This window comes from Macaca nemestrina, chromosome 8 (assembly GCF_043159975.1).
Source record: "Macaca nemestrina isolate mMacNem1 chromosome 8, mMacNem.hap1, whole genome shotgun sequence".
NCBI lineage: Eukaryota > Metazoa > Chordata > Mammalia > Primates > Cercopithecidae > Macaca > Macaca nemestrina.
Genome location: NC_092132.1, coordinates 17,139,950 through 17,428,307, shown reverse-complemented (window position 1 = coordinate 17,428,307; position 288,358 = coordinate 17,139,950). Strand labels below are relative to the sequence as shown.

The 288,358-nt window shown below is 46.8% G+C and overlaps 2 long non-coding RNA genes, 1 other non-coding gene and 1 pseudogene across 11 annotated transcripts; 2 read left to right on the top strand and 2 right to left on the bottom strand.

Annotated features, from left to right (window-relative positions):
- The first annotated feature begins 64,895 nt into the window (after positions 1-64,895).
- On the top strand, positions 64,896-270,006 carry LOC105492794 (uncharacterized). Of its 7 annotated transcripts, XR_011606745.1 has the most exons (12): positions 64,896-65,048; positions 111,874-112,043; positions 158,440-158,568; positions 185,406-189,417; positions 200,449-200,578; positions 201,724-202,426; positions 239,317-239,507; positions 242,957-243,104; positions 249,426-249,553; positions 265,213-265,348; positions 266,247-266,355; positions 268,074-270,006. It is a non-coding gene; the product is annotated as an uncharacterized lncRNA (long non-coding RNA). The 7 variants fall into 7 exon arrangements; XR_011606748.1 differs by lacking the exon at positions 266,247-266,355 and having other exon boundaries at positions 269,706-270,006; XR_011606746.1 differs by lacking the exon at positions 266,247-266,355.
- On the top strand, positions 167,202-167,362 carry LOC112428654 (U1 spliceosomal RNA). Its single transcript, XR_003020713.1, has one exon. It is a non-coding gene; the product is annotated as a U1 spliceosomal RNA (small nuclear RNA).
- Positions 179,244-179,316, bottom strand: LOC112428661 (U4 spliceosomal RNA; annotated as a pseudogene).
- LOC139355750 (uncharacterized) lies at positions 188,714-216,648 on the bottom strand. Of its 3 annotated transcripts, XR_011606749.1 has the most exons (4): positions 216,365-216,648; positions 215,832-215,923; positions 203,291-203,340; positions 188,714-188,852 (listed from the first exon to the last, which is right to left on the bottom strand). It is a non-coding gene; the product is annotated as an uncharacterized lncRNA (long non-coding RNA). The 3 variants fall into 3 exon arrangements; XR_011606750.1 differs by lacking the exon at positions 215,832-215,923; XR_011606751.1 differs by lacking the exons at positions 188,714-188,852; positions 215,832-215,923 and adding an exon at positions 202,599-202,737.
- Positions 270,007-288,358: the final 18,352 nt, after the last annotated feature.

Here is a 288,358-nt window from a genome sequence, read left to right as displayed (position 1 = left end):
AACCAAAGGGCTTAGGTTCTGCATCTGACATATGTCGCTAGCTATATGTTCCTTGCAGCGTCACCCAAGCTTGCTCAGCACATAACTTCTTCATGTGGCTTACATCTCTTCCTCTGCTACATGGGTGTCCTCTAAAATGCTGAGCATGAGAAAAGTGCATTTGTATCCTCTTTATTCATTATTTATTTATTTATTTTTTGAGATGGGGTCTTACTCTGTTGCCCAAGCTGCAGTGCAGTCACACAATCATGGCTAACTGCAGCCTCAAATTCCTGGGCTCAGTGGGTTCTCTTGTATTAGCCTCCTCAGTTGCTGGGAATACAGGAGTGTGTCACCATGCCCAGCTTTTTTTTTAATTTTTAATTTTTGATAGTAGAGATGAGATCTTGTTATGTTGCTCAGGCCAGTCTTGAACTCCTTGGCTCAAACAATCCCCCCTCCTCGGCCTTCCAAAGTGCTGGGATTATAGGCATGAACTACTACCACACCCAGCCTATCCTGCTTACCTACCACTTGCCAGTAACCTTGGGCAAGTTGCTTGGCCTCTGGATCTTGGTTTTGTTTTCTGTAAAAGGGGAATAGTAATAATAATAGTCCCTAATTCCTAAGCGGATTGGGAAGGTTGAACAAAGTGCTGCCTCTAGATTGCGTGACCTGGTGCCTAATCCTGGTGATTTCTCATAAAAATCAGTTGTTCTCATTAGTGGAGTATACCAGACCTGATGATTCCCCAGCATTGAGTTCAGCCAACCTGCACTTTAGCTTCTCAGGCTGGTGGCGTATGGCTGGCTAGATTCATCGTTTGGAATCTTCAGAGTCAGAAGGGACCCATCCAAGCTTGTCATTCGATGGATGACAAAGTAAGGCTCCAGATGGTGAGTGTCTATTTTGGAATTTCCTGTTTCCATTTGTGTGTAAAGGAGGATAACACACACATACTTACATATACACACAAGCATATTTGCACAGACTGGATTTGGAAGGGTGCACAAAGAAAATGGTCATGGTGGCTGTTGCTAAGAGGCCACCTGGGAGCTTTCTGGGGCTAGGAGAGAAACTTAGCCTTGACTGTATGAATTTTTTTTCAGTCCTGTTGGAAAATTTTACCATGTGTATCTTTTAGTTCTTCAATTAATAAGCGACAAGTTCTTAAAATTCACCAGGTAGATCTTTGAAAGCCATCCTGCTTCTAATGCATGGATAGAATCCCTGGAAGGATGCAAAATCTCTCTGTTGGTTTTATAGCTGTCCATCTGTTCTCACATGCCCTGGATCCCAGCCCCAGGGCTTTCTTTTTCTTTTTCTTCTTGTTGTTGTTGTTGTTTTGCTCTTGTTGCCCAGGCTGGAGTGCAATGGCACCATCTTGGCTCACCGTAACCTCTGCCTCCTGGGTTCAAGTGATTCTCCTGCGTCAGCCTCCTGAGTAGCTGGGATTATAGGCATGCACCACCATGCCCGGCTAATTTTCTATTTTTAGTACGGACGGGGTTTCTCCTTGTTGGTCAGGCTAGTCTTGAACCCCCAGCCTCAGGTGATCCGCCTGCCTCAGCCTCCCAAATTGCTGGGATTACAGGCGTGAGCCACCGCACCTGGCCTAGCCCCAGGGTTTTCTAACACTCACATGGACTGTCTGCTGTCTTGCTGTCCTCCCAGTCTGCCTCCAGAATATGTCAGATTGAGTCCTAGACACCTAGCCTCTGGTCCCCTGGCAATCAACCGCTGCTCTGGTTCACCCCCTGGGGCTCCCTGTATAGGGGAGCCATCAGCCTGATTGAGCAGCCCTGAGGCTGGAGTTTTTGACTTCCTCCTAACCAGCCCCCTTCACGGCCCAGGAGCCTCCCAGCACAGAAGGGAGAATCTGTGCAGCTTGTTCCGTATCCTCCTTTGAACCAAGGCCTGTTCCAAGAACTCCAGGGCCTCTCTGCTTGCACGTCAGGGTTGAGCTGCTCCTCCAGGCCCCATGCACGGAGTTGGCAGTTCCCTGGAAAAATTTCCTTCCGCCTTTCTTTCTGGCAAATACGATGGATTCCCTGCACGGCCCCACACCATGAGTCTCAAGTTGAGTCCTGCAGGAGCATCTTGCTGGGTGACGTCGGCAGGGGCAGGGGGTGGAAAGCCTGAAGTCTTCCTCTGTCCTGAAAGCCTTGGATCTTCATTCTGGCCCGAAGCCCCTGCGCCGTATTTCCCCCAGCACCGTTGTCACATCTGGTGAGCCAGGCTGTTAGGGCCGAGTGCCTGCTCTTTGGAGGGCATCTAGTTCAGTGTGAGCATTTTTTTCTACCCAATGACCAATTCTGGAAACACAAAAGTGTTTATGAGCCTACTTTTCATTTTTCCATTCAAAATGAAATAGCTTTATGGACCCCATGGTGAGGGGTGGGCAGGGTGTGTATCTTCTTGCTGCTGGGACGTTCTACTTTGTTGGACAGAAGGCTGTGGGCTTTCTGGCAGGTTACATCTGGGTACCTTTCAGTCAAGCTGAGCTGGCTCTCTCCTCTTTTCATTCTCAAAGTAGACATCTTGCTAAGGGCTTCTCACTGAGTGTCTAGTTCCTTGTTGTACAGGTGAGGGAAACTGAGGCCCAGAGTGGATGTGACGTTTCCGAGGGAGAGGCTCTGTAAAGTTCTGAGTAGGTGAGACTTATTATTATTTGCAAATAACAACAACAATAATTAGAAGAAGCAGCAACTGCTGCCATAAAGTATGGGGCTTTTATTTTTCAGCTGGATGGTGAAGCTTGGTGGCCTCTCCTTTTCTCTTCATGGCAGCACAAGCCCTGTGGGGTTTGTATTTCTCCTTGGCCAGAGATGTATTTTGAAATTTAAATGATAAAGCATACAGGTCCTGTTTTCATTGACGCTTTAGAAAACTTGCATGAAACCTCTTCACGGTGGTTTTGGGAGCCAAGCGAGGCCAGGTTTTTCTATAAACATGGGGAGAGGGATGTTGAGGACAGTCCATCCTCAGAGAGTGAATGATTGCATTCATCTTGATTAAACTCAGTGAATCCATGAAAGGATGGTACAGGTGCCCCCCAGACTCACCCTTCCACGTGTGTCCTCATGGCCAGTTTGTCTTTGCTCGGGATGGAAAGCTGACGAGATGGACTATTTTTTTTCCTCTTAAAAATAATTACACACCGGATGCCGTTCCAAGTTCTGCACCTCTACCAGTTAAAGATTTTTGGATCTTTTGCTGAGAATGCCTGTTCAGAGGTAAACTTGTTAGCATCTGAGGCAAGCATAATAATAATGATTCAGGTCAGGAGCTACAAAGGACTCTGTGATGAGCAAAAAATAATGATTGAGCCTGGCCTGGTGGCTCACGTCTGTAATCCCAGCACTTTGGGAGGCTGAGGCGGGGGGATCACTTGAGGTCAGGAGTTCGAGACCAGCCTGGTCAACATAGTGAAACCCCATCTCTATTAAAAATACAAAAAAATTAACTGGGCATGGTGGCAGGCGCCTGGACTCTCAGCCACTAGGGAGGCCGAGGCAGGAGAGTCACTTGAACCCGGGAGGCGGAGGTTGCAGTGAGCCGAGATTGCGCCATTGCACTCCAGCCTGGGCAATAAGAGCGAAACTCCATCTTGGGGGAAAAAAGTGCGTATTGCATAAAATAAAACCTTATATATATTCACACACATATGTATAGATGAGATGAGGTGGTCCTAGCCACAAAAATGTACATGACAGCTATGGATTTAAGGCCCCATTGCCTTTAAGTTTGTTCTTAAAATGGTTGGTAGCCAGTTCTTCTCTCCTTGGCTTCCCAGAAATCCTTTCCAACCCAAGAGCTGTCAGAGGTCCTTTAAGTAAGCAAGACTTTAGGTGTTGCTTCTCTGGCCTCCCTCTTTCACATCTATTCTATAAGCTGCTCAGCCCTATGTAAAGAAAGTGCTGTCTGAAGTTGAATGAGTTTTACATTTCAGCTCTGCCAGTGTGGCAGTATGAACTTGAAAAAGAGACATCCCCTCTCTGACATTTAGTTTCCCATCTGTAAAGTGAGATCCACAATTTTACCTTTGCGGGTTGGCACATGGACTGGAGATAACATTGGTAAGATGCTGTATTCATTTCCTAGGGCCGACATTACAAATTAGCAATGGGCTCCTTTCAACAACAGATGTTTATTCTCTTGCAGTTCTGGAGGCTAGAAATCCAAATTCAGGGTGTCAAGAGGGACATGCTCCAACTGAAGGCTCCGAAAAATAATCTTTTCTTGCCTCCTCTTGGTTTTGGTGGTTGCTGGCAATCCCTGGCTTGTGGCTGCAGCATTCTGCCTCCATCTTTACATGGCCTTCTTCCCTCTGTGTGTCTCTGTATTCTCTCTTCTTGTTGTGATAATGCCAGTCATTAGATCCAGGGCCCACCCTGTTGTAGCAGAACCTCTTCTTTACTTAACTAATTACACCTGCAAAGACCCTATTTCCAAATAAGGCTACATTCTGAGGTTCTGAATAGACATGAATTCTGGGGAGCAATCAACCCAGTACAGATGTCTGGCATTTTATTGCAGATAACATCCTGGCAGATGACAGCATGTGGTATTTTTATGATGGTCACTTACCAGAGGTATGGATAGACATTTCTTGAAGAAGATAGGAGCAAGCCTGATTATTTGAGGAACAGGAGGGCCAGATAGCGGAAGTGGAGGGAGAGGTGTGGTTGGCTTGGCAGGTGGAGAGGGGCAGGGATGGGAGCAAGGAGCTTGCTATGTGGGGGTGTGGGAGTGGGGTTGGGGAAACCATATTGTTTTATTACAGGGGAGAGTGGTGTGGCCTGTGTCTTGGTGGTAACAAAGAAAGCGGAGAGAAGAAAGTAGAGTTTACATTTATTTGGGCAATTGTGCCAGTAGGACTTGCATATGGATTGGATATGGAGGTGAGAAAATAAGGGAATCAAGAATGACTCCTACAAGTCAGGCTGGGTGGCTCATGCCTATAGTCCTAGCACTTTGGGAGGCTGTGATGGTTAATACTGAGTGTCAACTTGATTGGATTGAAGGATGCAAAGTGTTGTTTCCGGGTGTGCCTGTGAGGGTGTTGCCAAAGGAAATTAACATTTGAGTCAGTGGACTGGGGAAGGCAGACCCACCTTTAAGCTGGTGGGCACAATCTAATCAGCTGCCAGTGAATATAAAGCAGGAAGAAAAACATGAAAAGGCGAGACTGGCCTAGCCTCCCAGCCTACATCTTTCTCCCATGCTGGATGCTTCCTGCCCTCAGATATCAGACTCCAAGTTCTTCAGTTTTGAGACTTGGACTGGCTTTCCTTGCCCCTCAAGCTTGCAGACAGCCTATTGTGGGATCTTGTGGTCATGTAAGTTAATATTTAATAAACTCCTCTTTATATATGTACGTGTGTGTGTGTGTGTGTGTGTGTGTATATATATGTATATATATCCTATTAGTTCTGTCCCTCCAGGGAACCCTGACTAATACAGAGGCTGAGGCAGGAGGGTCGTTTGACGCCAGGAGTTCAAGACCAGTCTGGACAACTTAGAGAGACCCTGTCTCTACAGAAAATTAAACAAACAAAAAAAAAGAATCACTCCTAGGTGTTCGGCTTCAGCAACTTGGCAGATGCTGGTGTCTTCAATGAACATGGGGAAGATGGGCAGTAGATTGTGCATGCAGAGTTCTGTGCAGGCATATTAAATTGCAGATGCCCATTAATGGCCACAGGAAATACCAACTAGGTACTTGGCAAAGTGAGGCTGGGAACTGAGACCATCATGGTAGGAGATAGCATTTGGAAGACTTCAGCAGAGGTGGGATCTAAATCCATGGGACTGGAGTATAGATAGAAAAGTGGACACAGGACTAGACATGGCCACTAGTGGTAGGGGTAGAAGTTGGGGAGCTGGAAAAGGTAATTACAGGGAGCCTCCTGTGAGGCAGAAAAACATGCTGGGAGCCTAGAGAAGGAAGTCCTTCTGTTTTTTTTTTTTTTTTTTTTTTTTTTGAGACGGAGTCTTGCTCTGTCGCCCAGGCTGGAGTTCAGTGGCCGGATCTCAGATCACTGCAAGCTCTGCCTCCCGGGTTTACGCCATTCTCCTGCCTCAGCCTCCCGAGTAGCTGGGACTACAGGCGCCCGCCATGTCGCCCGGCTAGTTTTTTGTATTTTTTAGTAGAGACGGGGTTTCACCTTGTTAGCCAGGATGGTCTCGATCTCCTGACCTCGTGATCTGCCCGTCTCGGCCTCCCAAAGTGCTGGGATTACAGGCTTAAGGAAGTCCTTCTTAAGGAAGGAGGAGGGTCATCACTTGCAGTGTTGCTAAGAGATCAGGTAGAATGAGCCACACAGAAGTGACTGTTAGATTTGGCATCAAGGAGGTTGTTGACCAACTTGGCAAGAGTCCCTCATGGGAGCAGCCAAGAGGAAGCCAGTGACCAATGAGGGTGACTGCTCGTGAGTTCTGCTCTCTCTTCATTGCCTTTTGCTCTTTGCTTAGGCAAATCAGTGTCCTCAGTAGGTTCCCTGAAGACTAATGTCAGCATTAGTATTGACCTACCCATTAGCTAATTTGATTCTCAAAACAACATCTTTGCAGAAAAGGCTGGGCAGAGCAGGCAGGTATTATTCCCATTTTACAGATGACAAAGCCACAACTTAAAAAGGTCAAGTGTTTTTTTTTCAGGCTGTTTCTTAAAAGTAAGAGTTATGTGTCAGGAACCCCTCCTCCACCCCCGTCTTGGCATACATCCCAGTGTTTTGTGGTTTGTTACATTTTTTGGTTTTCTTAACTAGATTGTGAGCCCAGTGAAGAGAGGATCTGAATGACCTCTCTATATTCCCACGGCAGAGATAGCAGATGCTTGCCACACTTGTTACTTTCTCTTGGGTACCTAATGCAGGCATCACTAGTTGATCATGGCCTTCTCTTCCTTTGAGACCAGACTCAGTTTAGAATTCTACCCAGCTTTCCAGGTAGCCTGTCAACCTGCTGACAGATAAGGTATCATCAACAGACATTCTTACTGTGGTACTTAATGTCATGCCTGGTATGTAGCACGTGTTTGGCAAGTGGTTTTGTGAATGATTTAGCGAATGAGTGTTCTCTGAAAACACAATGAGTGAGTTCTCTGTCACTAGAGGTAATCAAGAAGAGATCAAATTCATGCACATGGCTGGGCGCAGTCTCTCACGCCTTGGGAGGCCAAGGTGGGTGGATCACGAGGTCAGGAGATAAAGACCATCCTGGCTAATATGGTGAAACCCTGTCTCTACTAAAAATACAAAAAATTAGCCAGGCGTGGTGGCGGGCGCCTGTAGTCTCAGCTACTCGGGAGGCTGAGGCAGGAAAATGGCATGAACCCGGGAGGCGGAGCTTTGCAGTGAGCCGAGGTCACACCACTGCACTCCAGCCTGAGTGACAGAGCAAGAGAGACAAAAAGATTCTTGCACAATTGGATAAGGTAAATAGAATTCAGATATTGGATAAAAGGCTATCCAATTCTGAGATTATTTGATATTCATGGAGTTATCTGTAGTGTCTGTTACCATTCTGAAACAAAACAAGAAATATTTGAGAGGAATCTCCCCCCACCTCCCCAAATATATAGGAGGGGGCGATAGGCAACACTACTATGGCTCCTTTCTTGTTGTCTTGGCCACTTGGGGCTCTGGTCTCAGCCTTTCTAGATTGTCTTAGATGATGAGTGTCACCTAGGTTGAGAGGAATGAAGAGAAAATGGAATGTTTTAGGGTCTGTAAGGGCAGGTCTAACCCCAAGGCCTGTGAAGTGAGGTTTTTTTTTTTTTCTTTTTTTTCTTTTTTAATGCATCAAATCCTGGCTCTGTTACCTGCTGATCCCACATAATCTGTTGGGCCCTATTGAGTCAAAGGGAGTAAACAGAAAAGTACTGGTCTGGGTTGTTGAGGCATTCGGTGAGATTCCCTAGGTAGTATTTGGTCAACAAGCAGGCATTTCATAATCCTCTCTACCTCCTGCCCTGCCCCGGGGACTGTGGGGATTGTCTGCATTCCTCTGTGGAACTGGAATGTGGCTGCAGTGATGGTGTCTGCAGGGATGTCCTGCCTTCTAGCCTGGCCTCGCCCGGTCCTAGCCAGGGTAAGTGAACATCAATCTCACAGGGAGAGTCTTCTCTGAAAACCGCTTTATGGATTTTTTTTTTTTTTCCCAGACAGGGTCTTGCTTTGTCTCCCAGGCTGGAGTGCAGTGGCACAATCTCGTCTCGCTGCAACCTCAGCTTCCTGGGCTCAAGCAATCCTCCCATCTCAGCCATCCAAGTAGCTGGGACTACAGGTGCATGTTATGATGCCCAGCTAATATTTGTATCTTTAGTAGAGACAGGGTTTCACCATGTTGCCCAGGCTGATCTTGAACTCCTGGACTCAAGTGATCCACCTGCCTCAGTCTCCCAAAGTGCTGAGATTACAAGCCTGCCTTATGGATCTTAATGTCTTGGCCCCAGGGCATTGGCTTTGCCTGGCTCCAGAGGGATATGAAGCCATTCCTGGGGGACACCATTGTTTTCTAGTTAATATCAGTCCTGTAGTCTGGTGATTTTCAAATTTTAGTGTAGTCAGAATCCCCAGCAGGGCTTATTGAAACCCAAAGAGCTGGACCCCTCCCTAGAGACTTAGGATGAGGCCTGAGAATTGAATCTAATAAGCTCACAGGTGACACTGAAGTTGAGGATCTTGTATCTCACTTTAAGCAAAGTCTTCCCACAGCAACCATCATTTCTCCCTGCCCACAGGTAATATCCTCTACTTGGGCCCTCTGCTTCCACTGTGGTCTGCTTACAACCTCACCTACACTTATTAACCAGCAGAGTTCATTGAGTCTCCTTAAAACCTTAAACTTCAAACTATACCACAAGGCTACAGTAACCAAAACAGCATGGTACTAGTACCAAAACAGATATATAGACCAATGGAACAGAACAGAGGCCTCAGAAATAACACCACACATCTACAACCATCTGATCTTTGATAAACCTGACCAAAACAAGCAATAAGGAAAGAATTCCCTATTTAATAATGGTGTTAGGAAAACTGGCTAGCCATATGCAGAAAACTGAAACTGGATCCCTTCATTACACCTTATACAAAAATTAACTCAAGGTGGATTAAAGACCTAAACATAAGACCTAAAACCATAAAACCTAAAACCTAGATGAAAACCTAGGCAAAACCATTCAAGACATAGGCATGGGCAAAGACTTCATGACTAAAACACCAAAAGCAATTTCAACAAAAGCCAAAATTGACAAATGGGATCTAATTAAACTAAAGAGCTTCTGCACAGCAAAAGAAACTACCATCAGACTCAACAGGGAACCTACAGAATGGGAGAAAATTTTTGCAATCTATCCATCTGACAAAGGGCTAATATCCAGAATCCACAAAGAACTTAAACAAATTTACAGGAAAAAAACAAAAACAAAAACAACCCCATCAAAAAGTGGGCAAAGGATGCGAACAGACACTTCTCAAAAGAAGGTTGAACATTAGTTCAACCATTGTGGAAGACAGTGTGGCAATTCCTCAAGGACCTAGAACCAGAAATACCATTTGACCCAGCAATCTCATTACTGGGTGTACACCCAAAGGATTATAAATCATTCTACTATAAAGACACATGCACATATATGTTTATAGCAGCACTTTTTACAATAGCAAAGACCTGGAATCAACCCGAACACCCATCAATGATAGACTGGATAAAGAAAATGTGGCACATATGCACCATGGAATACTATGCAGCCATAAAAAAGAATGCATTCATGTCCTTTGCAGGGACTTGGATGAAGCTGGAAACCATCATTCTCAGCAAACTAAGACAGGAACAAAAAACTAAACACCACATGTTCTCATTCATAAGTGGGAGTTGAACAATGAGGACATATGGACACAAGGAGGGGAGCATCACACACTGGGGCCTGTTGGGGGATGGGGGGCAAGGGGAGGGATGGCATTAGGAGAAATCGCTAATGCATGCGGGGCTTAAAACTTAGATGATGGGTTGATGGGTGCAGCAAACCACCATGGCACATGCATATCTATGTAACAAACCTGCACATTCTGCACATGTATCCCAGAACTTAAAGTATGAACAAACAAACAAACAAACCTCCACAAAAACCCTATCCCCAGGCTTCCCTTGTATCTCCTTACTTTTTTTGAAATCCTAAGCAGCCTGTTTTGTTGATTGAGTGAATGAGCATTCTCTGAAATTGCAGTGAGCGAGTTCTCCATCACTAGAGGTTATCAAGAAGAGGTTGGAATCACACACAACTGGATGAGGTAAATAGAATTCACATATTAGATAGACTATGCAGGCCTAAGATTGTTTAGTACTCATGGAGTTATTTTGTGAACACTAGTGTCTTCCAGCCTCATCAAGTGGTCCCTCCCTCAGTAGCCCCACATCCTGGTCTTTGATCAGTTTCCTGACACCCTTCCCTGGGCACCACAGGACCTTTGCACTTGCTGGTCCCAGATCCTAGAATGCTCTTTCCCCAGCTTGTTGAAAAGCTGATTCTCATCCTAACTTCAATATCACCTCCTCAGACCACTCTTTCTAACAGACTCATTCCCTAACCTCCATTATTTCTCGTCACTGGATGCTGTTGAATTTCACTGTGGCACCAGCCATAGTCTGTAAAAAAAATTTATTACATTATTTGGCTCTTTGTTTTTGGCGTGACTCTTCCACTAGAGAAAAGAAACTGTGACTTTGTCCTTAAACTCTGTGTTGTCTGATACTCAATGGGTGGTTCATACATATTCTTTTTTTAAAATTAATTTTAATTTTTATTTTACGTTCCGAGGTACGTGTGCAGGATGTACAGATTTGTTACATAAGTAAAGGCGAGCCATGGTGGTTTGCTGCACCTATCAACCCATCGCTTAGTTATTAAGCCCAGCATGCATTAGCTATTTTTTCTATGAAAGGTGAGCAAATGCTTGTATGCAGGCTGCAGAGGGTTAGGTCAAGACTGAACCGTGTAGTCTAAATTTCGTAGTGACTGCAGTGTGGAAGAAAATGGAACGTCCTTGTTGGAGCTGGCCAGAACTGGGCAGATCGGGGCCTTTGGCTTTCTTTGGAAGGAGCAGGAAGCCAGTGGAGGGTTTGAGCAGGGGCTGGGGGTAATGGCAATAACGCTGACTGCTAATAATAAAATAAGAACGTAAAAGAGTGCTTATAGTGTGTTGTAGGTGCTGCTTTATGTGCATTACATCATTTAGTTTCCACAGTTGTCTCCGTGTTACAGAGGAGAGGGCTGAGGCACAGAGTATTACAATAAGAAATTTGGCCCGCAGTCAGCAAGCAAGAAAACCTAGATTCATACCTGGGCATATGGCTTCAGAGTCCACACACTTGGCGTCTGCATTGCTCTGAGAGGGGGTGCCGGGCAGGGAGTCCCCCACCTGCTCTCCGTTTTCAAACTCCCCGTTTCACACCCATGCCAGGTGTGATGAAATCCTCTAGGTGATGGGCAGTGGAATGAGTGGTTCTGGTTACACCTGGCCTTCACTGGCCTGTCCCACACCTGAGTATATGGATTCTAGCCCATGGGACCATAAGCCAGGCCCCCTGAGGGTCTGTTATTTGTCTGGGAAATGCCAGTGCTCTTTAGAATCTTGTTAATGACTGACAAACACCCCCATGCGCCTTCAGCCGTAATTATCACCTAGTCCCCAGAGAAGGGCTATGGTGGGCTGACTGTGGAGATAGATGCTTGGGTCTCCTGCTGGGAACACCACGTGCAAGAGAAGAGGCCATGAGCTTGCCTTCCATCCTGCCCAGGTCTTTCTGGCCAAGGACTGCAGGCTTCATGCAACACCTTTCAACCTTTAAAAGGAAAAAAGTCCGGGGGTGGGCCTCAGCTGCTGCCACTGACATTGTATTGTTGAAGCTTTTTTTTGTTTGTTTTTTGTTTTTTGTTTTTGAATACTGGAAATTAGGGGGAAGTTTAGAAGCCTCATAATGGCTTCATGAACCATTGCACTTGGAAAACGTACTTTTGAAAAATTCCCTTGATTGATTGTTTTTCGGAGGCTGTAGATAACATTAGAGTATATTATTCCCATATAATGTCCTGAGTTTTCTATGTCAATTACTTTGTTTTATTAAAGAGAAAAAGGAACTAATATTGGTTGAGGCCCTCCTGTGTGCCAGGCTAAATGGTCATCCCTTTCAGTTGTTAGTTACAAAGGGACCCTGTAAAGCAGAGAAGATGAGTGTTGTTTAGAGATGGGAAACGGAGCCAGGGGAGGAACTTGCCCCAGCTCATGGCCAGGATTGGAATTCTGTCCCAGTGTTCATAACCTTTTGTGTTGCCAGAGATGATCAGCCTATGTACTGCTTCCTTGACTTAGATTTTTGTGGGGTAGAGAGTATCAGTTGTAGCTCTAAAGAGGTGTGATTATGTATGATTTTTTTTTTTTTTTTTTTTTTTGAGACGGAGTTTCACTCTTGTTGCCCAGGTTGGAGTGCAATGGTGCGATCTCGGCTCACCACAATCTCCACTTCCCAGGTTCAAGCGATTCTCCTGCCTCAGCCTCCTGAATAGCTGGGATTACAGGCATGCACCACCACACCCGGCTAATTTTGTAATTTTAGTAGAGATGGGGTTTCTCTATGTTGGTCAGCTGGTCTCGAACTCCCACCCTCAGGTGATCCACCCGCCTCGGCCTCCAAAAGTGTGGAATTACAGGTGTGAGCCACTGCACCTGGCCTTATTTATGAATTTTTAAAATATATATGTATTCATAATATCTGATTATATATCACATCGCAATTTGCTGTAGAGTGAGGTGGTCCTTCCTAAAGTACTTGTCTTGCAAGACTGTGGACAGATCCTGGTAATGGAACCTGTGCTCAGGATTGTTGAGAATCTATAGTTTAAAGGTTTGTCATTTGGAGGAATAGCAAGTGACTCAGCTTAAACCCTATGGGGTCAAAAACAAGGTCTAGCCGGGCACGATGGTTCATGCCTGTCATTCCAACACTTTGGGGGGTGAGGCGGGTGGATTACCTGAGGTTAGGAGTTCAAGACCAGCCTGGCCACCATGGTGAAACCCCGTCTCTTACTGAAAATACAAAACTTAACTGGGTATGGTGGCAGGCACCTGTAATCCTAGCTAGTCGGGAGGCTGAAGCAGGAGAATCTCTTGAACTCAGGAGGTGGAAGTTTCAGTGAGTCGAGATGGTGCCACTGGACTCCAACCTGGTCAACAGAGTGAGCCTGACTCTGACGATAGTAACAAATAATAAGGGTAGCTTCTATTTATTGTTTACTATGTGCCAGATACTATTCTAGGTGCTTTTCATCAATTAGCTCATTTCATCTTTGTTATAACCCTGTGTTCTAAGTCATGTACCACATAACAATGTGTGGATCACCAATGGACTGTATATACAACGGTGGTCCTATGAGATTATAATACAGTATTTTTACTGTACTTTTTCTATGTTGAGATATGATTAGATACACAAATGCTCACCATTGTATATAGTTGACTCCGATATTCAGTATGGTAACATGCTGCTGAGGACCGCAGCCTAGGAGCAACAGGCTGTAACATATAGTCCAGATATGTAGTGAATAGGCTGTCATCTAGTTTTGTGCAAGCTCACTCTGTAGTGTTCGCACAACGAAATTGCCTAACGACACATTTCTCAGAATGTATCCCTACCCTTAAGCAACGTGTGACTGTCCTATTATCATCACCCCATTTTACAGATGAAGGAGCTGTGGCAAGAAATTGACTAACTTGGCTCAAGGTCACCCATATAATAAAAGGTGGGCTGGGTGTAGTGGCTCATGCCTGTAATTCCGACACTTTGGGAGGCCAAGGGGAAGAGGATCACTTGGGGAGAGGAGTTTGAGACCAGCCGGGGCAACAGAGGGAGACCCCACCTCTAATAATGTGGCTTATTAGCTCCATTTAAAAATATAAAAAATTAGCCAGGCATGGTGGCATAGACCTGTGGTCCCAGCTGCCCAGAAGGCTGAGGTGGAAGGATGGCTTGAGCTCAGGAGGTCAAGGCTGCAGTGAGCCGTGATCATGCCACTGCACTCCAGCCTGGGTGAGAGAGTGAGACCCTATTTCAAAAAATAAAATAAAATAAAATAAAATAAAATTTAAAAAAGACAGAACTGGGACTTGAAGCCAGATAATAAGGCAGGCAGGGGGCACAGGAAACACCCAGATGGGTCATGAGCCTGTGCATCAGGCAGGGTCTGATGGCTTAGCTGAGAAAGGGAGGTTTAAGGAGGAGACTGTGGATAGACGTGTTAGGGAAGGTGTCAGGGAAGATTAAGGAGCCAACATGGATCATGGGGGTGGTACAGTGTTGCCAGGGCTGTGGAGGATTGGCTGCAGTGTGGGGGACCCAGCCGCTGCCATGTGGAAAGGGGCCTGTCATTCCTACTGTGAACTCTCCCTTCTTCTGCCCTCTGACCTCCTGCTGGTGCCTCCCATTGGCTGAACACAACTGATGGCCAGAGCACTGGGAAGCTGTTGTTGGAGCCCATAGGCATCTGCTTCTTGGCACAGAGAAGACAATGGATTGAGTTGGGAGGGAGGGGAACTAGAGAATATCCCAGGGAATGAAGGGGTCCCGATGGCTGGAGAGGAGTGAGCAGGTAAAGGGAGTAGAAGGTGAGGTCAGAGAGGCCAGGGGTCCACACTGCACGGGGCCTTTGGCTTTCTTTGGAAGGAGCAGGAAGCCAGTGGAGGGTTTGAGCTGATGAGTGCATCACGGCCACTGCCATCAGGAGAAGGTCTTTCTCTATGCTAGGTGTGAATAGTCACCCCTTCCTCTCCCTTTCTCAGGATGAGTGCTGAGGAGGAAAAGGCCCCTTCTTCCAACGTCTTCAGAGGAGACGTCTGACCAGTCCAGACTACGTGCCTCATGCCAGCCAGCCTGTAAACGACAGGAAAGAGAAAGGAGCAGTGTGTCTCAAAAGAGGATATTCTGGAACGTTTGATAATCAGAGCCCATTGTAAAGTCATGTTTTGAGTTACAGCATTTAAATCTTTGTTCCAGTGGAAAACTTTTACAGGCCGTCCCGGGCAAGCCTTGAATCCTGTTTGGATCTCCAAAGGCCTTAAAATAGTGTGGGATGCCGGGAGACTGGCTCCAAAAGGGAGGAGACCTGTGCTGGCAGCCCTGGCCACAACTTGGTGGGACCAGCCCCTGGCCTTGGGGACCCTGCCGCTCTCCTGGCTGTGCTTCCGCAGAGCTGGACACACAAAAGCTTTCTTGTCTGGATTTGTTTCCCTAAGAGTGTGGCACCGAACTGGCCCTGCCCATGCAGGAAGCTGGTCCTGTCCAGGCCAGGGAATGAAAAGTTGCCAGTATCTTCTCAGGCCACACTACAGCCAAGTCTCTTTTAACGAGCTGGTTCTCTTAGGATGCCCAGGGGAGGGAGAACACACTAGAGTGGGATGGCAAGTGAAGAAGGAGGTGGCCGCTCAGACAGCTTCCAGTTCTGTCAGACTCTGCTGCCATGACCAAGGCACCAAGTCATCTGGAAACCGATTGCAGGCAGCAACCTCTTTTTCACCTTTGTGTGCCCCAAAACTTGCTCTGGGAATGGGTGCTTTGGGGAACAATGCTTGCTGTCTTTGAGTCCTCAGTCTTGTGAAATGGGGAAAGTATACATCAGAGGGCATTTGAGAGTAAGGGGAGAAGTGCTTGGCATGTGCCTGGCACATAGTACCTGTTCAACAGATTCCCTTTCAGCTCAGGGTTAGATCTTCATCCACCTCTTTTTGGCCTGAAGGAAGGGGAGGTAGGTACTATTAGCCCCATTTATTTTTATTTTTATCTTTTTTCTTGAGACAGAGTCTTGCTCTGTCACCCAGGCTAGAGTGCAGTAATGCCATCTTGGCTCACTGCAACCTTCACCTCCGAGGTTCAAGTGATCTTGCTGCCTCAGCCTCCCAAGTAGCTGGGATTACAGGCGTGCATCACCACGCTTGGCTAATTTTTGTATTTTTGGTGGAGAGGGGGTTTTGCCATGTTGGCCAGTCTGATCTTGAACTCCTGACCTCAAGTGATCCGCCCACCTCAGCCTCCCAAAGTGCTGGGATTGTAGGCCTGAGCCACCACATGTGGCTTATTAGCTCCGTTTTATAGGAGGTGAAATTAGACAGCAAGAGGCTAAATGCCATGGCTGAGGTAAGAACTGTGATAGCATCCAAGTCTTGACCCCAGACTTGGTGTACTTCTCATCACAGATGCAATTTTATGCCTTATCATCTGACCCAGGAGCGACACACCTGCTTTTTTTTTTTTTCTTTCCAAGACAGTATCACTCTGTCACCCAGGCTGGAGTGCAGTGGCATGATCTTGGCTCACTGCAACCTCTGCCTCCTAGGTTCAAGCGATTCTCGTGCCTCAGCCTCCTGAGTAGCTGGGACCACAGGCGTGCCCCACTACCCCCAGCTAATTTTTGTCTTTTTACTAGAGACGGGGTTTCACCATGTTGGCCAGGCTAGTCTCGAACTCCTAACCTTGTGATCCACCCTTCTCAGCCTCCCAAAGTGCTTGGATTACAGGCGTGAGCCACTGCTCCTGGCTAAAGTTGTTATTTTAAGATTATTATTTATTTATATTTGTTATTATATTTTTTATCTGTATATATATTGTTATTTTATTTTTAAAAGTTGTATGGCCCGTTTAAACTTTTGTGGAAGTAGTTTTTTAAATCCCTGGAATTTACGCTTTCCTCATCAAATTTTGTTTTAACCAATTTGGAGTTTTTAAGACAAAAACTGGAAAGCGGCTTTGCTCTTTTATGGAATTGCTCTGAATTCTTTTTTTTTAAGAGAGAATTTTGCTCCATCGCCCAGGCTGGAGTGCAGGAGTACAATCATATCTCACTGTAGGTTTCAATTCCTTTGCTCCAGTGATCCTCCTGCCTCAGCTTCCTGAATAGCCGGGGATACAAGTGTGCACTACCGTGCCAGGGTATTTTTTTTTTAATTTAAAATTTTTTTTGTAGAGATAGGGCCTCTCTTTGTTGCTCAGGCTTGTCTTGAACTCCTGGCTTCAAGAAATCCTACCACCTCAGCCTCCCAGCGAGCTGGGATTAAAGGTGTGAGCCACTGTGCATGGCCTGTGTTGAATTTTTTGTCTCCTCGTTCCCAAGTAGCAACTCTGGACTTCACAGACAGGCCGAGTCTCTCCAAGACCCCGCCCTCTTGGAGAGTCATCTGTCCCCTCTTCCAAAGAGGGTGGGACAGGGCCAGTAATGAAGTGATCAGTGTGCACCAGCCCTCCCTCTCGCTTCGGAAGAGACCTTTTCATCCCTGAGCCAATTAATCAATTTCAGGAGCTAGCATCTGAGTGAGATGGGTCACCAACAAGTCACAGACGCCCCCAGCTCCTGGGCAGGGTCTCAAAGGGAGTTGAATGAGGTGGCCTTAAGGGATTGCCTAGTGCTCAACTTCCTAGAGTTCACATAGTAAAGAGCAGGTAGCATAGGGCTAGAAGGCCAGGTCACAACACCCCTCTGGAGTCTTCTGAACGTATGGCCAATAGGCAAGAGCCCCAGTTTCCTGGTCTACAGAAGTGACAGGTAGGACCCTACCCACCACACAGGTTGTGAGGATAAAAATAGGTGATATGGGCCAGGCACGGTGGCTCATGCCTGTAATCCCAGCACTTTGGGAGGCTGAGGTGGGTGGATCACTGGAGGTCAGTAGTTTGAGACCGGCCTGGCCAACGTGGTGAAAATCCGTCTCTACCAAAAATACAAAAATGAACCGAGTGTGATGGCGCATGCCTATAATCCCAGCTACTCAGAAGGCTGAGGCAGGGGAATGGCTTGAACTCGGGAGGTGGAGGTTGCGGTGAGTTGGGGTCATGCCACTGCACTCCAACTTAGGCAACAGAGTGAGACTCTGTCTCAAAAAACAAACAAACAACAAAACAAAACAACAAAACAGGTAATATGGTTGGAAGAGGTTTATCATTGCCAGGCATTTGTAAATCAAACAGCTCTTGAGAGATGCCTGTTTGGCTGTTTTTTAACAGGAAGTGGGCATCCCTTGGTCTTTCTGGGCAGACTAGATGTGATGTGTTCATAGGGAGCTTTGTACAGATTGCTTGAGTGAAGCGCCTTTCTTTCCAGAGTGGCTGTTTGGACTGTGCCTTGCCTTCCAAAGCTGCTAAGTCCTGTGGCAGGGGATTGTTGACATTCCTCATGGTTTCTTTGGGGAGCCTCTTAGCCTCTGAATTATGGATGCATGTCTACATTATTAAAAGGATCTATTTGCATGAGTTAGCAGAATGTGGTGCCCTCTCGTGAATGGGAAAAGCTGCCCAGTCCTGATTGCAGGCTCATAATGGGTCTGAAATGACAAATGTGAAGCAGTGTGCAAAGCCAAGACCACCTTTATTTGTGCATCTGTGCTCTTGGGTGGGCATGTTGCACACACAGTTTGTTGTCCTTCTGTCCCTTGCCCATGAGACCTTAGAAACTCAGCTCGTCTCCACCCATTCCTCTACAACTAACACAACCTCTTGTAACCTTTTAATCTTCTTTGCTTGCTAAAGATGCAACTCATGCCACCTCCCCCAGGAAGTTCTCCCTGACTTCCAGGCTTTAGAATAGGCTGCCAGAGATCCCTGTGTTAACTGTGAACAGAGCCCTTTTCATCCTCTTGCATCAGAATGCATCCACTTGCATCCACTTGACTGAACTTCTTGGGTAGGAATGGCGGTGTGTTTTACATGCATCTCACTGCCTGGGACAGTGCCTGGAACCTAGCAGATGTTCTATGTGTGTGGGGTGTTGGTTGTAGTAGTGGGGAAAGGTTTCTTAAAGGAGATGTGTTTAGAATTTAGCCCTTTACATAGTATAAAAACTGAGAAATAAGGTGTGTGTGGTGACGGGGGATGGCACTGGGGGCCTAAAGCACTGGCTTCATTGTGGGGGCTTCATTCCTTGGAGCTAATGGTCAGAGTGAGGAGCTGGGGACTGAGCTTGGATCTAGATTATTGTTGCATGAATGGCCTAAATGAAGAGTGTTGTCTTGAGTCTTTATAGAAAAGGGAGACCCTCATGGCTTTTGAGGAGTTATGCCCAAGATACAGGAGTGCCTCTTTGGTGGACTGGCTGGGACAGAAGGGAGAGGGTGAAAGTGGGGAGGAGGAGGAGGTTTAACAGCATTTGAAGCGTTTGAAAGCCTAGACCCATCGTATGCTGAAACGGAGAGGAATGGCTGGCCAAAAATACTGTGTGAGTCTAGGAACTTAAGATTGCTAGTCCTTGACCCCAAGCATACTTATATAGCAGACTCAACATGATCATCTTCCACCTACTGGATGGGGTTATGCAAGTGATATGACCCAGAGCATTCTGGAAGCTGGCAGGGGCATAAATAATACATTAGATATGCAGATGAACTGCCCAGGGTGTCTCTGGTCTTGGGGAGAATTCTTAGTAGACCTGAGATAATTGCAGAACGGAGTGTTCTGTTGTCCCATCCACAGCCTCCAGGCCTGGCGAGGATTTCGTGTTCAAAAGAGATTTCCAAGGTGGACATCTCTCTGGCACTGGCGATTTTCTCTCTCACTTGAACAAAACTCGGCAGAAAGGTCACTCCTGTTTGTCTTGGCTTCTCTGTCACATCCCACCCACACTTTGAAAGGCCTGTTCTTAGCAGGGTCTCAGGGAGGCTGTGCTGGCCCCGTCAGCCCTGGGCTGGGTGGTAGTCCTTTATCAGAGATGCCGGCGAGAATCACTCACCCTGGAGCCTTTCCCAAGCACACATCCTGGACCCCTCCAGGGCTGCACATGTGCTTTGTAAGGGCTGTCTTCAGGTGATTGGAGCTTTAAGAGCTACTAAGTGATCATAAAAGTGAACAAAATAACCGATCTGGAAATGTCAGTAGAATGGAAAGAAAGGACAGGCAAGAGAGTTCTCCATGTTTGCACGGTAAGACCCAGTTTCTTGGCTTGTGTCGAGGCCCCGGTGGGTGTCCATGGTGTCTTTGGCCTTATCTTCCTACTAAACAAGATTACCTCTGTGGGGCGCCTTTCCTGTTCTCCTATCTCTCCAAGGAGCAGGTAGTACTTGGAGGCTGTGGTTAATCCCACTTCCTAAGTGAGCTTTTCCTTTCTAGAATGATCCTTGCTCTTACCTCGCATTCCTACTGCATGTTCCCTCAGGCTGCAGCCTTCTTTTACATGTGAGCATTCTCCTGGATCAACTCCCTGATGACTGGAGCCTGTGCTGTGTGTTTCCAAGTTGCACCCATCACCCACGGAGTCTAGCTCATGGCCGAGTGGCAGCTGGTGTAGCTGATAGCTGTGTGGGAAATGGGTCTGCACAATATAAAGACAGCTCACAGGAAAGGGGTCCCAAATGGTACTCTTTTTTTTTTGAGGTGTTGACCAGGCTGGAGTGCAGTGGTACAATCTCGGCTCACTGCAACCTCTGCCTTTCGGATTGAAGCGATTCTTCTGCCTCAGCCTCCCAAGTAGCTGGGATTACAGGTGCCTGCCACCACACCCAGCAAATTTTTTTTTTTTTTTTTTGTAGTTTTAGTAGAGACGGGGTTTTGCCATGTGGGCCAGGCTGGTCTTGAACTCCTGTCCTCAGGTGATCCGCCTACCTTGGCCTCCCAAAGTGCTGGGATTACAAGCGTGAGCCATTGCACGCGGGTTTTTTTTTTTTTTTCCTTCTTGAGATGGAGTGTTGCTCTGTCTCCCAGGCTGGAGTGCAGTGGTGAGATCTCTGCTCACTGCAACCTCCACCTCCCAGGTTCAAGCAATTCTCCTGCTTCAGCCTCTGGAGTGGCTAGGATTATAGATGCCCACCACCACACCTGGCTAATTTTTGTATTTTTAGTAGAGATAGGGTTTCACCATGTTGGCCAGGCTGGTTGAACTCTTGGCCACCACACCTGGCCCCAAATGGCACTTTGATAAGTTGTTCTACCCAATAATAAAAAAAGAAATACAGATAAAAAATACCAAGGTTGTATAATACACGTTAGTGATGCATTCTGTTCATGACAAAAGCTGTGTTGCTGGATGGAATGTAAGTTGGTGTGGCCTTTTGGGAGGAATTATGGCCTTTTGGCATTCTCTATCCAAACTACAAAAACATGTACCCTTTGACCTGGCCATCTCATGTTGGAACACTGGGATATTTCCCCTACAGAGATAACCTACAGATATTTGTAGGAAAAGAACAGTGCCTGAGGTTATTCATGGAGCACTTTTTTTTTTTTTTTTTTTTTTGGAGACAGAGTTTCGCTCTTTTTGCCCGGGCTGGAGTGCAATGGCGCGATCTCAGCTCACCGCAACCTCCGCCTCCCGGGTTCAAGCGATTCTCCTGCCTTAGCTTCTCGAGTAGCTGGGATTACAGGCATGCGCCACCATGCCTGGCTAATTTTTGTATTTTTAGTAGAGACGGGGTTTCCGCATGTTGGTCAGGCTGGTCTTGAACTCCCGACCTCAGGTGATCCACCCGCCTCGGCCTCCCAAAGTGCTGGGATTGCAGGCGTGAGCCACTGCGCCCGGCCGGAGCATTTTTATAATAGCGAAAGACTGGGAGTAACTCAACATCTGTGAATTGAAGACTGGTTCGGCAAATGATGACACATTGTACTCAGCAAGATGCGGAAAAGATGAGGATGTGCTGTGTGCACAAACATGGGCAGATCTCAGGATGTATTGTGGACACAACAAGCACAGTGTGGAGCGGGGAGTATGGCGTGCCATCCTTTCTGTAAAAAAAAAGCGTGGGTGTAGAGGGGATATAAAAGTGTGTCTTTGCACAAACTCTGTTAGGATACACAAGAAACTAACACAAGTGGTGGTGGCCCGTGTGTGGTAGGAGGAGGGAGATGTGGGGAGGGGAAACTGGGTTAGGGAGGAAGATGCGTGAAGATTTTCTTTTTTTTCTTTTCAGAGACAGGGTCTCGCTCTGTGGCCCAGGCTGGCATGCAGTGGTGTGATCATAGCTCGCTGCAACCTCAGACTATGAAGGAGACTTTTGATTGTGTATCTTTGGGTATCAATTAAATTTTGAAGCATGAATATATTGAACAAAATCGGGAGCAGCTCAAACGTTGAGTATATTATCCATCGTACGTTTAATTAAAAAAATTTATAACCTTGTCATGATTCAACTGGGGTTATGCGTTTTTGGGAGGGACACCCCAGAGGTAAAATGTCAGTACTTATCACATGTCAAGGTGATGTTCTATCCACACGACTGATATAAATCCCAGTTGCATATCCCTATAATACACCCGACCAAAGACTGAAGCCAGGTGTGGTGGCATGTGTCTGTGGTCCCAGCTGCTGGGGAGGCTGAGGCAGGGGGATTACTTGAGCCCAGGAGTTCGAGGCCAGGTTGGGCAACGTAACATAGCAAGATCTCATCTCTCTCAAAAACCACAAAATTGGCTGGGCGCGGTGACTCATGCCTGTAATCCCAGCACTTTGGGAGGCTGAGGCAGGCGGATCACCTGAGGTCAGGAGTTCAAGACCAGCCTGACCAACATGGAGAAACCCCATCCCTACTAAAAATACAAAATTAGCCGGGCGTGGAGGCACATACCTGTAATCCCAGCTACTTGGGAGGCTGAGGCAGGAGAATTGCTTGAACCTGGGAGGCGGAGGTTGCGGTGAGCCAAGATCATGCCATTGCACTCCAGCCTGGGCAACAAGAGTGAAACTCTGTCTCAGAAAACAAACAAACAAAAAGAAATTTGACCAATACCTCTCAAAACTGGAAAAACTGGTGACCACCACCCCTAGTGCTCCAATAAAGGGCTGTGGGAACAGCTGTGCTCAGGGTGGTACTGGTACAGCCTGGCAGAGGACATGATGCCTGCACAGTGTGGAAAGGCCCTGTGGGATGTTGCTGGGCCTTAGGGGAGCACCATAGTGGAGGAGGTCCAGGCCTAGAGAGGACTGAAGCCCTCCCCAGGGCATGGTGTGGACCACGCTGAAGGGAGATGGGGTTGGAGACACAGCTGGGAGTCAGATCCCAGGGGCTCTCCTGTGTAACACTGAATTGCTGGGAAGGGGATGCAAGCAGGAGCACAGTCTCTTTCCCTGTGCACCCAGGTACAGGCTGTGCACCCATGTACAGGCTGTGCACCCAGGTACAGGCTGTGAACCCATGTACAGGCTGTGCACCCAGGTACAGGCTGTGAACCCATGTACAGGCTGTGCACCCAGGTACAGGCTGTGCACCCATGTACAGGCTGTGCACCCATGTACAGGCTGTGCACCCAGGTACAGGCTGTGCACCCATGTACAGGCTGTGCACCCAGGTACAGGCTGTGCACCCAGGTACAGGCTGTGCACCCATGCATATGCACACAGGAGCACAGTCTCTTTCCCTGTGCCAACTCTGATTGGTTGGGTGGCTGCTGAGAGTCTTACAGTGCCCTGGCTCAGTAGGAAGAGCGTGTGTTCATTTAGTGAGTTTGCCAAAGACGAGGGAAGGGGGTTAGAGAGTAGGCGGCAGATAATGCCGGCCTGGGGAGCCTGGAGGTTTTAGGCCGGCAGACCCTGGCCGAGGCTACAGCCAGGCTGTTTTCTGTTCTTTTCCTTAGGTTTTGGGAGACCTTTACCTTTTCAGTGCCTCTAAGACAGGGTCAGAGTAGTTTGGTGACAAAGTGGAAGTAAACCACGGGTGAAAAACAGCTCTGGGGATCCTCCTAGGCTTGCACTTATTGAGGATTAGGCAGAACTTGCAGCTTGGCCCAGCTTTCACAACAAGGTGTTCTGAGGAGGTGGAAAGACTGGTTTTCAATCAGATAAAGGTAGGATCCTATGAAAAACTTCTAGGGCCTTGCCGTTCCTATGAAGTGGTAGCTATCATCACACTCCTGGTTATGCCATCAAGGTAAAAGGAGGTGGAATAAGAATCAGGGACACTTGAAAATAAGAAAAGAGAAAGACTGTGTGCATGTGCATGTGTGCACAGCCTGTACATATGTGTGTGCGCTCCTGCGTGCATGTGCATGGGTGCACAGCCTGTACATATGTGTGTGCGTTCCTGTGTGCATGTGCATGGGTGAACAGCCTGTACGTATGTGTATGTGTGCTCCTGTGTGCATATGCATGGGTGAACAGCCTGTACATGTGTGTGTGCTCCTGTGTGCACATGCATGGGTGAACAGCCTGTACGTATGTGTATTTGTGCTCCTGCGTTCATATGCATGGGTGAACAGCCTGTATGTATGTGTATGTGTGCTCCTGCGTGCATATGCATGGGTGCACAGCCTGTCGCTGCATGTGTATGTGCGCTCCTGCGTGCATATGCATGGGTGCACAGCCTGTACATATGTGTGTGTGCGCTCCTGCGTGCGCATGCATGGGTGCACAGCCTGTACATATGTGTGTGTGTGCTCCTGCGTGCGCATGCATGGGTGCACAGCCTGTACATATGTGTGTGTGTGCTCCTGCGTGCGCATGCGTGGGTGCACAGCCTGTACATATGTGTGTGTGTGCTCCTGCGTGCGCATGCGTGGGTGCACAGCCTGTACATATGTGTGTGTGTGCTCCTGCGTGCGCATGCGTGGGTGCACAGCCTGTACATATGTGTGTGTGTGCTCCTGCGTGCGCATGCGTGGGTGCACAGCCTGTACATATGTGTGTGTGTGCTCCTGCGTGCGCATGCGTGGGTGCACAGCCTGTACATATGTGTGTGTGTGCTCCTGCGTGCTCATGCGTGGGTGCACAGCCTGTATATATGTGTGTGTGTGCTCCTGCGTGTGCATGCGTGGGTGCACAGCCTGTACATATGTGTGTGTGTGCTCCTGCGTGTGCATGTGTGGGTGCACAGCCTGTACATATGTGTGTGTGTGCTCCTGCGTGCGCATGTGTGGGTGCACAGCCTGTACATATGTGTGTGTGTGCTCCTGTGTGCGCATGCATGGGTGAACAGCCTGTACATATGTGTATGTGTGCTCCTGTGTGCATATGCATGGGTGCACAGCCTGTCACTACATGTGTATGAGCCTGTGGGTATGTGAGGGGCGTGAGGGGCCCTGAGGGACTGGAAACTTCCTTAAAGGCCATTTGGGAGAGTGCTGCTCTCTGTACCACCCACTCTAGGGCAGTTAGGCAAAGGTGTGTCTCCCTTTAAGAGAACCTAGCGGTCAGTCTGTTTTACAACATAGGTTATCAGGGAGTAGTACTTTGGCCTGGAAAAGGAACCTTTATTTTGGAAAAGATTTGTAATCTCTGCGGCTTCTTTGATACACATTGGAAACCTGACTGGAAACTCAGGCCACCAGCATCTGTTGGGGGCACATGTTTGCACTTTTGGTTATGATGCCACAGCTCTGGTTCAGGTATCCTAAAAAAGATAACTAATGGTGAAAATGATTGGTGTAGATTTCATACCACAGAGCACTGCGGTTTGTATAGTATGACACAGTGATGGCGTGGACCCATGGAGAGCCAGCTTCGCAGATGTTAAGAATAGTGACTTTGCCTGACATAATTGGTGTCTGCACGTGAGATTATACAAGTAAGATTGATGTGAATTTTGTTCTTTCATTTTTTATGTAGACTCATTGGTTGGGTAACTGTGGAAATAATGTCGCAGTGCCTTTTTAAGTTAATAAAATGTAGTTATGATCAGGAGCGGTGGCTCATGCCTGTAATCCCAGCACTTAGGGAGGCTGAGGTGGGTGGATCACCTGAGGTCAGGAGTTCAAGACCAGCCTGGCCAACAAGGCAAAACCCCGCCTCTACTAAAAATACAAAAATTAGCCAGTCGCCTGTAATCCCAGCTACTCGGAAGGCTGAGGCAGGAGAATCACTTGAACCCAGGAGTTGGAGGTTGCAGTGAGCCAAGATCACGCCATAGCACTCTACCGTGGGTGATAGAGGGAGACTCCATCTGAAAAAAAAAAAAAAAAAAAAGATAAAATATAGTTATGAAAAGGCTTCTAAGCATTTTTAAGCATTTGATATTAAAACAGGAATTCAGAACAAATCAAAACAAAACAAAACAAAAAAAACCGGGGATGGAAGAAACTCAATTTTAAATATAAACTTTGACAGGTGGGTGGTGAATCCGGGTGTTATGAGTCATTTGCTGGCTTGTTTGCCACGTGGCCTCCTCTGTGTCACCCTAATTGATGTATTCATTTGGGGTGGGTGCTCTTCTGAGATTTTTGTTTCTCCCTTTCTTTGGGGTGCACTGGGTGTGTGTGGTAGGAACTAGGGCCATGGAATTAGAGAATCTTGAGTTTCTAATGCAAATTCAGTCCCAAGCAGTGTGACCCGGTTGCTTAACTCCTTTGGGCCACCCCCGCCCATGGCCCTCATCTGTACCCTGGGGATAATATAATAGTATGGACTTTGCAGGCTTTTGGCAAGCAAATGAGACGGTGTAGCAAAACACCCAGCCGAGAGCCTAGCACCAATTGGCCTGTAATCCGTGGTGCACCGACACAGCCATTCTCTGGATGTGGCCTCTTCTGCCTCCACTGTGAGGTCAGAGACTTAGTCACTGCAGGGGTAACCTCTCCTTGGCAAGCAGCGGGAGTCATTTCATCCCAGCCTTTCAGGAGGGTGAATCTGCACCTGGGGTCCAGAGTCTCAGAGATGAGACTTGAGCCAGGTGCTCATTCATCATGGCTCAGGCTGTCGAGGCTCTAACCATGGTTTCTCCATGCAGGAGTGAGGTTGGGACAAGGGGTCTTTCTGGGGGCTCTGTGCTCTGTGGCCCCTGCTGCTCTGGACTGGTTCATTGGAGAAACCTGTCACATTCTCTAGACCGGTTGCCACGCCATGCTCACAGTCTCTGTTCTTGCCATCCTAGGTGGGAAGTGAGTGATGACCCTGAGGTGAGGGCTCATCTCGATCTCCAAGGGCTGCAGCTCAGCCAGCACTTTTCAAAGGTGATCTGGAGCTAGCCTGGCCTGTTGGCTGACCATAGGTGACTCTAAGTAGCCCATTCCCAGGCTCAGTGGCAGTCAGGGAGCTGCCTGGATTTCTGGTGACAGAATTCCTGGGACTGAGTCACTGCAGTAAGTGCTGTGATGAATTGTGTTTACTTTGTGTGGGATTCCGAACTGTAGCAGCAGTGACTGCAGCTGGAAGACAGCGTGATCAGCAGCTTCCAAGGCAGAGTCTGGCGTCAGAAAGCTGCATGGCGCTAATGCTGAAGCCCGTGGGAGCCCATTGGAGAGACACTTGGATGTTTAGCGGGCTGGTGACTCTCCTTGTCATGAGTAATCTTAGGACCTTGGGCAAGTCATCCAGACTCCTCTAGGCATGTCATTCTCCTGCTTGGAGGCCTTGAGGCAGAGAGGCAGTGAGGTGAAGTGGTCAGTGCATGGACTCTGCCTCTAGCCTGCTGGGGTTTGAATCCACCTGTGTGATCTTGTATGATATTAACCTCTCTGGCTCTCAGCTCTCTCATGTGTGAAATAGGAGATTTTAACAGTATCTATTTCATAGGGTTGGTGTTTGAACGAGTTAACATATGTCAAGTGAGTGGTACAGTGCCTGGTGTCCTGGCAAGTTTGCTATCAGGATTAAGGCGGGAGCCCTTGGCACGCACTAAGAGCTCAATAAATATGAGCTGATGTTGTTGGTTCTTTATTACTATTCAAGAAGCCTGCCCAGCCCTCCTCCCTCCCCATCCACACAGCAGCCTGGTACCCGCTGTTCTCTAGGTTCTGGCCATATGTCATGACATGTTCTGATGATCTGGCTTCTCCCCTTAGACAGTGGGGCCCTCGAGGCAGGCCCACAGGACTTGGTCCTCACTGCCTCTGTGGCGCCTGGCACCGGGTCCAGCTGACGTGGAGAGGGACTCAGGAAACAGTGGCTGAGTGTGACTTTGGCTGGCATAGTGGTTGCTGGGAGAACAGACAAGGTTCTTTCTCATGATGTACAGATTTCAGATCAGGGAAAGTCCCGGCTGGCATAAGTTTATCGAGCATCTCCCATGGGCAAGATAGGCTGTGGCTGGAGCCTTGAAGTACACGGTAGAAGGAGAACGAGTCTTCCCAGGCCAGGGCTTCAAGTGAGGAGACAAGACGTAGCCTCCCAGAGAATTCCCAGAATGCAATCGTGAAAGAACCATGCCCAGCAGGAGGCAGGGGAAAGTGACTCCTGCAAGTCTAGGAAGGCTTCCTGGAAGAGGTGGAATGTGAGCAGCATAGGATTTTGAGAGAAGAAATGGAATGGGCTGAAGGAGATTCTGCTGGTGGAGGCTCAGGTTGACCTAAGGGCTCGCAGCAGTGGAGGCCCCCCACGAGTGAGTTTGAGGGGGCTCTTTAGCTCAGTCTAGTTGAGGTAGAGGCTTTCCGCAGGGGTGTGGTGTGACCTGAATCTTGGGCACATGGTCATAACTGAGCTTTAAAGTGATAACTCGAGCCTGTAATCCCAGCACTTTGGGAGATCAAAGCTGGGGGATCACCTGAGGTCAGGAGTTCGAGACCAACCTGGGCAACATGGTGAAATCCTGTCTGTACTAAAAATACAAAAATCAGTTGGGCATGGTGGTGGGCGCCTGTAATCCTAGCTACTCAGGAGGCTGAGGCAGGAGAATCACTCCAACCTGGGAAGCGGAGACTGCAATGAGCCAATATCGTGCTGCTGCACTGTAGCCTGTCTCAAAACAAAAAACAAAAAACAAAACAAAACAAAACAAAACACTGTCTCAAAAAAAAAGGCAATAAAGAGAGAGGGAAGAAAGGCCAGGCAAGATGCTATTTAAGTCTCTGAGCATCTTATAGCATTGTTTACATCCCAGCTTTCCACTGACCCTTTCTTTACCCCGTCCCCCACCCTGTGGCCCTTGCTCTGTCCTGCCCTTTTCTGTCCTGTGTTTTCTCTTCCTGGCTCCTCTGTCCCCAGCCTCACGTGCCAGCTTGTTTCAGCCTGGCAAGGAGGCCTGCTGGTATCCCAGCCATTTCCTGCCCCAAGGTGCCCACCCTCCTCCGATCAGCACGGCCTTGCCCTACGTAGGCATGACCTCGCCCCTGTGGCAGCCGGGAAGCAGAGCTCCTGTTTCTTGCCTGTTTACCCTGGCGCAGGGACAGGTAGATCATGTGGCACTGCTGGGATGCCAGCTGCATGAGTCTCCGGCAGTGGGCACAGGCGGAGGGCAGGGGGCATTCCTCCGGACTGACTCGAGCCCGGCTTGCCTGGCACGAGACCCCCCTGCTCCTGGAGGCAGCTCAGGGGCTTGCTCACGGCTGCCCTGGCTCTGCACTGGGCCGCTGAGTCATCGCTCAGTAGTGAGGCCTCTGAGTCACGGTGCAGCCCTGGACTGGACAGTGAGTGCTTTGTGAGACCCTCCTGGGCTTTCCTGTCCCTCACAGCATTTAAAGGGGTCCCAAATTGTCAGGTGACCCTCTCTGATGCTAAAGAGACACTCTAGGTCTTTCGTGCCCTGGTCATTTTACAGAGCTGTGGCCGGATGCCAGGCATTCAGGGACATATTCCTCAATGTCGGTCCGCCTCACAGGATCCAGCATCGGAGAGTTCAATTCAAGTCAGCGGCTGAGTGCCAGGAAAGCAGCCAGGGTGATGATTCAGCAAGTCCAGACAGGAGTGAACCAGGCAAGGTTTCGGGAGGAGAGGGCTGGGTCGCGTGTCCCGGCAGGGCCACCGGAAGAGCATACACATCTCCTGTGTCTTGCGTACTTTGTGAGTGTCTTGAAATGACCTTGAGAATCTCCCCGATACCATGAAGAAGCAGGTGCAGGAATGCCACTTATCCATTGGCACAGGCCAGCATGCTCAGTGTGCACTGAGGTTGTGAATTCTTGTCCTGACCCAAAGATGCTGATGCTGTGCTTGTACCCATTTCACGGCTGAAGAAACCGAAGGTGTAGTAGGAGAAGACACTGACTCAGAATCACAGAGCTAGAAAGCAGCATGTCTGGGATTTGACCCAGACCTGTCTAACTCAGTTTACTATTCTAAACTACCTGATTCGTTAGGTTTCTCTCCTCACTCTCTGTCTCTCTTTCTCCCGTGTGACTGCTGGAATCTTCCCTAAGGACCAAAGCTGTCTGCAGTGCAGGAAGCCAACTATTAAGGGGAAACAAAAGTGTTCTTAGGAGTCCTGCTGTCATTGTGAATTGAGCCGGTAAAGCCCCGAGGGGTTTCATCGTGGAGGTGGATGGAGAAGCAGCTGGGGGCCTTGACTTTAGTAAGGACCCCTAAGGGTTAGTGTCTGGAGCTTGGGGGATGGGAATGGGTCGTTGTGTGTGGAACTTGGCTAGCTCGTTGACTCCAAGGGGAAACGAGCTTGTTGAGGCTGTAAGGTGTCTCTGGCCTTCGAGAAACCCTCTAGGGTTCAGGTTCCAGCTTCGCCCTCCTTTAGTCAGCTGGCTTTGTGGGGGCTCTTTCTGCTGGACCTGGCAGACGCCGGACTACAGTGGTGTTTCTAAAGTGTAGCCCTTCCCTCTCCCAGGAAGGGGGCATCTGCAAGCGGGTGAGGGATTGGAATCTGCCTTCATAACACACTCCCCAGGAGAGGCCGGAGAGCACCTTTCTCGGTGAACTCCCGTCATCTCAGGCCTGGGCGGACTGAGCGGGAACCCCCAGCAGCCAGGTTGCTCAGCACAGCATTTTTCTTGGGCCTGTGTCTGAAACAATTGTCCTTTAAACTAATCACTCACCTGTAGAAATGGATAGACCTCATGTGAAATGAAAATTTCTGGCTTCCCTTGTGGGGAGCGGAGGCATGAAAGGTATGGCCGGTGGTGGGGGGCCCACACCTGTGTAGCCGCCCTGGCTGGAGCCCACAAGCAGCGTCCCCTGGTCATGCCCCACTCCTTTCTCCATAATCTCGCCCCTCCCTGACCAGGCCATCTGACGTTGCCATTTATATTCAAGTTCATTCCGTTGTTATTCTTTTAGAAATGAGAGATGAGAAGTATTTCTTGTGCCTACATCTTTATCAAAAGTAGAGCGAGAAACTTGAGGACCCTATGTTTCTAGAAAAACGAGAGTGGGCACCCCTCTTCCCTGAAAGGAAGAATTTCCATATCTGCCCTCCACCCAAGGTGTAGGATGAGTGTCCTTTTGGTGTGTGGAGGGCTTTGATGGGTCATGTGATGTGTAGGGCTTAGCGGGTATGCTGGGGTGGCTGGGAAAGGTGGCTGGGTGTCCTGGGAAGGCTTTTATAGACACTACGTGGCAGGCCTAGGACCCTAAGTGCTTCCAGCCAACTGTACACACACACACACACACACACACACACACACACACACACACACACATATATATATTTTTGAGACGGAGTCTCGCTCTGGAGTGCAATGGCATGATCTTGGCTCACTGCAACCTCCACCTCCCAGGTTCAAGAGATTCTCCTGCCTCACCTGCCTCAGCCTCCCGAGTAGCTGGGATTGCAGGCGCCTGCCACCATGCCCAGCTACTTTTGTATTTTTGATAGAGACGAAGTTGCTCCATATTGGTCAGGCTGGTCTCGAACTCCTGACCTCAAGTGATCCGCCTGCCTCAGCCTCCCAAAGTGCTGGGATTACTGGCATGAGCCACTGCGCCTGGCCCCAGTGGAGTTTTTGTTGAGTACTAAAATGGAGTTTTTGTTGAAGACTAAATAAGTCAATGACAGTGGAGTATTGTCATTATCCCCATTCAATAGTTAAGGAAATTAAGGTTTAGAGAGTCACAGTAACTGGTCCTGGCTACACAGCCAGTCAGGAGCAAGGCTAACATTTAGGCCTAGAGTGTTCTCCTAACCGCTATGCCTGGGGTGGGAGGGAAACCTTCCATCCTTGTGTCATCCCATTTGATAGATTAGCTACTGAAGCTGAGGCTAAAATAATCTGAGGGCTGGGCATGGTGGCTCATGCCTGTAATTCCAGCACTTTGGGAGGCCGAGGCAGGTGGATTGCTTGAGGTCAGGAGTTTGAGACCAGCCTGGCCAACATGGCGAAACCCTATCTGCCAAAAATTAGCTGAGCATGGTGGCAGGCACCTGTAATCCCAGCTACTCGAGAGACTGAGGCAGGAGACTTGCTTGAATACAGGAGGAAGAAGTTGCAGTGAGCCAATATTATGCCACTGCACTTCACCCTGGGAGACGGAGCAGGACCCTGCCTAAAAAATAGTAATAATAGTTATATAATAATAATCCGAGAGTCCTTCCCATGTGCCTACATTGTACTGGGATACCGAGATGAATAAGACTTCTTTTGGGCTCTTGATGACGTTGGTTACAAGAAGAGGCAGCTTGGTTCCCCCAGGGACTCTCAACAGTTAGGGACAGGCTGGGGCATGGTGGCTCATGCCTGTAATCCCAACACTTTTAGAGGCTGAGGCGGGAGGATGGAATATGTCTAGGAGTTTGAGACCAGCCTGGACAACATAGTGAGGCCCCATCTCTACAAAAAATAAAAAATTAGCTGGGCATGGTGGTGTGTGCCTATAGTCCCAGCTACTCAGTAGGTGAAGGGAGAATCAGTTGAGCTCGGGATTTGGAAGCTGCAGTGTGCAGTGATCATGCCACTGCACTCAATCTAGGTGACAGAGTGAGACTCCCTCCAAAAAAAAAAAAAAAAAAGGCAATTAGGGACAAATAGGGAGGAACATCCTATTTGTTTTTTTACCCTCATGTTCTTCCCTCTCCTGGCATTGCCTGGCACATAGAAGAAGTTTCATAAATATTGGTCGAATGAGTAAATTAAACACAAAGGATATTAAATCATTTGTGTTTTCTTTTGTGAGTTGAAACCATCTTCAAATGAATCTTCAAAGTGCTCTGATTCGTATGGTGGACTGGGATGAAGTTAAACTCTGGATTGAGAAGAGAGGAAATGAGAATTAAGGAAATAAAGAGAATGGAGTTGAATGTTCAGAATCTTTGGAGTGCTGTCAGGGATCCATGATTCTGAATTCAGTTATCATCTTCGGTGTGAGAAATCTCCAAAGATTCAAAGTTGTCACCAGAAAGGTGGTCTTAGGCTAGGTGCGGTGGCTCACACCTACAATCACAACACTTTGGGAGGCTGAGGCGGCTGGATCATTTGAGGTCAGGAGTTTAAGACCAGCCAGTCTAACATGGTGAAATACAGCATGGTGTATTTCATGTCTCTACTAGAAATACAAAAATTAGCCGGGCGTGGTGGCGGGCGCCTGTAATCCCAGCTACTAGGAAGGCTGAGGCAGGAGAATCAACTTGAACCTGGGAGGCGGAGGTTGCGGTGAGCGGATATTGTGCCACTGCACTCCAGCCTGGGTGACAGAGTGAGACTCTGTCTCAAATAAATAAATAAAAATAAAAGTTGGTCTTGAGGTTTCAGTTTGGGCGTAGGTTACCTTCTGCAGAATGCGTGTGAGTGATATGGAGACAAGTTTTAACACGGGTACTTTTTGAAAACAGGCATCTTAAACATTGGCCAAAAGGCTGGATGTCAAAGTGGACTTTCTATTTTTGATGGAAAATTTCAAGCCTGTATTCTCTAAAGGAACGATTATTGTACAAGGATTTCCGGAACTGCAACTGCCCAATAGATGGTGGTCATTATGGTAGTTTTCTATGAAATCTACTAATGTACAGTAAGCAGTACTGTGACTTTGAGTCACCACTTGGTTTCTTTTTTATTGTTTTTCTCTTGTGACTACACTTGAAGGTTTTTTATTTTTTTATTTTTGAGACAGGGTCTTGCTTAGGCTGGAGAATAGTGGTGCTATCATAGCTCCTTGTAACCTTGAGCTCCTGGGCTCAAATGATTCTCCTCTCTCAGCCTCCTGAATAGCTGGGACTTTAAGTGTGTGCTACCACGCTTGACTAATTTGTTTACTTTTTGTAGAGACAGGGTCTTTTTTTTTTCTCTTTTTTCTTTTTTGAGATGGAGTCTCCCACTGTCTACTGGGCTGGAGTGCAGTGGCACGATCATGGTTCACTGCAACCTCTGCCTCCCGGCTTCAAGCGATTCTCCTGCCCCAGCCTCCCAAGTAGCTGGGTTTACAGGCACCCACCACCATGCCCAGCTAACTTTTTGTATTTTTAGTAGAGACAGGGTTCCACTATGTTGGCCAGGCTGGTCTCAAACTCCTGACCTCGTGATCTGCCTGACTCGGCCTCCCAAAGTGCTGGGATTACAGGCATGAACCACCATGCCCAGCTGAGACAGGGTCTTGCTATGTTGCCCATGCTGGTCTTCAACTCCAGAGCTCGAGTGATTCTCCCACCTTCGCTTCCTCAAGTACTGGGATGACCAGCATAAGCCACCACACCCGGCCTGAAGGCTCGTTTGTAATGGCACTCTCAAGTGAGATAAATTGAGTATTTTCTTCCTCACAACCTTCTTATGCTTGTCTGTAGTTGGCTTTCTGATTTTGGACAATTTTGATTGTTGGCTTGGCTATTCAACTGCCTGCGTTCTTGTATTCTTGTATACAGAACAACCAGTTGTGGGCTTCTTATATTGTGAGGCAGGTGAAGAAAGACTAGGAACAGTGTATTTGGGTGCCCACCTCATGCCGGGCATGACCTTTTATTGAGGAACAACTGGTAGATGAAGCAACTTGCTCATGCCATGCTGTGGCCAAGTCCAAACTTGAACTCTGGCCTCTGTTTTTAGAGCTTGCTTCGTTCCTACCACCCTAGATTGCTCCTCCTAAATCATTAAGTGGCAAACATGGCACAGACAGTAACCTCACATAAGAAGCTGTGAGGTTGGGACAGAAATATCCACTGCTGGCCTGCGAACTATTCACACAGGCCTGACTCCCCGCCAGGGTCCTGGCTGCCCTGGTCCTGTGGAGTGCTATCATGGCTTCTGTCTAAACTGAGCAGGGCCGGGGCCATGCTGAATTTGGAGAAATCTGTGCAGGAGTCAGATTTGGGCTTTAGAGTCACCTGGGGTTGAACCTCGGGCCTGCTATTTATTGAATCTGTCCTGGCCTCAATCGTCTTGTCTGTGAAATAGGGATGATACCATCTAGGTCAAAGGTAGCTGCACCAGATTCTCATGCAGGGAGGCCCTTGGCCTCGTTTGTTTCTTTGTCTCTACAAGCAGAGAGGCTGAGTCACACAGATCCTGAGGGGCGATCACTTTCTCTTCCCTCCTTTCGTGTGTCATCTCCGCCTCCTTAAGCTTGTATTATCTGGGTGTGGTGAGCCTCAGGAATAATGCTGTGACATCAAGCCTCTTGAACACCTCCTTTCACACGGGCCCCGTGACTGGCTGCGGCTGCCAGTGGTGACGAGAACTGATGACGCTCCAGGGCTACCGGGAACGGTGTGTGTGCTTCTGGGCAGGGCCACTTCCTAGAACCACCAGGCTGCTCTGTGAAGAGAACTGGCTCCCAGTGAGCTCCAGGAGGCAAGGAGCAGGTTCTGGAGGTGGAGGTGCTGGCACAGGAGGCTGGGCTCCTGGCAGAATAGGCTTCTCGCTCTGGGCGCTGGGGTGCGGTGTGGGACCAGCCACAGGCTGCTCCTCTGCCAGGAACCACCAGAACCAAAGTCTTCTTGAAGACTTCAGAAGGCAAGGTCAGAGCTGAGAATTCCAGAGAGGAGCATTTGGAGGAGAATTTCTCGGAGCTTCGGAACTCAGGGAGTGCCACGGGAGAGATCCACCAGGTTGATGCTTGCTGACAGACAGTCCTATAGAGAAGACAAGGCAGCCAGGCACACGCCTGTAATCCCGACACTTTGGGAGGCTGAGGTGGGCGGATCATGAGGTCAGGAGTTCAAGACCAGCCAGGTCAACATGGTGAAATCCCGTCTCTACTAAAAATACAAAAAAAATTAGCTGGGCGTGGTGGTGTGTGCCGGTAATCCCAGCTACTCGGGAGACTGAGGTAGAAGAATCGCTTGAACCCAGGAGGTGGAGATTGTAGTAAACCGAGATCACCCCACTGCACTCCAGCCTGGGTGACAGAGCAAGACTCAATCTCAAAAAAAGAAGACAAGGCGACAACTGTGAGCTTTCTGTCTCCTGGCCAGGTGGCCATTTCTCTCCCTCCTACCTGGTGACCTTCTCAAGGGCAAGGGGCTCCTTGAAGAGTGTCTTTCACATTGAAACATGCCCAGAATGGTGGTTTATGATCCACGGTAGAGGTGTGACCTTGGGATGCCACTGCGGACGTGTCCCCAGCCTCCCTCCTCCTTGGTGTACTGATACTGTGTTGCCTGGGACCCTATTACCTCACCTCTTCCTGATGATTTCACCTCAATATCCCCTTTCTCCTGTGCTTCTGTTTTTCCTTCTACCCTTCCATGTTTTTTTCTCCCAACCATTCTTCTATATTTTATTCTACCCAGCCACCCTTTCATCTAATTAGCCTTCTACCTAGTCAGGCTTCCAACTAACTATCCTTTTTTTTTTTCCTTTGAGACAGAGTTTCAAGTGGCACCATTGGGCCACTTGTTTCTGATGGGAGCCACTTCCCAAACAGGTCAATGACTAGGACTTTGGACAAAAGCATGGGTGCAGGCCAGGTGCGGTGGCTTACACCTGTAATCCCAGCACTTTAGGAGGCCGAGGCAGGTGGATCACCTGCGGTCACGAGTTCGAGACCAGCCTGGCCAACATGGCATAACTCTGCCTCTACTAAAAATTGAGCAAATATAGATTACCCGTAATTATCACCAATCATTCTGACACTTAGCAATAGTCACCCTTAGCATCCTGTTGTCTTGCTTCTAGATGGTTTTGTTCTCCATTTTTTTTTTTTAACTTAACATTATATTATGAGCATCTCTCTTATGTCTTTTAAAGTTTTAAAAACTTGTTTTGAGTATCTTTTCCATATTTCATTATGTACCTGTACAGGAAAGGTACTCCATAACTAGGTTTTTCTTCTCTGTAAAATGGGGAAAATAAGAACCCCTTCTACATGGGGTTGTTGTGAGGATGAGGTGAGTTGTCAAAGTCCCTCACCTAGTACCAGGCACAGAGCAGGTACTGGGCACATGCCGCCTGCTACTGGTATTATTATCACTGTCATTGATAATCATCAGCCAAGTCAGTCCTGCGGGGCTTTCAGATTTCCTCTGCTTTTACCTGTTGCAAGGTATAAACCTTTTCATGTGTCTCTGATTGTTTTCTTGGCAGAGCCACCCACACCCCAGGAATTTAATAGGGTCTTGATGCATTCCCAGCTTGCTGTTGAGGAATGTTTAACCAGTCACCACTCCACAGGCAATGTTAGGGGTTGCTGAGGCAGCCTCCAATAGTGTGAGCTTTCTAATTACTGCAGCAAAGTCTTTTAAAAAATTATTAACTTTTCTGGCTGGGCCCGGTGGCTCACGCCTGTAATCCCAGCACTTTGGGAGGCTGAGATGGGTGGATCACTTCAGGTCAGGAGTTCAAGACCAGCCTGACCAACATGGGGAAACTCCATCTTTATTAAAAATACAAAGATTAGCCAGGCATGGTGGCAGGCGCCTGTAATCCCAGCTACTCAGGAGGCTGAGGCAGGAGAATTGCTTGAACCCAGGAGACAGAGGTTGCAGTGAGCAAAGATCACACCACTGCACTCCAGCCTGAAAGACACAGCCAGACTCCATCTCAAAAAAAAAAAAAAAAAAAAAAATTAACTTTTAATTTTTATTTTTTAGAGACAGGGTCTCGCTTTTTCACCCAGGCTGGATTGCAGTGGTATGTTCATAGCTCAGTTCATAGTTCATAGCTTAGACCTCCTGGTCTAAGCTCAAGAGATTCTCCCACCTCAGCCTCCCACAGGTGCACACCACTGTGCCCAGCTAATTTTAAAATATTTTTTGTACACACGAAGTCTCACTATGTTACCAGACTGGTCTCAAACTCCTGGCCTCAGGCAGTCCCTGCTGTCCCAGACTCCCTAAATGCTGGAATTATGGATTGAGCCACTGTGCCCGGCCTGCAGCAAACTCTTAAAGCATGAGGGGAACGATCTTGTTATAAAGTTGCTTTTCTTTTGACTACTGGTGTGGTTGGCCAGCTTTTCATGTTTATGTCTTATTTGTGTTTGTTAACTGGTCATTTCCTTTGGGGTGTTAGCAATTTTTTTCTCATTGATTTGTAAGATCTGTCTTGATTAACTTGTGAATTTTGCAGATGGTGGAACTGGGGTGCCCCACAGTAAGTCCCCTTTGTTAGGCATCCGGTCCTTGGAATCGAGGCCTCCATTTCTATGGGGGACATTTCTTTACAAATCTGCATCTGATTGTGATACCAAACCATGCTTTGCAAGAGAATACAAGGGTCTGCCCCATTAATCTGGGCAGTTGCCAGTTTTATTTATTTATTTATTTATTTTTTTGAGACAGTGTCTCGCTCTGTCACCCAGGCTGGAGTGCAGTGGCAGGGTCTTGGCTCACTGCAACCTCCACCTCTTGGCTTAAAGCAATTATCCTGCTTCAGCCTCCCGAGTTGCGGGGATTATAGGTGTCCGCCACTGTGCCGGCTAATTTTTTGCATTTTTAGTAGAGATGAGGTTTCACTATGTTGGCCAGGCTGGTCTCGAACGCCTAACCTCATGATCTTTCTGCCTTGGCCTCCCAAAGTGCTGGGATTACAGGCATGAGCCACCGTGCCCGGCCAGTTGCCTGTTTTAAACGTTCTCAGATGAGTGGCATTTGCCAAGGAACTTCTCTCTTCCCCTCTGTCTTCATAAACAAAAATTCCTACAAACTTCAGGTGTCAGTGTAAAAGTCATCTCTTCTGGGAGCCCCACCTTAAACCCCTAAATTAGCTGTTGGGGTTGGGGGTGGACTTCTCCTTTGTCGCACCAATTGCAATTTCTTACTTAGGTGTGTGCTTGTGTGAATATTTGTGTAATGTCAGCTTCTCTACTAAGGACAGTGATCATGTCTCTTTTATCATTTGGTATGTGTTGTCGCAGCCCTTAGCACAGTGCTGGCTTGGAAGCCAAAGCCCAGAGGAGTAGAATGACTTGCCTGAGGCCCCCCAGCTTGGACCTGGTAGATCTGGGACCTGGTATCTGGTCCCACCTTCAAGCTGGATCCCCCAGGACCCTGTGTACCTGTGGCCAGGGCTTTGCTTTGGTGCCTGAGTGAGAGCTGTAAGAGTTGCTGAGGTGCCAGGCCTTTGCCCCTGTGCCCGCTGGCGTCACTGATTCCAGGTTATTGTGGCTCAGCGCGGATGGAGTGAGATGTAGGGGAAAGGTTGGGACTGGCTTCCAGGTGATTGGCACATTCTTGCCCTAAACTCTGACTAGCTTTCCTGGGCCTGCCATCCTAGGGGAAAGAAGCCGCTTTCCTCACAGGCTGAAGCTTGAAACCAACCAAGCTCCAGGTTGGAGAAGCTGCGGGTGGGGTGTGGTTTGCAGTGGGGGTGGGGCAGGAAAGAAAAGGTTACATTAGGGGAGGGGGTCAGGTCAATTCAGTGTGGGTTGGAATGCTGGGTTCCTGGGTGGGCAGGGATGAAGGAGACCTGGGGGAGGGGAGAGAGCCTGCTAGCTGGAAGTGGGGCCCCGCCAGTCCCCCACTGCATGAGTTTAGGCATGCTTCCAATCTCTGGGAGCCTCAGCCTCCTGTCTGTAAAATGGAGCTAATGAGGCCTGCTGTCAGGGTTTGTGGGCAAGATTCAGTAACTGGATGCCTGCCCTTGGCAAGCATTCAATAAATTTTGATTTCTCTCCTCCCCCCACCCCCACTCCTTCTTTTATTCTTTTCCTGTTGCTTTTCACACGGACATGTGTCGAATGTGGCAGGATATTTCTTTTTCTTTTCTTTTCTTTTTTTTTTTTTTTTTGAGACAGAGCCTCGCCACCCAGGCTGGAGTGCAGTGGTGCGATCTCGACTCACTGCAAGCTCCGCCTCCCAGGTTCACACCATTCTCCTGCCTCAGCCTCCGGAGTAGCTGGGACTCAGGCACCTGCCACCATGCCAGGACAATTTTTTTGTATTTTTAGTAGGGACGGAGTTTCGCCGTGTTAGCTGGGATGGTCTCGATCTCCTGACTTCGTGATCCGCCTACCTTGGCTTCCCAAAGTGCTGGGATTACAGGTGTGAGCCACCACACCCAGCCAGGGTATTTCTAACATAGAGAAATTCTCATTGGAGGCAGTGGGAACTAGAGATAGAGGTCCTCTTGCCCACCAAAGCACCAGATGGAGGTGGCAGAGGCCATCTTGTCTTGTCCCAGAGGGACCTGGCTAAGAGGATCTAAGCCCAGAAATAGTCTGAGTGCTTGAGATTCATATGGGGCTGTAGACGGCAGGCCTGCTTGAACACCAGTGTTCCAATCCCTTATCTCATTCTTAGAGCTGTGTGGCCCTGGGTGAGTCTCTTGTCACTATTTCTTCATCCTGAAGTGGGCACCAGATTACGGCACCTCAATTTGGAAGAGGATTCTCAGGATGGTGAGGTGGTTGAAGTCATCCAGGGGTCACTGGAATCAGGATGGTCCTGCCTTTTTCATAAGCACAAGGTGGTAGGCGCCAATCTAGGGGCTTTGCAGATATTGAACAGCAGACTGAGAATGAGGTAAACCTGGGTGTGGCAGACAGAATTAAGCTTCCCCCAAAGAGGTTCACACCCTGATCTCTGGAACATGTGGATGTCATATGCCATACAGAGAAGGGAAATTAAAGTCACAGGTGGAATTAAAGCTGACCTCAAAAGAGGGAGATTCTTTTAGATTATCCAGAGGGCCCAGTGTCTCACAGGGGGTCTTACAAGTGGGTGAGAGAGGCAGTAGAAGGGGTTAGAAAGATGCAAGGTAACAAGTAACATTGCTGGCTTTGAGGATAGGGGAAGGAGCCATGAGACAAGGGATAAAAACAGTCGGCCAGGCGCAGTGGCTCACGCCTGTAATCCCAGCACTTTGGGAAGCCGAGACGGGCGGATCACGAGGTCAGGAGATCGAGACCATCCTGGCTAACACGGTGAAACCCCGTCTCTACTAAAAATACAAAAATTAGCTGGGTGCGGTGGCGGGCGCCTGTAGTCCCAGCTACATGGGACACTGAGGCAGGAGAATGGCGTGAACCCGGGAGGCAGAGCTTGCAGTGAGTGGAGATCACGCCACTGCACTCCAGCCTGGGCGACAGAGCGAGACTCCATCTCAAAAACAAAAACAAAAACAAAAACAAAAAAACAATCCCTAGAAGTTGGAAAAGGCAAGGAAATAGGAACTCCCCCAGAGCCTCCAGGAAGGAACACAGTCCTGCTAACACTCGGTGAGATCCATTTTGAACTTTGTATGTTCAGAACTGTATCATAATAAATGTGGGTGGATTTCAGCCGCTGAGTTTGTAGTAGTTTGTTCTGGCAGCCCTAGGAAGTGAATGGGATGGACGCGGCATCTGATGGCCAGCCTGGCGTCCGGCCTGTGGGGAGTGGGAGCTGAGGGCAGTCCAAGGGAAATGTCCTCTGAGTGTGGCACTGGCAGGCAAACCCTTATTTGGGTGTGATCATCAGTGATTTGGGCCACTGAAGCTGCCTGGTGACCTGGCAGGAATGGTTTAAGTAGGCAGAGTTTGCAGATCAGCGAGATAAAGGGGCTTGCATAAATGTTACACGCCCATGGCCTCTCCCTCTGACAGCCCAGCCCTGCCTCAGGCTGCCTGGCCAGGATGGCGTGATGGTGCGTTAGGGATCCCTTCCCCCTCCTGCCCTGCTGTTGGAATTGTTGGTCTCTTGGCGTTCTCAGGAGCCCTTTACAAGTACCCGTAGGCCCCAGACAACCTACTCTTCCAGCTCATCATACCTGCGGGCTATGCCCCTGTTCTGGGCCCAGCACCTTTGTGGCTTTTCGTGACACGTATCCCAACTCCTGCTGATGGGACCCTCGTGAGCTGTCTGTGTAGGGAGCATGGCTCCCCCTGGGTCTTCTTTCCTGCCCCTGACCCACAGGAATAGGATGTGGCAGAGGGGAGCTGGAAGACAGAGATGCTGGTACTCTCTCAGCTGAGGCCTACTGCTGACCTGCTGGGGGCTTGTGCCGCTCTTGGATCATAGGCACTGGGACGTCCTGCCTTCTCTCAGCGTCCCCTCCCCCTCCGTCTCCTTCAGCATCAGAGGAATGAAGGAGGCCTGGAGGAGTAGCTCCTATCTAATAGAGACAGGAGTGGGCTGGGTGAGCATGGGGTGGTCGCAGGGGGAAGGGGATAGGGGATGGAGAGAGGAACCTGCTCTCTGGTGGGTTCCAGGATGGTGGCAGAGCAGTGGCAGAAGCAGTGCAGAGACCTTAGTTTGTGTTGGAGGCTCAGTTAATCACTGGTGAAGGCAGGCATCACTGCAGGAGACCAGACTGTTATGTATTGTCTGTGCATTCATATTAGTACACAGGGAAGATCTTGGGCTCCAAGACCTAGGCAGATCTGCCTCCCGTCCACCGACCCTCTGCAGAGGCTACATATTATGCCGGGTAAACACGCCATCAGGGAGCCTTGGGCCGTGTTAGAGGAAGGCTCCTTGTGCCTGTGAGGAGTTTGCACTAATGCTATGTGTGTTTGTGTGTAAGGCTTGCATTCACTGATTCACTGTAGAGGATGACTTGAAACCCAAGTCATCAGCTGAGCAGTGCATGGGCTGCTCGCCTGAATGGTGAAGCTCTATGAAGTGGTTTCCAGCTAGGGCCTGGCTTAGCTGGCCTCAGATGCCCTTCTCAGTTCTGCTCAAGACCTGCCTGCGGCCTTCCTCGGGCTTGCTTGCCCAGAATGCTAGGAATGGCCGGGGATGCTGCCCGGGCATGTGCTTGGCCTCAGTCAAGGTCAGTTTATCAGGGAGGAAGAAGGGGGAGGGGCACACTTGCCTGGGAGGATGGAGGAGGAGGGGTCCAAGCCACCGCAGCCTGGCAGTCCTTTTTTGTGCAAACGAGACCCATCAGCTCCTCTGCCTGGAACACCCCCATTTACTCCTCCGCACTTAGAGGGGTGGGAGGTGAGGAATTTTGTCGGGGGAATTATCCCTGATCTTGATGTGCACATTCCTTGGCAGTATCCCGGGCTTGGCCAGTTTGCTAACACCTGGCTGGAATAACAATGAGGGATGCTTCTGGAGGATGCTCTGCTGAACCAGCACTTACTCCCTGCTTTTCCATCCTCACTCTGCCTTCCTCTCTGACAAAGGCCAGGCTATTGGGATGGTAATGCCCTCTGGGCTGGCCTTGGTTGAAGGTGAAAAATGAACTTCAAGGACAGCCCCTGTGGCTGTGCAGTCTCATTTTTTATGCAGATATGTTGGGGGATGCAGAGACATGGTGGCGGGTGGGGTGGGGAGAAGGGGACTGGGAAATCTGAGACCTGAAGCTAAGATCCGAGATGTCATCCTTTATGGAGCATCTCCGGATGAAAATGTCCCAGAGGCCCTAGGTCACTCACCCTCTGCCCCCTAATGAAATCACTGTTGTTGCTTCCTGCTGAATCTGAAGTATGCCTTCACGGAAGGCAGGACGTCCATCTCAACTATTATCAAAGGAAAACATAACAAGAGGCAACAGCACAGCCCCCGGGGCGTGAGGTTCCTTCCTCCGTGATCCCTCTGTCCTTGTCTGCCAGTGTTTTTTTCCTTGACTTTTAAAATAATCTTTTTCTTATTATGAAATAGATATTTATTTTGCTTAACAAAGAATTGTAGAGCTCTTCTAGAAACTAGTTAACCCTTCTAAGTCCTTTGCAAATATTAACCCATTTAATACAATCCTAGAGCAGTTCTGCGAGGTGGTGGGAAGACAGAGAGGTTAGGGTCCACCTTAGCGTTAGCTCTCTGAGCTATAAGGCCTCAGGGTCTGTGGCATTCCCTACTCCCTGAAAAGAAGGGAATGTATGTATGTATGTATGTATGTATGTATGTATGTAGAGACAGAGTCACCCAGGCTGGAGTGCAATGGTGTAATCTCGGCTCACTGCAGCCTCCGCCTCCCAGGTTCAAGCGATTCTCCTGCCTCAGCCTCCTGAGTAGCTGGGATTACAGGCATGCAACACCATGCCCGGCTAATTTTTGTATTTTTAGTAGAGACGGAGTTTCATCATGTTGCCCAGGCTGGTCTTGAACTCCTGACCTCAGGTGATCCACCCACCTCCTACTCCCAAAGTGCTGGGATTACAGGTGTGAGCCACCACACTCAGCCTATCCTTTATTACTATTATTATTATTATTGTTATTTTTTTTGAGACAGAGTCTTGCTCTGTCACCCAGGCTGGAGTCCAGTGGCTGGATCTCAGCTCACTGCAAGCTCCGCCTGCCGGGTTCATGCCATTCTCCTGCCTCAGCCTCCCGAGTAGCTGGGACTACAGGCGCCCGCCACCTCGCCCGGCTAGTTTTTTTGTATTTTTTTTTTAGTAGAGACGAGGTTTCACCATATTAGCCAGGATGGTCTCGATCTCCTGACCTCGTGATCCGCCCGTCTCGGCCTCCCAAAGTGCTGGGATTACAGGCTTGAGCCACCGCGCCCGGCCAATTATTAAAAAACAAAATGATGCTAATGCTTTCAAGTATGCATTGCAGTCTTATTACTTAGTATGAAGCTTTGCAGTGCTGGACTAATATCACAAGTCGAAGGGACAAAGAAGATGGTAGACAATACCACCATTTCCCATTAGGCTCTTCCCCTCCTCTTGTTTTTCTGAGACCTTAAGGGCCTGGTTGTTTCTTCTGTTCCCTGCTACTTCATGACCTCCAAGCTTGAGAATGTTTGTCATTTACAAATTTTACCTTATAGTAGAAGAACATAGTAAACAATTGTACTGGATTGAGTAGTATCTCCCCAAAATTCATGCCTGTATGAACCTCAGAACATGGCATTATTTGGACGTAGGGTTTTTGTTTTTGTTTTGAGATGGAGTCTCACTCTGTCACTCAGGAAGGAGTGCAGTGGCGTGATCTCGGCTCACTGCAACCTCTGCCTCCTGGGTTCAAGCTTTTCTGCTGCGTCAGCCGTCTGAGTAGTTGAGATTACCGGCACCCACCACCACATTTCGCTAATTTTTGTACGTTTAGTAGAGACGGGGATTTCACCATGTTGGCCAGGCTGATCTCGAACTCCTGACCTTCAGTGATCCTCCTGTCTCAGCCTCCCAAAGTGTTGGGGTTACAGGCACGAGCCACCGCGCTTGGCAGACATAGGGTTTTTTTTTAGATGTCATTACTTAAGATGATATCGTATTGGATTAGGGTGGGGGCTAAAGCCAGTGACCAGTGTCCATAGAGGAGAAGAGAGGAACATAGGGAAGAAGGATTTGTAGAGATACAGGGAAAAGGCCATGTGACCACAGAGGCAGAGATTAGAGTGACGCAGCTACAAGCCAAGGAGCTCCAGGGATTGCAGGAAGCCACCAGATGCCAGAAAGAGGCAAGGACAGATTCTTTCACGGAGCCTTCAGAGGGAGCACAGTCCCTCTGACACCTTGATCTTGGACATCTAGTCCCCAGAACTGTGAGGGAATGCATTTCTGCTGATGTAAGCTACCCAGTTTCTAGCAATTTGTTATGGCTGCCCTCGGAAACTAAGACAGTGGCCAACACAGAACCAAATGCCCTTTGGGGATTGAGGGAAGTGGAGCGGGAGAATGAGTGGCATTCCCTCCCTTTACATAGGACTACTTGGTAAATATTTACTGAATGAAGGAAAGATGAAGTATCTGTAGAACTGGCCATTTCATTCTGCATTCAGAGCTCTGGGAGCTCTTGAAATGTCTAGACAAACATCCTCTTCAGCTAGAGGAAGCTCCTTCTCCCACTTACTAGCTATGAGATCTTGGGCAGATGGCTTAACATTTCTGGGCCTCAGTGACCTTACTTGCAAAGTTGTCTGGGTCAAGGCAATGATTAAATGCGATGATGCATGTAAAACCCCAGCATGCATCCTGAAAATGTGAGCCCTTATTCATATTGTTTGCCTAAGTGATGAGTAGTGTTGCTGAATATGCCCTGTGTCCTGTTAACTCTGTGATGGCCACAGCAATGGCTCCCTTCTGCCTCCTCCTCCTCCTCTCTGTCCAGTGACTAGGGAGGGCAGGAAGTTCAGAGGGTGAAATGCTGAATTAATTCCTGTCCTCCTGGACTATATTCTGGATCACCTTGTGGGTGGGTTGAAAACCATGCCCCGTCTGCCTCCTCTGCAAGGAAAAAATAAAGACAGAGAGCAAATCTAAAACACGCAATGCGGAAGAATGGTTACTGCCGGCTGTGTACCTCTCCAGGGAGCACCAGGAGGGGCTGCGTGGGACAGGGGCACTGCGTATAAGTGACGCTCCTCCATGTTTTGGCCTGGAGTTAGCACATGTAACTGCCTTTTTGCTGACGTGATGCCCAGGAGCCCTCTCAGGGGATGGCAAATCTCAGAATATGTGTGTTTTATTCATGGGAATGCAGGGGAGTGGATATGAAAACTTTCATATCAAATAGACATTAGCAAGGAGAGGGATGCTTCACATTTGAGATTTGTGTGATGTCGGCACAGCTGACTAGGTCTTTGCAAGTTCTGCTGCTGGGGAAGGGATGCGCTGGACTCCTGGCGTCCAGGGGCCCTCTGCTTGTCTGTCCTTAGGCAGTGTCCACCAGAATCGGGTAAAGTGTGTGACTGCCTGTCAATGTAGGGCATGACATCAACTGTGAGGAGAAGAAATCAAGATACAGCTCTTTGGTGGTATTTTTTGACCCATATCCAGGAACTGTTCCCACACCCAGAGAGGAATATCTACAAGTTCTAGTGCCAGATGCTGATTCAAAAACAAAACCCAGCAAAGCATCTGTACTTTCTTTTCTGATTGTATTAGAAGTACAGCCAACAATAATATATTGTACATTTAAAAATAACTGGTTGAGTGCAGTGGCTCACGCCTGTAATCTCAGCACTTTGGGAAGCCAAGGCAGGCAGATCACCTGAGGTCAGGAGTTGGAGACCAACCTGGCCAACATGGTGAAACCCCGTCTCTACTAAAAATACAAAAGAAATTAGCCAGACGTGGTGGTGGGTGCCTGTAATTCCATCTATTCTGGAGGCTGAGGCAGGAGAATCGCTTGAAGCCGGGAGGTGGAGGTTGCAGTGAGCCGAGATCGCGCCATTGCACTCCAGCCTGGGCGACAAGAGTGAGACTCCGTCTCACAAAAAACAAACAAACCCCCCCTCCAAAAAAAAAAAACTAAAAAAGGCTGGGTGCAGTGGCTCATGCCTGTAATCCCAGCACTTTGAGAGCCCGAGGCAGGAAGATCACTGAGGTCAGGAGTTCGAGACCAGCCTCGCCAACATGGTGAAACCTTATCTCTACTAAAAATACAAAAATAGCTGGGCTTGGTGGTGGGTGCCTGTGACCCAAGCTACTCCGGAGATTGAGTCGGGAGAATCACTTGAACCCAGGAGTTGGAGGTTGCAGTGAGCTGAGATTGTGCCACTGCACTCCAGCCTGGGTGATAGAGAGAGTATCTGTCTCAAATAAATAAATAAGTAAATAAGAGTTTAATCGGATTGTTCGTAACACAAAGAAAGGGTAAATGTTTGAGGTGATGGATGCCCCATTTACCCTGAAGGAATTATTATGCATTGCGTACCTGTATCAAAATATCTCATGTACCCTATAAATATATATGCCTGTGTACCCACAAAAATTAAAAATTATATACAAAGTTCATTAAAAATAACTTCAAACACTATAGAAATGTTAAAAGTAGAAGTGACCTTTCCGTAGAATGTCATGCCTGTACTTTGGCAGAGAATTTCAATGGAAGCAGCCGGAAAACCCTGGCTTGGAATCTGAGCTTGATTATTTGAGTATTTCAGGTCTCACACGGGGGATAGTACTGCCACTGTCAAAGGCCATCATGAGAGTTAACAGCAGACTTTTGATGAAATTATGTCCACAGTGGCCCCTGGTCCTTTGTGGGTTCGAGATACAGTCTTTGTCCCCGCACCTGCCCCTTGCTTCAGATCTTGTAGGAATCCGGACACATTAAAGCAAAGCGACGGGACTGCCCTGTCCATTTCCTGATCTGTCGCTGACTGCACCACTGAGCTGCTCTCTCCTCTCCAGTCCCGCGTGGTTCTTCCTGTTTTCCTGCCCTGTCACTTGCTGGTGTTGGCCTGCTCTGGCTGTTCTGCTTGGGGTTAGGTGAGGACATGGGGCAGAAGGCTTCCAGCCTGGAGCGCCTATGGTGTCCCAAGACAAGGGCCTGCCTCTGGCCTCTGGGTGTGTCCTCCTGAGGGTTTTAGAGAAATCCGGGCAGGCTCAGACTGAATGCCTGCTTCTCCCTGAAGCCTTCTGAAGATTCCCATGACATACACCTGATTTACCTTCAGCTCTTTTACCTGCTGGGTAAGCACAGCCCTAGATTACTTGGCATCTAGAATTAACTGAAGGGTAACACTTTCTTAACCTTATTTGGAAAATGAATAGGAAGGAGACCCTTTCTAACTTCTGGAAGCACAAAAGTATGTTTATCCTTCAGGGGAATTCTTGGCTGCTGAAAAATCATCGTGGCTAGCTTTCACTTTCATGTATTGAGCTACTAGGTAGTAGCAATAGTAGCTAATATCTATCGCATTTGTGTGTGTGTGCATGGGAGGGACCTGGCGTGCACTTTACGTGGATTGTCTCATTTTATCCTTCCAGCAGCCCTATGAAGTAAAGGGAGTTGTTAATTTCTGAGGAGGAAGGTGAAACTTAGAAATGTTAAATACCCCTCTTGGTGTACACAGTACACAATGGAGACAGGGTGCAAATGTGCTATGGAGATTTCAGAGCCTGGGCTTCCCAGAGGAGGCCTTTGCCCCACATAATCTTTGCTCCATTTCTCCACTTTGCTGCCTCGATGAATCAGTGATTCTGTGTTGTCCATTTTTCCTTTGAAATCTTTTGCCATCTCTTCATTAGAAACCATCTCCATCATTCTGGCCAAGCACAGTGACTAACATACAATAGGTGTGCAGCAAATGTCTAGTGGATGCATACCCAGCATGAACATTAATTGAGCACCACTAGCTGCCAAGCAGCCAAACACCCTATATCTGGGAGACATAGAATTTAAGGCTGTGTATTTACTGTCCTCAAGCTGCTCACAGCTTTGTGTAAGACAGTCAAGGGAACGTGCAAAGCTTAGGGCAGCTCAATTTGGGGCTAGGGTTATGGAGAAAATACAGCGTGCATGCTTTTAGGACATGCATTTCTGCATCTGGGTTGCAGTGCTAGAGTGAATGACACAGTAGAGGTGACAGGCTTAGGATTTAAATTTGAAAATGTCATGATGCCATGGGAGCACGGGGGAAGGAGCAGCAGTGGATTTAGCTGGGAGTCGCAAGGGGGTCATGAGAAGATTGGGAAAGGCTGCACAAGAGGAGGAGAAGGGCTTTGTAGGATGAGTAGAAGTTCACTAAGGCGGGTAACAGTTAGAGGAACAGCAGGTACAGAAGCCCAGAGGAGAATCAGTGAATGACACATCAATCATGTCCAGAGATCAGGGATGGTTGCAGCTGAAGCTAAAACTTTAAGAGCTTGGGCTGTGGATCCTCAATCTCAGTTCATCTTATTCCCACCCATACGACTGGTGCTATGGTTTTGTCACCTGTAACACAAGTATGGGACTGATAACTTCCTAGTAGGGGTGTTGAGAGTCTGAGCCACACTAAAATTCTTGGTGTGCAGTGTCTCTGATCTGAAATGTGCACCGTGAATGTTAGCGGTGGGTATTACATTTGGCCTGATTGTGAAGCAGGTTTGAGACAGAAGTGAGGCAGTTCAATTCGTTGTGGGATCCTCTTCTTCCCCCAACGGAGGTTTTCATCGTCTTTATGGCTTTTGCCCATCCTTCCCTTCCTTCACATCCCTTCCCACCTGCAAGAAGCCTACTGATCTTTTACCTTTGACCTGCCACCTGGCCCTTCCCTCGCCCTGCAGTCTTGGTTGGCCTCCAGGTGTGTGTGTGTGTGAGACCCTGGGCTGCACTGTGCCTGCTGGAGCAGGTGCTGTTGCTCTGTCACCATGCATACTTCTTTGGATGTGACCCCTTGGGTGCCTGTATATTTATAGTAGAGGAATGTCCTCCACTATCATGGTGAGAAGCGTCGTTGCTAGTTGCACTCAGTTTTCTACGGTGTTTGGGGGAGAAATTGGGGTGCTGGATTTTGGTCTTAACTCTTTCCCACCTTAGCCAGTGACTGTGGAAAGTTGCACATCATCCCTTCCCTCACAGCTGAGGTCTGTTCTTCCTCTCAGTGTTACGGTGTGTGAGAGCCAGGAGGGCGCTCAGAGGTGGCCTGCTTTCTGGAGCCATAGCAAGAGGGGAGAGGTGTGTGTCCTCTGTCTCTGTGTCTCTCTCTCTGTCTCTCTCTGTCTCTTCTTTCTCCCTCTCCCTTTTTCACATGTTGTTTTCTAATTATAAGAGGAATACTTCATCACTAGACATATTTCGAGCCTCCGTTCCTCGTCTATGAAATAGCATAGTAAAGGACTGAAGGATTTAAAGGGATGTGGCCAAGTGTGCAAAGTCATATGTGCTCAATAATTTATTTTCCTTGTTTTCTTTTCCATTTCCTTCTTCTCCTCTAAGCTGTTCCACATCTCCACGATATAGAGTATGCTCCTTTTCTTATTTTCTTTTCTCTGAGACAAAGGGAAGTTCCTAGTTCTGCTATTTCCTAGTTCAGTGACCTTGGACAAGGCACCCTGAGGAGACTTAGCTGCTCATATGCACAGGCTTCTAGCAACTGCTTCCAAGGGGAGGATGGGGAGGAAGGGAGACCCTGGGTGTTTGGATCCGGCCTGTGCTCAGCACAGAATGGAGCTCAGTAAGGGCAGGTCGTGGGCTCCTGCTACTCCCTTTTAGCAACCATCACTCATATTCTCATTTTTATCTCCAAGGCCTCATGCTGGAAAGAGAGATCGATTTGCTCTCTGAGCAGTCAGTCCTCTGAAACAGGGTTTCTCTGGGGAGTGCTGGGGCATCCCTGCCTCACCTGGGGGACCTGGCAAATAGGCGGCCTCCCCGCTGCCCCCAGCCGGGTTTACTGAGCAAAGTTACAGGGGTGGATCTGCACTGTAGCAAGCCCGCAGGTGGTGCTTAGGCACACTCAGGTTTGAGAGCCACTGGCCTAGAGGGGAGGACTGGGGCCAGTACTGTGACTTGCACCATGGAGACACTTGGAAAACATACAGTGATTCCCACACATGCCCCAAACGGCAGTGTCTGTGTATGTGTGTGTGGTTTCACACTTGGCTTGCTATGAATGCTGTAATGCCACCCAGTTACCACAGAGCTCTGGGGACTCAGGTTCCCCAAGTCGGGGTTCTTTTCTGGAGTGCTCTTCTGACAGGTTTTCAATACAGTGAATTCGAATGTCTCCTGCGTATTTATTGTAGCTGCTCCCTTCTTTCCCCTTCTCTCCCTTTCCTTTCTTCTCCTCCTGTCTTGGCCCTTTCCCCTTCCCTGGATGATAGTAGCATTGCCCGTGCATTCTTCCCATCTCCTGGCCCCTCCACTTCTGATGGGAGGGGGCCTAAGTGGAATCTGTCCTCTAAGCAGGTGTAGGAGGGAACCATGGCAGCTCCGAGGCGCCCCCAGAGCACCTGCTGCTGGTTTTCCACAATTCCTGTCCTCCGTGGCGCTTGCTTGGGTGACAGCAGAGCAGAGCCGATGTGCCTGCTCCCCGTCGCAGGCTATTCATGTTGTCATCCCTTTCCTCTGCCCCATCCCCCCAATTTGGACTTACCCAGAGTCCTTGGGCAAGCTAGATGGCTGCCAAAGTTTACTTAGCAAGATGTGCCTGCGTGACTTGAGTAGAGACCTGCTTCTGAGAAAGTCAGAAGTGCATTCCAAAGTCAGGAGCGTGACCTCCCCGGAAGCCCAGCTAATCCAGGTTTTAAAGAGGAGTCAGAACAAAGGTGGTGATTATGGGATGTATGGAGCTGTGGGATGTGGGAGAGGACAGGTTAGCAGAGTGGCATGGTGGAACTTTCCTCTCTCCGAGGAGGCCAACTCCCCAGCCCCCGAGAGAGCGGGGAGCTCAGAGCACCCAGAACGTGCCCAGATCCTAAAGTGAGACAGGCTGTGGTGTGATGATGACCCCCGAGGGGACGTGCAGTCGGATGGACCTGGGTTCAAGTCCACCCTCTTCAGCCACACAAACTGGGCAAGGTGCCTGCCCTCTTCACGCTGCTGTTTCTGTGACTTTCGGATATGAGACCTGTCTGTGGGGTTGTGAGGATACGTGGGGATTAAGTGGGAAATTAAAAGGGTTTTCTTTGTGACTGGTGACGGATAAATGCCATTTCCTTTCATCCTCCTTATTTTGACATTAGCCCCAACCCCTATCCCAAGGGTCTCTCTCCCTCTTTCCAACTTAGATACCTCTCAGGGGACACATGGACCTCCCAGAAAAGCAGCTCTGATCTCTTGTGGAGCTTCCCTGAACTCCATATGGCACATCTACTACTGTTTAGGATAATATTTTGACTTAGTCCTTAAATGGACTATTTCTCATAGTCCTGCTTTGTAAATGAGATTTTAAGCTCTTTGCAGACAGGGACCAGTATAAACCCTTGAGTCTCTGTCAGACTTAGTGAACTTGCTTTCCAGCCTGGGCAACATGATGAAACCCTCTCTCTACAAAAAATCCAAAAATTAGCAGGGCACGGTGGCTTGCACCTGTACTCCCAGCTACTCTGGAGGCTGAGGTGGAAGAATCGCTTGAGCCCGGGAGTTTGAGGCTGCAGTGAACCATGATCACGCCACTGCACTCCAGCCTGAGTAACAAAACCAGACCCTGTCTCAAAACAACAACTCCCTTCCCCCACAAAAAAAAAACCTTACTGAACTTTCTCGGAGAACATGCTCACTGTAGAACTTCTGTATTTGGAATCTTCAAGAGCAGGTCCTGCTGTTCTGTAAAGAACCGTCACCTTGAGTCATTGTTTGACTGCTCAAGTCCTTGGCACTTTGCCCCTTTGTTCATGATTGATTGACATTTGGACCTTTGCTGACCTTTCCCTGAGGGATTCTGTGGGCACAGTCAAACAAAAGGAACTTGGGGGGGGGAAAACACACACAAAAAACAAATTTTGAAGGTATGTCACTTGGAGAAGAACAGTGTTCACGACGACTCTTTGTCATTTCAGCATCTTAATCATCTTTGAGCCTAAAGAGGAAGGAGAGTGGAGGTGAGCCTGATTAAATGGGAGCTTTTCCTATATTGAGGATCTGCTAGGTGCAAGGACCTCACATGGGTTATCTCTAGCCTTCCCCCAACTCTGCAAGGCATTTCACAGACAGGGATGCAGGTTCAAAGAACCGAAGCTTAAAGCTTCGCAGATTTGGAAGACTCAGAGCTAGAATTCTCCTGCTACCCTGTTTGTCTCTGAAGCATTTGTCATTGCTTGACATCACATCCCTCCCTCGTGTTTCCCTCTCTTCCTCTTTCCCTTCCCCTGCCACTGTCTGCCTGTCTTCCTGCCTGCCTCTCTTTCTGTCTTAAAATTACTATTGCTATTCCTTACTGGTCTGGTCTGGTCTAGTTAATTAAAAAGGAGACTATCTTGAAGTAACCCTGGGATCCTTATTAGCACAGTCATATTCCCATAACCTTTAGGTGCCTGAGTCCTAATGGATCTGTAAGACAATGCCATCAGCGATAAACGTCCACAGCCTTCCTGGATGCTGCCCACAGGCATCTTGCAGATGAGGGCATTTGCCTTCTCACCTGCAAATGAGTGGGGAGAAGTGGCCAGGGGTGGGCTGTTCTAGGGAGGCCTGCCTCCCCACTCCCTGAGCCTAGCGGGAATGATATTATGGCTTCAGGCCACAACTAGACACACCGTCCACTCTGACAGGTAGCCATTCTGGAGAAGGATGTCATGGAGACCTGACGAAATTACTGAGGGAAAAAGAGCAAGACTTGAGCCCTGCTAGGGCTGTTTTGGTCAACTCCTGGCAGTAGATGTTATTGATGCCTTGGACATCTCTATTTCCTTGCGTTTTTCAGCAACCTGCCATTTCCATCTCTTTCTTTTAGAAGCTTCTCATCCTATGGCTCTGCTTCCAGTCTTTCTCATCACATAATTCTTCAAAGGCAAGGCAGACTAGTGGTTAAAAACAAAGGCCCAGGGCTGGGTGTGGTGGCTCATGCCTGTAATCCCAGCACTTTGAGAGGCCAAGGCCGGGGTATCAGTTGAGGTCAGGAGTTGGAGACCAGCTTTACCAACATGGTGAAACCCTGTCTCTACTAAAAATACAAAAATTAGCCGGGCGTGGTGGCAGTTGCCCGTAATCCTAGCTACTTGGGAGACTGAGGCAGGAGAATCACTTGAACCTAGGAGGTGGAGGTTGTAGTGAACCGAGATCACGCCACTGCACTCCAGCCTGGGTGACAGAGCAAGACTCTATCTCAATTAAAACAAAACAAAACAAAACAAAACAAAACAAACAAACAAACAAACAAACATAAAAGAACAAAGGCTCCGGAGGCAGTGCCTGGGCTCCTATCCCAGCTCTGTCTCTTGCTGACTCCTGCATGGCTTGGGCGTACTTGAGCTTTGCTGTGTACTCGTTTCTAGGTGAGTTCGTATCTCACAGCGTTGTTGGAGATTACAGGAACACAACCAATTCTCTCAGAACCAGCACTCAGGAGGTGTGGTAATTACATGCTCTTCTGGGCTTCCAGTCATGCCACCTTCGACGGACAATGCTCCAGCACCTACCAGTTTAAGAATCAGTTCCTCCTCTAGGCATTATGCCCAGTGCACCCTTCTCATGGAGATTTGCTTCTCACTCTGCATCTGCAGGTCTTGGCTGAGTGATCTCGGGCAAGTCACTTTACTTCTCTAGGCCTTACTTCTCAGCTCTTCAGTGAAGACATTGACCGAGATTATTTCCAGGGTTTCTTGTGTGCTGTCGTGCTGGGACCTCTCACATCCCATGTGGTCCAACCTTTCCTATTGTTCCTCAGATTCTGCCAGCCCGCCAAGGCAACCTGGACATCACCAAATGTCCTCGCTTATGGACATGTCCTATGTGTGTGCTTGCTTCTCTGGAAATCTTGGTATAGCCTGAAAGCTCCATGAAGGCAGGGATTGTGTCTTTCATATTTGATATGATTTCTGGCTTCTAGCACTGTGCTAGGAGCTAGCACGTGAGCACTGTCTATGTAGCTAGAATTAATCGCATCAACATTTCCTTTTTTTTTTTCTTTTTTTTTTGAGATGGAGTCTTGCTCTGTCCCCCAGGCTGGAGTGCAGTGGCGCTATCTTGGCTCACTGCAACCTCTGCTCCTGGGTCACGGCATTCTCCTGCCTCAGCCTCCCAAGTAGCTGGTACTACAGGCGCCCGCCACCATGCCCAGCTAAGTTTTTTTGTATGTTTAGTAGAGACGGGGTTTCACTGTGTTAGCTAGGGTGGTCTCCATCTCCTGACCTCGTGATCTGCCCGCCTCAGCCTCCCAAAGTGCTGGGATTACAGGCGTGAGCCACTGTGCCCGGCCTTTTTTTTTGAGACGGAGTCTTGCTCTGTCTCCCAGGCTGGAGTGCAGTGGCATGATCTCTGCTCATTGCAACTTCTGCCTGCTGGGTTCAAGCAATTATCCTGCCTCAGCCTCCCGAGGAGCTGTGACTATAGGCGTGCACCACCATGCCTGGCTAATTTTTTGTACTTGTAGTAGAGAAGGAATTTTGCTATGCTGGCCAGGCTGGTCTTGAACTCCTGACCTGGTGATCCGCCCGCCTCAGCCTCCCAAAGAGCTGGGATTACAGGCGTGAGTCACTACACCCAACTTTCCAGTCAACATTTCCTAAGCACCTGTTGAGTTCCCAAGCACTGTGCAGGACATGCATGGGTTTCTGGAGGCTGGCAGAACCCAAATGTCAGTATTCCTGAAGAATGGCTCTAAGCAATGTACCTTGCAGAGCTCAAGCAGGGCTCTGCTGCATCATGCAGATGAAGGTGCCTGCTGGTAGAAGGCTGGTTCTATACTGGCTGCTTGCCTCCTCCTTGTGGAGACCCACATTGTGTCTGGCAAAGTGCAGAGGAAATCAAGCCCTTAATCACATTAGGGAACAAGACTGGCTTCGGTTTGCATCTCTCGAGCCTGACTCGTAGGAGTAGCCACAGTAATAGCAGCACTGTGCTGTTGAGGCTGACTTTGACTATCTGCTTGTGTTGTGAGCACACTGTGCACTGAGCAGTCTCTATACATTCAGTGTCTTGTCCACAGATGAACTCCAGTGGACCCATGTTTCATTTTCCTTATTTTTATTATTATGTTTATTTTTTGCTTTTTTGAGATGGAGTTTCACTCTTGTTGCCCAGGCTGGAGTGTAGTGGTGCAATCACAATCTCAGCTCACTGCAACCTCCGCCTCCTGGGTTCAAGTGATTCTCCTGCCTCAGCCTCCTGAGTAGCTGAGATTATAGGTGCCCGCCACCACACTCAGCTAATTTTTGTATTTTTGGTAGAGATGGAGTTTCATCATGTTGGTTAGGCTGGTCTCGAACTTCTGACCTCAGGTGATCCACCTGCGTTGGCCTCCCAAAGTGCTGGGATTACAGGTGTGAGCCACCACACCCAGTCTATTGTTATTATTTTTTGAGACAGGGTCTTACTTTGTCACCTAGGCTGTGGCATGATCTCGGCTCACTGCAACCTCCACTGACATCCTGGACTCAAGCAATCCTCTCACCTCAGTCTCCTGAGTAGCTGGGACTACAGGTGCACCACCACTCCCAGCTAATTTTTGTATTTTTTGTAGAGATGTGGTTTCACCATGTTGCCCAGGCTGGTCTCAAACTCCTAGGTTCAAGTGATCTGCCTGCCTCCACCTTCCAAAGTGCTAGGATTACAGGCATGAGCCACTGTGCCCGGCTTATTCCTTGTTTTTATTGAACAGATTAGGAAACACTTTCAAGGAGCTTAAGGGATGTGCCCAAGGCCACAGGGTTGTGGCCACAGCATGAAGATTCACACCTTGGTTCATGTGGCTCCCATCCCCCTCTCCTGTATGAGGAATCCTGTGAGTGCGAGGGGAGCAAGCGGGTACTCGAAGGCTTGGGAATTCCAAAGCAGCTGATCCTTGTCATCCCAGCACACATTAGGCAGGAAGTGAAATGAAGCAAAAACAGAGCCTGTCAGCAGGGGGACAGCTGCCGCTTTCTCTGGGAACAGATATCCCTGATTTATCTTCCAGGTTAGGGAAGCCCCAGCTCCTGGGGCACCACAGAGAAATAATGTGAGCACAGCCAGAGAAATTGCCACCTCTCCCTTCCTCGGAAGAAGATAAAGGAGACATCGTCTTTGTGGTATCAGTTTTGAAGAAATCTTACTTCACAATCCTGCGAGAAAGAGAGATTGAGGCACACTCAGACTGTGAGACTGATTTCTCACTTCTGCCGCTACCACTGCTGCCCCATTGACTGGATCTCAGAGTTGTTTTAATCAACATCCACTGACTCTTGCTGGTACTAAAATTAACAACATGACTGGTCCCTTCTGCAAAAGAGGGAAAGAGAAACACACACGTGCGCACACACACACGTGTGCACACATGCACTTGCACATACACGTGCATGCACACATGCATGCACAGACATCTGCGCGCTCGCGCGCACACACACACACACACACACACACACACACAGAGTCCAGGAGGCTCAGAGGCAGAGAGAGAGAGGGGAAGGCACAGCCACACATGCCCTGGGAGACACTTACTGTGGCTCCCTCTGCAAATGGTGCTCCCCTCAAAGCTTTGGTACCAGAGACGCCTTCCCTTGGTTTCTGTGTGCTGTACGTCATACCCCATTTACCAGCCTGTGCCAACCCTGGATACTTCAGTCACCAAAGCATCCGTCTGTCCGTCCCGTACTTAGGGGGAGTGGATATGCAGAGGTGGTCTCTTGGTGTTGGGTAGGGAATAGACTCAGCCCGTTTTTCGTTTTTCTTCCAAATGTCCACAGCAGTGCCTCAGCTGGTGGAAATACTCAGTGGGGAGGGTCAAGAAGGAAATGACGGAGTTGGTCCTGACAGCCTGGGAGGCAGAGAGGAGAGAGACGGAGCCAAGAGAATGGGGCTGGGGCCACGTTTTTTTGTGGGGCAATTCTGTGTCACTGGGCCAGGGCATGCTTATTGTGAAGACTTCCCCTCAGTGTCCTCTAGGGAAGGGTCAGCTGTGAGGCAGTGGGGCGTGAGAATACGATGAAACAGGGAAACCTGGAAGCTGCTGATTCCCAAGCCTTGAGGGGGTGTTCTGGTATCTTTGACATTCCAGCAAACATATTTTCACAGCAAAACTAAAAAAATATGAACTCCCTTTTTATAGAAATAATGCGCATGGAGAAAAGTGCACGTGTCATATGTGTATCGATAGCTTGACGAATGTTCTCAAACTGAACCTGAGTGTGGAGCCAGCACCAGGATCAATAGAACATTTCCAGCATTTTGGAAGCCCCCTCCCAGTCAGTCACTTAGGAGCCACATAGATTAGTTTAACCTGTTTATGTACTTAATGTAAATAACATCATCACACACTCCCCTGTGTCTGGCTTCTTCCACCCAAAATTATGTTTGTGGGATGTATTTATGTGGTATGTGCATTTTCAGATCATTCTCATTGGTCACTAGGTTGTGTGCATATTTTTAAAAAATCCTTTCTACTGTTGATGGGCATTTGAGTAGTTTCCAGTGTTTGGCTGTTATGAATAGTGCTGCTGTGATATCGTTAGACGTGTCTTTTGGTGAACATATGCACACATATCTGTGTATTGATACCACGGAGTGGAGCTGCAGGGTCATAGGGTTTAGGTATATTCAGCATTAGTGAATAGTGCAAAACAGTTTCCCAAAGTGGTGGTTTGTCCTTTTTCAGAGTGTCTGTTCACCAGCACGTATGAATTCCAGTTCCACATCAGAGCCAATTATTGGCATTGTGTGGTTTTTAAATTTTAGCCAACCCATTACAGAAAGAGCAAATGAAAGGAATCTAACAGTAAGTAAGCAGGAGAGAAAAAGAAAATGCTCCCTGAGAAAGCATTATGACTTGATGATAGGGGAAGTCCTGGTGTACAATGCCACACATTGTGTATTTCTGCAGGCGGAGGGTGAGGTGCAGCCACCTTCTTGTGAGCATCAGGGCAGCCCTTGCCATTGGTCAGGGACCACCACTTGACTGCAGTAATACCCAACAGACCATGTCATAATTCTTCCTCAGGTGACAGAGCTTTAATGGACCCGACCCCAACAAAACAAACTTGGCTTCAGACTTGCCTATGGGCCTCAGTAAATATTTAACAGACTGTGTCCCCTGTTCACTCCTCTGTCATTAACTGAGGCCGGTACCATAAATCACAGCTCCCCTTCCTGTTGTAAGTGGCCCCTCTCAGCTGACGGTATTCCAGTCCTGACATTCAGGAGCAGTGCCTCTTCTGGGCTGCTTCCCAGGGCTGGCAGGTCTTGGTGGTCACTTGTAGGAGCTGAGGAGTGAGTGTGTGCAGTCTAGTCCCTGCTCTGGGATGACTTGCAGGAGCCTCTTCCATTTGATGCGAGAATGACAGATCCATCAAGCTCTTAATGTGTGACCAGCAACATGCTAAGTCCTTTATGTTGTTTATGTCAGCCTGTCGCAGTCCATTCAGGCTGGTATAACAAACCACCTTAGACTGGTAGCTTGTAAACAACAGAACTTTATTTCTCGTGGTTCTGGAGGTTGGGAAGTCCAAGATCAAGGCTCAGACATATTTGGTGTCTGGTGAGGGCCCATTTCCTGGTTCAGCAATGATGCCTTCTTGTTGGGTCTTTATATGGTGAAAGGATTAAATAAGGTGCTTTATACCTCTTTTATAAGGGCACTAGGCCCTCTAGCCTCATGACCCAATCACTTTTCAAAGGCCTTCCTTTTTGAGATCATCACCTTGGCAGTTAAGATTTCGACGTATGAATTTAGGGGTTAGGAGTGTGGGTAACAAACAGTCAAAACATAATACAACTTCACAGTAGTTCTATGAAATGAGTAGATGTTGTTTACCACCATTTTCAGATGAGGAAATTAAGGATTAAAAACATTTCCCCAGAGTAGGAAAAGTAGTAAATTTGAGAGTCTAACTTCAAACTGTAATTTTTAACTACTGTCCTGTACTTCCTCTTTTCTCTTAGGGGCTATTTAGATACTTGAGCTTCCTTTCGCAGCCATCTTCCTCTTGGGTCTAAAGCTGTCAGGTAGATTTAAATGGGACAAGAGGGCCAGGTGCAGTGGCTCACACCTCTAATCTCAGCTATTTGGGAGGCTGAGGCAGGAGAATCACTTGAACCCAGGAGGTGGAGGTTGCAGTAAGCTGAGATGGCAGCGTTGCACTCCAGCCTGGGCAACAGAGCAAGACTCTGTCTCAAGGAAAAAATAAATAAATAAAATAAATAAATAAATAAATAAATAAATAAATAAATAAATGGGACAAGAGGAAGTCATCTGAAGAGCACTTACTGAATTCAGATGTAATTATCTGCTTTTTCAATGATTTTAAGAAATTAGAACCACTGTTTTTATCTGTCTCTTTTCATGACTTTTTTCAAACATTGGTTTTCAGCAGTTCAACTATTATATACTTAAGTGTGATTTAAAAAAAATATATATATATATATCTATATATATCTCCTGCATGGATTTGCTGATATCCTCATATCTATAAATTAATGTCTTTCACTGAATTTAGAACACTTTCATCCTTTTTCCCCCCCCCCAGATATTGATCTTGCTCCATTCTCTTCTCTCCTTTTGGGACTAAAATTACTTGTCTGTTAGGCTTTTTGATATTGTCCAACAGGTCTCTGAGGCCGTCTTCAATTTTTCAAACATTTTTTCTGTTATTCAGATTAAATAATCTCTATTGGTCTCTCCTCAAATTGTACTGACTCTTCGTTCCTCTTCAGTCTGCTGTTAAATGGATCCAATCGATTGTTTCAGATTTTTTTTTTTTTAATTCTAGAATTTCCATTTGACTCTTTGTTTGCTAAGCTTTCTTATTTTTATTTACTAAGAATACATTTTCCTTTGAGTCTTTGAGCATAGTTATAATAGCTGCTTAAAAATCCCTTGTCTGCTAATTCCAGAAACTGGGTCACCTCAGGGTCATGGGGACGGTCCCCATAACTATCTTTTTTCTTAAGAATGGATTATGTTTCCTGCTTTCTTTTTCTTTTAGTTGTTTATTATATTGAGCTATTTTAAATTATATCACAGACATTGTGAGGGACTGATTCTGTTTTGTTCCTCCAAAGAGTAGTGCTTTTATGTGTCAGTAGGTAGTTAACTCAGTAAACTAAGACCTCAAACTCTGACTCCCTAGTATTGGGAAGCAATCTAAATTGCTCTTTAGTTCTTTTAGCTTTAACTGGGCTATTGCGTGCAAACTTGACTCAGGAGTCACTTAGTGACTTAGGGAACATTTGTACACAGAATTTGAACTCTCCTTTTTGGAACCTCTCTTTTTACCAGATTTCTTCTTTCACTTTCACCTATTGTGTTGCCTTGATCTCTGTCCTGATGTTTCAGTGCAGAAACATCATCTGAGTGTTAGCCACTCGTGTTGCGGAACCGGGCCTACTCTCAGGCTAAAATTGACCAAAAGCAAGAACTCACTGGATTGCTGGGTTTCCAATTCTTGATCACACTCCAGAATGTCCTACTTTTGATCATCTGGTGACTAGATTTTTGATTTTTTAAAAATATTTGTTCAGAATTTATAGTTGCTATCTACCAGGGAACTGCTTCAATAGGAACTACTCAACCAATGCCAGAACCTTCTTGAACTTTCTAGAAACACTGTCTTATTTATTTTATTTTATTTTTTTAGACAAAGTCTCACTCTGTGCTCTTCCACTCAGACTGGGGTGCAATGGTGCAACCTCGGTTTACTGCAACGTCCACCTCCTGAGTTTGAGTGCTTCTCGTTCCTCAGCCTCCCAGGTAGCTGGGATTACAGGCACGTGCCACCACACCTGGCTAATTGTTTGTATTTTTAGTGGAGACGGGGTTTCACCATGTTGGCCAGGCTGGTCTCAAATTCCTGATCTCAGGCGACCCACCCGTCTTAGCCTCCCAAAGTGCTGGGATTTACAGGCACGAGCCACCACGCTTGGCCTAGAAACACTGTCTTATTTAAATAAGAAAGAGTGTGTTTCAGAATGGAAAGAAAACAGCTTTGGAATCAAACCCAACTTGGATGCAGAATCTCACTCTATCTCTCTCTCTTTTTTTTTTTTTTTGACTGAATCTCACTCTGTCACCCAGGCTGGAGGGCAGTAGCACGATCTTGGCTCACTGCAACCTCTGCTTCCTGTGTTCAAGCCATTCTTCTGCCTCAGCCTCCTAAGTAGCTGTGATGACAGGTGTGCGCCACCATACTGGGCTAATTTTTTGTATTTTTAGCAGAGTCGGGGTTTCACTATGTTAGCCAGGATGGTCTCCATCTCCTGACCTTGTGATCCCCCCGCCTCAGCCTCCCAAAGTGCTGGGATTACAGGCGTGAGCCATGGCACCCGGCCGGATATGTTTTTAAGAAGAAAACATACCTTACTGTTTTCTTCGTGATTTCTTCATTGGCCGCTGCAAGTGTGTGTGGCTGTGTGCATTGTGGGCAGGGTGAGGTAGCTAGCTTGATTTCCATTTTGAGAATGGGTGGTGCCTCCTCACGGAAGAATGCTTAAAACAGGAGATGGATGCCCTCTGTTATTGTTGTATGGCAGGCAGAATAACATCCTCCTAAATGTCCACATCCGAATCCCTAGAACCTGTGAATATGTTGCATGTCAACAGGGACTTTGCAGATGCTAGTGAGGCTAAGGACCTTGAGATGGATTATTTTGGATCATCTGGGTGAGCCCAATATAATCACATGCATCCTTAGGAGTGGAAGAGGGAGACAGAGAGTTATTCAGAGACAGAGATATGGCCACAGAAGCAGAGTCAGAGTTGCTTTGGTGTTGTATTTGAAGATGGAGGAAGAAGCCACAGCCAAGGCCTATGAGGCAGCCTTTAGAAGGTCGGAAAAGCAAGGAAACGCATTCCCTCTCAGCCACCAGAAAGAAACGCAGCCCTCTCAACAGCCTGATTTTAGCCCAGTGAGACCCGTGTCAGACTTCCAGAAATGTAAGATCATAAATGTGTGCTGTTTTATTTTTTATTTCTTTTTCTGTTTGAAACCACTACATTTGTAAACATTTCTTCGGCAGTTATCATTGCTTTTGATAGAAGTTGGAGTAGTGGTCAAGCTCATGGGCTTTGGAGTCAGTCTGCCAGTCCGCCTTGTTTCAAACCCCTTTTCCTTTCTTTCTTTCTTTCTTTCTTTTTTTTTTTTTTTTGAGATAGAGTCTCATTCTGTGACCCAGGCTGGAGTGCAGTGGTGTGATCTTGGCTCACTGCAACCTCTGTCTCCTTGGTTTAAGCGATTCTCCTTCCTTGGCCTCCCAAATAGCTGGAATTACAGGCATACGCCACCACAGCCAGCTTATTTTTGTATTTTTAGTAGAGACAGGGTTTCACTATGTTGGCCAGGCTGGTCTTGAACTCCTGGCCTCAGGGGATCCACCAGCCTCGGCATCACAAAGTGCTAGCATTATAGGCGTGAGCCATTGCGCTCAGCCTCAAACCCTTTTCCTGTGAATTTTTTTTTTTTTTTAAGCTGTGTGACCTTGTAGAAGTTGCTTCACTTCTCTGGGCCTCACATTTCTCATCTCTAAAGTTGGTTAACAATAATCTACAACTCATAGTTTTTTTGTGAGGGTGAAATGAGGGTCTCATACACGCAGAAAGCCGGGAAGTAACTTTTAGCTGCAGCCATTATGGGCAAGAATCCCTCACTAGGTAACTTAAAGTGATGGATCAGGGAACAGAGTTGGGAGACAGACTGTCTAGCCTCAGATTTAGGCTCCTCTCTTACTAGTCTGAAACAGAATGGTTGTCTGTTCCTCCATTTCTTCATCTGGAAAACAGGGGCAGGAGTCCCAGGGTGTTGGAGAGATCATACCAGATGGAGAAGCCAGAGGTTTTAGCAGGTACCTCATAGACATTCCCCAAAGGGCAGTTATTGTTATCATTGGATGGGCTGGGGAATATTAAGCCTCCAGCTCTAGGCATTATGGATCAATTTGTTCTTCAGTTATCTTTGGAGTAATTTAAATACACTGGATTGGGAAGACAAAGCTATTGCCCTGCTGAGGGAAGAGTGCTGGGCACTTGGCAGGTACTCGGTAATTACTGAAGGAATGAGTAGGAACAGAACAGGTCCCAGACCCTGCCCTGAAGAGGCTCACAGTGCCGGACAACGCCTGGAGCCAGGCCAGGGTTTTGTGGTCGTCTTTAAAAAGAAACAAAACAAAGAACTACTTCCTACCAGCTGACCCTAAACCTCTCGGCTCCCTGCAGGGACCTCTCAGCCCTGCAGGGGAGCCCAGGCTGTGTGCCTGGCCTGGCCTTGCTGTCAGCTTTCTAAGCCAGTCACAAATGTTCTCCCCTCAACTTCATAATGGACGCCCCACAGCCTCCTCTCCCCTCCCAGGGTGGTCCCGAGGCTCTGAGCAGCTGGCAGTTCCCTGTCTGAGAGGTCCTTGGTGCCGCAGGGGAGGCAGCTCTCACCTGAAGTCCTCCCTGGACGCTGGTCTCAATTTTGTGTGTTACTAGTTATGGAGAATTATTTTTAGTGAATTACATTCTGTTAGGGTCAAACACAAGGAGGAAAGAGTGACTGAATACTGCTCTGGGTCAGTGACTATGACAAGACTGTTTTTTTCTTCTTCCCTGTTGCAGGCCTGATCTTTTGGCCAGAAGGAGATTAAAAAGATGCCCCTTAAGATGGCTGTGCCTGTCAGCTGCATGGAGCTTCGTTCGAGTATTTTCTGAGCCTGATGGATTTACAGTGATCTTCGGTCGTCTGAGGAATAACTCTGGTGGAACAATGCACTGGAATGACACACGCCCTGCACATTTCAGGATACTAAAAGTGGTTTTGAAGGAGGCCCTGGCTGAATGCCTCATGGATTCTTACAGCTTGGATGTCCATGTGGGATGAAGGACCGCAGCTGGCTGCGAGGACTGAGATCTCTGTTTACTTGGGTCTCTGCCAACTTCCTTTGGGTCTCCCTATGGAATGTAAGACCCCGACTCCTCCTGGTGAAGCATCTGATGCATGTTCCGTCCGGCGCTCAGCTGGGCTTGAGGTGAGGCTGTCCTGGCTGGTGGCGGAGGGTTCACTGGGATGTGGCTGGTTGTCTCAATGAGCTGGCATTTAATGAGCACCCTCTGTGTGGCTGGTGTGATGCTGGGTGCCTAGGGGAGACAGATGGAACCAAAGAGGTCCTTCCTGGAAGCCGTTACTGTTCCCTGCGCTGACGTGTGTTATTGTACCTGTCACCATTTTCTGATTTTCTCAGTTTACCTATCTGTCACCATCTACCTCCCTATAAAGTGCCTCTGCTGTTGGTTCTGTGCCCTTAAGACATTGTGTGTCACTTGGCACAGTCTCTCACACTGCAGAAAGGGAAAATTAAGACAGGGTTGTTAATGAGTTAAGACATGGGAGATTCAATGGAAAGATATGCATGGGGGGATAATTTCTTGGCTCTGTGCTCAAAGCCAGGAACAACATTAAGGCCATATGGCTGGTACTGTGAGGGTTGTATGTGGGCAGATGCATGTGGAGGCAGGCAGGCCCGGGTGTGATTCTTTAACACATACACACTGCGTGCCTCCATGCAGACTGATGGATTCCTCTCCCTGCAGTGAAGGGTTAAGTAAGTATTATCACACGCCACAGGACTGGAGTTGAAGATCGCCAAGTAGTCATTGAAATGCTGATCACATGACAGACACTCAGCACGTGGTGGGTGATGTTGGCTGGGGGTAGCTTCTGGGGATGGTGGACGTTTCTTGGCCCTGATGATCTTTCCGAGCAGAGCCAGGGAGGCAGTGCTGGACTGTGACCTGGGCACAGCTGGTTGGCGTGGACAGTTGATTAAAGGTCAGTTTCCCTGCAGCCCATGGGAAGGCAGAGTGACAAGTCAGTGGCAGATGAGGAAATGGAGTCTCGTGCCAACTGGAGGGAGGGAGCAGCCGGCTTGGCCACAAAGGCCTGTTGCAGTTCTGCAGCTGACAAGTGGAAGGACTGGCCTCTCAGATCCGGGCCTGGTGGCCTGGGAGGCTGCTAGCTGTGAGCGATGAGTGGTGCCAAGCTGCCTGAAGGAGAGTTGCAGCTCAAACAGCAAGTGGTCCAGCTCTCAGGCCACTTGAGGCCACCTGGCATGTGGTGGCCGACACCACGGTTGGGGTGGGGCCTTGAGTCTGATTTTGATTGGATTCCTAGTTCTGCTCACGCCTGACAGCACTTTCTCAGACAGGCTTTCCTGACCTCCTAAAGTAAATAATGTCCCCCTGGGTGTTCCATGCTGTTCTCACCCATAGCTCCTGGATGTGTTATCATCGTATATTCATTTGTGCGAGTTACTGGGTTTCATGTCTTTCTCTCACACTAGAAAGTAATCTTTCTGAGTGCAGGAAATGCATTTGCCATGCTCACAGGCTAGACACGTAGTAGGCATTTTCTTTGTGGCATCACAGTTGCCTTGATCAAATATGGTGACTCTCAGTGGTTTTCTCTTGGTGTCTTTGAAAAGGTCAGACAGAAGGGAAACGCTCTTTTTTTTGAGTATATCTGTGAATTAACCCGGCAATCCCACTAGGAGAGCAATGGTGTATTCATTGCACAGTTGAGCGCCTTGAGGCTCTGAGGGGCCATGTACCTTGCCCAAGGTTATTTATCCAGGAGAAGGTAGAGCCAGAAGCTGAGAACTGCATCGTGTTTTACACGGAACCAGGCCGCTTCAGCTGAAGACTTTTCCTTGCGGTGTTGGGAAGGGTGTGTGTGACGGTGAGCTGCAGCACGTGCTGGGCTGTGCTTGCTATACTGTGGTCACATAGGGGCAGGCAGAGGAGTCATTTCAAGGGGGCTGCTGAGGGTCTGGAGAGAGGCCCACAGTGGTGAGCAGAGAAGTTCCGGGATGGGAGGGGGTCAGCTGGGAACGACAGAGGCAGCACACTCCCTGCTCCCTTGTGCCTTCCCGGCCCTCCCTCACCCCTTCCTGCCCTCTCCCCACACCCTATCGTGGTGGCAGCTGTGCTTCACTTATCACATGGTCCATAGCTCTGTTTTTTCCCCTTTTATCAGTTACTGCCTAGAACAACCCAATTGTGGTGGTCTGGGTTATCTCCCGCTCTTCACAGTAGGACCAGAGTGGGCTCAGGCACCAAAGGACACAGAATGGTTGTGACAATGAATAAGATTCCTTCTCTGTGTCAGCAAGGACACTGATGTAGTAATAATGTCCATTTATTAAGCCATGATCTCTACAGGGCACATGGCACCTGTTTTTCCATTCAAACCTCAAAACAGACCTATGAGATGCGCACCATCATGGTGATGATCAGTTTTACTGTTTTTTTGTTTTGTTTTGTTTTGTTTTTGTTGTTGTTGTCGTTTTTGAGACTGAGTCTTGTTCTGTCACGTAGGCTGGAGTGCAGTGGCACAATCTCGGCTCACTGCAACCTCCACTTCCCTGGTTCAAGTGATTCTCGTGCCTCAGCCTCCCGAGTAGCTGGGATTACAGGCATGCGCCACCATGCCTGGCTAATTTTTGTTGGCCAGGCTGGTGTTGAACTCCTGACTTCAAATGATCTGCCTGCCTCAGCCTCCTAAAGTGCTGGGATTACAAGCGTGACCCACTTTGCCCAGCCTGTTTTACCATTGAAGTAACTGGAGCACCCAGAGGGAAATCAAGTGTCCCCAGGGAATACAGGCAGCATTTGGACAGCCCTGTCTAACTCCAAAGCCACCGCACAACATTTCCTGGAGCTGAGAGACGCACATTCTCCCTTCTTGGCCACCGGTGACTGTGACCTTGGGCAAACTACCTCTCCTTTTTGGGCCTTACTACATTCATTCATAGGGAAACTGGCTAACTTCTCTTCTCAGCTAGGAGACTTGAGAGTGAAAGGGGCGCTATATTACTTACTCTGGGACGACAGGTGTACACGAGGACGTGGTTGGGCAAACCAGGCCTAGAAGCTCCCAGACTCATCAATTAGTTGGTGGGTGCTGGTGCTGCTGGTGCATTATGCGTCCAAGGCAGCTCTCCCAGTTTTCCCTGGACTTTTGCCTGAACAGTTTGCATTTCTGCTCATGGTGCAGGAGCTTGCTGTCCTGATTTCATGTCATAAGCCTGCGTTCAGCCACTTAGAAGAGCCCTGTTACCCCTGACTACTGCTAGAGCAGTCCCAACCTGTGTCGTTTTCACTTGATGGGCTCCTGGAATGATTGACAGCACACTCTCCACACTCTGTAGTCGTAGAGGCTGCCCTGCCACCCACACTGACATCCTGGCCAGGTTCCTGGAGATGGCCTGGCGTCTTGGACCTATTCCCCATAGGGTGCCTAGAGCCCCTGACAGTCTGCCTAGGGTGTCCATGAGAGAAGGGCTGTGACTTAGTCATCTCCAGGGGTTCTCAGTGAACAGCCCAAGGTTGCTTAAGAGCTGGTGTGTATGAATACCTGGAATGTGCCCAGTTGACCTTCTAATCTGGTGAGGGGGATGTGTCTCCCTCTTATACATATGGACAAACTGAGGTTCAGTGAGATCCAGAAAGCTGCCACGGTTATTGATGGAGAGAGCAGAGAAGCTGGTGTTTGCACTCCCATCTGTCAGCCTCGACACCCCTACTCCTGTCCAACCAGTGTTTCTCAAAGCGTGCTGATAAGCAATGCAAGATGATTTCAGGTTATAGATAAGAATAAAAATTTTTTTGTGTTTAACTCAAATTAGAAAAAACAACAATTGGTACGTGAGACCTGTGATTTTGCAGATAATACTGCTTAGGATGTTGGTATTTAAGTTAAGAAAAGGTCAGCTTTTCAAAAGTACTGTTAGCGACATGTGGACCTAGTCCTCCTGAAGAGGACTGCATTGGGGCACCGGTAATTCTTTCTATTTGTGGCGCTCTGGCTGTGTGGCTCTGGCTACGTCACTGGAGGCAGCGTCTGAGCCTGTGACTTGAGTAGTAGCTCTGTGTCATGTCTGCTGATTCTCCCCAAATCCTGAAGATTCATGATGAAGTGACTGCACAGCTTAGTCTGAAGCTAGATTGAAAATAATAAGGATCCTAGAATGGCAGCACTTTACAATCCTATAATTTGGCTCACATTGCCTGCAGTTACTATCTCAGCCCTGCCTGTTATATTCGTTCAGCACCCAAAGTTTTTCAGTCAATTCCTGAGTTAATTATTCTCTGGGATTAAATTATGAAATAGTAAATATATTTCCACTATGCAATCAATTGGTGACTTTATTCATTTATTCTTTTCATTCATTTATTCTCAACAAATTGAAGATAAGGGCTGGGCACGGTGGCTCACGCCTGTAATCCCAGCACTTTGGGAGGCCGAGGTGGGCAGATCACCTGAGGTCAGGAGTTCAAGACCAGCCTGGCCAACATAGCAAAACCCCATCACTACTAAAAATAGAAAAATTAGATGGGTGTGGCGGCATGTGCCTGTAATCCCAGCTACTCAGGAGGCTGAGGCAGGGGGATCGCTTGAACCTGGGAGGCAGAGGTTGCAGTGAGCCAAGATTGCACCACTGCACTCCAGCCTGGGTGAGAGAGTGAGACTCCATCTCCCAAATAAATAAATAAAAAGATAATATTACCTACCCCATGAGTCTATTGTGAGAATTAAATAAGAGAACATATTAAAAGGTTTCATTCAGTGCCAGGCATATAATATGTACTCAGGGAATACTAGTTTTTTTAAATAAAATTTTAAAATGGGATTAGAAGACCAAAGCATATAGACATAAAGGTTTAAAAAATATTGAAGATGAGTGAGTTACTAAAATTTTACATTACGTTTAGCTCTGAGCTTCCTAGTTAGTACAACATGCTAAGTAGGTTATACTTGTGTCTAAAGTAAGGCTTGGCAAACTTTTATATCAAGGACTAGGTGGTAAATGTTTTCAGCTTTGCAGGCCACACAGCTCTGTACTGCTTGTCAGTTCTGCCTTTGTATCTTGAAAGTAGCCATAGATAATATGTAAATGAGTGGGTGTGGCTGTGTGCCAATAAAACTTTATTTACAAGAACTGACAACGGGCTTATAGGCTGTAGTTCGTCCTTGGCCTAAATAAAGGAAACATGTTTGTCTTTGAAAGGCAGAAACTTCTCCAGGTTCATAAACACTGAAAAACAATTGTTCCAAGATGTAATATTTCTGTGAGACTTGTTAAGCAGCATATGCACAATGCTTTCATTAGGCTTTTACAGAAAACTTAGAAGACGGCCTTCACATGGCTAGTTCTCTTACTGTTCTTTTAGCAGACATTTATTGAGGGTTTACTATGTCCTAGGCTCCGATATCGATACATAGTAAAATGTAAAGTCGTGTGCATTTTGGCAGGGGATGCTGCATTGACTAGGAGGGGTCTTGGTGACAGTTTTGGGAGGTCAGTTTAGAACAGTATTGGACACACTCTTCCGTCCCTGAATTACACACAGGCCTCAATGGTAACTTGAGTGGGCTTTTGGTCCGGCACGCCTGGGCTGTAGGGACAGTCACTTAGCGTCCTGCCTCAAGAGTGGTTGTGTCATGAGATCTTGGCGCGCTTTGACTGATAACTACAATTATTTGAAGAGTGTGGTTTTTAGAACAAAATTAAATCAGGTTTTGAAGCTTTGCTATTTTATACCTGCTGTGTGATCTTGCTCAAGTTTTTAATTTTTTTCTGTCTACAGGATTTTATTTTATTTTTATTTATTATGTATGTATTTTATTTTAAGTTCTGGGGTACATGTGCAGGATGTGCAGGTTTGTTACTTGGTAGACGTGTGCCATGTGATTTGCTGCACCTATCAACCCATCACCTAGGTATTAAACCCAGCAGGCATTAGCTATTTTTCCTGATGCCTTTCCTCCCCCGTCGCCCTCCCCACAGGCCCCAATGTGCTCAAGTGTTTTAATCTTTCTTCATCTGCAAACGGTAACAGCCCTGAATCTCTATTTCTTACTCTAATGCTGGCTATTTGCTCTCTATGTTAGTTCCTCCGCCTGGGGGCTGGGCGGGAGGTGACTGACCTCACCCCTTGAAGCTGTCTCCTGGCTTTCCCAGCTACAGCCTGTGGGTGTGAAGATTGCAGCGCCCTTCTCCTGGGTGAGTAGTCTGTGTAACAAACCTTGAGAAAACACTGGCCTGTGGAATTTCAAAGTTAATGAAGGGAACAGATTCCAAGAGGGTCTCTGTTTGACCTTCCACCCCTTCCCCAACCCCCTGTTATCCCCGAGCGACTTTGGGGGCAAGCATAGGTTTGTAGGCACTAGAAAGAAGAACTCTCATGCTGTAATGCAGGACTGTGACCTTGGCCTCTGGATGTCTGGGCCAGGTGGGTGCATTTGTGCCTCTTCCTACAGCACCTGGTTAGCCTGCGAGAGACCATAGGGAGCAGCCAGGGCAGGCTATCTTAAGAGAAGGGAGCATATTTGATAAGGTTGGAAAATGATTCTCAGCTGTCCATAGGAAGAGCAGAGTAAGGGGCTATGTGAGAAGTTTGGAAGAAGGCCCAGTTCCAAAAATGAAGATAGAAAGAAAGAGGAAATAAATAAAGAGGAAAGAAGGAAAGAGAGAGAGAGAAGACGGAAGAAAGGAAGGAAGGGAGGGAGGGAGGAAAGGAAAGAAAGAAAGAAAGAAAGAAAGAAGAAAGGAAAGAAAGGGAGGGAAGGGGGGAGGAAAGAAAAGAAAGAAAGAAAGGAAGGAAGGAAGACAGGAAGGAAGGAAAGGAAGGAAGGAGGGAGAAAGGAAGGAAAGGAAGGAAGGAAGGAAGGTTGATTCATTATTCTGTCCTTTGTACCTGAGTGAAGAAAGAAAGGAAAGAAAGAGAGCGAGAAAGAAAGAAAAAGAAAAGAAAAGAAAAAGAGAAAAGAAAGAAAGAGAAAGAAAGGAAAAAGAAAGGAAGGAAAGAAAGATTCATTATTCTGTCCTTTGGACCAGAGTGCTGTTTTCAGTTAAAATGAGTGGAGTAGGATCCAGAGATCAGGCTTTTGAGGACAGGTAAAGCCTCAGGATACATTCTGTTTCTGGCTCAGGGAACCTTCAGGGAAAAGGCTTTGGAGACCAGGCTAGGCAGGGAAGTCACCATAATTGATGGGCCACACTAGACTGGAGCCAAGCATGGCCCATTCCTGAGACTCTGGGCCTCAGGGTGGCCTTGGCTGGAACCTGTGTTCCAGTGGCTCTGGTGGCTTTCTTCCCTCTCACCTTCCCAGGAGGCAGCTTGTTTCCTGGTGGTGGGGTGAGGCGGTGGTATGGGGGGCTGCTTCCTCTCTGTCTTGCAGCCTTGTTAAAATGTGGGCCACATGCTCATAGCTGGGTCTCCAGTGCCATTGCTGGGGATGGGGGTCTTTCCCTCTCATCTATCTGTCACCATTTATCACTCCACAAAGGGTGGGGGTACTGCGAAGAAAGAGTGTGTCCCACCTGATTACTGGGAAGTGCAATGGACGCCCCCACCCCCTGTTGGCTTATCTTGTGACAACCAAAGAACAGCTGTTGGTGGTCAGGCCTCTGAGTCACTCAGAAGCTTGGGACCGGGTTCAGTGGGAGATGATGGCATAAACAAATAAACACTGGCCGGCCCCCAGCTCTCAGCTTTCTGCTCACTGGGGGGCCTCGGAAGCTTCTTGTTGCCTTTGCAGGGAAAATAAAGATACCTATAATAAAAAGAGTTTTCCTGATGGAGAAATGCTCTGGGGAGGTTGTTGAGGCATGTTAGAACATCCCTGAGGCTTTCTGGCTCTGTGAGCTTAGGGAGGACACTTGACTTCTCTGGGCCTTCGCTTGCTCCCTTGGGAAGCCTATGATTGTGAACCTGAGATGATCTGGGAGGTAAAACTGGCCAGTTGTCCATCTCCCCTCTCTGAACATGACGCATAGTAAGCCCTGAATCTCATTCAAATTTGGAAGTCAGATTGGTTTTGTGACTGTCCTAGTTTCCGGCTGTTGAGTCAGCTCAGGCAGTTCTTGGGACTTCTCTGAGGCTCTGGCTCCACATCTCTCAATGGGGTGACAGTCCTCATCTTGTGGCCCTCACGCGCTTGTTGAGAGGACGATGAGTCACCTCTGGGAAATTGCCTGAGAGCTGGATGACACCACTCTGTGGGATTGCATTTCATCCACAGAGACATTTGGAAGAGAAGGAAGAGAAGGAAGCAGAGCAGAGCCTGACTCTTGATTCTTCGGGGAGGGAGCCTGGAGCTGGTGGACGTGAGGGCACAGAGGACATTGGTTTCAGGCCAGGCAGCGCGTGGCTGCTGAGGCACTGGTGGAGACCTCATGATCCGGTGGTCCACCTCCCTCTTGTGCTGTGAGTGCCTGGAGCTCTCTGGCTTCCTCGGCTTTCCACTGTCTTTCCCAAAGTCTCCATGGGTTCTAGAAACTGCTGTGGAGTTTCAGGGTGATCTCTGCATAGTGTGAATGTCTAGCTCTGAAACACAAAACAGAGAGCCACAAAGGGTTATTTAACCAAAGCTGTATTCCCACCCATGGATTAGCACGTGCTCATGAGGTGGTATGCTTTGCTTTGGATCTTCGTCTTTATTTTATTTATTTATTTATTTATTTATTATTTTTTTTGAGACAGAGTTTCGCTGTGTTGCCCAGGCTGGACTGCAGTGGTACAATCTTGGCTCAATGTAGCCTCTGCCTCCTAGGTTCAAGCGATTCTCCTGTCTCAGCCTCTTGAGTAGCTGGGACTGCAGGCGCGTGCCACCACACCTGGCTAATTTTTTGTATATTTAATAGAGACGGGGTTTCACCGTGTTAGCCAGCATGGTCTCAATCTCCTGACCTCGTGATCCGCCCACCTCGGCCTCCCAAAGTGCTGGGATTACAGGCATGAGCCACCATACCCGGCCTGGATCATTGTCTTTACAGAAATTAAAAAAAAAAAAGAAAAAAAGAGATAAACGGGAAGTCTATGAGCCTTGTCTCTCATTCCCTATCCTTCTCTTCATACAAGTACCTCTCCTGAACTTGGGGTATAACAGGTCATGTTCTTACAATTTCATTACAAATCTATTTGAAGATCACTGGTAGCACCATTTTGTGTTTTTAAATTCTTAGGCAGGTGACATAATGTATAAGATGTCTGAACTTTCCTCTTTTCTCCCGGCATTATGCTGGGCAGATGATGCTACTATGCTTGTTCATTCATTCCCTGCGCCACAGAGGCTTGGGTTGTTTCCTGGATTTTGCTGTTGTAAACAATGCTGTCATGAGCATCCTGGCACACGGCTGCAGGTGTATGTCTGAGTGTGTCCCAGGAATACAGGGCACAGAGCATGCACACTTGCAGCCTGACCGGAGGTTGCCACATCACTTTCCAGTTGGCACTGTTTCCTGGGTTCCTTCCCTGAAAGCCTGGGAACTTCTGGAGGGCAGGGGTGGGTGGTGCTCACCACTATATCCCTCTGCCAGTCAGCATGCCCGACACCAGGTACCCGCTCATGACGCGCCTGAATGGAGTGAATTCTGGAAGGGGACAAGGCAAGTGCCAGGGCAGGTCCAGAGTCTGGGTGTAGAAGGAGCAACATAAAGGAGGCCCCCTGCAGAAGCAGCAGAAAGAAAAAAGAAATAGGGGCCTGGAGTGGGGGTGTGAGTGAAGACCTTGCTGTTGAGAAGACACTTGTGAAGAGGCCAACAGTGGTGTCTTGGCCTGGCTGGATATCATTTAAGACTGGGCATAGAGGTCCCAGGCACCATTGCTGTGGGCTTTTGGGGAGTTGGATGCGTGGTGGAGAGCTGAGGAGGAAGTTGGGCTTGCTGCAGAGGGCTGCTGGAGGGGCTGGCTGGAGTCTGGTTCTTTCCTTCACTCACTGAGGGTTACCCGAGTGACCCATCGCAGGAAGACGGGTGGGGGACCCAGAGTTACTATAACCAACCACTTTATGAGCCTGTCTCAGTCAGAATCTCGGGCTTCTAGCAAGGCCCACAGCACAGACATGTTTTAGGAAAGATGAGATTGAGATGCCCGCAGTGCCCATTTTATGTCAGCAGGCCTGTAAAGTTCAGGAGGGGGAAACTGCTGGGAGGAAGTTGAACGCTGTGGGAAAAAGCTGACAGAAATGAACAAGGGAAGATTTTCTTTTCTTTCCTTTTCTTTTTTTTTTTGAGAGAGAGAGTCTTGAAATGTTGCCTAGGCTGGTCTCAAACTTTTGAACTCAAGTGATCCTCCCACCTTGGCCTCCCAAAGTGTTGGAATTATAGGCATGAAGCACCATGTCCAACCACAAGGGAAGATTAAACATAGAAAGTTTGAAAAGAGTTTTTTTTTTCTTTTACTTTCTAATTTTATATTTAATAGAGATGGAGTCTCACTATGTTGCTCAGGCTAGTCTTAAACTCCTGGGCTCAAGAGATCCTCCTGCCTTGTTCTCCCAAAGTGCTGGGATTACAGGCTTGAGCCACTGCACCTCACCAAGGGTACCTTTTTATTTTTTTTTTAAGAAAAATATGATTAGAAATAGAAAATTTGGATTTGGTAATGGATAGTGCATACTACGAAATAACCTTTTTACTTCTTTTTTTTTTTTTTTGAGACGGAGTCTCACGCTGTTGCCCAGGCTGGAGTGCAGTGGCGCGATCTCGGCTCACTGCAAGCTCCGCCTCCCGGGTTCCCGCCATTCTCCTGCCTCAGCCTCCCGAGTAGCTGGGACTACAGGCGCCTGCCACCGCGCCTGGCTAATTTTTTGTATTTTTAGTAGAGACGGGGTTTCACTGTGGTCTCGATCTCCTGACCTTGTGATCCGCCCGCCTCGGCCTCCCAAAGTGCTGGGATTACAGGCTTGAGCCACCGCGCCCGGCCACCTTTTTACTTCTTAAACACTTCCCATAATGATAAAACTAATACAAAGTCTTTGGCGAAAACTTAGAATGTGTAGAAATGTGTTGATGGTTGAAGAAGAGCCCCATAACCCTCCACTGAGGAGCAACCTCCGTTCATATTTGGCCTTAGAAATAATACCTGTGAGCAGAATGGCCAACTTGTCCTGGTTGCCAAAGACTTTCCTGGTTTTAGCACTGAAAGTCCCGCATTCTGGGAACCTCCTCAGTCCTGTGCAAACTGGGATGGTCGTTCACCCTATCTGTGAATTGAATGATACCACTGAGCGTCAAGCACTTTGACAGTTCACAAGTCATTTCTAGTGCCGTCATTGTGTATGCTTGGTTCCGGCTGCGTGCAAGGCATTGTGTGAGGTTGCATGTTCTGGAGCTACACCAGAGCTCCAGAGCTGAAGCTCTATTTTCTTGTTTTCACTTTTTATTTTAGAATCAAGAGGTGCATGTGCAGGTTTGTTACAAAGGTATATGGGATGCTGTTGAGGTTTGGAGTATGATTGAACTCATCACCCAGGTACTGAGCATAGTACCCAATAGTTAGTTTTTCAGTCCTTGTCTCCCTCTTTTCCTCTCCTCTCTAGTAGTCTTCAGCATCTATTGTTCCCATCTTTATGCCCATGTGTACCCAATGTTTAACTCCCACTTATAAGTGAGAGCACGCAGTATTTTGTTTTCTGTTTCAGCATTAGTTTGCTTATGATAATGGCCTCCAGCTGCATCCATTTTACTGCAGAGAGCATGATTCCGTTCTTTTATATGGTTTCATAGTATTTCTTGGTGTATATGTGCCACATTTTCTTTTTCCAGTCCACCACTGACGGGCATTTAGGTTGATTCCATGTCTTTGCTATTGTGAATAGTGCTGCCATGAACACATGGGTGCATGTGTACTTTTGGTAGAACAATTTATTTTCCTTTGAGTATACACCCAGGTATGAGATTGATGGGTCAAATGGTAGCTAAACTTGTAGTTCTCTGAGAAATCTCTAAACTGCTCCTCACAGTGGCTGGACTAATTTACATTCCCACCAACAGTGTGTCAGTGTCTCCTTTTCTACACAGGCCCACCAACATCTGTTATTTTTTGGCTTTTTAATGAAAACCATTCTGATTGGTATGAAATGTATCTCATTGTGGTTTTGATTTGAATTTTTCCAATGACTAGTGATATTGTGCATTTTTTCATGTTTGGTGGCTGCATGAATGTCTTCTTTTGAGCAGTGTCCGTCCATGTGCTTTGCTCACTTTTTAATGGGATTATTTGCTTCTTTGCTTGTTGATTTAAGTTCCTTATCGATTCTGGATATTGGAACTTTGTCAAATGCATAGTTTGTGAATATTTTCTCCCATTCTATAGCTTGTCTGTTTATTGCCTTGATAGTTTCTTTTGCTCTGCAGAAGTTCTTTAGTTTAATTAGGCCTCACTTGTCAATTTTTGTTTTTGTTGCAATTGTTTTTGAGGACTTAGCCATAAATTCCTTGTCAAGGCCTATATTGAGAAGGGTATTTCCTCGGTTTTCTTCTAGGATTTTTATAGTTTGAAGTCTTAATTTAAGCCTTTAATCCATGATGAGTTATTTTTTTGTGTGGTGATAAGTAGGGGTTCTGTTTCATTTTCTTCTGCCCCATTGCCTCTTTTTGTCAAGTTTGTTGAAGATCAGATGGTTGTAGATAAGTGGCTTTATTTCTGGGTTCTCTATTCTGTTCCATTGGTCTGTGTATTTCTTTTTGCACCAGTACCATGCTGTTTTGGTTACTGTAGCCTTGTAGTATAATTTGAAGTCAGGTAATGTGAGGTCTCTAGCTTTGTTCTTATTTCTTAGAATTGCTTGGTTATTCAGGCTCTTGGGTTCCATGTGAATTTTAGAATAGTTTTTTCTACTTCTGTGAAAAATGATGTTGGTAGTTTGAAAGAAATAGCATTGAATCTATAAATTGCTTTGGGCAGTATGGCCATTTTAATGATTTTGATTCTTCCAATCAATGAGCATGAAATGTTTTTCCATTTATTTGTGTCATCTCCAATTTCTTTCAGCAATGTTTTGTAGTTTTCCTTGTAGAGATCTTTCACCTCCTTGGTTAGAAGCATTGCTAGATATTTCATTTATGTGTGTGTGTGAAGCCCTGTTTTCTATCCTTAAGGAGCTTACAACTTGTTTTTGGTATGCAGTAGGGGCATTTCACTTGTGAGAGGGGGGTCTTACTGGAGCCTGGGCAATATCTTCTTTTATTATTGGGTACTAGGGATTTAAGGATATTTTTGTTCTGGCGGGTTATCCAGTTTTGCAGGTTGCTACCAGGAGAGAGGATGCATGTTGGTACCAGTGAATTTGACTGCCCCCGGCCCTGCTGTGCAGCACTCTCAGACCCCTAAATGATGTGACCCATTCTGGGGCTAGCTCAGTGTTTTACAGTAATGAAGATGATGATGATGACGACGACGATGATGATGATGTCAACACCCATCATTCTGAGGTGTGTGTCTATCTCTGGCCTCATTATACCTGCAAAACATCCATGTTGTAGCCAGTACCTTGGAAAATTATCCCATTTGCCAGGCAGCAAACCATGGTGCTCAGTTAGGGGGATGGCAGCTCACACTCATGAAGTGTTCAGTGCATGGATCCCTGGCCAGCTTTGGCAACTGTGAGGCAGGCACTATGCTTCCATTTTACCACTGACAGACTGAGGCCAGTGATGGGGAGCAACTGGGCCTATTGGCTTGTCTGTGGTAGGCCAGGCTGGCTACATAATATGTGGGGCTCAGTGCAAAATGAAATATGGGCTCTCTTGTGCAAAATTTGTGAAGAATTTCTAGATGCTGACAGCAGAGCATTAAACCAAGCTTGGGCCGCTCTGAGCCAGGAGCCCTGTGTGCCTGCACAGACTGTATGTCCAAGGAGCTGGTCCTAGGGCAGGACTAAGGTTCAGGCCTCGTATTGACTTCCATGGGCAAGCATCCTGGGTCCAGGCTGTGTTGTGTGTGTCTGCAGAGCTCTGGTCTATCTGCTGATAAGTCCTTGTGGTGCTCGAAGGTGCCTGGCTTCCTTGGGGAAAAGTTTCTCTCTTGCCTACCCTTCCCTAGCCTCAAAACACACAAACACTCAGATGAATATTTAGGAATCCAACTGGACCAGCTTCTGTCTGTGACTTGATGACTTCATGTGATTTTGGGGGATGCAACATTGGGGGTGATGCTTTAGCATGCCTTCTCTCTGTCACTGAGGAACATGGGCAAATGCCATGGGCTGGGAGCCCATGCTTTTTTGTGCTGAGCTTAACTGTCTCTTCTGGGCTCTGATCGGTTACAGGGATATAGACCACCTGCACAGTGCCCTGGGGGTTACGTCCAGGGGAGCCTCACATGGAGAAGAGAATTTCCTTTGGGGTGTGTATTTCTTGTGGTCTTCGCATGCTGGCAATTCTTATTTTCGGCATCATTTAATCCTTACAACAACTCTGTAAGGTTTTCACATCAATTGGTCATTTCCGAGTTGAGCACCTACTATGAATGTTTGTTGAGCACCTACTATGTGCAGGGCAGTGTGCTGAAAAATTGAGGACCTGTGGGTTTTGTTGAGTATGTATAACATGTGATCTTTTTACATGACATTTTACATGACTTTCACCTCATTTCATTGCTGTAGCAACAATGTGAGGTTGTTGCTGTTACCCCCATTTCTCAGGTGAGGAAATCAAGGTTGAGTCAATCTCCTATCTCGGATTTGCCTGACATCACAGTCTGAGTCTTTTGTGTCAAGTGCAAGAGTGCAGTGCCTTCAGGGGGCCTATGCTGGCTGGCCTGGATTGAATCCTGACTTTGCCATTTGCAGATGTGGTCTGAGGCAAGTTATTTAACTTCTCTTGACCTTGGTTTCCCCATCTGTGAAATGGGGATATACTAGCTGCTCTGTGTGGGAAGGGTCTGAGGTTTCAATAAGATACATTCTGCACAGCACCCCACACATACCAAGTATCCATGAAGCCTGATCATCCTTATAACTTCAGAGCGGTTGGAGAGGGTTAGGAACTTGAAGATGGGCACATAATCAGTGTATGGCAGATTTCAGGCAGAGCTGGACTGGTCTTCTTCCAAATGAGAGCTCCTTTCCCCACTCTGCTTTCATGGACAGACCCTAATGACCACCTGGGTTATGTTCTTGTCCCTGTCAATTCCTTTGTCCTTGTTAATAACCTAAGGGAACCTTGACAGCCAGAACAAGACAGGAAGAAAATGCCTGGCTGCTGCTTGCAGGGTTAATTAAGCCATTCCTGGGGTTTCATTTGCTCTCTAGTTAGCACCAAAATAAATCCTCCAAATGGCTTTGAGGTTTCCAGTTGACATTGCATTTTGAATTCAGACAGCACCAGCATTTTACATCTTCCTGAGGATGATAAATGTTTAGATAGCACCGAAGATAGTGGTAAAAGGAGAAATTGGGGGAAGTTCAGGCTGTGGCTGAGCAGATTGTAACTCTTTGGTGTGACGGATGGGTGAGAAATGGCTTAAAGGACACATCTGATGTCCCCTGCTCCTAGGAGTTGAGAGGGGGATAGGGTGTGGACTCTGTTTTGCCACCTGGAGAATCCAGTGCCTTCCCGACGCTTCTGGGGTCACGTGCTTGAGTCTTGTTTGCATGCATTCTGTCAGATGTTAAGGTCTTGTGCATAATGGTTGAGGTGTCAATGTTCAGGCATTGATGTCACCATTCTTATGTAATTGTTACCCTTTATTGAGTGCCTACTATGTGCCAGGATTTAAGTATTTCTCCCAGCGACCCCAAGATGTAAATGTCATATCACTTTCATTTTACAGATGTGAAAACAGGCTCAGAGAGGCTGAGACGCCCAGCCATTAAGGACTCAGCTGAGATTCCCAGCCTTCCCTGGCACTCTTGAGCATGTTTCCAGACTGTCTGCTTCCTACCCCAGACATGCCAAAATGCAGTACTGTCAATGACAGGGCTCTGGTCCCAGATGGACAGCCCGGGCCCTTTGAAGGCACTCTAGCCTGCAGGAGACTGGATCTTTATGCCTGATGGAAGTGACACGGGCCTGCTATGTTTACAGTGCCTGTTCTCCTGCAGGGTCTCCGGAAGTCATCAGCCGTGGCGGCCAGCACTCCGGAGGATGACAGGAAATTCTGCTGCAGCTCTGTGGGCTGGCTAGGGTGCATGCTGGACAGGGGGCGGGCGGACAGGGCTGGTAGGGAGGAAAACACCACTGGAACAGTTCAGACTGTATTGTCAGTGAATTCCCGGATTGGTACGCAGTGCCGCCAATGAGCAGATTTGGGTCAGGAAGCCCAGACGGCAGAAGGATTGTGTGAAATCTATATATTTTTCCATGAAATCCTCACCATTTCGGACCCTGTTTTCTAAGCTATCACCCTAATAATTGTGGATTTTGGATTTCCAAGGCAAGATTTGATAGTGGTTGTAAGGAGGGGATGGTTGGGGTGGGGATTGGGAGGGGCGGGGGGGTAGCTGAAGGAATGAAACAGCACTGCAGAAAGGAGCACATTCCACACCCAGCTTCTTCCTGTTTGCGTTTCCCTCGGAGCAGCGAACAAGAGGCTGATTCAAGTGGCTCAGTGGCCTCCCTGCCTGGAGTTGGGTTCCTATGCCTTCCAGTGACTAAGGAGGAAATTCCATTTCAGTTAATCTGTGGCCATGCATCACCCATGGCATTCTCTATCTTAATTTTATGGCTGCCTCATCTTTTTGGAATTCGCCTTCTTTTTGTGTGTTGGGTGATAAGTCAAGGAGACGTATGGCACAACTCCACAAAATACAACCACGTTTTAGTATTCTGTACACAGTCCTTTCCGGGCATCCCAGCTTTGTATTTTCACGTTGGTTGGCCATGAGGAGGGTCGATCTTCATTATCTGTGCATGCTTGTGCATCCCTTCATCCCTTCCTCTTCAGTTTATTTTCTTTTCTTTTCTTTCTTTTTGAGCCAGAATCTTGCTCTGTCACCCAGGCTGGAGTGCAGTGGCGTGATATTGGCTTACTGCAACCTCCGCCTCCTGGGTTCAAGCGATTCTCCTGCCTCAGCCTCCTGAGTAGCTGGGATTACAGGGGTGCGCCACCACACCTGGCTAATTTTTGTATTTTTAGTAAAGACGGGGTTTCACCATATTGGCCAGGCTGGTCTCAAACTCCTGACCTTGTGATCTGCCCACCTCGGCCTCCCAAAGTGCTGGGATTACAGGCATGCGCCACCGCGTCCAGCCTCCTGTTCAGTTTCTTAACCCTTGGTGGGACTCCTGGCTAAACACCCCCATTGTCTGGGACCTTGAGATTAGATGCAATAGCACTGCTAGTTTCCTAGTGGACTTTGAGTCGGATGGAGAAACTCCTTGGCGTGTAGGTGGAAGGGCTGCGGGAGGTGTCTGAACCATCGTAGCAGTAGGGTCCCTGCCACAGGGAGGTGAGGCAGCCACCATCACCAGTGCTAAGAGGGGCTGTCACCCTCTGCCTCTGTCTCCCTTTCCAGTCCCCATCCAGTTTTAGCTTTGAACCCAGCTGCTGGGTCTTCAAAACCCGTTCTGACTTACCCAGCAGAGTTGGTTGCTCTGTCCTCTTAGCTCATAGATGCTGCCCTTTTCTTCCCCACCTGGCCCCTGGCATTGTAGGTCCATGTCTCTCGTGATCCTGTGCATATTTCTGGTGGAAGGACAAGGTTTGGCCCACTGTAGATTTGAAAGCCCTCAATATGGTGTTAGTTCGTATTTGCTGATGGATGAAGACCTCTGAAGAGACCTGGTTGAAAGAGACTTTTAAAAATTAAAGGGAAATGGGTCATGCAGGCTGCATTTTTGTCCTTGCCTATTGGCTACTTTGACTATTCAGATCATTCAAGAATATAAGTGGCTGTTTGCTGTGTTCTCAGGGTGGTTCCTGGAAAAACAGGGCTCTCTCTCCCCACATCAGGTGAAACTGCAGGAAAACAGTATGAAAGAGTCTTCAAAGTGATGCATCTCAAGAGAGTGAGGGCCTGGGTCTGAATCATGGCTTACCAGCATGTGATTCTAGTCACTTCACCTTCTGAACCTTGGTTTTCCCAGCTGCAAAATGAGTGTGATCATAGTGCTCGCTTCAGGGCATTGTTTCAAGGATCAGTTGAAATAGTGCACACCGAATGTTTGGCATATGTGTGGAGCTCTTTGGAGGTGACTCGCGGGCAACTGTTTTTCATTTAAGAACCGAGTGGATTGAACCTTTAAGAACTGCTTTGGTCCCACCGGTCATGGGAGGTTAGTGCTGTCCGGAGCAGGCACGGGGATGTGGTGGCACAGCGTACGGTGTAGGGGACCCCAGAATTGGGGGTCTCCATGTTGGGAAGGGACAGTGGGCAGAGTCCATGCAGGGGCTCTGGGACTGAGAGAGACCCGGGACTTCTTTCTGACAGGCAATGAGCAGCCAACTGGAGTGGAGGGGTGTGGGGAGAACGTTTGGCCAAAGGATTTAGGAACCAGAGAGAAGCAGGGTACTTGATGATCTTTGTCTTGTCGGGGTGTTTATCAGGCCTGTAGGTGCCACAGTCGTCACTGCGGCTGAGATTCACACCTGTAGCACCAGAGTGGGAGGAAGTTTTTCCCATGTGGGGCAGAGGCTGGGTGTGATTGGCCGCAAGGTGCTGGGTGCGGGGAAGGGTCTCTGCACACCATGTCTGTCCTCACCCTGCTGTGAGGTCAGCTCTGTACATGGGCTGGAAGAGCAATTAGTGGGGTGCCTAAGCAGTGTCCACCATGGACTCGGGTCTCTGCTGGCCACGCAAAGGGGAGATGGGACCAGTGGGAGGACTGGGGAGATGGAGGCATGGGAAGTTGTGTGTGAAAGGTATGGGGTCATGGAAACATGCACAAGAAGATGACATTTTAGAAGCTGGTTTTTGTTCCATAGTAAATTTATTAGCTTTGGAATCTAACTGTATTGCCTTGGCTTCTCCAAACTTTGGTGTCCTCATCTGTAAACTGGGGATCACAACCTCAGTTTTGTAGGGCAATGTGAAATCCTGAACTGAAATGATCACATGTATAGGAAGCTGACAAAGAATGCTAATTTTCTGCCTTCTTTTCTTTATGGCCTTTCCTTGGTAAATCTCTGTGTGATTGACAACTCATGAAGAACCTACCAGTCAAATCAGTTAAATTAAATGACTTCCTAGTGATAATAATTAGATTAGTAACTAATAATCATAGCGGACATTTATCTAGTGCTTATTAACTTCTGGGCAGTGCGAATTAGGTCTTATCTGTTAAATAATTTAATTCCTGTAAAAATCCTAGGAGGATGGTGCTATAATTAGCCCCATTTTACAAATGAGAAAACTGGAGGATCAGAGAGGCAAAGTATAATGTCTAATGTCACACTGCTGAAAGTGGCTTGCTGGTGTTCCAGCCCCAGCAGTCTGGCTCCAGAGTTTGTGCTATTAACCATTGTATCAGTCTGCTGTGTGTGTGTGTGTGTGTGTGTGTGTGTGTGAGAGAGAGAGAGAGAGAGAGAGAGAGAGAGAGACAGAGAGAGAGAGAGAGAGAGGCAGAGAGAGAGATTGTGCATTGTACGGTGAAGAGCAATAGAAATTATTGTAAGGCATTCCTGTGCTACAGTCTTGATGGGTCAGGCTTACTTATAGAAGCTTTAACTCAGTTCTGACAATCTGTCAATCCCAGAACCTGGGGCAGGCTGGACCTGTAGACTTCCATCTCCTCTTCCTCCTGCCCCGAACCATCCAGGGGCCCAGAGGAGGTCAGACAGGCGGGACTCCCAGAATAGTGACCTCCTCTGCCGTTTGCAGCCTGTGTCTGGCTCCTCTTAGTAGAGCCACCCCCTTGCTTGTGCTATATGTGTTCGTTTGTTCTGGCCGTTGTTTTCCTGGGCCTGTGTCAGTTGAATGCGTCCAGACGCAGCTGGGTTGAGACTCAAAGCCCTGAAGATACTGCAAGGGGAGCGATCCTGTGTGCAGTTGCTCTGACCTGCACAGCAGAGCTGAGTGGCCGCTGGTCCCCAGCTCCCAGCTGTTCACCTGGCCGGCCTTACGAATGCTCTGCAGGGCCAGTCCCCGGCCTGTGAATCTCTGAAACGGATCCCTGCGGCCACTGTGCAGTGCAGGGCTGGAGGTCTCCGGAGGAGAGGACAGCTCTGATAAAAACAGGCTGCCAAACCGCAGGCACTGTATAAGCCTCTGTTTCTCATCCTCGCTACCACCCCTGCATAGTCCCTGTTTTACAGATGAGAAAACTGGCCCAGGGCAGGTCAGGAACTTGTCCAAAGGCACAGTCATAGAACTAGGGCTTACACCAACTGTGTCTAATAGCATGCGTGCCCCATCTGCTGTGCTATTCTTTGCTGCTTGGAGTGCTGTTTAGAGAAATTGATGGTTCTTTTTTTTTTTTTTTTTTTTTTTTTTTTTTTTTTTTGAGACGGAGTCTCCCTCTGTCGCCCAGGCTGGAGTGCAGTGGTGCGATCTCGGCTCACTGCAAGCTCCGCCTCCCGGGTTCACACCATTCTCCTGCCTCAGCCTCCCGAGTAGCTGGGACTACAGGCGCCTGGCACATCGCCAGGCTAGTTTTTTGTATTTTTTAGTAGAGACGGGGTTTCACCGTGTTAGCCAGGATGGTCTCGATCTCTTGACCTCGTGATCTGCCCGCCTCGGCCTCCCAAAGTGCTGGGATTACAGGCTTGAGCCACCGCGCCCGGCGAAATTGATGGTTCTTTTGTTGTGACTCGGGGTCCGCACTATAGGTGACCTCCCTGCTCCCTTTGGCCTCAGGCCCTTATCTTAGGCGATGGCAAAAAGAACAGCTTTACATTCAGTAAACTGTTTTAACTGAACCTCACCACAGGTTTATGGGTGGCGCTTGTTTCATAATGGATAAAAAATGGGTGCGGCTCAGTGTGGGGAATTTGGTGGATGGGGAGAGGGCAGCGGAGTAAGCAGCTTTTAGTGGAGACCTGGATTTGAGTGCCCTGAGTTAGGTGAGCCTTCGTACTTGTCTCTTCACTTCTTGGAGCAGAACATTAGTTTCTCCAGATCCCACATGTTTTAAAGTTCTGTGATCCTGCAGTTTGAACATCCTGGCATTCAGCTCAGCCCACTGTGCAGAAATCTATACTAAACGTGTAGAGAGTTTAGGAAGAAGGATTGTTTATTTTATTGAAAGTTATGGAATAATAGCTACTTAAAGTTTTGAGCACTTCCCATTCATCTTCCAAGTGATTTCTACATGTTAACTCATGTAACACACACAACCACCCTATAATAAGTACTATTATTACACACCCACTCTACAGATGAGGAAACGGAGGCTCAGAAGAATTAAGTAATCTGCCAAAGATCCCTTGGCAAGTAAGTGGCCAAGGAGGGATTGGAACCCAGGGAGAGGCTGCAGAGCACATTCAGGAGAGCATCTGCTGAGGTACAGCCCTCCACGAGGGGAGGTCAGCAGCCTCCTGTGAGCTGACTCACTCGTGTTATTCCACTCCATCCCAGGGAGAATTGGATTATCCCTATTGTGATAGAGGAGGAAAGGTGAAGGAATTTGCCAGAAATTATAAATGGTGACATTAGCATTGAACACATGTCCACTGACCCCAAATACTGGGTCATTTTATATCTTTCCCTCGCTTCTTCCCTTTTTTTTAAACAGAATCTCACTCTGTTGCCCAGGCTGGAGTGCAATGGCACGATCTCGGCTCACTGCAGCCTACACCTCCCGGGTTCAAGCAATTCTCCTGCCTCAGCCTCCCAAGTAGCTGGGATTACAGACACCTGCCACCCCGCCAGACTAATTTTTTGTGTTTTTAGCAGAGATGGGGTTTCACCATGTTGGCCAGGCTGGTCTTGAACTCCTGACCTCAAGTAATCCACCTGCCTTCACCTCCCAAAGTGTTTGGATTACAGGCGTGAGCCACCGAGCCCGCCCACCCACCTCACACCCCACCTTGTTTTTTTCTTTTTAGTAGAGATGGGATTTTCACCATGTTGGCCAGGCTGGTCCTGAACTCCTGACCTCAAGTGATCCACTTGCCTCGGCCTCCCAAAGTGCTGGGATTACAGGCGTGAGCCACCAGCTTGGCCTCTTCCCTTTCTTCTTGCTAACTTTGAAGTTCAGCTTCTTGTCCAAGAGCCTTTCTTTCCAGGTGTTTTCATGGTGCCTGTGGCTTCTGCTGGTTTGGAGTGAGCGGTTTCCCCATCCTCCCATCAGCCATGCATTCCTCAGAGTCAGGCACAACATGCTCTTCATGTCTGCTCCCTGGCACTTAGCCTTCAAACCAAGATTTCACTGGACCTAGCCTGATCCATTGACCTGAGCCCAGTATGGGCCCTCCCATGTTGGGAGGCCATGTGGTGTTCAGGTTAATGCTGGACCACACATAACTGTGATGAGTCCCCCTCTCTCTGCTGAAGAAGGTGTTTCCATTGGGGACAGGGGCAGTTAAGCCTGGTTTCTGTTGGGCGCTGCTGCTTGGGTGGGTCTGGTCTTCCCCGTGGGTGGTCTGCATTCTATGCCAAGTGTTGGCAGATTCTGCCAGGTAGAACTCTTCAGTATGGAAGCACTTTCTTGTGCTCAGCCTAACCCTCTCCCTGACAGTGCACATTTCCTTCTATTCTGCTGGGGAAATGGAAAACAGCTGGCCACTGATTCCTTGAAATCACCTACTCAGACACTCAGACACTCCAGGGTCTATGTGGGATTAAGTCGTCCACAGTCTTTCCCTCCCTTAATCTCTTCTAACCTTCCTCGAAGGTCCCACTTCCCACCCATTTTAATCATGTCCTTTGCCCTCACCTGGACATCTCCAGGGGCTCCAGCAGCCTCTCTAAGTGAAGGGTTTGGGGCCACACGCATGGCTCTCTGTTCTCTCCAGACCCGCATGCAGAATCCAGCAGCTCCCTGGCCTCACACCAACCCTGCTTTTCAGTAGTGTCTGGGACTGCCAGATGAATAGGCTTGAGGCAGCATATGAGTTGGCTACACACTTGCTCAAAACATTAGTGGCCTCAAAAACGAAAAGACAACCCAGTTTCAGAATGGGCAGAAGACTTGAATACACATTTCTCCAGAGAAGTTATATAAATGGCTAATAAACACATGAAAAGATATCTGCTCAATAGCATTGGTTGTTAGGGAGATGCAAATTAAAACCATGAGATACCCCTTCATACCTACTAGGATAGCTATAATTAAAAAAAAGACACACACACACAAAACAGAAAATAGCAAGTGTTGGCGAGGATGTGGAGAAATTGGAACCCTTGTACATTGCTGGTAGGAATGTAAGGTGATACAGTCTCTGTGGAAGACAGTTTGGTGGTTCCTCAAAGAGTCAAATGTAGAATTACATATGACCCAGCAATTCCACTCCTGGGTGTATATCCAAGAGAGTTGAAAGCGTATGTCCGCAAAAAGCTTGTACACGCATGTGCACTATTCACAATAGCCAGAAGGTGGGAACAACCTAGATGTCCAATGTCTTTTGAATAGCAAAAGTTGAATAGTTGTACAGTTGAATAGCAAACAGTATTCAACTGTAAAATGGAATGAGACATTGACACATGTTACCACATGGATGAACCTCAAAAATGCTGTTCTAGGTGATGGAAGCTAGGCACAAAAAGTCACAGATTGTCTGATTCCATTTTTATGAATTTTCAAGAATAAGAAAAATTATAGAGACAGAAAACAGATTGGGACAATGGGGAGTAGCTGCTTAATGGGTACAAAGTGTTGTTGGTTTTTTCTTTTTTTTTTGAGACCAAGTTTCACTCTTGTTTCCCAGGCTGGAGTGCTGGAGTGCAGTGGCACAATCTCAGCTCGCTGCAACCTCCACCTCCTGTGTTCACGTGATTCTCTTGCCTCAGCCTCCTGAGTAGCTAGGATTACAGTCACGCGCCACCACACCCAGCTAATTTTGTATTTTTGGTAGAGATGGGGTTTTACCATGTTGGCCAGGCTGGTCTCGAACTCCCAACCTCAGGTGATCCACCCACCTCAGCCTCCCAAAGTGTTGGGATTACAAGTGTGAGCCACCACGCCTGGCCAATGAGTACAAAGTTTTATTTGGGGTGATGAAAATGTTTTGGAACTAGATAGACATGGTGATTATACCACGTTGTGAATGTACTAAACAAATGTCACCGATTTTATACACTTTAAAATGGTTAATATTATGTTATGTAGATTTTACCTCAATTAAAATAGTTGTGACAGCATAGATCCCATCAGGTTAAAAGAGGATATGTGGGCCAAACTCAGTGGCTTATGTCTGTAATCCCAGCACTTTGGGAGGCTGAGGCTGGCAGCGGATCACCTGAAGTTGAGAGTTTGAGACCAACCTGACCAATATGGAGAAATCATGTCTCTACTAAAAATACAAAATTAGCCGGGTGTGGTGGTGCACGCCTGTAATCCCAGCTACTTGGGAGGCTGAGGCAGGAGAATCACTTGAATCTGGGAGGTGGAGGCTGCAGTGAGCCAAGATTGCATCATTGTACTCCAGTCTGGGCAACAAGAGTGAAACTCCCTCTCAAAAAAAAAAAAAAAAAAAAAAAAAAAAAAGAGGATATGTGGACACTGTGCCTGGCACTTAAACCTGGTGGATTCTATAGAGATGGGATGGGTTCACTAGCCCCATTCTACAGATGAGAAAGTAGAGGCTTTGTTAGAGCACACAGTGTAGAAGTGGAACCGGGATTGGTCTGACTCTAGAATGCTGCTTTTGATCACTTTTCTATGTTCCTCCTCCTCCGCAGCGGACAACTTTTGTTTTGTTTGCTTTGCTTCAGATTCTTGGCTCCTGCCAAGTGCTTTGTGCCATGGGCACATCACCTGACCCTGGAGAGCCTAGCTCTATGTCTTTTCATGCAACCTTGCCCTGTGCTTTCCACATATTCACGTCCTTCACAGTCCAGCCCACCCTGGCCGCTAGGCCAACACGGACTCCCCACATCCCACTTATAGGGGTGCAAAGATCTATAGACAAAAGAAAACAGAAAATGTGGGTTTGAGCCACAGTTCCACTATGTGGTCATGGATGAGTACCTCAGTTTCCCTAAATGTGCAGTGGGAGAGCATGAGAACACTTATATGATGTCTTCCCTGGGGTTTTGTAAGGATTAAACACACCATGTAGGGGCAAGTGCTTTGAGAATGGAAAAGCACTGTGCAGACATGAGTGATGTGCAAGATGGTTATTGTTACATGTTCTCTCCTGGAATCAAGTTCAAGCTTCTTGCATACTCAGCAGAGAACAGACCCAAACTCCCCAATCTAGTGCTGTGGCATGTGGTTGGTGCTCAATAATGATTTGTTGTGTGAACAAGTGCATGAATGAGTGAGTAGTAGGTCAATGACCTCAATGTGGGCCTGGTCAGGATTTAGACTTCTTGTCCTTTGTGTGTGCTCAGCCCAGGACTGAATGCACAGCTGGCTGTCAGGAAGTAGTCATGGATTGATGTGCCTGTGTTCGCCATAACTAAGCAGGAGATGGATGATTTCATTCTGGTCTCTGGATTTTGGCTGCATTTTCTCTCATAGTAGGAATTATTCCCGCAAGATCCAAATGCTCAGCTTTGTCCTCCTCTCATCCTGGTGAGGTGTGTGATCCAGGTGAGAAGCAGAGAGGACTGGCCTTCCTGGTGGGAAGTTGTGGGCCATCACCTTAAGCTTGGCTTGTAGTGGTGGAGACCTGTGTTCCTTCCTTCCTGAGCCCCACTTCCTCTTGATTTTATTGTATTTTTAGCAGCACTGAGGTGAAGCTTTCTGGGTTGCAGGTTAGAGGCAGCACTTCTTGCACAAGCTAGAGGAGTGTGAGTATCGTTTCGGTTCTGATAGCAGGATGGATTGCTGTTTATCCTTTCTGATGGAGGCTGCCAAAAGCTTGAGGTGCTAGGATGGATTATCTCACCTTGCACAAGACAGTGAGTGCTAGAGTTTTAAGTTTTCTCCTCTGCACAATAAGGAGTGGCAGTGAGACTTAGAGCATCTCTCAAGCCCACTTTGGCCCAAAAGTTCCGTGATTGTGGCAGTCTAGAGTAGATGTGGTTGATGCCCCTAGTTACAACTCTCTTCTCTCTCTTCCCTTTTCTGCTTCCACTACCATCTACTAATCCATCCATGCACCCACTCATCCACCCACCCACATTTACTAAGCAGCTCTCTGGACCAGGCCTTGTGTTAAGTCCTGAAGACACAGAGAAGACTAAAATGGCCCCTGGTCTTAAGGGCTCACAGATCATGAGTAGGCGATAGATATTGGACTAAAAGGCAAAAGTCAAATGTCATGAGTGCTGGGATTCAGAAAGGTGCAGGCTGCTCTGGTAGCAATAAAGGAAACCAGCGCTCTCTTGAGATCCTTTCATGAGGATTATAGCCTGGCTCCTGTGATGACCCAGGACAGACTGCTCTTGATCCAGGGCAACCGTATCAGTGACCTCAAGAGGCCCCTTTTAGCCACAGTAATCTATGATGTGGAGTTCTCAATTGCTGGCTTTGCTGGAGAAAGAGAGAAGGAAGAAATAGAGGGGCCGGTCAGCCCTCCTGTACATTTAGTTTGTGGTCTCAAACCTCTGTTTCCTGGAGCTGCAGGCTGTATGTGTGGGAGGTGCACAGCAGTGGTTTGGCCGGTCCGACGCTCCTGCAGCCCGCTCTGGGGACAGCCGTCTTTTGGCAGAGTCCGCCTCTGCAGTGGTGGCAGCTGGCCCAGGCAGACCTCCTCTCTGTCCGGTTAGTCAGCGTCTGGTGACCAAGGGCAGAGTGGAGCCTGTGTTTCCGACAGGCCAGCCGCCCCTCAGAGTGAGGCAGCGCCGTGATTCTGAGGGTGACGCTGGCGTTTGCCCCTCAACCCCGTCCCCCACAAGGAGATTACGGACAAGGCAGCATTTCTAATAAGCAGCCTCTGCTTGCCCCGTAGCAGATGAAAGACTGCGTGTAAGAGTGGGTAATTTTGGGTTTTCCTGATGAAAGCAGTTGACATTTGTACTGAGACCTCATGTGCTCTGCAGTGCTGCCTTTCATCTCTGCTTTCAAAACCCTGCTCGTCTCTGCCATGCCTCGGGGGAGGCCTGCGCCACCGGAATTGAATTGAGCCAATGGTGAAATATAGAGGAAACGGTGGAATGACCCCTGAAGGCAGTGGATGGGAGAGTGGAGACAAGTCCTGACTTTCCTGGTGGAGGGGGCATTCCTGGGGGTGTGGGACTGTGTATCGCCCCATCCAGCACAGCCAGGGAAAGAGTGTGGATCTTAGAGCTGGGTATGGCTGGCTACATTGGAAAGCCAGCTCCTCCACAGACTTGCTCAGTGAACGGAGGGCGTTCTTTCTCTTCCCTGATCTGTGTCCTCATGTGTCAGGGGGAATAATAGAATAACATTACCACCAACGACGGTGGCTTTCACAACTGGAGCCACTATGCCCTCAGGAATGTTTATTGGCTTCTAGTCTCATTGATAAACTGGAGCCATTGTGCCATATCGCTACAGAACTGGCACTAGGGGCTTGCACGATTCGTCTGAGTTCCCCAGACAGTGCCGGCACATAGTAGGCCCTCCATAAAGGAAGAAAGGACACTTGGCTCCTGACATCCACACAGCTCCTCTAGCTTTGCAGAGAAAGCCCTAGAGAGAAAGAATGTGAAGGAACAAAGGGCCGGGTTAGATTGTGCAACCTTTCTGATACGCATTTGTCATGCAGTGAGCAAATGCACAAGCTTTGAGTCTCTGCATTCTCTTCTAACCACCCAAGAGATAAGGTGAACGCCTGCTCACAGCAACCTGGCTACTTGTCTGTTTAGTCAGCCCTGGAATACCTCCACTGACGGGGCACTCACTACCACTGAAAGATGGTGTGCAGAGTTCGAATGTTCTTCCTCTCGCTGGGTCGTGGGTGCTTTCTCCCAGCTCTCTGGGTTCTGATCTTTGGGGCTGTCCTGACGCCCTTCCTCAGGTGACAGCTGTCAGGTTGGTGAAGGCAGTGTGTGTTGGGCCTTCCCTCCCTTGAGATGTGATTGCACGTCGGGTACCAGGGGCCTGGCCGGCCCTCAGCTTCTGCTAGCCAGGGAGCAGTGAAGCCTGGTTCACTTTTGTTGGCTTGTTTAGTTTCTAATGCCACCTGCCTCTGCACTTTAAGTAGTATTTGGGCTGCTATGGAGTGTGCACGTTCTAACACAACACCTTGTTAGCTGGCTGAGGAGCTGAAAATTCCCTGCATTCCTCCTTGATGTCGATTACTTCAAGGAGCAGGAAGGTGACTTCTTTTAACAAGTGAAAAGGATTCAGGTAACAAAGCCATTTCCTCTTCTTAACCTTCTACCCTGGGAAGTTATTGACTTAGCGACACAGTCTGTTTGTCTGGGCTTCAGGAGGGGGGCTTTGGAGACTGAGGGCTTCTCTCCACTTTTGTGCAATGGTATATATTTTTTCTCACTCTTCATCCAGTCTGAGTGGGGTTTGCCCCCTCCCCTGAGCAGTCACCTTCCTGCTACCCACTCTGGCTCTGTTGGCGACTGTGGCATAGGGCGGTGGAACGGACGCTGGACCGAGAGCTCAGAGATCAGATGTCTGACCTTCCCTCTGCCTGGAAGAGCTGCCTGGCCTCTGGTCAGGGTCCCTACCTTCGTTTCTTGGCCTCACTCACTGTGGCCCACCATCCAGCAGTGCAGGTGTCCCGGGGACTCGGGGAAGGTCAGAAGTGGAAGGAAAGCCTCCAAGCCCTTGCATGCAGGCCTGCCATTCCACTTTCAGGTTTTCTTCTCTTTCTTTCTGCTCTACCTTTTGTGCCAGCAGTTTGGGGGTCTCCTGAATCTTATCCCTTTGCAGCAGTAGGCAGGTGCAATTTCTGGCCAGTCACTGAACATGAAGAAGTATCTATAGGCAAAGTTAAATCTAAAACCCTTGGCCTGACACATCTGGCCTTGAAGTCTCCCCTGGCCTCTCCTCTTGTCCTGTCCCCAGCAGTGGTTCATGTTCTAGCCACACAGAATTTGAGGGAGTCCTGTGTTATCTGTGTTCCTGCAGACAGAGCTTGCCTAGGACGGCAAAAGTCATCTTAGCATAAAAATATGCATGAATAAACTCACTGCCAATATTCAGCCCACCCACATCCAATGATAATCAGTCATTTACTGATGGCCAGACGTTGTAAACATCTGTCAGTCCGCTGCAAGAACAGCAGAAACTCTTAGCTGACCTCCATTTGGCCTACTCACTGAATTAAGTGATGTTACTCATTCCCTTTGTAAAAGCAAACTCAGTGAGGCCCCAGGCTCATTAAAGGCTCTGCAGGCTACCCAGAAGCCCAACTTTCCAGATTCAAAATTTTTTCTATTTCTTAGCTGTGTGACCTTGGGCAAGTTAATTAACCTCTCTTTGCCTATATGCTGCATCTGTAAAATGAGACTAATACTAGTACCCACCTTCTAAGGTGATTATGAGCATTAAATGAATTAGTAGGTTTAAAGGCTTAGAACAGTGTTTTATGATACGGTACACACTCAATAAATGTTAGCTATTGATATTGGTGTGCCCAGAAGGCTTGTTACTACTAGTTGATGTATGTGCTTGCCAAAAGTTGTTGTGTTGGTAATTAAATACTACATAAACTAATGAAAATTGAGTTGTTTTATGAAAAGTTTAGTACGTTGGATAGAATGGATAATATTGCTTTGCTAAAACAAAATTGTCACCAAATAACTTAAAGGCAAAACAGCTGTAAAAAGTTGTAAAACCATAAAGAGTTTGTATTCCATATGCTTTACAGGTGATTAATTTTGGCACTGCTTTAGAGAAATTGAAACCAGGAATTGTAGATGTTGACTTGTGAGTGTGTATTTTGCATGAAAGACAATTTGCCTCTCTAGTCAGTGCACCAAAGAAAGGTCCTACCCTTTGATTGGTTAACAAATATGCAACTGCAATAAAATATTTAAGTGTTGGTCATTATGATTGCCTACATTTTCAATGAAATGACAGTGGCGGAATTGGGGAACAGGGGTTTTTCTCTCTAAGGCAAATCAGCTGCCAGAAATTACACGTTTTGCACCAGCTGCAGGGTTTCCTGGAATCAGCAAAGGCCTGTGAGAGGCTTCGTGAACCACACATGCTTACTAACACCGCCTGTGTGCTGAGCGCTGAGTAATGCTGAGGGTACAGCAAATGGGGAGCACTGGGACCACTAGCAGGATCAGAGCAGGTAACCGTGGGGAAGAGAAAGGAGAGATGATGGCTCTCTGTGCAAATCAAGGGAAAGTGATTTAAAAATGTTAAAAAAAAAATTAAGAGAGGTCTTTGAAAGGTCTTTTGCAAAATGATTCCTTGGACCAATGATGAAGGAGTGGAGTGAAGGAAGTTTATATTTTGTGAGAAAATGTGTGCTAAGGAAGGCCTCGACATTAGATTCATTCTGTACACAACTCAGCAAATTAGATCATAGTTTAAAATGATAATTTCAGGGGTCGGGCACAGTGACTCATGCTTGTAATCCCAGCACTTTGGGAGGCCAAGGCGGGAGGATCACTTGAGGCCAGGAGTTTGAGACCAGCCTGGCTGACATATGAAAACCCCATCTCTATTAAAAAATACAGAAAATTAGCTGGGCATTGTGGTGCATGCCTGTAATCCTGTCCACTTGGGAGGCTGTGCATGAGAATCACTTGAACTCAGGAGGCGGAGGTTGCAGTGAGCCAAGATTGCGTCACCGCACTGCAGTCTGGGTGAGAGAGCGAGACTCTGTCTCGAAAAATAAATAAACAAATAAATAGAATTATAATATAGAATTATAATTTCTGGTTCAAGTTTTTTTTTTTTTTTTTAATGAGACAGAGTCTTGCTCTCTTGCCCAGACTGGAGTGCAGTGGCACGATCTCGGCTCACTGCAACCTCTGCCTCTCGAGTTGCTAGGACTACAAGCATGTGCCACCATGCCCGGCTAATTTTTGTATTTTTAGTAGAGACGGTGTTTTACCATATTGGTCAGACTGGTCTTGAACTCCTGACCTCGTGATCTGCCCGCCTTGGCCTCCCAAAGTGCTGGGATTACAGGCTTGAGCCACCGCACCTGGCCAGTTTCAAAGTATAAGATAAATCTTATTTTATGTATAGTTTATGTGTAATTATAAATTGTATACTAATAAATATAAAGTCATTTTTATAATTCTTTATTTTTCCAAGATAATCCCTCCTCCCCCCACTAAGGAGGGCTAGGACAAGTGACAAAAGTCACCCAGGATCACAGCCAAATGGTTAGAGCTAGGAATCAGAGGCAGGTGATGAAGCTTGATTTTTCAAAATATCTGGACCTATTTTAAGTGGGTTCTTTCCTGGGGTAATGAGGTTCTCTTCTGCCTCAGTTTCCCATGTCTGCAGAGCTCTTGCTGTTCCTTCTGCCTAGTTCACTCTTCTTTGCCTTGACTGCACCTCTCTGAACTACCTTCCTACCATATCCTTGCATTCATTAGGGGTTTCGTTATGTGTCCAGCTAACTGTGGGACCCAGGACTCCTTGAGGAGGGAGATCTTGCTTATCCATCTGTGTCCCCCACTCTACTGCCAACACAGTGGTAGGGAGGGAAGGCGGCAGGCTTAGGAGAGGTCCTGCAGGCTGGACAGGGTCTCTCACCATTACTTAGCCCAGGCCCATCTCTTTACTTCCGGACCAACTGGTGGCACCATAATGGGGAAGGCAATTTGGAGATTCTGGGAACCTCTTACCGGATGCAGCTGGCAGTATAATCCCTGAGCATTAGCCACTTTCAGAGGAATCTGGGCCCCCAAAAGAGAAAGGACTCTCCCAAAAGAATCCCAGGAGTCCCAGACATGAAGGAGCATTAGCGGCCATCTCCCCACCTTGCACTCTATCAGCAACACCAGTAAGCCCTGACCCATATTTTGGGCAGTGCTCACCCTATCTCATTTTATCTTACTGTATATCGCATTTTAATAATTTTATTAGGTATCTCATTTTATTTCATTATATAGTAATTTCATTTGCTGGGTAGGCCAGTGAGGAGGACTGGGACAAGTGACTGGAATTGCCCAAAGTCACAGACAAGTGAGGTTTAGAGTTAGGACTCTGAAGCAGGTGGCAGGGTCACCGTTGAGTTTGTCATAGCACTGCTGGCTGCCTCAAAGTACTATTTTAGTTAATGCTCACAAGCAACTCTGCAAAGCAGACGGGCCATTCATTTGTGTGGGAAACTGAGTCAGAGCAGGTTAATGTCATGCAGCTGATAAATGACAAAGCCAGATGTGAAGCCTGTGAGTTGGATTCCAACATTCATCTTCGATGAAGCATTCAGGTTGGGGCCTGGTGCGGGACATGCTCAGAGGAGGACGAGGAGGATGATTTGGGGGGAGGCCTCAGAAGGCGTTCCTGGTCTGAGTGTGCGGCTCTCACTGCCTTGGTTTGGGTCCCCACTTCTGAGCAGTATCTTCTATTGGCAGAGGGTTCAATGCGGTGGGTTCCATGAAGGAAGATTCTCCCCGATAGCATCCCAGTCATGGGGACTGTTCACATCACATTAAAAGCAAGGAGACTGTGGCTTTTGGTGAAAAGGGCTATTTTGTCTTGTTTCACGGGAGCTAGGAAGAGGAGACTAAACACAGGAGCCTCCCACTAACCCAGGGGCACATGGAGAAGGAGGAAGGCAGCCCATGCTGGGGAGCAAAAGGGAGAGAAGGTGAGGGCCAGAGCCCTGGGAAGTGTCAGATCCTGGTGCACCACGCTTCTCCCGGGTTGTATAATCAGCTGTCACTTCAGCGTTTCCCTGCATCAGCCTTCCCAAGTACAGATTGAACATTAAACAAACAGTGACGGCTTTATAAATATTTAACTCCCACTGTTTAGGAATTGCTCGGGGCACGAGACAAAATAAGAGTTCCTGGCTGTCTGCTCCGTGCCCCCTCTGGCATGGTGTTGGAGGCCGGGGGTCAGAGATTTGGGGAGTGGTGGGCAGCAACTATTCTCTTCCTCCTTTCCAGGGGGATGTGTCTGGGGACACATGTATGTGTGTTCATGGAGCTGTTCAGACCTCTTCTAGAAGCCACCAGTTTGTGTTTCTATACAGTGACTGGGATCCATCATTGCTGGTGTTATTCCTTCACATCACAGCAAACTTCTTCCTTTCTTTTTTATATATAGCAGCTTTATTGAGATATAATTCACATATAATTCACCTGCAACTCACCCATTTAAGGTACACAATACAATTTTTTTTGTTTTGTTTCTTTGAGACAGAGTCTCGCTCTGTCACCCAGGCTGGAGTGCAGTGGTGCCATCTTGGCTCACTGCAACCTCTGCCTCCCAGGTTCAGGCTGTTCTCCTGCTTCAGCTTCCCAAGTCGCTGAGACCACAGGCACACACCACCATGTCTGACTAACTTTTGGATTTTTAATAGAGACAGGATTTTTTCATGTTGCCCAGGCTGGTCTTGAACTCCTGGCCTTAACTGATCCAGCCACCTCGGCCTCCCGTAGTGCTGGGATTATAGGCATGAGCCACTGTGCTCGGCCAACATAATTGTTTGTAATATATTCATGGAGTTGTGCAACCATCACCACAATCAATTTGAGAGCATTTTCATCACCCCAAAAAGAAATCTTGTTTTTATCAGCAGTCACCTCTTTCTTCCCACAATTCTCTGAGTGCTAAGAAATTGCTGAGCTACTCGTACTACAAATACACTTATCCTGGAGTGGTCTTTTGTGCCTGGCTTCTTTCACTAGGTGTAATGTTTTCAAGGTTTATCTGCGTTGTAGCATAGATCAGCACGTCATTTCTCTTTAGGGCTGAATAATGTTCCCTAGCACAGGTGTATTGCATTTTAAAACAATCTATTCATCTATTGATGAACATTTGGGGACAGCAAAGCTCTAGTTGAAAAATCAAGATGAAGAATAAAAAAAAAAAAAAAATTGAAAAATCAGAAGAATCTAGTTAAAAAGCCAGCATCATGTGATTAAGACCAAACTCAGCTTCGCAAAGGAGAGCCTCTACTATTTTGGGAAAGACCTAGGAGGTTGCCTGTAAGCATGTGGTGGATGTTACAATGTGTTCAGTGGTCACGCCATTCAGCTTTTATTCAGCAGTAACCATATGGTGGGCACTGTGATAGGATCCATCAATTAATTTATTGAAAGTAATTATTGAGATTATACAATCTTATGAAAAGATTTATCAGAGGCTATTCTGTGAGTTTTAGAGGTTTTTTGTTTTTGTGTGTTTTGAAATGGAGTTTTACTCTTGTTGCCCAGGCTGGAGTGCAGTGGTGCCATCTCGGCTCACCGCAACCTTTGCCTCCTGGGTTCAACTGATTCTCCTGCCTCAGCCTCCCGAGTAGCTGGGACTACAGGCACACGCCACCATGCCTGGCTAATTTTGTATTTTTAGTGGAGATGGGGTTTCACCATGTTGGCCAGGCTAGTCTCGAACTCCTGACCTCAGGCGATCCACCCACCTTGGTCTCCCAAAGTGCTGGGATTACAGGCATGAGCCACCACTTCCAGTTGAGTTTTAGACTTTTTTGGGGTATAAGAATGGGAGCATAAGTTTGTATTCTCAGCTCGTTGCATTTGATTCCAGATGTCAGCTCTTTTCAGGAGAAAGGCGTGGAGAAAAGCTGGGACTCTCTGCAGTGCTGGTCTTGTTCTGCCCGCTTCCCTCCAGTCATGGTCTCTTCCCGGCTCTTTTCTCCCCAGAGTGGTTCTTTTCCTGCCCCTAGTGTCCCCTCAGACCCAGATGTTTCCAGCACCCATTTGAGAGGCTGATTCAGCCCAGGCAGTATCTGGCCTAGGGAAGCTGACTGCAGGAAATGTTAAAAAATGGGGGCTGTTATCATTCCTGAGCATCGCACAGTCACTCAGTTGTGACTAATTGTAGTGGATGTTGTTGAAGGGCTGCCCCAGGTCCCGCTCCCTGGACCGGCACACTCACCCCAGCTGCCGAGACGGCGGCTGCTAATGTCCACAGCACCCCTTCTCTGGAGATTAGCCTTCCTCCAACTGAAGCTGCTTCATCCGGGAAGTTGCTCACCCTGCACCAGCCATGGCTGACTCAGGGGTGCAAAGGGCTGCTCCTCCTTGCTTCCATGTGGGGCAAACTCCCTGGTGCGCTTCATGTTCCAGAGCATCCTGTGGATGGCCTGAGTTGGTCCCCAGCCGAGACCACCTCCTTTCCTTGCCTGGCTCTGCTGCCTTCCCTTCCTTTCTCCTGAGGCTGCTCCCTGCTAAATCACACAGACAGACATTCTCTCCCCAGGATCTGTCCCCGGGTGCCCACCCTCAGACACTATCCGGCAACACGTTCCCTTTCCTGAGTCCCTCTGATGATGTATCTGACTTGGAGATCCTTGGCCTGCTCACTCTCTTTTCAGTTCTGTTCCGGAGAATAGAAGCTTCCTGGGCTGGCCTGTTGAGTGTTTTGTTTGGTTGGTTTTGATTTCCAAGTCTTTTCAGGCTAATCGGACACGAGGAAAGGTCTGCATTGAATCACAGCCTTGGCACTGTTCCCCCCTTCCTTCCCTCCTCCGTTCATTCCCCCTGAACATCCTTTTCTGTGCCGACAATGACCTCAGCAGAAAGGGGAAAAGGACGTGGGAAGGCTGCATGGGAAACTCACGGACCTTGGTACCAAACAGCCCTGGGTTCAAGTCCGGGCCTGTTGCTCAGGAACCAGGCACTCAGTAGTGGTGGCTTCTCTAACCAGGGACTTCTCTTTTGAAAATGGGACTAGTTGTCTCTACTCCTTGCTCTGTTGTGGGGATTGGAAATAATCTGGGTCAATGATATGGTGCAGTGACGAGCATTGAGGGGACACCCACTCCACACAGGCTGGAAAGACATCCAGAAGGAGTCCTGGGCTCCCTCGCCATGCAGGGGCTCAGCCTCACCAGCCAGTTGTCATCACCCATCCAGGCCCATTTCTCATCTTATTGCTTTTGTTCATGTACTTTCCTCTTGGGTTGCTCTTCCTTTTCTCTCTGACCTGTCAAAAAGTCCCATTGTGGGCAACTTTTAAATGCCTCCTCTTCCATGAAACCCTTTTGGATGCCTCTCGGGGGGATGAGTTCTTTCCGTCCTAGCACTGCTGGCTGCATGGTCCAGGATCTGTGGGGCCTGTCTTCTTTACAATATTGCTGACTTCATGAATATGGGGGTGTATGAAGAGTGTGATGAAATTAGAGGGTATGTTCCGGAGTCAGACCGATCAGCATTGGGATGCTGGCCATGCTGCCTCCTTAGCTGGGTGACTTTAGGCAACTGACTGTACCATCCTGGAAGTCATCTGTAAGCTGCGCTGACCCCCCAACCACAGAATCCTTGTGTCCGCTGCAGATGCTCTGTCAGCAGTGACGTCTCACTACCTGGCATCCTCTGAAATCACGAGCAGTTTGAAGAGTGAGCAAATACTGAGCAAAGCTCATAGAATTAAATGCACACAGACCTGTGTAAGTTAACACCAAGCTAAGGGTTAAATACTTTCCCAAGATTCTCAGAGTGGTTGGTGGGTGAGGCGGGCTGTCGTGCCCTCTGGCTGCCTTGTCAAACTGGTACAGGGGCCATCTCCCACTACCTACTGACAAAGATTCTTTGCTTGACCCAATTACCCAATTTAATCGGACACCTAGGTCTTTTCCTAGGCCCATCTGTGCACTTTCTTGTAAAATCTAGTTTTAGCAAAAAACTCTGCTGAGTCAGTTTGGTAAGGACCACCCGCCCTCAATATCTTCCATATCTGATAGATAGGGTTCCTCATCTTCTACCACCTTCCGGAAGATGTCTGGTCACCCTGGCCTGCCTTTAGCAAGAATCTTGATAGGTTGGTTTAACCAGAATCCCCCTTACTCCTAATGTTGCCTGTCAGTAATTTTCTATCCTCCGACCCCCACCCTGCTCCTTCGCTGTGAATTTCCACTTGCTCAGGCTCTATCGAGTTGAGCCCTATCTTTCTCCTACACTGCAAAATCCCACTGCCCCGGTCCCTACACCTATCACCATGGTCCTGAATTGTCTTCTTTACCATCTGCTCTGCTCTGCCAGAGCTTAGACCCAGGCAGCTGAGTTAAAAGTGTCATCAAATGGACCATCTTGTCCCTGAAAACTGGGACCTAAGCTGGATTCCGAGATTTAATCATGGCGGAGGAGTTTACTCTGGTAGCCGCCATCACTCCACTCTATCCCCCAGAGGGGTGCGGTGGGGAAGGGGGCGGCAACTGGTTGTTTCCAGTCTCCCATCTCTCTCTGGCCCTCCTCTGTCTGTGGCCTCCCTTCTCCCTTTGAAAGGGACACAGTGCTGCTCACAGCCTGGCCTGCTGCGGTGGCTGCAGAGAGGGGCCGAGAATAAGCCTGTGTCCGAGGCAGCCCTCCAAATACAGCAGGGCTGGGTTGACCTTTAAATAGACGGGCTCTGGGCCACTCAGTTCCTGGAAGTTTGAAGAAAGTCAGCCTTTCAAGTGATGCGACTTCCAACCTCAGGAAAGATCCCTGTGTTTGTAAAGGGTATAATTTACTGTTGCTTTTGCACTTCATGATATGTGGCTGCACAGCCAGTGGGAGCCAGCATGCCAGAATTAGGAGGGGAAAATCCTCAAGTATTTTAATATACCCCTACTTAGAAGCAAGATAAACATATGTATTGTACTTTGGGACAGAAGCAAGGGGGGTTTGGGGGTGGGAAAGGGAGAGTCCTGGCATTGCATGAAAGGTCTTTTTAAGCTGAGCTCTGAGGGTTTTCAGTTTTTTATTTTTCATTTTTTTTATTTTTTTATTTTTTATTTGTAAGCAAAGCTGGCATGAGCAAATGATGCCAGGATCTACTCGGCTGTGTAAAAGCTGTAGTCCTTCCCCAGACAGGCAGACTGCTGGAACCCTCCCTAAGCCATAAACTACTACACCGTTTTGCCTCGCCCAATTAAAAATGATTGGGTGCGGGTTGTCATCACAGTTGACTTAGATGATTTACTTTCTTCCAGGAAATCTTCCTCCCAACTCTTGCTGTGCAATTAGGCAAAAGAAAAATAAATGTTAATACGTTCTATGCTCCCAGGGAAAATTTGTTAAAAGAAAAAAATATTAATAAAGATACATAATGTGAATGTGATCATGAGAAAGTATCAGACCAACTCAAATTAAAGGATGTGCTTCAGAGTAACTGCCTTATAATCTTCAGAAGTGTGGAGGTCTGCCGGGCGCAGTGGCTCACGCCTGTAATCCCAGCACTTTGAGAGGTCGAGGTGGGCAGATCACGAGGTCAGGAGATCAAGACCATCCTGGCTAACATGGTGAAACCCCGTCTCTACTAAAAATACAAAAAAAAATTAGCAGGGCGTGGTGGCGGGCGCCTGTAGTCCCAGCTACTTGGGAGGCTGAGGCAGGTGAATGGTGTGAACCCCGGAGGTGGAGGTTGCAGTGAGCCGAGATCACACCACTGCGCTCCAGCCTGGGGGACAGAGCAAGACTCCGTCTCAAAAACAAAACAAAACAAAACAAAAAAAGTGTCCAGGTCATGAGTGTCAGGGAAAGACTGAGGAATGGTTCCAACTGAAAGAGACTAAAGAGATATGACAATTAAATGCAAAACTTGATTCTGGACAATTGTTAAACCTTGGATGGCTGGGAGCATTAGATGTTAGTTACATATCTGTGTCAGCTTCCTGATGTTCCTATAGAATGTGGTCCTAAGGGAGAATGTCCTTGCTTCAGAAAAATACACATGGAAGTACTCTGTAGTGACAGGACATCAGGAGGTCCACCACTCCCTCTCACATGCTGTAGGGGAAAAGGATTTGCTCTGTGTTCCCAACACGTTTGTGATTGTTTCACAAATAATAATAATTAAAAAAAAACAACCTACGGTGAGGGGGGAATTATTATTATTATTTTTTGAGACAGAGTCTCACTCTGTTGCTCAGGCTGGAGTGCAGTGGCATGGTCTCAGCTCATTACAACCTTTGCCTCCTGGGTTGCCTCAAGCGATTCTTGAGCCTCAGCCTCCCAGTTAGCTGGGATTACAGGCGTGCGCCACTACGTCCAGCTAATTTTTTGTATTTTTAGTAGAGACGAAGTTTCACCATGTTGGCCAGGCTGGTTTGAACCCCTGACCTCAAGTGATCCACCTCGGCCTCCCAAAGTGCTGGGATTACAGGCGTGAGTCATCATACCTGGCAGAAACCTTTTCAGTGGAGAATGCAGGCCCCACCCCTGTATTTTACTTATTTTGTTTCCTGTCTTCAAGGTGGGGGCACTATGTTTATCTCCAGGACCCTGACTGCCTCATCATTGAAAGCTTATTTTTGTGCAAACTATTGTTCTGAGCACTGTATGTGTATGATTCTGCTTCATCCTCTGTAACCCTAGGAGTCAGGTCAAATAGTATCATTTTAAAGACAAGGCAACTGAGGCACAGAGCAGCTGAACAGCCTGCTCAGTTCCCACAGCTGGAAAGTGGTGGAGCTGGAATCTGGATGGGTGCTGGCAGCCTGGCCTCAGAGTCGGGGCTAACCACTGAGCAGCACTGCCGCCCAACAGATGGGAGCCTGCAGGATGAGGCCATGGGAATTGATTTCACTCAGCGCGAGCCCAGCAGAACTCCCGTCCAGACCTCTCTCCACCACCCTAATAAAGCCAGTGTTTACACAGGCTGGAGGTGCTCATCAGATGTTTTTGCCAATCCCCAAATACGGCCAGGGCCAGAAAGTGAGAGGGGTGCCTATTATGTAAGGTCCCGCGGCTGGTCCCCAGACAATGCCACTTCCTCGCTTGGCGCTGTGTGACTGCATAACAACGGGTTACTCATTTCCTCTGGAAAACTTGGCAGGGCCTCTTTGCCCCATTTCCTCCTCCCACCCCGTCCTCAGGCTTCCTCTATTGAATTTTCTCCAGATTCCTGGGAACACCACAACGGAGGGCCTGGCCTTTGGCGGTGGACAGTCTGTGGCTGGGAGGGAATGTCAGGAGTGGGGCCTGCCTCTTTGCACTTGCCTGGTGCCAGCACTCAAGGCAGGTGAGGCCCAGCCATGGGTATAAGGCGCTCCCGGGGCGGGGTTGGCCTTAAGGAGACAGGGGGTCCATGTTTCTGCTCCTCTTCCATTACTAACAGGTGTCTGCTTTAGGTATGATCTCCTTCCCTTCTGCCCCTCTCCTGGTAAAGGGATGAATAATGACGGCTTTCCCTGGGAAGTCTGAGATGGATTATCCCAAGGAGGCTTGAACATTGGAGGGCATGCGAGAACTATTGTCGCATGAGTTTTCTTTCTATCCTGTCTGCAGGACTTCGCAGGTGAGCAGTAAGGGAAATCAGCCTCGTTTACTCCTCCCAGCACCTGCTTTATCCAACTCCCCGCTCTGTGGCTGAGTCCCAGCCTGCTATGGGTGCGTCACTGGACTCCCAGTGAACTCGGTGTGGATTCGCTGTTCGTAGACATGGTACCTGATGGACACTAAGCTACATAAAACTTCACCTTCCACATCCAAGGCCCCTTCTTTCTTTGCTAATTAAAAATAAAAAATAAAAACATAATACACATTAGGTTTCTATATTATAATACACATTTTTTATTTTTATCTCAATAAGTTGATAGATATATTGCTAGATATACACATCTCTGACTATACATACACACACACACACCCCTACACTCATGTATATGCGTATCTATCTCCAATGCATGTGGAGTGTTGTGCCAGGTTATCTTCACATTCAATTTTTCTGTTCTATTTATCAGTCTTAAGGATTGTCAGGGATTAGGGATTTATCTACAGCAATTTGGATCTTAGCAGTTCTTTTCATGGGTTATCTTATTTTTTCCTTCCAACAAACTTGGAGGCTATAAAAGGGCATATTATTGCTCTTTTATAGATGGGAATTAATTTATTAGCTAACTCAGTTTCATGAATTTTTTGTTGTTGTTTTGAGATGGAGTTTTGCTCTTGTTGCCCAGGCTGGAGTGCAATGGCATGATCTCGGCTCCCCGCAACCTCTGTCTCCGGGGTTGCAGTGATTCTCCTGCCTCAGCCTCCCGAGTAGCTGGGATTACAGGCGTGAGCCACCATGTCTGGCTAATTTTGTATTTTTAGTAGAGACGGGGTTTCTCCATGTTGGTCAGGGTGGTCTCGAACTCCTAATCTCAGGTGACTCACCCGCCTCAGCCTCCCAAAGTGCTGGGATTACAGGCGTGAGCCACTGCGCCTGGCCAGTTTCATGAATATTTTTAAAGTGCCTGTTGTGTGTTGGGTACTACTATGTCCTGCATTTAGGAAGAGAACTCTTTCCTGTTCTCTGCTTTCCTGTGGAGAGAAGCACAAATCTGTAGGTATAGTTTCTTGCTGGGCACACCATTGTAAAGCGGAGACCCTGGGCATGAGATGTGTGCTGTGTACAGGGTGGGCGGGAGAGAGACTGGTGAGGGGATGATGCCCTTACGCTGGAAGGGGCAAGATGAAGCCTCTGTGGGTTTGGTGGGACCCTGGAGACAGCTGCCAGAGGCCAAGGATGTGCTGTTTCTACCTACTTGCTATTTTCTCTGGGGCTGGCCATTGCTTCCAAGACAGTGTAAGAGCCTGGGCATAGGAGCCAGGCAGAACTGGGTGGGGACGTTGCCTCCATAGCTTTCTAGATGAGCAACCTTAGGAAAGTTTGAACAGCTTCTCTACGTCCTGGGTTCTTCATCCATGAAATGGGAATTATTGTTTGAGCCTCTAAAGCGAGACAGTCAAATGAGATGGGCATGTGAAGCCTTCAGCAGGGTTCCAGCCTCACAGCTAACTCTCAGCTAGCTGTGACAGTTACAGAGCTGCAGGTTGCTCACAAGTCAACATTGTAGGTGCTGGAGCCATCAGCTCAGCTACAGGATACAACACTGAGCCCTTTTCACTGCCCTTTGATGGATCTCCTTTCCCCTAGTATGGGCCATCGGCTAAGGTGACTGAAAAAGGGCCTTTCATATTTTCACAGGGGCAAAGAAACTTCAGTTGCTGGTTGGGCATTTTATTGAGCAGAGGTGACTCCATGCAGTTCTTTTTGGGGGAAGGATGCTGCACGTTCCATCGTGTAACAAAAATTTATTGAACACTTACTTTGTCTCGGGTACCTGTCTTAGTAAAGGCGATAAATAAGACAGCCTCATCCTCATCTTCATCAAGGCACCAGTGTGGTGGTGGGGACTGGGGTGGGGACTGCTGAGGCACTGGAACCTGGAAGCCTTCCCTCTGGGTGTCTTCCTCCCGAGGATGGTCTGGGCTCTCTCTGAATGGAAAGAAATTGGTCTGAAAGTGCCTCAGTGATCGTTGAAATAGGTTTGCCAAAGATAGAGGCAAAAGAGATGACCAGCCTTTGTTTAGGGTCTCCTGGAATGGTCTTAGGTCAGGAAGGAGTGAATAGAAACATTTCTCCCAATTTCTGGGCTGGAGATTCCAAACTGACTCCTTCATGGCAGGCTTCCTTATCTCTGCAACCTTTGTTTACATGTTCCTTTCAGAGATTTCTAACAGGATGAAGACTTTGTTCCCTGGGATAAGGGTCTACCTCCAGGTGTGTGGGGAAGAGTTGAGAAGCTGCTAAATTCTTGGCTTTGACTTGTCAATGGTTTTTTGGAGAGCCTGGAGCTGGGGTGGAACTGATAAAATTTGGTAATTGCTTAGGCACTCTCCACTTTGGTTGCTCCTGGGGCCAGATGCGGTTGGGCTAGAAACAAGATCCGAGAGTTCTGTTCGGTTTTCACTGCTGTTCCTGGGTGCTCTGTTATCCAACCAGGCCCTTTCCTAAGTTTTCTTCTTTTAAGCCTCTTCCTTCAGAGGGAAGAAAACAAAATCTATATGCTGGCTGGCTGTACACAGCAACAGGTATCACAAGAGGTTTTTGTCTGCTTTTGTTTCTGAAGGTTAACCCACTACCTATTTAGAGAGGCCAGGTCGGGGTGTGTGTGTGTGTGTGTGTGTGTGTGTGTGTGTGTGTGTGTGTATCTTTTTCCCTGGGGTGGGCATTTTCATTCAGGCAGGTGTTGTTATGATCCCCTGTTGGAGAGGAAGAAGTGAAGTTTTAGAGAGATGAAGTGCTTTGTCTGATGTCACACAACTGATAGATGACAGAGTCACATATGTGTTCAGGGATCTGGTCCAAAGCCCAGAAGAAGGTGAGCCATGCATGGCCCGATGGCACAGAGCAGGAGCTCTGGTTGCACAATCGTGGGAGGTTACTTAATCTTGAGAAACCTCAGTTTTCTTATCTGTAAAATGGGACAGTATGTATCCCAGAGGGTCATCGTGACCATTTATCAAAGTCAGGTCCTCCTCCGTATGGAGCGGAGAACGGTGTCCAGCATGCAGTACATGTTCTGATGATCTTGGCTGTAATGATCATCCTGGTAGGGGTGGATTTGACCAGAAGCTGGAGTAACTGGTAGCTTCATGATCTGAGAGGTGTCAGTGGGAGGTGTGGGCCAAGATTGAGAATCTTGTCAGGGATGGCCAGGTGAGGGTGGAAGGGGTTTGAGTGAGGAATGGTCTTGAGGGAAGAGTTGGACAGACAGTGTCTTCTGTCTCTCTCTCTCTCTCTTTTTTTTTTTTTCTGTTTTTTTGAGATAGAGTTTTGCTCTTTTTGCCCAGGCCGGAGAGCAATGGTGCGGTCTCGGCTCACCGCAACCTCCACCTCCCAGATTCAAGTGATTCTCCTGCCTCAGCCTCCCGAGTAGCTGGGATTACAAGCGCGCACCACCCACACCTGGCTAATTTTGCACTTTTAGTAGAGACGGGGTTTCTCTTAATTGGTCAGGCTGATCTCAAACTCCCAACCTCAGGTGATCTGCCCGCCTCGGCCTCCCAAAGTGCTGGAATTACAGGCGTGAGCCACCCCGCCCGGCCGGCAGTGTTTTCTCTAAGCAGAACTGTAGCCCTGAAGTACCCAGGCTAGAACTCTCCTGTATCGAATGAGGATCACGCCCTCGTGCCAGCTGCTCTCATATTGCTTTGATGGCCTTTCTCAGAAAGGAGGAAGGTGGTGCCGGGTGTGGTCTTGGCTTCCTGCGGCCGCCCCAGTGCCGGCCTGACACTCTCTGAATCTGGTTCATGGTTGGATCCGTGCGTCCTACAGCTCCATGTCTTGGCCTCAGAGAAATCGTTTCCCTCCCGCCATAACTGTCCACCTTCAAAGGTCAGCAAAGGCAGTAGGCACTGCTGAGCTCTTGCAGCCTTCAGGGCTGAGCTGCTTCCTCTCCTGCTTCCAGTGAGCAGTTGCTTGAGGGTGCCTTCGAGAAGGAACCTCACCCCTAGTGTAACTTGAGCAGGTCTAAACTCTAAACTCCTCGCTGGGAACGTACCCTCCCATGGGACCTGGCATGGCACCCACCTCTGCAGAGCCACCCGTGCCACAGAATAACCTCTTTTCCCTAAACAGCCTGTGTGCCGTTGGTTGGAGTCTCTGAATGGGAGGGACCAGCTGAAGCATAACTGTGTATGTTCACATATGTGCCTTGGAAGAGTTTTATGCAGGAAAGGATTTGTAAATCAGAAAAAGGAATGCTGGTATCTAATTCCCTGTCCCCATTTTAAGTCCAGACCAAGTCACCTAACCCCTCGGGCTTGCAGCCCGCATCATCCACTGGGTGATTACCTTGAGTTATCTGGTTCAGTCCCTTTGCTCTGGGCACCCTCTTTACCTCTACGAGTAAACTGCAATTAATTTGACAGCAGGGGCAAGGGAACTGATGAGTCTTGGGTGCAAATCTTGAGATGCTTTGGCTCATTATCTAATTCATGCTTTTCTTTTTTTCTTTTTTCTTTTTTTTTTTAGACAGGCTGGAGTGCAGTGGCACAATCTTGGCTCACTGCAACCTCTGCCTCCTGGGTTCAAGTGATTTTCGTGCCTCCAGCCTCCTGAGTAGCTGGGATTCCAGGTGTGTGCTATCACGCCCAGCATATTTTTGTGTTTTTAGTAGAGACAGGGTTTCGCCATGTAGGTCAGGCTAGTCTCGAAGTCTGGCCTTAAGTGATTCATGCTCCTTGGGCAGGGTGCCACCTGCCTGAATGAAAATGCCCACCCCTGGGAAAAAGACACACACACACATACACACACATACACACACACACACACACACACACACACACACACAGAGACAGAGAGACGAAGAGAGAGAGAGAGAGACCGACCTGTCCTCTCTCAATAGGTAGTGGGTTAACCTTCAGAAGCAAAGGCAGACAAAAACCCCCTGTGATGCCTGCTGCTGCTGCGTAGAGCCAGCCAGCATATAGATTATGCTTTCTTCCTTCTGAAGGAAGATGCTGGGATTACAGGAGTGAGCCTGGCCCCAACTCAATTCAATCTTTATGGGCATCGAACAAGGGCATTATTTATTACCCGTGGTTTACAGATGTCAAACCCAAGGCTCAGAGAGGGAAGACATTTTTTAGTCTCACTGCGAAAGTGACAGAGCTAGAATTTAGTCCCTGTCACGCTAAATCATGCTACATGCTCCGTCTAGTTCAGAGCCTGTTGGAAGTCGACACTGGAGTCCCTCGGTTTTCCTCATCAGGCTCCTGGTCTGATTCTTCCAAGATCAGTCTCTTTGCCTCAGCAGAAGCCAGCTGGGAATCACTGGCCTTGTAACCTCTTCAAGTGACCTCCTTGGGGTGTTGCAGAAGGAGCATAGGCATCTGGAGAACGATATTGTTTCTTCCTAGGGCTGGGATGGGGGCAGTATTCCTCACATCAATTCCAGAAACAGCGCCAGCCCTGCTTTCATCAGCGGGGACCATGAAGAGGCAACAAGCCCTGATCAAATGTGAGCGAGATTGACAATCTCAGCGCTTTCCAGGGAAAGGATGCCGTCCCGTATGGCTTCAGGCCTCCGAGGAAGCCCCATCCTGAGACAGAAAGACCCCAAATCACAGTGTGTTTCATTTTGGCCAGAGATGAGGCTTACTCATCTCAGACAGCTGTGTCCACGGCATGTTCCTCAAGGACAGCTGCTCCAGATGAAAAGAAGAGATGCTCCCAGAGCCTTGAGGGGCTGCTGATAGGAACCCAAGGCCTCACCCTGGGGCTGTATCCTGTGGCTTCAAAAATATATATATTTGAAAGCTTCTAGCAAAACAGATTACACAAGAACGCAAATGTAAGATCCCTTTGGGATTCTAACATTTTTTCTTAAGGTGTTTAAAGAAAAATGACACCTTAAAAAGAAATGCCATTTGTTTTCAAAGCTGCAGCACCGGGGCACACGGAAGAGAAAGACTGAAGTGTCCCTGAAAATGAATGAAGATTTCAGTCTGTTTTTACTAATGTCCAAAATCTTAGGTTTATTGCCCTTGCGTTCTTCTGTCCCAGAGTCTGTGTGTGGCAAGTGAGTGGGTCTTGTTCGATGGTGCAGTCATCCTGTGGCAGAATGTATGCTCACACAGGGAGGTTTGTTGAGCGTCTCCTTGGAGCAGTCCTTCCTCTGGTGAGGTGCACAGGAGGGCAGCATGCCCATTTCATAGATAAGGAAACTGAGGCTGAGAGGGATGCAGCAATTTAAGACTCCTGGGTGATATCACAGAAGCCCCTTCCCTTTTGTGGTGTGTACTTTCTCTATCTGGGAAGTTCAATTGGACTATGAGGGTTGGACCAAGGGATCTTCTTGCTTCTGCTTTCTCTTCTTGCTTCTGCTTTTTCTAGGCCAAGGCTTTGCGGTTATGGAAGAAGAAAGAGCTGGGGTCTGTCTTGGCAACCCAGTGGCTCTTCTCCCCTATCCTCACCTGCCTTCTCATTTGACCAACATTTTTTAAGGGTTCCATGTGCAAAGGTGGGGCTGCGGCCCTTTCCCAACCAGCACCGTAGCCCTGCACCCTGATATGGGATGGTTAAAGCACACAGACTTCATGGATGGGGGCCTAGGACCTCAGGTGGAGCAGAGGTGGACAGGGTATGGTCCGGCAGGTGGAGGTGCTGGAGAAAAGCCATGTCAGACAGCACGGGAGCCGGGTGCGGGTCTCTGGAAGCCTCGAGTCCCTGGCAGTGCTGTGCTCTGTGAGGCCTGCCTTTCACTCCAGGGCACTGACACTCATACCTTTTGCTTCTGCAGCTGACCACGCTCCCTGGAGCCTTCTCCCGAGGTGGCGCAGGTGTCCTTGGCACATACAGCCGTGGTGATGGTACTTTAAGTGGAGGCTGAATCATTTCCCCTTTGAGCTGCATGGCACATGGCTCCCTTGGTGTTCCCATTTTACAGCCAGGACACTGAGATTTGGAGAGGTAAGTGGCTTACCAGAGGCCATGTGCTAACAGAGAAGATGAAGAGATGATTGAAGCAGGCCTGAGGGTCTATACATTTTCCACATACTTTCCATATCTTTAGAGGCCTGACCAAAGCAGAGCTTTTCCTTTCTTCTAGGTAAGTCCAAAGGCACCTGCCTGCTGGGCCCACTGTTTTGTAACTTTCTGATCCCTTGGGGGTGATGGTCAAATATTCGAGTCTGAGGCATTGGGATACATGATGCCGGGTTCTGAGGCTCTGTGTCAGGCCTAAACCCTGCATTTTGTGGAGGTGTGTGAGAGAATATTCCCCCAGGGAACATGCCTAGACACAGGGGGGTAACAGTTGCCCTCATGGGGAGGCATCTGTTTACTCGCTGCTATGGGACCATTTCAGCCTTTCACAAAACCACTGCAGGTGAGTGAGTTCCTGCTGAATACCAGGCCTGGTCTCTTTAGACTCATTATTCCCCAACCCCCCCCTCCCCGCCCCACAACCCCTATGCTAGTTCATCTCTAGCCACATTTTTATTGCCATCATCCAGGCCTGGGCAGGCCAAGATCTTTTAACAATTTTAATCACTGAAAATAATAACTGCATTTTTTTTAAAGCCTAACTTTTGGTAGAGTCAGCCCAAAATACAGTCTTTGTGTTGCTATGTGGGAACTGGATTTGGAATTGTTCTTCCATGAGACTGTAGAGCAGAACAGCAGGGCCAGAGGTCCCAGGAGCTGGTCAGACCTGGCTCTGCTCCTTCATGGCTGAGCGACCTTGGGCATTGTGATTCATATTCTCATCTGCCTCCAAGTGTGGCTACGAATGCTTTTTATCCCACTTATTAATTTCTATGATTGCCATAAAATATTAACACAAATTTAGCATTTATACACCATAATATATTAATGCATAGTTTTTTTTTGGGAGCGGGGACGGCGTTGAGACAGAGTCTTGCTCTGTCACCCAGGCTGGAGTGCAATGGTTTGATCCTGGCCCACTGCAGCCTTGACCTCCAGGGCTCAAGGGATCCTCCCACCTCAGTCTCCAGAGTAGCTGGGACTACAGGCGTGAGCTACCACGCCTGGCTAATTTTTTGTATTTTTTGTAGAGACGAGGTCTCACTATCTTGCCCAGGCTAGCCTGAAACTCTTGGACTCAAGCGATCCTCCCACCTCGGCTTCCTAAAGTGCTGGGATTACAGGTGTGAACCACTGTGCCTGGCTCATGTCCAGTTATCTAGGGCAGAGGTCAGACACGGATCTCTCCAGGCTCACATCAAGGAGCCTGTAGGCTGCCTTCCTTTCTGGAGACTGCGGGGGAGAGTCTGTTTCCTTGCTCATCCTGGGTGTTGGCAGAATTCGTTGCCTTGAGGTTGTAGGACTGAGATCCTGTTTTGTTGCTGGCTGTCCAGTTGCGCTGAGCTTCTGGGAGCCTCCCCTCTAGGCTTATGGCCTCCTCTCTCCATTTTCAAGTCCAGCAATGGTGGGTCCAGTTCCTTTTAGGATTTAAATCTCTTCTCCCTCTTTCTTTTCACTTCTGTGATCTCAGCTAGAAAAGATTGTCTAATTTTAAGGATTCATGTGATTGAACTGGGGCCACGCTGATAATCCAGAATAATCCCTACTTCAAGGTCCTTAGCTTTAGTCACATCTAGGAAGTTCCATTGCCATGGGAGGCAACATATTCACAGGTTCCAGCAAATTCCGACATGGACATCTCTTTGATTGGCATGGAGTGTGGCAGGTATTCTGACACGGTACCTCAGAACGGTTGCTGTGATGATTAAGTGAATGGATACATGTAAAGCACTTAAAATATTATGTTGAGCCATATGAATTTGGCAGCATTGAATTGTTGACCTATAAAAGGTCAACTTAATAGTATCTGGTCTATAGTAAATCCTCAGTAAATGTTTGCTGTCATTACTCTAGTGGTAGAAATGTCATGATTTATTTAGCCAGCTTGCTATTTTTGGGCATTACTTTTTATAGATTTATTATTATTTTGGTGTTTTGGTATATATGTGAATACTGTGATCATCATGCCTTTTTCAAATTTTATTCTGATTTAGGGCAATGCATGTCTTTCCAGGCCACACTCAGTCTCCTGCTCTGGTACCAGTGTCTCTCTGGCCTGAGGGGCCCCTCTTTCTTCCACAGCCTCTCGTCCAGCACCAGCTCAGCTCTGGGCCATGGATGTGGGGTAGGAATTTTCTCTTTTGGGAAGTGGGCCATGCCTCTCCTTCCGGAGACCATCCCCTTTGACTTCCTTAGGGCCCTTGGCTCTTTGAACCAGCCTGCAGGGCACCAGCCCTGTGGGCCCATTTTTGTCAGGGGACGACTCCCTTCCCAAGGGCACCCTGAGTCCCAGGTCCCCAGGACCACAGATGTTGGGCCCTCAGAGTGTGATCCCATGTCCCCAGCTCTGTAACTCCCTGCATGTGGCTCTTAAGACTCACAAGGCCATGTTTGCCTTGGCCGGACACTTTCGCCTGTCAGTTCTGCCCGTTGGGAAGTGTCATCCTCGTTGTGTGAATGTGGAAGGGATCATGGAGAATTTCCATGCCTTGCCTAAGGTCATAGAGCTGGCATCTCAACCTAGGTTCATCTGCCTGTGATGCCAGGAAAGAAATCAGGTGTCGTTCTGTTCTTGTTGACCCACAACCACCTCTCATTAACGCTTCTCCTGCAGGCAACTACACAGCCAGGGGTGGGAAAGCACCTAATTTACATCTTCATACATTGAAACTGATGTCACTCACCTCTCCCCCTTGACCTGGAAGAGCCCCCAAGGTTGCCATAGGGGACATGATTAACCATTCTACAGCTGCTGAAACTGAGGCCCAGGGAGTGTCCAGAGCTTTCTGAGGTCCACCATGTACTGTTGACCAGGATGAGTGATAGCCACCTGGTGTCAGTGTTGAAGGTTCTCATTCAGTAGAGCTGGGTTGAAATTCTGACTTGCCTGACCAGCTGGTGCCTCGTTTTGCTTTAAGTATTGGAGCCCCCAGCTTTATTGTCTTTCAGTGGGAAAGACTGTGAGATTCAGTCCCTCCTTGAAGCTGGGCATCGGCTCTCCTGTCCTGAGTGCTGTTTAGGTAGTGGCTGTTCTGAAGTGGCTTTGGAAAACCTGTAATGAAACTCATCTCCAATGCTGAGATTTGTATAAACTGTCATTTTAACTGTGGTTATTATTCCTTAGGATTTGAGAAATAAAATCTGAGGAGGGAGCAGGGCCTGCCTCAGGGCCTCCTCTCTGAGTTGAGTGACCCATCTTCCCAGGTCTCCTTTTGTTCTGTCTTGAGCCTCTCTCTTGAGGTCCTGAAAGAAGAGAATGTGCTGTTGTAGGGGGCCTGGAAATGTCCCATGGACCACCTGGTGACTCAGTAAGATGATGTGTGTCCTCTGGGGACAGAAGGAGGTCCTGCACAGAGCTTTCCTGCCCACTGACGCCATCCCCAGATCCTAGTGCGGGGTCTGGCACATAGCAGCCTCCTGGTAATCTTAAGTGGAAGAACACATTTCTCAAGTGATCTTAGCACCATTTCAGGCAATGAATTCCAGCCCAGTCCTTTATTCTGGCCAGCCCTGGTGGGTCCATTAGCTGCAAAAATTAGTCGTGCTCAGTTTTAATGCAAATGAGTAAGTATTACTTTATTGTATTGATTGATAAAGAAACACTCTTTGTATGATATCAAGACCATGAAGAAATTGCAAAGACATAGGTGGGGTCTACAGCAGGGTTTCTCAGCCTTGGCGCTGCTCATATTTTGGGTCAGATGATTTGTTGTGGGGGCTGTCCTGCGTATTGTATTGTAGGATATAGCTCAGCATCTCTGGCCTCTACCCACGGGATGCTAGTAGCACGGTCCATCGCAATCCCAGCTTCCAGTTGGGACAGCCCAAAGTGTTTGCAGACATTGCCACATGTTCTTTTGTGGTGGTGGTGGTGGTGGTGGTGTGTGCATATGTGTGTGCAAAAGGCTCCCTTTGTTGGGAACCACTAATCTAGAGACCACCTAATAGGGTTGGCGTGGGCTCTTCCACAGACCCTTCTGCTTGAAGACAGACAGGTTGATGGACAGTTGGGTTTAGGGAAAAGAATACTGAGTTGAGGGTTCACAGTGAATTTCATCCCCGATGTGGAAGATGAGTGTTCTGTTCCTGGCTGTAGGACGTGGAGCATATTACTCCACATGTGCGAGAAAAAATCTATCTACTTCAGGACTTTTGTGTGATTAAAGAGGCAAGATAGTCTGGCGGTTTTCATTCCATGGGCACTCTCTAAAAAGTAGGGGTTATATTTATGATTAGTAACAAAGAGCCTCTTAAGGAAAGTTATTTTTGGCTCTTGTTCAAGGTTCGGTTGACCATTTATTTTTAAAGAGATGGGGGTGGCCCACGCTGGAGTACCGTGGTGCCATCCTAGTTTACTGCATCCTCGAACTCCTGGGCTCAATCGATCCTCCTGCTTCAACATCCCAAAGTGCTAGTATGATAGGCATGAGCCATTACACCTGGCCCATTTGACTATTTTTTATGCTTGATTGTAGAGAAGGGAATGTCAGTCATGAAGATCTAAACTATAAAACCTGCGTGGCTTAGAGGCTGAGCATGGATTGTGGTTTAAGGAAGCCAGCCGCAGGTTCAGTTTCTGGTTATGCCACTTGCTAGCCATGGTGAGACCTTGCCCAGCTTTCATCCTCTCAGTTTATTTGTCTGTAAAATGGGGGCAATAAGAGTACTGACCTCACCGGGCTGTTGTGTTAGTGACTGCGCTGCCTGTATGGGCCCTCCTTTATTTGAATCCCTCTGCCACAGTTGTCCCATTTTTTTTTTTTTTTTTTTTTAATGGTGACCCAAGTTCCATTATGGACGATCAGGCATTCAGGGGAAGGAGGGATCCAAAGCAGAGACAAAGGCAGCCAGCCAGCTCATCCCCTCTGCAGCTGATGCCGAGGAGGAGCATGCCAGTGGGAAGAAGCACGGCCATATGGCCGGCAGGGTGCCTCACTGGTAACAGTCAGCCCGGCCCCTTTGAAGTGGTTTTAAGACCATTTTGGTAACTTGATTTGGAAAGTGGTATCGATGACTCCGAGGGCGCAGGCTGCTCATTAGCTGCTGTCTGGGCCCAGCAAATTGGTTTAAGTGGAATGAAATTGGTTCCTTCCCTCCCTGTGCTCATGGCTGAGGTCCAGGCCCGATTGTAATGGGAACCTCTCCTGGGCAAAGGACATAGAAAAGCTTTGCAGGGAGTCTGACCCTCCTTTTTCACATGTGAATTCTACTTTCTCCTGGGGGTCAGGGCAATAGGCTGATAAAACATAAAAATGAACCTGAAGTGGGTGGGGTGAGTGTGTGTGTGGGAAGTCGGATCAGAGGAGAATGAACAATGAACAGTTGCCGAGTATTTTTCAAGGGCCAGTTAACCATTCCCCTGTTGAGACACCGTGCTTGAAGCATTTTTTTTCTTTTCTTTCTTTTCTTTTTTATTCTCCCATATTACAAACACTGCTGGGAGGAACATCCGCACGTGCTTTCTCGGTCACTTATGTGACAGCTCTTCCAGGATTTATACCCCGAGGCGACTTCGCTGCCTTGGAGGCTAAGGAACATTTTCTGTTTTATAAGATGCGATCACATTGCCCTCCAGAACAATCATGCCGATTTACACTCCCACTGACTGTACACAAGAGCCCTGTTTTCCCCCATCTGGTCACCCACATTTGATAGGTCAGAATTTGGCTTTTTGCCAGTCTCATGGGGGAGATGCCATTTCTGGTAGTTCCCTTGATTGCCGGGGGGGATGAGCAGCCTGCCCTCACCTGCCCCATGCTGAAGGCCCTCCAAAGCCAGCATGAATCCTCACATTCCCTGGTCTGTGCCCTGACAACCTAGGAGGACACGCTGGTCTCGTCCATTGCTTATCTGAAACGATTTCCTTTCCCTGTTCCTTTTGTTGCCTTGAGTATCAGTTTTGGACCTCCCACTGAGCAGTTTTTTCTGTTACGTAGCCATGGACAGGACTGAGTCCTTTGGAAAATGATCACATCGCACTGTTGTTCCCATCTGTTCATTTTTTCCTTCAACTAACCAACATTATTTAGCACTTTACTCAGCACAGGATGTGGAACCAAAGGCCTGGCTTTTGGGACACTCACTGTCCCCGATCAACTCTGTGTCCTAGGGAGAGACCCATGGGCTCTCTGGGCCTCCTTTTGTTTCTCTGTAGGAAGAGACTAAAGCTACCAGCCTCCCTGCAGGTCGGAAAAGAGAAAGAGTTAGTAACACAGGCGAATGTGTGCGAAGGGGTTTAGAGACAGGCAAAACATTGCACCAAGGCAGGGCTCGCTGGAGTGCAGACCCAGGAAAAACCCTGCAGGCCACATTGCTTCTGGTCTGTCAGGGTACCAGCCACACATCCAAGGCAGGGAACTTAGGGCGACTGGCCTTTCTGCTCTTGCTGACTCACCCGAGCTTGTTGAGTTATTATTATGCATGAGTCATTCAATCGATGGTATTGGGTGCCTAATGTATCAGACACTCCTAGGTGCTAGGGATATAAGAGCAAGCAAAACAGACATGGTTCTGCCCTTGTGGGCCGTATAGTCTAGTGGAGGAAGGGGGAAGAGGTTAAGTATTTGTAGGAAGGTGAACCCCATGTCAAGAAAGCATCTTCCATCTTTCCAGTGTTTCCAGGTAGCCTGTTACTCATGATAGAGAGGAAGCGGTGGTCATCTTCATTGTTTGGTAACTAGTTTGTGTATGAGAAAATGCTGGTTCCCAAGAAAAAGAAAGAGACTACGGACGAATGATAGCAAGACTATTAAATAGGAATACAATTGAGCACCTACTATATGTGCTAGACCCTCTTGTAAGAGCTTTGTACAAATTAGGCAGACAGGCAATATTATTATCCCCATTTTATCTACAAGGAATCTGAGTACAAAGTGATAGCTTTTCTGCAGACCTTGTGCACAGGGGTCAGAGTTTGGGAACAATGCCTTTCTTTAATTTGAAAGTATCTGTTGTTGGTCTCACTTGTTGGAATTCCTAGAGTCCCAGAAAAGTAAGTTTTAGTTTTCTTCTGCCAGCATCGGTCAGCCTGCCTTTGACCCAAGGTCACGACTCCCTCCCTCCTCCCTTCCCTTCCCCGCTCTGACATTCTTACCTTGTTTTTGAGTTCCTTATTCCCCAGTTTCCTCCAAGCAGCAGGCTCTGGGAACAGTCCTGTTCATTTATATAACAAATATTTATTGAAATGCAGACATCGTTTTCATAATACCTGTGTACAAGTTAAACCCATGGTCACTTGTTCAGAATATGCCTCTTGTTTATGACAAGAGATGGTCCCTTGTTGAAGGCCTGTCACATGGCACGTACTCAATCTTTTCTTTCCTTTTGATAAATAGGTGAGTATTTTCCTCAATTTGCACATGAGGAAATGGAGGCTCAGAGAGCTTAGGTAGCTTACTTAGAGCCACACAGCTGGGTTAAATGGGTTCAGCACCATGAAAAGCTGACCTTTGATGTCTGCACTCTTATTCTCTGGCTTATTGGGAAAGAATTGGACAGGGATGGTATATGAAGTTGATGGATGCAAAGAGATAATTACTGTTGCTCAAAGGTAGATCGAGAGAGTTTGGGCAAAAACAGAAACATGAACAAGCCCTTGAAAGTCCCCTCATCCTGGGCCTGTGGTCTGTCCTTTGTAACTGCTCTTTCTTTGGCATTCCCTCTGTCTCCCCTGCCCAGCCCAATGCCAGGCACACTGAGCCTATGGGGATTTACAAGGCAGGCCTCAGGTTTCTCCCCTCCCAGGTGGGCATAGGAATCACTGCTTAGCTTAGATTTGGGAGAATGGAAGAGTCAGGCAGAGTCTCACCCGGCCCTGCCTCTGAGCTGCTTTGACACCTGGGGCGGGTTTCTGGACCTCTCTGGACATGACCAGGTGTGTTGTGACTGCCCACCAGAGGCTGGGTCTGTGGATGGAAGACTGAAGAAAAGGCGATGATCACAATCCAGGGACAAGGTTTCTGAATCTTGTGAAATACTTACAAACACTTTGAAACAGGAATACAAAGAAGAGCTCACATTTATTGAGCACTTACTATGTGCTATACCCTCTTGTAAGAGCCTTGCACAAATTAGGCAGACAGACAATATTATTATCCCCATTTTACCCACAAGGAAACTGAGTGCCAAGTGACAGCTTTTCTGCAGAGCCTGTGCACAGGGGTCAGAGTTTGGGAACGCACTGCCTTTCTTTAATCTGAAAGTATCTGTTGTTAGTCTCACTTGTTGAAATTCCTAGAATCCCAGAGAAGTGAGTTTTAGCTTTCTTCTGCCAGCCCCGGTCAGCCTGCCTTTGACCCAAGGCCATAGTAAGTCCCAGAGTGACTTCCCCTCTGTTTTATTTTCCCTGACAAAGGGATACGATATTGTGCGGTGGCTGTGGATGGCGTGTAGCAGCGTTTTCCTTCTCTTGAAAGGCAGCAGCCGAGTGGTGGAGCACAGAGGTATTCCCTGAGCCCCAGCTTGTGCCCCCGGTAGGTCCAGGGCGTTGTGGGAAGGAGACCCGCTCTAGGTGGTCCCGTCTGGTTTCTCAGGGGAGAAAATTCACAGGTCCATCTCCTAGCTGTCATCCAATTCTGTGTAGAAGGGGAAAGCCAAGGTTGCCCTCAGATTTTGATCTTGGTTCACTCAGATTTCTCCATTCCAGACCAGGGGAGCTTCAGGGAAGCTTGGTGACTATGACTGGATGAATTCTGTCCCCCTTAAACCATAGGTTGAAGTCCTACTCACCCATACCCCAGAATGCGACTGTGTTCGGAAATAGGGTCCCTAGAGAGGTACAGTTAACTGAGCTCACGTGGTGGGGCTGTAATACGGTCAGACTGGCGTCCTTATGGGGAGAAGAGGTTAAGACGACACAGGAGGAGGGAAGACCACATGTAGACACAGGGGGGAGGTGACCATCTACAAGCCCAGGAGAGGCCTCAGAAGAAACAACTCTCCACATCTGGATCCTGGACTTCTGGCTTTCAGGATTGTGAGGAAATAAACCTCTGTTGTTTGAGCAACCCAGCCTGTGAAAATGTGTTATAGTAGCCCTGGCAGATCAATACAGCGACCGCGAGCACATCGCTCACCCTCTCGGAACCCCCTTGGTCTCAGCTCTAAAAGGAAGCTTGAGAATGTCTACCTCACAGGCTGTGGTAAGAGGCGTCAGGAATAGCCGCCTTTCGTCGGGGGATACTGCGAGCCAGGCCCTGTTTAAGCCTTTTCCATGCCTGAACACACTTAATCCTCATGTGTAGCCTTTGGCTGGGGAGGGGGGATACTACTCTTCCCATTTTACAGATGAGGAGAGTGGAGCACAGAGCTGTTAATTAACTTGTCCAATGTTAGTCAGCAAGGAAGGGGCCGGTCAACATGTGGAACTTCGTAGTTGGTCTCTGGCGCCCACACACCAGATCACTATGCCGTCCCAGCTGTTGTTACAATAAGACTATGTAGGTGAAGGGCTCACCTAGTAGTACCTGGCTTATGGGACACATTGAAGGCCAGCCGCCTGTGACATGAACCTCCCATTTGCTGCATTGAGTTTGGAACGTTTGAACTCTAGGAGCTGTGTGTGTGTGTGTGTGTGTGTGTGTGTGTGGGTGGGTGTGTGTGTATGTGTGTCTCTCTCTGTCTCCCTCTCTCTCTCCCCTCTCTCTCCCTGACCTTTCTTTTCTTCCCTCCTGTTTTCGGGAGGGAGCTCAGCCTCCCTTCACTGCCGCTGCCCATCAGCATCCACTCCCTATTCAGCCACCCCCGCCCCCCATCCCTGGTATTAATTGACTTTGGCTCCTGTCCCGGAGCTCAGCCTGGCATCCAGACCTGCTGTGCTATACTAGCACCTCTAACATGGTTAAACCAACAGGCGTGGCATTTAGCAGATGACGCTGAAACCCGTGAATCTGTCCTTTCTTACTGGGCCATCACTGCTCCAGAGTCTCCGCCTCTTTTATGAAGTGGCTGTCATGGTTGATGGGTGAGTGTCAGGCCCCACCCAGGGACAGGGAGGTCCAGTGCTGGCTGTAGAGTTACCCAGACCTTACGGTAAAAACGCATCACCCTGAACAGGGGCCAGGCCAGGCATCAGCCCAAGCCAGCCCTGCCCAGCAGCTGGATTCTGACTCGCTGAGCCTTAGTCACAGGCCAGAGACTCTTCTGCTTCCAGCTGAGGCTGTCCCCCACCTTCCCTGGCGGCCCCGGTTCCTGGAAAAGCTGCATGCCAGAGGACGGGAGTTTCCCTCCAACTGAAGCCATTAGAACGCTCATTTATTGAGCACTTACTAGTGTCAGAGACTGTGCTAAGCCCTTTACATGAATCTTCTCATTTAAACCTTTTAATAAACTTGCGGGGCACATACTCTTCTAATCTCCCTTTTACTGATGATGCGGGCTTGACAGTGGGCATGCTAACCGGAGAAAGCGGCTCACCTCACTTGGGTGCCACTTTGTGCCAAGTCCTGGGGTTAACACCCAATAGTCCCGTGGCGACGTGCTGTTATTGGTCTCCCTGCATAGGAGTGGGGGTCTGAGACCTGGGCGTTTCTGGGTGTCCCAGCTCCTGTGTGCCATCTGCCTGTCCAGCCCTTAGCCACAAAGCTGTTGTGCCATGTGGGGAGATGTGGCCAGAGTTTCCCAGGTGAGGCTGATCCTGCTTCAAGCGTGGGAGCTCCAACCACTGCTCCACGCTGCCTCCACTCCTGAACCTGAAGGTGGAGGAGTTTCCCACTGTCTCAAATAAGCACCGGGGGCCAGGGGTCACCGGGCTCAGATGGAATTTGCTTAAAGGACTCTTGGGAGAAGAGCTGATTGGGGGGTGGGAAGAGATAGCTGGCAGTCACTTAGGAGACAGATGTGTCACCAGAACTAAAGACTGACCTGGAAGGACTGACTTTCACCCTAAAGTGCCTGGGCTGGGAATTCTCCTTTATGTCTCCTTCCCTCACAGTCGAGATTCAGGTGCCCACGAGGAGCACCCTCTAGTGAGGAGGTGTAGGAGGGAGGATGGCTGACAGCTCAGTCTGCTCAGTACTTTTACAGTTTATAAGCCATTTCACAGACATTATGTCACTCCACTGGGCCATCACATGGGAATGCAAGGCCCTGTCTTTTCTTTTCTTTTTTTTCCAAATGGAGTCCTGCTGTATCGCCCAGGTTGGAGTGCAGTGGTGTTGTCTCGGCTCACTGCAACCTCTGCCTCCCGGATTCAAGCAATTCTCCTGCCTCAGCCTCCTGAGTAGCTGAGATTACAGGCACATGCCACCATGCCTGAGTAATTTTTGTATTCTTAGTAGAGATGGGGTTTCACCATGTTGGCCAGACCAGTGTCGAACTCTTGACCTCATGATCCACCTGCCTCGGCCTCCCAAAGTGCTGGGATTACAGGCGTGAGCCACCACACCCGGCGCCTCTGTCTTAATGAAGAAGGAACCGAGGCTTCCTTAGAGAGAGAGAGGACCCTCCTGGGAAACTTCCATCCCACCTGTTCCTACTACCCCAGTGCACTGCTGGAGCTCAATATTCCTGAGGCAAAGCTCCTTGCACAGCAGTGTCCACTGCTGTGTCGTTGTCATACCCGTGCCCCGGCAGAGAGCTCAGGGGTAGGGCCCTGGGTAGGAAGCCCAGGGCAAGGCTAGTGGGTAGAGTTGATGCAGGCCTCAGGCTGATCAAAAGGAAGAGAGCGTCACAGCATGGATCTGACATCCGAGGGACGTCAGATCACAGAAAGGTCTTGAGATTAGAGCTGAATGAATACCCCAAGGAGAAATTAAAAGCATGCAACAAAGGAAGACAATAATATCAATAGCAAGCCTCCCCCGGTCATCACATGCCTAGACTGTGGCTGAACCTCACATTTGTCATTGCACTGGTCCTTGGCACTGCCCTTCAAGGGGAGAACTGTTTGCCCTATTTTGCAGACTAGGAAACATAGCCAGAAAGCAGCTGAGCTGGGAATTAAGCCCAGGGTTGATCCCAAAACTTTCCTTCTTTCCACGCTGCTGCTCCTTAGAAAAACAAAAACAGAATTCTTTTTTTTTTTTTTTTTTGGTGGGGGGATGGAGTCTCACTCGGTTGCCCAGGCTGGAGTGGCATGATCTCAGCTCACTGTAACCTCCGCCTCCTGGGTTCAAGTGATTCTCCTGCCTCAGCCTCCCAAGTAGCTGGGACTACAGGTGTATGCCACCACGCTCGGCTAATGTTTGTGTTTTTAATAGAGATGAGGTTTTACCACATTGGCCAGGCTGCTCTCGAACTCCTGACCTCATGATCTGCCTGCCTTGGCCTCCCAAAGTGCTGAGATTACAGATGTGAGCCACCGTGCCTGGCCAAAAAACAGAATTCTTTCAATGTTGCTCTAGGAAATTAATTTTTTTAAAATGAATTTCCTTCTGCAATGCCTGGCTCACGACAGACTGTAGATCAAGAAACAGATCTTGGGCCTTTGCCACCCAAGCAGGTTCAGAAAGACTGCCCCGGCCTCCATGTGCCCAGGGAGGCCAGAGGAGCCCACAGTTTCGTTGTCTCAGCAGAGATGGAGGAACCTGTTAACCTGTCTTAGAAGCTAATAAAAAAATCCCAGTGAGATCATGTCTGTTAAAGCCCTTTGAGCTCCCTGAACTCTGAGACTGTCTTAACACTCACTGTCTCATTGCTTACTCAGCACAAATTTCCCCAGGGCTGCAAAGCCCCTTCCCTGTTTCCAGTCTCCTGGTTTCCTTACTCATTTCATTTGATGCTTCCTTTACATCTTGAAGATCTGCCATTTTTTTTGTTGTTGTTTAAACACCCTATTCTAGAAAGAACTTGTATGTTTTGGGTACCTATTTTGTGCTAAGTCTTTTTTCTCTATTGACTTTATAGTCATACTTTGAAATAAAATGTAATATGTGCCCTCATTTTCAGATGAGGCAACAGAAGCACAGTCTGGGGAGCTCAGCAAGGTCTCATGGTTTAGAATGGCAAGCTGTGTCTGCACCTAGGTTGTGCCTGCATTTTTCAGGTCATTCTCTCCAGTAGGCAAAAGCTTCTCTATCCTTCTTCAATGGGAGAACAAGGGCCTGCCTGGAATTTGGCCCTGAACTGACGGTTATGGCATATTACTTATTCTTGCTTTGAAGGTCGGGCCGGACAATCTCTGTCCTTTTGAGTTGTTCTGGAGTATCTCGGCCCCGATCTGCTGGGAGATCACCCTACTGCAACCTCCCTGTGCAGGAATGCTTTTACTGGACTCTGTGTAAAATGAATGAACAGACAGACCTTGATATTGGAGATAGCCTGTAGATTGCCTGAGAACCTGACTCAAACCCACTCTTGTCTCCATCTGCAAAAATCAAGCTCTTTGGAATGCCTTTATCAGGGGGTGGCTGTAAAGATAGTTAGAAGAATAAATTAGAATAGCTAACATTTATTTAGTATTTAGTGTTATAGTAACATTTATTTAGTATGTAGTATCAGAAACCATTCTAATGTTTGCTCTGGTAGCAACAGCACTATCCACACCTCTCCCAAATTAACCATGAGATAAATCGAACAGGTAATTTGCTTCCATTTTACAGATAAGAAAGCTGAGGCGGAAGCTCTAACTTGCAGAGTTGGAGCTGAAACCCAGATCTCCTGAGATTAGAGAAGACGTTTCCTTCTCCCTACTCCAAGAAATCTGTTGTGAGCTCATTTCTATGTGGACTTCCTAGATGACTGGAACATTGTTTTCTTCTTTTCTTTCCTTTCCTCTTCTTTTCATTTGTTTCCTTTTCTTCTCTTTTGCTACAGTTCACGTAGGTGCCTGGTTCATAATTTCTCCTTCCCAGTAGAATCCCAACTACAGAAGATACATACATACATGCAAAGCATGGCCTAGGCAGGTTGGCTGCAGGACTTTGGAGAAAACGCTCACGAAACTTGAAATACTGATCATCTTGAATATCTCTTAATTACTAGCAGTAAGGCACAACCGTATGGAAAAAGAAACCAAAACTGTGGACATGGCTCCAAGAAAAGACTTGCCTTTCAGGGTGAAGCTGACCTCCGTTACTCTTAAGTTTCCTTGTGGGTCACAGAATGTTATTTGAGAATCATTCTCAGGGATGACAGAGGCCTACAATGCCTATATCTTAACTAGAACAGATGCCTTTTGATGAAATTGTCTTGTTGTGGTTGTGTGACTGCTGTAACTGAGAGTCAACAAGTACCTACTTCTTTTTTTTTTGAGACAGAGTCTTTGTCATCAGGCTAGAGTGCAGTGGTGCCATCTCGGCTCACTGCAACCTCCACCTCCCAGGTTCAAGCGATTCTCCTGCCTCAGCCTCCCCAGTAGCTGGGACTACAGGCACGCGCCACCACGCTCAGCCAATTTTTGTATTTTTAGTACAGATGGGGTTTCACCATGTTGGCCAGGATGGCCTTGATCTCTTGACCTCATGATCCACCAGCCTCAGCCTCCCAAAGTGCTGGGATTACAGGTGTGAGACACCACGCCCAGCCAACAAGTACCCACTTCTACCTGTGGGTGTCCTTTAGCCCCCAAGTGCCTCTTCCAGGTGGGAGTTGCCTGCCTTGCACAGGTGAACAAACTGAGGCCCGGGGAGTGGCTTCCCCAAGGTCATACAGTGTAGAAGAAGAATTCGGGCCTCTGTTTGAGTTCGTGGATTCCTCCATGAAGCAATGGCTGAGCTACTGCTTTTCAACTGGCGCTTGGCTTGGTCCTGGGAGGCTGTGAGCTCTGTACCACAGGCCAGGGCTTTCCGTGTGCTGCCACGTTTATCCTTTGCACCATCCTACAAGCCTGTCCTCCAGCTCCTCCATCCTTTATTCAAAACATTTAGGATGAATTACGTTTGGGAGTTTATCCTGTTTTGAGATTTCAGAAAGGCAACGGAGTACGCATATCATACCATGTGTAATGGGCTGAACTGTGTCTCTCCAAATTCGTATGTTGAAGTCCTAGTACCAAGGACCTCAGAATGTGGCCGGATTTGAAGGTAGGGCCTTTAAGGAGGTGATTAAGTTAGAATTAGGCTGTTAGGGTGGGCCCTAAGCCAACTGAGCTAGAGTCCCTGTAAGAAGAGGACATTTGGACAGAGACACCAGGATGCGCACACACAGAGGGAAGACCGTGTGTGGACACAGTGAGAAGACAGCCATCTGCAAGCCAAAGAGAGGCCTCAGGAGACACCAAACTGCCAACACCTTCAACTTGGTCTTTTGGCCTCCAGAATTATGTGAAAATAAATTTTTGTTTTTAAAGCCACCAGTCTGTAGTCCTCTGTTATGGCAGCCATAGACCAATACACCATGTGTCTGGGGCGGTGCCTCTAGCCAAGCCCAGAATTTCTACAGGGAAATATGTTAATTTTCATACTAAATCGGATAAATAAAATCCATAAACAACCTCACGGTAGTTGAGATCAAGACACTAAGTTACCAACACACAGTGGGCCTGAGAGTTACGCCCAGAAGTCTGTAATTCCCTCCCCTCCCCTCCCATGCCCTTCCCTTCCCGAGACAGAGTTTCTCTCTGTCTCCCAGGTTGGAGTGCAGCGGCGCAATCAGCCCACTACAACTTCTACCTCCCGAGTTCAAGTGATTCTCATGTCTCAGCCTCCCGAGTAGCTGGGATTACAGGCACGTTCCACCATACCCAGCTAATTTTTTTTTGTATTTTCAGTAGGAACGGGGTTTTTCCATGTTGCCCAGGCTGGTCTCAAACTCCTGGCCTCAAGTGATCTGCCTGCCTCAGCCTCCCAAAGTGCTGGGATTACAGGCGCGAGTCACCATGCCCGGCTGTAGTATCATTTCTATTCTGCAGATAAAAAGCCAAGCTCCAAGAGGCTTATAATTTGCCCAAGATGCCCAGTTAGTTTCTGCAAGGGCTAAATGTGAAGCTAGGTAGCTGGCCTCCAGGCCTTTGAATTTGCCTGTCATACTGTACCACCTCTTGACAGAGATAGCCCGGGTTAGTGCCCTCGCAGAGCTTGGGGAGGTTAAAAGGCACATCTACAACTATAGTATGTCACAGTGGAGTGTGAGAAGGGCATCTGGGACCCATGCTCAAGGGGAAGAGCCTTGGATTTGGCCCCAGCACTCAGCTGTTTCAGGTTGAGCCCTAGTGCTTGTTCCACAGAAAGGATGGTGCAGAGCCAGGCTGGCAGGGCTGGGACTGGAGCTTAGGCTGAGTGGGGCCTGCCCCTCATCCATCCAGCACCATCAAAGGCCTTTCCTTGGCTGGCAAGAAGGGAGCTCTAAACAAAGTCTGCTCTGCTTTTCCACACGGTGTAGGGAGAGATAGGGAGCTGTGGCAGGAGAAAGGACTGCCACCTCTACTCCAGGTTCCGTGGTGAAGGGAAGACACAGCTCTGCAGTTTAATTTTCTGTTGTTGTTGTCGTTTTTGTTTTTTGAGATGGAGTCTCGCTCTGTCGCCAGGCTTTAGTGTAGTGGCGCGATCTTGGCTCACTGCAACCTCTGCCTCCTGAGTTCAAGCAGTTCTCCTGCCTCAGCCTCCCGAGTAGCTGAAACTACAGGCACACACCACCACACCCAGCTAATTTCTGTATTTTTAGTAGAGATGGAATTTCACCATGTTGGTCAGGATGCTCTGGATCTCTTGACCTCATGATCCGCCTGCCTCGGCCTCCCAAAGTGCCGGGATTACAGGCATGAGCCACTGTGCCCGGCCAGTTTAATTTTTTTATAAGTCTCATGTTTCTCTGCAAAACATGAAAACAGGGTCTGCTTCACACTTGAGCTAGAGCCCTCCTTTTAGCAGAAACTTGTTCTTATTTATTCATTTTTATTTTATTTCAAGAATGGCCTTTCATAGGCCTCACTATCTTGGTTGGCACTATTATTACTATTATTATCACCACTTATCATTATCACTTTTTATTCTTCTCTCTAGTAATTAACCAGTTATCTCTGGCCTAGCTTGCATGGTGGTTTAATGCTTTTCAAAGACTTTTACAACCACTGTTTACCTCTACTTTAGCTGCTAGTACCATCCCTATTTCGCACATGTGGAAGTGCAGGTTCAGAGATGTCAAGTCACTTGCCCCAGGTTGCACAGCTTGGGGATGGCAGAATCCACACTCTGCTCCCAAGCACTAGGAAGAGCACCATGAGAGCCTGTCATATGAAGCCCTCTTCAGACTCGTTTCAGGGATGACTTTAAACATGTCTTCTGGCCGGATGCGGTGGCTCACGCCTGTAATCCCAGCACTATGCAAGGCCAGGGCCAAGGCAGGCAGATCACGAGGTCAAGAGATCAAGACCAGCCTGGCCAACATGGTGAAACCCCGTCTCTATTAAAAATACAAAAATTAGCTGGGCGTGGTGGTGCACGCCTGTACTCCCAGCTACTCAGGAGGCTGAGGCAGGAGAATCACTTGATTCCGGGAGGTGGAGGTTGCAGTGAGCTGAGATTGCGCCACTGCACTCCAGCCTGGCGACAGAGCGAGACTATGTCTCAGGAAAAAAAAAAAAAAAAGTCTTCTGCAGGCCATGGGGGACATGGTCTTCATTTTATAGGTGAACAGACTGAGGTACAGGAGGAGTCACTTGCCTAGGGCCAAACAGCTCGTACCTCTTCAGGCCTTCCCGGTCCTGGGAGCAAGTGTTTCTCTGCCTTGGGAGGCTTTGCAGTGTGTGCTGTGCAGCTGATAGCGCTGCAGCCCTTGAACATACACATACATGAGGTGCACACAGGCAGGCGCATGGCAGGCAGGGAGGCGTGGGGGCACTTTCCAGCTTCACTGCCATGCCTCGTTCCGCAGGGCAAGGCTGAGGAACAGCGGGCAACCTGTGTGATGTGGGGATAGACGTGTTCTCAGATCTTGGCCATGGTTTCTAATTCCCTGGCACCAAAAACCCTGCTGGGTGATCAAAGCCGAGTGCCCCTAACAGAAAGCAGAGAGGCACATGGGAATGACAGGTGGTGAGGTGAAGGGAAGATGGGCGTGGCATCAAACAGAATGGACAGAGTGGTTAGTTGGCTGATCTAGTGTGGAGGAGGTTGTAATCTATTCATTTAAATGAATATAATTATTTAGAACCTACCATACCAACCTTAGAAAGCTTCATGCTTTGTGTTTTTGGGGGTTTTTTTGTTTTTTTTTCTCCTTTTTGAGACAGAGTCTCACTCTGTCACCCAGGCTGGAGTGCAGTGGCCTGATCTCAGCTCACTGCAGCCTCCATCTCCCGGGTTCAAATGATTCTCCTGCCTCAGCCTCCCAAGTAGGTGAGACTACAGGTACATGCCACCACGCCCAGCTAATTTTTTGTATTTTAGTGGAGCCGGGGTTTCACCATGTTGCCCAGGCTGGTCTCGAACTCCTGAGCTCAGGCATTCCGCCCGCTTCAGCCTCCCAAAGTGCTGGGATTACAGGCATGAGCCACCATGCCCGACCTATGCTTTCTGTTTTATTTGATTCCCTTTTTGGGGAAGACAGGGCAGGTTGAAAAGTCTGCTTTCCAGGGGAGGAAACTGAGGCTCAGAGAGGAGAAAGTCAGGTGCCAGAGATAGGTGACAGCCAGGATTTGACCCAGTGATTTAGGATTCCAAGTGCAAGACTCAAAGTGTGTCTTGACAGCTGCAGTCTAAGATCTGGATGTGTGCCTTCTGTGGCTCAGTGACTCCAGAATTTTTCCAACGTCTGGTTGTACTGAATAACAATAGTAGCACCAATGATCCCATAGCCAACAGCCACAGGAGCCATGTGTCAGGCCTCGTTCTAAGCACATGTCATATTTGAACTCAGAGTCCTCCTAGCTCACTGTGAAGTGAGTGCTCTCGAAGGGGGACCTTAAGGGCCTCAGTCAGTTGTCACGGTCACAGCACCAAGATGGGAACCCAGCAGGCGGTCTGGGTCCTCATGGTTTGCTGCTGTTCTGTGCTGCCCCATAGCGGGGTGGGGTGGGGTGGGGTGGGGTGGGGTTAGACCTGCAGAGCATCCATGTGGCTCTAAGGGAGAAAGAGCAGGAGGGAGATTTGGGACGTCTCCTGAGTGCTAGCCATGTGAGTGCATTTTACCAAGCGAATTGATGACTGTTTATCAGTCCCCTGATTGCTTCCTGTCTTATGTTTTCATCTTATCCATGCATTTAGTGAGCATTTATAAAGGAATTCTGGTATTCGAAATATTCTACACTCTGGGGATATAAAAGTTAAAAGACCCAGGCCGGGCGCGGTGGCTCACGCCTACAATCCCAGCACTTTGGTAGGCCAAGGCGGGCGGATTACAAGGTCAAGAGATCGAGACCATCCTGGCCAACATGGTGAAACCCCATCTCTACTAAAAATACAAAAATTAGCTGCACATGGTGGCGTGTGCCTACAGTCCCAGCTACTCGGGAGACTGAGGCAGGAGAATCACTTCAACCCGGGAGGCGGAGGTTGCAGTGAGCCTAGATGGCGCCACTGCACTCCAGCCTGGCAAAAGCGCGAGACTGTCTCAAAAAAAAAAGACCCAGTGCCTACCCTTAAAGGAGCTCTTCTCATTGCAAACTCTTTAAGGAAAGGAGGCAGGAAACAGACATCTTTAAAGGACCAGAGGTTGATTTAGGCTGTTCAGATATTGTTAAGTTGCTCAGCATCTGAAGTTCAAGGAGGCTGAGAACAAACCCGTTAGGAAATGGCAAAAGGGGCTTGGGACCCAGGTCAGCAGCCCCTCAGGAGCCCCTGGGTATTTGAGCTCCTAGCCCCAAGTGCAATATACAGGTGAGGCCCCTGCAGAAGTTTCATTAGGCTGAGTTCATTTCTGGAAGCAGGGAATTGGCGTCCACTTAACCGTCCCTAATGCCTGCCTTTTTATGTATGTCTACACTTACTTCTGGCCTTCCCCACATGCAGTATGTTATTCCTGGAAGGGGTCCCCTGTACATGGTAGTTTTGCCATCTGCAGACAACCCAGGATGACATGACTTCTGGAAATTTCCCTGATTTCTTTCTGCTTCACACTCTCCCTCTTTTGCTAGAACGAATTGGCTTAGGCATACATTGTGGTGTTCATTCAACATGTCCAGTGCAGCCTGTTACTGCAGTTCCCAAGTTAGAGGATCCGTGAGCCCACTCCCTTTTCTGAACAGAGGGGTACATGGGGAAGCTGAGTCTCTGATGAATGGGTTGATTTGTCCCAGGTCACACAGCTTGAGGGTGGCAGAAGCCAGATCTCAGGCCTCGGAGGTGCTCTCCATTTGCCTCCCTGGTCTTGCCTCCTGGAGGCTTGTAGATAGGAGACACCCTTCCTGGAAAGACAACAGCTTGGGGACATTACAGATAAGGCTGGGTGGGTGTGCCTGGCCAGCCCAGAATAAAAGGATCACCAAGAGAAGTTAGGAATCGACCTTCCTTGAGGTGGGTTCTGCAGATAAAGATGCTTTTGAAGTTCAGTTGGTGGGAGATAGGATCTTTGTGGCCTTCTGGATGGATGCACCATGATAGGGAAATCAGCAAGCTGAAGATAGGGAAAGTGAACACTTATCACTGAAGGCCTCTGCGGGTTTGCTTTGAGGTACTTCCTTCCTGTCAACCCTGTTCTGGAGTCTGTCTCCATTTTTCAGACACAAAAACTGAGGCATAGATAACTGTTTTCTGTTTTTTGTGGGGAGAGGGTATTATTGTTTCGATTTCCTGGTACACTTCAAAACATAGGGTGTTTCTCGTTATGCAGTAGTTTAATTGAGCACATACTGCAGGCCAGGCACGGTGCTGCATACATTCCAGAAGTACAGGATGAGTTGGAAGTGCTCTTTTTCCTTATTTAGAGATTTTTTGTTCTCCTGTGTGTGTGGGGGGTGGGGAGGGGCGAATAGGGGAGGAATTTAGATGAGAAATCAGATAATCACAGTCATGGTGCCTGCCTGGGGACACAGGGTACCATAGGCACACAGAAGGGCCCAGGGTGTAGGGTTGGGGTGCTCAGGGAAGGGAAGGAGTTTGCCCAGAGAAGAGGCAGGAGGGAGACAGGAAAGGTAAGCAGAAGCCAGATCCTAGAAAGACCATTTTGACTTTGTGCTGAAGGCAGTGGTCTCATGATGCAGATTTTACGCAGAGGTGGGAGAGGGAGAGATTAGCGCTTCAGAAAGCATGGCCTCTGCCATAGGAAGACAAGATCGGAGGGAGATTCAAGCTGGTGACCAGTGGTGACGGGGCCTGAGCTGGAGGAGACAGGGATGCACCGGAGACCCAATAGAGAAGTCCCTGAACGCGGTGCATGAAGAGCCTCAGGGGTTACAGGAAGGAAGGAGTAAAATGTTCTGCTCGGTGTCCAGCTTAGGCCACTGCATAGATTCGGTGCTGTGTGTTGTACTAGGAAATGCAGAGGTGATGGGGATTGTTTGGGCTGGAGTCTGGAGGGGCTATTCCCCACCCCAAGCTGGGTGAACAGCTAAGGTAAATGAGGGCTGTGCCCAGGGCTGCATGAGCAAGCCCAGGTTCTCCTACCAGCAAGCTGCCTTGAAGACTCTGAGGCTGGAAATGTAGAACCTCGTCTGTACCGCTGAGCACCTGTTCCCCATACACATTACTATTCTCCAAACCGTGGAACAACAGGAAGGATTGTTTTGCCAAACTAAAAAGTAAAGAAAGCACTGGTTTCCTTCCATGGTGTTCCTCTTTAGACCGTGCCTTCTCAGCCTTGTTTAGGGAGTGGGGATGGCCTGCAGGAGCTCCAGAGGCCCCTCTGCCCAGCTCTGACTCCTGGTTCCTGGCTTCAACACCGACTAACCTGTAACTTCACATTTTGGTCTGTGAAAGGGGTAGAAACGTAGCACCTCTGCATTTTCCAGGTTTGTGAGGACGAAGGAGGTAATGAATGTAGAATTTTTTTTTTTTTTTTTTTTTGAGAGGGAGTCTCGCTTCGTCGCCCAGGCTGGAGTGTAGTGGCACGATCTCTCCTCACTGCAACCTCCACCTCCCAGATTCAAGCGATTCTCCTGCCTCAGCCTCCCAAATAGCTGGGACTACAGGGGCACACCCAGCTAATTTTTATATTTTTAATAGAGACAGGGTTTCACCACGTTGGCCAGGATGGTCTCGATCTCTTGACCTCGTGATCCACCTGCCTTGGGCTCCCAAAGTGCTGGGATTACAGGCGTCAGCCACCGCGCCTGGCCATGAATGTAGAATTCTGAGCCCAGGGCTGGCTCACTGAGAGTGGGCCACACATTAGGGGGTTGTTGTTGTACACATGATCATCAGTGGCACTGCTTTGCAGCCTAATAGTTTTTGACACATGTGTTCCTTTTTAATCCTTAAGCCAGCACCGTGAGTTGGGTGTGATCCACTCACTGAATTTTTTAACTTCAGCTGTGACATTATAGATCATCTAGCTCTGCTGTGACCTTATTTTGTAGATGACAGGGCTAGGGGTTACCATCCCTCTTAGGGCCTAGGGTCTGGGTGTTCTCACGCCCAGGTTGGGCTTTTTGTCCTTGTCTTCTGGGGGTTCTTCTGCATTTTAATTGTTTTGAGACAGAGTCTCGATTCGTTGCCCAGGCTGGAGTGCAGTGGTGCTATCTCAGCTTGCTGCAGCCTCTGCCTCCTGGGTGCAAGCAATTCTCCTTTCTCAGCCTCCGCAGTAGCTGGGATTACAGGGGCACACCACTGCGCCTGGCTAATTTTTGTATTTTTAGTAGAGATGGGGTTTCACCATGTTGGCCAGGATGGTCTCAAACTCCTGACCTCGGGTGATCTGCCCACCTCAGCCTCCCGAAGTGCTGGGATTACAGGCTAGAGCCTCCATGCCTGGCCTCATCTGCATTTTAGTGTCCCTATTTTACAAAGGAGCAGACTGAGACTTGCAGATGGGCAGTTCTGTCAGATCCCCACTGGGGTGGTCAGGGAAGAAGAGGTGATTGAAAGAGGGCCCCAGTGGACCTCTGGCCTGCGGAATTGAGGTCGGGCTGGCCAGCTCTTCTCTCTTTCCTCAACAGAGTCTGGGTCTCACCCTGCCCAACAGCTTTCTTTTCCTTCTAGAGGTGCCCAAGACAGGATCTTTCAATTTCTGGGATCTTCCATCCCTCGCACGGCAGCCTTCCTGCCCCTGCCCCTGCCCAAGCTGACTTCACACCATGCTCTGTTATCCCAGGTCCTAGGCTTGCATCGGCCACTTGCCACTATGTTAGTGATTGCCTGCCCTCTACCTCGGACTGTACGGTCCAAGGGGCAGGGCTGGGCTTTGCCATTTCTCTGTCCCTGGTGCTTCTCTCAGTGTCTGACACCTGGTGAGACTTGCCATCTGTTTGGTGCATGGGTGAGTGTGGTTGTCTGCACTAGCGTTGTTATTGGAAATCACTCAATTCTTGCTCTTCTCACCCACTCCTGCCTCCTCTGAGAAAAAGTGTGGCAGAAAAGTTCCCTGAACTACTAACACAGGGGGATTTAGTGCCCTTAGATATTTTTAATTTTTCCATAGAAGGCAGCGCCCCCCTCCACCTTGTTTTGAAGCAGCAGCATTTACAAATATTGAAACTAACTTTGTACATCCCCACTCTGACTTCTGGGCCTATTTAATAAACATCCACTCAAACATGTACTATGTGTCAGGCATCATTTTTGGCATTTGGGTAACATCAGGGAATGATGTTTGGGGAGGAAGCTGTTCTAGCTGGGGTCCAGGTGGAGTTAGAATGGAGGAATGGAGTCCTCCCCTAAATGCAGCGTGGCCTTTGTCCTGTGTGCCTTGGGACCCAGCCCTGGTGGTTCCCTCCACTTCTCTGATTCTTGGTTTGCATGTATATTGACTGAGGAGTTGGAATAGAAATATCTTCATATTCTGTTTTCAGTACTAGGATCGTTTATTCGTCCAGTAATGTTTGTCAAGGGAATGTCCAGTGGAGAATGGCTGAATTTGCACTCTCAGGGAACTCACAGCTGGAGGGGGAACCCCACAGAGGCTGCGAAGGCTTACTGCAGATGGAGGAGTACCATGATGACGCTGAGCCCCAGGAGCATCCTTCCAGGACAGGCAGATGGGTTCAGGGAAGGCTGGGCAAAGAGGGGCATGTCAGCCATGTCCAGAGAGCAGCAGCATCTGCCAGAGGTCCTGTTTTGTCAGTTGTTATTCCCAGGTGTTTGGTGGAGTGTTCCCCGCAGCAGGCCTGCACCTGGATGTCAGAGTGGGAGGCCGTTAGCTCACTGGTTCACATAGTTCCTGGTTATGCCTGTCATATGGTGGCCGGTCCTCAGCTTGGCGGATACAGCAGCGACCAACCCAAGCCGCCGCTGGGAGCAGAACTGGATGATGGAGGTCATCGGAAGGGTTCCAGCCACACGGGGCTTCAGCCCCTCCTGAGTCAATGCCTGGCTTCCTTCTCAGGCTGGAGGCAAAGGCCCTTACCGTTTTTTGTGGCTGCAGTAACAGATTTCTACAGATTTGGTAGCTTCAAACAACAGAAATTTATCGTCTTACAGTTCTGGAGGCCAGAAGTCTGAAATCAAGGCGTCAGCGAGGTTGACTCCCTCTGCGGTGCTAAGGGACAGCCTTTCCTTGCCTCTTCCAGCTGCTTGTGGCACTGGATGTTGCTTGGCTTGTGACGGAATCATTCCATTTCTGCCGTTGTCCCCACATACCTTCTCTATGTCCATCTCCCCTCATCTTTTAGGACCTCCAATGATCTCATCTCAAGATTGTTATTTTTAAAAAAATTTATTTAATTTTATTATTATCTTATTGATTTATTTTAGGAATGAGGTTTTACCATGTTCCCCTTGCGGCTCTCATGCTCTTGAGTGCAAGCCATTGTCGTGCCTCAGCCTCCTAAAGCATGGGATTACAGGCGTGAGCCCCCACGCCCATCCGAGATTCTTGACTTCATTACATCAGCAAAAGCCCTTTTCCCAAATAAAGTCACAGGCACCAGATTCTAAGGGCAGTATCTTTTTTCTGGGGGGGAAGACAGCATTCAACCCACGCTAGACCCCGGCACTTCTGGGGAAAGCCAAGGCTCAGACCTCGTATCCAGATGCTCTTTTCTGTGGCTTTGTCACTTTTTTCTTATCTTATATGAGAAATATATACCTATTTTAAAAACGTAATTAAAATTTTGTTATATAATTTCACTTTCACACTGAGTAAAAGCTGCAAGAAGAGTACAAAGAACTCCCTCATATACTTTACCCAAGTTCAGCAGTGAAAAAATGTTGCCCCCTCAGTGGGTATAATGTACACATTTTCTTACAGCCAGATTCATCAGAGCCTCGTGCTCCCCCTACCCATCACAGCGCCAGACAGAGAGTTTACTGCAGGGCTGGACAGTAGTGATTGGCCTCGGGCAGTTGCTCACTCCAGAGCTTGTGGTAGGCTCTAGCGTTACATCTGTCACCGGGAAGGTGGCGTCGTCCTGACACAGTCACAAAGAGGCCAAAGACACTGTTCTGTTCACCCCCCATTTAAAGCCAAGTGGCCATCCTGGGTTCTGGGGGACCCTTCCTCATTCTCTCCGCTCTGCCCGTGGATGCATCAGTTGCAGGCACTTCAGATGCAGGTGGGGTTATTTAGAGAAGGCGGCTCCCCACACGCCTGCTGCCTTTTGGTCCATTTTGAGCTGGGTGTCCAAGCCTCTGCCCTACATCTCGGAACTGACAGAGTCAGGTGCTGGGTGTAGAACAGAGACTGGTAGGAGATGAGCAGTCTGTTTAGAGTCCGCCAGGAACTCTGTGCTTGAAGCTCTGAAGAGCTTCCATCCTACTTTCCTGATTACGCAGACTTTAGGTAATCAGGAGGAGAGGCAAGGAGGTTACAGGATTTACCTTTTGGAAAGACTACTTTGATATGAATGCAGAATCAGGGCTGGAAAACCAGTGAAAGAGAATGTCACCATAAATAGTATAATTGCAAGTCCAGTTTTAGAGGTTTTGCCAGAGGCTCATGGAGGGGGTAGCTTGCTTGGTTTGTATTAAATTAAATTGCTTTACTTAGAGTCCCTATAAATGCTGGCGGATCAATGTAGCTGATGGTTTCATAACAAAACAAGAATGATCCTAATAGCATCTAAGAGAATGCAAACCTTAATAGTACAGTGTTGCTTTTGATCCTGCCACTGTATGGTACTGAATTTACCTGGGTTATGGAGTCTCATAATTGTCCCAAAAGCTGTGGGAAGAGGCAGGGAGAGTATTTTTGCCTCCATTCTGGGGATGAGGCAGCTGAGACACTCAGAGGTGACCTGAATTGCTGAGTGTCGTGCACCTAGTAAGTAGCACACACAGCTGCACGTGGACCCTGAGTCTTAGAACTAAGACTCCACACTAGTTCTTTTGCTGACTTCTGAGCTATGCCCATTTCTCTCACTATGGATTTGTTTTCCACTATGCCTTTAGGAAGCTAAACTGGGGCATAACTGGGGCACAAGATGGGGGATGGGGTTTGCCCCTCTTCTCAGCAGCCAGAGAAGGCCTTGGGAGCAGTAAAGAGCCTTCTGTAACCTGAACTGCCTGACATCCTTGCCCTTAGCCACATGGGGCTGTTGAACACTTGACCTGGGGCTGTAGCGGCTGAGGGACTACAATTTTTGTGTGAATTAATTTCAACAGACTTAAATTTAGATAGCCCTCCCTATGTAGCCAGTGGCTACCCCATTGGACAGCATGCATCAGCGCTGTAAAAGTCAAGTGTGCACCACAATGGGACATAGGAAGGACTTTTCAGGAAACCATTTGACTGTTGGGATTGTCGTTTCATTTTTTAGGGGTATGGTGGGGAGTACCTGCTGATGGGGATATCAGAATGGCTTTCTTTTTTGCTTCCCTTGATGTGCCGAGTCTCCATGCCCACTGTCACGGGTATCCCAGAGCTGTGACTGGTGGGTTTGCTGTCTAAGATGGGTCCTGAGCCCCAGGCCCTTTTGCCTCAGAAGAGAAAATCCCCAGGAGGCTGCTGATGCTAGCTCTGGAAGACTTTAATTCGAGGGTGGCACACCTGACAACGCCTTGGGTAATGAGTGTTTGTTTCTGGAGGCTCATGGGACACCCACCCCGGGGCTGATTGCAGGTTGGATGCTGCTTGGTGAGAATGGATGCACACCCACCCACTGATGACAAAGGGACAGGTCAGGAGGAGGACAGGGCCTTTCTTTGAATGGAAAACCTGACCGGGGGCCTCTCCTGGAAGATGAAGATTGAACTGGGCAGTAAACTGGGGAGAAGGGGAGGTTAACTTCTGGGAGGCTTACAGAAGAGGGAGGAAGGAGGAGAGCAGCCTGAGATTAGTCCCATGAAGGCTTCACTCTTGTTTGCCCAAGTGTCCTCCTGTATGGGACACAAAGTGGACTTGTAATCCAGTACTGGCTGAAAGGAAGGAAAATGGCAGAGGCTAGCACTGGGGCCACCCTGAGCAAGTGGTGTGTTCATCTGTGCATGTTCTGGACAGTACCACGAGGTCAGCAAATGCCTCTGCCTGGCATCTACCACAAAGTTCAGTCCAGAGGGTGCTCTGTGGCCCTGCCAAGAATAAGGCCTCGTCAGGAAAGGCTCACCCTGTATTTTCCCAGCCTACTTTGAGCCATCTCCTGAATAAAGGACAGCTTGCCTGGGCAGTACCTCTCCTGCCACAAAGACGGAAGGGAAAAGTATGGCAAGTGCCTCAAGACTCCTTTTAATGTCAGCTTCCTACATCCAGATAAGGAGACGAGCTCGCGATGGTTCCGTAACTTGCCAGACGTCTCACAGGAGATCCATTGCTGAGTATCTGAGCACACACAGGCTCCCTTTACAGACTGGAAAAGTCTTTCTGGTCAGTTTGCCTCCAGTGACATTTATTGAGTGCCTGTAGTATGCTTGGATGCCGCCTCGAGAGGGCGCTTTGGGTTCGAAGGCTCCAGAAACTTACGGCTATGGAGCACTCATTCCTATTCGGCGCTGACCTTTGTTCACGTTTGTGCTCAGCCAACAATCCTGTGTAGGACAGTGGAGCTTGACAGATGTTTGCAGAAGGCCTGCCTCGCTGACTCCATACACAGATTGCATAGGGTTTTCCAAATGGCAGCTGGGCAGAAGTTCTGGATCTGTCAGAACTGAGTGGGAGAACCTGCAAAACATGCAGGGGTGTATACGTCCCTTTTCCCAGGTGACCCACCTGCCTGGCTTTTGGGAACAGGATCTGTCTTCGATGGTCCCTCACTAACTGCCTGGCTTACTCACTGTTGCAGATCTGGGGATGTCTGTTGTTAAGACACCATGCATCTGGATGCCTCTTGAGTGTAGAGTGCTGGCTCAGCTGTAGGGTGGGGTGGGATAGGGGTGGTTTGAAACCTCTTTCAAAAATATCGTTAGGGAGACACCAAGACAGCGCTGACGTGGATGCAGAAGCTAAGGGCGTTTGGAGATGAGGTCGGCACATGCAGCTTCTCTGATTTTACAGTTGCCACCAGGAACTCAGGATTATGTTCCCGTTAACTGAAGACACACCGAGAGGCCTGGCTTAGGCAAAAGCTGGCCAGTGGGGAGTATGAGGGAGACCCTAAAAGGGTGAGTACAGTGGGTGAATTGTGTCCCCTAAATAGATATGTTCAGGTCCTAACCCCTGACCCCTTGAAGGTGACCTTAGTTGGAAGGATCTTTGAGGATGTAATAAAGTTGTGGTGAGGTCATCTTGGGGTATGGTGAGCTCTTAATTCAATGAAGGATGTTTTTGTAAGAGAAAGGACACATGCGGATACAGACACACTCTGGGAGGAAGGCCATGTGATGATGGAGGCAGAGATGAGATGGATACAGCACCAAGCTAAGGGAGGCCATGGATTCCTGCCAGCGCAGTGACTTTCTGCAAAGCAAGAAAGCTGGCCGGCTGGAGCGGCCCACCCCACGGATGCCACTGGAAGCGCCTGACCAATATGGGTGGGGCACTGGCAGTCCTGGGGTGAACGCAAGCCCCTGGGGCAGAACTTCACCCCCACGTGCAGCTTGCAGCTCTGGCTGCTGCCGTCCCAATGCTGGAGTTCAGCAGTAGTTGCTGAGGAATCTGCAGGCTCCTCAGGAGCAGGTGTCCAGGGAGGCTGAGGCCAGATGCCTTGCCTTTCCCAGCCCCAGTGAAGGGACCAGGACAGCAGTTCTCAGACTGGCTTTTCCAAGGGCGATGTGAGTAGAGGAGAGGCTTGCTGAGCCGTCTTCACCAGTCACCTGCCTGACAGTCTCACCTGGCCAGACTGTCCAAAGACCAGCATTCTACTCTTCCTTTCTCCGTGTCTAAAGAATCCTCAGTAAACAGCCTGGAGCCTCGATAATAACAGCCCGTTTCTGTCCCGGTGGTGACAGATATGCTAAGAATGTTCCGTGCACACAACTTGCAGTAGTTCCTGTAACCTCACAGTAGGCATTTGGGGTTGATGCTGTCCTTATCCCCATTTTATAGATGAGGAAAGTGAGGCCCAGAGAGGTAGTCTGCCTTGTCCAAGGTCATAGCAGACTGGAACTCGTGGCCTGGCATGGATTCCAGAGGCTAGGCTGTTCTATGCTACACTGCAGTGCCCTGGCTTGAGGGCTGCCCTCTTCATTGATTCCTCCCTTTAATCAAAAAATATTATTGGGCCCCTGCTCTATGCCATTGTAGGGCAGGGGCCTGGAGCTATTGCATGGAAAGAGAGATAGGCCGTCTTCTCAAGAGCTCTCACCTGAAACCTAACTCTCACAAATAATCCCTAACAGATCACGTACTCTTGGAAACTTCTCTAAGCAGTGTGGGCCTGGACCGTCTCCTGCAGAGGCCCAGCAGGGAACGGAGGCAGGGGAGCAGGGGATCAGGGTGCAGGCTGCAGGATCAGGCAGACCTGGAGGTGAATGCCAGCTGCGTAGGGACTGGCTGCATGATCTGGGCAAGCTCCTGACTGGCCCTTGGCTGTCAAGGCCTGCTATGCAGAGCAAATGAGAAACTGTCTGCCCTCCACAAAAAAAATAGCTCCGACTAGTTAGAAGTCATAAGTGCAGATTAGAGCAGGGGCTGGCAACCTTTTTCTTTAAGGGTTAGACAGAAACTATTGTAGGCTTTTTGCAGGCCACAGGGTCTCTGTCAGGACCAGACTCTGCTGTTATAATAGTACCTAAGCAGCACTGATAGCACACAGAAGAATCGACGTGGCTATGTGCCGATAAAACTTTATTTACAAAAACTGATAGCCTGTCATTTTGCTGGCCCCTGATTTAGATGACATGAGATGGGACATGTAACGGCCACGACATCAGTTAGCTGAGTGATAACCTGCTCTGTTTTTATTTTCTTTTGCCTCCTCCTAGAGCATTTGGCCTTTAAAGTAATAGTGATGCCCAGTTTTTTGAGGTTCCCTACTTTTTTTGGTGATCTTTAGTTCTTGTTTTTATTTTTCGGGGAGGTGTCTTACATAGCTTTATTTAACCCTCCAGTGCCCCTAACCAAGGTTGAGACCCCCATCGTGAGTCTTCCCCCCGGCCCCTGTGAGGCTGTGACAGAGGGTTGGAGAGTGATGGCTAGTAAAAAACAAGTCAGGGCAGATCGAGAGGAATGTGAACGCAGACAAAATGCTGTAGCTTATGCTGAAATGTGTGTCCCCTGAGGGTCTGAGGAGACAGAAAGAGGAGAAGGTAAGGTGAGCAAGCCGCACGCCTGGATATAGAATTCCTGCAAATATGGTAAGACCTTTCCCTCATATCCAAGAGCCAAAGGGGGATTGGGCATGCGGGCTCCAGGCAGAAAGGACTGCTGGAGACCATGGGTGTCAGAGCCCTGTCTTCCTGTCTTCTTTTCTGGGAAGCCCCTTCCACTTCATCCATGCAACAAGTTCCTATCACCCCTGGGCCCACTGCAAAGAAGATCACCCAGACTGGATGGGCAGCGCCACTGCACTCCAGCTTGAGCGACAGAGCCAGACTCCGTCTTAAAAAAAAAAAAAAAAAATAGAAGACATACTTTAGGAAATTCAGTATTTAAGTTATTTCTTGGCCTCTCAGCAGGGCTCTAAGTTTTCGAAGGGTGGGCACTTAAATTACACAGATTGGGTTTTTCTGTTCCTCTTTGAACACTGGACTGAGTGAGGAGGAGGAGGAAGAGGACTGAATCTCACAAAGCTGAGATGATCAGATACTGCCGGATGTGCCATGGGGCTTGGAGAGCTGACGTTGCTAATATATCACCCCGTTGGTGCCTACAGTTTCCATTCTCTGATTAGAGGTCATGTTTGTTTGAATTGATGCTCAAATGCCTCTGAATTTGATCGTTTCTCATATCCTGAATTCTATTTCCAGTTCCCCAGAGTTTTATCTTAATTTTATACATTATTGAAGTTTTCCCAATAAAATGTCATCATCATCGTCATCATTATTAATTTTTCTTTTGAGATGGAGTCTCACTCTCACTCAGGCTGGAGTGCAGTGGCACGATCTCGATTCACTGCAACCTCTTTCTCTTGGGTTCACGCAATTCTCCTGCTTCAGCCACCTGAGTAGCTGGGACTACAGTGCGCACTGCTACACGGGGCTAACGTTTGTATTTTTTAGTAGAGAGGGGGTTTTACCGTGTTGGCCAGGCTAGTTTCAAATTCATGACCTCAGATGATCTGCCTGCCTCGGCCTCCCAAAGTGCTGGGATTACAGGTGCGAGCCACTGCGCCCAGCCCGTCATCATTATTGATGTCGTTTATTACACACACAGCATTGTATTTCCAAAGAATAGATACGGGCGAGAAAACAAAATCAGTAACTCTTCCTTGACTAATCAGATCGTTTTCAGATATCTGATATGTTTTGTCTTTACATTAATTAATGATTTTATATAGTTGTAGGTGTAGGGAATAGTTTATAGTCAGTTTTTTTAATCCTAAAGCGAAAACATTTTTATTATAATATATCCTAAACATTTGATGTATCCTAAACATTTTTTCATTTTATTAAAGCACCTTACAAATGATCATTTTTAAAGAATGTATAATGGTTCACCAAGTGGACAAGTCATATTCTAAATCAGTTCTCTGATGTTAAAAATTGAAGTACCTAGTAGTTTGCTGTTACACTTCTAAGGGTGCCATGAGCATTTTCGTGCATATAACTTTTTCTTCCTGGAAAATCTTTTGGACAGATTCTCAGCAGAAGGATTATTGAGTCAAAGGGCACAGTTTTATGACTCTTGACCCACATTGCCAAATTACTTTCAAATAAGGTTGTTTATGCTTTCTCCATTAACATGTCAACATGCCAGTTTCACCACAACCTCATCAACACGGGGTATTATTAGCTTAAAAAAATTATCATTCAATGGGTGCAAAATGGTCTCTTGTTAGATTTTTATATTTTTTTATCCTTAGTGAGGCCAATTTTCTTTTTTCCATCTGTGTGTTTACCAACTCTCTTTGGGAATGCTGACATTGGCTGCTCCCCCAGCCAAGTTCGTTACTTTCCATGCGGACGCCTTCAAGTTGAGCCAGTTGCAACGCAGCCTTGACTTAAAATGAGTGAGCTTCAACATTGAGCCTTTGTGTGAAATTCAGCTTAGCACACTGGCCCCTGAGTTTGAAGACTGGGATTACAACACCCTGCGCTTCACGTCGTGGGGTCCTGCATGAAATCACTGAACTGGCCTTGTGGTCTTTATGACTTCCAACTTAACAGCTGTCCCCCTAGGTTTGTCTTATGAGCTAGGCAGGGTTTTTCTTCAGAAAGCTTTGAGATACAGCTCCTTCAACTATTTTTGGGTTTCCTAGCTTGAAAAACGAAGAGAAGAAAAGTCCCTGTGTGTTCATGTTGTCTCTTTATTTGTGAGGTTGTTGTGTTTCTGGATGGTTTTTTCTGGTTTTCTCTTGCTGCTTCACTCACCACATCCTGTGGAGTTTGAGGCTTCTCTAGCCCTGTTTGTCGCTGCCTGTCTGACGTTGAGTGCCTGGAGCCCTCCCTAGCTCTCCAGCTGGGACCTTCGTCTGTAGGAAGGCCGAGGCTGGCAGGGAGAAGCCGGGATGGATTTTAAAGGGCCTTGTTGTTTCTAAGGAAGAGTGGAAGTTACATCCTTGGGTTTGCAGAAATGCCCACATTCAACTCAGGGGGAATAAAAGGATGGGAGTTAGAATTTCAACTTACAGTTGCAGAATCTCAGAGTTAAAAGAAATCTCAGAGGTCATCTCTTCCAACCCTTCTCCAAAGCAGCTTTAATTGCCTGTGTGGGAGATTCAGGGCCAGCAGCTGCAGCTTCCCTTTCCCTGCCTCTGACTTGCCAGGTGAGTTTAGATGAGTTCCTTGCTTTCTTGAGTGTTTATTATTATTACTGATAAACAAGAGGATGAATATTTGAAGTTCTTCTGCTGTCTTAAAGCCCTCAAACTCCACTGGGTACTGAAATTTTGTATGCAAGCTTTATACCTGTAACTGGTTAAAGGAGAGCTGCTTTGATAAAAATAGGGTTGAAGTCCTCCTGCTGAACCTCCCATCTCCATCTGGCCCCCAGAAGTCACTCAGGAGGCTCTTTTGAACCCCTAGGGATTTGTGGAGTACAGTTGGAAAGGGCGGCACCATGACCTATGGTTATAATAACGCCAGCACCTACTTATTGAACACTAACCAGGCATCAGGGGCTTGGCACAGGTCATGTTCAGTTCCTACAGACACTTTGGGGGCTCTGTATCCTTATCCCCCTATCACGGATCAGGTCTGAGCCTCAGAGAGGTGCTTGTTGCTCTGCCACACAGAGGTCACACAGGAAGGAAGTGGTGGAGACTCAGTTCCAGCCCAGGTAGCTCAGCAGCAAAGCCTGTCTGCTTCAGCTCTGAGCCTTACTGCCTCTTTGTGACTTGTGACCTTCAGCCTGACACACAGCATCCCAGCCTGCCCTGGAGTTTGGTTTTTTGAGTTGTCATCCCACCTGCCATCTCGGACAGCCCCAGTATTTAGTGTTTTAGGTGATCCCAGATCCACGATATGTAGTAATAGGCTAAAAGCATCAGTGTTCTCTAGAATACATCGTACCACTTAGCAAATAGCCTCTGTGACGCCACTGGTTTTGTAATTTTCCCAACCAAACTGTACTATCCCTTTCTTACTGTCCTCATCACTTACTCTTGTTTGCACAAAGCCCAGGCTCTGATTTATTCCCCTTGTCCTTAATTCTCTCATCTATTTCTCCAGGGATCACCCTCAGAAATAAGGATGCCCATTAGGTCTGGTGGGGATCTGAATGAGGATGGCCCTCAGGTGCTGTACATTTTCTGGGGGGAAACTGAAGCTGGAGTCTGGGCTTCTCAAGTGTGGGTTCTGCCCCTGAAGCTGTTTTCTCAGAAAGGAGGCTCCAGGTACTTCCTAAGCCCCCATCTATTGCAGGAGATACCTGAAGAAACTATGGACAGTCCAAAGGTTGGATTATTTGAGAAATCTTGACTGGGCACGGTGGTTCACTCCTGTAATCCCAGCACTTTCGGAGGCTGAGGTGGGCAGATCACTTAAGGTCAGGAGTTCGAGACCAGCCTGGCCAACATGGTAAAACCCCGTCTCTATTAAAAATACAAACAAGTTAGCCTGGCATGGTGGCACAGTCCTGTAACCCCAGCTACTCGGGAGGCTGAGGCAGGAGAATTTCTTGGACCCAGTAGGCGGAGGTTGCAGTGAGCCAAGATCATGTCACCGCACGTCAGCCTTGGCAACAAAGCCAGACTCTGTCTGAAAAAAAGACATCTTGTATCCGTTCTGATACTTGCAGTACTAGCTGTCACCCAACACCTTGGTTCCATAAGCTTGAAGGCTTCTTATCACTATAGGATTAAGTCTGTAAACCGCAGTTGTAAGTTCGGTGCCTTCTGTCAGCTGTTCATCTCCCCTGGTTGCAGGCATGTTCTCATCCACATCCGTAGTGATGGGTATTAGGTAACAGCATGCTTTCCCATGCATTGCTGGGCTATCCTAGTGACAGTGTTATATTTACCGCAGCATCTGATGAGCAGAGCAGAGTCAGGGCTTATGTGCTAATGTCTTGTTGCTCTTCTCTTCTCTTGCATGCCTACTGCACAATGTCCCTTCTTTCAAGCTGCTGATCACAAGTTACCTCTTACAGGAAGTTCTCCATGAGTAGCTTACTTCTCTCTCTCTTTTTTTAAGAGACAGGGTCTTGCTCTGTCACCCAGGCTGGAGTGCAGTGGTGCAATCATAGTTTACTGCAGCCTCAAATTCCTGGGCTCAAGCAATCCTTCTGCCTCAGTCTCCCTGAGTAGCTGGGATTATAGGTGTGTACCACCATACCTGGCTAATTAAAAAAAGAATTTTTTTTTTTTTTTTTCTGTGGAGACAAGGTCTCACTATGTTGCCCAGGCTGGTCTCAAATTTCTGGCTTCAAGTGATCTTCCTGCTTTGGCCTCTCAATGCACAGTCCTGAGCCACCACATCCAGGCTTAGTTGTCATCTTTTTGTTTATCATTATTATTATTATGATTATTTTTAAACGGAGTCTCGCTCTGTTGCCCAGGCTAGAGTGCAGAGGCGGCACAGTCTTGGCTTACTACAACTTCTGCCTCCTGGGTTCCAGTGATTTTCCTGCCTCAGCCTCTTGAGTAGTTGGGATTACAGGCACGTGCCACCACGCCTGGCTAATTTTTTGTGGTTTTAGTAGAGATGGGGTTTCACCATGTTGTCCAGGCTGGTCTAGAACTTGTGAAAATAGGTGATCTACCCTCCTTAGCCTCCCAAAGTGCTGGGATTACAGGTGTGAGTCACCGCACCCAGACCATTATTATTATTATTATTTTAGAGACAAGGTTTTGCTTTGTTGCCCAGGCTGGAGTGCAGTGGCACAAACATAACTCAGTGTATTCTTGAACTCCTAGACTCAAGCTGCCTTGCTATTTTTTTATGTGCGTGTGTGTGTGTGTGTGTGTGTGTGTGTGTGTGTGTGTGTGTGTGTAGGTCTCACTATGTTGCCCAGGGTGATCTCAAACTCCTGGCCCCAAGTGACCCTCCTGCCTTGGCAGTTGCCATTTTTAGCATTATTGTTATTTGGACATTGTGATTAATACTTTACACAAATGACACAGTTTAACCTGTACCAAATAATCATCTTTCATTTATTGTCTAACAATAAACTCAACCAAATGTGTAAGTTCATCTATCTATTTGTCCATCTAGTCATCATCTAATCACCCAACAGAAGTTTTACCAAACTTCTTTTTTATATTAGGTGCTGAGTGAATAAAGTTGAAGAAAATGGGTCTCTAACTCAATGAGCTGGGATTCAGCCACGCGTTCAAACAATCACGAGTGTTTGCACACTGCTCACTACCCTTGCTCGTTGATCCCAACCTTGAGCCCAGGCTTTGCATCCTTGTCAGCAAGGTGTTCCCACAAAGTAGCTCCCATTCGCTATGATATGTTTGCCCTCCTGGTCCTGGAGCCTTCATCTTGGTGGCACAAGGCCTGAACATCTGTCATATGAACCTTCTCGATGCAGGCTGGGTTCTCCAGGAAACAGATGCTAAGATGTAGATTAACAAGTAGAATGTTTATTATGGGATTCCTTTGGGATCAACAGCTGTGAAACTGAAGGGGAAGAAACCATAGTTGGGCAGAGGGAGAAGTGGAATTGTAACTATGTCTCAACAAAGGCCAATGCCAGGGGAGCCTGGGAGCTATACTGATCCTTCAGAATTGTCCTGAATTGAGGTGAGGGCTGATCAGTCATTTCATGTGTCCCCCACCCCAACCCAAAGGATGCCTAATCTTGAACAAGGTGATTGTATTCGGCCAAGGCAGTTCCCAGAGAGGGCTGAGAGCTGATGGTCATCTGCCAGCACTTTAGCAACTGCTTTAGAAGAAGCCTGGATGGAGAAACATCCGCTTTGTTTTTTTGTTGTGGTGGTGGTTGTTTTTAGTGAAAGGGTCTTGCTCTGTCACCCAGGTTGGAGTGCATCCTCATGATCATAGCCCACTACAGCCTCGACCTCCTGGGCTCAAGCCATCCTTCCACCTCAGCCTCCCAAGTGGTTAGACCTACAGGTCCATACCACAGCATCCGGCTAATTTTTAAAATATTTTTGTAGAGGTGGGGTCTCACTGTTCTCCCTAGGCTGGTCTTGAACTCCTGGCATCAAGTGATCCTCCTGCCTCAGCCTCCTGAAGTGCTGGGATTATAGGTGTGAACCACTGTGCCTGGCCAAATATCTGCTTTGTTTGCCATTTTATCCCCAGTATCTAGCACATAAAAGCACCCAGTATTTTGGGGAATGGAATTACCTTTAAGCTTTATGGAAGCACTGTGAGTAAGTCATTTAGCAAATATTTATGATGTATTATGCTCCTATGACATGCCAGGCACGATTGCTACCCTTATAGAGGTTACAGTCTAGGGGTTTGGGCTGAGCGGTGGCTCAACATTGACTTCCTGGAAGAGGCAACCTTCATACTGGGGGCGTGACTTCCTGGACGATGGGCTCTGGGCCAGCGTTGGGCTCAGTGTTTCCTGGGCTCCCTAGAAGGTGGCTTATTGATGTGGAGAGTTGAACGGATATGGGATGTTTTCTCAGGGAGGGGGACTCTCTGTTGCAACCCACCTCTGGGTGCACCTGTCCACTGTGGGAAATTCCCTGCTTCACTTACCTTCATTGATGTTTGAACTCCCAGGAGCCTGGAACTTCCCCAGGTGCCCCATTGGCTTGGTGACTTTACATCATTACATCATTTGAGTAATTGAAGAATGGAGGAACCATTCTTTTGAGCTAAGTGGAAAAAATATATTTTCTCCTCTGTGAGTCACCAAAAACTACAGCTTCTTTTTTTTTTTTTTGTTTGAGACAGAGTCTCGCTCTGTCACCCAGGGTATAGTGCAGTGGTGCAATCTCGGTTCACTACAGTTTTCACCCCCTGGGTTCAAGTGATTCCTTGCCTCAGCCTCTTGAGTAGGTGGGATTATAGGCATCCACCACAACACCCAGCTAATTTTTGTATTTTTAGTAGAGACGGGGTTTCACCATGTTGGCCAGGCTAGTCTCGAACTTCAGACCTCAAGAGATCCATTAACTTGTCCTCTCAAAGTGCTGGGATTACAGACGTGAGCTACCGCGCCCAGGCTTAGAGCCCAGCTTGTACGCAGTTACTTAGCTTCTGTGTGTGTGTGTGTGTGTATAAATGAACTGTCATGTTTCAGGAAGTTCTGAGCAGGGAGGATGAGATGGAATCAGTGAATTTTAGATCTCAAAGAGAACTAGAGATTGCTTGGTCCAACCTCCTCCCTTAGCAAGAGGTCCCTGGTGGGGAAGGGACTGGCCAAGGCTACCCAAAGAACTTGGAGAGAGGTGCAGGGCATGTGACCATGTGCAAAGCATTTGCCAGTAGAGTTTGGCATTTTTTCCCGGCCCATTGACCTCCTGACAGGGCACCAGGAAGGTGCTGCACAGCCTGGCATGTGGTGGGTGGTGTTTATCTGCACAAGTCACCCAAGTGATCAGAACGCTTTTACGGAAAACAATGGCTTTGATGTTCTGGGTGACAAGACCAAAGCATGCTGGCGGGAAGGGAGGTTTTTGGGGTTAGAGAAATGAAAACTATTTACATTTAGGGCTGACTTAATAACTTAACACCTCTGAAGTGGGAGGATGTTTTTGAGGGAAAGTTGAATGTAAGTAGTACAAAAAGGAAAGTTTGAGGTAGAAGACTAGGAGGGGAAATACTCCTAATAGCTCAGGGAAAACCTCCCGGTAAGGTTGAACTTCCAGATGCCTCCTTCCTCCCCACACCCCCGCTGCATCCTCTGTTTCTACGGTGAGATTTGCGTGGCACTTTACAGTTTCCAAAGCATTTCCTCACATATTATCTTCCTCAGTCCTCACACAAGGTGGTGCCACCAAAGGCTGTCTGACCACACCTGCGGCTTTTGGAGGGAGCTTGGCTTGGAACCCAGGGTTCTCTGAGTCAAAATCCTTTTTTCCTGGGACAGTGGTGGTCCTCACACTCCCTTCAAGGTGGATGTATAGACTTTAGGAGCCCAGTCTCTGGCGCTAGACTTCCTTCCCTCACCTACCAGGCTTCTCCCTCTGCAGAGGTCTTGGGTACCTTTTGTGACCATTCTGTGACCTGGTTTCTTGAGATGTAAGATGGGGATAATATGAGCACCTACCCACCTTCTTGGGTTGTTGTAGGGATGAAAACATCTTCACAGTTCCTGGCACCTATTGGAGTTGGATAACGATGTTAGGATTACTTGAGGCTGGCTTTCTGACCTTGTTTTAACAGCAGCTCTAGCGTTTCAGAAACATAAGGACTGGACTTTTGGTGATCAAATGTAAACACTCTCCAGTAAAATCAGTGATGCTACTGACTCTGAGTCTTTCATCATTCTAGTCTCTTCACCCTCTGAAAACAGGAGGATGTGTAGCGTAGCGAGGAACTGCCGTGTGCCAGGGACTCAGCATTAAGTAGCATGGGATTACTCACGGCTTCACACACATGGCAGCCTCACAGGTAACTTTGACACAGGTAACTTTGTCAATTTCTTTTGTTTCCTTTTGTATTAAAAAAACAAAATGGCTGGGTGCAGTGGCTCATGCCTGGGATCTCAGCACTTTGGGAGGCAGGAGAGGAAGGATGGCTTGAGCTCAAGAGTTCCAGACCAGCCTGGGCGACACAGTGAGACTCTGCCTCTACAAAAATAAATAAACAAACAATAATAAATAAATAAAATAAATGAATCAATTAAAATAATTAAGGAAAACAACACAAAACTTTTTGAATAAGTAAAGCATTTACAAGACACAAAATCCAAAAGGCATACAAAGTTTTCCAGTGAAGACTGCCAACCCTCATGTCCCCAGACCCCTGTTTCTCCTCCCTGGGACACACACAGTTGTTGCAGGTTTCTTGGTCCTTCTTCCTGAAAGAGTCTGTGCATTATGGAAAAGAAGATGTGTGTCCATGAGTCCATCTACAGACGAGTGTTGAGCACCGGTTGTGCACAGCGCTGGGGGCAGTGTGGTGGGAGTACACAGGGCAGGGAGACACGGGTCTGGGCTCCCGTGCAGTTTGCAGCCATATTAAGGGCTCAGCATTACAGTGTGTGGGGCCTCAGCTTCAGAGGAAGGGCTGATCTTGAGGCTGGCTGCTGCTTGACTTGGAGTACCTGCCCTCCTCTGGCTTCATGTTGAGGCAGCCTGGGGTCAAATCCCAGTTCACCTATGTGCCAGGCTGCTGGATGGCTAGGGATGTGGTCTAATTGTTTCCTGATGGCCCTGTCAGCCTGGCCCTGGACTGTAGGAACAGTAGTAGCCATCCATTTTTCTTTCTTCTTGGACAGAGGTGGTGGTTCAAATGAAATTTCAGCCTTGCCCTTTGTAGTTTTCTACATAGTAAATCCTAACATTTGTAATTCAGGTGACACAGGTTTTTTTGAGGAAGGCTTTGATTTCTTGCTTGCATGGGCAGTTAATACTCCAGGCTCTTCAGGTGGTTCTCGCCCTCTTGTTCTGTAGCTTGTGGTCCTTATTTATTTTAATATAATTTCAAACTTGCAGAAAAAAATTATGAAGATATGAAGAACTACTGCACACCCAGATCATCAGTTGTTAACTCACACTCCACCCCACCACCAAATACACTATTTTTTCCTGACCCATTCGAGTAAGTTGTAGACATGCCCTTTCATCCCTAAATATTCAGTGTGTGTTTCCTAAGGATAACAACATTCTTTTACATAACGACTGTGTAATCATCAAACTCAGGAAATTTAGCATTGCCGCAATTGTATTATTTAATCCTCAGGCCACACACAATTTGATCAGTAGTCCCAGTAACGTCCTTTTTGACTATTTTTTTTTCCCAATTATGGGTCATTATTGCATTTAGTGGCTGTGTCTCATGTTCCCCAGTCATACTTGGCTTTGATTTTTTTGTTTTGTTTTGTTTGATACAGAGTCTCACTCTGTGGCCCAGGCTGGAGTACAGTGGCTTGATCCCAGGTCACTACAACCTCCGCCTCCCGGATTCAAGTGATTCTCCCGCCTCAGGCTCCCGAGTAGCTGGTATTACAGGCGTGCACCACAAAGCCTGGCTAAGTTTTGTAATTTTAGTAGAGACAAGGTTTCACCATGTTGGCCAGATTGGTCTCGAACTCCTGACCTCAAGTGATCCACCCGCTTTGGCCTTTCAATGTGCTGGGATTACAGGCGTGACTCACCGCACCCAGCCGACTTTGATATTTTTGAAGAGTCCAGGTAGGTCGTTTTGTAGAAATGGTCCTCAATTTGGGTTGAGACTGCTATTTTTGAAAGCTCATACCACACCACTTGCTTTAATTCTGTAATCCTCAGTGGCCCCCTGTGGCTGGTGGTCACATCCACATTTCTGTAGATAAGAAAACCCAGGCATCGGGAAGTAAAATGGTTTGTCTATGGTCACATTCTCAGCAAGTGGCAGAGCTAGGATTCAAATCCAGACTATCTGTTCTGAAACCTAATTTGCTTACCAGGCAACAGGAATAAGGACAGCAATTAGAATCTGAGAATAACAAAGTGTTTATCAAGCATCCACTCTGAGCCAGAGATTGTATTAAGCATTCTGCAGCTGGGATTACAGCTGGGATTACAGGCAGCTGGGATTACAGGCATGCGCCACCATTCCCAGCTAATTTTTGTATTTTTAGTAGAGACGGGGGTCTTGCCATGTTGGCCAGGCTGGTTTCTTTTCTTTTCCTTTTCTTTCTTTCCTTCTTTCCTTCCTTCCTTCCTTCTTTCCTTCCTTCCTTTTCTTTCTCTCTTTCTTTCTTTCTTTCTCTCTTTCTTTTCTTTTCCTTTTCTTTCTTTCCTTCTTTCCTTCCTTCCTTCCTTCTTTCCTTCCTTCCTTTTCTTTCTCTCTTTCTTTTCTTTCTTTCTTTCTTTCTTTCTTTCTTTCTTTCTTTCTTTTTCTTTCTTTCTCTCTCTCTTTCTTTTCTTTTCTTTTCCTTTTCTTTCTTTCCTTCTTTCCTTCCTTCCTTCCTTCTTTTCTTCCTTCCTTTTCTTTCTCTCTCTTTCTTTTCTTTCTTTCTTTCTTTCTTTCTTTCTTTCTTTCTTTCTTTCTCTCTCTCTCTCTTTCTTTTCTTTTCTTTTCCTTTTCTTTCTTTCCTTCTTTCCTTCCTTCCTTCCTTCTTTCCTTCCTTCCTTTTCTTTCTCTCTTTTCTTTTCTTTCTTTCTTTCTTTCTTTCTTTCTTTCTTTCTTTCTTTCTCTCTTTCTTTCTCTCTCTCTCTCTCTCTCTCTTTCTTTTCTTTTCTTTTCTTTTCCTTTCTTTTTGACAGATTCTCACTCTGTCACCCAGGCAAGAGTACAGTGGTGCAATCTCAGCTCACTGCAACCTCTGCCACCCAGCTTCCAGTGACTCTCGTGCTTCAGCCTCCCGAGTAGCTGGGATTACAGGTGTCTGCCACCACCCCTGGCTAATTTTTGTAGTTTTAGCAGAGACAGGGTTTCACCATCTTGGCCTGGCTGGTTTTGAACTCCTGACTTCATGATCCTCCCCTCTCGGCCTCCCAAAGTGTTGGGATTACAGGTGTGAGCCACTGTGCCCAGCCTTCCAGGCTGGTTTCGATCTTCTGTCCTCAAACAATCCTCCTGCCTAAGTCTCCCAAAGTGCTGGGATTACAGGTGTGAGCCACTGTGCCTGACTGAGTAGCTGCTTTTTTTTTTTTTTTTTTAAATCCTTGATTTACAGATGAAGACCAGACAGGCTCGGCTGACTTGCCATGTTGACACAGTTTCTAACTGGCGGGGACTGGCTCAGAGCTGGGCAGACTATGCACTTCCCACCCTGCCCCGCACCCCATGCTCAGCCTGCTGGATTTGAATCTAGCAAGCGTTGGGGCCAGGCTCTGCTGACTCCCTGTGAGAAGGAGTATCTGTTTCTATGTCCTTTTATGCGGCCTTCTCCAGAGGGAAAGAACATATCCCAAAATTGGAGCTTGCACTCAGGAGCTTCCCAGGGAAAACAGTTCCGCTGTGTGCCATCTGTAGCTCCTGCAGGTACCATAGTCTGCCTCCGTGGTCTATTTTCAGTGGGCGATGGTGTTTTGATGATTTTTACATCATGAACCCAAGTGCCGCTGCTCATTTTGAAGCTAGTTCACTGTCTCCTGCCAAGTGGCCAAGGGCTCCTACCCTAGCCCTTGGTGACTAGTCCTCGCTGCCATCTGCCCACCCAGTTGGCCCCACTGCCTGAGCCACGTTCTGGTGGCATCCAAGGCCAGCAGCTGTGCAGGATGAGTCACCTTGCTGGTAGCAGAGCTGGTGATTAGTCAATGTTGTGTGTTATACCCTGGGTCTCTCCGTCTTTCCAACAGAGACCTGCCTAACATGTGGGACTGCCTGTCCTTGTTCAGGTTACCTAGCCCCTGTGCAATTCACCTTCCGGTTGGAGAAGGAAGATAATATGGCCCTGCCTCTTGGCCTGTGGAGAGGAATGGATGATCTGAAACTGTGGCTTGCTTGATATTGTGCTGGCAGAGAGGAGAACAGATATTAACACAGAGCACACCTCTGCCCCGAACCTCCTGGGAGCCTCGGAGATCCTGAGTCTGCCTGGCCTTGGCATTCAAGCTCCTCAGACATCAGAGCACAGCATTGGGCCCAGCATGACCTTCTGCGGTCCCAGGCGACATCAGGGATGTGTTGTCAGTGTCCTTAGAAAGCCCATGGCTTGCTTGGCCACATCAGGTGCAGGTACCTCAGTCAGTGACACAGCAGGTGGATATCCCATCCTTGAGAACTGTGTCAGGTGGGAGGGTAGCCAGAGGATCTGGGGGCAGCCACCTGCCCCTTCAGTCCCAGGCTCCAGCACCTCCCATCAGACCTTCCTCTTCACTCCCTGCTTCTCCCACCGATTATTGGCATTGGCATATTTCTGAGCGAGTTCTCTCCTAGTGGCTTGTCACTCTGTGGGTGGGCAGTGACCCCCGCTGAGCAGGTTCAGCATTTTCAGGTGGGGCTATGACCTTCTGTTTTGCACTGGGCTGCAAACACCCCGGTCTGCCCAGGATTCTTGGCAGCTCCTGGGAGAAGCTTAGAAATTTTAATTTCTTTAATTTCCATGGAACATTGTTTTGTGTGTGTGGCTAAAAACATTAATTAAAAACGTTAATCAGTTTGGCTGCCTTGGAAAAAGGGTCTTTTTTCTGCAGGAGCCATCATGCTGGGTTATTGCAATCCCCTCTTCCCAGCCCCTTACAAGGAGGAGAGGACATCAGCTTGCAAACCGACACTTCAGCCCTGTATTTGCGGATTTGTCTCTTGGTGTCAGGCAGCCTCCTTAGCTCCTCTGAACTTTAGTTTCCACATCTGTAAAATGGGAAGAAAGGGTATGTCTGTCTCCTGACTTCTTGGGGATTCTGTGTGTGTGTGTGTGTGTGTGTGTGTGTGTGTGTGTGTTCAGTGAGGTCCCAGGAGAATAGTCCTTAGTGAAATGTCTTCTACAGCATTTGCCAGTAACGGCGCTGTTGTTGTAATTAGCTGGATTTCCTTGGTAGTTTACAGAGTGCCTCTTTTACGCACTGTCTCATTTAATCCTGTCAGCGCACCTGGCAGACGAGTAGTGTTTGAATCCACTCTTTTTCACAGATGAGTACACTGGGAAGGGAGGGTTGCAGCCAGGCCTGGAGCTAAGAACCTTTGACTGAAGCCCCAGGCTTTGGCCCAGTCTCACTGCCTTCATTTGTTCCCTTGGCCCCATGTGCTGAGCCCCTACACTAAGTCACTGTGGCGAGACAGAGAGAGGGGAGGCCTTTTCATTTCCTCTTGGGAGGAGAGGAAGAAGTTAAGTCTCTAGCATTTGCCTAAGTGGTACTAATAAAAGCTGACGTGTCTATGGGCTTATAATATCCAGAGACAAGTGCTAAACTCTGCAAAGATTCTCACTGAACACCAGGAACAAGCCTCTAAGATGAGAAACTGAGGCTCAGAGAGCTCACGTTTGAGTACTTGTTCAGGGTCCTGAAAAGTCTCTTTAGGTAGTAGAACTGGGACGCCATCCCAGGAAGCCTGAGAAGAGCCCACCGTCAACCAGGAGGCTGTGCCTCTGCTCTTTTTGGGTAATGAAGCAAATGCATTTTGACAATAAGGCTAAAAGTGCTTTCCCAGTCACAATGCCTGAGGCGTGTGGGAGGCTGCTCACTGGGGAGCCCAGAGGCGCTGAGGACAGCATCTTTCTGCGGGCCTAGCTAGTCAAGGGGACTTTTCAGGGTAAGGGGGAATTTGCTCTGTGCTGCTGGGAACTGGACTCTGAGTGCAGGATGCGTTAAGCCAGCACCGAATGGGAGGAGGTGAGGACTCTGAGGCTTGCAGAACCATTGCAGGCCTATCCGTGATACCAACACATCTAAGGAAGGAAGACGACAGACAACCAGAGGGCCTCAGAGAAGAAACTTATGGCCAAGTTGTTCCTCGGGGAGAGATGAGGAAATCCAAGTGGGGAATACAAGCCCCCCGCCCTCCGTTCTTGCCTGTGGGGCAAGGATGTTTCATCAGCTATTCCAGAGTTAAGAGCAAATTCCCCTTCAGAACTTTGCAGGGTTCTTTATTCTGAGTTTGTGCTGACTAAGCTTCATCTCATTCATGATTTGGCTGCCAAAGAATAGGGGGTGGGGGGCCTGAAAAGGGAAAAGGGTACCCTATTGTAAATGTACAAATGGGGTGTTCTGTGGGGGCCACACCGGAGCATCACGGTTCTTGGAAGGACAGAGAAGGTCAGTGCCTGAACCCCCAGGCTAAGTACGAGACGCTGCTTCAGGGTAGCATAGAAGGGTGGCTCCTGGACCTCATTCGCCACACTGTCCCACCCCTTTTGACCACCTCATCTAGCCATCCTGATGATCAGTTAAGAATCTCTGGTGGGGCTACATTTTTTTGTTTCCTGAATAATGCATGAGGTCCACAGAACACATGTTACCAGATGACAGTGTTGGGCTCAGATAAAACTTACAACAAAGTTAATCTGATGCAGCCTCCATGGCTCACAGGATCCCCACTGTGTATGAAATGGGCTGGGCACCCAGGGACCGGCCATTCTCAGAATGAAGTTATTGGGTATGTTTCTTATTCATCTCTACCTAGTTTTCTTGGAAGAAGGTGAATGAAAATGCTGTAGTAGGGGAGGGAAACATGATTAATGGGTAGGGGCTTATGAGTCAGAAAGATCCAACCATCACTTCTGGCCTGGCTGCCTGTGTGACTTCAGAAATGGGGGATATCCAAACCGATCTCATAGGATTACATGGTTTAATGTATATAAAATGCCTAACACAGTGCTTGGCACATAAACATTGCTCATTAAACGTCTTCTCTTCTTGTGCTCCTCATTCAGCGTATAGTAAATATGCAGTCTTTATCTTTTAAATGAATGAAACATCTCATTACCAAATCTATTCAAGGTAAACGTTAGTATTAATATGTATCCTTTTTTTATGTGTTCCTAGAATCCTGTTACACTTGGGATTTAGGCACTTTCAATCTGAAAAAAACATATCCCTTCAGCACTCTGGATGGACTTGAGAATTGTCCTTACCTGAACTAAAGCTGGAGTATTTTGAGATTGGAGAATTAAGGTAAGGGACTTCATCCTCCTGATCCTTGTGAAACCAAACATAGCTTTTGGAGTTGATGATCTCCTGCAGCACAACCTGGGTTGTGGTTCTTGACCTCTCGGCGTGTCTTCCTGTGCCACTCCAATGTGCTTGGGAAGCTGGCTCCCCATAACCTCACCTTGACCTGGTTCTCAGAGTCTAGTCCGCTTATTCATTGTGCCTACGAAGCTCTCCCTCTATCCCTAGTGGAGGGAGGAGCCCACCATCTCCTAGTGAATGCCCCACTTGTAGCAGAAGCTGCAGGATGCTCCAGCTGTCTTGCGAAAACATGTGGAGACAGCCTTGGGGAAAAGAGGAAAAGGTGGGGTGAGGGTTGTATAGTCAGATTGAAACACCTTCGGGACATCCGGAACATGAGCTCTTCCTCCTTTCCCAGCCAATCTGTGCTTCCTCCTTTCACCTCCTTGAATTCCATGCTCCCTCCACACTAAGGCGGAGGGTGCAGGGGCTAAAGGGTTAGAGGTTAAGACTGAACGCTTCAGTAGACTTGGGTTTTCTTGGTTTTGCTACTTGCCTCCCTTTGGACAAGTCACTCAGCCTCTCAAAGCCTTGATCTCCTCATTAGTAAAATAGGAGATATTGTATGTGTTGAATGAGATATTGGAGAAAAACAGCTTATAGCATGCTGACTTGCACTGAGGAAGAAATGCTCCAAAATGCAAGAGAGTTTTTGCAAATTATTCATCAATTATACCATTTAGAATTCCTTCCATGTACCAGGTTATTTTGAAGTCTTTCATTTGCTGTCCCCCCAGTCTTTCACCTATCACCAAGTCAGCCTGGGAAACAGCTGAGAATCACCTTCCCAGTTGTGCGCAGCCCCTCACCCAAAGCAGAGTCGATTACTTCCTCCACTGGACAGCAGCGGGCAAGTGAAGACATGGCTCCATTATACCATGCCTACTGCACTGGATTGAAATGTCCCTTGCCCCTTCCCCTGCCCATTCCCCTGCCCATTCCCCCTATTGCTGGTGAAATTGCTTAGAGCAAGGACTGTTTTACACATCCCAAGATCTGGCATAATGCCTGACCCAGGGGGAAAGAACAAATGAATAAGTAATTAAAAGGAGAGGGAAAAAGAGACAGAGAAATAACCAAAAGAAGAAAGTTTTTTAAAGGTTCAGAGGAAAGAATGAGGTCAGTTGCAATTTTTTTTAAAGTAAGATGTTGGAAAGAATAAACGACATGATGAAAAGGAAACTGACGTGATTCCTATCATGAATTTGAAAGTTATGCAAGGGTGGAAAGGTGGGTGAGAAGGTGTGGACTGGTGAGAAGACAGAGAAGTCAGAACTGAGAACACAGCAGATAACTGTACTCCTGTTGTGCTACATATATCATCTTTTGTATTGTGCCTTAAATTTTCAAAAGCGTATTTGCATTTCAAATCTGCTGTGATAGTCAGTATTCCTGTGGCAGGCAGAGGTGAAGAGCATGAGGCCTTGCCCTTCAGTCAAGGTGGGGAGACTGGCACACATACGATACTCCATACTCCCTAGGTGTATGTAAGGATGGTGGAGGGGACTTTCTCCATGCAGGGAGACTTCCTGGAGCAGGTGCTGCCTCTTGTGGCTCTTGAAAGATGCTTGTCAATAAAGCACACTGGGAGGCAAGGTGCTGTTTAGCAATTAAAAATGCTTTCCGTTGTTTAGAGCTCAGCACCTTTGTGCATTCATATTATGCATTCATTTTCATTTCATTGTTGAATTTCTCACTTCTGCTACTACAATGTCTACAGCTGACAAACCTTCCTTGGGAGCCCTACGCAGCCTTTTTTTTTTTTTTTTTTTTTTTTTTTTTTGAGATGGAATCTTGCTCTGTCGCCCAGGCTGGAGTGCAGTGGTGCAATCTCAGCTCACTGCAAGCTCCACCTTCCGGGTTCAAGCCATTCTCTTGCCTTAGCCTCCCGAGTAACTGGGACTTCAGGCACCCGCCACCACGCCCGGCTAATTTTTTTGTATTTTTATTAGAGACGGGGTTTCACCGTGTTAGGCAGGATGGTCTCGATCTTCTGACCTCGTGATCCACCCACCTCAGCCTTGTAGCTCTTTTTGACCCTCAGGGACAGTCATTGAATTATGTCTTGGGAGCCGATGCTCCTGATGCAGGCTTAGGGAGCAGGAGAGCGTACAGGGGCAGCAGCCTTTCCAGCTGATCCCCATGCCCTGTTGCACCTGGAGGGCTGGAATAAGCTATTCACATATTAGGGAAAAAGGCTGATGGGACCTCAGTCATGTGGCAGAGAATCTGAAAGCCAAAAACTTGGCAGGTCTGTGTCGGGGTGGGGTGACGGAGAGACATTTCCCTAGAATTCAGCTGCTGGGAGCAGAAAGACAGAACAGGGACAAGTGCTGGGTTTCTGAGGCCCGCAGTGTTGAGCATAGCCTCAGGCAGTCTGTTCTATGACAGAACCTGAAGAAAGGCCCAGGCATTTGCGTCTGTGCCCGCAGTTCTACTTGACCTAAAGGCACTTCTCGCACTGGGAGCCTGCCTGTCTGTACCTGCCTAGAAATCAGCCTGGCTGGGACACACGCCGATTGGAGGGCATCCTCACCTTTCCCACCCATGAGTCAGGACTGTTGCCTGCCATGCAGCAAAGGCACCAGGAACAGAGCCAGACACTTAGGGTCTACCCCAGGCTCCACCTACCACTGCCTATGTGACTCTAGGCGAGTCTTTTACAGCTTGTCAAACTTCTCTCTTTCTTAAAAAAAAAAAAATTCTTGCCAGGCACAGTGGCTCACACCTGTAATTCCAGCATGTTGGGAGGCTGAGGTGGGTGGATCACTTGAGGCCAGGAGTTCGAGACCAGCCTGGCCAGCATAGTGAAACCCTGTTGCTATTAAAAATACAAAAATTAGCTGAGCATGGTGGCACACACCTGTAATCCCAGCTACTTGGGAGGCTTAGGCACAAGAGTCACTTGAAACCAGGAGGCAGAGGTTGCAGTTAGCCAAGATCGTGCCACTACGCTCCAGCCTGGGCGACAGAGCAAGACTGTCTCAAAACACACATAAAAATTAAAAAAAAAATTTTTTTTTAAGTCAGGGACTTAGCTATGTGGCCCAGGCTAGCCTCCAATTTCTGGGCTTAAGCGATCCTCCCACCTCAGCCTCCTGAGTAGCTAGTACTACAGGCACACATCACACACCCAACCAGACTTCAATTTTCCCAGCCACATCATGGACCAGAAGCCACTTGGTCTGCTTGTGAGGATGACGGAACCTTGCCCGAGGAAATGGGCAATGAATGGGAGCCTGTTTGTTTCTCCTTCCAGCTCCTGACCCGCCTAGCTCCTGACCCTCTCAGTGTCATTCTTGCTCACCCCTAGCCCCACTCCCTGGATATGCAGACAGGATGGGCTTCTTCCCTTTAGACCCTCACTTGCTCTTTTGGACTCCTCTCCTGGCCTTGCCTCCCCCTGGTGTCATCTGCTGGCTCCCTGCCTGATACTGCCACACTGGCCATGCTGGCCCCCTGGCCTTTGTTGACACCGCATCAGCAGGCTCCCGCTTCCCTGTCAAGGGATACAAGCCGGCACCAGTCTTTCGCCACAAGGTGTGTGTGTAAAGATTGCTTCCTGTACTTGATGTCCACAGGATTTTAAAGAACTCTCGGCCCACTCGGAACTCTACACTTGAAACAGAAACATCTTCTCAAAACACCTTTGGTATTGGCCCATTTCTCTATTACTGTTTCTTGTGGTTTCATATTGAGGTTTTTGGTGCATTGCAATTGCCCTGGAGTTTATTTTTAGTAGTAAAGACAGAGTTCAATTAATGTCAAAACATGAGGGTAATTGCAGAGGAAGGATTAGTAAGTCTAGGGGAAAATGTGCCTAATTTTTTTTTCTTCTGATAACATCTTTCACTGATCATACACTGTCACACCCACAGATACGGAGCTTCCTCTGCGATGCCTGTAATGAGCTAGGCCCAAGCGGGGAGCAGTGGCTGTGGCTGTGCCAACCCCTGAAAATGAAAGCATTTCTGAGTGTCTTTCAGTCCAGCTCACATAGCAGCCAGCCGCACAGGTGACCACCCTCTGCAGCTGTCACTATGGGTGTTGATTATCATTATGGTTTTCAGGAAAGGCTGGGCTTTGGCATAGTCAAGTCTGATCCTCTCCCTGAGGGCATTTCTTCTGTCTCCAGAAGCAGCATTTCACTTTCCTGAACATCATCTCTCCTCCCCTGGATTGCAGGGTCTGGGTCTTGTTCTCTGTCTGCTTCCAGCTTTTGGCATTTTGACAGCACATAGGACATGCTTGGCGAACGTTTTCTTGGGTTGAGTGAATTCAGGACACTGACTTGGGGCTGGAAAGGCAAAGTGAGGAAGAAAGTATTCGCCCTTCAGAAGCTCCCCAGTCTGTCTTGAGAAACAAAGGCAGCCCTGCCATCTGCCCAGGACTTTACAGTTTATAAAGTGATTGCTCCTCCTTTCTCCTCTCTTGTAATGCACAAATATCAAACGAGAACCTGCAGTGTGCTACTGCGCAGGGTGCCTGTGCCTGGAATAAAGGAGAAAAGCCGCTGTGCTTTCTCTGAAGGAAATCGCAGAGAGTGAAGCCAGCTTCATGATCCCAGAATTTCACAGATGAAGGGACTGGAGGCTTGGAGCAATTGCATTGCTTGAGATCCCCCCTGCTCATGGATGGTGGCTCTCAAATCAGTGCACGAGTCTTCTGAATCCCTTAAATCTTCCCTGTGCCCGCCTGTTCTCCTGGCACATTCTTTGTACTCTCTCATGCTGCTCCTCACCCCCTCTCCATACGTCTCTACTTCACCACCATTGTTCTCTGCCCACTCCTAGCCCCTTCTTTCAGCTCTGTTTCTTCTGAAGATGAAACAGAAAGGCACTTTCTCTCTACAGTGCCTTTTGTGGGAAGGGATCTGCTGATAGGGGGATGTGTTTGGGAACATGGTCTCTCCAACCTTCCCTGGGAGCAGAGCCTCGGGTCTCACCGAACCCACCTCCCCAGCACTTTGTGTGGTGACTGGAAGGCGGTAGCCATTCCCTCCTGTCCTCTCTGCCCTTGTCCACTTCCCTGCTATGAGTCAGGTGCTGAGATAGATTGTGAGGAGTAAACAGAGTAGATAAAAAAAGAGCTTTATCCTTCTTTAAAGTCTTTAAAATACACAGGTGTATTAGTCAGAGTTTTCCAGAGAAACAGGACCAATGGAAGATGCAGATCAATGCATATCCATGTCTATATCGATATCTACTTTGATATTTAAATCTGTATCTAGGAGATTTATTTATTATAAGGTATTGGCTCATGCAATTATGGAGCCTGAGGGGTTCTGTGATTTGCCACCTGCAAGCTGGAGACCTAGGAAAGCAGCTGTTGTATCAGAAAGGGCAGAGGGCTGGAGAGCCTGTGGTGTAGATTCCAGTCTGGGTTCGAAGGCCTGAGAACCAGGAATGCCAAGGCAGGAGAAGATCGGTGTCCCAGCACAAGCAATCAGGCAGAGATGAAATTCAACCTTCTTGTGCCTTTCTGTTCTATTCAGGTCCTCAGTGGGCTGAGCGAGGCCCACCCCGCATTGGAGAGGACCATCTGCTTTACTCAGTCTCCTGGTTGAAATGATAACCTCATCTGGACATACTCAGAAATGCTGTTTAACCAGCTCTCTGGAAATCCTGTGGACCAGTGAAGTTGACACACAAAATTAACTATCACACTGCAGAGGCACAGTCTATTTACCTGTATTTACTGGGTAACGTGCATCTCGGCTCACCAGGCTGGTTTCACTGCCTTGGCCCAAAGCTGCCCTTTGAGTGTTGATCCCTAGCTGACCCCTTTGATCCTTCATAGCCCCATCTTTAAAACAAGAACCCTGAATCAAGTGACTGTAAGAGCCTCTCTTGTCCTGTTCTGATTGTATCCTGGCTTTGAGTGTTTGCCTAAGCTGAGCCCAATTGACCGTTGTCATTCCTTGTCTCTTTCTTGCTCAGACATCAGTTAGGTATTTATTGAACACCCTGTGTTCACAGCATCCGGCTCCTGAGACTGGAGACAGCTCTTGACTCCTGGTTTTGCTCTTTGCAACCTATTGGACCACTTTCCTTTTAAGATACACCCCTCACATTATAGCAATGTATCTAATTGTTTGTTCATTTTCTTAATTGTACATCATATCAGTCCATCAGTCAGTTTTCCTCCTGAAATATGCTAAGTATTGAGAATTATAATAGATACTATTAAGCGCCACTAATAAAGTGCTATCCTTATAGTAGTAGTAGTGTTTGAGGCGATGGTCGTGTTAGTACTAGTAGTCATCAAGATGGCTATGAAGAGACTACTTCTAATCTACCAGTAATCATGGTAAAAATAGTAATAGCTCAAATGCATTATTCATGGTGTTTCAAGCACTTTACATTATATTATCTCATTTACTCTTCACAACCTGTGAGGAAATGGAGATGATTATGTAATATGCTCAAGTTTGCAAATGAAGGAATCTTCCTGCGGAATGTTCTGGGCTTTTGCATAATTTCAAAATTTCTTTTCTTTTTTTTTTTTTTTTAACTTAAGGTTAATGTTTAGAAGCTTTTACTAATGCGAGGACCATTTGCTAAATCTGTGTAAGTGCTACACATTTGGGCATCTCCATCCCAACATACCTCTTATTGCCATTGCCTGAAAGCAGACACCTTCTCCTCCCTCCCTCAAGGACCTCTGAGCTTGCACTCCAATTCCTCCCCCACACTCACCTTTCTCCTTTCTGTTCCTCTTGGGATCCAGGTTTATTTGAGGAGTTAGGAAAAGCTCCTCAAATATTTCCTTCAACTTTTGCTCCCCACGGGGACTATCTTACCCTGCTCCCATTAAACTCTGAACAATGTTATCAGCCTGAAAAATGGATTGGCATAAGTGTGTAATGTCGAAGCTGGGAGGGACTGTGGCGGCCATCCAGCCCCCTGCTTTCAATGACACTTGAGGAAAATCGAATCCAAAGACCAAAAGCAGCCGGGATCGGTGGCTCACTCCTATAATCCCAGCACTTTGGGAGGTTTCATTCTTAAATTTGTAACAGTAAATAACAGAACCTCCACCCAGGCCTCTCGTGGATCCAGGCCTCTCGTTCTCTCCCTCATTCCCAGGTATAGGCCGGGTTTCAGAAACCCTGCACCACATAGACCCTGGGCCTGAGTTGCTGTGATCAATAATGACTCTGCTGGTAATTTGTGTCCTTTTGCTTGTAACTGTTTCCTTTTTAGTTTGGTCACCCTCCCAGAGCTGGATGCAACGGAGGCATACTCACTGTGGGATGCAGGGCATCCTGCATCCTGCGGAATTTTTTTTCCTCCAAAAATGAAACCTCAAAGTTAGGACATTGTCCTGTCCATGGACTGTACAACAACACTGAGCCTCAAGGACTCATATTGGCATTTTTCTTCTTTCACAGAGCGTGAGCACCTTGGCTTCAAGCTCACGAGAAATCAGATCAGGACTTAACGCTGGGTTAAACAAAAGTTTCATAAAGATAGAATCAAGGAAAAAAAAAAAAAAAGAGAAACCAATGTAAGTGCCATCCTCCCTGAATTGCATCTTACCTGAGTCTTCAGCCGCCGCCCCCTGATGCTGTGGGAGGAAACGGGAAAGTGACTGGCCATGGGGACATGGGTGGGGGAGTGTGAGGGTTAGTGGTAGTAGGGAGGTAGTGCTTCTGTGAAGCCAGACAGGAGACCTGAGCCTGGCTCTCTGCTTTGCTGCTTGCCAGCCCTCTGGCTGGGAAGAAGGCTCTTGGCCGTTGTGAGCCTCGGTTTCCTCTGCAGAGTGAGCTGTTCTGAGGACTGGCTGACATTGCTGTCCGTCACTCTTCCAGGACCCTGAGGATTTCAGCTCTACCCATGGGCACTGAACTGAACATTCACTGGTCATTTGGTTCTAGTTTTTTTTTTTTTTTTTTTTAAAAGGAGTTTTACTCTTGTTGCCCAGCCTGCAGTGCAATGGCGTGATCTCAGCTCACCACAATGTCTGCCTCCCAGGGTCAAGTAATTCTCCCCAGTAGCTGGGATTACAGGCATGAGCCACCACATCTGGCTAATTTTGTATTTTTAGTAGAAACAGGGTTTCTCCATGTTGGTCAGGCTAGTCTCAAACTCCCGACCTCAGGTGATCCACCTGCCTCAGCCTCCCAAAGTGCTGGGATTATAGGAGTGAGCCACCGAGCCTGGCCGCTTCCGGTCTTTGGATTCGATTTTCCTCAAGTGTCATTGAAAGCAGGGGGCTGGATGGCTGGCCGGCCTTCCTTCCTTCCTTCCTTCCTTCCTTCCTTCCTTCCTTCCTTCCTTCCTTCCTTCCTTTCTTCCTTCCTTCTTTCTCTCTCTCTCTCTTTTGGAACATCCATACTTTCTGGCACTATAAGATGCTTAGGGCTTATCTTGTATATTTCCAACCCCAGTTATAGAATCAGCCATTTCTTCAAGGATCCCCTGTCATTTTATTGGAGAAAGGACTTAGAATCCAAGATCTGGGTGCTGGATGTGCTTGAGGTGTTATTTCCTCCAGATCTTCTCAACCGACAGAGCAGTGAAATATATGTGTGTAGGGAGGATGGGGAGAACAATTTTTTAATATATATATGAATACTTATCTGGCAGGGGACATACCATGATCACGAAGGTGGTTTCCCAGGGTGAGGCTTATCCATTGCACTCCAGCTGTGCTGACCTCTGTGATTCCCCCAAATGTGGGAGACTTGACTGCATAATTTGTGGTAATGGGAGACTACTTTTGCACTCTCCCCTGTAAAAAATTTTAAAAATAAATACATAAATAAATAAATGTATATATATGAATCCATGTGGATGCATGTATGTGTAAATATTTCTCCAGGTATCCATCTTATCTATGTAAAACTAACTATGAGTTCATACTGCTGTCTCCAACTCTAATTCATTACCACATTCACCCATTTTTTTTTGTTTGTTTTTTTGAAATGGAGTCTCACACTTGCCCAAGCTGGAGTGTAGTGGTGTGATCTCAGCTCACTGCAACCTCCCTCTCCCAGGTTCAAGCGATTCTCCTGCCTCAGCCTCCGGAGTAGCTGGGATTACAGGTGTCCACCATCACGCCTGGCTAATTTGTGTACTTGTAGTAGAAACGGGGTTTCACCATATTGGCCAGGGATGGTTTCGACCTCCTGACCTCAGGAGATCCAAGCACTTCAGCTTCCCAAAGTGCTGGGATTACAGGCATGAGTCACCACGCCTGGCCTCCATCCACTTTTAACAAACTTGGTTTTTTTGCCCACATTGATTGATAAAAGAAGGTAATGAACGGAGACGTTGGAAAGTTCACGTGGGGCAAGAACAGTGGGCTAAGAACATTGGACTTTTCCCTATGGTCAGTGTGGCCTCATACAACAAAAATCAAGATGAGTCAGATGCATGTAGAAAGAGACTCCGAAATGTGTACTGCCCAGATGTTTGCAAACCGGGACACTGTGTTATGTTCACAGGCCTTTGAAGGTGTCTCTCCCTGGGCTCCATGTGCCCTTTCTGCTTTCTGGACTATCCCGTCAGCTCCTACTGACAGCCTTTCCTGCTTCCCTTTCCCTCCCATGCCACTCCCACTCCATACAACCTCTTCCCCTGCACACTGCTCCTAGAACCCCTGGGCTAGCCCCGTCGGGGTTGTCCTTGCCTTCCTGGGACCTGAGGCACACAGAATGAGGATGAAAGTGTTGACGTATCATGTAGAATCCCCCACCTGAGTTCTTTCTCAGCCAGGCATCCCAAACTCAATTGTCTACAGAGGCCAGACAGCCAATAAAAATAAGTGACGTGGGCCTCCTGGGCAGTCAGGAGGGCTTGGTGCAGAACTGAAAGCACCAGAAGTAACGAAGAGCCAGGAGATCAGGCCAGCACCTGCTCTGAGTGGTCAGGTACCTCCCTGGTTGCTTAGCAAGTCAGTTGTTGAGAAATGTTTTGACTATGGTCCTTGTGTATGCCCAGTATAAAGGGGGCAATGACCAGTCTGTGGCCACTGCTTATGGCCCTGAAAGTCTGCAGGCCCAGAGTGGCCAGACCTGGTTTTTCAAAGGAAAACTGGCAGGTGGGAAGGACAGAGGGCCTTGCCCCTTCCCATTTGCCTCCTGTGCCTGATAGTGTCACCGTAGCAATACTTTCCTGGAGGCAGCACTTTGTCCCATAGCAATAGTTGATTTAGTGTATAGGGCTTTTGTTGTTCTTGTTTATTCCCATACCTGGAACCAGCTGCGTTGTGCTACTAACAGAGATGACAGCCCAACCTGGAGCTCTACAAGGTCCTCCAGGCTTCTCAGTTCTGATCATCCCACCCGCAGATCCCATCACCAAAGGGGTGTACTTGCTTTATGCAGCTGCTGCTTCTCCCAGACCTCATTGTCCCCCTTGTGCCTTTTCCGTGTTCAATACATGGTTTGTTTTTTATCTGAAATTCTACCCGTTAAAACATCTGGTATGTTTCCTCTTCTCTTGCGAGGTGTATTTCTGTATTTCCTACCTTTGTATCCTCTGCTCGATTCAACTTGAAGCAGGTTTCCAAGCTCATCACTTGGAGGCCCAGGGCATTGCCACTGCCCCCCACCCCGCCGCCCACCGCCCACCTGCAGGCCTGTGCCAGGAAGCCCTGTGTGCTGTCTGCACTCCATTTTGCTGCTTGTCCACAACCGTCAGCCATGACTGCTCCTGAGGGGCTCGCCAGCAGCCCTGTTTCCCAGCCTGCTGTGTGTAAGGTGATGCTTCGGGTTTTCCACAGTGAACAATGGTTCCCAGAGTGGGCAGGACTCCCTGGTGTCTGCAAGGGTGTGTGACTGTGCAGGGTGGAAACAACCTTGTCAAAATAAACCAGGGCAGTGCTGAGGGGGGAAGTGAGGCTGGCTGGGGGGAAATGTGGGCTGAGTGCTTCTTGGGGGGTTTCCTCTGCACCAGTGCCTGGCCGCTCAAGGGTCCCAGAAGGCAGAGGCTGACACACTTCCTGTAACCCTTTCAGACTCGCCATTGGCCCCCACCAGATCAGGAATCTTGTTTTCCCTTGTTCACCTTGAGCCACTCACAGAGTGGGAAACGTTTGCTTATAGAAGGAAAACAATCCTCCTTCCATCATTCCCCCTTTGCTCCTGTGTTTGCCCATTTGGGCTGCTGTAAGAAAGTACCATAAACTGGGTGGTTTACAAACAACAACAATTTATTTCTCACAGTTCCTAAGGCTAAAAGTCCAAGATCAATGCGCTGGGAGATTTGGTGTGTGGTGAGAACCTGCTTCCTGGTTCAGTGTCTTCTTACTGCGTCCTCCACGCTCATGATCGGATTGCCTCCCAAAGGCCCTACCTCCAAATCCCATCACCTTAAGGGTTAGAATTTCAAATGTGAATTTTGGGGAGATAGCTACATTCAGACCGTGGCAGCTCCCCAGCACAATCCTGCTCTACCGAACTCAGCTTCTTGACCAGGCACGTCAACAATCTTTCTGTCCCTCTGATGCCAGAACTTTATGTTTCTGAGGGTGAAACTTGAGTGATTAATTCACAGTATTCCTCGGGATTCCTCTCTGATTGTTGACTGCATAAATGAGCGAAAGGCCTGGATAATCCCTAACAGGTGCCTGAGACTCACATCAGCCCTGGGTGATTCCCCATGGCCAGGGGCCCACCTCAGTTCCCAGGGACCCGTGGGCATGATCATTATGATGAGCCACTACTCTCCAACCTGGCCTCTGCACCTGTGTGACATTTTCCTCCCATTGCTTTACATGTTACTCTTTCTTATTCAGTAGAATGTGCAGATTGGTCAGGGTGTGTATTAGTTTCCTACAGCTGCTGTAACAAAGTACCACAAACTAGGCTGCTCAAAACAACAGAAATGTATTCTCTCATAGTTGTGAAAGCCAGAAGTCTGAAATCAAAAAGTTGTGAGGGCTGTGTTCTCCCTGCAGACGCCCAGAAAAATCCTCTCTTCCTCTCTCCTGTCCTCTGCTGGTGGCTGGCCATCCTTGGTGCTCTTTGGCTTCTCATTGCATCATCCAAGTCTCTGCCTCCATCCTCCCGTGTCCTCTCCTGTGTGTTTGTGTCCAAATTTCCCTCTTCTTAGAATTGCATCTTCTCTAATCCAGCATGACCTCATCATAAGTCGATTACATCTGCAAAGACCCAATTTCCAAATAAGGCACATTCACAGGTACTGGGAGTTAGGACTTCAACATATCAGTTTTGGGGACACAGTTAAAACCACAACAGAGTATAAGGAGAAAATATTACAACTTCCTTTCTTTTCTTTTCTTTTCTTTCTTGTCTTTCTTTTCCCTTCCTTCCTTTCTTCCTCCTTCCCTCCCTCCCTCCCTCTCTCTCCTCCGCTCCCTCCCTCCCTCCCTCCCTCCCTCCTTCCTTCCTTCCTTCCTCCTTTCTTTTTTCTTTCTTTCTTTCTTTTTTTTTTTTGATGGAGTCCCGCTCTTCTGCCCAGGCTGGAGTGCAGTGGCGTGATCTCAGCTCGCTGCAACCTCCATCTCCCAGGTTCAAGCGATTCTCCTGCCTCAGCTTCCCAAGTAGCTGGGACTACAGGTGCCTGCCACCACAGCTTTTTTTTTTTTTTTTTTTTTTTTTTTGTATTTTCAGTAGAGACGGGATTTCACCATGTTAGCCAGGATGATCTCAATCTCATGACTTTGTGATCTGCTTGCTTTCTTTCTTTTCTTTCTTTCTTTCTTTCTTTCTTTCTTTCTTTCTTTCTTTCTTTCTTTCTTTCTTTTTCTTTCTTTCTTTCTTTCTTTCTCTCTCTTTCTTTCTTCTCTTTTTCTCTCTCATTTCCTTCCTTCCTTCCTTCCTTCCTTCCTTCCTTCCTTCCTTCCTTCCTTCCTTCCTTCCTTCCTTCCTTCCTTCCCTCCCTCCCTCCCTCTCTTCCTTCTTTCCCTCCTTCTTCCTCTTCTCTCCTCTCTTCTCTTACCCTTCCCTCCCCTTTCCTTCTCTCTCCTCCCCTCCCCTCCCCTCCTCTTCTGTCTCCTCTGCTCCCCTGCCCTCCCCTCTCCTCTCCTTTCTTCTTCTTCTTTTTCTTCCTCTTCTCCCCTTCCCCTTCCCCTTCCTCTCCTTCTCCTTCTCCTTCTCCTTCTTCTTCTTCTTCCTCCTCTTCCTCTTCTCTCTGTTGCCCAGTCTGGAGTACAGTGGTAGGATCATGGCCCACTGTAGCCTAGACGTCCAAGGATGAAAAGATCCTCTCTCCTCAGCCTCCCAAGTACCTGGAACTACAGGTGTGTGTTCTCATGCCTGACTAGTTTTTATATTTTTTGTAGAGACAGGATTTCATCATGTTGCTCAGGCTGGTCTTGAAGAGATCCACTTGCCTCTGCCTCCCAAAGTACTGGGATTACAGGCGTACACAATTGTGCCTGGCCTGTTTATTTCTCTTTTATAAAATGTCTTTGTTTTCATCTCTGTTATAATAATAATATAGGCATTCATATGTGTAAATTATAAGTGAGTTCTTATATAGATTTGGGGGACTATTCTCCAACATGACTGATGAGGGCATAGTCAAAAGACAAATTAATCAGGCCACCAGTCTGATTTATGAAGGGTCCCTGTCTTAGTCTATTTGGGCTGCTATAACAAAATATCGTAGACTGAAGAGCTTAAACAGTAGACGTTTATATTCTCACAATGCTAGAGGTTGGGAAGTCCAAGGTCAAAGTTTGAACTGACTCGGTTTCTGGTGGGGGCTTTCCTCGTGGCTTGCAGATGGCTGCCTTCTTCAGTGTCCTTACATGGTTGTAGGAGCAGAGAGGGTTCTCTGGTGTTTCTTCTTATAAGGACACATATCCTTTCAGATTAGGGCTTCACCCTTAGGACCTTGTTTAACCTTACTAATTTTCATCAAGTTTCTGTCTCCAATACAGTCACCTTGGGGGGTAGGACTTCAACATATGAATGCAGCATGGATGGTGACACCTTTCAGTCCACAGCAGGCCCCGACTACTGGATTTCATTGTACAATAAGATCCCCTTGTCTCTTGTGAATTATAATGAATATTAGTCTGTAAAGTGGGTCTGTGTAATCCAGCTAGTTTGTATACCGTAGGCAATCAAGAACTATGGATTTACTGGGTTTATTGGGTCAGGGAGAAGGGAGGGCTTTATCCAGGTGCCAGCACTTCTTCACCTTTCTCTACATTTGCTCATCCCGGAGGTGGGGTTTAACTGGGTCTGCCTTGTCCCCTCACTTCCCTCTCTGCTGAGAGAGTCCTGAGCCCACCCATTATTGGTAGCAAAGCCCTGGGCACAATCTCCGTTTTCCTATTTGTAAAATGGAGCTAACAATAGTACCCATCTCATCAGATGGCTCTAGAGATGAAATGAGATAATGTATTTGTGGCCTTAGGACAACAGTGTTCCTGCTACAGGGAGAAGCCTGGGCCAGGAGATAGATTAGTTTCCAGATACCACCGAAGTAGCCTTTCAAATACAAATTACCTGCCTCACTTTCCAGCTGTGCAGTCCTGAACAAGTTACTTTCCCTCTCTGATTTTCCACTCTTTGTTACCTGTAAATGTAACAACGCCTTTCTTTATGTTGTTGGGAAGTCCACATAAAGTGACGTGAAATTGATTGTAAAATACAAAACGGGCTGGGCACAGTGGCTCACGCCTGTAATCTCAACACTTTGGGAGGCTGAAGAGGGTGGATCACCTGAGGTCAGGAGTTCAAGACCAGCCTGACCAACATGGAGAAAGCCTGTCTCTACTAAAAATACAAAATTAGCCAGGCGTGGTGGCGCATGCCTGTAATCCCAGCTACTACTCCAGAGGCTGAGGCAGGAGAATCCCACGAATCTGGCAGGCGGAGGTTACGGTGAGCAGAGATCACACCATTGCACTCCAGCCTGGACAACAAGAACAAAACTCCGTCTCAAAAAAAAAAAAAAAAAAAAAAAAGAAAAAAGGTTACAACACAAATGTTGGCAACTATCACTAATAAGTTTGACTATGAAACCTCACTACTACATTTGTATTGTCTTAGACCAAGCTTGTGAGAATTTTTTGTGATTTGTTTTTAAAGCTCATCAGCTATCGTTAGTGTTAGTGTATTTTATGTGTGGCCCAAGACAATTTCTCTTCTTCCAATGTGGCCCAGGGAAGCCAAAAGATTGGACACCCCTGTCTTAGACTTTTAAGGAGCTGTGATTGAAGGATGGAGACTGGGCCAGGTGGGGCTTGGTGCAAGTTTAAGCTCTTAGGTCATTTCTAAACAGCAAACCTCTCAAATAGCATCCAACAGATATGTTAGTCTTGTCGTCTTTCCCCTGGTATCTTTTGTACATGTACATGTACCTGCTGCTGTCCGCAGCCTGTCCTGGAGCCCTGACTTAGTTAAACCTCAGAACATCCCTCTGCATCCGGATGCATCCAATACTCTCGGTTTGTCTGACTCCTGCTGTACTCCCTGCGTCTGCCCAGCTGTTGACACAGCCACATATGGCTTCCTTTGCCGCAGCTTTCAGCATTCTGGTGGCTTGTAGTGCTGAGTGTTAGCGAAGAAAGTGGCTACTGTCATACACTGCTGCTGAAGGGTAGAGGGTGATGAACAGGACCAACCTCTCTAAAGGAAGTTTCGAGGCCAGGTGTGGTGGCTCACACCTGCAATCCCAGCACTTTGGGAGGCCAAGGCAGGCAGATCACTTGAGGTCGGGAGTTTGAGACCAAGCTGCCAACAAGGTGAAATCCCGTCTCTACCAAAAAATACAAAAATTAGCCAGATGTGGTAGTGCATGCCTGTAGGCCCAGCTACTCAGGGAGCCGGCTCAGGGAGGAGAATCACTTGAACCTGGGAGGCAGAGGTTGCAGTGAGCTGAGATCGCGCCCCTGCACTCCAGCCTGGGTGACAGAGTGAGACCTTTTTATTTTTAAATAAAAAAATCAAAATAAATAAGAAAATAAGGGAAGGTTGGCCAGGACTTCTCAAAGTTTAGAGTATATGCACCCTTTGGCCCAGCAATCCCACTTCTCGGAGTCTGTCCCCTAGAAATAGTGAAGGAAGTTTCAAAAACTTTATTCAACAGCATTAATAGTGTATCAGAACCCTGAAGACAGCCTAGCTGGCCAACAGTACAATGCTCAGCTGCCACTAAAAAGAATGAGATGCTGTGTCCTTCTCAGTGCCTCAGATCAGGAGGCACCTGCTATTGGTTTGTCATATTACTAATGATGTTTACTTCCATCACTTGATTAGGGTGATGTCTGCCAGATTTCTCTACTGTAAAGTTTCTGTTTTTCTCTCTGTAATGAATAAGTATTTTGTCAGGAGATACTTTGGAACTATGTGAGTATCTTGTTTCTCGTCATACTTCCACCAAACTAATTTTAGCATTCATGGATAATTCTTGTCTGAAACCGTTATTACTACAGTGTGTGTCAAACAATGGTTTTCTACTTCCATCATTACTTCTACATTTGTCAAGTAAAATTTTACTATAAGGCAGATATTTTCTTTTATATTACAAAAATCATTTTTTTTGGTATCAGTATGGACTCATGGAGTCTCATTATATTGGTTATAACCCATGAATATAATACATTTTGTGCTCAGATTTTTCTAGATTTTACATTGGGATGCGCTTCAAGTTGGGTTCTATGTATTTTTGCCATTTTACTGTTGTTTTTTGAGCACTGCCTTACCTTTTGGCGTCACAAGATATTCTAGGCTCAGTATATACTTTGTCTGCTCCAGCCCTGGAATCAGCCATTGCTGCTGTGCTGTCCTTGCCAGAAGTATAACCTGAATTTAACAAGGAGGAAATACCAGACAAACACAAATGGAGTGACATTCTACTGAACAACTGAGCAGCACTCTTTAAAAATGAAAGACAAAGAATGACTGAGGAATGAGTTCAGATTAAAAGAGGCGAAGGGGGCCGGGCGTGGTGGCTCACGCCTGTAATCCCAGCACTTTGGGAGGCCGAGGTGGGCGGATCACAAGGTCAGGAGATCGAGACCACGGTGAAACCCCGTCTCTACTAAAAATAGAAAAAATTAGCCGGGCGCAGGGGCGGGCGCCTGTAGTCCCAGCTACTCGGGAGGCTGAGGCAGGAGAATGGCGTGAACCCGGGAGGCGGAGCTTGCAGTGAGCCGAGATTGCGCCACTGCACTCCAGCCTGGAGGACAGAGCGAGACTCCGTCTCAAAAAAAAAAAAAAAAAAAAAGAGGCGAAGGGACACGCTCCAGCCGTAACTGCAACACGTGACTGCGGGGCTGCGTTCTGCACTGGAAAAAAGTGTTACTGATGAAATTTGAGTATTGTGTCTAGATTAAGCAACTAAGCAATGGTATTGTACTAAATTGCTAGATTAGGCAATAGTATTGTGCTAAAATTAATTTCCTGACACAATTAAATAATTGTACTCTGTATATAAGATGTCAAAATTGAGAAGTTGCAAGGCTAAATGGAATTTCTTTGTTTTTAAAACTCTTTATATATCTTCATATATCTGAAATTATTTTAAAAGAAAAACTAAAAAAAAAACCCCAAAACCTAAATACAAACCAGGAGATAGATATATCTGTACTAATATGGGATGATGTCCACAATCAATTGGAAAAGATCAGTTGTAGTGCTGTTTGTATAGAATTGGCCCTTTTTGTAGAAGCAAGACAGAACAATATAGTGCATATGCATATTTATCTACACATGGGAGAAATTCTGAGAAGGGCACATACTTCCTGTTAACAGACATTTCTGGGAAATGTGTTTGGAAGGTGTGAGACACCTTTTACTTTTTGATGTCTTAAAAAGAAGAGCATGTTTTAATATGATAATGAGAAAACAGTAAGAATGTGGGTTGTATGCATGAGTGTACTTCTACATGTGTAGGTTTAGGTTTGATGTCTTCCCATCCAGCTTATTCTCTTTTGCATTTTCCTGCACAGGCAGTGCTGTGCAATGTCTTGCCCAGTGGACACCCACCTAGTTTTCACTCCACAAACCACTGTCCTACATCTGATCCTTAACAAAGTATGTTAGTTGTAGACACAAAGGTGGCCTACATTTCATACTGGTTGACAGTAATGCCATTTGACTCATCTTATTTTTGTCTGAGGAGGCTGGAAATTTTTCATCCTCAGAAACTTTAGGGATAAATTTATTACTAAGATTGTATCATTTTGGTCTCCCCAGAGGAATGAAAAATTAGAAATTTTCCACGTGACAATCATTGCATTTACCTCTTTAAGGAGCAATGATTCTTTAAGTGGTGCTTGATTTATCTAAACCCGATTAATTAGTGAAAGGTCATCTGTTTCTCCCAGGAGTTTTTAATGATCATTAGGCTTTCGTAGTTACTGTGAAATTTTGTTTAAGTGGATTTATTTTGTGCAGGATTGTATTCAAGGCAGATGCTCCTTAATTTAAGAAGGAATATGTGAAAACACAAGTGTCTTCTCTTGAGTGAGGGCCTACTATGTGCCCTGACTTTTTACAAATATTGACTAATGTAACCTTCCTTACCATGTACCTTTCTTCCAATTTATCAGTGAGGAAACTGATGCAAAAAGGTATGCTCTCACAGGCTCTGGCATGTTCACTGAGTTAGCTCCAGAAAGAACTGTCCCCTTCTCATGCCTGTTCCCTACTTCTTTTGCGGCTAATTCTCTGAAATGGTTTCTGCCATTGTCTTCAGCTTTCTGGGCTGCCCCATCACCTGTGTTGCTTCTAAATGTCAGTTTCATTGCTGCCTTCTGGCTTCCTCTGCTTTTCTCTGACATGATGTCTCAGTGGATGCATCTCCCAGTAATGATTATAAAGGCGGTGATAATAATAAAAATAGAATACACAGGTGTCTTTATCAACCCTTGACCATGCTGGGCACAATGCTGAGCATGTGCGGGCATGATGTCTTTATTCTGCCCACTTAGCTGATGAGATTGTAGGGGCTCCCTGCAGGTTGGGGCCTGAAAACCACAGCCGGGTCCATCTAGGAACCAGAAGCTATGGTCAGGCTTACATGCTTTTTTCACATCAGTGTTCATGTAGATGTTTAAGTTCTTACAATAGGTTTTTGCAAGCTTGTGAACGCTGCCAAATTACGCTCGCCACACAATTGCAGCCACCTGTTCCCAGGCAGTATAAATATATGGTTGAACTAACATTAATACACATCACTATTTTATCAAGTGACATAATCAAGCTAATTATGAAGTATCCAAATATTAATTTGCACAGACTAAAAGCAGATGAAGTATTAGAAATCTGCATATATCATTAGCAGAAACATTTTTTGGGGCCAAATGGTAAGGGAAAAAGGGGAAAATATTGTCCTTCAACAAAAATAATCATATTCCAGTAAGTATAATAAAAGAAATGACAAGCTTTTCAGAATTTCCATGACTAAAAATTGTTTTAGCTACAGTTAAAAAAGCATCACACAACAAAATATCTCTTGTTTAAAATATTTGCTACAAAAAGGCCTATTCTATATGTCCTGCATAAGAACAAGTATCTTTATATAAGAAATGTGTTTAATAGCCCTCTTTCATTCTTTTTCTCAAGCCCTCTCTGTTAAATTGCACCCAAAGGGGAAACATTAATTGAACTTTTAAAGCTTTTCTCTTTTTTTCTGTCTAAAGACATTAAAGACATATAGGTGGTATTAAATGAACCTTTAGCTAGAGCTCTGTGAGTTTTCAAAACAGATTTTATTTTTCTTTACCATAGGCCAACAGAGATTTTGAGAAACACATTGAAGGATCTGTTAACACTTGGTAAACCCAATAAAAGCAGTGGTTGTGCCAGTCCTGATCTGTCTTGATGTGAATGTGAACAATGGGAACCTGAGCTAAGCAAGTAAAGAATCATGCAGTGCAGTCACCATCTTCAGCATTTGAGATGACTAGCAGGGTAAACCACACTGTGTCTAAGATGCAATGCTAATTCTGTTTGAATTAAAAATATGCAAGCGTGGTACTGGATATTTTGACACGCAATCTTGCGAAATTTCTCATTGATAAGATTCTGACATAGGAACTACATTTGAGTAAGAATCATAGCTCAATACGGCATGATTTCAGGAAAGCCAACTGATAAGATAAAAGTGTTTCTGAGGCTGAACAGCAAGAATCTTTTGCTAAGAGTTAGAATAGATTGACAAGAACCTAAAATCAGAGTTGCAATTCTGCTGAGCTACTGCTTTTCAGTTCTCTGGTGGAAGCTTCACTGGACATATTGTGCATCAAGCCTCTATGTGACTGATTTGTGCCTCTTAAACTATGTCTTGTCTTAGATTCTCCATGGCAGTAGCTTTAGGCAACCCAGTTTTACTGAATGCAGCAATGGTTTCAGTGACCATTAGAATCCAATTTTAGGATGATACTTCTCCAAATTGTTAAAACTCCCTGGTGCTTTTCTCTTATAAACTGCAAAATGTCTTCATATTTCATCCCACTTTTCAGTTAATGCTAGGGTGACAGAAACTAGACTTCTCGCAAGACACATGACAGAGTAATATGGCAGCCAACTTCTTTGCCAAATTAAAGTTTTACAAGATTTAACCTGTCATCGAGACCTGGGATTTTGGTGGAGAGTCATCATCAAAAGCCAAGTTCAGTCCCTGGTTTGCCTTCTTTTCTGCACAAGAACAAGGGTTTTGATGGCTCTGGTCTCCGGGACCATCCATGGCTTTCTGTTAGCAATAATCGTGCCTTGGATAAACCTCATTGGGTACAATACTGCCACTGCGCAAAGCTCATGGCTTTCTTTCATAGCCAATGGCCTCTGACTTTTAGGAAGCCGTGTGGCCACCCCTCAGCAGACTTAGGAGAGGTCTTGGTTATTATTTGTTGTTTTATAAGGTGTCATCATTGAGCAGCTACTCTGGATCAAGCTCTGTGCTGGGCTTGAGGGGTACAGGGAAGTTTCTCATGACCTTGAATCACACACACTTGGTCTCACTCCAATAGCAGAAAACAAGTTAAAGTTCCCCATGGCTTGATACGTTTGCCTGCCATGTTAATTGCTGCTGTGATCTCTGCAGCATGGTCCAGAGAAGGCAATCAGTCAACAGTGAATGGGTTGAGATTTTTGTGATTTTGGTTCAGGAGTCTCAATCTCTAGAATAAAATCTAATCAAAGGGTAGGGCTATGTTTTTCTCTTGCCTTGGCTTCTTTGACTCTATCTGTGAATTCCCTGACCTAGGCCTCTGGCTCATTCTGTCTTAAGGTGCAAGAACCTCTAAAATGTAGATGGTAACAATCTCTAGACTACATGTATCTTGATGGTAGGGCCATCAAATGGATTTCCTCAGTATATGCAAGTCGTGTTTTGTAGGCATGGTAGGGACTTAGTCAATGTCTCAATCAGATTTGCTTCTGTTTAGCAAGATAATCTTTTGTAGGGGAGTGTTATGGACTGAATTGTTTTCTTCTTCCCAAATGTATATGATGAAACCCACCCCCATGTATTCAGTATTAAGAGGTGGACCTTTGGGAGATAATTAAGGTTAAATGAGATTATGAGGGTGGGGCCCTCATGATGAAATTAGTGCCCTCAAAATAAGAGACCCCAGAGAGCTTACTGTCTCTCTTCTCTCTCTGCTATGTGAGGACACAATGAGAAGGGAGCCATCCACAATGCAAGGAGAGGGCCCTCATCAGAACAGACCATACTGGCACCTTGATCTTGCACTTACAGTCTTCAGAACTGTAAGAAAATGAATTTTCTATTATTTAAGCCACCCAGTCTGGGGCAGTCTATTATGGCCTTCCAAACTGAGAAATACAAGGAAACTAGGGCCATGTTAGCTTTGCAGAGAGAAGATGTGGTGAGGAGTTAGGAGGTAGAGGCTGGACTTTCATGATGGTGATATTCAACTAGTGAAAGGCTGAGAAGAGGTCAAATATACTTCTTGTGGCCCCAAGGATCAGAACCAAAATGGAAAGGTAGAAACAGCAGGCAAACAGAAAGCAACCTTATACAAGGAAAAGGAACCTGAGAGAATGTTCTCTCTCTGACAGTGATTGGTATCTCATCACTGGAGAGATCCACACGGGGGTCATATTACTACTGAGAGGGGGTAGGGCTGAAAGGATCCAAGCATTGCACTGTGATGTGACCCCATAAGGTCCCTATAGACTTTGGGACTTGTGAGCTCACAGTGAATCATTACAAACAGAAACAATTCCTTCTTATTTGTGGAGCACATTAAAATTTCCAGAGCATTTTTATAAGTATATTATCTCCCATGATTTATATGAAAACATTAGAGTTGACATTCAATACACATTTGCTGAATGAGGGAATGGATGAAGGAGCTATTGTGGTACCTTGGTTGGCAGAAGAGGAATACATGGGCAGAGTGATTTCTGGACTTGCTAGGAAAGGCCAAGCCAGGTTTGGACCTGGGTCTCTACTGTACTCTTCACTCTACTCAGCCTTTTCCAAGGTGGAAATAATAACATTTTCTCTGAGGCTGATGCTTTTCTGTTTGTTTGTTTTGCATTTTTGTAAATTCATCAACATCAAGATCCCCTTTAATACTCACAAATGCCCTTTGAATCAGCTTTTATTGTTCACATTTTGCAAATGAGAAAATGGAGACTTCAAGAGTTGAGTGAGTTTAGCAAGGTCTTCAGCTCCTCTTGGGCAAAGCATTAGGGTTGCAGACAGTTGGGCACTCTCTTCAAATGAATGTGAGCCAATGTTGGCCCTGTTGGGTGTGCAAGGAGTTCTTGGAGAGTTGATGGACACCCTGTTTTGAGTCACATGAATAATTAGTCTAAGGAAACAGTAGTCAAACAGTTGACTCATTCTTTCTTGCACTCTTGCTGATCCTTAGCAATTTCTCGGCCGCTCCTCCTGCCAGAGTCCTGTTTTGTACCTTGTAAACAAATCACTCTAGGAGTTCCTAGTCCTGGCTGTATACCATAGTCACCTAGGGGCTTGCAAAATCTACTAGTATCCACCCCACTCCCACCGTACTCCAGACGTTAAGATTTAATTGATCTAGAGAGGGATCTGGGCTTTCGTTGTTTTAAAATTCTCTTTAGATGGTTGAGAATCACCAAATTTTTGTTGGTGTGGGGCAGGTTTGCACATTCAGGTTCATGAGTTATTGGAATGAGATATGAAGGGGCCTGCTATGTTCCCAGGGCCTGCTAGCTCTGTGCTGACTGCTTCTGGTTTTGTAGAAATGATTTCATTCCTCCTTTCCTGAAACCATCCTGATTTGCGGTCATGGTCTAGTGGGATGCCATGTGGATTTATACTGCAACTCTTGTTTTTACTAGCTCTGTGACCTCAGAAAGGCCACCCCCTACTTCCCTGTGCCTCTGTTTCCATCTACTCTGTAACATGGGGATAATAATGCTAGTTTCCTTGTAAGTCTGTTGTGACCATTAACTCTTGGGACTATGCCTGGTGAATAGTTAGGGTTCCACAAATAAGTCTTGCTTAATGGTATTGTTATCATTGCAATAGCTGCATGTGTGTGAGTGTAGAAATGTATACAAGATATTGTTCCTGGTTTTTTTATTTTTCTTTTTCTTCCCCCTGGCAGAGTTAGCCACTTCTTCCTGTGTGTAAGCATATCATCACTTTCTGTTTCTATTATGGACTTGTGTTTTTGTGGCCCTAACCTTATATATTAATTCCACAAATGTTTATTGAACACTTGCTGAATGCTGAGGAATGGACAAGAGAGATACAACCTCTGCCTCTTGAGCCATTTGAACTTTGAAGAGGACAGATGATGAACAAGAGGAAGTGGATCCTAGAGGGAAACAGGCTAGGATGCTACGGAGACTAGAACAAATGGTCCTTATTCGTACCTTGCTGTGGGGGAGACTCTCCTGACAGTGTTAGTTGTGTCACCTGCATTCTTTCTTTACCTTCCACATGTAGTGTCCTGGGACTTACTGTAATTACTTACTTCTCTATCCCTCAACAGTAAGTCCTAATCATCGGGGCTAGGAAATGTGCTTTGTCAAATGAATTAGTGAATGAATCGCACTGGAACAAAATAACTTTTTGTTCATTTTGTTCCAGTGCGATTCATTCATTAATTCATTTGACTCAATTTAGCTTAAACAGCACATCCCGAGATGCTGTGTTAAATCATGGAGTCACAAAAGACCTTTACAGAAATCTTTACAGTCTTCTGGGAACTCTAGACACGAATATGAGGATAGGTTTGGACCATTGTAACTGCTGTAATAGCTGTTGTTCTGGTGAGCAGTGGGGACCCAAGCATGAGTGGGCCTTGCAATACACATGTATGGGCCTGAGATAAATGAGTCAGTGTCTCTTGTGAAGCTCTGTTTTGTCAAGGGGAGGGAATGTGTCTTTTTTTGCATTTATTCCCTCCCAGGGTTTAGGTCACTGCCTGACACATGGCAGGTGCACAGTGGATACAGAGAGAGTGGTCGGACAGACGACACAGCTTTTCTCTGGGAATTTATCCTCATCTCTACAAGGGGGGTTAGCCAGTATTTTGAGGGTCTCCCTCAATGATCACATTCTAGAATCCTGTGATAGGTGCTGAAACAAGGCTCCCTCATTGGAGCTGCTTGAGAAGGTCATTCATTATTTTGTGACATCTTCAGACTCTCACCATTGCTAGAAGCTGACTAATTATGAGAAGTGAGGGCCTTGAAATGCCTCTCTCTGCACATCTGGTCTCACTGTCAAATAAAGTACTTATTTTTGATAAGCTCTTTGGCTTCTGTGAAGCCGCCTGGCCGTGTCTGGCCGTGGGCGGTGCTGATAATGAACCGAACAGAGAACACAGACTTGGCAGGGAAGGTGGGGACCCAGTGGGTAGAAAGAATGGGCTTTTTAGACCATTTCAAAGTAACAAGAAGGCTTACCACATTCACTTCCTCTGTTTCTATTGAAATTGAAGTTCTAGATGGACTGAACCTGACTAAGCAAAGGGAACGTGGACAGGAAAGCTAATGACAAATGCAAGTGGGTTATTTCTGGAGTGCTTTATACTCTCAGTGTCTTTGTGCCCTGAACTTTCTTCATCTGGACTCTAGGAGCACTTAAGCAATTAGCATGCCACCAGCTGGGTGCTGTGGAAAGATCATAGACTTTAGAAACTGTCCAAGAAACTAGTGGGAATCAACACCTTATGAGCAGTGTATCCTTGTCAAGTTTAATTTACCACGTTGAGCCTCAGTTTCCTCCCTAAGAGAAAGAAAAGGGACATAGATTTCTTTTTTTTTTTTTTTGAAATAGGATTTCACTCTGTTGCCCAGGCTGGAATGCAGTGGTGCGATCTCAGCTAATGGCAACCTCTGCTATCTGGGTTCAAGCGATTCTCATGCCTCAGCCTCCTGAGTAGATGGGATTGCAGGTGTGCACCAACATACCCAGCTAATTTTTTTATTTTTAGTAGAGACTGATTTTTCACTATGTTGACCAGGCTGGTCTCAAACGCTTGGCCTCATGTGATCTGCCTATCTCAGCCTCCCAAAATGCTGGGATTATAAGTGTGAGCCACTGTGCCTGTCGGAGAAGTGATTGTTTAGTTAGAGTAACTCTAGGTGACATAACAAATAAACCTCAATATTTTAGTAGCTCAAAAGATGACTCTTTCTAACTCAGATAATAGTTTGAGGCCGGGCACGGTGGCTCACGTCTATAATCCCAGCACTTTGGGAAGCCAAGGGGGTGGATCACAAGGTCGAGAAATCGAGACCATCCTGGCCAACATGGTGAAACCCTGTCTCTATTAAAAATACAAAAATTAGCTGGGCATGGTGGCGTGCACCTGTAGATCCAGCTATTCGAGAGGCTGAGGCAGGAGAATCACTTGAAATCACTTGAACCTGGGAGGTGGAAGTTGCAGTGAGCCAAGATCGTGCCACTGCATTCCAGCCTGGTGAATGAGCAACACTTTGTCTCAAAAAACAAAAAAACAAAAGCAAACAAACAAACAAAAAACCATATATATATATATATACACACACACACACACACACACACACATACTCACATATATATTCAGAAGGGTTTTCCTGGTCATTAGGTGGCTTTTCTTGATTCTGTGATCTGGAGACCCAGATCTCTTCCATGTTGTTATTCTGCCATCCCTGGGACCTCGAAGTCCCTCCAGTTGGCAGCGGGGATGAAGGATAGGAAAGAAGGCACACCACTTCTTAAACATGTCTTCCTGGAAGTAGTATACAATCATTTCACTTGCCAGGGATAAGTTCTAGACAAGCTTTAGAAGGGGGATGGTCTTTGCGAAGCCAAGGTGGGAGGATTGCTTAATCTCAGGGGTTGGAGATCAGCCTGGGCAACGTAGTGAAACCCCGTCTCTACAAAAAATACAAAAATTAGCCAGGTGTGGTGGCACAAGCCTGTGGTCTCAGCTACTTAAGAGGCTGAGTGGGAAGATCACCTGAATCCGGGAGGTGGAGATTGCATTGAACCAAGATCACACCATTGCACTTCAGCCTAGGCAACAGACCAAGACCCTGTCTTAAAAAAAGGTGGGGGATGGTAACCATTCTCTGCCATAAATACCTTAGTGTTGCTTAAGAATAAATGAGGTTGGGTTTGTGAACCTACCCTTGCATAACATGTCACCAACTATGGCCTTACTTATTTGTGGATTGTTTGTAGGTACCCATGGCCTCGCAGGACCATTCGTGTGGTCTTGAAATTAATGTATCCCTTTGGAAATATGTGAGGGACATCTCTCTATGTTATTAAGGATAGATCTCCACCATGAATGTAATGGCTAGCACTTACAGCTGGATCATGATTTACATTAACTCCTCCCTCGCTGGTATCTTATAGATTGTCTTTGGTTTTGTTTTCACTACAAAGGAGACAGCACGAATTCTCCTACATGTTCACCACACAACTGGTGCTGTGAGAGAGACGAAGATGAGTCACGCCTGTACTGCTCTTTAAACACTCACAATTGAATGGTTATCCTGGCCAGAAAGCCATAGCTTTTCCTCATCAGAGCTTCAGTGCTATGGAAACTTGAAGTTTGGAGGGTCTGATGTCTCAGTCTGGATGAGGATGAGTTCCCTGCCATTCCTGGGTCAGCAGCTCCCATCCTCTTAGATTCCAGGATGGTGGCTGGACATGGTGGCTCATACCTGTAATCCCAGCACTTTGGGAGACCAAGGCAGGAGTATGGCTTGAGCCCAGGCATTCAAGACAAGACTGGGCAACACAGCAAGACCCTGTCTCAAAAGAAAAAAAAAGATTCCAAGATGGTGTAGAACATCAGAGAGGAGCCCTTCGAGATTATTTGGCCATTGTCACCCTACCTGCTTATAGATGGAAATGCATAGACTCAGAGAGGTCGGGGGACATATAGACAGCTGTACAAATCCAGTGGACCTCAAATCCAGGCGTTTCTAACCTGAATTAAATTATCTCGCCCTTGGGCGATGGAGAATGGAGCAGAAGTGACCACAGCAGAATAAGTGGGAAGGTTCCTGCGACAGCAAAGATTCTGCTGCCCGGTTCCTGAGATATTAAGAATGTGTTGTCTACACAACTACATGGCCAGCTGCCTCCTCCTTAATTTTGTTTTGTTTTGTTTTGTTTGTTTGTTTCTGAGACAGAGTCTTGCTCTGTATCCCAGGCTGGAGTGCAGTGGCATGACCACAGCTCACTGCAGCCTCAATCTCCTTGGTTCAAGTGATCCTCCCACCTCAGCCTCCCAAGCAGCTGGGACTACAAGTGCATGCCACCAAGTGCTATTTTTTTTCTTTTTTAAATTTTTTTTAGAGGCAGGGGTCTTGCTGCGTTGCCAGGGCTGGTCTCGAACTCCTGGGCTCAAGTTATCCTCCTGCCTCGGCCTCCCAAAGTGCTGGGATTATAGGCGTGAGCCATCATACCCAGCCCTCCTTAATTTTTTAACATGAATTCATAGGACTTGGACACACATAGCCTCATTTATATGGGCAGCCATCACAGCCTGCCACGTGTCAGATGAGGTCTCTGGGGCTCTCACTCCTTGCATCGGGGCTGATGCCACATGTGGCCCAGCTGTAGGTCACATTCATCTCCTGCGTTCTCCGGGATCAGATGGAATACCAGCACATCTACCCTCGTGTGCCCTGGGAGTTTGTAATAATGTATGAATATGTAGATTTATTTCAGAGAACATTTTCAGAATCCTGTTGCGCATGTGCACAAAAATATTGGCTGCAGTGTGTTTATAACCATGAAAACTCCAAAATAGCTTCAATCTCCTGTGAAAGGGGAGTGGTTGAAGGCCCTCCAGCACGTGCACAGAATTCTTTCTTCAGCCATTGAAACATGAAAATGACGGTTAAAAATGACTCCATTATGGGGAAAAGGGACAGGATGCAAATGGCATGATGATATGATGGCACGATGTATGATAAGGAAAGAAAAAGATGTTGTAAAAGGTCACATAAAGTCACCCACAGATCAGCAGTCATGCCATGATTAGCTGCTCTGTGCCAGACACACAGGCTGCAAATTGTAGCTGCTCACCCCAGGAAGTGGGCAGCTGCCCCTCTGTGCCTCCGTTGCCTCTGTTAGGCTCCTGGAAGCCCCTTCATTGCTGCGTGTAATGACATCTTCACCACCACATGTAACAGCTTCTTTACCACTATGTGCAATGTCATTCTGTGTGCCTCTTGGGCTAAACCATCACAGAGGAAAAGAGTGCTGGAGAAATGCCAGGGATATCGGTACGGAAATGTTCCAGATGGAAAGTCTCGGCTTCAGGTGACCGTAGCAGTGAATGTCAGGGTCAAACGGGGGGTGTATTCTTGGGAGAGCGTCAGCTCGTCTGTGACCTAGTGTTCAGCCGGCTTCCTGGAAAGGAGGCTGCATCCTGACATTGAAGCCCTGTGTGCTAGGATGAGTGTGTTACGCAGAGCCTTACACATGAGAAAATCTTGCATCCTCAGGACAGGCGGTTAGTGTTGCTGTCTGGAATCCACCGGCTACGTCCCTCCTCCCTCCACCACTTAAAATTCCCTGAATCTGACAGTGGTAGGGAAAGGGCTGATCCTGGAGAAGATTGTTCCTTGATAATCCTAGTATGATTCATAATGGTTGCAGCAGATGAGCCCTGAGGTCCGTGGCTCAGTCTGCAGCTGAGGAAGGCTCTTCCCTGGGGAGGTGTGTCCAGCTTCTCGGGAAGACCTCAGCTGTCTGGCTGGCCTGGGCTGCCCACTTCTTAGCAGTGCGTCAGTGATCAGCAGCCCCTGACCATCAGACAGCGTTTCCCGCCTGCCAGAGAACGTCAGAGCCACTGCGTCTGGACCAGCTGAAGGCAGCCACGGTGCCCAGGATGCTGCTGCTGCCTCCAAGGAAAAGAATTCTGAAAATGAGGAATTACAGCCTGGTGGTTTTGTTTTATGTTTATTAATTTTTTTACATCTGGAAGATAATGGAAAAATTAAAAATTGCTATAATTGCACCAATTTTAAAAGTTAATAATATAAAGAAGGGAGAGTCACCAACACCAGCTTGAAACCCATCCCGCCCCTTCTTGAGATAATACCTGTTATCAATTTGGTGATTTATGCAAACGTAGTGGTGTCCTGTTAAACTTCTCAAGAGGAGAAACAAAAACCCTGAATTGTAGGTTTGTCGATTTCAATGGTGAAATCCCACTGCAGCCGGTTTCAGGCAACCAAAGCTTCAAAAGCCAGTTCGCAAAATTCTTGAATATTTAATAATCAGCTTTTGCAAGTGCATACATGCTCACAGCGTTTGCTTTTTGTACTTCATTTTGAGGGAGGCAGGAAATGGAAACTTGCAATGGTATTGGTAAGCATGCCATTTTTATTTACGGTATCACCACGTCTTCCCAGACTAGCATGTGCAGATTCACTTAGCTCCTCTCACTTGTGGGATGGAGTTTCCATGAAGGCGCACTGTGTTGCTTCTGGAAGGGCAGAATCGGCCCCCCAGGAGAGGGGAGTGGCAGCAGCTTAGCACTCGGAGGTTAGCTCCTGCAATGCTATCCACATTTGGCGTTTACTTGGAGTTCACTCTGGCTTCTGGTTTCTTCTAAATATGTTCTTCCAATAACCTGTGGCCTAATCAACGTTGCTGGTGATACATCCCTTTGCTCTGTTCAATTCCAGTTTCCATCAGAGAATCTCATTTTTCTTTTGGGAAATGTTTCCTGATTTTCTTCTTTTCCACCACCCCTCCCTGAGGCTGGGTAAAGTGCTTCTTCTGCAATGATGCTTAGAACCCAGGCCTCCTTCTGTGACAGGGCTCTCTGCACCTTATGGTTTATTGTGTGATGTCTCAGCCTGTTTCCTGCAGAGAAGCAGAGAAGTTCTGGTAAACAGAATGGCCCTCTAAAGATGCCCACGCCCTAATCTCTGATGTTATGCCTATGAATGAATATGTTACTTTATATGGCAAAGGGGACTTTGCAGATGTAATTAAGGTTACGAATCAATTGACTTCTAATAGGGAGATTATCCTTGGTTATCCAGGTGGGCCCAATCCAATCACATGGGCCCTTAAAAGCAGAGATTTTCTCTGACTGTGCTGAGGAAGATGCCGTGAACGATTCTAAGTGTGAGAAGGATTTGATGTGCCACTGCTGGCTCTGAAATGTGGGGCCCACTTGTAGGAACTGGAAGGAGAGACTGGTTGCTAAGGGTGGCCCCTAGCTAACAGCCAACAGAGAAATGGGGACCCCCCCAATCCTACAGCTGCAGGGAACTGATTTCAGAACATGAATAAGTTTGGAAGAGGATCCTTCCAGAACCTCCTGATAGGAGTCCAGTCCGCTGTCACCTTGAATTCAGCTTCGTGAACCAGGAGCAGGGAAGCCAGCTGAGCCAACCCACTCTCTGACCTAAGGAGCACTGAGGTAATTATATGTATTGTTTTAAGCCACTGAGTTTGTAGTAATTTGTTATAGTGGCTGTAGAAAATTAATACAGAATCCTAGTGTTTGGGAATGCAGGCTCCAGGCCCCTGTTTTCTCACTTCCAAAGCATGTTTGCACCTTCGCAGGGGACTCTCAAGTCCCGGTAGCTCACTTTCACGTGTCTCAGCCCACTTGCCTTGCTGCTTCTGAATGAGCAGGTTCTACCATCTTCCAAACACTTCATCTCCCCCACCTGCCCATAATCACTGCTTGTTGGATTTTTACCACTGCAATGTAGGCCTTGGCTTCCTATTTCAGACCCCTGGGATGTTTTGGTAGCTTCCTTAGGGGTCTTCTCAACTCCTGGCCCTCCCTCTGCCCAACCATCCTTCACACTGCCTCCAGATGCATCTTCCTGGAGTGTGGCTTTGCTTCCATCGCTCCCTAGCTACTGACATCCTGTGGGCTTCCCGTTCCAACTGAATCCGGGGCACATCCCCCAGCCTAGGTTTCACAGTCTCTACTGGGGACAGGGGCATTGCCTTTCCAGTCCGATTCCGCAGGACTCCCTCTTGTGCTTTTGTTCTACTCTTGTCCCCTTGTATGCCCAAGCTTCCCCAGCCCCAGGTCTCTCCATTCCTCCAGTCCTGTAGTGCCCTGCTCTTGTGCCATCTCATCCCTGCAGCCTCATGGGATCCCCAGAGGTACCACTGGTACCATGCCCAAGGCTCATCTGTCTGTCTGACTCTAAGTGCCCTCAGTCACAGAGCCAGTCTGAGATCCAGCCCTGTATTTGAACTTCTGCCCTGTCTAATCTGGAGCCCAACCTCTCGCCCCCCTCTCCAGTGTGATTCATAGGCTTGTGTCAAAGCTCTCGGGGATTTAAAGAAAATGTCGACACCCAGGCTTAAAAAAAATGTGATGACCATCTTTACCGGAGGGAAAAGAACTTCCTGTGTAACTATTGAAAGTAATGAAGATGGAGGAAGGGACAGGATTGGGAATGGGAAATACTCATCTTCCCAGCAGTGGGGACAGAGTTGAGAACCAAAGAAACTGTGTATTTTCTAAGACACACTCCAGGCCAGGCCTGCCTGCGTCCTTCAGTGCCCAGGTCTACCACAGAGAGCCCTGGGCTGACCACTGGCTCACCCTGCAGAATGCTCACTACAGACGTGGCTTCTGAGGCTGGGGATGGGCCTCCAGCCAGCAGCTGTCAGGACGGACTCCTTGGCAAACTTCCCTAGGATGTAAGATGGAAAGATTTTTTCCATCTCCCTACCCCGTGTTTCCCAGGTTGGGGAAAATAGAAAAAAAAAAAAAAAAAAAAAAGGAAGAAAATGGGCCTACCTATCAAAACAGAGGCTAAACACCCACAAATAGGAAACTCACAGACCAAAAATGAAACACTAAAGCAAATACCATAATTTCCAATTCAGGCCTGTGTGAGTATCTCCAGGTGGGAACAGCAGCATTTGGAGTTGAGGTGGGAGGGGGCTCGGATGGGGGCAGTCCTTGTGGAAGGAGGGCATACCAGCCTGGGGAGAAGGAGATTTGGGGCCAGAAGGTTCTGTGGGATTGTGACTTTGGACTTTGTCATTTCACTGGGGACCGTCCATGAGACAGAATCATCCTTGCCTCATTCACCGACCTCACATCCATGCAGCTATCCAGTGTGAGAATTAAGAGAAAAGCCTTTAAAATTTTAAAGCCCTGTACACATGTGAAGTGTTAAAAATAGTCACAAACAATAAACTGTAGCAATAACGTCAATGATAATGACGTTGACCCAGTGACAAAGGGATTTTGTCTCTCTCATGAGTGGACCAAAATGGAAGCAGTAGAGGAAGGCATTATAGCTCAGAGGCCATAAGGCTGCAGGATTTACAGCCAAACTGCCTGGATTTAAAATTGGGTTCTAGTACTCACTAGCTTCGCAACCTTGGGCAACTCACTTAACTTCTCTATGCCCCCGTTTCCTCATCGGTAAAATATATACACTAGTAATCCCAAACTCATAGCATTGTTGTATGGATTAAATGAGCTAATCCACGATAATAACATGTTTAATATGTGTTAGCTATAATCACAAAATTGTGATAGCAATTCTCTAATAGAAAAAAATATTGTGTGCCAATGTCTCGGCCATCTTTATACTCAGTGTAAGCAGCCCCCACAAACAGAAATGCTGTTGCAGGGCGAGTGTGCTAAAAATACTCCTGGGATTTTTCAAGTCCTTGGAGACATTCATCTTAAAATAGTGCAAAAAGAACCAAATAAATACTCATTTATGTGCTATTTTAATGAGCAACTGCAGGCAATATGCCTAATATGGCAGAGAGGTCTTCAGTGTCCTTTCTCCTTCCTTCTTGATTAGCGTCTGAGCTCAGATGGCATGCATCATTATGTTTGTGGCATTACAAAAGGTTCTGGGAGTACGGGAGAGTGCAAGGGTGGGGAAGCATTACGTGCCTGTAATCCCAGCTCTTTGGGATGCTGAGGCATGAGAATCGCTTGAACTCGGGAGACAGAGGTTGCAGTGAGCCGAGATCATGCCACTGCACCGCAGCCTGGGCCACAGAGCAAGACTCTGTCTCAAAAAAAAAAGTAAGCTTCTGTGCTTCTGCCCAGAACCACTGAATCAGATGCTGGGTGTCAGCTCTGGACCTTGTTTGGCCTTTTCTTTCCTATGTCAACCCAGCAGAGCTGCAGGCCCTGTGTGGAGGTGGGTTACAATGTGCTCTCCTTATCCCCAGTAAAACCAGGACATTTTAAGGTGGGGAGGGGGTGGGAGTGGATCAATTAACTTGGAGTCTAAGCTTGGCCTTTACCCTGGATTTATGGGGCTTAGAAATAAAGGGAAAGTTGCATTCTTCTCTGAGGAACTGCTTAATTCATATCCACTCTCCCAAAGAAAGCTGCTGGTTGATTGCAGCTATTTAATTCAATGCTATTTGCTTTCATTCTGTGTAGGGTGAGGATAGCTTTTGTTGACCAGAGCTTGTGCTAGATCTCCACCCGGGCCAGGAAGGCATTTCCCTGCACTCACAGAGGCCTTCCACACATAAGATGCACTGGAGAATTCCTGGCAAGGCCAAATCTGGTGTCAGGTTCACTCTTGTCCTTCCAAGTTTTTGCTGCCTCTCCTTTGTGCCCATGATATCTGATGGTAGCAGCATGGGACTTGGTACAGTTGAAATAGCCCAAGTTCAAATCCTGACTCAGACACTGAGCTCAGTAACTTTATGTAAGTACCATAATTATAAGGACCTTCCCTTCTTCATCTATAAAATGATGTGGTGAATTGATTACAGGAATGGCCCTAACTCTTCACTCATTCCCTGTATCTCATTTTGGACTGACTGTGTCTCATGAGCTGTTAGCAGACATGATGCAAGCTGAGCTTCTTTTTTTTTTTTTGAGACAGAGTCCCGCACTGTGGCCCAGGCTGGAGTGCAGTGGCATGGTCTTGGCTCACCGCAAACTCCACCTCCTGGGTTCAAGCAATTCTCATGCCTCAGCTTCCCATGTAGCTGGGATTATAGGAGTGCGCCACCACACCTGGCTAATTTTTTGTTATTTTTAGTAGAGACAGAGTTTCACCATGTTGGCTAGGCTGATCTTGAACTCCTGACCTCAGGTGATCTGCCCACATTGGCTTCCCAAAGTGCTGGGATTACAGGCATGAGCCACTGTGTCCGGCTGCAAGCTGAGCTTTGAAAAACTGTTTCTATGTCCACTGTTGAATCTCTTTTATCACCATGAAAAGGGGTTTCAGGGCTAGTCACTGGTTCCAGGAGAAAAAAGAGTGACACATAGGACACACATAACTCAGGTGCTCTAATGGTCCTAGTTGACACCAACCTAGATCAGTTGACAGCCAGCCAACTCCTAGACCTCCATGTGAGCCCAGCCAAGATCACCAAAGCTACCTGCTTGACCACACAGATATGTGGACACTCAGAGCTTATGCCACCAAGCTTGTTGTGAAGCATTGTTTTGGTGATAGACACAGTGGGAGCATCAGTGATAACTATTGGATGGCTTATTACAATAGTAATAAGTATTGGATTCAAATCCGACCAGGACATGGGTTGGTTAGTGCCACATGCATTGCTTGGTGCATCAACTACTTTTGGAATGACTGAATGGTCTTATAAGGATAAATTATGTAACCCCTTTGCACCTGATTTCTCTATTCAGAACATCTCTAACAGGCTGCGATCACTGCCATTCCTTGATACTCTTTAAGAGTGGAAATGCTGTTTACTGTACGTTCAGAGAGAGTGATGTGAAGTAGCCAGGTCCCTAGTTTTATGTGAGATGTCGATTGATCCATGGAGTAATTTGGGTCTCTGGCTTCAAGTCAAGCCTGTTACATTCTTCAGGGAGAAAACAGCTTGACATCGGTATCAGTTTGAGAACATAGCACGAGTGAACAAAAGAAATAGCAGTCCCTCTATTTTGGGCATTTGCTCCACACCAGGCACTTCTTATCTATTCTGCATGGAGGAATTGCTCTCCTGGTTTTTAAAGGGGACACAACAGCTCAGAGACATCAAATAGATGATCAGAAAGCACACAGCTAAGGGGGTAACAGCACAAACTTCTAGATCCAGAGCTACCTGACAGCAAAGGACAGCCTCTTACACCGCATCACAGTCTGCAGAGCCCATAGCAGGCATCCAGCCGAAGCTCCTCAGTTTATCAATGAAGGAATTGCATCTGTGAATGGAAGTGGCCTGCCCACGGCTACACGGCAGTCAGTGTAACCAGATTACCTGATACCCCTTCCAGGGCCCGTGGTGTGACTTGCTGAGATCCCATGGGCCATTGGGTGTCACTGAAATTCCTGGATACAAGTTGCTTATGGACGGCTGGCACAATGGCTCATGCCTGTAATCCCGGCACCTTGGGGAGCAATTTGGGAGGCCAAGGCAGGTGGATGGTTTGAGCCCAGGAATTCCAGATCAGCCTGGGCAACATGGCGAGACCCCGTTTCTACAAAAAATAACAGAAAGTAGCCTGGTGTGCTGGTGCGTGCCTGTAGTCCCAGCTGCTCAGGAGGTTAAGGTAGGAGGATCACCTGGGCCCAGGAAAGTCCAGGCTGCAGCGAGCTGTGATTGTGTCACTGCACTCCTTCCTGGGTGACAGAGTAAGACCCTGTCTCAAATAAAAACAAAAGTTTCCCGTGGAGGCATTATCAGTTTCTAGGTCTCCAGGTGAGCACCTTAAAAGAAGCACTATAGTTTAACAACAAAAGACGCACTGTGGAACACTGAGCTGCTCCTACGCTCTTGTGCTCTCTTCAGGGAAGCAAGTTAGCATCATGAGGAGGGTGCCTTTTGGGAGGAGGCCTGAGGGCTGGCTAGCTGCAGGTGTTCCATTTCTCATTCATTCATTCATTCATTCATTCATTTTTATGGAGGTGGGGTCTCGCTGTGTTGACCAGGCTGGTCTCAAACTCCTGGCCTCAAGCAATCCCATCTTGGCCTCTCAAAGTGTTGGGATGACAGGGGTGAACCACTGTGCCCCGCCCCAGATGTGCCATTTCCAGACGACACCTCCAAGGAACTGAGGAGAGAAGCCCCTCTTGCTGGCTGCCCCAGCATCTACCTATCCTTTGTTCTGCCTGCCAGATCAGAGAGTGGGAGCAGTGCCAGGGAGCTGGTTGGACTGGTGCTGGCCAAGCAGGAGCCCTACTTGGCTGGCAGCCCTGGGCACCTGCCACACTTGTGTGTTTGCTCAGTGGTTTGGGGTACGGAAGCAGGATGCCTTCCGTCGTTGCACCCTGGGTGTTCCGGGCCTCGGGGGCCAGCTGCTGGGCTGGCAGCTTCTCTGAGGAGCTGTTTCTTGCCCTGTTTGTACCCCTCTCTCTCAACTACCTGTCAGGCAGGTAATAATCCCATTGTCACCTAATGTACCCAGAGGAGAAGACAGGAGGTCCCTGCAGTGTGCGCAGAACAAACACTGGCAAAATGCCTGAGAGCCCTGCACCAGGCACCTTCAGCCCTCAGAGGAGAGTCTCTCCTGTCCAGCTCACCGCAGGCACCTTCTCCAAATGCCCAGTCTTGCACCATTCCCAGACCATTTGGGCCACATCAGAAAGAATTTGCCATACTGCCTGCCTTTGATTAGATGTTAAGGAAGATTTAAATTCATGCAGAATCTCAATACAGCTCCCTTCCTTTTGGAACCTTGTGAGAGACTGTTTCCAAGGCTGTGTCTTACAAGAGGACCTGCCTTACTAAGACAGCACTGCAATAATTAACGAGTTGAAAGCTTCCTGATTTGCAAAGCATTTTCACATACGTTAGCTCACTTAATGTCTCCCAAACCCTGTGAATGGAGCTTTCTTTTTAGCCCCATTTTACAGGTAAGGCAACTGAGGCCAAGAGAGCTTGAGTAGCTTCCCCAGTGCCTTAATGTAGAATAAGTATCAAAGCAGAGACTGGAGCCCAGATCTTCCTTATGAAAATCCAGCCGCCTTGTTTTTTGCTTTTGAGACAGAGTCTTGCTTTGTTGTCCAGGCTGGGGTGCAATGTCGTGATCTCAGCTCACTGCAACCTCTGCCTCCAGGGTTCAAGCGATTCTCCTGCCAGAGTAGCTGGGATTACAGGTGTGCACCACCACACCCAGCTAATTTTTGCAATTTTAGTAGAGATGAGGTTTCACCATGTTGGCCAAGCTGGTCTCATACTCCTGACCTCAAGTGATCCACCTGCCTCAGCCTCCCAAAGTGCTGGGATTACAGGTGTGAGCCACTGTATCCAGCCCCAGCCTTCTTTCTGATTCACTCTTGTTTTGTAGTAGTGGACATTTAAGAAGACTTATTTATTTATTTATTTTTATTCAAAGGGCTTGTGCTCCAATAAAGTGAAAGTCGGGAGAGAAGAATTCATGTTTCTCTGAGCTGCTTTTTGCTTGGGCTCTCATTTAATCTCTCTGACAGCCTTTTGCAGCAAGTGTTATTCTAGTCCATATTTACACCCTAGGAAGCTGAGGATCACAGAGGACAAATATCTTTCCCCAAGCCCCACATCGAGCAGTGGATAGAAAATGAGCCCAGATCCCTCTGTCTCCGTCTCTGCAACCTGGCTCTCTGCATGCCACATTGGCTTCCTACCGAGATCAGCTGCGCCAGGGCAGGCTGGAGGGTGAGGAGGCTGACTGGACCCCTGGGAAGGCAGGCAGCACCCAAAGCTGTTCCAGCTCTGCTGGTCCTGTTCAAGAGGCCAGAAATGTTCAAATATTGGCCTTCTCCTTATAGTCTCCCACCTACCCTTCCTCTGGAAGCACAGAACTATAGTGTGCAAAGAAAGACCTTGTGGATCCTCTGCTCTTGCCCTCTCATTTACCAAATGAGAAGACGCTCTGTGGGGAACATGACTGGTCTCATTCCATAGAAGAGTTGGCAGAGTCTGAAGCAGATTCTGGGACCCCTGACTCCCAGGCTTGTGCACTGAGACGTTCTTGTCTGCCATCTCCCAGCCCCTCTCTTTGCCTTCCTTGATCTTCTTGAGTTCTCTAATGGGTTATCTGTTGTGACCGTTGATTACAAGACACCATGCACAGTCCCCCCACTTCCATTTATGTGTGGATCTCTCTCTGTTCTTACGTAAGAATCTCAGAGACAGAGGCCAGGTTGTGACCTTCTCTTTGGTGCTGGCTTGAAGTTGAGGAAGGAACCAGGCTCTGAGTCCCTTGGATCTGGGTTCCAACCTGCCTGTGTGGCTCTGAAGTCAAGTGACTCCTTCTCCCCTTGTTGCGTTCCCCGGCAGCACTAACAGTGGCTCCCGTTGGCTGGACACCTAGAGTGTCAGGCCCTGTGCTCAGGACTTCACTGTTTGAGGTCCCTGGAGAGTGGAATCTCTCATCCACAAGGTGGTGATTCCCTTGGGAATGGGCAGGATGCAGTCAGAAGAGAACTTGGGTGGGGACAAGCATCCTATATCCTGGGTTTACCTGCTCTTACCCACGCACTGATGTGCTTGACTGCCTGGCCAACACTTACTGAGCATATAGTATATGATGGGCACTGAGGCTCAGGGGATGAAGTCATAGGCTTTGAGTCCCAGAGTCAGTGATGGAATCACCAGGGAGCCCAGGCATTGTGTCTGTGCTCTGTGCCACGTGACAAGTCTCTGCCCTCTCTTCATCCTGGAGAGACCCTGGGTTCTCACCTCCCTGGGCTGTTGGCACCATGCAAGGTGGGCAAGGTAGGGGCCCTGGTGTTTCGGCCCCCAGCTAGGTTCTCAGCACTACTGAGTGCTGGCTCATGGTGAGTGTTCAGCCACTGTTGGATGAATGGAGAAATGACTGAATGAATTTCCCAGAATGCACAGATGCTGCACCTAATCCCTTGGAGTTTAACCAGGACAAGAGTTTGCACTTTGCTGGCCATCCCCTGCCAAAGCACAGCCTTCCCTGAGCCTGTTTCCGTTGTATGTGGGCCCTACCTGAGGCCCCCAGTTAGTGTTCAGTCCCCTCCTGCAGGCGTAGGCTGCCCAGTGCCAAGTGCACCTTGTGTCTCTCCCCAGCCCTCCCACTGCTGTCTCCTGCTTCCTGCCCTCTGTCCCGCCACGGGATCCCGCCAAATCAGCCCACACGGCCTCCTTTTGTTCAGCCACCTCAGTTTCAGGGAAACCAGTCCAGCCAGGTCCCCCAGCCTGCTTTGCACACTCCTTTGAAGCCTTGACAGGCAGCCAACCAAGCTAGCCCGAGCGCGCAAGGCAGGGTGCTGGTGCCGGCGCGCTGGCAGCTGCTTCCCGCCTTTCTGGCTCCTGGGACCTGGCTGCTCCCAGGCCCATTCACTTGGGGACAGAAATGCCTGGACGTTCTCCTCGGCTGGCATGGGCATTGCATCCAGAGCCGCCGGCTGGGGCTGTTCCCACAGCCCAGAGTCCTTTCCCAGGCTCCCTGTTCTCCATAGTGAAACCCTCTGGTTTGTCTCAGGCAGTACCTCCCACAGCCTGTGTCTCCATAAAGGAGAACTGGCAGCAGGAATAGCCTGGCTGGGTTCTCAGCTCTCTGAGAAGAGGCAGGACTGGGCAGAGGGTAGGAGCACTGGCTTTGGCTTCAGATGAGTGTCAAGCACCTCGCTCTGCCATCTCTAGCTAGGGGCCTATCTGCTTCGTGCCTCAGTTTTCTCTTCTGTAAGTGGGGAGCATAGAGCACCCAGTTCACCGGCACAGTGAAGGGTTATGAATACCCTAGGTTAGCACGTTGCAAGCTAAGCCTTCAACAGGAATTGGAAGCACTGTTAACATGTGGGTATCATCGTTCTAGTAGCTGAGGAGCATCAGAGCCTAAAAGACTCATGTGTGAAAGAGGGGTCTCCTGTTCCTATTTTTAAATTTTTAAATGTTATTTATTATTATTATTTTGGGGACAGGGACTTGCTCTGTCACCCAGGCTGGATTGCAGTGATGTGACCTCAACTCACTGCAGCCTTGACCTCCTGGACTCAACCAATCCTCCCACCTCAGCCTCCCAAGCAGTTGGGACTACAGGCACACAACACTGCACCTGGCTAATTTTTTATTTTTTATAGAGATGGAGTCTTACTATGTTGCCCAGGCTGGTCTCAAACTCCTGGACTCAGGTAATCCTCCCACCTCAGCCTCCCAAGCAGCTCTTGGGAATATAGCACCACCACCATGGCTGGTTAATTTTTTATTTTATTTTATTTTTTGTAGAGTACAGTGGGTCTATCGCTGCTTACTGCAGCCTTGACTTCCCAAACTCAAGCAATCCTCCCACCTCAGCCTCCCAAATAGCTGGGACCACAGGTGCCCAGCACCACCCTCAGTTAATTTTTTGACTTTTTTTTTTTTTTGCTGGAAATGAGGTCTCACTATGTTGCCCAGGCTGGTCTCGAATGCCTGGGCTCAAGCAACCTGCCTACCTCATCCTCCCAAAGTGCTGGGATTACAGGTGTGAGTCATTGTGCCTGGCCTCCTGTTTTCTAAATTTCAAAAGTAGTACATGCTTACTGCACAATTTAAGAAATTCAGATAAGTGAAAGAAAACTTAAAAAATACTCATTGTGATCAGGTGCGGTGGCTCACGTCTGTAATCCCAGCACTTTGGGAGGCCAAGGTGGGTGCTTCACGAGGTCAGAAGTTCGAGACCAGCCTGACCAACACGGTGAAACCCCGTCTCTACTAAAAATACAAAAATTAACTGAGTGTGGTGGCGCTCACCTGTAGTCCCAGCTACTCAGGAGGCTGAGGCAGGAGAATCACTTGAATCTGGGAGGCAGAGGTTGCAGTGAGCTGAGATCACACCACTGCACTCCAGCCTGGTCAACAGAGCGAGACAAACAAACAAACGAACACGTTGCTGGGTGCTGTGGCTTGCGCCTGTAATCTCAGCACTTTGGGAGGCTGAGATAGGAGGATGGCTTGAGCCCAGCAGCTTGAGACCAGCCTGAGCAACAGAGTGACATCCTGTCTTTACAAAAAATTTTTTAAAAAATTAGCTGGACACGGTGGTGGGCCTGCAGTTTCAGCTACTTGGTGGCTGAAGAGGAAGGATCACTTGAGCCTGGGAGTTAGAGGCTGCAGTGAGTTGTGACCATGCCAGTGCACTCCAGCTTGGGTGACAGAATAAGATGCCAACTTAAGAAAAAGAAAAATTAAAAAAACCTTTTTATCCTACCAGTGTATATACTCATGTGTGCACATGTACACACACGTATGCATACCCCTACACACACTAGAATTGCTAGTTTATAACCATATGTAATAGTAGTTTATATGGACATAACAGTGCATACCTATTATATTAGGTACATATGTAATGCATTTCATATACTTTTCATACATATTTCATTTCATATTAAATGCAGATTCTTGCATGTACATATATTTGAAAAACTAAAGAATAGGCTCCTCTGGTTTTGTGACCAGTTTTTGTCATTTAATGTAAGCTGAATTTTTTTTTTTCTGTTAGGGAATTTTTCTGCAGGAAAATATTTCAAGGCCACCTGGTATGTTATAATACAAACATGTTACATCCATTTTACAGTTGAGGACGTGGAAGTGCTGAGATGCAACATAAGTTCCCCCAGATTACTCAGCTACTTGAGGCACAGCTGACATCCAGAAGCTTCTCCGGAAAGGCTTTTGGAGTTCCCCAAGGCAGAGTCAACAAGAACGTAAGTTCCTTGAGAAGAGGGACTGTGTGCCTCACTCACTGTCATCTCCCCACCACCTGCCTCAAAATGGACATTCTGTTAATAGTTACTAAGTGAATAGACGCAGGAAGTTCAGCCTTTTTTGATCTAATTTCTTGCTCAAAGCTCATCACAGCATTCAACATGTGGCTTCCTCACTAACCTGTGCACCCCTCAAGTCCAGGACCATGTCAGATTGTCTTTGAATCCCTCAGCCCCAGTCTCAGACCTGCATCAGAGCAGGTGTTCTGTTCAGCAAATGAGTATCAAATTGTGGAAACAGGGATCTCTCCATTCTGGATTCAAGACAGCGCCCTCCCTGTGAAGCTTTTCTGAGCCCTTTCACACTGAAGTTCTCCAAACCTTCATGTTGACACCTATCTGCCTGCTGCCCTCAGTCCAGGAGCAACTTGGACATCAGCCCTACCTGTCACACTGGGGTTGGTGCACCTGGCCTGTTCCGGGACAGATCGCAAGGCTGAGGGTTAAGTAACACCTGGAGTGGTTAGGAGGCTGGGCACCTCCTTCTTGTGAATCTCCCGGGCTGCATGGCGGGTGGCGGGTGGCTGGCAGGGGAGGACCCTTGGCACTGCTGTGGCTTTGCTTTTGCTGCCAGCGGGGCCTTTGATGCCCCAGGGGCTGCTTGCCCAGCCAAAAGCATTGTAGAACACAAAAGCTGCAGAAAGCAGCACAAATAAAGTAAAAACGACCCAGGAACTGCCAGGAAGCTTATCAACCTGTTTCCTGGTCACAGGTATGGGGTGTAGGGAGGCACGGGGAGCATTTCTGGGCCCTTGTGATTGCCTGCACGTTGCCAGAGCCCCTGGTATTGTGTACAAAGCATTAACCTGGAAGCTAAGCAAGGCTCTTCACCTTGCAAAACTGACTGAATGAGTCCAAACTCTTAGAGTTTTTGTGAGGGTTAGATAGGTTGATAAGTTAAAGTGCCTACTCTGTGTGTGTGCATCTAATAATGATAACAGCCACAGTAGTAATAACGATAGCAGCTAATACTTTCTGAGCTTTTCATATATGCCAAACACTATTTTAACTGATTTTTATATCAATTCATTTAATCTTCATAATAACACTAAGAGGTAGGTGGTACTGTTGTCTTCATTTTATAGATGAGAAATTTCACCAAAGCTCAGAGATGTTAAGTAATTTCCTTAAGATGGCACAGCACATGAAAAGACAATCCGGCATTTGAACCTGGCACTCTGGTTGTGAAACACTGGTCTATAGCCACCTTGCTACCCATTTCTTCCCCCTAGCCTTTGGAATATTGTGTTCCCCTAATTATTATGGTAGTGAGGACAACCACGTGATGATGATGATGAGGATGAGGATGACGACGATGACAGTGATGGCGGTGGTGAAGGAGGAAGACATGCCCTCATTTCGTATAGCAATCTGCTTCTTGCTGGGATTTCAAATCCATTTTCATTGTTGATCCTGAGAGCAAGCCTTGGAGGGGGAGTCACTTTGAAATCCCAGGAAACTGGGCCTTAAGAGGCGGCTGAAGACCCATGAATTCATGCGGTAGAGTCTGCGAGGCCCAGAGCGGAAGAGGAGGACATGGGTGTAGCAGCCCACACTGCTGTGCCTACAGCTCTGGATCCTGACTGTGTGAGTGGGCCCAAGGCTGCTGGAACCTCTGGGGCTATAGCAAGAAGGGTGAGGAGATGGCCCCACTCCTGCTGCCTTCATGAACATTGGTTGTTCCCTCAGGACAGGAAATTGAGGCTGTTCCCTTGACCTCTCCAGACAACTTCGTGGTGACTTCAAGCCCTCTTATGAGGTGGTGGATCATAGCTACCGTTGATTGAGGTAAGACCTTCATTTATTTCATTTAAACTCATCAGTAGCCCTGGGAGATGCATATCATATTTCCATCACGGTGTACCATAATTGCATCAATTAATTTTTGCCACAGCAATGCGGAGTAACAACTACAGAATCTGAGTGGCTTTCAGTGTTAAGCATTTATTATCTGCACATCTGGGGAGACTGGCCAAGCAGCTCTGCTGAGCTTGGCTGGACTGCCTCCACATCTGGGGTGTGACTGCCTGGTGGCTGATGTCATTTTGCTGGAGTCGCTGGGGTGTCTCCACTCTGCCCTCTGGGTCTTTCGTCTCCTTCTGAAACCAGCAGACTAGCTGGAGGAGTGTCCTTCTTATGGTGAAAAGCATAGAGCAAGAGCAAGACCATTCCTAGGTGAACAAGCCCTTTCCAAGCTTCTGCTGGCCTCTCTTTTGCTAGCACCCCATTGGCTGAGGCGCGTGACCTCACCACGCTAAGTGTCAGAGTGGGAAGGCACTGCAGAGGTGCCTGGTGGAGGGTGAGGGTGCAGGTAGGGTGAAGAGTCAAGACCTGTTTGCACTTAATCACAGGTGATGTCATCTCAACTGTCCCTCAGGCTTCTCTGAGCTTTGCTGTCATCCTTACTTAAAACCATTTGCATTGTTAGAAAGAAGAAGAGACTAACAGGCACCTAGCAGTGACTGAACACCTAAAAATCCACTTAAGGAGATCAATGCTATGGCTCTCCGAGGCTCTGTGGGACCAGGGGGCTTTATCAAGGTTGCCTCACAGAGCAGTGGCTCAGCCAGCATTGGAATGTCAGTTGCCTGGTTCCCATTTGTGTGTGCATGTGTGTGTGTGAACCCAAACCTGTGCCCAGGTCAGACTTACGTGACGCTTGCAGTCAGTTCTCCCTCACAGTGTTGCTTGGGTCCTGGAGGCTGGAAGGAAAGGAAGCTTTAGGAGAGAGCAGTTGTGACCTCCTTTCCACAGGTTGCTATCACCACAGGTTTTCCACAAGCTTCTCCCTGGGTGGCCACCCCAGGGGCTAGAACATAGCAGAGGACTTTTCATAAAATCTTTGGAGTCTTCAGAAGAAGGTCTTTTGAGATAGGTCATGAAGAAATGAGGCCTTTGAGCCATAAATTAGCCATTGTGTGCAGGCTGGGGCCTCACCAGTTCAGCGAAATCTCCAGCCTTAAGAACTGAAACTGACTTGGGGCTCTGATTTTGACAATGGCCTTGAAGTAAGGGATTCCTCCTTGTGTAGTTAGAGCTGCTTCCCCTTCTCTTTTGTCCCTCTTCACCATGGCATAGCCCCAGGGAGTCCAGATGCCAGATGAAGTCTTTCACCTGTATCCTGAAATCCACGCCCGTAGGAATACTTTTCTTCACTTTCCTGCCTGAGGCCCCTCTCCACACTTTTGCTTGCTTTCCCATGTTAAGAAGACATATTTGAAAGTGATTCCTGGGTGGCCAAAGTCAGAAGGCTGGGTAGCCATCTGCCTTGCCGGCCACCTCCCCAACCCTACCGAGCTGTGAGCTTACAGGTGGTACCATCTGCACTTCTGTACTTTTTTTTTTTTTTAGCCCTGACCTTTGGCCTAATAAAAGCAAAGTGCAGAGCTTTGAATGAAGGAGATACAAACAAGATGTTCTCTTCCTCCCCCAGCCCCTCTTTTCTCTCCTCCTTCTCCTCCTCCTCTTCTTCCTCTTTCCCTCTCTACACTTATTGTGTGCCAGACATCAACCCAGGGATGTATTTATTTTTCCCAGTGAACTAAAGGTTTATAAGGAGGATGCCCTTTTCTCTGCAAGGACTAGTATTCTCTTCCTCTTGGAAAACTCCTGTTCATCCTTCTGGACCTGGCGGGGAAGAAACCCATTTCCCACAAGACAGTTCTCACCACCTGGGTGGAGTTGCTGATTCTCCATTTTGGAACATCACACTTTGAAGGCTTTGCTCTGGTCCAGAGCACACTTACTATGCTGTTCTGGCTCATCTCTTGGTGTGTGTGTCAACTGAACCGTTTGAAGGGGATGACTGTGGCTCCTTTATTTATCTCTGTGTCCTCTGTGCCCACTACAGTGTCAAACACAACATGGAAGCTAAACATACATGTGCAAAATGGGCAAATGTAGGTACAAGCAGGGACACCCTTAGTTCAGCAGGGACCTTGGGCTCCAGATCACTCAGCTCTAACTTGGAAGCTGGAACACCTGGCTGTGTTACACAGGCAAGACCTGTGTCTCCATATGCACCATTTATTCCTCACACTTGGCAAATGTGTGCCAAAGCTGAAAGAGTTCAACCTTATAGAGTTTGACAGGTTCAGGTTGGCATCCTTGCTCTACCTTTTCCCAAGCAGGGAACTTTGAGTAAGTTACTTTACTGCTGCCTTTGCCACAGTTTCCCCATCTGTAAAATACACATAGAAACACTTGCTTTGCCTGATCTGTTGAAAAGAATAGAGATGATGTTTGCAAAGTCCTGGCATGTGCAGTATCTATTATGGCTCTTTTATTTATCCTGCAAAGCAACTGTTCATAGTATCACATGGCGGGCAGGGGTAGGGGGCAATAAAAGCGTTTGTGGCAAGGATCCAGTTATTTGCAGGCTTCTCTTCTGTCTGGCTTTGTTTACTGTCATGCAGGAAAAGTGCCTTCACCAGGGCACAGCAGTAAACCTGTTGGCTACTCTAGCCCTGCCTGGGTTCCCAGGAAATTGGCAGGAGAGGAGCTGCCTGCTGCTTGTGGGCCTGCTGTTTAGGCTGCAATCGCTGTGGGAACACACAGGGTTAGGAAAACAAACACATGACTCATTGGGGACTTCCGACCTCAAGCCAATGAGGTGCTGACACCTTGCAATTTCTGAAGGTTCCCAGTAGATATGCATGTGTCTGCTCAGCCTTCCTTGGACCTGAGCCCATCTCTGTCTGCTCTCACACTCTGTGGGGGGCTAGGGGATGGAATGCTTGTGTTCCTACCCTTCTGTCCTCCTTCTGCATTTATTGAGCCTTGCTAGGTGCTGGGAATGTGATGACAAGTAAGACAGTGCAGGCAGGCTACAGACAAGTCAACACATGCGGTCTGCTGGGAAGCAGCCCCCCAAAGATGACCATAATCCCTGGGACCTTTGACTGTTACCTCACGTAGCAAAAAGGACTTTGCAGATGTGATTAAGTTAAGGATCTTGAGATGGGAAGAGTATGCTGAATTACTCAGGTGGACCCAAAGCAATCACAAATAGTTACTTATTAGTGGTTCCTTATTAGAGGGAGGCAGAGGGAGATTGACTACCCTAGATGAGAAGGTGATGTGACCATGGAAACAGAGATTGTAGTGATGCAGCCAGAAGCCAAGAAATGCTGGCTGCCTCTAGAAGTGGAAGACAAGAAACTGATTTTCCTTTGGAGCTCCAGAGGGACCCAGCCCTGTTGATGCCTTGCTTTTAGTTCCTTATGACTTAGTTCAGCCTCTAACCTCCAGAAGGGTAAGAGAATAAATTTGTGTTGTTATTAGCTGCCAAGTTTGCGATGATTTGTTACAGCAGCAAGAGGAACTAATACAATGTGTCCTTGCAATGTTATAAGTGTTAACACCACTTCCCTAGTGATGAAGGAGACTGAATAGCCCAGTGGTTCCAAGGTAGATCCCTGAAGTCCCAGTGCTTTGGTTCAAGTTCACATCTGCCTTTTGTTGGTTAAGGGGCCTTTTGCCATGTTACTTCTCAAAGCCCCAGGTTTGTCTGTCATGTGCTGTAACATCATGTTGTAAAATAAGGGTAATAGTCATTTCCATCTCATGCATGGTGGTGAGGATTGAGCTGTGAAATGCACATAAAGTTGGCTGTCTGGAGCGCAGTATGTACCCCAGCACCTTCCTCCTGTGCCTTGACTCTTACACCTCCTCATCGACAAGAAGGCACTGGATGCTGGAGAATCTCTCTGCAGGGATGTCGCAATGCAGGGCAATATCTGGAGAGGTGTTCTGGGCTAAGGCTTGTGGATAGGATTGATAGGACATTTAGTAGTTAGCAGTGGGAGGAGGCGGGGGTCCCCGAGACCCAGCGCTTCTGCAGGGCTGGGCACTGTGTGGGGGCCTCAGTAGTTTAGTGGCTATTCTGAAACAGTCACTCACTCCTGATCCTCCCAGGCACTGCCGTTCACAGGCAGCCCTAGTTTTACCTCTGTAAGCTACTCATGAACATACATCATTCTTTTATTTAGTAAACAGGAATGTCACCCCTGCCATGTACCTGCCAGGCATTGTAGGAGTGAATGGAAGCTGCTGCAGGGTTACCGCACCTGGGCTTTGCCAGAAGGGTACCAGAAGGCCGTCAAAGCAGCTCCTGGAGGACAGTTGAGCAAGTGACTGTTAGAGAAACCTGAGGCTTCGTTAGGGCCAGGACTTGGCCACAGGGTGCTCTTCCGTTCCTGCCTGTCTCTGCTGCATTGAGGATGCAGCCTTCAGGCCCACCATGGGTTCGGGCTCCTTCCCTGGGACATTTGGGATGGTTTTGATGCATACTTGCTGTTGAGATTCTCACCAAATAGCTGCCTGGGCCGCTCTCCTCCTGACCAGTCAGCCACCACCACTGCCACTGCCAGAGGTCCACAGATGGAGGCTCCCACAGGCAGTGGGAGGAGGCAGGGGTGCCCGAGATCCAGCGCTTCTGGGGGGGTTGGACACTATGCTGGGGCCTTAGGCCCTGCAGTCACCACACCTCTGAGGGGCAGGAGCCACTGGGTCCGTTTTATAGTCTCCTCACCTATCTTTCAGCTGGTGATGGGACATAAGCCCATTTGTTTTCATTTTGCGGATACGTTCAGAGGGGAGTAATCATTATCACTGCTTCCCACTGAGGAAACTGAGGAACAGAGAGGCTGGCTGACTCATGGTCACACAATGAGTAAGAGGTGATCCCAGATGAGATTCTATAATTTATACTTTTAATGGATTTTCCAGCTGTGGGTTTGGGGGAGCTTGCTTTGATTCGCTATAGAGAATGTTCTTTTCCCTACCTGGAAATGCAATTGTCATTGTTATTGTGTTGTTGCAGTTTGTTTGCATTCCTGAGACCATGTCAGCAAAAGACTCGGAAAGGGAAGTGGGGGACAGCCTTGAAGCATCTGGCCTGTAAGAAGAGTCCATTTGGAGGGAGGATCTCAATGCATTTTTTAACATAAATACACGCTAGGCTAGCTGTGCCCACAGACAGAGGGGGTACCCAACCCTCCCAGGTTCTCTGCCCTTGCTGAGAAGCCTGGGTTCTGAACCCCATGCCTCAGTGGGACACAGAGCTGCTCAGGAGCACACAAAGCTCAGCCTCTGCCCCTGCCTTCCAGGTCAACACAAATGCTGCTCGCATTGGTGGCTTAGAGCCCAGCAGCGCATTTAGCTCAGTACCATTCCTGGGGTTGGTGGGCAGGTGAGGGTGCAAAATCACCCTTGATGAAGAACCACTGGTGTAGACTAGTGGTTCCCAACATTTGCAATACTACAAATCCCTTTTACTGGTTCTCCTTCTCTGTGAGGGAGTTTATCAACCAAGCAAACTTCATAGTTAAGTATTTATTCCTCCACTTTCTTATCTAAAAATATCTGCCAGTGGGAGTTCCTGATCTGGGTCACCAGGCTGAGTTGATATAATTCTGGCCAGTATCGAGCAAAGAAGCTTGATATTTTAGGTGACAACTGTGGCCTTATTGGAAAGGAAGGTGCAATTTCCAGTAGACTTCTTGACCCTTCGAAAAATAGACTGAGGACCCCCATGGAGGAGTCCTGAGATTGGAATCACTGGTATAAACTTTTATTTTGCTGTTCGGAATTAAGAATTTCGATCAAATGTTGATAGAAGGTTCCTTTGAACTCCACATTTCCCCGGGAGCCTCCATCCTGTCTCTTGTCTCCTTTTGGCATGAGCAGTGTCATTCTTCAGCATGTATTTATTCAGTGATCACCACATGCCTGGCACGTCCCTGGGTGTGAGGTTGCCGCGGTGAACGGCAGATGCAGCCATGGTACTAATGGGGTCTGTAGCCAAGTGAGGGAGGCTAAGAAAGAAAGAATGTCATTTCCAGCAGTGATAAGTCCTAAGAGGGAGGTGCGGCACGTGAATGGGCTTGAGGGTGCTGGTCTCTGGAGTAACAAGCCTCTGTAAATAATCAAGTCACCCATTTCCCAGCCCTGCCTTGATGCACAGTCTTCACTTGGCCTGTTTAGGATCATTTCACAGATTCATTGACAGGGCCCAGTTTGTTAGTTGACTCCTTGGGGACGGAATCCTTTATTGCTTGCAAAAATATGCTCTGCAGTAGGCTGCGTCTTGCTAATTGAGAGGCATTCTGAGAAGTGGAGCACCCCTGCCTCATTAGTTTCAGTAAGAGGAGGCCTTAGAGGTACGTTGAACCTGGCCTGGTGGACAAAGCACCCTGCTGAGAGCTGGGCAGGTCTTCGGAAGGAGATTTAATGTGCTTCAGTAGGAAAGATGGTAGTTCCTCTCTCCATCTCCAGAAGTCTGCAACCAAGTCATCAGAACACAGAAGGGACCTTGCAGCCATTGCGTCTTTGTGCTCAGGTCCCGTCTGAGGGAGGGAAGGGAGGCAGAAGGGAGGGGAGAGACGGATCAGCTCCATTTGTCAAGCCAACCTGCTCAGCACAGGGTGCCCCTCCTCTTGGCCACTGGAAGGCTTTCTTTCTTCTGGCCACAATCAAACACCATTTCTTCTTTCTGCGTTTGTTCCCTGTTAAGTCAACGACTGTTGCTGTGCGAAATAGTAGCCGCTTGGCAGGGGAGTTCATGAAGGTTGCAGAGCACCTGTTTGGGTTCCTGCCTCTCTTCCTTTCCCCCTTCCTCCCTCCTCCCACTTTTCCTTACCTGGCAGCTACCTAATTCTTCTCTTTTAAAATACAGTTCAGTGAACAGTCCACACCAGCTGCCTTGGGGAATCCTCCAAAGAGACAAATTCTACCCTGTGCCCACCTCTCCTCTAGTTAACACCTTTCAGTGTTCCCTCCCCTCCTGTTGTCCTTGAGTTAATGCCTTAAAGTCACGGCCCTTGCTCAGGCTCTAAGGCCCTGGTGGGTGCTCCTTCCCCTTGTAGCTGGGTGGGTTTCAGGAAATGCCCCATCTGGTCACGAGAGATAGGCAGCCATACTCAGGGGAGATGGTGGCAGGGGAGACAGTCTAGCCACAAAGAGCAAAAAAGACAGAGATGAGATGGCTCAGAGGGAGCCTTGGTAAAGGCTTTGGCTCTTTCTCTGTTGAGATGGTACCGTTGGAAACTTTTTAGCAGGTTCTGATTTGCATTTTAATGAGATCCTTCTGGCTGCTGTGTTGAAAGTGGACTGGAAGTGGCAAAGGTGCAAAGACAGGCCGGGCACAGTGGCTCATGCATGTAATCCCAGCACTTTGGGAGGCCAAGGCGGGCAGATCATGAGGTCAGGAGATCGAGACCATCCTGGCAAACACAGTGAAACCCCGTCTCTATTAAAAATACAAGAAAATTAGCCAAGCGTGGTGGTGAGCGCCTGTAGTCCCAGCTACTTGGGAGGCTGAGGCAGGAGAATGGCGTGAACCCGGGAGGCGGAGCTTGCAGTGAGCTGAGATCGCGCCACTGCACTCTAGCCTGGGTGACAGAGCGAGACTCTGTCTCAAAAAAAAAAAGAAAAAAAAGGTGGAAAGACCAATCAGGAGACTATTGTGGTAATCCAGGGTATTACAGTAATCCTGGCCTGGTGGAAGCAGAGGAGACTGTGAGACATGATCAGATTCAGAATATATCTCAAAGGTAGGATTTGCTGCTGGATTGGCTATGGGGTGCCATAAGAAATATGATCCCGATTGTTCTTTATTTTGTGCAGCTACAGAATGAAGTTTCCATTTATTGAAATGGGCGAATCCTCAGGGTGAGAAGGAGTGCCTATTTGGTTTTTTGCGGATAGAGGTGGAATTGTTGCGTTAGAGATGTTGGTCAGACATCCAAGTGGAGACAGTACGGAGGCAGCTGCATGTACAGATCCAGAGTGTTCACTTGGCCAGTCCATGGTACTCAGACATGTGATCAAATACCAGTTTAGATGTCACATGGAGTATGTTTTGAATGAGGTTAACATTTAAATCAGTAGACTTTGAGGAAAGGACATTACCCTCAAAGTCTTACAATGTGAATGGGCCTCATCCAATAGTTGAAGGCTTTAACAGCAAAAAGACTGAGGAAATGGAAAGTGGGAATTCTGACTCCACACTGCCTTTGGACTCAAGCTGCAGTTATCAGCTCTTCCTGGGGGCTCCAGCTTGCTGGCCTGCCCTGCAGAGTTTGGATTTGCCAGCCCCCATAATCACATGAACCAATTCCTTAAAATCTCTTTCTGTCTCTCTCTTCAACATACACACATCCTACTGATTCTGTTTTTCTGGAAAATCCTAGTACATGGAACAAAGGGATAAATTTGGATATCCAAAATTTATGCAAAAATGGATATTTGGATTTGTATTTGAGACTTACGTTATTTACGACTTAAATATGAGTGTGATCATCAAGAGACAATTGTGGGCAGAGAGGAACCAGTCCACGGGGCCGCACAGCACAGGTTGAGATTCAGAAATTATGTGTGTATGTTTGTGTGTGTTATATGTGTTTGTGTGTGAGTGCTTGTGTGTTTGTATGTGTTTTTGTGCTTTTGTGTGTGTGTGCTTGTGTGTGAGTTCTTGTGTGTTGTTTGTGCTTGTGTTTGTGTATGTACGTTTGTGCTTGTGTATATGTATGTGTATTGTTTGTGTGCATATGTTTGTGTTTTGTGCTTGTGTTTGTGTGTATGTGTTTGTGCATGTGTGTGTGCATATGTGTGTGTTTGTGCTTGCATATGTGTGTGTTTCGTGCTTGGGTGTGTTTGTGTGCATATGTTTGTGTGCTTGTATGTGTGTGTTTATGCTTTGTGTTTGTGTGTGCTTTGTGTTTGTGTGTGTTCTTTGTGCACATGTGTGTTTGTGTGTTTTGTGCTTGTGTGTGTGCATACGTTTGTGTGCTTGTATGTGATTGTGTGTATATGTTTGTGCATGTGTGTGCATGTGTGTTTCTGCTTGTATGTGTGTGTTTCTGCTTGTGTTTGTGTGTTTCATGCTTATGCTTGTGTGTGTTGTTTGCATGTGTGTTTATCTGTGTGTTTGTGTGCATGTGTGTGTTTGTGTGCATGTGTTTGTGCATGTGTGTGCGTGTGTTTATTTATGCTTGTGTGTTGTGCTCGTGTGTTTGTGTGTGTGCATACGTGTGTGTTGTTTGTATGCATGTGTGTGTGTGTTTGTGCTGGTGTGTTTGTATGCATGTGTGTGTGTTTGGTGTGTGTTTGGCATGTGTGTGTGTTTGGTGTGTGTGTCTGGTGTGTATGTGTTTGGTGTGTTGTGTTTGTGTTTGTATGCCTGTGTGTTGTGTGTGTGTGTTTGGTGAATGTGTGTGTTTGTGTGTGTGTACATATGTTTGGTGTGTGTGTGCATGTGTGTTATGTGCATGTGTGGTGAATGTGTGTGCATTTTGTGTGTGTATTTGTATGTGTGTTGTTCGTGTGTGCGTGTGTTTAGTGTGTGTGTGTTTGTATTGGTTGCTAAGCACTTGGTATGTGTCGGGCATCCCCTATTACTAGATGCAGCCTCTTCTTAAAACAGTTTGGATGTCATCATGAAGAGCCATGTATCTCCTTACTTTTTCTGGAAGTTTGGGAAGGGATTCTCATTGGGCCACTTACGTATTTGACTGAGGTTTGCAGTTCCTGTGTCACAGTCCCTCCAGTGTTCTGGGCAGCAGACTGGCATCCAGCCTTTCCTTCTCCTGTCAGAAATGGATTATTCTGGCATCTTCCTTCCATGCCATTTTCAGTTCCCCTAACCTCCAGTCTCTTGAAGCCATTTAGCGTCTCTTGGTACTGAGTAATCCCATTTATTAAAGCATGTGAAGCTTCCTTAATGGCAAGTGTTGGCACAAATAGTTTTGCAGCCCCAAGGGACAGGTCATTTGAACTTGGTGACTGGAAAAACGGTCGGTGTGAATAATGCGAAGTGCAGGACCATGGTGATGAATTTCCCTCACCCTCTTTGTTCCTTGTTTTCTTTGTCAGGCAGAATGTTTAACCCATACTTTCCAAGAACTGTGTAGGTGGGTTGCTGGGGACAATTGATTTTTAGAGAAGTGTTGTTTCTTTGGATGTGGAAACCAAGAAGCAAAGAATAATATTGAGCAACAGTCCTCCTGATGACCAGGCCTGGGCTAATTATGGCAATAGTGTTGCAATGTGTTTGGGCCATTATGCAGTATAAGAACACCACTTCCCCTCAAGATGCCCTGGACACAGGGTAATCCTCAAGGCCTTGCTCTAGCCCCATGTCACTCAATGTCAAGTGGATCATCTACTTTCTAAGGCTGTAATTGGTCCTAAAGAAGAAGGAGTGGAGCCTGGCAGGAGGAAGGGACACAGGTATTTGTGTGAGGAATACTGAGTGGTGATGGTAGTTCTGGTACTGCCCTGGCTTGCTGTGTGAGTCTTCTCACCTGTCTGAGCAGTGGGATCACCATCTTTGAGGAGATTGGACTAGGTGGTTTATTTTATTTTATTTTGAGAGAAGATCTTGCTCTGTTGCCCAGGCTGGAGTGCAGTGGTGCAATCTTGGCTCACTGCAACCTCTGTCTCCCGGGTTCAAGCAACTCTCATGCCTCAGCCTCTCAAGTAGCTGGAATTACAGACTTGCACCACCACGCCTGGCTAATTTTTGTATTTTCAGAAGAGATGGGGATTCACCATGTTGGCCAGGCTGGTCTCGAACTCCTGGCCTCAGGGGATCTGCCTGCCTCAGCCTCCCAAAGTGCTGGGATCACAGGATGAACCACTGTACTCAGCCTTGGACTAGGTGCTTTCTAAGGAGTGGGGATGGGTCAATGGGAGGGTGCCTTCCCTAAATAAAGGGGCCAGCCCTCCCTTAGCATCCACTTGTTGTATTGTGGGAGGGTGGGTTCAGTGCTGCCAAATTAATTTTTGGACTTTGAATATAATAAAAATTTATGAATTTTGGATGTAGGCAATAACTTCCAAAATATTTGAAACACCCTGTGGGTGAAATCTGTAGTTGGATAAAGGCCCTAGGACTTTGCTTTGCAACTCAGCATTCATGCATTGCTCTCCGTGGCTTCTTATAGGCTGGGGGCCAGGAGGTGAGGGAAGCTCTTGTGATTTGTTTTGTTTTGAAATTGGTATAAGTATCTTCAAGGAACTAAGAGAGCAAAACCAGACTGGAAGCTGGGTCACAAGATGCTGTTGCCTAGAGACTTAGACAGAGGGCATGGCATTCGCTCCCTCATAGAGGGAGACTGCCGACGGCAGGAGCCTCAGCAGCCCAGCCCCTTAAGATTGATTCCTGGGTCCTCCACCCACTGTCTCTGGCTCTGTGGACTCCATGGCATTCAGAGCTAGGGGAAATCAATTATTTCATCATCTTATTCTTTTCAGTTAATAATTACATTTTGGAGATCTTTGTGTGTGCACATGTGTGTGTACACGTACATTATTCTTTTTTAACTGCTGTATAGTATTACTTAAGTATTTTCCCAAACTATTTCTTATACACACACACACACATATACACACACACACACAGAGGCCAAACATCTTGTCTTTTTTTGTTTTTTAAAGACAGAGTCTTGCTCTGTCATCCAGGCTGGAGGGCAGTGGGGCAATCATGTTTCACTGCAGGCGTGACCTCCTGGGCTCAAATGATCCTCCTGCCTCAGCCTCACCAAGTAGCTGGGACTACAGACATTCTCCATCACACCCGGTTAATTATTTGACTTTTTTTTTGTAGAGAAGGGGTCTCACTACGTTGCTCGGGCTGGTGTCAACCTCCTGGGCTCGAGTGATCCTGCTAACCAGCCTCCCAAAGTGCTGAGACTACAGGCATGAGTCACCGCACCTAGCCCCAAACATCTTACTGGACAAGCCTTTCTTGGCCACTCTATGCAGACAGGACCCATCTCGCACCTCCATCTTCCCTTTTTTTTTTTCTGTCTTAATTGATCACCATAGCACTTATCATCATCTGACCCACCATATAGTTATTTGCTTATTTGTTTGTTGACAGTCTGACACCCCCAACCCCTCATGAACCCCAGGAATGCAGAGACTTCTGTTAATTTTATTAAGTGCTTTATTCCCTGGAAAATGGTAGGTGCCTACTAAATGTTTGTTAAATGCATAAGTCTCTGTTTTGGAGATGACCTCCAGGCCCAGCCTCAGGCACAGAAAGGTAAAGTAACTTAATCAAAATCACCCAGCTCCTGACAGGCAAATCTGGGCCCAGAGCCCATGCTCTAATCTAAATCATTACTACCTGCCTACTGGTAACAAACAAAACCTCAGCGCAGTGCCTGCAACACAATAAGGACTCAGTAAATGTTAAATAAAGGTAATAATGCTTACAACAACAATCTTTGCCCCCAGAAAGATCCTTACCTTGAGGAGATAGCAAGGATTTGAGATGTTCAATATAAAATACCAAGTATGGTGCCTGTGCATAGCTGGCCATCAATGAGTGGTGGCTATCTATTATTATGCTTGTTATTTTATTATACTTTAGCACATTGTGTTGTACTTAAATGCCACTTGTTTGCCCTACTTATCTTTGTCCCTCCTGAGGGTGCAGAGTGAGCCTTATTCATTCCAGCATTCCGACAATCTTGTACATCCATACAATTCTTGGTATGTGGTTGACATACACTACTGTAAGGTCCATGAATGAGTAAGTAGATAAAGGAACGAACAAATGGGCCAGTGGTTTGTTGGGGCCACTCTGGCCAGTGGTTTGGGGACATGCTTCCTGAAGTCTTATCCCCTCTTGTCAGATTCAGGTTTAGGACAACGGTACAGTTGTTCCATTGTTCCCAGATAACATATCCTATCTTAACGTCTTTGCTGGGGCAGCCCTTGGACACACCCTGAGCTCCTGCCCTATCACTGGCCCCACTTGGACCCCTTGTGGGCAGGCACCACTGCAGCCTGCTCTGAAGGGAGCTTTCATGTGGCCGGCCGACCCTACTCCTTGACTCCTCCCTTCTCTCATTGAAAAAAAATGTTTAAGGGGACATTTCTCTCTCCTAAACTTTTTATGTTCCATTGAAGACCTAGAAAACATGTTAAATAAAAATGCTTTGCAACAGCTGACCTGTGTCTTCTGGCTTGTACCCCACAAACACCTTATCTAATGGGTAAGTCAGTTTTTATCTTTATTTTACTACTGAAGAAACTGATGCTTAAGTGTTGCATGCTTTTTAAGTCACATAGTATTAATGAAACAGCCTAAGGCCAGAACCAGGTGTCTGCACGCAACCCCAATGCTTTTTCCACAAGAGTTACCCACATGGCTGTATTTGTTTGTATTTTCCACCCTTACCTGCTTCCAGAAGACTTTGGAAGGGTGTGTTACATATTTAATGATCCAGGGCAACTTTCAAGTCTGTTAGCTCTGTGTGACACCGAGTTGCCCTGTAAGGTGTAATGAGGAGAGGCTTCATAATGAGCTGAAGTGGTTTCTGCAGATGACACCACTCAAGGGTGAGGATGCTTTCCCCTCTGCCATGTTTTCCTTTCCTGTTGGATTTGACTCTTAGATCAGTTGTTCTAAGACTGGGTTGAAGGTTGGAATTGCCTAGAGGATTTTTTAAATCCTGCTGCTAGTACCCCAGCTGCAAAGATTCTGATTTTGTCTGAAATGGGAGCAGGGCATTGGGATTGATAACATCTCCCCAGATGATTCTATTATGCAGTGGAGTTTGAGGACCACGGTCTTAGGGCATCCCTGTTATAGGGATTCTGGGGACTAACAAGAAGCTGCAGACCCCAAACTATTTCAGATGTAGTTCCAGCCCTCCTAAGCAAGTCTTGGCTCAAACCTGCTCACTCGTGCTCAGATTCGTAGCTGCTCACCTTTCAGAAGAAATGACGATGCTGGAAGAGGAAACCAAGGGGACAAGAGAGACGGCAGTCATCCCAACAGCTGTCTTGTGTTGTGCCCCTACTGTGTGCCAGACACTGTCCTAAGCACTTTACTTATATTAACTCATCCAGCTCACAACCAACAAAATGGCCCTAAGAGGCCTCTATTGATATCATCCCCATTTTCCAAATGAGAAAACTGTTCATGGGGTCGGTCAGTACCTTGTTCAACCTGGGAGTGGCAGCGCTGGGATCTGAAAACCGGGAGCCTGGCTCTGTAGGCTTCTGTTCAAGTGACTGCATCTGTTGCCTTGTGGGATGTTCTTAGAACTGTAGGATACTGGTTGCCACATGGCCGAGAATCTTCTCTCGCTAGTTCATGCTCCATGGTGATGCAGAAGCATAGTTCTAATCTGTCATTCTGTTGCTCGGGAGCCTACACAGCCCCCCGTTGCATCTGGAGGGAGAAGCCAAGCTCCTTAGCACAGCACCTGAGAAATACCCTTTACAGCCTGGCCACTGGCTGAACATTCTTTCACTCTCCATGCCACACTGCTCTGTGAGTACCATCTGAAGGTCTCCCTTTTCTCTGTCCTCTAAATGCTCACTCTTCAATGTCTAACTCAAATATCCTCTTCTCTAACTTGTTCAGGAAGAGTGAGTGAGGCCCTTTTCTTTGTTCCCCAGGCTCTTAGTTTCTCCATCTCTGATCACATAGATCACAGCCCTTTCTTTGGTTTTCTCCAGGGGACCAAGGAGTGGGGCTCTGCCTTTCTCATGTCTGCTCTCCCTTCACGACCCCCCACAGTGTCTTCAGTGGATGGCCAACCTCTCATGAACAGGATGTCCTCTTGTCTGAGGTTCTACCTTGTTCCAGCCATGGGGTCATACTCTCTTTATCTTTTGACTACCCAAAGGTGTTCTGATTGGGACTGATGCCTTCCTCCAAGGTACTTTGGGCTCCAAAGTGGGCAGTTGACATCTGCTGTGCTTTCTGAGGCCAGGCTTTGGTTTTCGATGAATCCTGAGCTTCAGTGGCGATGTGTTGGCCTTGGGCTTTCTGTGTTCTTGAATTCCTCAGAGTCCAGAAGAAAAGGAAAGCTGACCCTTCCTAGGAAGGACCTGTGAGAAGAGAGGTTGGTGTCTTGCTACTAAGTTCAGCTTGGTTCCGGACTAAGTCACCATGGGCCAGAGGAGGCAGGGACAAGAGAGATGAGATGGTTTCTTGGCCGCTAGAAGGGAAATATTTTTGTTTGCTTGTGTACTTTTGTGGAAATGGTGGCAGTTGCTCACCAAAGAGAACTAAAACTCTTTTACTAGAGCCCCACCAGGGTCTGAAGAGGATGGGCGCATGGGAGCCATTATCTTGTAAAGGACACTGTTGAGATCTTGCTACTGCTGCAGTGAAGAGCACAGGAAAAGCCAAGCTTTTGGATGAATTCTAAGAATTTTTCATGCAGAAACCCATGCATGATGAGAATACAATCTTCATTACAACATTGTTTGACATAGAAAAATGAGACTCAGCTTAAATGCTCATTAGTTAGTGATTGGTTGATTAAATTGTGATCAAATGGAACAGCAATACAGCTGTTTAAAAAATTAGTAAAAAAAATCAGTATGTGAGATGATGCATCTGTTAATTAACTCAACTTAGCCATTCCACAATGTATACATAATTTAAAACTTCATGTCGTACATTATAAATATATACAATTTTTATTTGTGAATTAAAAATTAATCTAAAAACATTAGTGGCTATATGAAGTAATTGGTAACCATCTTGAAGCTGTATTAACTACCAAAGAGCAATGTCAACCTTAACAACACTGACTTTTTAAAGAATAGGGCCTAGAACAGTGTGTGGAATATGCTAACAGCTACACACTAATGCACAGCCACCAACCCCAGATCAGTTACGTGAACTTCTGCATTCACAAACACATTTAACACACTCTGTGGCTATTGCCTCTTTACTGACCTGAAAGTCAATTCTAGAAGACAGACGCTCCATGAAGGCAGGTCCTAGCCTGCCCATTTGCATTGGTATCTCCAAGGCCAACCTTAGAGAAGGCACACAATAGGCTTTCCACTAATATCTGTGAATGAATGAATGAACAGAAAGAAGAGTTTTCTTTCCACAATGTCCTTCTACCTGCTACTCCTTGAGCATATGAGGCTGGAATCTAAGCCCTGAGGTCACTCACTGCTCTCCTGGGTACTGTCCCCGGCCTCCTGGCCTTTTCCTTGAACTTCTATGCTCTGCAAGGCTTTCTCATTATCCTCTAGGCTACAGAGAAACAAGGAGACAGAGGAGAGCCTTGAAATGGACCTTCAAGATTACAACGTGTAGCTGACATTGTCAGTGAAGTCAGGCAGATCTGACTTTGCTGATTAAGTTAATGTATGAGCCGATCCTCCCCGGAAGCTGGGATCAGCCTACCCGTCTGATGGTGGGCTGGTGAGTCAGACCTCCTGGGGTTTGGGTCCTCGCTCCAGCATGGCTGCCTGTGTGACCTTGGCCACTTTACTTAATACTTAACCTTGCTGAATCTCAATTTCCTGATCTGTAAAAGGAAGCTAAAAATGCTTCTCTTGAGGTTGTAGTGAGGATTAAATGTGATAACATAAGTGAAAGTGCCCTTTGAAGCAAGAGGAAGGTGAAAGTGCTTATTGTGTCAGGAGAAATGTGTGGAGGGCCCCCTGTTGTTCTCAGGTGTCTCATCCTTCTCAGGGAAAAATCCCCACGCCAAGTCAGGAGAGGTTATAATTTGACTCTTTTTTATTCAGGCACTTCTCTTGGCTGCCCAGGGTGTTCAGCTTAAGCAAATAAATTACCCTTCTCCACTGGGCTCTGTGTTCTGTAGCCAGCCATATGTTTAAGCTTGATAGAGATTTTTATCTGGCTGGGTAATATTACCCAGCAAGGGATGACATTTCTTATCAGAGGCCCTGAGGAATCAGAGATAGGAGCCCTTTCTTTCTCCTGGCCGCCAGGCCTCCATGTGCAGGGCTGGTGGGGAGGCTGGGAGGGGCTGGCTGGGCCTGCAGTGGGCATCAGCTGGTCCTCTTTTCTTAAGACAGCACTCCTGTTAGCTGACCTACACAGAAGTAGGTCATTTCGAGATGTTTGCATCTTGGAGCCGCTGATAGAGGCAGGGCAAGGGAGAGTGAATGGGGAAGGAAGGCGGGAGTGTGATGATGCATGCCCAGCTTTGGGCGGAGGCAGAGCACTTGCCTGCGTGGGGCCCTGCCCTTCTCTTGAGAGGCAGGCAGCCCTTTGCTGCAGAGTCAAGGCCTGGGGATTCTGTGTCTCTATAGAGTGAAGGGCACTGGAGACCTACCAGGGGCTGGGCCATTGGAGTGGCGGGTCCTGGGGAGCTTCCATGGGCCCCTCCAGGTCCACTCCTTGCTCTTCGCTGCCTTGCTTTGTGCCCAGAAAGCTGACCTGTGTGGATGCATTATCAGGGGATATTAGGCAAGTGGCTGAACCTCTCTGTGCATATGACTCCTTATCTATGGTAACGCTTTTGCATTCCATTGATCTCTTTGCCTCTCATTTGCCCTGAATGTTGAAGGAAAGGACACTGTTGTATCCCCTGAGGGCCTGTCTGAGCCCAAAGTACACGGGGAACAAGGGCTCCAGGGTGGGCAAGAAGATGACTGATGATCACGTGATTTGGAGCTATAGCCTCCATTGGGGACACATGCTCTGGGCTCTTTCTCTCCTGAGTTTTGGGAAGTCCTGGCCTGTGCAGCCTAATTCTCAAGTACTAATCTCGCAATCATAAGAAAGGGAAGGAGAAGTGGTTTTCCTTCTCCCTGGACCCATTCCAGACAGAAGTTCCCGACTTTGCTTCCTTCCTGTTGGTGCCCACTCTGTTTCCTTCCATCCCTCCCTCAACCTCTCCCATCCCAGACCCCATGTTGGGCAACTTGAGTATAACTGTCTCTTCTTCCAGTGGCCAAGTCCAAATTCTGAAAGCACAGTTCTGAACATGTCCCTGTCCAACTGAAAAATAGTAGCTCCAGGTCACCCATAGGCTTGAGGTCAGACCTCTCAGGGGGCATTTAAATCCACCGCAACATCACTCCAGCCTGGGAATAAAGCCTGAATGCCTCTGAGCCTCTTATGTGGGGAATCAGTTCTAGTAAACAGGTCTCGCTTCTTGTCTTTTAAACACTACTTTCTTTCCTTGACGTCTGTGCTTTGATCCCATCGTTTCTTCTCCCTTGGATGCCTGAGAGATCCGTGGGCTCTGGCTTCAGAGAGTGCTGGGTTCAGACCTCAGCTCCAACAGTTGCTGGCTCTGTGACCCTAGGAATGTCACCTCACTACTCCAAGCCTTTGTATCCTTGATAGTAACCTGGGCTGATAGTTCCTGCCTGCAGAGTTCCTCTCACAAGAAGGCTAAAGGCTCCTACTGGGGCTTGATTTGTCAGATAAATGAGTGGGGCTTTCCCTAACCTTCGAATTGACTACCCCACTGATTATTCAAACTCCACCTGTCCTCAAGTTCCATTCCATCATTCACTTCCTCTGTGGGTTTTTCTGCCACAAAGTCATCTTCCTCTGTTTGAAAGACTTTTAGTTCCTCAAGTCTGACAGCAAGAGTGGACCTCATCTCTTTCTTTTTGTGTCTGACTTCCCAGCACAGTCTCAATTTCTTCAGGGCATTGGCTGTGGTGTAAGATTCTCAGCTTGATCACTGGAACCATTGATGGGACGATTGAGTATTCAACTCCAAGATAATGAAAGAGAGTTACTTGTTCTTTAATTGAACAAAATCTGATTGAGTGCACATGGTATGTTATGTCTGTGCTTTGCACTGGAGTTGTAAGGATACATAAAATGAAAGCTCTGTCTTCACATAGCCTATCGTCCAGTGAGGAGGTTGTGTTATTGGGAATCTGTGCCAAGCCTGGGTTGCATAAGACATAGGTAGCTGAGAACCTGGCGCTGACTGGGGACTGGGGGAAGTTCCGTGCCCAAGGAGAAGAGTATTCTTCCCTTCAGATGGATGCCCGTAATTTTATCTTTAACTTTTAAGAATTTGATTTTAATGTGTCTCAATGAAGATCTCCTTATGTTTAATCAATTACAAATTATTTGGGCTTCATGGATCTGGATGTTTATTTTCCTCTCCAGATTTGGAAAGTTCTAGGTATTTTTTTCTTTAAATAAACTTTCTATCACCTTCTCCTCTGCTTTTATTCCTCCTCTTGAGTTCCCATAATGTGTATTTTGGTTCACTTGATGGTGTCCCATAAGTCCCATAGGTTTTCTTTTTCATTCTTTTCTTCTTTTTATTCCTCTGACTCATTTCAAATGGCCTGTCTTTGACCCCATTGATTCCATCTTCTGATTGATCAAGTCTGCTGCTGAAGTTCCTTATGGAATTTTTCAGTTCAGTCATTTTGCTTTACCACCAGAATTTCTATTTGAGTCTTTTTTTATAGTTTATATCTCTTTGTTGAACTTCTACTTTGTTCATGTATTCTTTTTCTGATTTTGTTATTTGTGTTCTTTTTTAGTTGAGTTTCTTTAAGACAATTATTTTGAATTCTTTGTCAGACAATGCATAGGTCTCAATGTCTTTAGGATTGGTAACTGGTGCTTTAGTTTGTTTTTTATTCATGTTTACTTGTCTATTTGTAACCCTTGTGGTCTTGTATTGATGTCTACATATTTTAAGAAGTAGAGATCTCTTTTATCCTTTACAAATTAGTTTAGGCCAAGAAAGCTGTTCACCAGTCAAGATATTTTGGGTGCACTGACTGGCAGGGTCTGAGGGCAAGTTTACTGTGGGAATTCTTAAGCAGGCTGGCCTGGTGCCTGAGTCCATGGGTACAGGCCTAGATTCTGGGTCCCTGGGGGTGAGACTGGCACTGAGATACGCTGGGATGGCTTTGTTGACTGTGTTCATGCCTGTAGTATGGGTCTGTGAAGGCCAACCTGATACTAGGATCTACACTGATGTTGAATGCTTACTTCACTCTCCTTCCTCCACATGAAGGGTATCTCTCTTCATGCTGCACTGTGCTGCCTTGGGGGAAGGGTGATGTGAGTGATGTGAAACTGTTATCCCTACCCTTTTCAATGCATCTTTTATTATTTCTATGCTCCACCCAGGTGCTGTAACTGCTCATATGGATTTCTTAGCTATTGTGAAGGTATATTTTTCATGGATGGTTGTTCAAATTGCTGTTTCTGTGAAGGATGAACACTGGAAACTACTGTTCTGCCATCTTGCTCACATTACTTTTCTCTTCACAGTGTTATTTAAAATGATACATTTAGTTTTGTTTATTTCACATCTGTGTTCCTTCACTAGATTAGGATCCTGTAAGGGGAAGGATGAGGTCAATTGTGTTTACAACAGTCATAACAATAAAAACCAGTGCTGTTGTCACACTATGTGTAGGGCACTCTTTTAAGTTCTTGATGTTTACCAAATTTTTTTATCCTCGTAAGACCCAACTGAGGTAGAGATACTGTCACTAACTAACTTCATTTTACAGATGAAGAAACCAAGGCACACAAAGGCTAAGTAATATAGTCTAGCTCTCCCATGAAGACAGTAGATGGTAAAACCAGGATTTTAAACCTCACAGTGGCTCCAGGATTTGTTTATCTAACCACTCTGCCAGACCCTTCTAGTGCTTTCTTCTAGTAACCACCCCAGCAAAGATGCTCAGCAAATGGGTGGTGCGTGAAACAAAGGGTCATTATCCTATTTCTTGGGTAAGTTCTCACCGCAGTTTATGCACTGGACACAGAGTTAACAGCATACTAAAGAGGAAAGGACCTGGATCTAGGAATTTAGCACAGTTAGATTGAGATCTGCGCTCACCCATTCATTAAGTGACTATGAGCAAACTATTTAACTTCATTAAGTCTTGGTTTTCTTAGATCAATGTGGAAGCAATGCATTAATAATTTCCTATTAATCTTACTTTAATAGTAGAAAAAAAAAACAGATGATCGAATAGATTATAGTGAGTGCTCAGTCAACTGCCATCTTGGAGGGGTCTATATATATGTGTTTGTGTGTCTGTGTGTGTGTATATATATATAAAATACCTATATATAGGTACATATATGTAATACCTATATATAAAGGTGTATATATAAAATACCCATATATACCTATATGTGTATATAGACCCATATATATGCACACCTATATATATAAAATACCTATATATTTTGTATATATGGGTATTTTTATATATATATGTGTGTGTGTGTGTTTATATATGTATTATCAGCTTTAGCTTTTTTCATCCATGAGCTGAGAATGTGATGCAGTCCTGCCTGATGTCCACACAGGCTCCTCAGAATGGCTTTGTTTTACTAGAGAGGTTACCCCTAGGAAACGAGTTCAATCCCTTGCCCCTAAATAGACTAGAGGCAGCATGTTTATGAGACAGGAAAGGATGTGAGTGATGTGAGTTTCTTAGCTGGTTTTGGAACAGAACAGAGACTCTTTACGATGATGCCAGTGCTCCTAATTAATGATCATAACAAGTCTCCTGTTCTCAGCATCTGTCAGTAGGTGCAGCTGCACTAGCGCAGTGGACTGGCTGAGCAACCAGGAGTCTGGGGCAAGGCCAGGCCAGGGCAGCCAGCCTGTATCTCCAAGTGCCCAGCTGGTTCCGTCCTTGTATCTGACAGGGCCCTCTGATCTTCCTGCATACAATGGATTGCAGGGAAAAAGAAACTTCCTGGCCTGATTGACACAAATTTGTAGGAAACAGCTGCCTTTAGTGGGGACAAAAAAGCAAAATTCAGTGTGAGTGATAACCTCTTGCCAGTCTGGATTCTGGGTTTCATATCTGCTGGTGACTGTAGGAGGTGGTGGGAGGATGTGAATTCCTACAAATGCTAAGTTAGCATCCATTGTGTGACAACAGGGTGAGAACCTCCTATTGGTGCTCCCAACAAATAGGAAGAGAAGAGCCTGGGTTTTGGGGGTTCCCAAGTTTTTGAGGTTTCACCAGTGACTTACTTTATTGCTACCAGGAAATGCATGATGTACTCTGTACCCCACTTTCTTTGTAGTGGCAAAATGGTATTTGTTAGACTTCTTCCACAGTTGAAAGTAGGTTGCTATGGCAATGACCTGTGCCTAAGATGAAGTTGAAGAGAAGTATGGAAAGAACTTGACAGTTCTTGACAATGAATGTAATGCACTTAATACACTGCCTGGCCCAGTGCTCAACACATAATGCTGGTTATTCTAAAATTTATACTTTACTGCAGGCCATGTAGGTGCATGAATCAGTTCTCTATTTGCTGCACATCAAACCATAACAAAATGTAGTAGCTTAAAACAACAACTTATTTTTCTCACAGTTCTATTGGTTGGCTGAGCTCTGCTGGTGGTTTTTCTGTTCCACATGGGAGCATTTGGAATCAGTGTGTGGCTGCATTAAATTAGGAGTCTGGTGCTTCAGCTGGGGTGAATGGAGTGGCTGGTGGCCTCTCTCTTGCTGTGAGGTCTCTCATCATGAGCAGTCTAGCTCAACCTTCTTTATGGTAGGTTGGGTAGCTGAATCCCAAGTGGGTAGATGTGAAAGTTTCCTGAGGGCTAGATGTAGAACTAGGACAGCATCATTTCCATCACCTTCCCCTGATAAAGCAGCCACAGACCAGCCCAGACTCAAGGCAGGGAAACCGACTCCAACTCTTGATGGGAGAAACAATACGCACATGCATGTACAGAAATGGGAGGACTCATATCACTCATTACTGGGCACAGCCCACCCCGGGCACAAGTTGCTTTTCAAGTTTATGACTCTCAGCTTCTACTCTGCTTAACCTCTTGGGTTGGTTTATAATAATGTAGTGACCTCTGAACAGAAACTCTGGAGCCAGCCTGTCCTTTTCAAATCCTGCCTCTGCCACTGACTAGCCTTGTGAGTTTCTTACTTCTTTCATGCCTCAGGTTCCTTGTAAAGGAAATGGGGATAATGTTGGTACTAAAGTGGAACTTGTGTGAGGATTAATTGAAATAGGAGTGTGTGTGTATTCATGCCTACACGCATATGCATGCCTGTATACATGCGTTCATGTATTTACATTTGAATGTGCGTGTATGTGTACTCATATATGCATACATATGTGTCTGTGTACACACCTGCATATGTATATATATTTATATGTACAATATATATTCATTGCGTGTATACATAAAATTGCATGCATAGCTCGCAAAGATGTTTCCCTGTTTATACATATGTTTGCAGCCTGTACACAAGTCCCAGGCTGCTTTGCCCCGGGCCCTGCCCCAGTGTATTTGAGAAAATTTTACCACTGGGCTTGAGAGCTGGTCTTCAGCTGGGTGTTGAACTGGGACCTCCCGAAGCCAATGCCTAGTGCCTTCTCCACCACACGAATGGTTCTCAAGATTGCCTTTGGGATGCATCAGATGTGTGTCAGTGGGTCTTGGTAAAATACAGAATCCTGGGCCCCACCCCAGGCCTGCTGACTCTAAGAGATTGACCTAGAATCACCCCAGTTACTCTGTAACTGTAAGCATCACAGGTGCTTCTGATCATGGCGGGTCCCTGGCAGCCCATGCTTGCCCCAGCAGTACCTTCTTTACTCTCTGGTTAATTCATTTTCCTTTCCCTCCCCAGAAAAATTGAATGCATTCTATTCATGCACAGCCATGATCTCAGAGGAGTGCAGAATACAGGGCCCGTTTCACATTTGGAGTTTTAGTTTAGTTTAGCTTCCCGCATCATTGAGAGAGACAGGGTATTCTCACCTCACCGCTTCCAGGCTGAGCTGACGTCAAGTTTAGCTGTGAGATGACCAGACCACCCTGGGCCTCCCTCCCATTCAGAATGAGCTGATTTACCCCACGTCCAGCTTCTGGGTGATATGACCTCATTGCTTTGTAAGTTCCCTGAGGCCTTCCCACTAAGAAAATTACAACTGCTCTTTATTGAGCATCAATACTGTATAAAAGTGTTGCTTTTCTTATTACTTACCATGTAGAAAAGGTATTATTGCCCCGAAGCTAGGGGATAATAGCTTACAAAAGGGCACAGAACAAGGATTCAAACCCTTATGACCTAACTGGAAAAACCTTTCTCTTTCTACTATACCAGCAGTGAGATGTGTTAAGATTTGTTTTCATGGCCCTAGGTACTAAATGCTTCCTAAATACTTCTCTTTAATATATGTGAACAAAAACCTGCAGGGAAATTTTATCCAATTTCAAATGTACAGATTGTCTTTGGGGTTACAAACAAACACCAAAAAGTCAGGAGCCACCCTGGCGCTGGCTGAGGTGGGAGGCAGAGAATGAGGTGTCCGTCCCTCCAAGGCGTGGTGACCTAGAATCCCACTGCTCACTGCCTCTCTGTTCAGCCTTTCAGTTCATAAACATGCTTTCCTCCCTGCATTTTGGCATCCATCGTCATTTAAATTCCAGGTCGTCATCCTTGTAGAATGAGGTTGGGATCTCGGCATTAAGTCTCCCCCACAGTGTGTGTAGGGCCTTGCCATTTGCAGAACACTTCCAGAGCCTTTGCTTATCCTGACAGCTGTGAGAGGTTACCCTGTTTGTGAGTGAGGAAAAGAAAGACTCACATGGTGGTATCATTGGCCTAACTTTCAATCCAAACACTAGTCTCATCGTGGATACCAGAAGGTCTTCCGTTAAATTGATCCAAAGCTGATTGTGTGGGGTGTCAACCAATCCTGAGATCAAATTAGCGGAAGAGGCTGGACCCTTCATCAGGAGCTGGGGCTCTTGTCTGAAAATGCTATAGAACATCAGCGCCACTGAATGAACGGACATGGTTACCTGACCAGCTTTCCTACTCAACATGGAGCTCTGTCTGTCTCATCTCTCTCGATTCTTCAGTGCATAACCCAGTTCCTAGCTTGTGATGGATCCTTCCTAAGGCTATATTGGATAAATTAATGAATAGTGATTCTACCTAACCAATTAAATCACTGGGAGTTTTGAACTCTTGTCCAACATCAGTTTTATTTCTCATCTTGCTGTAAAGCAGTACATACCTCTTCTAGAAAAAGTGAAAAATCCTTATATCACTTAGATGTAACTAATTAAACAAACTGATTCATGTATATGTGTGTGTGTGTGTGTGTGTGTGTCTGTGTATGTGTGTAGTTGTATGGTGGTATACACATTAGTTTGTAAATAGCTCTTCTACTAAATACATTGACAAATATACTTTGACATCAACATGTGCACTTCTACTACATCACCATTTGATTGCTTGGACACCAGCTGTCACCATTGTTCAGACCCAAGTGGCAAAACCCTTTGAATTTTTCTAAGTGTCTAGGGCAGACACTGAGAAAATGAATTCAACTTTGACACTATTATAAACAGTGTTGCCATGAATATTCCTAAAGCGAAATCTTTGTGAATATGTTTTCCTACTTTATTAGGACATATTCCCATAAACTAGAATGGCTGAAACAAGGGCTGGTTAGGCTATTGAGGTTGCGGAGTTCCCTTTCAAAAAGTGGGGACCAGTGTCTCCTTCCACCCCCAGCATAAGAGACAAGCATGTCTCCGAGCTCTCCAGGGTGGATTTACCTTTCCAGCCTCATCTGTTTGGCACTCGGTATTGCACCAGACACATGGCTGTTCTCAGGCCATCATCCCTTCTTTAGGGGGTCTCCCTCACTACTTACTGTGTAGTGAGTGCCCTTTTATTCCTCCTTCTAGCCCTTGCTTTGTGCAACACACATCTCAGATTAATTAAATCATGATTTGTATTGTTTGGAGCTGAGCCCAAGTGAGTCAGTTCCCTGTTGTGTCCTGGTGGCCAGGACATATTTTATCGTGGATAGAAGCAATGGCTCACGTCAGAAAGACCTGGATTTACAATGACTCTGCCTCTTTTCTTGCCTGAGTCCTGGCTTTCTCATGTGAGAACCCCCTTTGTACAATTATGATAAGGTTTGAATGAGACACGGCAGGGAAAGGCTCAGTACGCAGCTCAACACAGGTGAACTCTCAGCCGTTGTTGCCCAGGCTCAATGTCTAAGCAGGGCAGTTGACTATGTGCTGGACACTGTTTATGTGTTTTATGTCAGGGATGGGCAAACTATGCCTCATGGGCCAAATCTGTCCCCATCACTATTTGTACCATCCAAGTGTGAAGAACGGTTTTTACATTTTTTAATGGTAGTGAAGAAAATTGAGAGAAGAAGGATATTTTGTGGTACATGAAAATTGCGTGAAATGAAAATGGAAATTTCAATGTCCATAAATAACATTTTATTAAACATAGCAGACCCTTTTTCTTAACATATCGCCTATGGCTGCATTATGCTACAATAGCAGAGATGAGGAGGGGCAGTAAGGCAAGCTGCCCCACAATGCCCAAGATATTGAATGTCTGGCACTTTACAAGAAGAGTTTGCTGACCCCTGGGTTACATGTGTAAGCTCGTCCAGTCCTGCATAGTGTCAGCAGTTATCATCCCATCACCATTTTACACATGGGGAAGTGAGTTGCAAACAGGTTCAGCAACTACCTGAAGCCACATGCAGCATGGAAGTGGTAGAGTTGGGGTCTGGTTCCAAGAGCTGGGACTCCTCATCGCTCACCCATAGGGTAAGTCATTGCTCTTTGCAGGTGAGGAATTGTGAGGCAGGAAAAGAGAAAGTCATGCACTAATGTATGGTAGAATAAGAATTTAGAGGCCGGGCGCGGTGGCTCACGCCTGTAATCCCAGCACTTTGGGAGGCTGAGGCGGGAGGATCACAAGGTCAGGAGGTCGAGACCATCCTGGCTAACATGGTGAAACCCTGTCTCTACTAAAAATACAAAAAATTAGCCAGATGTGGCAGTATGCACCTGTAGTCCCAGCTGCTGGGGAGGCTGAGGCAGGAGAATGGCGTGAACCCAGGAGGCGGAGCTTACAGTGAGCCAAAATCGCGCCACTGTACTCCAGCCTGGGCGACAGAGAGAGACTCCGTCAAAAAAAAAAAAAAAAAAAAAAAAAAAAAGGAATTTAGAACCAGGTTCATTGCTCTCAAAGTTCTTGGTCTCGCTCTCATGATGAGCTCCTTCCACCACTCTAGTCTCCTAGGATCATCCTAGGATCACCTGCTAAACACAGGGCCAGACACACAGAGGCATTCAAGATATCCCTATAAATGCAGCCACTTGATAGCAATGTCAGGACTAAATGTGGTTATGTACTTCCTACTAAACATAAGCTTAATAAATGTTTGTGGAATAAACAAATGAATGTGATGAATAGTTTCTGGACTCTCAGAGTTTAACCTCTGGGAGCAGGGCAGGGATTCCTGAGGAAAGCAGCCAACTCCTCAACCTTCTCGTGGGAGAGAAGGAGACCTTCCTTCCTGAACACCAATTATGCTTCCCAGGTGGCATGGGGTCCTTGGGCCACAGTGCCAAACACTTTTGCAGTTAAACTTCTGATAAAGGAAAACTGGTCTGTCTTATCCGTCCGTTACAATTGTCTTTACTTTTTTTGATTCTGAATTTTTTTTTCTTTAAACAGCTTTGTTAAGATATAATGTACATATCATACAATTTACCAATTTTAGAATATTTTCCTCATCTCAAAAGAAAGTCTGTACCCTTTACATATCACCTCCCAATCTCCCTTCTATCTCCAGTCCTAGGCAACCACTGAATTTTTTTTTTTTTTTTTTTGAGATGGAGTCTCTCTCTGTCACCCAGGCTGGAGTGCAGTGGCATGATCTTGGCTCAGTGTAACCTCCACCTCCCAGGTTCAAGTGATTCTCCTGCCTCAGCCTTCCAAGTAGCTGGGAGTACAGGCGTAAGTCACCACACCCGGCTAATTTTTGTATTTTTAGTAGAGACGGGGTTTCACCATGTTGGGCTAGGCTGGTCTCAAACTCCTGACCTCAAGTGATCTGCCTACCTCGGCCTCCAAAATGCTGGGATTACAGGTGTGAGCCACCACGCCTGGCCATGGATTCCCCTATTATAGACGTTTCATGTAAACGGAATCACAGAATATATGGTCACAGAAAGAAAGAAAGAGAATATTCTTTCACTTAGCATAATGTTTTCAAGGTTCATCTAAGTTACTTCATTCTTTTTTATGGCCAAATATATTCCATTGTATGAATATATGCCCCATTTTATTTACTCATTCATTAGTTGATGGACACTGGGTTGTTTCTTTGGTGGTGGGGCTGTTATGGTTAATTCTGCTCTGAAGGTTCATACAAGACTTCGTATGGGTGTATGTTTTCGTTTGTCTTGGGCATGTATATACCTAGGAGTGGAATTGCTGGGTCATATGGTACTCTATGTATTACCTTTTGAGCACCTATTAAACTCTTTTCCAAAGTGTCTACCCTGTTTTACATTCCTGCTAGAAGCTGCTTGTTCTTGCTCATTATTCATGTTTATCTTTAAACACAGAACGTGACTCCATTCATATGACTGTGCTAGAAGTCAGTACAGTGGTTTTCTCTGGGATGATGGCAGAGGCAACTGTGAAAGACACAGGAACACCTGGGAGAAGGAAATGTTCTGTGTGTTGCTGGTTTGGTGCATTTGAATACTTGCATTTGTCAAACCCATCAAACTGTTTACCAATTGAGCATTTCACTGCCTGTGACTTATGCCCGATTTAAAAAAAAAAAAATGTACAAATGAAAAAACATAAAAAGAGAGGAAAAAGCAGAATATCTGTATTTTAATTATCACATGACCTGACTGGCTGCTTATCTTTCCCACCTTTCCATGGACACAGGGCCAGTGCCTGGCGGGCAAGGACACGTGCAAGAAAAGCTCTTAATTGATGTGATTAACTACATCTCAATAGGGAGCCTCGTTAACAACAGGGGAGTGAAAAGGAGGCTATTTTTCACTCTCCCAACTAGTGGATGCCTGGAAGGGGTGATGGGGGCACTGGGAGGACTGCTCCCTGCGGTGCAGGGGCAGGCAGGACAGCTGGTTTTTCCTTTGGCGTTAAGATAATTTAAAAAAAATTATTTTCTCTCAATTGCTACAAAACCTATTCTTCATTTTCATCTATGAGGAGGAGGAAACCAACTTAATTTTTGTTTAGTGCGTTTCTGAAGGCCGCATTATCTACCAGAACACAACATTTAGTAGGATACTCTTTAACCCTTCCTAAACGCATCTGTTCGGAGGAGCAGACAACAGGAAACAAACAAATAAAAAATACGTGAAGGATTTCCTCTTTCCCCCTTAGAATGTGGAAAGAAATGTATGGACTGACATAAATTCACAGAAGGTGAGAACTGGGCAAGCAAACGCATTATCCATGTTCTTAAAAAGGCAAAATTCTATACGTTTTGATAAAATTTCAAAAATAGTATGTCATTTGTAGGCTAGAAAAAATATGTATTTGCTAGTAAACATATAGACGTATGAAAACACTATTACTTGAGGGAGGATGTGGTTATACGTGTATTTTTTTTTCTTATTGCTAATCTGTGATTTATTTTTTTCCAATAACCACTGGTTGCTTGTGAATTAAATCGTTGAGAAATTACTTGGGTTGTTCTCTCTGATTCGAGAGATCAGTTTACTCAGGTTCCCTCTTTCTAGAACAGGCTTCCTTCTCCCAACCCTCCTACGTTTAAAGCTAGAGAACTTTCAGGCAGCACTGCATGGGGCACTGAACATGAACTTTGTGGTTAGCTGGGTCAGGGTTTGATCTTGCAGTATCTGGGGCAAGTCACAGATCTTTTCTGTGTCTTGGTTTCCTCACTGGAAGAAAGGGACAGATAAGGCTCTCCCCACTGGACTGATGTGAGACATACGTAGGAATCCCTAGCACAGTACTTGGCCTTTTGAATTAGTTTACCCTTTCTTTCCAACCTACCCCTTTATCCTGGACTTTCCTGGCACCATGAAAACCAGCACTCAGCAGTATAGTTTGATGACTTCTTATTGCTAGGTTTCATCTCTAATTGTTGCAGATGCTTAAATACACACGCAGGCCAGGCACAGTGGCTCAAGCCTGTAATCCCAGCACTTTGGGAGTCTGAGGTGGGAAGATCACTTGAGGTCAGAAATGACCAACATGTTAAAACTCCATCTCTACCAAAACTACAAAAATTAGCCAGGCGTGGTGGAGGACTCCTATAATCCTAGCTATTCTGAGACACAAGAATTGCTTGAACTCAGGAAGTGGAGTTTGCAGTGAGCTGAGATTGCACCACTACACTGCAGCCTGGGCAACAGAGTGAGACTCTGTGTCAAAAAATAAATAAATAAAATTTGAGATTCTGTTTCAAAAAATAAAGTAAATACATATGGGTATAACATTTGGTATGTGTGTGCATTTGTGTGCATATGTGTGTGTGTACCAGATGTACACATATAGGTACATATATGTACAATGCAACTTTTGTGTGTGTGGCTCAAGCCAGGCAGAGACAGACAGATAGTAGATGATCTCACTCATGTGTGAAATCTAAAATAGCTGATCTCAAAGAAGTAGAAAGGAGCGTGGTGGTTATCAGGGTCTGGGGAGGGGGTTGGGGAGATATTGGCCAAAGGATATAAAATTTCAGTTAGACAGGAGGAATAAGTTCAAGAAGTCGATTTTGACTATAGTTAATAATGTGTTGTATTCATGAACAATGCTAAGAGAGTGGATGTAAAGTGTTCTTACCACAAAAAGGACGACCACATGTGGTAATGTATATGTTAATTAGCTAGATTTAGTAATTCCATAATGTATACACTGTGTCTTTCAAAACATCATGTTGTAAATAGTAAATACATACAATTTTATCTGTGAATTAAAAAAAAAAAAAAAAAAACATTAAACAAAACCTCCACCCCCGCGGATGAGTTAAGACCGCTCACTGATGGAGCTAGTATGTATTACTAACTAAAGCTAGAACTCATTGCCGCAAACATCTGGGTGACAGCGCTATTGATAGTCCTTCCTGTAGTACCCGTCCCTGGCAGAAACACCTTCAGCCTTCAGGCTGGGTGCCCAATGATATGCTAGAAATACTAACTCCTGCAAATCACCAGAGGGGATGCAATCCCAGAGTGTTTGAGTACTGTTTTCCGGGTCTGGAGGAGGGGCTCAACAGAGTGATTCATGGTTTTGCAAAATGTGTTTACTCTGGTGGAACGTGTGGGCTCACGTGGGCAGAAGCACATTTGCACACATGCAAAATGTAAGCCATGCACTGTCATCTTTTCACCCTTGTTTGGTCACCTTTGTAACCTTCCTTCCTCCTCCCTAGTTGCCTCCCCCAGCCCATTTCCTCGGCATCTTTTTATGGCAGTGGTTTTCAAACCTCAGTTTGCAAATGATCATCTGGGAAACATGCTATAATGGAGATTCCTGGGTTCCCCCAACAGATTTTCTAATTCAGTGGGTCTAGGGTGGGGCCCTGCCTGCAAATGACATTTTTACCGAACATTTGAGATAGTCCCATTTGACCGGTTAAGTGCTATAAACAGAGTGTCTGGGACTTATCGATACTTCAAAGACCCACAAACAACCTTGAGAACAAACATGTAAAATTCTTAGCTTAAAAATATGAAAACAAACTGCAAACTAGAAATAGTTATAGTGTATGTTTTATAGAACTTTATGTCAATTTGTCAAGTTTGCCTCAACTTTCACAGTTACATAGGAATTATTTTTTAATGAAGGATATGAGTGCAATTAATGTATTTGATACAATGTGTGTGAGGCCTACAAAAGCCTTATAAAAGCTGTAACTCCATCCACCCTGCTCTGAGAAATATGCCCCTAGATGATTTCTTGCTTGTACCATTTTAGATCTGGAAGGCCCCTTAGAAATGTCCTTCTTCAATACCCAGATTTTACTATCAGAGAAACAGAGGCCTACAGGGGAAATGACTTGCCCAAGTTTGCACAGAAAGTCCCTGAAGAGGACAGACTAGAGTGAAGCATTCGCAATTTACGTGCATGTGCATGCGTGTGCAAGGGCTGGTTACATCCCCCTCAGAAGTATCTTCTTTTTTATTTTTATTTTTTTGAGACACAATTTCACTCTATCTCCCAGGCTGGAGTGCAGTGGTGCGATCTCAGCTCACTGCAATCTGCTCCTCCCGGATTCAAGTGATTCTCATGCCTCAGCCTCCAGAGTAGCTGGGATTACAGGCACAAGCCACCACGCCTGGCTAATTTTTGTGTTATTAGTAGAGACAGGGTTTTACCATGTTGGCCAGGCTGGTCTCGAACTCCTGACCGCAAGCTATCCACCCACCTCAATCTCCCAAAGTGCTGGGGTTGCAGGTGTGAACCACCACGCCCAGCCAGAAGTCTCTTCTTCGTTTCTCTTTCACTTTGGCTGTTTTTTCCCTTTGGTCCCTATGTTCTCAGGCCAGTCTGAAACCTGGCCGTGATCCCTGAGGGTAAGGAGAAAGGTTAGTTGGGAGGTCTCAGATTTGAAATTAATAGGCATAGTATCTGTCAAGACCAGTCTTCAGCTTAAGTCCCTATAGGGGAAAAGGGAGAGGAAATGCACCTAGAGGGGAAGAAGTGCTGAGTCATGTCACTTCAAGTAGACACATGAAAAGCTGGCTAACTTCTCAGCAGCCCACTGAGTTCCGACTATGTGCTGGACATTGTGCACACTAAATTAAGCTGACAGAGTCCCTTCCCTGTGGAACCTCTTCATTCACCTACTCATTTCACAAATATTTACTGAGCATCCTACTGTGTGCCCCACACTGCCAACGAAGCAGATATGGAGCTTAGAACCTGGTCTGTGAGACAGGCAACAATAGATGACAGATCCTTAAACAATTAAGGCATTTCAGTTAAGATATTTCAGATAGTGACAATTACTGTGAAGAAAATAGAACAAGATAATGAGAAGGAAAGTGGCTGGATGCAGAGCATGCCATTTTAAAATAAGTTCTTGCTATTTGAATGGATGAATAGTAAATTCCATGTGACCTGAAAGGGGATATACTTAGGCCATTTATTGTTTCTGACTCTGCCTTCCGCAGAGTAAGACTGAACTTTCTTGCCCATGGTGAGCAATTCTGGCCAAGGAGTAGTGAGCAGAATTGACATGTCATTTCTGTCCTTCATGTTGGAATTCTAGTGAGAAACCCTCCAGAGGTCACTCTCTCTTCTGGCCTGCTGCTGAGCAGTGCTGTGTGTAGAGGCTGCCACACTGGCCTGGTCTGGATGATGCTGAGATTGAGCATGATCTCAGGTTGACCTGTGATGAACATGCAGCTGAAAAAAGAAATTCATCTTTGTTGCTTTAAACCACTAAAATTTGGAAAGACATGTTAGTGCAGTGTAACAGCGTCACTTCTGACTAATACTGATACAACCTGCAAGGCAAAATAAGTTTGAACTGTCACTCTGGATCCACTGGTAGGAGTTTTCTTGGCCCTGAATGGGAAACAACTCTGAGGTTCCAACTGGGCCCTGTAGGAAATCGGGCTGTAATGAATTGGTGTTGACCACCATGCCTGTAGGTGGGAGGTGGCAGCTCTGGTACCACATGCCTGTCTTCCTGCTTTCACTTTCATAGGAGGTTCTCAACTGGATCTTTTTCTAGTCTGTTCTGAGCATCTATCCTCACAAATGATTCTCATCAGCTGCACTGCTTTATGGGGTCTTCACTCATCTCTTTCTAGGGCAGATTCTTCTGCTTGGGTTTGAAGGGTCTCAAAATTCTGACCCTAACACACCCTTCCTCAGGGGACTTCTTGCTGGCCACTGAGCATGCAGTACCCCTCCCCTGCTCTAGGCCTTGATCACTGAATGCTATCCTCTCACCCCACCCCCTGCACACCTACCTGTCCTGTGGGTATCCTTTAAATCTGGCTCTCAGAGGACTTTCCTTTGCAGCCACAGTGACCCTGCTCTCCTGAACCCAGACCACACAGTGCCCACACTCAATTAATCTTTGACAATCTTGTTTTATCTTACACTTCATTGCTGCATGGTTATCTAACAATCCTCATGTTGAAGTCTCAACTCCCTAACTAGGTTATACACTCAAGGAATGGCCTGGGTTTTGCAATTACTCATCACAATGTCTTGGTGATAACAGGCACTTGAGAAATAAGTTTTTGAAGAGTTGATTGGATTGGCTGTGTGGGGCTAGAGAATAGAAGGGGAAAACTGACATGGAGTTGTCCAATGGTCATTGTCCAGATCATTCTTCCTGTCCTGTCTCCCAGGCCCGTCCTTCCTTCCATGGCTGGCACAGTCCCCATGTGATGTCCCCTTCCTGAAATGGTTAGACTTCTAATCAAAAGGTCTGGAGCAGCTCAGTACAAGCCATTGCAGTGGGAAACTCAGAAAAGGAACACACAGGGTATCTCGGCAGGATGAGACTAGGCAGCGATTCAACTTTAGGGGAAAGGGGAGGCTTCCCAGGGGAACGGATGTTTAGGCTCTTCCCAGAAGGAGGTGTGGGGATTAACCCAACAGAGGGGCCAGAGGAGTGCTCTGTGGAGATCCCAACCTAGGCCTGGGCTGGAGAACTGGAGTTAGGGGCGAGCTGGAGCAACCTGTGACCAGTGACCAGGGATGGGGCTGGAAGAGTGATGTGGGACCTCCCTGCTTGCAGGAAGGAACTCGACCTTATCCTTAGCCCTGAGGGATGCCCCAGAGGGATTTTAAGGATGGAAGAGACTGATCTTGCTGTCTTCATGCCCTTATTTCATTTCATTTACTGCCTTTCCTCTCCTGACTCTGCTCTTATTTTTCTATTCTTGGACTAACATACTTTGTGTTTTTTTTGGTTATCTTATTTGAAAATCAATATAACCACATCTATAAAAACACTTTTAAAGAATGCCCAAACCCCAGAACCATCATCTCACCCAATTACAACTCTTGCCTTCGTGTCTGCTTGGCCTCCTGCCCCCTCTTCCTGCTGTGCGTGCATACATTTTATAGAGATGTGTCCTCGGTGGACATGGGATTTTTTTTTTCTCTTTTGCAGTTTTTTACACAAACGTTTTCATTTGTTGTTCCTGTTTTTCCTCCTTTCCCAGGAGGCTTTAGGTTCCCACTCTCCTCTCCCTGACTTTCTCACTGTCCCATCCACCGCTCCACCCCTCAGGCCTGCCTATGTGAAAGAGGGGTCTCTTTCTATGCAGAAAATCCACTTTAGCAAGATGTGGGCGCCCTTACACAGACCTCAGAAGAGGAAAATAGCACATCAGTGAACTTGGGGTCCCTGAGAGTCACAGTGATGTTCACCAGAACCAGACAATGGTAATGTACCTCCCCCATCAGGTGGCCAAAAATTAGAATAGGTTTTGTGTTTTTGTTGTTGTTGTTGTTTTGAGACGGAGTCTTGCTCTGTCACTAGGCTGGAGTGCAGTGGCATGATTTCTCGGCTCACTGAAACCTCCACCTCCTGGGTTCCAGCAATTCTCCTGCCTCAGCCTCCTAAGTAGCTGGGATTACAGTTGTACACCATCATGCCTAGCTAATTTTTGTATTTTTAGTAGAGACGGGGTTTCACCATGTTGGCCAGGATGGTCTCGATCTCCTGACCTCATGATTCGCCCATCTTGGCATCTCAAAGCGTTGGGATTACAGGAGTGAGCCACCGCGCCTAGCCGGTTTTGGGGTTTATTTTAAGAATGTGTCAGAGCCTGGCATATGCCTCCATTGCCAGTGGCAGCATAATTTGTTCTTTTGGAGTAACAATTTGTCAAGAGGCATCAAAGCCTTACTTTGACCTTCTAACCCTATTTGGGAAGTTTATTTAGAAGAGAGTGTCCAGAAAACGAGAAAGCTGTGTGCCAAAGGGGATTCTTGCAGCCTATTGCACTTAAGGGCAAAATTAGAAACAAAGCGGACTCCAGGGACACACGGTCCTTCTGTTTCACGGAATCTTTCCCAGACATCTGAAGGGTCCTGGTGGAGAAGAGGTAGCACCTGAAGGAGAGCAGTGACAACCTGTGATGTGATAATTACATAAGGCATTGCGTCCTTCCTGAGATTACAGAAAACCTGTCTAGGGAGAGGCTAGCTATTCACTGGAAAAATGAAGGTTTTACCTGCTTGGAATAATAAGAGCGTGACAGCTTCTTTTTTCTCTTCTTTCTTCTCATCTCTTCTCTTTTTCATAACTTGTCTTATTCAGTTAAACTCCAGTCATTTCCATAGAATAAAGTAAAAGGGAATATATATATTGAATGTGTAAGGCCCATATTCCCCCAGGAATGACATCACGGAAGGACAGCCTGACCCCCGCTGCTGTATCAGGCACGAGCACAGCGCAGACCGGTGCACACAGAGGTCAGGACAGGAGGTGCTCCTGGGTGTCATGATCTTGCTTTTTGTCCCTCATTGTCATGTTTCATTTCAACTGCACCATAATCACGCTGGGTGGGTAATGTAATAATCCCCATTTTATAGAGGAGAGAGCTGAGTCCTTAGGGCTCCTCACGGTTGCCATCCAGGAAGCCCCTGCTACATTCCAAGCTCAGAAGCTCCCCACACTATCTCCTTGGATGCTCACATAATAGCTCTGCAGAGTCACTCCTCAAACCTGCTCTTCATGATGGGGAAACTGAGGCGCTGTGATTTGCCAAAGAGTCGTAGCCAGGAAGGATCAAGGCAGCATTCATACCTGGGTTCTCTGACTCTAAATCTGGCTGTGTTTTTTTCTTTTGAATTTTATTATAAATGCCTTCTTTGTTCATTGTCATTATCATCATCATGGATCTCTACCAGGCCCTTTACCCCCGGCCACTTGCCTCCTCTGTTACAAGAGGAAATGAGGAGACCAGTGTGGAATTTTTATTCCCATTCCCTTCCCTCCTCCATAGGCAGCCACTCCGGTGTGCTTGCTACAGGCCCTGCGTGAGGATCCTCCCTGTCTTGTTCTGATTGGGTATCTGTTTTTAATGTAGACAAATGGGATTCTGCTGTAGACCTCAATCTGGTTTTTTTGCTTACTCAACCCTCTTTTTCAGAGCCAGTCTTGGTGCTCTGTGTTCACCTGATTCATCTGAGGGACTGCATCTACCCTGCCCTTGCCATAGTTCCTGCCCTGTTTGCTTCTCCTGTTGCTGCTAGTGGACATTGCCTAGTTCTGTGATGAGCTCTTCACACCTGTGCCCATATGGACTGTGGGAGAGTTTGTCTGATATGGACCGTGATGCGGGTGAGTCATAGTGCACGCTCACACTTAATTTCGCAAGTACTGCCAGATTGTGTTCCAGAATGACTGTACTAATTTACACTTCCACAGGCAGTGCTCAGGGGTTTCTGTTTCCCTCTCTCCTCGCCAGCACCTGGTATTGGCAGATGCATCAAAAAGGACGCATTTGACAGCTCAACCGCATCAGCGCACTTGATTAGCATCCCTGTGATGGCCCTTTCTGCTGCAGACATCACTTTGTCATAACAGCATTTTGAGCAGGCAAAAGCATCAGGCAGGGAAAAAGGGGCCTTTTTACTGTGACTCCCTGTCTTCTATCAGGGAAGAAAATTTTCCCCAGAAATCCCCAGTAGACTTCCCCTATGTCTCACTGACCAAACTGGGCCAGGTAAGCTCCCAGACAGTCCCTGACAGAGATAACAAGATTGTCATGGCTGTTTCAAGCCAGGGCCAGTTCTTCCCCCTGCCATGGACTTCGTTTGAGCACATTGCCATCGGCCTTATCCCCAAACAGAACTGGGAATATTTTAACAAAGAAGAAGAGAGCAGTGGCCGATCAGTAGCTTGGCAGCCAACAGAGTCTTCTATATCAGAGTTCTACATTTGCCGATTTTTGGCATGCACGCTGCCTCTTCTATACCGGGGATCTTCCCCCACATCTGTTGGATTTGCAGAGAATTTCAGAAGCAGTGAGTCACTCATACATGTCCATTGCTTTGGGGATTCGATCCGGCCAGCTCGTTTTGGAAACGGCAATTCTTTTTGCCAGGCACACATGAGACCCATTTCCACGCCAGCTGCTCCAGCTGAGGTTCCCATGCAGGTTCTGCGTGAGAGAAATCAATAGAAAGATTCAAAGGGCAGAGCACCGAAGTCCCTGCCCTGCACCATGATGTCAAAGCAGAATGCCTGCTGAGGACAGGTGGGGATGAAACCTGTCAGAGAGAACCACTTCTGCAAGCAGCAACTTCCCCTTCTTATCAGCCACGTGGATGCCATAGTAACCTTGTCTTTCTGGCTAGCTCAAGAAATTAATTTTTAGGATGGGTGCAACAGGTCATGCCTGTAATCCAGAAATTTTGGAGGCTGAAGCGGGAGGATCACTTGAGGCCAGAAGATTAATACCACCCTGGGCAACTAAGGCAACTCCCATCTCTATAAAAGTCAAAATAATAATAATAATTAAAAAAACAGGTTTGGTGGCACATGCCTGTGGTCCCAGCTAGTTAGGAGGCTGAGGTGGGAAGATCGCTTGAGCCCAGGAGGTCAAGGCTATAGTGAGCTATGATCATGCCATTGCTCTCCAGCCTGAGAGACAGATTTGAGACTGTCTAATAAATAAATAAATAAATAAATAAATAAATAAATAAATAAATAAAAACAAAAGAAATGGAAACCTTGTAGTTATAATTTGTTGAGCACTTATCTTTGCCAGGTGGCCTGGGAAGCGTTTTATTTCCACGATCTCATAGATATCTCTTGGCAGCCCTCTGAGAGCACTGATGTTGCTCCATCACAGGCTCCTATAGAATCCTGGTTCTGACGATTAGCAGCCATGTGGCCTTGGGAAAGTCATTTGATTTTTTGTAGCTTGGCTTTCTCATTTCTACATGAAGAATGATAATAGTATATTGCACCTGCTCACATAGTTAATACACATAAAGTGCCTAGAATGGCACTTGATACTTATTAGCTATTATTGTTGCCATTTTTTAAAATGAAGAAACTGAGAGGTTCAGAGGGGTCCATTTACCAAAAGTTAGTTATAAGTAGCAGGGCCATGATTTGAATCCAAAAGTTTCTGGCTCCGAAGCTGGACTTTTTTATCCAAGGGAACATTACCGTTACTCCCCTCATCAGTAGAATCAATTTTCAGGTGAAGACTCAGTGACAAAGACCACAAAGACATAGTGTAATTCTTCTAACACGTGACTGGATCATTTCTGGAAGGTGGCTGGGGACATGGATACTGGGCCATAGAACAGGCGTGCATGGGATGGAAAACACAGCGCTCAATTCCTAATTTGGCCACTCAACCTTGCAGAGCCTCCACCTCCCTGTTTTTAAAATCAAGTTTTCATTATAGTTCCTCCCAGTAAGGATTTTAAAAGTGCCTTATAAGCTGAGCATCGCCAGGGCTCCTTATTCCAAAATTAGGATTTTATATGTCACTTTATATTTTGTGTCTCATTCTCAGTTTCCACTTACACTGACAGAAAGTCTAAGAGTCATTTCCCCCCAACTCCATTTTAGTCACCGCGAGGCTCAGGAAACTAGAATTTCAGAATCTTCTGGAAGAGATGTTTCCTTTCTTAACCAAGGGAAATGGGCTGGAGGCAGGCACCGCTGGGGTTTTTAGAAGGTTGGTTAACCACAGTGCCTAGCGGTTTGGGGAAAAATAAATCAGGTAGCTTTCTGTAGCATGAGACATTCCCTTACCACATTTGTCCACTTGAGCACTTTTATTTTATTTTTATTTTTATTATTTTTATTTTTTTGACAGACTCTCACTGTTGCCCAGGTTGGAGTACAGTGGTGCAATCTCGACTCACTGAAACCTCCACCTCCTGGGTTCCAGCAATTCTCCTGCCTCAGCCTCCTAAGTAGCTGGGATTACAGTTGTACACCATCATGCCTAGCTAATTTTTGTATTTTTAGTACGGACGGGGTTTCAGCATGTTGGCCAGGCTGGTCTCGAATTCCTGACCTCAAGTGATCCACCCACCTCGGCCTCCCAAAGTGCTGGATTACAGGTGTGAACCACCGCACCCGGCCCACCTGAGCATTTTTAGATGTAGACTTGGTGATGAGTCTGAGGGGCCACATGTTCGGTCTGAATGGGGATCGCAAGCTCAATGATGTGGCTTTAAGCAAAAAGGGTAGCTTCAAGGTCTAGATTTCCTTGAGAGGACGTTTTAACCTAAACCCACATAACTAGTAACTCGGAGATCTTTTAATTTTGTTGTTTTTAAATTTAATTGACCCCATTCTCCCTCCTTTTCTCCCTCCATCCCTTCATTCCTCCCTCCCTTCCTTTGGACACAGGTCACCTGGTATAGAATCTCACACCTGGGAGATGGAGCCAGCCAGTGAGGCTCAAATTTGAACCACACACAAATTTCCAGGGGTACTTGTTACAGATTTTTGACCAATTTTTCGGTGTGGGTCTACTCTAGTAATGAGCTCTCAGGCAGTACTGATGCCGCTGGTCCACGCATCAACCCATTTCAACTCGTGAGGAAGGGTCTAGTACCCTCCCTAGTCCTTCTCATGCACCAACCCATTTCAACTGGTGAGGAAGGGTCTGGTCCCCTCCCTAGCCCTCCGCACACAGGCAGTTGCAGATACTGTCTAGAATACCAGATTGTTTGTGCACACATTTGACCTTCCTGACCATCCTGGGGGGTGTGAGAATACCAATTTTTTTTTTTCTTTTTCTTTTTCTTTTTAAGATGAGAAAACTGCTACTCAGAGATGCTGAACATAACGTGGCACAGCTGATAAGTAGCAAAGATGAAAGTCCAGGTGCAGAGAAGTTCCGAGAATGTGGCCCTCCTGGGATGGAAGGTGTCCTTGTGCTAGTCATGAGCGAGACAGAAAGCAAGTGCCATTTTCTCTTCTCTTCCCCTGTTTATCTCTGAGATCTTCACTTGGCTGCTTCTTTTCAGAAAACAGTGACGCACCGGACTCAGGTGATAGCCCCAGCAGTAACATTGATGCAGAGAAAATTGAATACTTTTCCAAGAGACCAGAAGACACATGAAGCTAGAAAAAGGAGCCCAGAAAACTGCCACATTGTACCCATATAGAAAAGCATATCCTGGCCGGGCGCAGTGGCTCACACCTGTAATCCCAGCACTTTGGGAGGCCAAAGTGGGCGGATCACAAGGTCAGGAATTCGAGACCAGCCTGGCCAATCTGGTGAAACCCTGTCTCTACTAAAAATAAAAAAATTTTAAAAAGAATTAGCTGGATGTGGTGGTGGCATGCCTGTAATCCCAGCTACTCGGGAGGCTGAGAGAGGAGAATTGCTTGAACCCGGAAGGCGGAGGTTGCAGTGAGCCGAGATCGTGCCACGGCACTCCAGCCTGGGTGATAGAGCGAGACTGTCTCCAAAAAAAAAAAAAAAGCCTATCCCCCTCTTCCTTTCCTGCTCATTTCTCCCATAACACATAATGCTTTTTCTAGTGATTTGGTCACTGCTTAACTATCTTCACTTAATGTGGTTTTGACAGAATAGTTGGTTGGGAAATTTTATTTTCAATTAAAATAACTTGTTGAACTGCCTTGGTTTTGAAAGGATTGCATTAGGATGGCTAATTATATAGCAGTTGCTACATGGAGATATTTGCACTCAATTTCAGCTCTTAGGTAATTCAAATCAAATGCTTGAGATTTTCCTCGCTGGAGCTGTGTGCAACCATCTTCCTCTCACACTGCAGGCTTCCCATGAGTTATTTTTAGAAACCCAAATTTAAGCAGCAATTTTGGCAGAGCCATTTCTAGTCTAGTGGAGTAAACCATATGCACTGATAAATGCAGCCAAAGAGTCAGTTTCTTTAAAAAGCAACAAAACCATCTCTCTCCGTTCATGGGGGTTAAATGTTTACAAACTGCAAACTATCCGCTGTACTATTATATTCATTTGTGAACTCTAGCTGAAATGAGGGATCATGGATATTACTTTAAAATTACAAAAGATGTGTCCTTCTGCAAACTGTTGTCCTAATACTCATTTTTTTCCAAGATGGCAGGTCTTGGCAGAATTGACTGGGGACTCTGTTTTTGGCCTTTGAATTTCCTGTGAAACATGGAGATCCCTTTCTTTATTTTCCTACTCTGCTCTGACTTCTTCATTCACCAGAGCACTTGTAATACATCTCATCATGCTTATAAGCAGGAAACCTCCTCCTTCTATGTTAGAACATATTCTTGTGGGCAGGGGCTGGATTTTTTTTACCTTCTTTCATGCCTGGCACATAATAGATGCTCAAATAGTGAGGGAATAGATAGAGGAATCATTAAAATTATATTTCTATTTTCTCCTTTTTTAAAACAAATTAAACTTTTATTACATAAATATTAAATGATTACATCATTTCGTAAAAATTAAAAACTTTCCACGTAAGGCCAAAGTCCTTTTAGCTCACCCGTCCTCAATCCTTGTCTCCTCATTAGTTCTGTGTAGGTCACATTTCTTGTCTTTTATAGCACATTCTTGCAGACTGCTCTAATTCATTTAAGTGTACACGCATGCACATATACACACTGAGTACTGTTGTGTACACCTCTAGTAGAGTATTTTGCAGTTTACCCCTTTTCACTCAGCAATATATTGAGGAGTGCTATCCATGGTAGCCACTCTGTTCTTTTAAACTGCTACATTGTTTTATTGCATCATGTGGATGTAACCACCTTTTATTTGGACCAAATACACAAATTATTTATCTGTTTTCCCATTCATTATACTTCCAGATCCCTTCTCACGTGTAAGTTGACAGACCCAGCCAGGTTCACTGGTATCTTTTCATAGCTACAACTCATTTTATCAAAATGAGCCACTTGCCTTAGAAATTATATCAAACCAGTAGACAGATTGTGTAAAATTCGAAGGGTTGCCAGAGGGACCAGAGTTTCCTTTGTCCTCACAGTCTAGAGAAGTGCCCTGTGCTCTGGGAACCCCACAGGGTTGGATGATGAGGGATGTTGACCACCGCTTACTCTGTGTTGTGACACAGTGATCTGGTGTCTGCTCTGCCCAAAGCCAGCTGGGTTTCCTTGAGCAGATCATTTCTTCTCCCAGGATGTTACTTCTCTTATCTGCACAATGGACTCAGTGCGCAGCCTGAAGCTCTTAGACTGAATAACTGGGTCTACACACTGCCACCAGGATTGACATAAAGAATGTCCTGTTAGCTCACCCTTCACTACATGTTGGGGTGGGGAAAGGTAATTCCTGATAAAGCTCCAAGCTCCAGCCCAGAGCTCTGAGCTGAGAATGTCTCAAAGAGTCCATTAGTGGCAAGGAATGTATTGTCTTTAGATTCTCCTCCTCTTTCCTACTATTTTGCCATCCAGTTAAAATGAATATATATATTTTTCTTTTGCTTAGGTGTGTCTCTGTTCTAAGCAAGGTGGTATGATGATGGGAAAAAAGGTTGTGGTTCCCTGAATTCTACTTCCAAACTTGTTTAATTCTACCTGTGTGTTCTTAGGCAAGTCACTTACCTTCTCTGGGCTTCCGTCTATTGACACCACAATTCCAAAGGAGCCAGGTATTCACTAAAATGACACTGAAAAGTTGAAAACCACACTCACTTATGAGTGTTTCATTTGGCATTTGTGAGCCTTGTCACCTGCAAATAGGCCATCTCATGAATTGATGAGGCATCCTCAGAGACCAACAGAGCCCATGAAATCTTGTTTCACAGGAGAATTTGCAGCTGTCCTGGCCCTTGGTGACACATGCTAAGCCCTTCAGGGGCTTCTGAGAGAGGCCCAGAGAAGGTGCTGAGCTACCATGATTCACAGGTGAAATTTTCTCACCTAGGCCCTGAGGCTTTGCGGTGGATCCACGGCAAAGGGTATTCCCCTGCTTTGAGGCTCAGGACCACAGAGGTCACAGGATCTGATTCAGATGCCAGCGGGTTTCCCTAGGGGGCCCAATCAGGCTTTCCATGTAGTGCAAGAGTTATGGTTCCCTGCTGGGTGTTTCACATGGGTTAGCCGACTCAATGCGGTTCTGAAGGTGAAAGGTCAGTGTAAGTGGGTGTGAAGCCACGTGGGAGGCATAGCCCAGCTAAGTGTCTGGGGTTTTGGTTCCCCTAGTCCCAGAACTTTGTTTTTTGCCCCTACTGTGAGTTTCTGTTCCTGAACACCCCTTTAGTTAAGTGTTCCCTGGTTGAGCAGGTTTCTACCAAAGGAGACCAAAGCCTGTGGTGCTTTTCTGCTGCTGAGCTTGCTGGGGTAGGTGACTAACCCTCTCCTAGCCTCTGCTTTCTAACCTGCTCGGGCTTCAGGGGGTGAAATGAGACTCTACAATAGGTGCTCAATCCACATTTCTTTTATTTCCCTTTTCCTGTTTCATATGGAAAAAATAACCCATAATTTTATAAGCACTGAATCTGTAACGGAGCTTCCAAAAACCCACGCTGGGCATTTTTTCACATTAACTAAGATAAACCAAAAAGGCAGTACCACGAATAGAGAAAATGTCATTAGGAAGGTGTACATGATACATGAGTTTTTTACATAAAAGGAATGGTGATCGTTTCCATGTATCAAACCTCTCTGACTGCAAAGTTTTCAGCAGCTGCCTTCCTCATTTTAATAAAATGCTGGTAGATCTGGTTTGCATTTTGGTAGATAAATGCAGAACAAGTCGCATTGACGTTCCCTGCGTTTATCATCCTCCCAGCCACCAATACCATTTTCATTCTCAAAGCCCGGAAACTTTAAGAAATGAATCAGCCTGGCCTATGATTCACAGATACTTGATCTGAAATGCTTGGTGGTGTGGGGTTGGTGGATGGGGTAGAGACAAAAATAAATTTCCTGACCCCAAAAGTCAGTTCAAGTGAACTAGAATGAGCAGAGAGGGGTCGTGGGGATGGTTCCCGCCCTCCAGGAGCTGCACTTCCAAGTCTGACTTAGGGTGATCACACGTCCAGGGTTGCTGGTGGAGCTTCAGTTTACGCCTGTGGTCCTAGTCTCTTAAACGGTTAGCGTGCCTGTCCACGATTAGGAATGTCCCAGGTTGGGAAGAGGTAGGATTCTGAGGAGAGTAGAGTGGTAGTTCTTAAAGGCCAGAGATAACATTTAATCATGTGTATCTTCAGTGCCTAGCCTCTTGTAAGGAATTAATAAATAAATGCTTGCTGAGTAGGCGAGTGAGTAAGTAGTTTCTTAACCTCCCATCCTTGTTCTCTAAATGTCTATTTCTCATTTTTCTTTGCATGTTTGAAGCACCTAGTGACTCTACTGGGTTCTCAATAAGTATATTTTGAATAAGCCAGTGGTTCAGAGGTCAGTTTCTTACTTGCTTGTAAGCAACCCCATGCTATCTAGCTCTGGGCTTTGAGTGGGTTAGCCCAGGTTAGTTAGAACTTAGTACTAAGAACAATGGCTTCCACGTAGTGAGTTCCTAAGAAATGGTCACGGAGGAGGTGGACGTGCTGCTATTGTTATTAGCCATCTGGCTTTACTACCGGTTTTTGTCTTTTTTCCCCTAACTGTAGGATTCGTAGACTATATATATATATACATTTGAGACCTCATATGTATTTTTAGAAGATAAATCAAACATATTATAAGAAATTGAAAAAATGAATAAAATAGTTATCCTAATTTCATGACCCTGGTAACATACTATCAATTGTCATTACCAATGTGCTATACCCCATTTGTGTCCATTTATACAAGTGTTGACAGGGTCTCACTTTGTTGCGTAGGCTGCAGTGCAGCGGCGCAAACATGGCTCACTGCAGCCTCGTCGACGTCCTGGGCTCAAGCAATTCTCCCACTTCAGCACCCCCCGAGTAGTTGGGACTAGAGGCACCGGTCACCAAGCTTGGCTAATTAGGGTTTTTTGTTTTGTTTTGTTTTTGGGATATTTTATTTTCTTTTTTTCTTTTTTTTACATGTTATCTTAAGGTGATTTCCAATTTTTTTTTCTATTTGCATTTTTCCACAAGCATTGTCCACGTTATTCCATAACCTTTTCAACTACCATTTTGAAATTTGCTTTTATCCATGTGGTTGTTTGTGATGAACTACAGGTTGCTGACTTTCTTCCCCTTCTGTAAATAAAGTTTTCCTCCTACTATGTCCTGTATTTCAAGAAGATCTCAGCAGTGGAATCATTCGATCAAAGGATATGACTGTTGCTCAGCTCTCTGTGTGCATGTAAATTAATAGGCTGTTTATTTGAGCAGTTGTAGGCTTACAAAAATATTGAGTCAAAAGTATAGAGTTCCCATATATTCTCCTCTTCTCCCTCCATATCCCCTATTGTTCGAATCTTGAATTAATATGGTACATTTGTTACAATTTATGAACCAATATTGATACACTAAGAGTTACTGGAGTCCATAGTTTACATTGGGCTTCACTCTTCATGTTGTATAGTTCTGTGGGTTTTGATAAATGCATAGTGTTATGTACCTACCATTATAATATCATACAAAGTAGTTTCACTGTCCTAAAATTCCCCTGTGCTTCCCCTATCTCTCCTCATTACTCTCTCTCTCCCCCTAACCCCTGTCAACCCACTAATCTCCACAGTTTTGTCTTTTTCAGAATCACACAGTTGGAATCACATAGGATGCGGCCTTTTCTTTTTCTTTTTTTTTTTTTTTTTTGTTGAGGCAGAGTCTCGCTCTGTCGCCCAGACTGGAGTGCAATGGTGCGATCTTGGCTCACTGCAAGCTCCGCCTCCTGGGTTCAAACAATTCTCCTGCCTCAGCCTCCAAGTAGCTGGGACTACAGGCGCCCGCCACCATGCCTGGCTAATTTTTTGTATTTTTAGTAGAGACAGGGTTTCACCATGGTAGCCAGGATGGTCTCGATCTCCTGACCTCACGATCCGCCCGCCTTGGCCTCCCAAGGACGTGGCCTTTTCAGACTGATTCTTTCAGTTAGTAATATGCATTTAAGGTCCCTCCATGTCTTTTCATAGCTTAACACCTAATTCTTTTTTAGTGCTGAATAATATTTCTTTGTCTGGATGTACCACAGTTTCTTTACCCTGTCACCTACTGAAAGGCCTCTTGGTTGCTCCCAGGTTTTTGGCAATTATGCATAAAGCTGCTATAAACATTTGTGTGTAGGTTTCTGTGTGGATGTAAGTGTTCAACTTATTTGGGTAAATATCAAGGCATTCTGTTGCTAGATCTTACGGTAAGAATATGTTTTGTTTTGTAGGAAACTGCCAAATTGTCTTCCAAAGTGGCTACATCATTTTGCAATCCCACCAACAATGAGAGTCCCTGTTGCTGCAAATCCTCCACCAGAATTTGGTATTCATGTTTTGGATTTCAGCATTCTAATAGGTGTGTAGCCATATCTAATTGTTGTTTCAATTTGCATTTCCCTGATGACATATGTTTATTTGCCATCTGTACGCCTTCTTTGATGAGATGCCTGCTCAGGTCTTTTGCTTATGTTTTAATTGAGTTGCTCATTTCCCTATTCTTGAGTTTTAAGAGTTCTTTGTACACTTCGTATAACATTCCTTTAAGTGACATGTCTTGTGCAAATATTTTCTCCCAGGCAATGGCTTGTCTTTTCATTCTCTTTATAGTGTCTTTGCATATCAGAAATTTTTAATTTTAATGGAGTCCAACTCATCAATTAGTTTTTTCATAGATTGTGCCTTTGGTGTTGTATCTAAAAAGTTATTGCCATACTCAAGGTTATCTAGGATGCTCTCCTTTGTTATCTTCTGAGAGTTTTATCATTTTTAATTTACTTTTAGTTCTATGATGCATGTTGAGGTAATTTTTGTGAAGGGTTTAAGATCTATGTTTAGATTCGTTTTTTGCAAATGAACGTCCATGTTTCAGCACCATTTGTTGAAAAAAAAATATCTTTCCTCCATTGTAGTCTCTTTGCTCCTTTGTCAAAGGTCAATTGACTATATGTATGTGGGTCTGTTTCCAGGTTCTACGTTCTGTTCCATTGATCTGCTTGTTTATTCTTTTGCCAATACCACGCCATCTTGATGACCGTAGCTTTATAGGAAGTACTGGAGTTGAGTAGTGTCAGTCCTCCAGCTTGTGTGTTCTTTTCCTGCAGTATTGTGTCAGCTATTCTGGGTCTTCTGCCTCGCTATAAAAGAATCAGCTTGTAGATATCTACAAAATAACTTGCTGGGATTTTGACATACCACAGATTTTTTATCTATTCACTTACTGAAGGACATCTTAGTTGCTTCCAATTTTTGTCAACTACAAATAAAGGTGCTGCAGACATTGGTACATAGGTTTTTGTGGGAACAGGAACCCTACTCATTTGGGTAGACACCAAAGAGCACAATTATTGGATCACACGGTAAGACTATGTTTAGCTCCTTAGGAAACTGCCATAGCTATGTTTTTTGTATTTATTCAGAGATTTTTTTGTTACAATGTCACTAACATGATTAACCCGCAGAATAGCAGAATAAATCTTTGGGTCGGGGGTTATTAGCCTTGCCTTCTGGCTAATGTTATTAAATGTTATTGCTGAAAGAAACACTGAAGGTTCCTAAGCCTCTAAACTTTCTGAGTGTGAGATCCACATCCCCTATCACTGCTCCTCTGTGGCTTCCATGGCACTGTGAGTATAATAGTTGCTCAATTAGTGTCCACTACACACTGAATACCAATGGAAAAACCACTTCACCATACAGATGAAAACGCAAAGGTCGCAAAACGAAAAATGAGATACTTCTGACCAAACAGCATTTTACTAGTAACAGAACCAAGACTAAAACTAAACTATTGTGCCTTGTAGATCTGCAGACCTGTATTTTGAAGCATCAATCCTTGATTCATGACATTCAAGCAAGACAAGCCGGAGGATTCTTAAATCTGTAGTTAGTATTGTATGGAACACCTCCCCTCACTTTCAGGCCTACCCACTGCTGACTGCCATTACCAGATTGCCCAAAGACGCCCAAAATGGTATTCTAATCTGAGTACAAGGCCATTGTAGCTACAAAGTCTAGTAGGGTAACGAGTAATAATAGCAGTGACAACAATAATAAAAATAGCCAAGAATTATTCATTGCTTAGTATTGTCAGGGTCTTTGCATATATTATTTCATTTTACATTCACAGCTGCCCCTTGGTTCACATCATTACTAGCCACAATTTAGAGATAAGTAGATTGAGCTTTAGGGAGGTTAAGTAACTTGTTCGGGGTGCTACAACTTTCACTTAAAGCCAAATGTGTGTCCATCCGTTCTCGACTCCACTTAGCAATGTACTACTTTACATTTAAAATAATGAGATTTAGAGCTAGATGGGCCTGCATTAGTATTCTGGAGCTGCCACATTGTAAGTCATGCGATCTTAACCTTGTGCCTTCTAGTTGCAATGTTCCCATCATGGGGTACTAACACCCATGGCAAATGCTGTCTCTTGTTACCTCAAAACCATTGCCTCCCACTGTACAGAACGTCAATATGTTCAAAGGGTTGGCAGGAGGCCTCAGGTCTCAGGGAAGTCAGACTCTTATCCCAACCTGGTGAGATGAATCATGACTGGTTTAAACTAGATATGGTAATGGCAGGCAAGTTACCCAGTCTTGTTAGGAACAGTATGCTGAGGAGGGAGTCTCTTTCTAAAGAAAAAGGCAAAGCCCATTGCAAAGGAAGCTTATTACTCTTTTCCTTTCTTCCTCCCTGGATCTTGTATGTGATACCTGGATGTGCAGCAGCCATCTTGTAATTATGAGGTGACAAGTCAATAGACTGAGATAATGGAGCAGCAAAGATAGAAAAGGTCTGGATTTTTTATAGCATTGTTGAACCGTTCCATCAGCTTAAGACAGATGGCTATCTTCAGACTTCTTGTTATGTACAACATGTCCTATTGTTTAAGTCACTCTAATTCGGATTGTCTCTTATTTACAGCTGAAATTATTTCTAATAGATAGATTTCCAACAAAGCACAGTGTAGAGCAGCTTAACATGTTACCTATGTGCCAAAGTTCCAGAGCAAGAATTCCTGGGTTCTAATCTTGACTCTGTGACGTGACTTTAGACAAGTCACTTAGCTTCTCTGTGACTCACTTTTCTCATGTATAAAATGCTCAGTAACTGTGTATTGACTGTTAAATAAAGGATAATAGTAATACTGAATTCATATGATTGTTAGCATCATTAAATGCCCAAACATTTTATAAAATGATTAGAACATTGCTTGACACATTGTAATTGGCTGCAGATGTGCTTGTCAAAGTAAAATTAAAAGAAAAGTAGTCACTATTATAAGGCTTGGGTTTGCATCTTGATCCCATCATTGGGCCACTTGTGGTATTTAAGCACCACCTTGACCCTTTTACTACTGAGGCTCATGGAGCATGAAACTCCCCCTAAAATCTGTCTCAAAGCAGACACAATGGTGGTTTCTTTTTGACAAAAAAAGGCTCCTTAGAGAACGCTGGCTTGCAAAGGAGGGGCTGTGACCACCAAGTCGTGTCAACAACTGAATGGCCGAAATACCCAAACTTGCCCATGCAAATGGGCTCGCGTGTCTCCTGGCAGCCCCCTTTGAAGGCTCTAGACTTATCTGTGAACTCCTTTTTTGAGAGGGTCTTTCCAACTAGTGGTTTGTTCTTTGACTCTGCTCATACCTTTCTTGCCAGAGAGTGAGAGTGAGAAGGAAGGGCTATTGCCTGAGCTTCTGCCCCTTCTGTGCAGTGAGGGTCAAGATCCTCAGCTAGTGTTTGAGGGGAACCGGTGTAGCCTGGGTCTCTCATTTTCTACCACCCAAGTTGCCACCTCTGTTGAGGTCCCACTCTAATTTGGGCAGCCACTAAGCAATATATTGAAATATACCTTGTTCATGGGTTTAAAGGATCAACTGGTAGGTGTGTCCATTAGCAAATCCCATGGAACCTTCCTTCAAAATATCTGCTCTTTTTACTCCCTACTTACCTTCACCACCAAGGACAGTTCAAACAAAGTTGTCACCACCTTTAGCCTGATTTACTGTAGGAGACTCCTAATCTATCTTCCTGTTTCTACTCTATCCTTCATCCCCCCATTGGCGGCCAGGGAATCCTTTAAAAATGTGAACCAAAGCATGGGACTAAACCACTCAAAATCTTCCCATGGCTCTCATCTCAGATTAAAATCCTAAGTGCCTTCTGTGTCCTCAGTGAACCCCAGGTGCACCCTTCCTCTGCCACTTTCCCCCCTTATTTATCCTACTTTCCACACTGTCCTCCTTGCTGTGGGCCAGACATATCTGAGACCAGTGTGGCTTCAGGGCTTTTGGACATACCATTTTCCTTTTCTGGAACACTCTCTCTTCCTTGCACATCTGCCTGGCTCTCTGCTTAGATGTCAACTCTCAGAGAGGCCTTTTCTGACCACTCCCTTTAAAAGAGTTTCCCCCGCCCCTCATTGCCTATCATTATCTGTAGTACTGATGACTTGTGGATGTTATTACAAATTTGGTTATTTTTTGCATCCTCCAGCAAAATGTAAGCCAAGTGAAGAATGAGGTATTGTTTTGTTCATCAAGGAATCCACAGAAACCAGAACACTCTGTAGCAGGTGATCACTAAATATTTGCTACACTACAAAAAGCCATTTTAGGTTAGAAATAAGGTATAGCTGACACAATTCTAAGCCTGATGTTTCTTGTGAACCTGCTAAATTGGCCCTGAAATCACTTCCCAGAAAGCTCTAGATATGTTATGAACAATGGGAGCAATGCTGGACCAGTGTTTGAGGTTCCAAAGCGAATACATTGAAAATGAAGCTACATGTGACCTGATGAACCTTCTTGCATTTGTTTAAAAATCCTCTTCATCATAATTAGTTCACACTCTGTTTTTCTTGCTTTGTTCCTAGGCACCAGACAAGTCGTTCCAAATATGGGGTCTTGGTACCAGTCAGAATGAGGTTCCCATCTGTTCCCATTTGTTTAAAAACAAAATGGTCTTGTTCCTTGATATTCTTTCCAATGAAAGATGGGATATATGACTTTTCCTTGAGTCTGTGCAGGCTTGTGACTACTTTATGCAGCTCCTGCCTGGTTTTCTGAGCATACTTATTCCAAGGAAAGCACAGAGACTGTCAAGCCAAAGAAGTCCCTGGTGGATGCTCTTGTCTGTAGCCTCAGCTGAGCTCCCGGCATCAGCCAAACACCCTGAGAGCCGCCATCTTGGATGCACATGTAGGCCCTGTGCACTTTCAAAAGTCCATGACCCAGCTGACATCTGACCACAAGGGCATGAGAAACTCCAAGTGAGAACCACCCAGCCAAGCCCATCCCAAATTCTTGACCAAAAAAAAAATCATGCAACATAAAACAATTATTGTTTTACAACACTGTTTTGCAGTAAATATGTAATCTGCAATAGTAATGAGAACCCCACCCTAACTCTTCCTCCTACGTACTAGGTAATCATGAGCAAAACCTTTTCTTAACACTCTGGGCATCAGATTTCTCATCTATAAGTTAAGAGTGATAACATATATTGATGTGGTTGTTGTTTTTAGCAAAAGCAAGTTTTGTCCAAAACCTAGCATGCTTCTCCACACAAACGATATTTTCTCAAATTTAAGATGCCTTCATTTGTATGACTCACACTTAATTCATGTGCACTGAAAAAGAAATGCTTCCAATTAAACTACTGCGTTACTGTATGCCACTGGTGGTAGGACACATACCTATTTTGGAGATGTTGAAATTTGAAAAAATACATGTCTTAGCATCTTTGATTTAAAGACTGGTTAACATAAGCACCTAGCTAAGCCCAGGCAAAATACAAGATCCCCAAGATTAGAGTTTGTGACGTGTAAGAGGGGACGTTAAAGCAAAGGTACCTTTGTATGAACGTCTCCAATCTGCCATTCCGTTTTATACAATAAAACACAAAGATTAGTACAGACATCCTTGTGGTCCAGACAGAAAGTGCCTTCCTTGTCAGCTGTCAAATGGTTAGAATTAAAATGACATCATGTCACAGTTATTTAGCCAAAATGTATTTTGCAAAAGGGATGAAGTCAGATCCCTAAATCTGGCTGTGAGTCGATAAGTTGTTTTCAGCAGTAACTCATCCCTAGTAATAGTCCAAGCCCCGTTTCTCTTTGATTGAGAATTTCCTTTTTTTAGGACATGAACTAGTAGTTCCTTGAGTATTCCAGCCAATGGGCAGAAGGGGTCTAGGCAGTGGGCAAAAGGATGACACAGGGAGACCCAGGGCCACATCTAGTGGGACAGAAACATAAGCATCAGCTTCCTAGCAGGCTTGATGCTAAGTGTTCACATGGAGCTCTGCAGTTAGTACAGCTGCCCAGAGTGCTGCTATGCTAATCCTCATGTGAAAGGAAAACCCACTTCAGGACCAGAGAGGTTAAGTCTCTTCCCCAAAGTCACACAGCTGATTATGTCAACTTAGACCATCAGACACCAGAGCCTGTACTTATACCCATAGCACTATACTAACCAGAATGTTTGCAAAGACACAGAAATAGTTCATAAGAGGCTCCAACAAGCCCAAAGCTCAACCACAACAGCTGTCTTGTCAGCTTTACGTAAACAGAATTTCTTTTAATCCATACCATCTTACTTTGTTTAGTATGGGTTTTCCGATAAGGCCGTTCTGACCTCCTCCTCTTTCTGGTGAAAACCAAAGCATCCTTCAAGACCCAGCTCAAATGGGATAGCTTAACTCCTTGTTCCTACAGGGTGGCCCCTGGCTGCATTTGGCTCCAGCATATTGTCCTTGGGGCTGCAAGGCTGGCTGCCCTGGAATTGTTGGCAGTGGTTTCTGTTGATTACTCCTATTGGACTGGAAGTTCCTTGAGGTTCTAGAGTTAGACTGAGTTTGAATTCCATCTCTATGACTTACAGCTGTGTCCTTGGACAAATGTCTTAGCTTTCCTGAGCTTTAAGTTTCCTATCTACTTCTCAGAAATGTCATAATGCAGCGTCTTTGCTTAGATTGCACGGTCACTGCTCAGTATTGTTTACTGTTGTGATTGGCACTTGTGGAGCACCTTTGTGCATTATCTCAGTCTTCAACAGCCCTCTGAGGTAGGGGTTTCACTGCCACCCTCTTTTCACAGATGAGGAAACTGAGGTGAAACCTCTTGCCCATGGTTCCACAGCTCAGATGTGACAAAACTGGGCTATAACTGTACCTTTTTAAACTCCCTTCCCTCGATGGAATCCCAGTGAAAGCCTCCATAAACTGATTTCCAAGGATGTTTTGTCATGTATCAGTCTCTTTAGATGTGTTTTAATTCAGTTCTTAATTTTCCACTCATTTGTGTCTAGGTGACATTATCCTAGTTTGTAGGAAAACGATGCTGCAACCAGCTTTGTCTCTGTAAACTGTAGTTGTTTACACATTTCTAGCGTCTGGCAATAATGTGTCCCTCCACCTGGCTCTTATGGGTGGCAGATTATTAACACCGCAACTGCCCGTTTAGTTAATGAATCAAAAACATGGGTCACTCTCATTATTGGCCTTGAAAAGCTCAAGCAAACTCCTAAGTAAAACTAAGGGCCCAGCTCATTCTCCAACCCAAAGAATGCCAGGGCCACTCCTGCCATTTACTTTGAATGATTGACTCACCAAGATTTTTGCTGGTTTTCTGTGTTGCTGCACTCTTTTTTTTTTTTTTTTTTTTTTTTTTTTTTTTTTTTTTTTGAGGTGGAGTCTCGCTCTGTCTCCCAGGCTAGAGAGCAGTGGAGAGATCTTGGCTCACTGCAACCTCCGCCTTCTGCCTCCCAGGTTCAAGCATTCTCCTGCCTCAACCTCCCGAGTAACTGGGATGACAGACATGTGCCACCACGCCCGGCTAATTTTTGTATTTTTAGTAGAGACAGAGTTTCACCATGTTGTCCAGGGTGGTCTCGAACTCCTGACCTCAAGTGATCTGCCCACCTCGGCCTCCTAAAGTACTAGGATTACGGGTGTAAGCCACCGTGCCCAGCAGCTACTTGGTTTTTTCCCTCAAGACGTAACAGTTAAATTCTGCAAACAAAACGAAACAAGTTTGATTTTATTTGCCCGAGAATATTCTGAGTAAGCCGAACAAGATCCATTACTAAATCAAGCAGCCCCCTCAGCAAGGTAAGTGCCCTGTTTGGCAGAATGGTGGAAATCTTCCTGTCTAAGTGTGGATCTGGTGAAAGCGCATGGGCTCAGCCAGGGGCCAAGGTTCATTCACGGTCCCAGCTGCCAGTGCAGACTGCCAGTGAGAGACACACTCAGGGCTTCAGCAACGTCCTTGCTGGTTTACCTTCACCTTCAGCAGCACCAGAGGAGTTGGTCTTACCTGACGTGGAGAAAGATGTCGGTGCAGGGGTTGGGGGATGGAGCTAATATTATTGAAAGGCTACTTTGTGCCAAGCACTGAGCGAGGTTCCCCATTTGCAGGTATTCGGGGATTGTCTACCCACTTACTATTGTCAACTTCTAGTTTCTTTCCATTGTCTGCAGAGAAGATGCTGTGCATGACTTCAGTCGTTTGAAAATTATTGAGGTTATTTTATGGCTCAGTGTCCTGTGACGAATGTTGCACAGGCACCTGAAAAGAATGTGTCCTCTGCAGTTTGGGGATGGAGTGTTCCATAAATATTAACTGTGAAAGGTCCAGTACTCAGCCTGGTATAGACTCACTGTTCAAGAAAAGCTTGTTCTTTCATTTATTGCCGTGATTACCAGATAAACCCACAAGCAAGAGGCTATTTTGCTAGTTGTGTAGGCCAGTGGTTTCTGGAGAGAATGTAGTCTTCACTCTGCGGTGAGTTCAGAGGAGGAGAGAAGGAAAAAGTCCGCGTGGGTGAGAAGGCACTGCCAGGCCCTGACCCCAGGAGGCAGGTGCTGTGCCAGCTTGTCCTCCATGTGGCCCAAATAAGAAGAAAAGGCCAAGAACTCTAAACATATCGTCAAGGGAAAATAGCTTCAGGTTTGCTGGAGGGAGGGAAATTTACCCTTGGAAACGAGAGAAGCTATGCGCGGTAAGACCCCTCCTCTTCAAGCACTCAGTCAAAACTGATCTGATCAGAGACCTACTGTCTTAGTCCATTTTGGCTGCTACAACAGAACACCGTAAGACTAAGTCAACTTCTCTCAGTTCTGGAGGCTTGGAAGTCCAAGATCAAGGTACTGACAGATTCTGTGTTTGGTGAAGGACCATTTCCTCGTTCATAAATGATTGCTTTTTTGCAGTGTCCTCATGTGAAGGAAAGGGCAGGAGAGCTCTCTGAGGTCGCTTTTATAATGGTACTAATCTCAATCATGAGGAGGGCTCCACTGTTGTGACCATCACCCCCCAATAATGGTACCAATCCCAATCATGAGGAGGACTCCACTGTTGTGACCATCACCCCCCAAAGGCCCCACCTCCCAATACCATTACCCTGGAGGTTAGAAGTTCAGCGTATGAATTTTGGGAGGACACACATGTTCGGTCTATAACTGGGACGCAAGGATTCAACATTGCCACTGCCCTTCTGGACTTTGCAGACCATGAGGGTGTACAGATGATTAAACACACAGTTATGCAGAGCAGGGTGGGGGGTCATAATTGGAAAAGTATGTCGAGATTAGAAGAAAATCGTTCTTTCTTTGTTTCTCCCTTTCTCTTTCTCTGTTACACACATTTGCAGACAAACCAAGAGGATTTCCACAGGGAAGCTGAAAGGGGAAAACAACAGGATCCTATCTATAAGCCTATTAGAAACCGTTAGAGAGTGATTTCATGAAGAGTAAGGAACTTGTGAGTTCGCTAGGGCCTCAACCACTAGGATCAGAAATGCTTGGAACATTTTTTTGTACCATAAGCCCTTTCGGCAGACTAGAGAAGCTATGGACACCTTTTCAGAATAATGCTTTTAATAGCATGTAACAAAATCCTCGGATTTTATTTCAAAAGATTGCAGAGAAAACCAATTATGTTGAATTCAGTTCTATGCGTGGGCCTTCCCCTCCACCTCACTCCGTCTATGGGACAGGGACCTGGATGCTTATGGAGTAGTAGGGAGATATTTTGCAGATAAAGAAAAAAGTCTTTCCCAGGGCCAGCAGTTTTCTATATTGATGGAATTCGTTACCTCCAAGGAGGGCCTGACGGGAGGTTTTACTTTCACATAGGTTTGGGTAACTCCACAGAAGACTGTCTTTACCCGCCTTTGGTGAACTTACGGTTTCTGTTTCTTTTCTCAAAAGACTATGTGTCCAGACTTCCAGAGAGCAGACATATTGATGCAGTCGAATTGCCCACCTTTCACATTTCCCTTATTGTTCCATGGATGGAGTATAATAAATTGGCAATTAATGGAAGAGAAAAGGTAAAGCCTGACTTTGATGGGGGGCTGAGTCATCAGAGAATGTGTTTCTTACGGAGCCATCGGTCTCTTGTTAGGCTTTGGAATCCTCTTTGGGAGTTCACCAGAGAGTGCAGCCCAGGAGGATAGGGGGCTGAGGAGAAGTCAGAGGTTCAGGGAGGACCCATGTCATATTCTGGGAGATAGCAGGGTCTGTGGGTCCCGTGAGATCAGACACCAGTTATGAAGGAACTACTGGCAGACACTTTGCTCATTAATGTCACCCTCCATGCTCATTACCACCCTAGGACCTGGGGTCCCCACCATACCACTGAGACAACAGTTGCTGAGCATAGTTAATCCAAGATTATCCAGCGAGCAGCAGTGGAGCTAAGATCTGATTCCACTTAATCTAGGCTCCTATATATATATATATATATATATGTTTTTTTCTATTGCCACATGCCCAGCGGCCTCCCTGTGTCATGGAGGTCATGGGTGCAGCTTGTGGGGTCAGGTTGCCGGGTTTCTATTCCAGCTCCTCTATTTAAATAGCTCGGTGATCCCAGGTCAGTTCCTGATCCTCCTCTGTAAAATGGGAATAATTTTTTCACCTTTCCCATGGACTTTCCTGGAGGATTAAAGGGAGAATGTGTCTAAAGCTCTGAGCACACGTGCCTGGCATGTGAGTGCTCCTTAAATGTTAGTTACTGTGATGATTATTAGCCCAGCAGGACAGGGAGGAGTGTTAGGTCCCTGGGGCGCCATCACTCCTCTGTTTACTCCTCAGATTGTCCCGGCCTGGCAGGCATTCATGAGTTTGTTTTTCCTGTCCCAAGGTTGCCCCGGTGCTCTGCAGTGACCGGCAGGGCTGAGATGATTATACAACCTGCACTCTCGGCCAAGTCCGGCACTGGTCCTGGCTGTTGGCTAAGCCTGTGCTGCTGTGGGTGAGGGAATCACTCCTCTCCAGCTGGCTTTCTCACGCTGGAGAAGCCTGACCTTTATTCAGAATCATCCTCCAGTGCCTGCATCACACAGCACCCTGGCTCACCTGCCCCTCCCCCAACATGTCCTTTACATTCTCATCTGGGGACATAATGGGGCTCCGGTGTCCCCAAGACAGCTGCTTCTCCCTTCTTCTTCATTCTTGATAACTCTCTGTTCTCCAGAGGTGCTGCTTAGACTCTAGAGGGATACATGAAAGGTCGGTAAGGTGACAAAGAAAACAGCTGGGTTCAATCCTGGCTGCATACTCAGTGTGGGACAGAACAACTGCTCTACCTTTAAAGTTATATATCAGGATAATATACAGTATTTCATTTATATATACATACATTTATAATAAGTAATACATTTTTGTAAAGTTGTGAGGATGGTAAAAGCTTAGCCCAGTGCCTGGCACCCACAGGTGCCAGCTGGCATCATTAGCAGTCATAGGAAAACTCAGGGTATGTCTCCATTCCAGGCTTTGTGGCCTGTGGGTCTCAGTGTCCCCGCTGTCCTGTGGGGTTGCTGAGAGCTGTCCTCATAAGGTTGTGAGGGTGGGAATATGAGAGGAGTTTGAGAAAGCCGAAGCCCACCAGGTCAACAACTGGACTGAGCTCTCCCCTTGTCCCCTGGGCCGTGTGCAAGCTTTGGGCCTGGTGGTGACACCTACCCCTCCATCCCACCGGGCGGACCCAGCTGACCCTCCCAGTGCAGGGGCTGGGAAGCTGCAAAGAACCCTTAAGCTCAGAATTTCCAGCTGTCAGCAAGTCCCCCTGCCGTGTCTCATTTATTTTTCTCTATCTCCTTTTCCATCTCCCCTTCCAGCACCTTCTGAAACTCTCTAGTCTTGTACTACCAACACACCAACCTTTGCTTAATTGTCACATCAGACAGATGGCCCAGGTGTCTCCAGCTCCCTGAAGCTCTTCCCTTCCCCTTCCCTGGGCAGGGGCCTCAGGCCTTCCTCTGACTGATCCAGCCCACCTCCCAGTGTCCATACTATTAGGTTGCAGATCGCAATTACTTTTGCAGCAACCTAATAACTTTTGCACAGCCAAGAGATCTTCTGCCATCTACTCAGTCTTCCCTCCTGCTCTCTGGGGCTTTATTTTTTCTGTTCTTTCTGTTTCTTGCTGCCCGTGGTGCCCCCACCTCCTGTGGCTGAAATTCTGCCCTCTCCTATCCTGCCCAGATGCCTCTTCCACCAAGCTTTTTCAACTGCCACATCTGGAATAATACTTGTATGCAACTTTAAGATCTCTCTTTCTTTTTTGATCTTTTCTTTTCTTTTTTTCTATTTTGGTTATTTGCTGCCATGTTCCTTAAAGAAAAGAGTCTACCCTCACAATGACTAAGCAGCTTGGATCATGGAAAGAGCTTGGGCTTCTCTCCACACTTCTGTTCTCCCATCAGTAAAATGGGGATAAGCATTGTAAATAACCAGCCCTCTTAAGAGTTTCTGTAAGGCTTGGCCGGGCACAGTGGCTCACGCCTGTAATCCCAGACCTTTAGGAGGCCAAGGCGGGTGGATCACCTGAGGTCAGGAGTTCAAGACCAGTCTGGCCAACATGATGAAACCCCATCTCTACTAAAAATACAAAAATTAGCCAGATATGGTGGCAGGTGCCTGTAGTCCCAGCTACTCCAGAGGCTGAGACAGGAGAATCGCTTGAATCCAGCAGGCGGAGGTTGCAGTGAGCTGAGATCGCGCCATTGAACTCCAGCCTGTGGGACAAGAGCGAGACTTCAACTCAAAAAAAAAGAGTTGTTGTAAGGCTTGAAGGAGGCCTTTGGCATGAATATCACCTGCCTCAGGGCTCTGCACATTTTTTTCTTTTTTTGAGACAGAGTCTAGCCCTGTCACCCAGGCTGGAGTGCCACGGCGTCGTCTCGGCTCACTGCAACCTCTGCCTCCCAGGTTCAAGCGATTCTCCTGCCCCAGCCTCCTAAGTAACTGGGATTACAGTCGCACACCACCATGCCCAGTTAATTTTTGTATTTTTAGTAGGCACGGGATTTCACCATGTTGGCCAAGGTGGTCTCAAACTTCTGACCTCAGGTGATCTGCCCGCCTTGGCCTCCCAAAGTGCTGGGATTACAGGTGTGAGCCACTGCGCCCTGCCAGCTCTGCACATTTTGAGGAACCAATGAATAAATGATTGAATGATTGAATGGATAAAGGCCTTTACTGTTCTACTTGAAGTTGTCAAAATGGATAGGTTTTTGCTATAGCCCTCACCACCCCTCCTAATGCCACATCAGCAGCATGGCATATGCACCTGCAAACCCAGACTCTGCATCAGGTTGCCAGGTCACCTAAATGACAGCTGTGAATTCTTCTAGAACAGGAGTCAGCAAACTATGATCCACAAGTTAAATGCAGTCTACTGCCTGTTTTTGTACAGTTTGCACACTAACCATCCTTAGATGGTTGCTACATTTTAAAATGATTTTTACATAGAAAATGTTACATTTTTCAATGTAAATGTAAATTAAATGCAAATAGAAACATTTACATTTTTACATGTTTAAATTAAAAAATCACAGGAAGTATAATTTTATAGCATGAAAATTATAGGAAAATCTAACATTAGCATTTATAAATAAAGTTTTATTGGCACACAACTATGCTCATTCATTTATGTATTATCTACACAAGCTATAGTTGGTGTGTGCAGAGCTTTCACTCAATGATGGCACAGTTGAGTAGTTTCAACAGAGATAGGATGGCCCACAAAACCAAAATATTTACTACTTGGCCCATTACAAAAACATTTTGTGCTGATCCTTGGTCTATGAAACAGGAGCAATGACGAATACCTGCCCATCGTGTGTGGGTAAAATGTTAACATGCTTGATATCTAGTGGGCACTCAAGAAAGGTTTTTTCTTCTACTCTGTGTTCCTCCTTGTCTTCATTCCCTTTCACAGAGCGTTCTTTTATTTTGGGGTCCAAGCCATGTAAAACCATAAGAAAAAGGATAGCAGGGAGACTCTGAACCACTGCCATGCCCATACCCAGCCTCAAAACAGCAGAGCTGTGTTTGTCAGCTCCACCTTCCTGCTCCAGAGCCTCCCCCAGACCTCTCAGTCTATGGGACTGTTGGTGGACAGGCAGAGTTTAAATCCATTGCGTCTTTTGCATCTCTTGGTTCCAGACGTGGATGGGGCCAGCCCTGCATGGCCTGCCCCCAAGAGCGCTTTTATTAGTTTTATCTGTGGCTTGACAGCTTCCACTGCATCTTTTCTTGCTTTGGGCATTAAAACTTGGGTTGCTGTTGCGTAAAAGATTGCAGCTGCAGTTTGACTTGGCTGAAAATGAGATGCAGCCTCTGGGCTGAAATTGAGGGTCCTGATTCTGCTTTGAGAGATGGTATGGCACCCTGAAAAGAACCGAGATTTGGAATCTGGGCTGGAATCCCAGCTGTGCCCCTCACAAGTTCTAGGATTCGTACCTTTTTCTTTTTCTGAAAAGTGGAGGTGATGCTTTTTCCTGGGGTGGGGGTGGGGTGTTGGCAGGGTTCTCCACCATGTAATCTTGAGGGAGCAGGGTTTTGTCTTTTTCTGTACTGAAGCCCAGCTTCTAGAACAGTGCCTGGCCTGGAGTGAGCACTCAGCAAATACCTGCCTTAGAAAGGAGATTAAAAGATGTAGAGTTCCTGGCACACGATAGAATCTCATTAAGTGGTCACATTGCCATTGTCTGTACTCGACCAGGAATTGGCACACTATGGCCCACAGCCTGTTTTTGTAAAGTTTTATTGGAACATAGCGATGTCCATTTCTTTACATATTGTCTGTGGCTGCTTTCCTGCTGTAGTAGGGGAGTGGAATCGTGAGGCAGACCTGTGCCCTGCCGAGCCTAAAATATATACTGTCTGGCTCTTTACAGCAAAACTTTGTGGTTTCTGCTCTGAATGTCAGGGTGACCCTGTTTGAGGATGATCACGGATTTCATTTTCCCTTGTTTGTTAGTGTTGCGGTCAGTCACAGGTGAAAACAAGGAACCAGCTTGAGGTACGCATTCTTGATGCTCTTTCTAAGATATTTATGGAGGCTTTTCTTTTCCATTCCAATTCCACCACACTCTTTCGGCATGGTCAGAACTGGCTTCTTTGTGCCCTCCAGATCTCATATGTAAGATGGTGTTACTTTCATTTCTAAGTAAAAAGAAACTCAACCCACCTGTCAATTGCTGGTATATGCATTAGGGATTAACCATGAGTCCTGCAACAAGTAGGCTCAGGGCACAGAGGACATGAGTTAAGATAAAAAAGAAAACCAACCAGGTGCAACTGTGCTTTGTAATATTATAGAATAGAATGCTGGTGGGGTACAGGAAGGAGTCCACTGTGTTTGTGGGGCACAGGGTACATAAGATTCTGATTTACTTTTCCATCATGGTGAATGGCATGATCTTAGACACCTTAGTTAGCTTTATTCAAACTCAGTTTTCCAATCTGTAAAATGGCAACATTCACTATATGTTGTCAATCTCTTTGATGGACAGGGCCCACAGTTAGGAGCCTCCCGAGACCCTGGTGTCTAGAGCGGTGAAGGAGAGCTTTCTGGAATGAGTGAACATGTGTCAGATGCTCTAAGGTCCTCATTAGAAGGGTGCCCTGTCCCCTGTACCGGCTGAGCAAGGTGGGTGGGCCACCATCCTGCTACCATTTTATAGTCAGTGGATCTTTTTTTTCTTTTTCTCTTTCTCTCCAGAAGGACAGAATAATGGGCTCCAGATTTGCAAGCCCCACCAAGAGGATCACCCCAGGAACCCTTGGAGGCTGAGGAATTCACTGAGGCTAGTGCATCTCGAGACTCAGGATGAAGACCCAACTTGGGGCTGTCAAAGGTGCAACCTGCCAGCTGAGACCTCCAAGGGTCGAGCCCGGGCCCCTTTGCCTTGTTCATGGCTTAGGCCAGTGCTTAGCATATAGTAAACAACTTGTAAATGTTTATGAGAGGATGTGTGGGGGGTCATCCCTTCGGAATGGCACACTGTCCATTATCATTGTCCTCAGAGGCTCCAGCCTCAGGTGCTTCTTAAACTTCGATGGGAATGATGGCAGCAGGTGGGTCCAGGGCTCAGCACGAGAGCTCACAGCAGGCTGTGCTCCACCCCACGCAGGCCCCCAGTCTTGCCATGTTTCCTCTGCCTCACCAGGCTGGCCTAGAAACTGCTTCCAACTGAAGCCAGCCAACATGCCTGCCCCTAACCACACCTGCAACTCTAGGGTCACCGTTAGTCTAGATTAGGGGCCCTTAAACTGTAGCCTTTGCCAGGCATGGTGGCTCATGCCTATAATCCCAGAACTTTAGGAGGCCGAGGCGGGTGGATCACTTGAGGTAGGAAGTTCGAGACCAGCCTGGCCAACATGGCGAAACCCCGTCTCTACTAAAAACACAAAAATTCGCCAGACATGGTAGCGCACACCTGTAATCCCACCTACTTGGAAGACTGAGGCAAGAGAATCGCTTGAACCTAGGAGGTGGAGGCTGCAGGGAGCTGAGATCACACCACTGAACTCCAGCCTGGGCAACAGAGTGAGACTCCCTCTTAAAACAAACAAACAAACAAAGAAACACTACAGCCTTTGGGCTAAATCTGGTCAGTGTTCTGTGCTTGTAAGAACTCTGAGTTAAGAACAATTTTTACGTCTCTCTAAAGGGTTGAAGAATACAAAAAGAATATTTAACAGAGACCATCTGGCTAGCAAAGCCTAAAATATTGACCCTCTGGTCCTTTACAGAAAAGGTGTGCCGGTCACTGGACTGGGCAGTGCCGACCGCACCCCGGGCTCCCTGTGAAAATTTCAACCATACACACTCATCTCCTTTCTCTTATCAACACTGAGGCAGGTGAGATTATCATTCCTTGTAAACATGGAGAAACTAAGGCACAGAGAGGCTTAACTCATTTACCTGAGAATCTATTAAGTAACAGAGCCAGGGTTCCAACCCAGGCAGTCTAGCTTCAGAGTCCATACCTCCTAGCTGCACTCTGGGCCATCAGCGTAGGGACGAGCTTCAGACAAGAGCTCCCCTCTTAGTTTCCGCCCTATCCTGCCCCACAGCCAGTGGACAGGCATTTTGCACCCCAGCCTCCCCCAGCCAGCTCCTCCTCAGAGATTTCCTGCAGGGACTTAGACGGGGCTCTGGGACCACCCTCCTTTTCTGCCCCACCCGGCACCTGGAACTCTGCTTGATCCTGCTCCCTCTAAGCCTGGACACGTCTCCATGAGCCAGGCCTGAAGTTGTTCCCCTCTCTGGACCTCAGGACCTCCCTTCCTAGGAGCAATTCCTGTATCCCCTATCCTCTCTGCCTTCCCCTCTTCCCACCATGTCCTTCCAATAAGGGGCTGGATTTGTAGTGTGCAGCCTTGGGAACAGGGTTGGGCTCAGGGATTGGGAGCAGAGGCCCAGGGCTCTGACTGACCCTCTGTCATCCCCAGGAGGAGAAGCTGCTGTATTTAGAGTGTCACAAAGAATAGTGTTGGAGGCTTCAGAAACCACGGGAGATTCTGAACTTCTAGGCTAAGCAGATGGGATGGTGCCTCTGTGATCAACAGGCCTGGTAGAGGGATGCAGGAGGGGGTGAGAATGGAAAGACAGCTGCCAAGGGGAACAGAGAGCTTTTCAAGTCACCGTTGTCCCCTCCCCACCTCACCATCAGGGCTAAGACTAAACCTAACCATCCGGTTGCAGCCCCTCGGCCCTGGGGATGGAGATTAGTGTGCATAGAATGAAGGTACAGAGGCCATGTTCTGGCTGTGTGACCTTGCACAGGTTTCATAACACTCTGTGCCTCACTTTACTCATTTTTAAAATGATGAAGATGATAACTACCTCAGGGTCTTATATTAGAGATAATACGGTTCCCAGCACTTTGTAAGCACTCGGTGTGAAATTGTCTTCTGCTGCTTCTCTTCATCAGTCCACCCCTCCTCTGCAGAGGTTTCCTCCATGCTGAGCAAGCTGCCAGTAACTAAGGCCCTGCTGGGCGCATCCCTAGTGCCTTCTGCCCAGGCCTCGGGACCCCCAGGGATCCTGGCCCCTGTGGACAGGGACTTTTGTGCTCTCCTTCACTGTTACCAGCAAGAGTGAGTCCTGCACTGAATTTCCATGGGCTCATTGTTTGCTAACATTTGTGTGTGAGTTACCGTCTAGAAAGCAGCTTTTCTGGCCTTTTCCCATTAATTTCACGAAAGTTATCTTCCTTTGCCGTTACTGCAGTCCTGTGAGAGGTTCATTACCCCATTTTACAAACAACTAATGCTCCCAGATGAAGTGACTCCCCCGGGGTCGCCTAGCTAATAAGCAGTGGAGAGTGGGTCTCCCACCCGGCCCTCTCACTGTGACTCCTGTTCTCCGCGTCATTGCATATGGCGACATGTGGGTCACGTTTTCACACATCCCTGGCTGATATGGAATGGTGAGCTTCTCCTGGGTCTTCCGAGGAGGGATGCTTTCATGGGTGTTTTGGAATGAAGGCAGTGGAGGCCAAGAGACCTCTAGGTCAAAGCCAGGCAGGAGGGTCCTCTCAGGGACCCAGCCAACAAGTTGCATTTCTCCCTCAGAGGCTTGAAGAGGCAGAACACCCGAGAGGAGTCTGGGGCCACCACCCAGCGTCACTGGGAAAACGGCAGCAGGAAATGTCCTCTCACCTGCGTGCTCCACCTCTGTCCACGCCTTCCCTCCTTCTGGAAGCCTTGCCTGACCACTGGCCTGCCCCTTCTATGGGAATCGCTGCTGACCTTGCAGCTCACTGTAGACTTATATGTATGCAGAAATATAATTTTAATTACTTTTGTGTTGCTCCAAGAGTGATACCGAATCACAACAGAAAATTTAAATAAACAAACTAGCCAAATTAATACAAGCAATCACCCCAGTCAAATACACCCAGCTCACATTTTGATGTAAAATCTTCCAGTACATTTCCTATGTACATATATATTTTTAGGAAGGAGATTATATTTTACATGCTGTTTTCTAAAACGTTCTTTTAAAACTGTGTCATAAATATTTTTCCTTATAATTAAATCGTCTTCTACAACGAAATTTGCTAATGAATTTTTTTTTTTTTTAATCATGGTCACTGTTGTGTTATGTATATCTTAGTTTAGCATCCTCAGTTACATTGTAAGCATTTTAAGGACTCAGTTTCCCCAGCCAGCCTCAGGGTGGGTTTGTTCACTGATTGATGGCTGTGTGGGGTGCAGGAGGGAAGTAGAAAGTGAGTGAGATTTGGGTAAGCAAAACTGGGTTTAAATGCTGAGTTTGCAAATTCCATAAATTTCTGCTTCCCTCCCTCCCTCCCTCCCTTCCTTCCTTCCTTCTTCCAGCCTTCCTTCCTCGCTCCCTCCATTCCTCCCTCCCTTCCTTCCCTCCTTGCTGAAACAAATGCCTTGTTAGATATTTTATATACTCATGTAAATATGCACTCATTTAAATATCATGTGGGCACCTCCTCTGAGTGGCCCTGAGCTTGGTTCTGGGGATGTGGCACTGCACAAGAGAAACCAGGTCTCTGCTCTCATGGAGCTTGATGCATCCAGTTGGGGGCACAGACCCAAATCAAGCCAACAGACAAAACCTAAGCAGGCCACTAACTTGTGTTTAAGTACAACATCCACATGGACGGGAATGAGAATTACAGGGGACCACACTTGAACTGGGGTCCAGCAAAGCCCTCTCTGGGGAGGTGACAGTCAAGCCCAGACCTAAAGAAGCCTGCTGCAGGGAGGATGGAAAAGACGTTCTGACAAAGCCCTTGAGATCGGGAAGGCTTTGGCTTAGATGAGGAACTTCAGTTGGTCATCCCCTGTCTCATCCATCCTATTGAAACCACCTTTGCAAAAAGTATATCAGTGAGAAAATTATTTGCAAAAAATTTTCAAAAGGTATATCAGTGAGAAAATTATAACAGCAAGCTGAGCTAACCCAACCTCCATCTTGCCTTTCCCTTAATTATTCCTGGGCTATTGGGTCAAGCTAACTTTAGAAGATATTTAGGCTACGGTTTAAATGATAATAGGCCTTGCCCAAAACTCAACCACTTTTGTAAAGCTAATAGGGGACCATCAGGGTGTGGGGAGAAGAGCCTGAATCCTACTAAGGTGCAGACATTATTCCGGTGGTTATAAGATATGCAACTTTCCCAATACAACACTACTATTATAGATTGGCCTTTTGCGATATCTTTCCAGGTTTTTTGCATATTTGACACCCGTGGCTCCACCTGGACCTGATGGCTCCACCCAGAAGCAATTCAGCCCCACAGGAGGACAGCTTCAACCCATTACCATTTCCTCTCTGCCCCAACCAATCAGCAGCAAGCACCTGTTACCTGTCCACCCCCACCCCTTCCCCCAAACTGCCTTTGAAAAATCCCTAACCTATGAGCTTTGAACAAGATGATATGAGTACGAACTCCATCTCCCATGTGGCGTGGCTGGCCTCGTGTCTATTAAATTCTTTCTCTACTACAATGCTATGGTCTTTCTTTATGCAGTGGGCAGGAATAACCCCTTGGGTGGTAACAAATCTGGGGTCTCATGTGGGATTGTACTCTTGGCTACCTGTGCATGGTTCGGTAGCCCCTCGCTGGCAACGGACCTGGAGGCCAGCCCAAGCGGCTGCCTAGTTCTCCTGGCAGAGAGATGGGGGCTGACTCTGGCACCATCTCTAGCGGCGGGACACTGCTGACCACGGTGCATGGATGCAGTGGGCAGGAAGAATCCCTTGGGCAGTCACGCTACCTATCCAGTCCATCTGTCAAATGTATCCAGACTATGACCTCCTCTCATTTCTTGGTCAAAGCCACCATCATTCCTGCCTGGAATTTTTGCAACAGCCCCTGGGTTGGTCTCCCAGCTTCTGCCTTTGCCTCTCAATCTGTCCTCAAAACAGCAGCCTGGGTGATCCTTTGAAATGGCAGCCAGAGCACATAAGCCCATTTACTTCAAAACCCTCAAAGGGTTCCATCTAATTTGGAGTAAAAGCCACAGGCCTCACCATGGCCTGCGAGGCCCATGGGATGCAGCCCTGTGACGTCTCTGATCACATCCTCTTTCTTTCCATCTCATTTCACCCTGGCATCCTGGCCCCTTTGTCATAACTCAGACCCTCCAGCCATAATTCTGCCTCAAGTTCTCTGCACCTGCTGTTTCCTCTGTAGCCTGTCTGTCCACTCCCTCATCCCTTCTCAGTCTTTGCTCAGGTATCTTCATTTCCATGAGGCCTTCCCTGGCCACCAAATTTAACACTCAAACTTCCCCACATCCCATGAAGCTCGCTATGCTCTTTGCTGGTTCTCTTTTCCTCCATTGTTCTTGGTGTCTCCTACTGGGTCCTACAATTAATTGTTTGAGTTGATTTATTAGTTTCTCCTACTCCCCTGGAATAGAAACTTCAGGAAGGCAGGGAGTTTTGTCTTATCTCTTTCCAAGGAAAATATTTGTGACATGGTAGGCACTCCGTAAGTATTTGTAAAACAAATGACTGGACTCCCTTATACCAAAGACATACCAAAGGCGGACTGCACAGAAAACAAATCTTGACTTTAAGCACAAACCTTTTGATATACATATATATGTCCAAGGTTTCCTTTTTTTTTTTTTTTTTTTTTTTTGTTGCAGAGAAGTGCCCTTTCTGGTTTCCCCTGCTGCCCATCGGGATGCACTCAGGCAGCAACTGTGCAGTAAATGGGACACCTTTAGCCTCTGGTTTCCCAGAGCAGAGAGCTGTCAACACCAGAAGCTATTTTTGCCTCACCTCTGGTGCTCTGGAGTGGCAGGCCAGTCACAGGTGTGGTGCATCAGACTATGAAGAGGCAGCGTGGCCACAACTCTGTGCCAGGATGCTGACCTCTTTGAGGCAAACAGCATGAGCTGGAAAAAGTGTGTCTATCTCAGAGTTAAAAACTGGTGAATTCCCCCGTTGCTCTTCAGCATCTCCTGGGTCCGTATGATCTGACTGCCACCCACTATCCCTTTTCCTCACTGGGCTCCAGATACACTGGCTTCCTTCCTTCCTGAAGCCTCCATCTGCTGCCGAGCTCAGGGCTTCGTCAGATGCTCACCCTGCCTGCGCTGCTTCCTGCAGCGTGCTGAATTGTGTCTCGCGAAAGATAGGCTGAAGTTTGAACTTCCAGAACCTGTGAATGGGACCTTATGTGTAACAGAAATAGGGTCTTCACAGATGCAGTCAAGTTCAGATAAGGTCACTCTGGATGAGGGTGGCCCCTAATCCACTGGCTGGTGTCCTGAGGACAGAGACACACAGTGGGGAGGCCTTGGGAAGATGGAGGTAAAGGTGGGAATGATGCATCTCCAAGCCAAGGAGCACCAAGGATCGCTGGCAACCACCAGACTCCAGGAAGAGGCAAAGAAAGGCTCTTCCCTACAGCCTTCAGAGGGAACACGGCCCTGCTGACACCTTGATTTCAGACTGCTAGTCTTCAGAGCTGTGGAAAAACACTTTTCTGTTATTTTAAGCTCCCCAATGTATAATATTCTGTCATGGCAGCCCCAGGAGACGAACACATTCCTTTCTCCTCCTTCAATTCACACCTCTAGTGCCATCTCCTTGAAGAGATATTCTTTAACTCCCAGTCATTACTAGGTTCCCAAGTTCTACACCTTTTGCCCTGTAACCTATTCCCACGGGAGATTCTCTTTTGGTAGCCTCCCCCGACAGAGTGTAAGCCCCTTTGTGTTCAGGTTGCTCACTATGGGTCCTTAGTCTCTGAGGGCATCTTCAGCACACATTGTGTGAGCAATCAATTTTTGTTGAATGAATGCATTGCAATCTGGAGTGAGCCTTCTGGGCCTCAGAAGCATCTTGCTTTGATTCTGTCTGTGCGTTATAAGATCCCAGTCAGAAGGTTGCCCTGGGTGCTTCCCCTAGAAATCCTCAAAGTACAATTATTCAAATTGAGTCACTCAGCCCATGGTACCCTACGGTTACAGATGACACAAGAAACATGAGAACCTCTGAGGACTTTCCAAGCTGGGGTCTGTTCTTACTGTTTAGCATGAAATGTGTTTTCCTGCTAAGAACATGAACCAGAAATGAGTTTTACCAAGTGGTTAGCAAGACCTTAAATAGAAAGGAAACTCCAAAAAATGTAACTTCTCTCACACTTAAGCCTCCTTTTCAACTTCCCTTTCCTGCTTCCCATCACTAGAACCTCCAGATCTCATTTCCTTGGTTATGATGAATGGTGGCCCCTATTTCAGACCTCCCCGAATTCTGCTGAACTTCCCCTCTTTGGGTTTTAGACAGAGATGTGTGGTAAGTGCCTCTAGAACTGACATCTCCTGTGAGGCCCTTCTCTTACATGCTAGGTACGTTTGGCCTCTGATGGATTCAGAATGGTCTTTATTGAGCACCTACTAAGTGCTAACTTTTACACTAGGCAGTTTGACACTCTGTAACTTCTTTTTCATTTACTCTGCTCCAGAAACTTATGTTCACTATGATGTGATCTCGCTTTGGATCCATTTTACTGATGAGGAAATTGAAGCTCAGAGAGGTCAAGTAATTTGCCTAAGGTCACACAGTTAATAAATGGTAAAGCCGTTTTCGATTCTACATCTGCTTGACTCTAAAGTTGGAGGTTTTTCTCTCCTAACTTTTACAAGTAAAAACCCACCCTAGCTAGAAATGGCAAGGGGCTTTATTGTAAGGATTTGGGCTGTGCCTGGGACTGCCTGGTGGTTATCCAGCAGCCTCATACGAGGAGTTTAACTGTTGGATTTATGGACATGGGACCATTGGTATGTGCTCAGCACATGCCACAGACCTGGCAAGCATGCTGGCCTGGGGGTCATCGGCTCTTGGGGCTGTGTTTTCTGATTAAGGGACATTAGGCTAGCCACTTCCCACATCCAGCTTCAGTTTCCCCAACTATAAAATTAAGACCTAGATATGCTTTCCACGCTGCCATCCTGCCCTGATAATCGAGGATTTTAGCATCTCAGGGCTATAGTGACCCATACTTCTATACCCCTCAAACTCCTGCCTTTGGAATCTGGAACCATGGCTTACATAAAAACTCCCAAGGCTTCCATGCAGGTCCGTTCTGTCAGAGGCCCCAGCTTCTCTATCCCTTTTCCTCCCCTCAGTCGACATCCCCTCCTGTCCTGGAGTTAGTCCTGCTGGAGGACCTTGGGCAAGTTCCTTCACCTCTCTGAGCTTCCGTATCCTTCTGTTTAATGATCTCAAATGAATGTAACAACCCCACCTCATGGCTCATTATGAGGGGGAAACGAAATGAAACAATAATCACTGTTTACCTTTCAGGCCCTGGCAGAAGTGCAGGCTCTGGGGCTGAGTGGATGGGTGCAAATCTTGGCCTTGCTGCTCCTCCCCGCCCAGGCTGTTTGGGCCTGGACCAGTTGCGTGTTGCTCCACACCTCCACATGCTCTCTTGTCAGGCAGAAACAGTACCGACATCCCCCTACGCCTGTTATGAGAGTTCAGTGAGTTGATATTTCTAAAACACATCAAACAGTGTGGGGCATTAGGTAGCCCCTAATGCCATTCATGCCAACAAGTGCTGCAGGAGAGTTAGCCATTATTCTTAGGTCAACTAATTATTCAATCAGCCTGCCAAAGGAGGTACTGTTATTAGCCCCATTTTATAAACAGGAAAGATCAGTAACTTGGCCAAAGGCGGAGGGGCAGGCCTTGAGCCCAGATTGACAAGGCATTCTAGGGGGAGGCGCCTCACCTTCAGTTACGCTGACTGCTAGACATCAGAGGCCTCCCTGAGGCTTAAAGGTTTGCAATAGTCACCTTGAAATTCTTGAAAATCTTAATCACTTTATCTTTGAGTTTGTGTTTTGTAAGTGAAGTTCTGCTTCTGCCATCTTCCCGTCTGCCCAGATGTGCCCAAGACTGAAGAGGGTCAGAATCAATCCCATAATTGTGCCATGGGGCAGGGCTGTGGAGATCTTCAAGGGGCCATATTCACCCTGCAAGTATTCCTGTGCGAAAGAGAGTATGACATTAAATAGATAAAAGCAAAACAAAACAAAACACGCCAGGATGGAGATCTCAGAATAAAGAAAAAAGCTTTTTTTTTCTTCCTGTTTGAACAAGCATTTTCATTCTGCACCAGGTCTTGCTAATAAGGTAGCCAGATCTGGGTGCATAGCATGTCATGGGTGGGAATGAAACGATAGCACTCTTTCGCTTCAGTAAAAACCCTCAAAATACTTGTTGCAAGTTTAGTAATTCAGAGCAGTTTGTTCTGCCTTTTGATTCACAGGTAGAGACGAAGTCTTTAGCTGAAAGGTAAGAGTTTTGCCACTTCCTACAAATATAGATATATTTTTTCCCTAAAACCTCCTAAGGCCTTTGTAAGATTTGCATCCAAAATATGGGCCCTTTGCCACTGACATTCCTGTTTGGTAGTGGATGAGAGGGAAATCTTATTTTTTTTCTTCTTCTGTTGTTATAATCCTCGGATGCAGAGTGTTCTCTTTAAAAGACGCATTTAAAGGGCAATTACTTTATGCAAATGTCGGTATCTCTGGATGGCTGGCAAGGCTGGAGTCAGGCCACGGAAGCCTGGAAAGTGGACTGTGCAGGCTGTGCAGGGGACCAGGAGGGAGGCCCTGCTTGCCGGTATCAGCAACTTTCTTCGGCTGCCTCCTGGACCTCTGGGAGAAGACTCAGCAGCCACAGCCAGAGTAATGGGAAGATCACAGCCGCCCAGGGCAGAACCAGGGGACACCTCATCTGGTTTATCTCATGTGAAATAGATGAGGCTCCTTGAGATCTGAGCCAGTAGCCACTCGAAGCCAATCCTGGGAGCCACTGCAGACCTGTGTCCAATGAGACATCTCAGTTAAGGTAGAATAGACCGCACGAGGCTGGGAGCGACTTCTCCTGCTTCCGTGTAGGCCACAACACAGCAGAGGGTGAACAATCCAGGAAAGAGTGAAGGATGCAGGAGGAGCCCCCTAGGGGGCTAGGGGAGGCCAGTATGGGAAAAGGTGGCCTGGGATTGTATGGTGGGGAAGAGGCAGCTAGGCTCCAGCCCCTTTTCTTACCCTCGGAGCCTATCCAGTCTTCAAGAGATCATTGCCGGCCAGGCGCGGCGGCTCGCACCTGTAATCCCAGCACTTTGGGAGGCCGAGGCGAGCGGATCACGAGGTCAAGAGTTGGAGACCATCCTGGCCAACATGGTGAAATCCCATCTCTACTAAAAATACAAAAACTAGCTGGGCACGGTGGTGCGTGCCTGTAGTCCCAGGTACTTGGGAGGCTGAGGCAGGAGAATCGATTGAAGCAGGATAATCGCTTGAACCCAGGAGGCGGAGGTTGCAATGAGCCAAGATCGCACCACTGCACTCCAGCCTGGGCAACAGAGAGAGACTCCGTCTCAAAAAAAAAAAAAAAAAAAGAAAGAAAAAAAAAGAAAAAGAAAAAGAAAAAGAGAGAGAGACCACTGTCCCAGTGGCTAGGCCCAATCTCATTTCCACAGCTGCTTCAGGCATCTTTGAAACCCGCAGATGGAGCAGCCCGGGCTGTGGACACTCTGCGACATCCATGCCTGCTTGTTGCTTAGTGAGCCTGTTCTCATCACTCCCCCAGCACCACCCTCGGCATTTGCTCCACTCCTCCTAGAGCTGCATCTTTCATGTTTGCATCACTAAATGCACCTTTACTGTTTCTCTGTTTATGGGAGAAAAATTAGGAAGCATGGGAGGCAGGCCACAACAGTCTTTGCCTCGGGTTCCCTTGGGTGAGTTTTGCCCCTTCTCCAAGAGGGGACCTGACTAGAGAGGCTCATGGTTCAGATCGGTGCTTTAAATTCCCAGCATACAATTGAGTCGTTTTTACTTGTTTCTCCAATTTGTTAATAGTAGCTGGCCTTTACTGAGTTCCATCTATGAGCTTGGCCCCCTTGCTAATCTCTCTACTATATACAATATCCCTTTTAAATATTTTTTATCGCTATATAGTTTACAGATGACAAAATGCAAAGATCTTAAGTTAGAATTTGGTATGTTTTGCAAATGTATACATCCTACTACCCCTCACCCCCAAACAAGAACACAGGACATTTCTATCACCCCTGGGAGTTTCCTTGTGTCTCTATTTTCCATCCTGCTCACCCCACATGAAGGTGACCACTGTTCTAATTTCTGTCCTACCCATGCATTTTCTCTGTTCTAGAACTTCTTAGAATCATCTTTACTTTCCTCATGTCTAGCTTCTTCAGCACCCTGTTGATGAGATTCATCCAGGTTGTTGCACAGATAAAAAACACTTCCTTTTTATCGCTATTTACTATTCCATTGTCTGGATACTCCACACTGTTAATTATTTCATCTATTTGATGGACATTTGGGATGTCTTAAGTGTGCATTGATGATGAATAAGGCTGCTATGAGATTTCATGGACAAGGATTTTTATGGACATACGTCTTGGGGAAATACCTAGAAGAGGAATTGTTGGATCATATGCTAAGTATATTTTTAGCTTTCTAAGCAACTGCCAAACTGTTTTTCCAAGTGGTGGTATTTTTTTTTTCCTTTTTTATTTTGAGACAAAGTCTTTCCCTGTCACCCAGGCTGGAGTGCAATGGCATGTTCTCAGCTCACTGCAGCCTATGCCTCCCAGGCTCAAACGATTCTCCTGCCTCAGCCTCCCGAGTAGCTGGGATTGCAGGCACCCACCACCACACCTGCCTAATTTTTGTATTTTTAGTAGAGGCAGGGTTTCACCATGTCAGCCAGGCTGGTCTCAAACTCCTGACTGCCTTGGCCTCCCAAAATGCTGAAATTACAGGCGTGAGCCACCGCACCCGGCCAGTATTATTTTTTAACTCTTGCCAGGAGCAGAGGAGAACTCCAATTGTTCCACATCCTCACCAACATTTGGTATTGACAGTCTTTTTGATTTTGGCCATCTTAGTGGGTGTGGAGTGCTGACTCGCCGTGGTTGTTATTTACATTTTCCTAATTACTAATGGCATTGGGCATTGTTTCATGCACTTACTGCATGTATCTTCTTTGTGAAGTGTCTAGGTCTCTTCTGTATTTGGGAAGATGGGTTGTCTGTCTTTTTATTATCGAGTCACGAGGGTGATTTATATATCCCTGATACAAATCCCTGGTCAGATCCAGGTGCTGCAAATATTTTCTTCCAGTCTCTACTCAGCTGTCTCTTTTAATCCTCCCAGCAACTCAGTGAAGCAGATGTTACTATCCTCTACTTTATTTCCTAGAAGCCAAAGCTGAAGCACAGAAAGTTTAAGTGAAATTTTCAGAATCACACAGCTACTCAGTACGGCAGTGAGAATGTGGGCCCACTGCAGTGTGACTCAGAGCATCAACGTTCAGAAAATCCCAGGAAGCTTCTTTTTACACATGAAGCCTTGTATCTCCCTGGCAGTCTGGAGGTATGTGGCCCTCGAGCCAGTGCTGGGCTGGGTTATTTCGGTTCACACTCTCTCCCTCTGCCTTGCACATACCAGACCATCCTGGGAAGTAGGCGGCTCCCACAACCGGGTTGGGAGCGTGGTCTTCTGGGGAGGATGCCACACAGCTTTGAGTTGCTCTGATGAAAGACAAACTGCGGGGATTCTTATGGGCCTCCGAGGACACGGGCAGTATTACCTCATGCCAGGAATAACATTGAGGGGCCCAGGGGAGCTCACCGCCAGCCCTTCTCTGAGAGGCATTGCTGGAGGAAACCAGCCAGGAGATGGGAAGGCAGGGCTGGGATATTTTGTCCACAGCTGTCTCAAAAGAGAAGTGTTGGGTGCCTCAGGGACTTCCCTCTTCCTTTCTCCTTTCTGAGCAGGCAAAACGGTCGCTGTGGCAGTCAGAGCAAAAGGCTAAGAGGTTTTGTGAGAGGAAGAACAGCAACTCTAGTCCTCAAAATTCTAGTTGGAATAGCGAGCCTTTCTGAGCACTTGTTGTGTAGCAGGCACCATGTTCACACTTTGCAGCCCTGCTTGATGCAAGACGCTGTGTAGTGGCTTTGCATTTACTACCTCAATCCTCATCACACCCCCATGAGATATGCATTATTAAAATGCCCACAGGAGGAAACTGAGGTCCAGAGAGGTGAAGTAATTTGCCTAACGTCACTTATTTGTAAGTGGTTGAAGTTTGAATAGGGGTTTAGCTAATTCTAAAGTCCAATAGCTTTACTGTTATGCATTTCTGCCATTCTGTTAAAAATGTTGTCAAATTTCAAGTTTGTGTCATGCATTACAAATGAGGTGTCTTGGTCAGTGGAATATAAGATTGAACAAGACCTGACTCTTCTTTGGGCACTGTAGTGGGTTGGATGGTGGACCCCCAAAAGAAATGTCTACGTCTTAGGACCTGTGAATATCATCTCACTTGGAAAAAAATATATTTTGCATATAAGGAACCTGAGATGGGATCATCCTGGATTCTTTGGGTGACCCTAAATCTAGTGACAAGTATTTTTGTAAGAGACAGAAGAGGAGAAGGCCATCCGAAAAAGGAAGCAGAGATTGGAGTGATGTAGCCACAAGCCAAGGAACACCTGGGCCTCTAGAAGCTGGGAGAGGCAAATAATCCTCCCCTCGGACATTTAAAAGGAGCTTAGCTTAATATATTACATTCATTAGAAGTGAGTCTCTAGGTCCAGCCCACCTGCAAGTGGAGTGCGTTACACAAGGGCTTGAATACTGGGAAGTAGGAATCACTGGGGGCTCACAAGCTGTCCAGCACAGTGCCAAGAGGCAGGAATCACACCTTCTATTGTTTTTTTAAAAAAAATTTTAAATTTTTTTGAGAAGGTGTCTTGCTCTGTCACCCAGTCTGGAGTGCAGTAGCGTGATCTCGGCTCACTGCAACTTCTGCCTCCTGGATTCAAGTGATTCTCTGGCCTCAGCCTCCGGAGCAGCTGAGATTTCAGGCACCCACTACCACGCCCAGCTAATTTTTGTATTTTTTAGTACAGACCCGGTTTCACCATGCTGGCCAGGCTGGTCTTGAACTCCCAACCTCAAATCATCCTCCTACTTTGGCTTCCCAAAGTGCTCAGATTAGAGGTATGAGTCTGACCCCACCTCCTATGTCTCCGGCAATCCCCATCCCCACCTTCTATTTTTCTGGCAGTCCCTGGCCCCTAGCTGAAAGAAAAAGAACTAACATTTAACATTTTTGTTTATTAAGAAATAACATTTATTGTGCATTGACTGTGTATCAACTACCATGCCAGGCTCCTTAAACACATCGTTTCATGCAGTATCACTTGACCCTCTTATGAACTCTGAGAGGGGCGTGTTCTTATCTCCATTTGACAGAGGAGGAAACCAAGGCTCAAAAAGATGAAGGCCACACAGTAACCTCTCAGAGGAAGCCAGTGGTTCTCAAACTGTAGCTGCATCAGAATCACTTGAAAATAATTTCTAAGCCCTGAGCACAGAGTTTCTGTCTGATTTTGCAGCTTTAGGGTGGGACTTGAGAATCTGTGTTTCTTTTTCCTTTTGCTTTTTTTGAGACAGAGTCTCTCTCTGTCTCCCAGGCTGGAGTGAAGTGGCACGATCTTGGCTCACTCTGCCCTCCAGGTTCAAGTGATTCTCTTGCCTCCTCCCAAGTAGCTGGGATTACAGGTGCCCACCACTACACCCGGCTAAGTTTTGTATTTTTAGTAGAGACGGGGTTTCACCATGTTGGCCAGGCTGGTCTCAAACTCCTGACCTTAGGTGACCCACCCGCCTTGGCCTCCCAAAGTGTTGGGATTATAGGCGTAAGTCACCGCACCTGGACAGAGAATATGTATTTCGGATAAATTCCAAGTTGAGGCTGAGGCGGTAGGTTTGTGGATCAAGCTTTTAGAACCACTGGAGAATCACTATCTTTTACAGCAACAAACCTAAAGTTTCAATGGATTAACATATCGAATGCATTTCTTGCTTAAGTTGCAGTCTTATTGGGGTAGGGCAGCCCTCCTTCATGCTATAGCCCCTATCATTTGGAGCATATGGTCCCCAAAGTCACCATGGAAGGAAAAAGAGAGGGCAGAGGGTCACTTAGGATGTTCAAAAAGGCTAGACCTGGAAGTGGAGGCTTTTGTGCCTTTTGCTCAGTCTCCATGGGCCAAGACTCAGCCTCATGGCCTCAAACTAACTGCAAAAGAGGCTGGGAAATGTAGTCTTCCCCAGGAGGAGCAAATGGTTGAGATGAACACACAGCTGGCCAGGGCAGGGCTGGGATTGGTGCTCAGGTGCTTTCCCTCCTTCTTCTCTTGCCTTTTTCCTGGTCCGGGTGTTTTTGGTGGGCTTTCTCAGTGGTAAGGAACTTCTGTACATATGTGTGTGAAATTGAAAAAAGAGAAGAGGAAAGGGACATTTTTGGGGTCCTTCAGCCCGCTCTCTTGCCAGCAGCCTTCACCCTCTTAGAGGTGCAGGTGACAGGTGGTAAGTACCTTGAAAGCCCCCCATGTGTGTACAGGGCATTCTTGCATAAGTTTCATCTGTACCATGTTAAGTGATGCAGGGCCACCATCTCTGAATTTGAAGAACCCTCAAGCTACTGGTTCTCCGGGACCTAAACCCTGGACTCCAGGCCACAGACAAGCTCTGAGTAAAAAATGAGTCCTTCTTGCTGCTCCTCCCGTATGCTTCAGATTGCTCCAAACCTACCTGCCTCCAACACATGGTGCAGTTTCTCGCTCCCTTCCTTTGCATATACTGTGACATCTGCCTGATATCTTTCTCTCCCCTCCAGACTTGACTCAGATGATACCAGCTCTACGAAGCCTTCATCAATGTGTCAAAGAAATATTCAACTTACCCTCATTCTGGGTCAGAGGCACAGGCATGTCTCTTTGTCCAACCTGTGGTCTAGCACTTTTCAAGGCCTGTGTAGACTTTGCCCTTGCCTGCCTCTCCTTAGAGAAAGTGAGATGTTCATGAGCCAAAACTGTGTAGCATCTTTTCTTGGCCTCTTAATTTCTGACAAGACTGAGTCTAGAAGCCTTCCTGTGACCAGCAAATCCCTCCTCAAGATCCACAGGTGAAGAAGGAAGTCTCTGGCATTAGTCTGAATCCCAGCTGAGCCACTTGTAGGCTGTGTGACCAAGGGGAAATTCTCATTAGTCTCATGAATGCCTCAGTTTTCTCATCTGTAAAATGGAGCTAGTAATGTTGTGTATATTCAATGAAATAATGTACCTAAAGCCCTTTGAACAGTGCATGGAAAAAACTCAGGAAATGCCAGCCATCATTTGTGTTCTTATCATTGCTTTTGTTAGTACCTTGCCACTTTAGCACATACCAGCTGCACCAGATCACTTACTTGCTGACAATTTAGATATTCTTGCATGCTCCTTTGCTTTTGCACTTAATCTCTTCCACACAGAGGTCCCTGTTTCTCACCTATTAATTAATTAATTCATATTTATTCATTCATTTATTTAACAAACTTTTTGCTTAACTCATTCCTGCTCATCCTATAGACTCGTCTTGGCCCTTCCTGTCCATTCCTGTTGGATTTACCACTCCTGTTTTGACTTCTGTTTACTTTTCCGTATCTCCGTGAACAACTTGAAAGCAGAAAAAATGATGCTCATTTCCTACTGGATTTACTGCTCTGAACCCAGTTCCTAATATCATGATTGTCGCATAGTGGGAACTTAATGAACGTTTGCTGAATGAATATATGAACGTTTCTCACCTCTGAGTCTGTTCCCAATGCTTAGTGCATTGTAGATGCTTACCCAGGACTCTTTCTCTTGCAGGAAAGCAGATGACTCTGGATGCTTATCATCTAAAGGCTCTAGTTGTGGGAGGGCTACTTTTAATCAGCGTTATAGGCTGGGTGCAGTGGCTCATGCCTGTAACCCCAGCACTTTGGGAGGCCGAGGCGGGTGGATCCTGAGGTCAGGAGATAGAGACCATCCTGGCTAACATGGTGAAATCCTGTCTCTACTAAAAATACAAAAAATTAGCCCGGCTTGGTGCCGGGCGCCTGTAGTACCAGCTATTTGGGAGGCTGAGGCAGGAGAATGGCGTGAACCTGGGAGGCAGAGCTTGTGGTGAGTTGAGATCACGCCAGTGCACTCCAGCCTGGGTGACAGAGAGAGACTCTGTCTCAAAAAAATACAATAAAATAAATAAATAAATAAATAGCTAACATATCTAGATTTTGCCACCTTCAGAACCAGAAGACTCTCCATGGTCTAGCCTGACCAAGTCTAAAATGTCTGGGGGCTGGGGGGCTCTCTGAACAGTGCAAGAGGCACCATTTTATCTGTGTTTCTTAGACAATCCCTAACGTTATCCAAGACTTCTCAATAGTTGCCACATTTGAAGACACACTGCAGAGTATGTGTCTGATCATCTTCTGATACCACGGTACCTAGATTAGTGCCTAGTACCCAAGGCAAAAGGGAAGAAGGAGCCTTTCCCCCACTGGCCAATGTCTTAGATATGTGGATTTGGAGTCAAAATGTTTGCCCTACTAGCCTAATTGTGTGGATGATAACATCGGGCTAAAACAGACCCTCAGGCTCTTATTTCATGAATTTGTCTGATTTCTTTGGTAACTGAGGTCTGGTTTTGATGTGCAAACTGGCTCTAGAAATTTATCTGTCCCCTTTCTCTCTCACCCTTTTTGATTGCCTGATTTGTTTGTGTCTTGGGGGTGGCAAGGTGGGAAGTTTGCTCTCCCCAAGGCTGGCCAGGATAGAACCTTCTGTGCTGGTGCTGGTCTGACTGTGGGAAGATGTGCAGATGTTGAGGTTTGGAAAGTCATTGTCTGGGTTCCATGTCATATGGCCTCCTGAGAGGGACCCTCTTGGTTATTGCCTGCTCGTGTCATGGAGGAACTGCGCGTGGTTTTTATGGACATTTTCGTTTTGTTTCTATTTATAGGAGGTTGTTCCGAGGTTGTCCCAGTTTTTACTCCTTCTTATTAATTGTCATGCTTAAAGCCATGCATATTTTCTGACTATCCACTTGTCTTTTCCCTGTGAAGCAAAAATAATATTAATTGAAACAGTAATGTGTGGCAGAGACTTTGCTTGATATTTTCACACTTGTTATTTCATGTGTTTTTCATGATCATTCTGCAAGGAAGGTATTAATATTATTAGTTCCATGGTACAAGTGAAGAGATTGCAGCTTAGGGATTTTAATTTCACAAAGCTAGTAAATATCTTTTTTTCATGACAGGTATAATCTGTCTGGCTTTTTAATCATCCTGCCTTGAAGCTAACTTCGAGGTTCTTTTTCAGGCGATTTTGGTGTTTGACTCTTCCCGTGTTGCGCGACGGGAACTTGTATTTCACGGTCTCTTGTAATAAATGCTTCTAAACATGGGCTCACAGGTTAATTTGTTTGTAGTAATTATTTCCCTGAAGGAAAAAAAGTCCATTTATTTTTTTCTCCTTTTATCTTTCAGACCCTTGGGGCCTGATTCTCTGTGGCTCTTTTGGAGCAGATGTAACCAAGAAATCAATATAACCATTAGATTCATCCATGGCAACCATAATGGCATGGCATCTCCTGCCTTGTAATGTTGACAGAGGTGTCAGAGCCAGGAGGATGGGAAATACTTAAAAGATGGGATGGGAGCCTTTAAACTGAAGGGGAGAATTAAAACCCCACAGAACCTCACTTAGCAGATGAGAAATTGTAGGTTGTTGCCTACGGCATAATCAGGTCTTCTTTCAAAGAATGTAATGGCTTGATGTCAGGCATGGCAGAAGGATCTCCAGCATTCGAGTATTGTGAGGTCCTTTAGCAGTGGTGGGGAGCAGCTGATGGACTGAAATTTTGTATTTGTCCTTTAGGTACCAATGCTCATCGCCTCCAGGGGTGGGGTTGGCAGATCTCATGTGATTTCCTTCTTCCAGTGGATCTGGGCTTTTATTATTATTGTTATTATTAATTATTACCTGCAGTGAGGAGAGAGGGCATCTTTTATAAGCACAGTGCTCTGTTTATGGAAAGCACCCCAGGTATGTTTGACTAGTACATGCTGGTCTAGTCTAACGCATTCGGTTAGTTAACAACTATTTATTGAGCACCTTTTTGGAGTCAGGTGGTACTGCAAGTATGGAGGTGGAGATTCTGCAGAAAACAAAGAATACAAAACCCATGAATTCAGGGAGTTCACATTCTAGTAGGGACTAGGAATTCAGCTGAGCTAGTAGCTTGAATTTTCTCTCTCCAAAAGAGGTTGTCAGGTGCCTCGCAGTATCTCTTCTCCCCTTCTTTAGTGTAAAGCAGTATTTCTTAACCAGGAGCAATTTTTCTCCCCAAAAGACATGTCTAGAGACATTTTTGGTTGTCACAGCTTGGTAGGAGTTGTATCCTCTGTGTGTGTGTGTGTGTGTGTGTGTGTACTGGTGCCTGTGCTCACACTACTAGTATCTAGTAAGTGGAGGCCAGGGATGCTACCAAACATTCTACCATGTGCACATGACAGCCTGACAACAAAGAATTATCCACCCTGCAATGCCAGTAGTGCTGAGGTTGGGAAGCCCTGGTGGAGACAGAAGTGGCTGCTTGGTCAGTGACTACATTTCCCAGCTTCCCTTGCATCTAGCTGTGGCCACGTGACTGGTTTTCACCAAGGGACCATGAGTGGGAATACTGTGCCCACATCCAGGAGGAGGGCTTTTAAGACGTGGATGTACAAGGCCGGGCACGGTGGCTCACACCTGTAATCCCAGCACTTTGGGAGGCCAAGGCGGCTGGATCACAAGGTGAGGAGATCGAGGCCATCCTGGCTGACACCGTGAAACCCCGTCTCTACTGAAAATACAAAAAATTAGCCTGGCATGGTAGTGGGCATCTGTAGTCCCAGGTACTCGGGAGGCTGAGGCAGGAGAATGGTGTGAACCCGGGAGGTGGAGCTGGCAGTGAGCCGAGATCGAGCCACTGCATTCCAGCCTGGGCAACAGAGCGAGACTTCCTCAAAAAAAAAAAAAAGGAGATGTACCTTTTTCCTTTCCTCAGGCTGGATGAAGAGAACAACAAAGTTCCACGTGACCCTGGAGCTGCCAGGGGCCCTGAGTCACCACGTGGAGGACACTATCTGTAAATCTGAGACTCTCACCTTGGACTCCCTTGTATATGAGAAAATAGAATCCTGTTGTGTTTTAACCATTACGAATTTAAGGGTTTCAGCTACAGCGCTTTGGTCTACGCTGACTACTGTTGTTCCTAAGTGTTCTTAACAGTTCTTCAACAGTAACAATAGTTAACACACTGTGAGCACACACCATGAACCAGGCATCACACTTTTCAAATGTGAGATTTTATTTTATCTTCACACAAACTCTATGGAATCAGTACCAGTATTACCCTCATTTTACAGATAAAGAAACAAATACTCCAGGAGGTTAATAGGGCAAGTAAATGCCATGAGCCAGTTAGTTCTCTTCCAGGTTCTAGTCTCAACCACTGAAGCAGGTTCCTTTCTCCAGCCTTAGTATCTCTTCATTTGGGCATTAGCATCTTTCTTCAGGGTCACTGTAACTGTTCCCCCTTTGGTTCCTCTGCCACCACTGTGGATACTCCAGATTGAATGACTTTTTGAAAATCAGTCTGAACATGCTTCTTTCCTGCCCAACTTCCTTCAGTGACTTTTTATTGCTTCCAGGATAAAGCACACACTTCTTAGCAGGGCAGAATGGTCCTTCTGCATCTACCCAGCCTACCCAGCTGCCTTCATCCTTTGTTCCTTTTTCCTTTTGCCACACGTTCCAGTGGTGAGTGCAGGCTTCAGCAGCACAGCAAAAAAAGAGGACTATTTTTCCCCCAAAATTATTCTTGCTCTGCAGAGGGATCACGGTTAAAGTATCAGGCTTCCCATGTGGATTTCCAAGAGTTCAAGAAAGGATTGTTTGGCCATCCCCTGGGAATGCTGTTGAAAGAATTCTTACATTGGGTGGGTGGCTCATTCCAACCAGATATTGCTATAGTTCTTCAAAACAGATAATTGCATAACGTAAGGGGAACCTGGTTTTCCAGCTTTGTTCAGCTCTCAAATTCTATTTGTTTTATTAAAGACTATATTGACTTTGGAAAGTAATTTGGCAGTATTACGCTACAGCAACTTTACTCCTAATTATACTCCCTAGAGAATGCTCATGTGCAAAGCAGAAATGTAGTATTTGCAACACCAAAACATACAAAAAATAAAAAAAACCCGTTAAATTAAATGTCCATTCAACAGGGAATGGACAAATAAACTCATACAAAGAGTATCACAGAGAAGTGAAAATCAAAGAACTAGAGCTACATGTAGTAAATATAGGTGAATCTCAAACACGTGATGTAAAGCATAAAAAGCAATCTGAAGAATCGGTGTATGGCCGGGCGTGGTGTCTCATGCCTGTAATCCCAGCACTTTGGGAAGCTGAGGCAGGTGGATCACTTGAGGTCAGGAGTTTGAGACCAGCCTGGGCAACATGGTGAAACCCATGGGAATAAATAATGGGCTTATTTATTCTCTTGGTATAAGGAGTAGCAAATTCCTATTTGCTGTGGCTGCCATTCCAAATTCTTATTTGCTGTGGCTCTCATTCCATTATTTATTCCCTATTTGCTACTCCTTATACCTAGAGAAGGGGCAAGTATAGGAGGCAGTGTTATAGGAACCCAGTGGGGGCCTGAGGGTCAGAGGAGAGGCTGTCAGGCAGGCCCCAGGATCACACCATAGCAAGGATGAAGTGCGGTAAGAAATACCCCAGTCTCTCCCTCCTCCTGCCCAGCTGCAATCTCTTGCCAGGCTCTTTGGCTGAACCCAATAAAAACCAGAAAACAAGGGCATCTGGGAGATGCCCTCTACTGGGAGCAGTCTCTGGGGCACAGAGATGGATCTGGGTAGGACAGCGGTAAACAGAGAATAACCAGGATGTATGTTGTTCAATAACAGCAAACTATACACACATTTAAGGGAATGAGAAACCTCAAAGTTACTTTTGGGAAAGAAGGATGTTTACCTTAAATAAAATAGCAGGCATTATGTTCCCATATATACTTTTTTTTTTTTTTTTGGTATGTCTGAAATCAGTCACATTTAAGGGGAAATTAAGCCACCGTTGAGTCACAGCCTTGGAAACGTCACCTGACCTCTGCAAGCCTCATTTTCTCTGTGAATGAGGGTAACAACACTTCCCACATGGAATCCACCTGGGGTCAAACTTGTGAATGTACCAGCGCAGTGGCTGCCAGTCAGGTAATTTTTAAGCAGTTAGCTCTGTCACACATAAGAAGAAATCACATACAAGGATATGTGTGTGTGTGTGTGTGTGTGTGTGAGAGAGAGAGAGAGAGAGAGAGAAAGAGAGAGAGAGAGAGAGAAAGAAAGGCAGACAAATAGAAAGAGAGAGAGAGAATACTTCACTTTGGTGAAAATCATTATCTGCATGTAAAGTAAGGGAACTCTTAATGCCTTTCCAGCTACCCTGTCATGCCCAATTCTCCTCCGCATCAAGCATCATACACCTACTACACACACACATACTACACATACACGTGCACATTTATGTTCTCTCACACACACATGCACACACACTCACATTTGCACTTATACACATGCACAAACATGCAGGTACACAGAGAGGCACATAAATACACATTCATGCTCGCACATGTACGCATTTAAACACGTACACATAAACACATACACACGCACAGACACACATGCAGGCACACACGCACAGCGATCTCATAGCGCCCACCAAAGTGCCTGTTAAGACAAGCAGGAGTCAACCTCCTTCCTTCAGCTTGTCATTTTTCCTGCAGGCCTGGCTTCCTCCAACCCAGTGCTATGACATTTGCTGACATGGAATTAGGACATACGAATAGGAAAGTAGGCTCATGCCTGGAATCTCAGC